Source organism: Oncorhynchus gorbuscha, linkage group LG19 (assembly GCF_021184085.1).
Source record: "Oncorhynchus gorbuscha isolate QuinsamMale2020 ecotype Even-year linkage group LG19, OgorEven_v1.0, whole genome shotgun sequence".
Taxonomy (NCBI): Eukaryota; Metazoa; Chordata; class Actinopteri; order Salmoniformes; family Salmonidae; genus Oncorhynchus; species Oncorhynchus gorbuscha.
In genome coordinates this window covers 34,209,321-34,453,227 of record NC_060191.1, presented here as the reverse complement: position 1 = coordinate 34,453,227, position 243,907 = coordinate 34,209,321, and the positions used below count along the sequence as shown (strand labels likewise).

Below are 243,907 nucleotides of genomic sequence, written 5' to 3'. Positions count from 1 at the left end.
AAGGTTCTACAGCTGCAACATTGAGAGCATCCTGACTGGTTGCATCACTGCCTGGTACGGCAACTGCTCTGATTCCGACCGCAAGAGGGTAGTGCGTATGGCCCAGTACATCACTGGTGCTAAGCTGCCTGCCATCCAGGACCTCTACACCAGGCGGTGTCAGAGGAAGGCACTAAAAATTGTCAATGACACCAGCCACCCCAATCATAGACGGTTCTATCTACTACCGCATGGCAAGCGGTACCAGAGCGCCAAGTTTAGGATCAAAAGGCTTCTCAACAGTTTTTACCCCCAAGCCACAAGACTCCTGAACAGGTAATCAAATGGCTACCCGGACTATTTGCATTGTGTACCCCCCCCCCCAACCCCTCTTTTACGTTGCTGCTACTCTCTGTTTATCATATATGGATAGTCACTTTAACTATACATTTATGTACATACTACCTCAATTACTCCTACTAACCGGTGCCCCCGCACATTGGCTACAATCTGCATTGTGTCCCGCCACCGAACACCCACTCTTTTATGCTACTGCTACTCTCTGGTTATTATCTATACATAATCACTTTAACTCTACCTACATGTACATATTACCTCAATTACCTGGATGAACCGGTGCCCCCGCACATTGACTCTATACCGGTACCCCCCTGTATATAGCTTTGCTACTGTTATTTTACTGCTGCTCTTTAAATCATTTGGTTTTTTTTAACTCATCTATTTTTTACCACTTGTTTTTCTTAAAACTGCATTGTTGGTTAAGGGCTTGTAAGTAAGTTCATTTCACTGAAAGGTAATTTCACTGTTGTATTCAGTGCATGTCACAAACACAATTTGATTTGTTTATTCTATCAGAAAGGCAAAGTAAAGTCACAAATTTGCACACTCTATTTACACAAACAAATCAAACCAGCTCTTGTACCAACCGCACTGTCAGAGAGATGGGTGCACATTTTAATTCCAAAGCAACATTCACATCATGGCGCTGTGTGTGTGTGTGTGTTGCACTGAGAGTATTTGGATAGAGAAACCACACCAGGTGCTCATTCCGATGCCAGCTGAAGAACTGGAGAGACAACTATCAACAATCTAAACAGACAGCAGTGTAAACAGACAGCAGGGAAAGAACACACAGCACGCATGGGCGAGTTCACCCGTAGTCCTATCTCACAGATGGAAAGAGCGGATCCTGCTTAATTCAACTGTTCATGTGAAATCAACAGACTTTGAGATCAGTAAACACATGGACACATCTACACGTGACGTTATAATGTACATCATCTCATCTGGAATACGTACATACCATATAGCCGGGCCCTACTATATCCTGATCCTCCATAGACAGGCTGAAAAGTGTATACTGAAAAAAAAGGAGGGGGGGGGGGCAGTAGAACTATTTAGTACAATCTGATAATAACATCAAATTGTCAATAAAATAACGTGGTTATTCAATCTGGAATTGAACAATAACATGTAGCCTAATAAAAGCTATTGAACAGGCATCGCTATAATGAATCTTAAAATCTGAGATTGACGAGGTTAGAGGCGTGCGTGACGCGTGTAGCTGTGGCAGACACTCGTCGACGGAGAATGGGCGAGAGAGAGCGCGCAGGGGAGGAACTAAAATTAAAAAAAAGTTTAACTAAAAATGGCTTCCTTGTCTTTGGAGTCTGCAGAACAATCTGAGAATAGCACGGAGAATCCTACCCAAGAGGCCGCTCCGGTGAAAGAGGAGACGGATCCGGATGAAGTTTCGGAACAATTGCTAAAAACTTTTCAGAACTCGGCGCTTAGCTTTTCGACCGATCAAGTAGCATGTCTGTGCGAAGCCCTTCTACAGGCAGGCAATGTGGATCGCCTGTGGAGATTCCTATCAACCATCCCTCCTTCGGCCGAGCTGCTACGTGGCAACGAGACGTTGCTCAAGGCCCAGGCACTGGTCTCTTTCCACCGGGAAGAATTCAAGGAGCTGTACGCAATATTGGAAAGCCACGACTTCCACCCGAGCAACCATGGGTTCCTGCAGGACCTCTACTTGCAGGCGCGCTACAAGGAGGCGGAGAGGTCCCGAGGTCGTAGCCTGGGCGCCGTGGATAAGTATCGGCTTCGGAAGAAGTTTCCCCTGCCGAAAACAATCTGGGATGGAGAGGAAACGGTATATTGTTTCAAGGAGAAGTCTCGCAATGCACTGAAAGAGTGTTACAAAAACAACAGGTACCCCACTCCAGACGAGAAGAAAAACTTGGCCAATGTGACTGGACTCTCCCTCACGCAAGTCAGCAATTGGTTCAAAAATCGACGGCAGAGAGACCGAACTCCGTCTGGTACCAACAGCAAAAGGTAGGCTATGCATTCCTGTCTACATTTGTAACCACATACCCCATTAAAAAAACCAATTCAAACATCTATGTCAATATGGTTCGTTTTATAATGAACACAATTGTTTATGTACAGTGTCATTTTCAGAGTTATTTTTAGCAAGGCAGCCAGACTATGGGAGTACATATAGCCCATACTGCTGCACATGGCACACACTAAGACATTGATTCATTTGACACACAATGTTCACCGAAATTCTCCTGATCAGATAGGTAAGAGTGAGCGCTAGAAAGTAGCCTAGCATTGTGACATTTATGGATCTGTCGACTGCAATATTATTTTAGTGCTCCAAACATATTTTGTGTGATGCAGACTTTTCTGAACCATGGTCTCGACTGTGTGGTTTCTCTCAACTGTATGGTTCATGTTCGACATATTTAAATCAAATTCCATCAATCCCTGCAATAACTACATTTCAGTGCAAGGTCTACACCTTGTTGTATTCGGCGCACGTGACAAACTTTGATTTGATGTTTATGAATGACAGCAGGCATGAACTCTGACTGTGACAACGCCACACATGTCGTAGAGAGCACGACTGGGAGAAAGAGCATGTTGCTTTGTTGTGAAATGTGAGATCCGGGCGCCCATTGTGGCTCAAGTTTCCTGAAATTCTGCACCGCAAAGTCTCCCGGCGGACTTCTGCGCGCTCCCGAGGCCCTGCACCGCTGGGAGAGCAGGGGGGGAACAGAGACCGAAAGAGAGAGGAAATGGTGTAGGTGTTGGGGAACAAAAGGATAAAATAATATATTTCAAACCGTAAATGTCTTCAGCTCTCCTGTGCCCCGTTTAGCGTGCACATTTAAAAACCCATTACTTTTTAAAATGTTTATTTTTTTAAATATATATTTGTTATACTGTTGTGTGTATAGGTTACATACAGTATGCAAGTTTTGGCCAGGGAAGTTGGCAGTTTTCAAAGCTACACAGGAAATTGGGGTTTTCGTGTGTCAGTTGTTGATGTCCTTTATTCCCACGTGTGGAGAAATAAAAACAGAATGCCGATCATCCCCCATGCAGTCCAGTATTTATCTTATATCTAGGGGGCTGTGGTGGCTGGGGACAGTATATCAGTTGTCCATTTTTCTCTGTGTGACCCACACTGCTTCAGTGCACCAGGATATTTCAGGACATGCACATCACATTACGGTGTCAACCCATAGGATCAAAGGAGAGACTGTCACTGACGGTTATTGATTTACCATATGTTATGTGTATTGTAACATTCTGACCCCTTTCCCCCTTTTTTCCCCCCATTCCATCGGGCAATCCTTGCCCTCTACTCCCCCTTCTTCCATAAGCTGTCTCTTTTCATTGTCTCACTCCCCCCACGGTTCACTCACCTTATCGTTCTCCTCTTCTCCTGTGTTTTCTTAGTGAGTCCGATGGCAACCACAGCACAGACGATGAGGGTGACGACATCTCAGACAAACCAGAGGACATTGTGGGCTCCACAGCCTCCATCATCTCCCTCTCTGGTACCCCCTGCAGCACTGGGGGCCAGATCTTCCTCAACGGGGCTGGTGGGTTCCTCGCCGCCTCCCACCCCTTACTCCTCAATAGGGGCTCCCTGATCTCTGGGGCAGGGGGTGGCGTCATCATCAACGGGCTGACCCTGAGCGATGGTCACACGGTTACCCTCAGCCCCATATCGGCTAACTCGCCTCTGCTCTTCAATGGAGCGCAAGTCATATCCAAAAGCAGTGCGGTTGTGGGTCTGGAGGGCCAGGGGGTTACAGCCATGGAGGCCCAGCCCAGCTCGGTCATCTCCCTCCCCCTGACAGAGGACTGTAAGATGGACAATGTTAGCCTGACGAACCCCTCGACTATCCCCACCCTGGACTTCATCAATGTCCCAGAGGGGATGGTTCTCAAAGCCGAGGACATCCAGACAGTCTCTCCTTCCTCCTTGTCTTCCCCCTCAACATTCTCCCCCACCTCCCTCCCCTCCCTGGTTCTGACTCAAAATGGCCACCTCTCCGACACCCTCCCGGTCTCTAAGTCATCCCCGGGCGTGGTCATCTCCAGCCCTGTAGTGAGCCTCCCCAACCAGCAAGGGGAGTATGTTGTGTTTGCCACAGCTGGTTCTCAGCTCACCCCCTCCAGCTCCATCTGCCAGGTGGTGTCATCCTACAGCTACTCCAGCCCACAGGTATTCTCCCTGCCTCAGGTGGTGCCCTCCATCCAGGGTGTCCCTGTATCCCAACTGGTCCAACACAACCCTGGAGGCCAGTGTCCCCAGTTAGTTCCTGTCCCCCCCCTCACCTCCTCCCTCCCCCAGGGCACCCTCTCACAGTTCCAGGGCCACCAGACTCTGAACATTGCCCCCCACCTCGCCCAATCTCTCCCCCAGCATCATACTGGTTCCTCTACATTGGGAGCGGGATCCACCATCCTCTCCCTGTCCCAGCTCACCAATGGACAGCTCCCCCAGGGACTCGCACTCCAGTTGGGTGACCAGACCTCAGCTAGGATCCCCACTCTGACACAGATCCAGTCCCCACTAGGCCATCCCCAGATCATCTCCTCCCCTACCCAAGTGGTTCCTGTCTCCCAGTCCAAGGAGACAACCTCAGCTCAGTTGGTTTCCCTGCCCCAGCTGGTGCCTGTCTCCTCCGCGGGACAACTCTCCTTCCCTCAGGTCGGCCCGCCCACCCCTTCTCTATCTGGAGGGGCTTTCCAGATCCTAGCCTCGGCCACTGGAGGTGGGATGCCTCCGGGGCCCTATAGGATAAACCAACTGGGACCCCTCCAGACTGTAGGCCCCCCGACCAGCATGGCTCCTAGTGTCCAGCTCCTCAACTCTGGGGTCATTCAGCTCCCCTCCGCCTCGCCAGGTAACTTAAGACTCGGACACACGGGGACTGTCGATGGGTAGTGTCGGCAGTCAACTTTTTTGTTGTTCACATCAGATAGATCAACCGCTGATCAGATCACTGGAACACTCCAAACCACAAGATGGCAGTAGCTTTTCTTTAAGCTTTGTTTGGCTTTTGCTAACTGGCAAATGGTGATGCTAAAATTAGCTAGCAAGGGAACTGGCACTGGCCATATGGGATAATGGAGAGTGAATAACATTTAATAATTCATCTTGCTAGCTCAAACTCTAGGCAGCATTCTGACTTTTCCCTACAGTTTCAGTCATTAACTTCGCCCACAACTACCCCGTGAAGAATGCTGTGTTAACACTTAGAAACGTCAATAATCATCGCTTGCAGTACGGCTTTTCGAAACACATGGCCCTTATCTTTCATCAGCGAGAAAGAACCCTTCAAATAAAAAAAAACTACTTATTGTAGCAATTTTGTCCAAATCCGTACAGCTGTGTGTGCGCCTCCATCCGACGGTACTACATTTCCTGCTTCACTTCCCGAGTGACACTTACACACGGGTGTTTGGAGCATGCTAAATGGCTAATTAGCGCAGGTGGTCGCCTCTTGTGTTCTGTAAACAAGCACTGTAACATGGAGATATGGAAACACTAACTTTAACCCTGTCCAGTTGCGTATCAATTGAACCTTTTTTTAAATGTATTTTTTAGAAAGTTATTTATCGCCGATATGAAATAAGGTTTCCCCATACTTCCAAAACCGTACCACGAGTGACGATGTTTAGATTGAGCATCTGGGCTCTTTACCAAAGTCCCCTGTACAGAAGACACCTTCATCCAATGACTCTTATGTGTAATGTAATGGAACTGAGAGTCATGATAGCTAGCTTGGTAAAGCAGCTAATGTTGTGTGCATTGTGCTGCACTTACCACCCCATGTGTTTCATATGAAGTGTTGTGTGACTGCCTGGCTTAAGTTGGCAAGCTAACGTGGGGTGGATATCTTGTGCCTTTAAAAAAACCCGGTTTTGTTGTCTTCTGTCGACACACTCCTTTTCAGAGAAGCCTCCCAATATGGCGTCTGGAGTATGGGTGTGTCGAAAGGAAAGGAGTGGGCGTGTGGAAAGGAGTGGATGTGTGAAGTGCTCTGCCATAGGTCAGGCGGTTTTGATTGAGTGGTGTTTGTTTTGTCCCTCCCGTTTCTTACCGTGCTACTACTGCACATTAGAGCTATAATACCGCGAGAGATTCAACTTCTGTTGTGAAGCCAGAGGACGAGTCTGATTTCACTGTTAGTTTTCCATAAATACTTGTACATTTTCAGTTCTAATTGACGATTTTGTTTATTTTTTTAAATTTAAAAGTGATGAGCGGTGCGTTTTATATGCGCGTGCTTACTGACTGTCCCCCTGATATTAGGTAGCTTCTTCTCACGCCGTTGCCGGACAGTAGTGCTGGTCAAGCAGGAGCGAAAGGCACTGTGTCCCGGTTGTGTTTCCGTTCATGCCCTCCCCATTGCATAGGCTTTATTTTCACGTATCAATATTAGTTATTTCTTGTGTAGGTTTGCTTTCCTACTTGAAATGAAATCATAGGAGGGGGGGATGGCCACGTCAGCTACCACTGGTGACACAAGCAGGCTCAGGTCGGCAGGCAAGCCCATACAACACTGGTGCCCCGATCGTCGGCTTATTGACTCGTCGTGCAGCCCAATCAGCCACGCAAAATGCTCTTGAGTGGCAACAAATCTGCCCAGTTATCTGATTCGCTTTCCATACACCCACTCCTATCCACTCACCCACACTCCGGTCGCCATATTGGACTGCTGCTACCCATAGTTGCCTTTTCGGATCCCCCACAGGGGTTCCGTGCACTCTGATTGGCTCAGATGAAAGTTGTGTTGAAACGGCAGGTTCGTCAGTATCAGATCGGTAGGCAATGGGTGGTCTTTTGTTCTAGCGAGATAAGGAAAGCCTCATACTGTGCTATCGGCAGTCAATCTCCTCTGTGTGTCTGACCTATTACTAAGTCATTTGCTATCTCAATGTTGTTGATGAACTGCTAACAAATATTTTTTTCACTACTACTTCCTCTCCACTTGTACCTCTCCTGTGTCCTGTAGGGAATCTCCTCTATGGTGGAAGCCCCATCCTGAGTTACCAGAACGGCAAGCTGATCCTAACTATCCCGGCTGGCATCCAGTTCGGCAGCCTGCCCATGAAACCCGTCCCTGAGGCTTCTACCCACCCCACCAACGGAGTAGGCCCCGGACTCACACTCAGCCCTGTCATCCACCCTACACCTACCCTCATCCCAGTCTCCACCTCTGTCTCAACCTCCAACACCCTCCAGACGTCCCCCCTCTGCTTCATCAACTCCTCTCCGCTCTACTGCACTCATGAGACTGGTGTCCCCACCAACCAGCCCCTCTCCACCACCTCCCCACACACCCTGGACCTCTCTGCCACCCACACCCCTCCCAATGCCCTCACCCCAGAGAGCATGCTCTCCCTCAGCCCCATGTGCAGCGGAGTGACCCCCACCACTCAGCTCTCCCAGACTACCTGGAGCCCTGTCCCCCTCTCCAACTCTGCCAGCCTGACTATGTTTGACGTCCGTGGGAAGGGGGATCTTCCCGAGGATCCGGCTCTGCTGGGCCTACCTGGAGGCGAGGCACTGCTACTGGGGAGCCCCTCTCCAGAACAGGATGTGGACAGGGTGTCGCCATTGGGGGACCTAGAGGAGATGGATGGAGAGCCCAAGATCCTTACCCAACTACAATCAGTCCCTGTGGATGACGAGTTGGGGCTGTAATCCAGTCCCAGTCCCCCCCCCAACCCCAACCCCAACCCCCAACCCACATCACCATAAAATCAGTCAGCAAGACTACATGTTACGGAACAACCTCAGTGCTCCATTGGATAGGTTTCATTGAAGAGTGGACTGGCTTTGACCCGTATGAGAAATGTGCTTTGACTCACAAAATCCTAGGCGATGATCCTTTTGGATAAACCGTCATGGGATAGGCTGATTGTATGCAACAATGGCATGACCTGGAGGATGGCCTTGCATATAGGTGAGCCTGTTACCTGATTTATGTTACACAACTGTCCACTGCTTGGTTTCCACAGTTTTAGAATTCTTATACTGTTGTCGTCTGCCTCCCATAAGCCAAGAGCCCTTCCTGTGTCACAAAATCCAGTCCGAGACAAAATGGAGGAGCTGAGTCAACCGTGGGCAGTAAAAGTCTTAACTTTCCAAGCAAGGCTCGGTTCCTTTTACTCGGCATCAAGTTAATTTCTAAGGACATTCTGCGGCTTTTATGCACAGACGTCCCCGTTTCATCCAAGACTATTTGTACCACAAGGGAATGAATGCCTTGGGTTTTAGTTGGCGTTGGGTTGAGCGGTACGCCACGGCCAGGTTGTCTTGTTTAAGTCTCTAAACTCCGCCAAATGCAGACGCAGCCAAGCATTAAGTCCTGTTGAAGTTGGACTGTGTGGTTCTGAATGGCTGCTCACTTTGGTGCTGCTGAGTATTGCACAGTTTAGCCTCAGTGAACGCAAACAGAAAGTGGGCTGACTGTGACACCAGAATCCCCCGAACACTCTAGCATCGAGATGGACTGTGTACTCCTCTCTGTCAGCAGTGTCACCACGTCAAAGGGCACAGGCTTCTCATTTAACTACAGGTTTGGCATGCAATGCTAAGCTCTGTCACGTCTGAGGTCTGTAGGAGGGAATGGAGTCACCTGGGATTTTTTTGAAAACATATATTTTTTTTAACTTTTTTTTTTTTACTCAATGCAATCAGTAAATATGACCACGTGACATGATTTACATATGTAAGCCAGTCTAATTAGGATAGACCAAGCTTTAGTGAAGACAGGTTTCATACACTACACACTCTGCTTGACCACATGGTGCGACATTTGCGCCACAATCGTACACTACAACAAATTTTTCTGAATGTATTTTATTTTTATTTGATCTTACTTTTATGGGTTTGAGCTCGACCTAATAAGTGCCTTATTATCTAGTTGCTGAGGTTGGTGGGCCAGTGGGTTTTACTGTCTTTGGATCTTCAAAGTGAAGAATGTGTTCTACTCTTCACAAAATGAAGCACCATTGAGACAAGCAACTTCCCACGTGGATGTCGAATATGAGTTTTGTAATAACCCGTATCCCTCGAACTCCAGAGAAACGTAACGTGGCCGCCCTTGGTTTGTACGGCCGTTGCTCTTTTAGCATCACTAACGCCTACCATGACATAATCACCATTGAGAACTCCCTCCTCGTTGTACGTTTTGCACATTTCGTCCGTGTCATGTTTACGCCTAAGGTGATGGCCAGATTCTATTCTGTAAAACCTGCTGCCTTTTCTCTGTTCTTGACAAATTGCACTCACTGATCTGAAGGGATGGGATAGGTCGAATTAGATGGTTAGGTTGAGTTTCAAACAGCCTCTGTCTATCCTGATATCAGCAACAGTGAGTCATGAAGCGCTGAGAGCAGGTGACAGGTCTCCTAGAATGGAATGGTATCCAGCGAGACTCTGCAGTTGTTCTCGCCATAAACGTACAGTACTCGCCATCTCTCCATAACCAAAGCATTGATGGCAGTTCTCTGGCTAACAGTAAAACAACGCTATTCTTCAGTGTCACTCCCAGCTGTTGTGTTTTTATATTTGTGTGTTTTTGTTTATTTTCTGTGTGTATTTAAAGCATGTATTTAAAGCATGTATCAATCATTTTCTAGTAGTAACTTTGAATACTTTGAATGGAGAGGAACAAAACGAGCAGTCCTTGTGGAACACATGGACAACGGAAAAAGCATCAATGGACCTTCCCAGGGGATGGCTGGTTGTACAGTCTCAGAATGTGTAGCTAATGATAATCACCACTTCTCAAATGATATTATACACTTTTACAATCTGAATAGGATGTGAATACCCATCAAAGGAATGTTACATGTTGAGTTTTTTCTTTTTTAATCGGTGTTTGGAAATGTTTTGTTGGTTCTAAGGCATTTTTTTCCATACGATACAGTGCATGAGTTGGAGGCTAAAGGGAACGTGTGTTCATGTGTGTTTTTCTTCGTGTATCCCACCACTTGTGTTTTTTAGTGTGTGGTGCTCCAATGGCTGTTAGTGTCAGGTGCAGGAATTTGTAACACACACACACAACCTCCAGCTGAGTTATCCAAAGATGTATTTTTTTTTTTTATGTATATTTTAAGTGAGTAAAGGGATTATTAGATAAAAAATAAAAAAAACATTTGAGGTTGGTTTTGTACTGAAAGGTATTTAATTTTTTATATGCAGTTTTGTGATATTCTAATAAACTATATAAAGAAAACATTTATATGTTTTTGGGGTGATTTTTGTGAATGCTTCTCTTTAAATCTCCCATGTGAGATTTATGGGTCATGGGGGAACAAACTATTGAGTGCCTACACTACCAAACCACGTTAGAAGCGCTTTTGCAATTTGGTTAGTAAATTAGATTTAAATACGCTTGTTTGAACAACACAATCCTGCTTTCTCTCTGGATGAATGCGTTCTCTGTTGTGTACCCAATCAGGTGTGTCTGTTTTTGTAACCCCCATGCTCTCAGGTTACCTGAGTTCAACATTGCCAGGGCGGAGACAGGGTATGAATAAGGAGATATATATATATACACATTCATACAGACTTATTCACCCGACAGCAGCTAACATTCTCTACAGGCTCTCAAGCTATCGCTAAAACATTTCCCTTCAGAGAGTTGTGAAAGGTCACAGAGGTAGGCCAACTAACCTTTTGACCTCTCGTCGTGCGTAGGCTCCATCTCCGTGGCAATGGTCTTCTCCGCAGAACAAGTGGCGTGTGTGTGCGAGGTCCTTCTGCAGAGCGGACGCATGGAGAGCTTGACTGGCTTCCTCCGCACTCTTCCCCCTTCTTCCTCCTCTTGCCTGGGGGGTCTGGAGAGCGTCCTGAAGGCACGTGCTGCCGTGGCCTTCCATCTGAGGCGCTTCTCGGACCTCTACGCCCTCCTGGAGGGCTTCCCCTTCTCCAATCGCAGCCACCCCCTGCTGCAGCAGCTCTGGCTGAGGGCACACTACCTGGAGGCCGAGTGCCAGAGAGGGCGCCCCCTTGGGGCTGTGGGGAAGTACCGCGTACGCCGTAAGTTTCCCCTGCCAAGAACCATCTGGGATGGAGAGGAGACTAGCTACTGCTTCAAGGTACAGTGAATTAAATCTGCTACGTTTGAGTTAATATAAATAATATTTAATATTTTACTACTTCAGAACATTTTTGCAACAAAATGTCCCTAGGGACTTAGGGGCTCTTGGTCCATGTCCCTAGGGACATGTTGCCAAAATGTCACATAATATATGTTATAGATAGAGCTTAATTATGGACCAAGACATCTATAACATTGTGTTGCATCCGAGTTTAGACTAGACAAAAAGATGAGGGGAGGAAGGCTCTTGTGGAGTCAAGATGGTGTATGTCAAGACAAAAGGACTTTTCTCCCTGGAACTCAAGTCTAAAGTGTCTTACTCTGTCTGCTTCAAATGTACTGAACGGTGCAGATGAAGGAAAGGAAATGAGTAGAGGCCTCTTACGGTTACCATGAACTTTAAATCATTATCCTACTTGTTTCAATCTGAAGTGAATGTTCCTCTTTATAGGAGAAATCCCGGAGTGTGCTGCGCGAGTGGTATTACCATAAACCGTACCCTTCACCACGTGAGAAACGAGCGCTTGCAGCCGCCACCGGTCTCACCACCACCCAGGTGAGCAACTGGTTCAAGAACAGACGGCAACGGGACCGAGCAGCTCACGGTACTACCGGGTGAGTCTTCACCTTCTCTGCTCTCCCTCGAATACGTTTCACGAGAAAATGTTCACCCCTCCTTTAATTTCTTGTTTGTCTGGCAGTCAGTCCTCTGTTCTTGCTTTATGACAGTATTACATTTCATTTTGCTGTGGACCACCACTGCCCTCTTTTGGCATGACCAGAGAACTGAAATGTGCTCTCTCTCCTCTCAGGGAACAGGAAGCTTGTGGACCACTTATTGGCTCCAACAGAAACCCAGGAGCAGCATACCCGTCCTCTGACAATGACCTTTCATCTCCAGGCACCCCCAGTCCCCCCTTCTCCTGCCCCCAACCCCCACCTCCTGAGCCATATGGGTGGGGGACAACTCTGAATCTCTCCATTACCTGAGCCATTATGTATAGTATGTTCACTTCAGAGGCAATACTATTCAGTTGTCTAGCCAGAAATGTGAGAGAGCTATCTTTTTTTAGTAACACCCTGTATCCAAAATGGTTAAGTGTTTTAAATCTGGAAAAAATTAAATGCAATTTAATAGAAAAGTTGTCACCTAATCATTGACACAATGTTTGAAACGCAGCACTCTGGCAAGATGTGCTGAATGATACCGATGAAAATACCACTTCCGTAGCTAAAACCAAGACATGCCTGACACCTCTTGGGGAGAAGTAATGCATACGGAAGATATCCAGTGACAGTACAACCCAAGGCATTGACAACCATTTTAATGTCGCCCATTGTTACGTTTCTTCAAGTTTTCAGTCACTGCCATGCTCTGTGAATATAACCTTCGATGTCATCTGTGAGCTTACTGCACGAAACCAAGTCTCAAATCTGACATTCACAGAAATCAATTGTTGGCAAAAAAATCACAACTGATGATCATGATTATATAGCATTAAAAAAAAAAGGTTTCAGTCAGTGTGGTCTTTATCCTTAAGAACGTCAATGAGAATATAATTCAGAGAAAGGCATCTTCCAGTTTTTTTTTCCATGAATGTGTACCATCAAGTGTTTTCTGTGATCCAAGTTGCCAACATCTAGCAATGTAACTTGATGGTAGTTCTGCTCTCAGATCAACGCGTCTACGAGTCTGTTGGTTTCAGTGGATGGAACATCCATCTGCCCCTAGTCTTTTGCAATGTCAGGGCAAAACTGTCCCCAATTCCCATCTGTGTATTTCCTACACTGGTTAAAAGGTTTCTAGGTCATCTATTGGTTCTGATTTATGGTTAAGAAGCCCAGGTACTCAGCCAGAACCTTGGTGAGGTTCTCCACTGTGGGCTGGTGTATGTTCTCCTCAGTGTCATCCAGTGTGTAACAGAACAGGGGGAAAGGGGGTGGCAATGACGTGAAGCACATGAACACCTGAGTTGGTGTGAAAGAAAAAAATGCATGCAGGATTGAAAGTATTTCATAAGGCAAAATTCCATCAGCTGAGGCGACGCAGTCTTAGTGTGTCTGTCTGTATCTGAGCACACCCTCTCACCTTAATGCAGGAAGGGGATGTAATTGATTGTCACCACAGCCGGCAGTAGGTTGGTGTGTGTGTGGAGCCTAGTGGGTGGGGGGTGTGTGTGTGGAGCCTAGTGGGTGGGGGGTGTGTGTGCCATGCCCTCTGCCAGGTACCTCGATCTGTAGAGTCTGGCTGTCCACTCCTCAAATGACTCCTCTCTGTCAAAAACCACTAGTTTGAGGGTTACAATAGATGCCTGCAGAGAGAGAGGGAAGGGGGAGGTGGTTGTGTTTAATAGCAGAAGATGGGAAAGAGAGAGGGGGGAATTCTCTGCTCTGTGCCAACTGGGAACCAAGTCGAGGCCAAGGCAACATTTCATCACATCTCAATTCTCATTTCCCAGCAACAACGTCACTCCTGCAGTTGATTTGTCTTTTTGTGTGAGGCTGCAATGATGTCGCAGTTTGGCTGTGTGACTACCAAGATCTGTCTCCGGAGGGGGGAAGGGGGGCACTGCCAAACAGAGGATTCTGCGGCTAAAAACAGGGCTGCTCTCTGCAAGGCTACAGTCAGCACCTTATACTCTACACTGCAGAGAGAGAAAGGGGACAGAGAGCAGGGAGAGAAACCCAGCTACTCAGCATCTCTGTTCTTTCCATTGCAGTCTTTATTCTGTGTTTCTGAGTAAACTGCCTGAAATCAAACACTGATGGAAGGTTATGACCACAATGTTAAGGCTCGTTGTGTTACTGAATTCTGTTTGCTGCCAACTTGGGATGGGTGTGCTTTGAACATTTGACCATTTCTCATAAAAATCTCCTTTACTGACTAAACTGATAAATAGATATCAAATGCGGTCCCTGGAAATAAATTGATAGACATAATAGGACACCCGCTGATTGAGAGCAGGGACACAAATGTAATGTAAATGGGTCCAGTGGCAGGACTTTGGAGTCATAGTGGCAGGTCAGTAGCAGCCTGCGAGTGGCCCCGGGGTCAAGGTTCGCGATGATGTTAGAGAAGGTGACCTGTCCCCGAGGCGTTGGCGACAGGAAAGAGTCGAGTTCTACTGTCCAGCTTTATTGGGAGTTGAACATTTATTATTATTATTGATATCATGACTGTTGATGGTTAGCCTACTCTTCCTTATCTAAAATATTTTGCTCTCAAAAATATAAATATATTTATGCAGTAACTGCCATGGTTTGTAATTTCTGTAGCCTCCTACTCAACTGAAAACATCTAATCCACTGATAACACAACTTGCTTTTTTGGATCCAGGTTTTCGTTGAGGCAAGGGTTTATTTTAAAGGCGCTGTCCCTGCCTGACAGATCTTACAATGCCGATACGTTAAATACCAGCTAACTACTGACCAAAAATATAAACGCAACATCTAAAGTGTTGACCCCATGTTTCATATGCTGAAATAAAATATCCCAGACATTTTCCATAACCACAAAAAATATTATTTCTCTCAAATGTTCAGATTTGTTTACGTCACTGTTAGTAAGCATTTCTCCTTCGCAAACATAATCCACCAGCCTGACAGGTGTGGCATATCAAGAAGCTGATTAAAACAGCTAGATCAATACACAGGTGCACCTTGTGCTGATGTTATGGTATGGGCAGGCATTAGCTATGGACAATGAACACAACTGCATTTTATTGATGGCAATTTGAATGCAGAGATACCGTGACAAGATCCTGAGGCCCATTGTCTTGCCATTCATCTCCCGCCATTTCATAATGCACAGCCCCATGCTGCAAGGATCTGTAGACAATTCCTGGAAGCTTACAATGTCCCCGTTCTTCCATGGCCTGCATACTCAGACATGTATCCCATTGAGCATGTTTGGGATGCTCTGGATTGATTTATGACAGCATGTTATTATTCCCGGCCACATCCAGCAACCGAAGAGAAGTGGGACAACATTACACAGGCCACAATAAACAGCCTGATCAACTCTATGTAAAGGAGATGTGTTGAGGCAAGTGGTGGTCACACCAGAAACTAACTGTTTATCTGATCCACACCCCCTACCTTAAGGTATCTGTGACCAACAGATGCATTTGTGTATTCTCAGTCATGTGAAATCCATAGATTAGGGCCTAATTGAATCTATTTCAATTGACTGATTTCCTTATACGAACTGTAACTCAGTAACAATCGTTGAAGTTGTTGCATGTGGCGCTTATTTTTGTTATTCCTGTTCCATTTAGTTCCATTCAGTGTTTCATTTGAGGATTCAGTCGATACATTGTGTGCCCCAGGTCACATGCCAGCAACTCTAGCAGACCCACAACCTGTTCATAGTGATCAAATAAGTTAAATACCATTGCCAGGAAAGATAAAAATGATTCCATCATTATGAAAGATTTTTTTTTTTATATATATATGTTCTTATAAAACAATGAAAACAATTTACACTTTTAAATGTACAGTCATTGATACAACATCCCCCAGAAAAACAACGTTCAACCGTAAGTTTTCGTCGATGCATAAAGAACCCCCATTGCCTCATGCAGAACGCACCAACTCAGAAAAAAAAAATGTAAATCCTAAAAACAATACAGCATCATAGAAATCAGCCTTGAACAAAGATTTAAAAGTCAAACAGCAATACATAGAAATAAAAAAAACACGGTGCCCTCTTCATTTCACTATTTTGTCATTTTCAGGTTGCAAAAGTGGCCAAAAATAAATTATACAAATATTCAAACATAACATAACATTTCGGTATTTACCATTTCTGATTTGTGCACGTGCAACATCGATGCACCGAGCTATGTTCAACATGTATAACTGCAGTTCGCTTCAAATCAAATATATCAAAACTAAACCCTCAAAACACCCGTACCCCTCCACACACACACACACACACAAATAAACAAAATAAAGATTAAGACATCGAAGATAACAACATCACAGCACATTTGCTGAGCTTCAGTGATAACATGAGTGTGTAGGGTTGTTTCAGTTGCTCTTGGTTTCGCCCAAGACGAGATGATTTAACTGGCTGGAGGAGGATGGGCAGCTCACAGGACACAGGGAGGCAGACTACAACAGAGTCTGTGGATGGGGCAGTGATGAGCAAATACCAGAGATGGTGAGATGAAGAGAAACGGAGACAGAGATGTCTGTATACATGTTGCTCTTATCTACACAAACAAAACAATACATAGTACAGTTCTTAAAGGGGGTGTCTGAAAGGTCCTGAGAGTAGTGAGGGTAAGAAAGGATTCCAGTTGAGGCAGGGCAGAAGGTTCCTGAAAAAGGGGGGCCTGTGATGAAAGGGTACTTAACTGTGCTCGGGGCTTACGTTTACTGGAACGAAAATAGTCATATGCTCCTTCAGCAGACCCTTTTATCATTTTTGGGAATGGATGTGGCCCAAACGAGAATTGGAACCCCCAACGTTGGTTTTGCCAGCTCCACGCTCCCCTCCATTTATCCCACATTCATAACAAACAACGGACACAAAGCTGTAAGAAAAATGCTTTCTGTAAAGAATATAACCAAGCTAGTGAGAATATAGTGTATTTGTGTTGATTTATTTGACTGTATTCCTGTCAGATGGACATTTTTACAAAATGGCCACAAGTTTCACACAGACCCACCACCCCAAGCTAAGTTACTTCCGTTTTACGTCATTTAGGTCTCACAGTTGTGTATAAATGGTTGAGTTTGATTCTACAGACACTAGGACTGTCTGTTAGCTAAATTAATGTATAATACCCCTTCATTCTAACACACACACACACACACACACACACACACACACACACACACACACACACACACACACACACACACACACACACACACACACACACACACACACACACACACACACACACACACACACACACACACACACACACACACACGGCTACAGTGTTTAAAGATCATTTCTATGAGTCTTTTCTAAATGCACACAGGTGTGTACCCGCAGCTGGTACCCAAAACAAAAACCACGAAATATGCTAATTCTACAAATTGTAAAACATACTGCTTGGATATTTGTAAATACCTTTCAAATGGATTGTTAACCAAAAATGGACATTGAGATACTATCGTTGAATTTATGACACTATATTCTGTTTCATAAACTGAACGAGAAGGCTCGTCTCATATCACTGGCGTACCTTGTCATATTATAGCTTGCTCGTAACTGAAATGCCCTGTGTCAGCCTATCACACACTCAACGAAGGGTAAAGAATAACATCGCCAGAGCTCTCCATTTTCTGCGATTAATGCATTGTGGGAGTATTTGCTGTACCCTACACACCTTCATGAGTTACACACCTCATTAAGTCAGTTATATCAGTACAATAGACATGTGTTCAACCTATATGTTGAATCACACAGGCAAAAGTACAGTACCATTTCTTTTAAACACACGTTTCCCAGAGCATTCTGGGAGTTGGAGTCCTTTTTTTTTTTTTTTGGCTGATTTGCTTCAGGAACAGTATTAGGCCTCGCCGTGCGATCTTTGTGTTCTACAGTTCAATAAAAGCTCTACTCTTTATTGGCTCTGCTCTGACGCAGGAGTGTATAAGACCTCAGTTACAAAAAATAAAAACCTACAAGCAGGGACAGAGAAGGATTTCCTCTGGGTGCACAGCCTGAGGGAGTCGGCTTGTGCGGTGTGCGGGAGTTTAAAAAAAAATAGGCGTGTCTACTTGCAGGCTCTTTCTGTCTAGGCAATTCGGTTTCAGATGAGCCAACGGGGATCCATTGGTTCTCTGTAGCTCCTGTGTCCGTCCAGCCCAGAGCGAGGCAGGGATTCTGGTGGTAGGAGGTGCACCACAGAGAGGGTGGCGGCGTAACGGCAGGTCCCTCTTCTCCCCAAAAGCAGGTCAGAGTGGTGGAGTGGTAAGTGCTCCTCTTCTTCCCTACCACCCCACCCCCCGGAGGGAGATAGTGTGGTTGGAATGTGACAGAAGCAGCAGTTGGAGGATAGAACGTAAGAATGTGGGTGGGTGGGGGGGGGTCTTTCCCCCTCTTATGCTTAAAAGTTACACATTTTCTTGTACATAATGTTACACCTTAACTTACTTGCATTCGTTTTTTTTCTCTACTGCCCATATCTTCCACAAACCTAACCAGACTCACTGACAAATCTATTCCCCACTCATTTCCCCACGCATGACACTCACTGTGGCCGAGTTTCCAATAAATCAGGGTAATCCCCCCCCCCGGCTTAGGTCACACGTCCTCTTTGCGAATGCTTTTGCACGCCCTCGCCGAGGTCACTTCCTGTGTCCGGTGTGAGCTCACTTCCTCTGCGGGGTGTCGGTGAAGAGCATGCTGAACTTGCGAAGCTGCTCGCTGGCCGAGTGGCTCTCTTCCTGCAGCCGCTGGTTATTCTGCCGCAGGTTAGCCATCTCAGCCAACAGGTGCACTTTGTCCTTCTTCTCCTGAGGGACAGAGAGGGAGGGGAAGGTGGGGGAGAGAGAGCGAAAGGGACGGAAGAGTTTATTTATTATCAGTTTCAGTTCTTACCTGCGTCAGAGGTACAGCCATATAAATTAGCATCGAGACTAAATGGTGTAAACGGTACCTTCTCCAGGTCAGTGTTGAGCTGCTTCAGCATCACCTCGAGGCTGTACAGTCGCCCCGAGAGGGCGTTGGGTACCTCATCCCTGAAAACACACAAAGACATTTAACTCAACACTGTCACCTGGGTTTAGGTAGCAGGTAGGGCAGACAGGTTAAACAAGGTGTGTGTTCAACAGAACAACAGAGTTCATCAGGACCGTACGACGCAGTAGGTTAGTTCGGGAAACAAGAGACCGTTTCAGTGATAGGTTGTAGTTATGCCCTGGGACAGCACAAGCTGACCGGCCGGACTGCTGTAACTCAAACACTCCACTGTTAGTTCACGACAGAAGGTGTTCAGAGATCCCTTGGTAACTGGTTTGATCCATGTGTAACTACCACAGCTAACTACGGGATGGTGGTTCCCTACATGTGACAGGTGAGGTTGACCTGACCAAAGGGAAATGGGGAAATCCAAGAGTAGGCCGTGCTTTTATACACTCACATTTCGGGTTTAGGATTTGGAGTCTCAGGGTCAAACAGACGAAACGTTCCTAATCGGCTGCGACTGCCGTGAACTTAAGATTGTGCGTCCGTGGCAGTGTCTATGGATCGTGATTGTTTGAGCTTGTGCGTGAATCTTGGGTGTGCGAGTTGGTGTCGTGTGTGTGTGGAATATTTGTGAATTCATGCGAAGTGTGTGTGTGTGTGTGTGTCTCAGAGACTTACCCGCCGAAGGTGGGGGTAGTGCGTGGAGTCTGAGGTGTTTGGAATTGGGTTGGACTCTTGATCGGCCGCATGTCTGGAACCCCAACTTGAGGCTCACTGAGCGAGAAGAGCGACACTGCCCTTTGCACTGTAAAAAACACACAGAGACACACTGTTACAATGCTGCATTTCCCCATTCACAATCAGCTACCAATCTACAAATGCTGATTTTTTTCTCTATCTTCACAAGGTCCCTGGAGACATTTCACACAATCAAGCCCAGCCAGGAGCAGCTTAGCTGGGCTAGGGCAGTAATTGAGGCCCAGGATCATGTGTCAATAGGGGCCGTATGTGTTTGTGCCTGCTGGAGCTGCTGTGAGAAGCTTTGTGGTGGCAGGAGACCAGAAGGAGCCAGGTGTCAGGAACTGAGGTGAGTCTCCCTCTCTCCCCCTCCCTCTCTGCATGTATACACAAACAAAATGTCTCTCGCAAATATCTGAACACACACAGAATACTCACACTCACCCTCGTAGGCCTTGGCAGCATTGACCAGACTGGCCCACTCCAGGCCACAGGCAGTGTCAGGCAGGGGCATGAGCCCCGGGTCCAGCCTCCTCAGGGGGGGAACCTTATCCCTCACCTCTGTCAGAGACAGCTCCGACGCAGACAGAGGGACTGGCCAGGCAGGAGGGGGGGGCAAGTTAAGTGGTCTTAGCATTCATGATGATGTCACGTGATAAACTTTGCTTCTTGATAAACCATCATTATGTACGGATACAATGAAGTGAGAAGGTAATGACATCAAGCTGTGGCCCCACTCACCCTTCTTGTTGGGCATGTGGTTGGCAGAGTGTGCATGGCGCCGGGTGGGTAGGGTGCAGGTGAACAGCAGGTCGCTGGGAGTGCCCTGGTCAAACAGGGGGGCAGAGTTGGCATAGCTGGCATCCCTGCGCCCGCTGCACAGAGACTCGTCGGAGAACGTGCGCTGAAGAGTGTGTCGAGGAGACTGAAAAGAGAAGGGAGGGAGGTTAGTCGTGGGGTAGTATGTTTGTGGGTGAGCAAGTTTGGGGTGTGTATGTGTAAAATAGTGTGTTGTGTATGTGTGTGGGTGTATATGTGTATGGACAGTACTGGTCAAAAGTTTGGACACACCTATTCATTCAAGGGTTTTTCTTTATTTTACTATTTTCTAAATTTATTCTACACACTGAAACACATCAAAACTATTAAATAACACATATGGAATCATGTAGTAACCAAAAAAGTGTTAAACACATCAAAATATATGTCATATTTGAGGTTCTTCAAAGTAGCCACCCTTTGCCTTGACAGCTTTGCACACTCTTGGCATTCTCTCAACCAGCTTCACCTGGAATGAATTTCAATTAACAGGTGTGCCTTGTTAAAAGTTAATTTGTGGAATTTCTTTCCTTCTTAATGTTTTTGAGCCAGACAAGGTATGGGTGGTATACAGAATATAGCCCTATTTGGTAAAATACCAAGTCCATATTATGGCAAGAACAGCTCAAATAAGCAAAAACAAACGACAGTCCATCATTACTTTAAGACATAAAGAAGGTCAGTCAATCCGGAAAATTTCAAGAACTTCAGAAGTTTCTTCAAGTGCAGTCGCAAAAACCATCAAGCGCTATGATGAAAGTTGCTCTCATGAGGACCGCCACAGGAATGGAAGACCCAGAGCTACCTCTGCTGCAGGGGATAAGTTCATTCGAGTTATCAGCCTCAGAAATTGCAGCCCAAATAAATGCTTCACAGAGTTCAAGTAACAGGCACATCTCAACATCAACTGTTCAGAGGAGAATGCGTGAATCAGGCCTTCATGGTCAAATTGCTGCAAAGAAACCACTACTTAAGGACACCAACAAGAAGAAGATACTTGCTTGGGACAAGAGACTCGAGCAATGGACATTAGACCGGTGGAAATCCGTCCTTTGGTCTGATGAGTCCAAATTTGAGATTTTTGGTTCCAACAGCCGTGTCTTTGTAAGACGCAAAGTAGGTGAACGGATGATCTCTGCATGTGTGGTTCCCACCGTGAAGCATGGAGGAGGAGGTGTGATGGTGCTTTGCTGGTGACTGTCAGTGATTTATTTAGAATACAAGGCACACTTAACCATCATGGCTACCACAGCATTCTGCAGCGATACACCATCCCATCTGGTTTGCGCTTACTGTGACTATCATTTGTTTTTCAACAGGACAATGACCCAACACACCTCCAGGCTGTGTAAGGGCTATTTGACCAAGAAGGAGAGTGATGGAGTGCTGCATCAGATTATCTGGTCACCACAAACACTCGACATCAACCCAATTGAGATGGTTTGGGATGAGTTGGACCACAGAGTGAAGGAAAGGCAGCCAACAAGTGCTCAGCATACGTGGGAACTCCATTAAGACTGTTGGAAAAGCATTCCTCATGAAGCTGGTTGAGAGAATGCCAAGAGTGTGCAAATCTGTCATCATGGAAAAGGGTAGCTACTTTGAAGAATATAAAATATAAAATGTTGGTTACTACATGACTCCATGTGTTATTTCATAGTTTTGATGTCTTCACTATTATACAACAATGTAGAAAATAGTAAAAATAAAGAAAAACCCTTGAATAAGTAGGTGTGTCCAAACTTTTGACTGGTTCTGTATGTACTGGGTTTGTGTGTACTGTGCGTGTCCCTCACCGTGTCTCTTTGTGGCATCTCTCCAGGGTTGTCCATGATGATGAGTTTCTTCAGGTCGTCCTCGACGGTGCTCTTGTGGGATCTCCGTGGAGACCGCAGGTCCCTTAGCGATGCTCGAAGACGGGGCTGTCCGAACACGTTCTTAGAATTCACGTCCACCTGTCTGAACACACACACACAACAGGTTAAATACAGTAACACAACTTGTCCCATTGAGCATGGCTTAACATAGTGGCGTGATGCTTGGCTTTTGTGTTGGTAGTGCCACGGTAGACCAGTGCCTTTCAATGCTCTCGCGCGCGCACACACACACACACACACACACACACACACACACACACACACACACACACACACACACACACACACACACACACACACACACACACACACACACACACACACACACACACACACACACACACACGTTTGGGGTCACTTGGAAATGTCCTTGTTTTTGAAAGAAAAGTACATTTTTTGTCCATTAAAATAACATCAAATGGATCAGTACAGTGGAGACATTGTTAATGTTGTAAATGACCATTGTAGCAGGAAACGGCTGATTTTTTTATGGAATATCTACATAGGCGTACAGAGGCCCATAGGCATACAGAGGCCCATTATTATTATAATCCAAGTTTATCACTTTAAAAGGCTAATTGATCATTAGAAAACCCTTTTGCAATTATGTTTGCACAGCTGAAAACTTTTGTTCTGATTAAAGAAGCAATAAAACTGGCCTTCTTTAGACACGCTTGAGTATCTGGAGCCTCAACATTTGTGGGTTCGATTACAGGCTCAAAATGGCCAGAAACAAATAACTTCTGAATCTCGTCAGTCTAATCTTGTTCTGACAAATTAAGGCTATTCCATGCTCTTGCCTAGAAGGCCAGCATCCCGGAGTCACCTCTTCACTGTTGACGTTGAGACTGGTGTTTTGCGGGTACTATTTAATGAAGCTGCCAGTTGAGGACTTGTGAGGCATCTCTTTCTCAAACTAGACACTCTACTGTACTTGTCCTCTTGCTCAGTTGTGCACCGGGGCCTCCCACTCCTCCTTCTATTCGGGTTAGAGCCAGTTTGCGCTGTTCTGTGAAGGGAGTAGTGCACAGCATTGTATGAGATCTTCAGTTTCTTGGCAATTTCTCACTTGGAATAACCTTCATTTCTCAGAACAAGAATAGACTGACGAGATTCAGCAGAAAGTTCTTTGTTTCTGGCCATTTTGAGCCTTTAATCGAACCCACAAATTCTGATGCTGCAGATACACAACTATTCTAAAGGGCAGTTTTATTGCTTCTTTAATCAGTACAACAGTTTTCAGCTGTGCTAACATAATTGCAAAATCGTTTTCTAATGATCAATTCGCCTTTTAAAATGATAAACTTGGATTAGCTAACACAACGTGCCATTGGAACACAGGAGTGATGGTTGCTGATAATTGGCCTCCGTACGTCTATGTAGATATTCCTTTTAAAAATGTTTATCTGCCGTTTCCAGCTACAATAGTCATTTACAACATTAACAATATCTACACTGTATTTCTAATCAATTTGATGTTATTTTAAATGGACAAAAGCGACCCTACAACTTTTGAATGGCACTCACTCACTCACTCACTCACTCACTCACTCACTCACTCACTCACTCACTCACTCACTCACTCACTCACTCACTCACTCACTCACTCACTCACTCACTCACTCACTCACTTCTTGCTGCTGTTACTGTCAGAGCTGTAGGTAGTGGGTGTGTTTGAACAGGAGGGGGCGTTGTCGTCTGGTTGCCAGGCACCCAGTCTGCTCTTGCTGTATAAGGCCTTGGGGGCGGAGCTGGACAGAGGGGTGGAGCTGAGTAGAGCAGAGTTAGGCGTGACTGTGGCGGCTCGGACCGGCCGTGATTTCTCTGCTGCAGGGGTCTTGTAACCCTGGGGTGTATAGCAGGCCCTGTGACGACACACAGACGCACGGCATTAATGTACAGAGAAACACATGCTCGAATCCATAAACCGATCTATCTAGCCATCTACATGCATAACAAAGTCAATATAAATGATGCACAGGTTTAGAGATATGCTTGAGTTGATGGATCCATTCAGGGTGGGATACATAACTGACACAACAAACCACACGTCATGCAGAACAGCTGCAGGTGGAATTCACCTCTCAAATCCCCCTTTTCTCCTGACCCATTTCCACCAAAAGCCACTTTAACCAACATCTGTGAATATCCCTGACCAGCTATCATGGCTTTCTCTGGACATACATCCAACAAACCATCCACCCAATCACTCAAGCAACCACTCATCTACAAATTGTCCATCCAACCCACCGTCACTCAACACCTCCACTCATCCATCTTAACGCTCACACGTCTCTATCCCCATTTCCTAAGCTCCTGTATCACAGTTTAGACTACATACCTGTACGTTATTTGTTGTGTCCCACTGTGTGATGGGTGCCTCTGTGTGTCAGAGTGCCAGTGTGCTGTCCTGTTCCCCTGAAGTGACTGGATATAAACTGGGGGACTGGAGTGATGGAACTGGGGGTCTAAACCCCCAATCCTTTAATCCCCCTCTAAGAGTAGATGAACTCTAAATATATTGGTCTATGTGTATGTAGGGCAAGGGTGGCACATCTGGCCCATACATGACCCCCATAAGGATTACACACTGATGTGTTTCGGTACGTTCAGTATGAGGGGTGGGATGCCTGTGTGGACAAAACATACCGTTCTTTGTCCTACTCACTTCCACTCTCTTACCACTCCTTAAAGCTAAACAGCGTTGGAGTGTATAAGCAGTGTGTCTCTCTTGTACCTGGGTTTAAATGAGTCTGGCTTCTCCACGTTGGATCCTGGAGGAGGGAAGGTACGCGTGCGGTATCCTTTGTTCTGATTGGCAGGTAATACAGGTGACGACTCTAGTCTCCGCCCCTCGACTCCGTTGCCCCTCACCCCAGAGACGTCCTGCAGCCCGCTATTATAGGTTGCTGAACAGTGCAGGGGCTTCTGTGATTGGCTGGACTGGTTTCCGTGGCAACCGCCGGGCTTGGTGTTGTCGAGGGTGGGGGCATCGATGCCGCTGTCACTGGAGCCGCCCTTACTGAGGGGGTCGGGGTCAGGTTCAGCCAGGTCGCCTAGGCAACCCCCGGATACCCCCGGGCCTCCTCTCTCCCCCACCCCTCGAACCAGCGCTCGTCACTGGCTGCTGGACGCGTTACTGGAGAGAGTGTTACTGCTGGAGTGGCTGTCACTGGGTCTCACCCTACAGAGAGGGGGATGAGGTGAGAGTGTGTTACTGCTGGAGTGGCTGGAGTGGAGTGGCTGGTTGGGTCTCACCCAGTCTGGGGATGAGGTGAGAGAGTGTTACTGCTGGAGTGGCTGGAGTACTGGGGACAGAGGGGGGATGAGGTGAGCAGAGTGTTAGGCTGGAGTGGCTGGTACTGGGTCTCACCCTACAGAGAGGGGGATGAGGTGAGAGAGTGTTACTGCTGGAGTGGTCTTGGAGTACTGGGGTCTCACCCTACAGAGAGGGGGATGAGGTGAGAGAGTGTTACTGCTGGAGTACTGGGTCTCACCCAGATGAACACTGTCTGGGTCTCACCCACAGAGAGGGGGATGAGGTGAGAGAGTGTTACTGCTGGAACTGGGTCAATATAAATGAGAGGGGGATGAGGTGAGAGAGTGTTACTGCTGGAGTACTGGGTCTCACCCTACAGAGGGGGATGAGGTGAGAGAGTGTTACTGCTGGAGTACTGGGTCTCACCCTACAGAGAGGGGGATGAGGTGAGAGAGTGTTACTGCTGGAGTACTGGGTCTCACCCTACAGAGAGGGGGATGAGGTGAGAGAGTGTTACTGCTGGAGTACTGGGTCTGACCCATTTACAGAGAGGGGGATGAGGTGAGAGAGTTTAACCAACTGGAATACTGGGTCTGACCAGCTACAGAGAGGGGGATTCTCTGGACATACTGCAACAAACCATCTCACCCAATCACTCAAGCAGGGGGATGAGGTGACAAGAGTGTCTGCTGGAGTACTGGGTCCACCGTCACTCAGACAGGGGGATGACTGAGAGAGTCTTACTGCTCACTGGGTACTGAGAGAGTGTTCCCCATTCACCCTACAGAGAGGGGGATGAGGTGAGAGACTACATACCTGGAGTTATTTGGGTCTCCCACAGTGAGGGGGATGAGGTGTCAGAGTGTTAGTGCTGGAGTCCTGTTCACCCTGACAGAGAGGGGATATAAACTGGGGGACTGGAGGAGAACTGGGGGTCTAAACTGTTACTGCTGGAGTACTGGGTCTCACCCTACAGAGAGGGGGATGAGGTGAGAGAGTGTTACTGCTGGAGTACTGGGTCTCACCCTACAGAGAGGGGGATGAGGTGAGAGAGTGTTACTCTGGATACTGGGTCTCACCCCCATAAGGGGGATGAGGTGAGAGATGTGTTACTGCTGGGTACTGGGTCTCACCCTACAGAGAGGTGGGATGCCTGTGGGTGGACAAGGGGGATGAGGTACCGTTACTGCTGGAGTACTGGGTCTCACCCTCTTACCAGGGGGATGAGGTGAAACAGTGTTACTGCTGGAGTACTGGGTCTCACCCTCAGAGAGGGGGATACCTGAGAGAGTTTAAATGGAGTCTGGGTTCACCCTACAGAGAGGGGGATGAGGTGAGGGAAGTGTTACTGCTGGAGTACTGGGTCTCTGATACAGAGAGGGGGATGAGGTGAGAGTGAGTACTGGGTCTCACCCCCCTGGAGTACTGGGTCTCACCCTACAGAGAGGGGGATGAGGTGAGAGAGTGTTACTGCTGGAGTGGCTGGGTCTGGGCTCACCCTACAGAGAGGGGATGAGGTGAGAGAGTGTTACTGCTGGAGTTGGGTCTCACCCTACAGAGAGGGGGATGAGGGGAGAGAGTGTTACTGCTGGAGTACTGGGTCTCACCCTACAGAGAGGGGGATGAGGTGAGAGGTTCAGCCAGAGTACTGGGCTCACCCTACAGAGAGGGGGATGAGGTGAGGAGTGTTACTGCTCCCCTGGGTCTCACCCTACAGAGACTGTGAGGGGCTGCTGGAGTACTGGGTCTCACTGGAGAGAGTGTTACTGCTGGAGTGTTACAGAGAGGGGGATGAGGTGAGAGAGTGCTGGAGTACTGGGTCTCACCCTACAGAGAGGGGGATGAGGTGAGAGAGTGTTACTGCTGCTGGAGTACTGGGTCTCACCCTACAGAGAGGGGGATGAGGTGAGAGAGTGTTACTGCTGGAGTGGCTGGAGTACTGGGTCTCACCCTACAGAGAGGGGGATGAGGTGAGAGAGTGTTACTGCTGGAGTACTGGGTCTCACCCTACAGAGAGGGGGATGAGGTGAGAGAGTGTTACTGCTGGAGTACTGGGTCTCACCCTACAGAGAGGGGGATGAGGTGAGAGAGTGTTACTGCTGGAGTACTGGGTCTCACCCTACAGAGAGGGGGATGAGGTGAGAGAGTGTTACTGCTGGAGTACTGGGTCTCACCCTACAGAGAGGGGGATGAGGTGAGAGAGTGTTACTGCTGGAGTACTGGGTCTCACCCTACAGAGAGGGGGATGAGGTGAGAGAGTGTTACTGCTGGAGTACTGGGTCTCACCCCAGAGAGGGGGATGAGGTGAGAGAGTGTTACTGCTGGAGTACTGGGTCTCACCCTACAGAGAGGGGGATGAGGTGAGAGAGTGTTACTGCTGGAGTACTGGGTCTCACCCTACAGAGAGGGGGATGAGGTGAGAGAGTGTTACTGCTGGAGTACTGGGTCTCACCCTACAGAGAGGGGATGAGGTGAGAGAGTGTTACTGCTGGAGTACTGGGTCTCACCCTACAGAGAGGGGGATGAGGTGAGAGAGTGTTACTGCTGGAGTACTGGGTCTCACCCTACAGAGAGGGGGAGAGTGTTACTGCTGGAGTACTGGGTCTCACCCTACAGAGAGGGGATGAGGTGAGAGAGTGTTACTGCTGGAGTACTGGGTCTCACCCTACAGAGAGGGGGATGAGGTGAGAGAGTGTTACTGCTGGAGTACTGGGTCTCACCCTACAGAGAGGGGGATGAGGTGAGAGAGTGTTACTGCTGGAGTACTGGGTCTCACCCTACTGGGTCTCACCCTACAGAGAGGGGGATGAGGTGAGAGAGTGTTACTGCTGGAGTACTGGGTCTCACCCTACAGAGAGGGGGATGAGGTGAGAGAGTGTTACTGCTGGAGTACTGGGTCTCACCCTACAGAGAGGGGGATGAGGTGAGAGAGTGTTACTGCTGGAGTACTGGGTCTCACCCTACAGAGAGGGGGATGAGGTGAGAGAAAGAGACGGTAGATACACAGAAAAGCAACTGGCAGAAAATCTCTCTCTTCTCTCTCTCAAAAAAAAGAAAAGAGGACAGTTATGTCTGACCTTTGAGTGTCTGTTGGGGGAGTCTTTCCCTGGGACGTCCTGTCGGGTGGGTCTCCTCTGCCCTCCTCCTCCTGGCCCCCGAGACGATGACGCTGGGACATGCCATAGGGGCTCTGGGCAGAGAACACACACCATTACGCATCAAAGGTTTAATGTAGTGACAGGTGTGGTATGTAGGCCAACGTTATGTTTTACGTGTTCATTGTGTGTGTGTGTGTGTGTGTGTGTGTGTGTGTGTGTGTGTGTGTGTGTGTGTGTGTGTGTGTGTGTGTGTGTGTGTGTGTGTGTGTGTGTGTGTGTGTGTGTGTGTGTGTGTGTGTGGTCACTGTATTGGGGTAGTCCGTATTTAAGCCTCTTTTCTGATGTCTAACTCAGTTCGATTTGGATCCTCTCCAATTGACTCTCTTTAATCCTGACTCTCTATTTCTGTGTGTGTGTGTATGGATATGTACAGTTGAAGTCGGAGGTTTACATGTACATTTAAACTCAGTTTTTCACAATTCCTGAAATTTAATCCTAGTAAAAATTCCCTGTTTTAGGTCAGTTAGGATCACCACTTTATTTTAAGAATGTGAAATGTCAGAATAACCGTGGAGAGAATAATTTATTTCAGCTTTTATTTCTTTCATCACATTCCCAGTGGGTCAGAAGTTTACATACACTCAATTAGTATTTGGTAGCCTTGCCTTGAAATTGTTTAACTTGGGTCAAACGTTTTGGGTAACCTTCCACAAGCTTCCCACAATAAGTTGGGTGAATTTTGGCCCATTCCTCCTAACAGAGCTGGTGTAACTGAGTCAGGTTTGTAGGACTCATTGCTCGCACACACTTTTTCAGTTTTGCCCACAAATTTTCTATAGGATTGAGGTCAGGGCTTTGTGATGGCCACTCCCAATACCTTGACTTTGTTGTCCGTAAGTCATTTTGCCACAACTTTGGAAGTATGCTTGGGGTTATTTGTAAGACCCATTTGCGACCAAGCTTTAACTTCCTGACTGATGTCTTGACATATTGCTTCAATATATCCACATCATTTTCCTCCCTCATGATGCCATGTATTTTGTGAAGTGCACGAGTCCCTCCTGCAGCAAAGCACCCTCACAACATGATGCTGCCAACCCCGTGTTTCACGGTTGGGATGGTGTTCTTCGGCTTGCAAGCCTCCTTTTTATTAGCGGTTTTAGAGCAGTGGCTTCTTCCTTGCTGAGCGGCCTTTCAGGATATGTCATAATAGGACTGGTTTTACTGTGGATATAGATACCTTTGTACCTGTTTCCCTCCAGCATCTTCACAAGGTCCTTTGCTGTTGTTCTGGGATTGATTTGCACTTTTCGCACCAAAATACGTTCATCTCTAGGAGACAGAACGCGTCTCCTTTCTGAGCGGTATGACGGCTGCGTGGTCCCATGGTGTTTATACTTGCGTACTATTGTTTGTACAGATGGACGTGGTACCTTCAGGCGTTTGGAAATTGCTCCCAAGGATGAACCAGACTTGTGGAGGTCTACAATTTTTTTTCTGTGGTCTTGACTGATTTCTTTTAGTTTTCCCATGATGTCACGCAAAGAGGCACTGAGTTTGAAGGTAGGCCTCGAAATACACCCACAGGTACACCTCCAATTGACTCAATTGATGTCAGAAGCTCTCAGAAGCTTCTAAAGCCATGACATAATTTTCTGGAATTTTCCAAGCTGTTTAAAGGCACAGTCAACTTAGTGTGTCTAAACCTCTGACCCACTGGAATTCTGTCGATAAACAAATGTTGGAAAAATTACTTGTCATGCACAAAGCAAGCTAGCCACTTAAAGTATATATTTTTTAATAGATATGTGTGTGTGTGCGTTCTGTCTGTCTGTCTACATATTTGTGTTTGTGTACCTGTCTTGCAGCGCTCCATAGTGCTCTCCTGGCTGGTGAAGCCCGAGGAGGACTCTCCACTTGAGGTGATGTCCAGACTGAGATGAGGTTCATAGGCCAGCAGGGGGCGCTGGGCTGAACCGTACCTATACAGATATAAGAGGAACAGGGAGGTTACACACACACACACACACACACACACACACACACACACACACACACACACACACACACACACACACACACACACACACACACACACACACACACACACACACACACACACACACACACACACACACACACACACACACACACACAAGGACTGGGAGTAATACCGTACTATATACCAGTTTTGATGCATGAACTGGTTTGGATTTTTACTTTACCTTCTACAACGGTACATGTTAAATGTAAAAAGTCAGTTTCTGTTTGTTTTTTGACTCCGTTTGCTACTTGAGCCTCCTCTCCCTATCCTCCTGCAAATATTTTTTACATTCTAACAAATGCTAACAAAGTACTAGCGAACATAAGCTAAATGCAAGGACAGACAACCCAGGTCATGAAGTTGTAGAACTATCACAAAAGGCTACTCACACTTGATCCAGAAGGGGATGGATTGTCTGTGCTGCAACCAAGAAGCTTGATATTGCAAGCTAGCCCCTTCACTTTGTAGCTAGCAAATGAGCAAACCAAAAGTATAGCAGGAGCCCTGAACTGGAGAAAATGTATTTGGCACATCTTAAGTAGTTCATTTATAGTTATAAGATATTTATAGATGGCAAACATTAGTAGTGAATTTCGAGTGGAACTTGATCACCACTCTTGTGCTTCTCAACTGAAAATCGACATGTTTTCTTCATAAACAAACATACCATGTGACTGGCTCAATATAAGTTATTAGGGGGAAGAATGTGGGGGCAGGTATATATGGTATACCACACAAGCCTGGTTAAAGATATTGGGATATGATATTTTGGCCATACTGCCCAACCCTAACTCACACTCAGGTTACACAGACTCAGATTTAGGCAGACAACAACAAAAAAGGTACACAAACACGGGCTGACTCCATTTAGTCGACCGGTCCATTGTGTGGTCGTAAGGATGTTTGTCCACGGAGATTCCTCTCGTCGAGCAGTCGCAAATCACAATGGTGCACAAAACACCGGTCTGATCTGCGCCCGTCTCAGTGGACTGATCCAATGGTGCACAAAACACCGGTCTGATCTGCGCCTGTCTCAGTGGACTGATCCAATGGTGCACAAAACACCGGTCTGATCTGCGCCTGTCTCAGTGGACTGATCCAATGGTGCACAAAACACCGGTCTGATCTGCACCTGTCTCAGTGGACTGATCCAATGGTGCACAAAACACCGGTCTGATCTGCACCTGTCTCAGTGGACTGATCCAATGGTGCACAAAACACCGGTCTGATCTGCGCCTGTCTCAGTGGACTGATCCAATGGTGCACAAAACACCGGTCTGATCTGCGCCTGTCTCAGTGGACTGATCCAATGGTGCACAAAACACCGGTCTGATCTGCACCTGTCTCAGTGGACTGATCCAATGGTGCACAAAACACCGGTCTGATCTGCACCTGTCTCAGTGGAGTGATCCATTGCGGAGGCCATAGGGATGGTACAGTCCATCACTCGAAGACAGTGGTCACCAACCTTTTCTGAGTCAAGATCACATTCCAAGTTTTAAAAAACAAGCCAAAATCTACCGCTCAGATAAAGTTTTTTTTAAACCCTAGAGTGGTTAAAGCATCAGACAAGCTCAGTGTGTATAGTTGAAATTATTCAAACACATAGGGTGTGTCTATATATGAAAAGAATACACGTTTTAAAGTTTTGACCAATCGGGCAGACGATTCTCGGGCGACCAATATATCCCCACCCCCCCGGGGACAGCCCTAACACACGCAGATATGTTTAAGAGCATTTCCCAGATTCTGTTTTTGCCATGTTCCCTGATGGCGCTCATTTCAAACATGTTTCTCTGGTTGGGCAGGATGTAATAATCACCAAACACACAGGTAAAACTACACAATGGAGTCTTAATCCAGGAGTGTGTTCGTACAGGCCTCACTGACAGAAGATCGACAGTCAAATCAGTCAAAGGTCTGCAGCAAGTTAGCTACCACTCCTAGCAACAACCGCCAAAAGCCTGCCAAGTATCATGCAAAGGAAATGCCAGGGAACAGGAAGGAGTGACATCCTCCTCCAATACAAACAAATGGAGACCTCAATGATAGCTCAATGCACACAAACAGAGACAACCACAGAGCCAGTCAGAGACAACCCGAGAGATACACACACACAAAGACACTAACACACACACAGACTCTATTGACTGACCTGTCAGGTGAGGGTTTGTAGCGTATGAAGGTCCCGCTGAGTACGGGGCCCCCCAGGGCCACCATGCCCCCCAGGCCAGAGGGGGAGGAGAAGCTGGCTGAGGGGTTCCTGTAGGGCAGCACTCTGTCGCCCCCCGCTGGCGACAGGCAGTAGTGGTTCTCAGGGAAACTCACCGGCCTGCAGAGGGGACAGCGGAGTTTAAAGTCAGTATATTAATAAAGCGTCATAGAGTATGAGTGCTGATCTATGATCAGTTTGAACTTTTAGATCATTATTTATATGGTTATATGGATAGAGATGACCTGATCCTGATCCACCAAAAGTATGTGGACACCTGCTCTTAGAAAATCACATTCCCAAATCATGAAGTTGGTCCCCCCTTTGCCGCTATAACAGCCTCCACTCTTCTGGGAAAGTTTTCCACTAAATGTTGGAACATTTCTGCAGGGACTTGCTTCCATTCAGCCACAAGAGCATTAGTGAGGTCAGGCACGGATGTTAGGCGATTAGGCCTGACTCGCAGTCGGCGTTCCAATTCACCCCAAAGGTGTTCGATGGGGTTGAGGTCAGGGCTCTGTGCATGCAAGTCAAGTTCTTCCACACCAATCTCGTCAAACCATTTCTGTATAGACCTAGCTCTGTGCACGGGGGCATTGACATGCTGAAACAGGAAAGGGCCTTCCCCAAACTGTTGCCACAAAGTTCGAAGCACATAATCGTCTCGAATGTCATTGTATGCTGTAGCGTTAAGATTTCCCTTCACTGGAACCAAGAGGCCTAGCCTGAACCATGAAAAACAGCCACAGACCAAACTTTAGAGTTGGCACTATGCATTGTGGCAGTTAGTGTTCTGATGGCGTTTACCAAACCCAGATTTGTCCATCGAACTGTCACATGGTGAAGTGTGATTCATCACTCCAGAGAATGCAATTCCACTGAATCCAATGGCGGCGAGCTTTACACCACTCCAGCTGACGCTGCGCATGGTGATCTTAGGCTTGTGTGCAGCTGCTCGGCCAAGGAAACAGTTATTGTGATGACGCTGCTTCCAGAGGAAGTTTGGAACCGAGGACAGACGATTTTTATGCTCTTCAGCACTCGGCGGTCCTGTTCTGTGAGCCTGTGTGGCCTACCGCTTTTGTGTTGTTACTGCTAGACGTTTCCACTTCACAATAACAGCACTTACAGTTGACCGGGGAAGCTCTAGCAGAGCAGAAATGTGACCAACTGACTTGTTGGAAAGGTGGCCTCCTATTCCGGTGCCACGTTGAAAGTCACTGAGCTCTTCAGTTAGGCCCTTCTACTGACAATATTTGTCTATGGAGATTGCATGGCTGTGTGCCATGTTGCCGAATCCACTAATTTGAAGGGGCATCCACATAGTTTTGTAAATATAGTGTATCTAAAAGTAGAATTGAGAAATATTTGATCAAAGCTGGCATGTTTATGACATTTTGCCTTACCCAGGCCTCCTTAATTACTCCCTAAAGTTTCATCTAAATGCTACAAAGCTAAATTCGGTGTCATACGAAGCTTTACTATGTCCACTGCAAAGGGTACTAAATTGATTTCAATAAACACATTTACATTAATGAATGAAAGTAGAAGACATTTTTCAGTATATTGTTGAGCATAATATACTCTAAGGCAGGGCTCTAAATGTAGAAAAAAAATAATGTATCGGTAGCACTGGTGCTCCCAACTTCAAAAAGTTAGGAGCACTAAATGGAATTTAGTAGCACTAGAAAATAAGATTTTTTAAAAACTGATTGAGAAACAGCCTATATTGGGCCTAGGTAGTGACCTAGAAATGAACATGTAACACTGTAAATACAATAATGTATTATTAAAGATAAAATGTTGATACGAATACTTGTCATGAAAATTACAAAGTCATTTGTGTAGAATATTAGGTTTCTATACCGAACAAAAATATAAAACGCAACATGTTGGTCCCATGTTTCATGAGCTGAAATAAAAACACCCCAGACATTTTCCATACGCACGAAAAGCTTATTTCTCAACCCCCCAAAAAATGGCACAAATTTGTTTACATCCCAGTTAGTGAGAATTTCTCCTTTGCCAAGATAATCCATCCACCTGACAGGTGTGGCATAACAAGAAGCCGATTAAACAGCAAGCTCATTACACAGGTGCACCTTGTGCTAGGGACCCCCCCCCCAAAAAAGGCCACTAAAATATGTAGCTTTGTCACACAATGCCACAGATTTCTCAAGTTTTGAGGCAGCGTGCAATTGGCATGCTGACTGCTGGAATGTCCACCAGAGCTGTTTCCAGAGAATTGAATGTTAATTTCTCTACCATAAACTGCCTCTAATGTCATTTTAGAGATTCTTGCAGTACGTCCAACCGACACAATCGCAGACCACGTGTAACCATGCCAGCCCAGGACCTCCACATCTGGCTTCTTCACCTGCGGGATCGTCTGAGACCAGCCAGACAGCTGATGAAACTTGGGGTTTGCACAACCGGAGAATTTCTGCACAAACCTGACTGGCGTTCGGCGTCCTAACTGACTTCAGTGGTCAAATTCTCACCTTCGGCATGCTAGAGAAGTGTGCTCTTCATGGGTGAATCTCGGTTTCAACTGTACCAGGCAGAAGGCAGACAGCGTGCATGGAGTCGATTGTAGATATGATTGTGGACTACAGGAAAAATAGGGCCAAGCACGTCCCCATTGTCATCAATGTGGCTGCAGTGGAGCAGGTTGAGAGCTTCAAGTTCCTTGGTGTCCACATCACCAACAAACTAACATGGTCCAAACACACCAAGACAGTCGTGAAGAGGGCACGACAAAGCCTATTCCCCCTCAGGAGACTGAAAAGATGTGGCATGGGTCCTCAGATCCTCAAAAGGTTCTACAGCTGCACCAATCGAGTTGCATCACTGCCTGGTATGGCAACTGCTCGGCCTCCGACCGCAAGGCACTACAGAGGGTACTTGCGAACGGTCCAGTACATCACTGAACCAAGCTCCCTGTCATCCAGGACCTCTATACCAGGCGGTGTCAGAGGAAGGCCCTAAAAATTGTCGAAGACTCCAGCCACCCTAGTCATAGACTGTTCTCTCTGCTGCCGCATGGCATGCGGTACCAGAGCGCCAAGTCTAGGTCCAAGAGGCTTCTAAACAGCTTCTAACCCCAAGCCATTAGACTCCTGAACATCTAACCAAAGGGCTACCCAGACTACTTGCACCCCCCCCCCCCCCTCTTTTACACCACTGCTACTCTCTGTTGTTATCTATGCATAGTCACTTTAATAACGCTACCTATATGTACATATTACCTCAACTAATTGGTGCCCCCGCACATTGACTCTGTACCGGTACCCCCCCTGTACATAGTCTCGCTATTGTTATTTTACTGCTGCTCTTTAATTACTTGTTACTTTTATTTCTAATTCTTATCCTTATTATTTTTTAAACTGCATTGTTGGTTAGGGGCTCGTAAGTAAGCAATTTCACTGTAATGTCTACACCTGTTGTATTCGGTGCATGTGACTAATACAATTTGATTTGATTTGTATGGGTGAACGGTTAGCTGATATCAACATTCTGAACATAATCCCACCACCCCCATGGGGCACTATTTAATGGGCAGGCATAAGCTACAGACCTTGAAAACAACTGCATTTTATCAATGGCAATTTCAATGCACAGAGATACCCTGACGAGATCGTGAGGCCCATTGTCGTGCCATTCATCTGCTGCCATCTCCTTATGTTTCAGCATGATAATGCACGGCCCCATGTCGCAAGGATCTGTACACAATTCCTGGAAGCTGAAAATGTCTCAGTTCTTCCACGGCCCGCATACTCACCAGACATGTCACCCATTGAGCATGTTTGGAATGCTCTGGATTGACGTCTACGACAGCATGTTCCAGTTCCCGCCAATATCCAGCAACTTCGCACAGCCATTGAAGAGGAGTGAGGCAACTTTCCACAGGCCACAATCAACAGCCTGATCAACTCTTTGCGAAAGAGATGTGTCGCGCTGCATGAGGCAAATGGTCACACCAGACACAGACTGGACGCCCCTACGTTGTTTTTTAAGGTATCTGTGACCAACAGATGCATATCTGTACTCCCAGTCATGTGAAATCACTCTTTCTTTCTTTCTGTGCACCCAAATGTTTGGGTGTAAAGGTTACCAGGTTGTTAGCTAGCTAGCCAACGAGGTAACACGACTGAACAAGGTGCAAAATGGTTTAACAACATCGATGAGCGAGTAGTTTTAGAATGGCCCACGACATGGTTTATGAATGTAAAGTGCGGTCCCGGCGATCCTTTACAGGAGGATTTTTTATTTTTTATGTTGCGCCGGTAATACGGGTCAGATCCTTTGACCTGGTTGGACTGGAAGCGAGCCACTTTTGCTCTAGTAACGGTGCAACCGTGATGCTAATGAATCCGTACTTAATTGTTTCTCTAGGGGCACTGGGAAACAACAGCAAAGTGAAGCCTTGTTACAACAATTATTATCTGGAAGATTTCTTTCATAGTTGCACAGTGCTCCCAAAATAAAACCCCGAGTCACACAGCAAAATACAGTACCAGGCAAAAGTTTGGACACACCTATTCATTCAAGGGTTTTTCTTTACGTTTAACTATTTTCTACATTGTAGAATAATAGTGAAGACATCCAGACTATGAAATAACACATATGGAATCATGTTATAACTAAAAACAAGTGTTAAACAAGTAGCCACCCTTTGCCTTGATGACAGCTTTGCACACTCTTGGCATTCTGCACACTAGGCAGGGTAGCCTAGTGGTTAGAGCGTTGGACTAGAAACCAGAAGGTTGCAAGTTCAAACCCCCGAGCTGACAAGGTACAACTCCCTAAACAGGCAGTTAACCCACTGTTCCTAGGCAGTCATTGAAAACAAGAATTTGTTCTTAACTGACTTGCCTAGTTAAATAAAGGTAAAAAAATAAAATAAAAAATGTTCTCTCAACCAGCTTCATGAGGTAGTCACCTGGAATGCATTTCAATTAACAGGTGTGCCTTGTTAAACGTTAATTTGTGGAATTTCTTTCCTTCTTAATGCATTTGAGCCAATCATTTGTGTTGTGACAAGGTAGGGGTGGTATAGAGAAGAAAGCCCTATTTGGTAAAATTCCAAGTCCATATTATGGCAAGAACAGCTCAAATAAGCAAAGAGAAACGCCAGTCCATCATTACTTTAAGACATGGTCAGTCAAATGTCAAACTTTGAAAGTTTCAACAAGTGCATTTGCAAAACCCATCAAGCGCTATGGGAAACTGGCTCTTATGAGAACTGCCACAAGAAAGGAAAACCCAGAGTTACCTCTGTTCATTAGTTACCAGTCTCAGAAATTGCAGCCCAAATAAATGCTTCACAGAGTTCAAGTAAAAGACATCTCAAAATCAACTGTTCAGGGGAGACTGTGTGAATCAGGCCTTCATGGTTGCTGCAAAGAAACCACTACTAAAGGACACCAATAACAAGAGACTTGCCAAGAGACTTGGAAATCTGACCTTTGGTCTGACGAGTCCAAATTTTGAGATTTTTGGATCCAACTGCCGTGTCTTTGTGAGATGCGGAGTAGGTGAAAAGATGATCTCGGCATATGTGGTTCCCACCGTGAATCATGGAGGAGGAGGTGTGATGGTGCTTTGCTGGTGACAATGTCTGTGATTTATTTAGAATTCAAGGCACACTTAACCAGCATGGCTACCACAGCGATACACCATCCCATCTGGTTTAAGCTTAGTGGGACTATTATTTGTGGACAATGACCCAACACACCTCCAGGCAGTGTAAGGGTTATTTGACCAAGGAGGAGAGTGATTGAGTGCTGCATCAGATGACCTGGCCTCCCCAATCCTCCGACCTCAACCCAATTGAGATGGTTCCGGATGAGTTGGACCGCAGAGTGAAGGAAAAGAAGCCAACAAGTGCTCAGCATATGTGAGAACTCCTTCAAGATTGCATTCCAGGTGAAACTGGTTGAGAGAATGCCAAAGGTGTCATCACAGCTACTTTGAAGAATCTAAAATAAAATATATATTTTTTGAATGAGTAGGTGTGTCCAAACTTTTGACTGGTACTGTATATATTGTTGTAAAGAAAATATATTACAGAGCAAGCGGTAAAGCTTCATAGGACACATTTTTGCCCTGTAGCACCTACAGATGAAACATCCCGGAGTCTTAAAGGAATATCATAAAAATGCCATCTTTGATCAATTATTTCTCAATTATGCCAAATTATTAGTTACAAATGTAAAATATATGTAAACAATTCTTCCCCCAAAATAACCATGCTATGGGTTCCATTTTGTACAAATCCCCAAAATCATGGTATTTTTTATCCTGGTTTCGTGTGAAATCACTTATATGTTCTCCACCTACAGCGATGCTTTACGTTTTTTTTTATAAGGATAACCTCAATGTCGGAGCATTTATGAGAATCACACCAGGCCATGAGCATAGGACAACCCCCTCAAGACACTGACGCAAACAAAGGCAATGACACCAGTGTCTACGCACAAGGCAAACAAATCACACACACACACACGTCAGTGTCGCACCTCTTGTTGGAGAGGTGCTGGGGCTCCCTGTATGGGACGGGCATGACCATGGCCTTGTGTGAGCGGGGTTGGGGTGGTGGGGGGCCCATAGGGGTCCAGCGCTGAGGGGTGGGGGCGCTGTGCAGGCCAGGAGGGCCGGCGGTGCTGTCCCAGCGCCAATCGGGGGGGCGAGGGGAGGGCCGGTACCCTGCTGCCACAGGCTCAGGCTCTGGCTTCTGCTCCATTGTCTTCATCTCATACTCCTCTGTGCAGCCCCTACAGACAGAGAAGGGGAATGGAGAGTCAGTGGTACTGCAAGGCTACACCGTTCACACAGATTACACACAAACACCAGACAACAACTAGAAATGTCATAGCTGCTTACAACATGTCAGTGGCTACGCACACACACACCACACACACGCGCAACCCCGAACGCACGCCGTCTCCGTCAGCATATTCCCTTTAGCATCCTCCTCCAACAGCACACACACACACACACACACACACACACACACACACACACACACACACACACACACACACACACACACACACACACACACACACACACACACACACACACACACACACACACACACACACACACACACACACACACACACACACACACACACTAATGAGCTTCTTCAGGACTCCATCCCCTACTGTAAGGCCCCGGGTCAAGTGTGTGCGTTTCTACGAGCGTACGTACAGATAGAAGCCATGACCTGACCTCTCAGTCAGCCAGTTGTCGCTGGACAGAAGCATGGTAAGATAAACTGCAGACGAGGGAAAATATAGAGGAGAGGACGGCGGGGGAAGGGAAGAGAGGAGAAAAGAAAGAAAAAAAGAAGGCAAGTAAAGGGAAGTGGAGAAAGGGACAGGATACATGAACAAATTAGAGGACATGGAAAAGGAGGGAAAGGGAGGAGAAGTGGAGAAAGGGAAAGAAAATATGAATAAAGCCTAGGTGGCGGACAAGAAGAGGAGAAGAGCTGGACAGGGGCAGATTGTCCTGTCCGTGTCTCTGTGTGTGATCTCTCCCCTATTATTTGACCTGGGTTAAGCTCAATCACACGGGCCTGGCCACACTAAGCCCAAGACTGCTTCAGAAAACAACACACACACATACACACCACTACTACTAATACCGCTGCAGGCTAAAGTAAACAGAGCACACACACAGAGGGGACATCGCAACATCACATGCACGGTCTGTATGAAAGATTCCAGGAGACACTGTATGGGTAGAATGATGGGCATATGGTGGTCTCTCAATCAGTCTCAAACACATACCAGTGAGTGTACTAACCAACCTTGTAAGGGGAAAAAAACTTGATCCCACACAAATATAACTGCCAATGTCAAGTCACCGAAACAACCCTCACACACTCACACACACACACACACACACACACACACACACACACACACACACACACACACACACACACACACACACACACACACACACACACACACACACACACACACACACACACACACACACACACACACACACACACACACACACACGATAAGAACACGTACGGTGCACACACACCAGAGCACCAACCTTAGAGACAGAAAACACCGGTGCCCACTTCCAGAGACCGCTCCATCGCAATGGCCGGCCTGACAGCTGGAGCTCTCTCTCTCTCTCACACACACATTCCGCGAGCAAACACACACCCTCTCTCGCTACTGCATCTCTAGATCGCTCTCCTGTCCACAGCGCACACCGGGAGGGGAGAGAAAGAGGAAGAAGTGAAGGCAGTTCTCTTTTCTCTCTCCCACCCACTTGGCTTCTCCCACCTGAGAGGTGTTCAGACACGTCTTCCCATCCAAGCTCCTCTACGCGCTGCCCTACTGTACACACACTGCCTCTCTCTCCCTCCTCTTCTACCCTCTTCATTCAAACAGAGCACGTGCTTTTCATTCATCGCCTCTATATATTTATTTATTTCCCCGCAGATTCCAGGCCTTAATCTCATGCAATCTGTTTTCCTGGCACACTATAGAAAATGAGCCTGATAGAGAGAGAGAGAGGGGGGGGGGGTTGGTAGAGAGAGATGGGGGTGAGGTGAAAAAGAGAGGGCGGAACTGAAAGAGTGAAATACAAGACTAATTATGTAGTGTGTGCAGAGGAGTGAGCGTGTGTGTGTGTGCGTGTATCAAATGGGTTTAAGTCATGCAATTAAACTGCCTTAAACATTAAAGAAGTCCAACCACTGTGCCATCACACAGCCCCGGCAGCACAATTACTGTATTTAGCAAACCCCAACTCAATCAAGAACAGACATCCTGCTCCATGTGACCCTGACTACGGAGCAGTACACTCGGAGGGGGGGGGGTCCATAATGGCACCCTATTCTCTATATAGTGCACCACTTTTAACCAGAGCCCTATGGGCCCTATTTGAACGTATTTGCACTAAATAGGGGAAAGGGTGCCATTCGGGACACACCCAAGCTGGGCTATATATCGAGTAGAGACTAGTCCCACTGTGTGTAGTCAGTGCGTATTCATCTCAGTAACATTCAACCCCACACCATTTAATAGAGCCTCATTATCCCACTGTACTCAAGGCCCATACTCAGATGAAAGGTTGAGAGGAACGGAGCCAACAACAAAAAGAGATGGGGGAAGGGGAGATAGCAAGAGAGATAAAGAGTGAGAGGCACGTGAAAAACACAGGCATTACAGGCAGACAGCGAGAAGGGGAATAAGAAAGCTTGAAAGGAAATTGTGTACTCATTCCATTGATTGTTACTTCGTTCTATCCGTCTCTTTCTTTCCCTCTCCTCTTTCACCACGTCCAGGAATTCACACATGTTCAGAACCATGTGCCTCTCGCCTCTCTTTCACGCACTCCCACTCAAAACTCTCCACAGAACAGAGACGTCTGGCCAGCATATCTCAGCTCTGCTGGTGTTGCTGTGTGTTGTGACTCTTCTCTCTCTGCAACACATCCTTCGGAGGCAGGATGATGCTTCGACACAAACACATTCATATTCACACACAGACACTCAAAACGCGCACACACACTCAAACACATGGGCACAAACACACTGACCTGCGGGGCCCTCCCTCCTCGTAGGGCGGTATGATCACCACTTTAACGGTGACCGACGTCCTCAGTAGGTCGATCATCTGCTCGTGTGTCAGGGTTACCGCGGCAACCTTGCAGATCTCCACCAACCGGCTGCCCTGCCTCAGCCCCGCCTGCCAGGCAAAGCCGTACTCCTCCACCTAAAGCAGGTAAAAAAAAAAATAATAATAAATAAATAAATATGTAATATAAATTCACAATGAATTTTTATGGATTTGACATGACTTCACAGAAATATATTTTTTGAAGGAATGGAAAAGTACCTCGGCCACGGTGCCATCCAGCCTGACGTGGAACCCCAGCTGTCCCAGGCCGTTCCTCCTCAGAGTCATATCCACCGTCTCACAGCCCACCGTCAGCGCCTGGGGAGAGAGGGAGGGAGGAGAGCCTAGGAGCTTTAAGCAAATAAAAAGGCTTCACAAAGACTGGTGGTTTTAAATGCATCATTAAATACATAATCACACATAACAGCCAAACATGGATTTTTGTTTCAGAACCAGTTTTGAACCGCCCCTTGGCAAGAATCACGGTCACCTTAGCCTGGGTGTCTGTTTTGTCTGCTTTAGCAAACTCTTAATTGTCTTACGCAACAATGTAGGGAAGTGGTACCCAGGCTATTTCTTCTAGAAAAAAAATCCAGTTGAACTCTTCCCTAGCCCGGTGCCTCTTACACCACCATACATGTGGTAAACCTTCCCCTGCTCTATGACCTCTGCCCGCTCACCTTTAACCTCTGCACCACCTCCCTGATGTCCTGAGCAAAGCCCTCTGGGACTCGGACGGCGATGTGGTCTCCTCTCCCGTAGAAGATCTTCAGCGCCAGCCTCTCCGGCGTCCAGCCGATCACGTCGACGCAGAAGCAGTTGAACACCACTTCCTTGGTGTTGCAGTCTGCCAGGAGGATGTACTCTGCCGACACGCCCAGAGCGCAGGAGATCTCCGTCCCGCCGCCACTGAAGTCCTGGGCCAGCACCCTCCACGCCACCGCCCCGGCCGCTCCCAACTCGGCCCCCTCCCTCGCCCGCGCCCGCTCTCTCTTCTTCGACGCCAGCGAGATGAGGTTGTTGAGTTTGCCCGCGGAGTCGAGCGGCGTACTGCTCACACAGTTCTCGGCTAAGTCTCTGAGGTACTCCTGTCGCGTGCGCGTGGCCATGGTGTGGAACTTCTCGGACTTGTGCGCGGAGCTCTCTGCATTGATCACCTTGGCCAAGAGGAAGTTGCGGAAGGCTTCAGGGTCACGGAATGTCACCCCGCTGGGGATGGGCGGGCCGAAGGGAGGCACGTCCTTCATGCGCGTCACAGCCACACTGAGGAGAGAGGAGTAAAAAAAACATCAACAAACCCACCAATAACAGCAGCATAATGAATGCCATGGTGAGAGTTGGTGTGTGTGCCCCCCTACCTGTAGCAAGTGCCGTCGGAGCAGGGGTTGTGCACGCGGACGATGACGAACACGTGCTGGAAGTGGGAGCGGATGTTCTGAGGGGTGAAGGGCAGCGCTCCCGGCTCCTGGAAGATTATTGTGACGATGTCGTTCCCTATGTGCCTCTTCCTCAGGAGCTGAGGGAGAAAAAGAAGGGAGGGGGGGGGAGAAGGAGCAAAAAGGAACGTGTGAAAGAGGGAGACAGAAAGGAGTGCGAGCGAGGGTGGAGGTAAGCACACAGAGTTGGCAGAGGGAGAGACAGACCGAAGCAGAAGGAGGGAGGAGAGTGAGCGGGGGAGACAGAACAAGTACAAATGAACATGAGTGAGACAGAACTGGCACTATGAGCTCACTTGACTCACTATCGCACCATTATATTGTTAGGGAATATAAGGTAGCTTCAGTTTGACAGGGGTTTCATCCTCCAGGGTAAGGAGGTTTTTTCAGGAGTTTATTTTTTTTAAATGACCCATGTGACCTGATAAGGAAAAACAGGTCCCATCAAAACCCTAAAATTAATCACTGTCAATACCTTATAGGGTCCAGAGTTTTCCTAGTTAGGTTAACATATAAGGAAAAACTCCAGGCCCCAGAAGGAAAGTCAGTGTGCAGTTGTCAGGTATCGTCAGGTATGTGGATGATCAGGGCTTTATTCAGGAACATTTCTTGGGCTACTTTGATGTGTCAAGTGGGCGAGATACAGTCTGTTTGACTTGATGAATTTTGAGATGTCTGAGTTTAACTTTATAGAGAAACTCGTTGTCCAAACCTACGATGGCGCAGCTGCAATGGAATGTATCTGCTATTTGTATTTACAGCGAAGTCCCCTCTTGTTCCCTGAGTAAGAGGTGATGACCACTCCACTCCACTACCATTGTCAACTTTCTTCTGACATGAACTGAAGCCAGGTCTCATGTGTCCGCTCATCCACTGTTACATTTAATGTTTCCTCTCCAAGCACTCCGAGTCCCCCTATCATTTTTCTCTCATTACTGTATGTAGAGTCAATTACACACAATCACATTATTACACATCAATGATTTTACTCCTTGCTTGGACTAACTCATTCTTAGCTCTTTTGTCTAACTGTGTAGTGTGTTGTGTTATTGTTTTTAGTCTTCCCAGTCAAATCCTGTCCAGCACTGGTCAAGCCTCTGAACACCTCAACTCATGCCTCATACCCTCATTCAATCCCTGCTGTGATCCCTTTCCAACACGGTGTAAGTAGCCCTCTCATTCCCCATAACACTGTACAAAAAAATGTATTCATTAAAATAATTTGTCTTTGACGATTTTTGAAAAACACTTTGTCGTCTCCACGCGTTCCGCGCCTATACCGTGGATCTCCCATCCTACTCCATTTTTCAGTTCACCAGCCTCCACTGGTGTGAATGTTTATTGGTGATCAACACTGACACCTAGAGGTTGCAAGGCAGAAGTAAAACATGTTGCTGCTGTTGCCTTTGCGCCCCTGGATGGAGTAAGTGTGCTGAATATTCATCTATTACATTTACATTTACATTTAAGTCATTTAGCACACGCTCTTATCCAGAGCGACTTACAAATTGGAAGCATGTGGGAACAGCAGTCTGGTATAGGGATTGATTGAATATGTCCGTAAACACACCGGCCAGCTGGTCTGCGCATGCTCTGAGGGCTCTGCCATTGTACCATTTACACACCCACACGCCTATAAAAGTAGTTCAGTCAGGCACACATATAGCGTAACCACAGAGTTTTTGTACCCAGAGGCGCAACGTCGCGGTACTTCTGGGAAAGCGTCTGGAAGCCGACTTAACAGACCAGGGTTTGGCAGACAATGGGAGGAAGTCGTCCTTAGTTGTTCATTTTCTCGAATTCTAAAGGCAAAACCTAGATTTGAGCAAATATCTTAAGTAGCTGGACCTGTCATTACTACAACCTTGTGAAACTGACAGGTATGATTTTCTTTTAATATCGAAGGAGTGACTTTAATTTGACAGCCTGCACATGCGTCATTCGGCAAGGCATTTAGTCAGCAACCAGTCCGTGTTGCCCAGCAACAGCCCCAAAACATCACTGCTCTAGAGGAGATCTGTATGGAGGAATGGGCCAAAATACCAACAACAGTGTGTGAAAACCTTGTGAAGACTTACAGAAAACATTTGACTTCTGTCATTGCCAACAAAGGGTATATAACAAAGTAGAGAAACTTTTGTTTATTGACCAAATACTTATTTTCCATCATAATTTGCAAATAAATTCATTAAAAATCCTACAATGTGATTTTCTGGATTTTTTTTCTCACATTTTGTCTGTCATAGTTGAAGTGTACCTATGATGAAAATTACAGGCCTCTCTAATATTTTTGAGTGGGAGAACTTGCACAATTGGTGGCTGACTAAATACTTTTTTGCCCCACTGTAGCTGAAACTGAGTTTTCATAACCTTCCAATTCACATACAGTGCATTCCAAATTATTCAGACACCTTACCTTGACTGACAAAAATGTTGCTGTTAGCAACAGTTAGCATGTTTTAGCAACTATTAGAATGTATCCACTACACAGTGGGGCAAAAAAGTATATATATTAAGTGCTCAGTGACTTTCAACGTGGCACCGTCATAGGATGCCACCTTTCCAACAAGTTAGGTTTGTCAAATTTCTGCCCTGCTAGAGCTGCCGCAGTCAACTGTAAGTGCTGTTATTGTGAGGTGGAAACATCTAAGAGGAACAACGGCTCAGCCGCAAAGTGGTAGGCCACACAAGCTCACAGAACTGGACCGCTGAGTGCTGAAGCGTGTAAAAATCACCTGTCCTCGGTTGCAAGACTCAATTTAGAGTTCAAAACTGCCCCTGGAAGCAACATCAGCACAAAACCTGTTCGTCTGGAGCTTCATGAAATGGGTTTCCATGGCCGAGCAGCTGCACACGAGACTTAGATTATTATGAGCAATGCCAAGCGTCGGCTGGAGCTCGCCACCATTGGACTCCGGAGCAGTGGAAACGTGTCCTCTGGAGTGATGCCAGAACACGACCTGCCCGAATGCATAGTGCCAACTGTAAAGTTTGGTGGATGAAGAATAATGGAATGGGGCTGCTTTTCATGGTTCGGGCTACGCCCCTTAGTTCCAGTGAAGGGAAATCTTAATGCTACAGCATTCAATGACATTCTAGACAATTCTGTGCTTCCAACTTTGTGGCAACAGTTTGGGGAAGCACCTTTCCTTGTTTCAGCAATGCCTCAATGCACAAATTGAGGTCCATACAGAAATGATTTGTCGAGGTCAGTGTGGAAGAACTTGACTGGCCTGCACAGAGCCCTGACCTCAACCCCATCGAACACTTTTGGGATGAATTGGAACGCCGACTGCGAGCCAGACCTGAAATCGCCCAACATCAGTGCCGACCTCACTAATGCTCTTGTGGCTGAATGGAAGCTCGTCCCAGCAGCAATGTTCCAACATCTAGTGGAATGCCTTCCCAGAACAGTGGAGGCTGGTATAACAGCAAAGGGGGAGGACCAACTCCATATTAATACCATGCAGGTGTCCACATACTTTTGGCCATGTGGTGTATGTGCTAGCAACAGTTACTGTACAGTTGGCATGTATTTAATGAACATAGATACCGTTAGCAGCACATTACAAATATAAGTACACTCCTGGGGTTTATATGACCTTGTACATTCACCCACATTAAGTTCTCATGCAAACACTTGGGCATACACGCGCACACAAGAAATGCCGAGCTTAACAACCGACGCACAGTTTCACTCGCACACACCGTTAACACAACGCCCTGAGGGATATGTCGGAAGGCAGCTTCATTTAGAGCAGAAAGGGAAACCTAGAGCCCGAGCCCCACCCAGCTTCGATCCAGTTATAAGAGAGAGAGAGAGAGGACTGAAAAGGCCATTCAAAAAGGGAACAAAGACTCCAGGAAAAACACCACAGACACAGAATTGAAGAGGAACGCCAGTCTAAAAGAGAGGGAGAGAAGTTCTATTTCACGAGCAGCCGCAATTGTCCATGTCCGAGCCAGACAAACTATAGAACAGAGCTGTAACAAAACCACTTTACACAAACACAAGAGAGTTTATAACCCTTCCTGTCTCTGTCCGCCATGTGTCTTCTGAATCTGAGCTATGACACTCAACGGTGACACTCGGACGGACGTCCAAAGGATTAGTGAGGCTTTGACAATGGCCACTCCACCCTGAGTACCCTTTAGGAGTCTGGAAGAGTGCCTGACCCCTGTAACTACACCTGTGGGATTGACCAGACAACAATACTAGATAGAAGGGGAGTTGAAGGTGTTTGGGGTGGGCTGTGGTAGACCATGCTGTGTGTGTGTGTGTGTTGGTCTCACCTGCTGTGGGTTGTTGGGCATGTAGGGCAGCATGGTGGACACGTGGAACATGACCTCATAGCCCTGGTAGGTGGTGTACAGGGAGTGGGTTCCCGTCGAGTCAGCTGGGGGAAACCGAGAGCGAGAGAGAGAGCGCAACACACACAAACATACGCACAAGCAAACACACGGTCAACGTTCCGGTATCCTGTCCCAGTTCAGCACCAGGGCATGAACTCAACAAATAAAGGAACACCACATCAAAAAGAAACACAGTCTGTCGAGACTCTTTATAAACGGTTGACTTCATAGGCTGTGACAGCAACAGTGTTTTTATACCCATGAGCCATTTGACAGGAATCACTCATTTTACTCAGTGTTCACACCTGGGCCTTAAGTTCCATCATTACATGATTGCAAACCCCCCACCCCCACACAAAAAAAACACAAACACCCTACCCTACCCTCCCACACACACAGACACGTACTCTTAGTGTCCAGCTGAGCGGCGTAGTTGGTGAAGCCTCGGAGGCACACCTGCTCCCCTAGCAGGTCCATGAAGGCAGAGAAGGCGGGCGTGGCCTCTTCGTTGTTATACATCTCCTCTTCGGTGCTCTGCCCTGCCCGACACAGCAGCACTCCCACCTTGTGCTTCTGACTCAACTACACCGGAGAAGAAACAAATATTAGGCCGCATTCACACGCGGCTGCCGCTCCCCCGGCGCAAACAGAGACACGCCTGTCTGGCGTTGATGACTGTAGCTATAGGAGGTGATATCAGAGGTGATAAAAAGACACAGAGATATCACTTAACTCGCGCCTGAGACCATGGCCCGCTGACTCACCCCCTGTTCGTCCAGTTTGAGGAGCTGCTCGGTGACCTTGGGCGTGCTGAGAGCCAGGCGCAGGCAGGACACACTGAGCTCCGGGACCACCTGCTCCAGCACCTCCTTCAGGGGGAGACCCCGCACCGTGCCGTGCCTCCCCGTGGAGGCCACCGCATCCTCCAGGATGGACCCCCGCAACGTCACCAGCTACACACACACACACACACACACACACACACACACACACACACACACACACACACACACACACACACACACACACACACACACACACACACACACACACACACACACACACACACACACACACACACACACACACACACACACGGAGGACATGGGAGTGATAGAGATGTGAAACACACACAAAAAGGTAAGATGAGACGTACTTTATTGTCCATTCAGAGAACTTGCTCACATCTATGTCTCTGGAAGTTGTTTTGAGACATTGAGAAAAAGGACAAATGTCTTCAGTAGATGAATATCTGCAATCTTTAAAAGCTTCTTACTGCCATGCACCTGAGTGAACCCTACAGGGGGGACCGGTACTCGGGGTGTTTCCAGACAGCGGGGCCATAATAATCTCAGGTGCTGAGAGAGCTGTACTTTATTCAATGTATTCAGAGAGACCACGGCACCGTGCTTCATTAAAACTGCAACACACTGCCGAGGAACTGGAGGGGACGAGAGAGTGCTTCACCTTAACGAAGTCAAGGGTTTTGTGTCATGGGGGAAAAGAAACCCCTAAATAGTGCAGGTTAAATTCCACCTATTCAGATGACCTTCTGGCACAACACAGAGCTACTCAAGTCGTTTCTCAGATGCTGAGCCAATAGTTGCCAATAACCTGTCGTCGAACTATTCATATCGTGTTTCCCCCCGGTGACGTTTAACCTCTGACAATTGTCTCCAACCCAATCTCTCCCCCTGGCAGGATGGGGAACCCTTACGTTGGTGTCCAGTAGTGGCTGACTGCACCAACCTGGGGCATCTGTAGGGTATGTGTAACAATGTGTTTGAATGCACGTGGACGAGTGCGATTGAGTGTGCATCGTGTGGTTATAGCATGCTGTGTCAGCGTCGTTCAAACTTCAATGAGTGAGGGGGTTGGGGGTTGTCTGCTGTCTGTCTGTGTGTCTGTGTGTGGGAACCAAGGACAGGCCTGAGTGGAGCGTCTGTGTGAGCTAATCTCTGTAGACACAGGCGGCGGAGCGGCCCATTGTTCCATAGGGACTAAGGCGAGGAGGCCAGGCAGCCATGTAATCCAGCTAAAAACAACAGGGAGGGCAGCAGCTAGCCAGTGGGGCACAGTCACTCACTGGACACTATTGGAAAGTACTATTAAGATGGCTATTTGTGCAGTGGTAAGTCAATCTGAGTATTCAGACCCCTTGACTTTTTCCACATTTTGTTACGTTACAGCCTTATTCTAAAATGGAGCGAATTAGCCCCCCCCCCATCAATCTACACACAATACCTCATAATGACAAAGCAAAAAACGGAAGCGCGGGGGGACATATCACATTTACGTAGATATTCAGACCCTTTACTCAACAAGTACTTTGTTGAAGCACCTTTGGCAGCACCTTTCAAGTTCGGTACAAGTCTGGGCTCTGGCTGGGCCACTCAAGGACATTCAGAGACTTGTCCCAAAGCCACTCCTGCATCGTCTTGGCTGTGTGCTTACGGTCGTTGTCCTATTGGAAGGTGAACCTTCGCCCCAGTCGGAGGTCCTGAGTGCTCTGGAGCAGGTTTTCATCAAGGATCTCTGTACTTTGCTTCGTTCATCTTTCCCTCGATCCGGACTAGTCTCCTAGTCTCTGCCACTGAAAAATCCCCACAGCATGATGCTGCCACCACCATGCTTCACCGTAGGGATGGTGCCAGGTCTCCTTCAGTCATGACGCTTGGCATTCAGGCCAAAGAGATCAATCTTGGTTTCATCAGACCAGAGAATCTTTGTTTCTCATGGTCTGGGAGTCCTTTAGGTGCCTTTTGGCAAGTGGGCTGTCATGTGGCTTTTACTGAGGAGTGGCTTCCGTCTGGCCACTCTACCTTCAAAGGCCTGATTGGTGGAGTGCCGCAGAGATAGTTGTCCTTCTGGAAACAGGATGCAACCGGAGCTCAATTTCGAGTCTCATAGCAAGAGTCTGAATGCTTAAGTAAATAAGGTATGTTTTCGCTTTGTCATTATGGGCTATTGTGTGTAGTTTGAGTATATTAAAAAAAGAATACATCAATTTTAGAGTAAGGCTGTAACGTACATTTTTTGTGGAAAAAGTCAAGGGGTCTGAATACTTCCCGAATGCATTGTACAAGAAACATCCCGAGAGAACTTGAGTGTGCAGGAAAGGTAGTGCCAGGTACATGTGGACTCTTAGAGTGCCCTAAAAATAGTGGCCTGGATTGTTTATGGGCTTTTCCACATGAATATTTCAGTGCCTCCGGTGGTGCCCTAGTTTGTTAATGGGAGATCCCCGCACACTGGGCCACCCGTTTTTCAAAACCCTGTCCAAGGAGAAAGTGTCCACACTTGGTGTTTATAATCTACTAAAGAGGACTTTGGTAATGCTAGATGGCCAATCATAGAGAACGCCCTGTCCCAGGCCTGGAGGGGTGGTGATCCAATCAGAGCACATCTTTGCTTGCCTGGCTACCCAGACTCATTGCTCCGGCCAAACACTACGCCACACGTACGGACGTTAGTTTCTTCTCCGCAATGAGTCTGGATCTGAGGACCTCCCCAACCCTTTACCGAATGCGAACACATTCGGGCCGTCTGATTGGTCCAGAAACCAATGGGTTGGGCCAGAGTTAGACCACACGTGGGTAAAGTGGCGGTTTGAAAATGTATCATTGGCTTTGATACTCTGATCAGGTAGAGACGATCTAAATCGCTGAGGACTTTGTTTTGTACAACGCACCTCTTCACCACAACTGACTTCAACGATGGCCGTCTCAGACTAAATCATGAAGCGATCCACAGCGCAACAGAAAGAAGGAGTTGTCCGGCTGCATCTTTGCTTCGAATGAAGAGGTTTGACCGATCACTAGCTGGGGTATGAGTGGAGAGAGGCCTACCAGTGGACCGGGGCCGGGCTCGGGGCAGCGTTTGGGCTTAGCTGTTCTGAGCAGGGCCTGGTCAGATGGAAATTTCCACTGGCAGAGAATTGAGGGATTGGAGAGTGCGAGGGGAAGGTGTGAAGGGAGAGGGTAGTGTGGGGTGGAGCCAGGATGAGCCGTGGTGACTCGCCGAGGTCCAGTCCAGGCATAAATAACAGCGTCCAAAAAACGCACACTCCCACCCTGTGTCTCAAGCACACTCTGCCTACTCAAACGACACACACATTTGGCAGCGTCAGTATTCAGCCTACTCGGTGTTCCATCTAGCTCTGTGTAGGCAGACAGTGGGAGGCGGGGGTTGGGTGTTAGTACCTCACTGGTTCTGGCGATGACGCGGTACTGGTACTGGTCCTTCAGGTCTTTAGTGTCGTCCAGTTTCTCCCTGCGGATACTCACAGCCACCGGACCCAGCTTGTCGTCCGTGCCAAAGTAGTTCGAGTGCTCTGCAGTGACACACAGGGAGAGAGTGTGTTCACAACATGTCTGGACATGCCTTTGGTACTGTTGATCACCGTGTATTGATCATTGCAATAACAGCAGTGAAAGGAGATGAGAGAGAGAGAGAACAGGCTCAGAGCGGAGGAGGGAAAGAGAAGAGACTGAAGGGTAGAGTGTCAGAACAGTGCTTGCCGTGCTTGTATGTGGTTTCAATCCATTTTCAATTTCACATTGAATTAAAATCAGGTCATCAAGGAAGCTGAGGACATTGATTAGAGCTACAAATGACAAACAAAGACTGTACAGCTGAGCCGGTGGTGTGGTGGCATGGCTTGTTCAGAACAGATTCCACTTTTCCCAGATGTCACATGCTTGAGTAACCTTCAGATAGGTAGTGTAGATAATACAATAATAATAATAATATACTAAATTCAATTATATTTGCTCTTCAATCCACAACAACACAAACCGCTTGCTTTGACGTACTAGCCTTATTGCTCTGCGCGATATAGGCCTCGTAGCCAGACATGTTGGTTTCATAAACAGATCGCTCCACATGATATTTTATTACAACTGTGTGACGAATGAGTAGCCTGTCTGCTTATCTACAGTTTGATGAATATAAGTGGAAATCTCCGATGAGACACATTCCTAAAGTAAAAGACTATAAACATATCCGTATGATCCATTAACGGCGTACTCCTCAAACGGAGAGCGACTTCTCCCATTTGTGAGCGGAGGAGGAGGAAACCCATGGAAGGATCTCGTTCTCAACTAGTTTCGCCCCTGCATAATTGAAGAGGCTCAGCCATGTTTAGCATTCCCGCTTTGTCCTGCAGTACAAACGTCAGCTTTTTGACATGCATGCAGGGTAGTACAGTTACAATACCAGAGTAGTCTCATGTTCCACACAGCGTTCTGTCTCTAATTAGGCTCTTAGCAGACGATTCTGTCCTCGGGGGGGCAGCCATCTATTTTTCCAGGGTCTTAGAGAGGCAATGCTTGGAGCACTCGCGCACACTCTCACACACACACACTCACACTCTCACACACACACACTCACACACACACACACACACACACACACACACACACACACACACACACACACACACACACACACACACACACACACACACACACACACACACACACACACACACACACACACACACACACACACACACACACAGTTCTCTATGATTGGGGGCATTTTAATAGGAAGAGACAACCAGTGTCAGGATTCATGTGCTGAGGCAGAGAGGTCACGGTGTGTGTGAGGGAGTAAACTAATTCTTCCCAGAGCTGTGAACTCAGTTTGCCAACAGACAAGAGGCAGGTACATGTTATCCTCTGGGACCTCTGCAGAAAATGATAGGGAGAGGGAATACTAATAGTTGTACAAGTTAGGCAGGATAGGGAGGCTGGATCGAGTTGTTACCTTTCCCGTGGAAGTAGTCTCGGTAGTAGCGTGCCCCCAGGTCCACGTGCTCGATGCTATAGAGTTTCAGCCTGTCCATTCGGGTGACTTGCTGCTCGATGGGTACCTCCACCACCGACACACTGGCGTTGCTACGCCGAAGGCTGCCCCTCGCCAGGTCACCCGCGCCCCCCTCCCCTCCCCGCTCGGCCGAGGAGCTCAGGAAGCTGACGTTGCGCTCCCCGTGTCCCCCCGTCTCGTTGCGGAAGTGGGGGCAGCTGAGGAGGAGCAGACTGGAGGTGGGGCCACCGGGGGGGGCGTCCAGACGGTCCACGCCCAGGGAGGGGGTGGGCGTGCTGGGGTCGAGACCTAGCGTCAGGTCCTCAACGCTGGAGTAGGTAGCGTCCAACCCACTCAGAGCTGAGGACCGTGACACAGCCAGGGAGACGGAGGCCGCCGATGCCCCGGTGGCAGTGTTCCTCCGCTGGGATACATACGCGCGCTGAGCAGCAGCCTCATGGAGGTCAAACAGGATGCTCTGGGCGTCGTAGTGGACAAAGCTCTTGGGGCACACCCAGGGTTTGTAGGGGGTATCTGTAGAGTTACGGCCTCCCCCGTCCTCCCCCGCCTCCCCTCTGTCCAGCTCCCCTCTGCTGGAGCTGCGGAGCTTCCGGAACAGAGAGGATGTCCCCAGAGACGAGTCTGTCCCCCCACTCTTCTTCCTCACCCTGTTCTCCGACCGTCCCATCGCTCCATCCTCCCCCCGGGGTGTGGGGATGGGGGAGTGGCCCGTGGGGAGGGGTGCCGAGGGAGGGGAGTTGGTGTACAGTAGCTCCCCCAGGTGTACGGGGGCAGTGCTGCGCTGGTCGGGCCTCTCCTGGTGGAATTGGCTGAGCATGTCAAAGAAGCTCTGCTCGGGGATGCCCTGCACGTCGATGGAGGAGGTGCTGCCGTACTCCCGGAACAGATTAGCACCTCCACGACATTCCACCTCGTTCTCATCCTGCTCGCTCAGAGTCACCTCGCTGTTGGAGCGCTGCCGTAACGGGGGGAAGGCACGCAGGCCTACGGGAGACCCTCTTCCACCCCCGTACCCACCACGGAACTCCACGTCCTTTGTGCGTCGCCTCGGTAAACGAGCCACTCCTCCCCGCACCAGCCCGAGCTCGGAGATGGGGAAAGATGCGGAGGAGGTCGTCGTGGAGGGGTCGTCTCCATGGTGATTAGCGCCTTGCCCGTTCTCCAGGAGCGACTCCCTCGATTGCGCATGGCGCGGCGGCCACTCAGCAATACGGGCGCGGACGCCCATCTTGGGAACGGAGACACGGGATTGGGTGGCTGGGTCAGAGGAGGGGGCAGGGTGGCCGTTGAGGGTGAGGTGGAAGGCGGCATGTTGTGTGAGGAGGGACCCAGGCCCTCCCCCTCCACCCCTCTCTAGCAGGTCTGAGGAGGTGCAGGTGACCCCTCTATCTCTGTAGGTGTTCATGGCGCCCCAAGAGAGCTCAGGGCAGGACAGAAGGCAGGGGGGAAGTGGGCTGGCATCCCGTGCCAGGGTGGGGGGTAGGGGAGTGGGAGAGGAGCCCCACACACACTCTGCTGATGCTGTGGCCTCCACCTCCCACACACATCGCTTTCACTGGGAGGGTGAGACCCTGCTTGTCATATGCCCAGTTACACAGTAGGCCGTCTCTCTTCTCTCAGGCTCTGGGCAGATCTGGGGAGGAGACAAAACACACATTGATATGCTGATGACCACAACAAAAAAACTAAAAACATGCATACAGTAATACGCTGTTTCTTAACATGCACACCTAAACACTAACCTACACTAACCCAGATTCCCCCCTCCTACCCAATGAAATGACACCACGAAAACTGACTACAGCAACTCATCTGCAGTAGTGTGTGAGAGTGATTAAGGTAGAGAGGAGGATATGAGAGCGAGAGCAAGAAGATATGAGAGAGAGGAGAGAGAGCGAGAGGATATGAGAGAGGAGAGAGAGCGAGAGGATATGAGAGAGAGGAGAGAGAGGATGATATGAGACAGAGAGAGTAGTGAGGTGAGGGGATTTGACAGAGGATTTCTCCTGTTGAGACTAATCTTCAGAATGCCTGACAAGCAGGGTTATTATTATCATACTAGTGTCATATTTCAGCAACGCAACACACACACACACACTCCTGCATCATAAAGCCATTCTGAAAGTGCTAGGACAAATCCCAGCTAAACCGACTGGATAGTTCCATGGAGGCAGAATATGCACACACACACACACGTTGGGTTACTGCTGCAGTGTCATCTTTCAGCTAATTTAACTTACAATCAGTATGTGTGGTTCCTCATTTTTCTCCTATCTGCTCAGGGCGATGATAAATATGAGAGCATCTATGCTATGTACCTGGTATCAGCCCGTGAGAGGTATGTGTGCGTACACAAGTGCATTACAGCTGGTGGCAGGCAGTGAGAGGTCATATGCATTCGTGTGTGAGAGTAGAGGTATATGAGGTGTGTGCGCAGTGGGTATAAGTTTAAGCACCAGGCCAGATATGAGCATGACTTTGAGGTTGGGTGAAGTCAACCTTTGTCCTATCGTGATTAAGTACCAATAAAACATCATCCCCTATTGGGAAACACTTTGGCCCAAAAATATATAGGGGTCGAGGGACGAGACAAAATATAACAAAATATATTTTGGAGCCAAATCTTCTTCAGTAGCCTATTCCTCTCTGTTGAAGCCGTGGCATGAAAGAGGCGAGTGTCTGTGTGTGCCGACGCACAAGACAGCCTCGCTGGCTGAGCGTCGTGTGATGAGTTGTAAAATCATGAAGGGCACGGCTTCAGAGCACGCAACTCTGCTGTCCCCAGAACTGGATAATTATTCAATGATTTGCATCTTTGCCTAATCTTCCTTTATTATTATGCCTAGGCTCGATTACATGGCCTACGGAAATTATTCAGACCCCTTGACTTTTTCCACATTTTGTTACGTTACAGCCTTCTAAAATGGATGAAATTGTTCTTAATTTGTAATGGGAATTTTAATGTTGGTGCTTTTCTCGTCACTAATTTCGGTCGTCTATTCATGTGCTGTTCTAATAACCAATTTCTGTGTTCACGCAAGTGGCTGAATGTACAAATCCTCACTATCAGTAGCTGAAATTTGTCAGTGCGCCCAGACATTGTTTTGAGAACGAATGAAAGATCTCGGTTTCAAGGTCTCTATTTTCGGGTCTCTCCAGAGATGTTCGAATGGTGTTCAAGTCTGGGCTCTGGCTGGGCTACTCAACAACATTTAGAGATTTTTCCAAAGCCTCTCTTGCGATGTCCTGGCTGTGTGCTTAGGGTCGTAGTCCTGTTGGAAGGTGAACATTCGCCCCAGTCGGAGGTCCTGGGCGCTCTGGAGCAGGTTATCATCAAGATTCTCTCTGTACTTTGCTCCATTCATCTTTCCCTCGATCCTGACTGGTCTCGCAGTCCCTGCTGCTGAAAAACATCCCCACAGCATGATGCTGCCACCACCATCCTTCACCATAGGGATAGTGCCAGGTTCCCTCCAGATGTGATGCTTGGCATTCATGTCCAAGAGTTCAACCTTGGTTTCATCAGACCAGAGCATCTTGTTTCTCATGGTCTGAGAGTCCTTTATGTTCCGTTTGGCAAACTCCAAGTGAGCAGTCATGTGCCTTTTACTGAGGAGTGGCTTCCGTCTTGCGACTCTACAATAAAGGCCTAATTGCTGGAGTGCTGCAGAGATGGTTCTCCTTCTGGAAGGTTTTCCCATCTCCACAGAGGAACTCTGAAGCTCTGTCAGACTGACCATCGGGTCCTTGTTCACCTCCCTGATCAGGGCCCTTCTCCCCCGATTGCTCAGTTTGGCAGGTCGGCCAGCACTAGGAAGAGTCTTGGTGGTTCCCAAACTTCTTCGATTTAAGAATAAGGGAGGCCACTGTTTTCTTGGGGGCCTTCAATGCTGCAGACATTTTATGGTACCATTCACTAGATCTGTTCCTCGACACAATCCTGTCTCAGAGCTCTACAGACAATTCCTCATGGCTTGGTTTTTACTCTGACATGCCGTTAACTCTACAACATCCGCAGAGTACGACCCTGCCTCACACAGGAAGCAGCGCAGGTCCTAATTCAGGCACTTGTCATCTCCCGTCTGGATTACTGCAACTCGCTGTTGGCTGGGCTCCCTGCCTGTGCCATTAAACCCCTACAACTCATCCAGAACGCCGCAGCCCGTCTGGTGTTCAACCTTCTCAAGTTCTCTCACGTCACCCCGCTCCTCCGCTCTCTCCACTGGCTTCCAGTTGAAGCTCGCATCCGCTACAAGACCATGGTGCTTGCCTACGGAGCTGTGAGGGGAACGGCACCTCAGTACCTCCAGGCTCTGATCAGGCCCTACACCCAAACAAGGGCACTGCGTTCATCCACCTCTGGCCTGCTCGCCTCCCTACCACTGAGGAAGTACAGCTCCCGCTCAGCCCAGTCAAAACTGTTCGCTGCTCTGGCCCCCCAATGGTGGAACAAACTCCCTCACGACGCCAGGACAGCGGAGTCAATCACCACCTTCCGGAGACACCTGAAACCCCACCTCTTTAAGGAATACCTAGGATAGGATAAGTAATCCTTCTCACCCCCCCTTTAAGATTTAGATGCACTATTGTAAAGTGACTGTTCTACTGGATGTCATAAGGTGAATGCACCAATTTGTAAGTCGCTCTGGATAAGAGCGTCTGCTAAACGACTTAAATGTAAATGTATGTAAATGTTAACTGTGGGACCTTATATAGACAGGTGTGTGCCTTTCAAAATAATGTCCAATCAAGTTGCAGAAACATCTCAAGAATGATCAATGGAAACAGGATGCACCTGAGCTCAATTTTGAGACTCATAGCAAAAGGGTCTGAATACTTGTTTTTGATTTATTTAACAAGGCAAGTCAATTAAGAACAAATTCTTATTTTCAATGACGGCCTGGGAACAGTGTTCAGGAGCGTAACGACAGATTTTTACCTTGTCAGCTCGGGGATTCGATCTTGCAACCTTTCGGTTACTAGTCCAACCCTCTAATCACTAGGCTACCCTGCCGCCCTTATGTAAATAAGGTATCCGTTTTTTTAAATTTGCAAACATTTCTAAACCTGTTTTTGCTTTGTCATTATGGGGTTTTGTGTGTAGATGGATTACAAAAATACAACTGTCATCAATTTTAGAATAAGACTGTAACGTAACAAAACGTGGGAAATGTGAAGGGCTCTGAACACTTTCCAAATGCACTTTAAATAGCTAATAATAAACTATGGAAATAGGATTGGCATACTCTACACAGTTTCTTTCATAAGCTGTACGTTTTCATTTGAGTTCTCGTTCAAACTTTCAAACAAAATGTTGGCTCAATTTCACTTCTTGTTGGCTGTAATATTTGTCATTAAAAATAAATCTGTGATCAAATCTGATTTTCACAATTGTTACCATTTGAAAGCTGCACCTTTAGGACAAACACTATTAGAATGGCCTCTGTTTGGGAAATACTCATAACTGTAACTCGCCTTAATGCTTTCGATAAGCTATTTTAATTAGTCGGATTTTGTTTGCAACGGCGAGGAGGAGGGATGCATGCATAACTTCATTTAGATGAAGCCACGCTCAACTGTAAGGTTTGTTCGAACTACTCATTCGATTCTTCTATCTTGCTATTGTTTGTTCCACCCGTCTCATTATTACTTTAGGCCTATCATGTTTTTTTTTATCATGAGTTAAGTTATTGTCACCTGACGTGAAATGCATTCGTTGCTCTTTTCCAACAATGCAGTAATCAATATCAGTAGAACAAGTATAAAACAATGATTTTAAAAAAAGAAGTAAAATAGAACATAAACCCACAAGAAATAGAAATAAGAAAAACAACAAGAAAACAAGTAAACTATAGACAGAGTCAGTGCCAATACCCATATTCCCAATGTGCAGGGATACTGGAGTGGTAGGGATAGATATGTATAGGGGTAAGGTGACTAGGCATCAGGATACATGATACAGTATATGCTGCTGCTCAGTTTGATGACTATGTGTGTGTTGCTCGACATACCAGTAATACCACGGTACCAAAACGTCATGATACTTATGATACCAACATTTTCGAATACCGTTGTACCGTTTCATATGATACTACCAACTTTTTATGCCCTACCGATCTAAAGAACCCACTGGTGCCTTATAAATCGAGTTGAATTGAAGCAACGGCCACTCGTCTCTTGTATGGGCAGGTCCAATGATATCCACTTTGATGTGTATATCACGTGTGGCAGCAGTAATCATCCTGCTGCATCCCTTATCAGCCCTCACTCACCTGCTTCTCTTCGCCAGCACTTCACGTCCATTCCACCTTCGGTTTAACAAAAAATAATATATATATATATATATAATGTAGCCGTGATGGCGAGTGCGGGTGCAGGCCCCGATGAGTCTTCCGTTGTTCGATTTCTACATGTGTTGCATTGGAGCAGTGTGCAAAGCCAGAAATGTTGATACGTTGTATCATTTCGTCACCTGTTATAACCAAGAGCACAGGCCCGTCTGAGTCGACTTTGCAAGCTCACCATCATGCAGCCTCTGAGTGTCAGAGGGGAAAATGGAAAGAATCGTGACAGGCATGTTGGAGCTTTTACAGCAAAGAAAAGAGCTCGTCTCCAACCTAAACGGTTTTTTGAAAATATGGCCCATATTACCGGAGATGCCTTTTTTTTTGTCCTATCGAGATTCGCATGCGTTTTATATAATTTCACAAACCATGTTGTGGGCCGTAGAAAAATATATTTAAAAAAAAAAATCCAGAGTCGCTAATTATTGGCTTGATAACAAAAATAACCCGTTCAGTTATGCTACCTAGCAAGCTAACGATCTGGTACTTGACAGTAGGCTTCGGCACATTTCGGTCTGCTATTCATGAGATGTGCTTCAAAAAGGTAGGATTCATATTAGGCCTAATCTAATCCTAAACTAGATAAAAATATATGTATTTCTGGTGGTCCTTAAATTCTGTTTGGTGCCTAACGTTTTAAAAGTTGGGAGCAGTGTGTGTGTGTGTGTGTGTGTGTGTGTGTGTGTGTGTGTGTGTGTGTGTGTGTGTGTGTGTGTGTGTGTGTGTGTGTGTGTGTGTGTGTGTGTGTGTGTGTGTGTGTGTGTGTGTGTGTGTGTGTGTGTGTGTGTGTGAGAGAGAGAGAAAGCTGTATGTGTGTGTACTGAAGAGTAAAGGCTTCATGCAGTGTTTTCCCCAGACTGACACAATGACATGCAGATCATTATGCATGTATATCACAGGCGGTTGGTGGCATCTTCATTTGGGAGGACGGGCTCGTGATAATGGCTGTTGCCGATGAGTGGAATGGTATCAAACACATGGCTTCTGTGCGTTTTGATGCCATTCGTGCCGTTCCAGCCATTATTACGAGCCCTTCAGCAGCCTCCACTGATGCATATTCCTTCCTCCCATTCCTCCAGCCAAATCACAGTTAGGCCTTTGCAAATATGAGCAAATGAGCCATTCTATGCAGAATACTATTATACACTGAACAGTGTGAAGCTAAATACAATGTGTTGCATTGAGTAGAAGTTTCAGAGACATTTTTTAAACGTTCTCCAAAAACCTAACGTGAACAAGGGTTGGAGGGGGTGGCACAGATTTTTTTTCCCCACCGTGGTATTTCGATACTACTTGGCATCGTGATACTTGGCCTGGTATCATATCGTTTGTTGGCATCGTGAAAAGCATAGTGTGTGTAGAGTCAGTATGAATGCACGTGTGTGTGTGTGTGTGTGTGTGTGTGTGTGTGTGTGTGTGTGTGTGTGTGTGTGTGTGTGTGTGTGTGTGTGTGTGTGTGTGTGTGTGTGTGTGTGTGTGTGTGTGTGTGTGTGTGTGTGTGTGCCTGCACTCTTAGAAAAAAAGGTGCTATCTAGAACCTGAAAGGGTTCTTCGGCTGTCCCCCCTAGCAGAACCTTTTGAAGAACTCTTTTTTTTTTGTTCCGGGTAGAACCCTTTCCACAGAGGGTTCCACGTGGAACCCAAAATGGTTCTACCTGGAACCAGAAAGGGTTATTCTACAGGACCGCCCAATAAATGGCCAATAGCCATTTTGTTAGCTATTTAGCAGTCTTATGGCTTAGGGAAAGAAGCTGTTCAGGAGCCCGTTTGTGTCAGACTTGATGCTCCGGTACCGCTTGCCGTGCGGAAGCAGAGAGAACAGTCTATGGCTGGAGTCTAACCATTTTCCGGGCCTTCCTTTCACACCGTCTGATATAGAGGGCCTGGATGGCAGGGGAGCTCGGCCCTAGTGATGTACCCGGCTGTTTGCAACATCCCCTGTAGCGCCGTGCGATCGAGGATGGTGCAGTTGCCATGCAGTGGTTATTCAATAACTTCAAAACGTTCTGACAACTCCGTTAGATAAATTCATAGTTTGATCACGCAGTAGTGTGGCCGGGAAAAAAACAGGTCATATTCACATCAAATGGAGAGAAAATACAAAATTAGGCTTTTACAATAATTAAGACACTGTAGTGTCCACACACAACAACAAAAAATAAGCGTCCGCTATATTGCCCAGATCATCCAATTTTTGTGGGGAAAAAAACGAAAATTTTCTGACTGGACATTTTGCGCTGCTTTGATGAAAATATCGGCCTACATTATTCTCTTGCATTCTAGAAATTGTTTATAGCATATTTCTTGAAATAGGTTGTGCAGGCTATAACAACGGAATGTTGAAATGGGCTATAGTCAAGTTGAAATGGGCTATAGTCAAGTTGAAATGGGCTATACATAGCCTGTCACATCACACTGTCGCCACCATCGACGATGGCTGACAATCATCTTCGATACCAGACACTATGGTAATATCGCCCGACCCTACTCCACCCACCCTGCTGTACATTCTCACCCTCCCTTGCCATGGCGTTTTCAGAAAGAAACAAACGAGGATGCACGCAACTAAGCTACTTCATACTCAGCTAAGGAGGGGAAGAGTGAATGGAATACCGAGAAGGGGGGAGAGAATGTAAAAGCGACAGAACAGCAGAACGCTAGGGGGGGAGGTCTGAAAGGGGGAGAAAGTGACGGAGTCGAGAGACTGCGAGGAGGAAGAGAGCAGAAACGTGTTCACTGAACCAAAATGACTCGCCTTAATATGGCAGTCACAAAGAATCAGGCTTCACCACCGCCCAGCGCTATAAAAAGCCTCCTTAGACTCCTAATCTACCTCTGCTTTATTCAGGGTCTTCTCTGCTCAAAACTCTCTAATGTTTCTCTCTCTCTCTTTTTCTGTGTCCCTTATACCTCGGCTCATCTATCGCCATTTTATTCAGTCTCCTCTCCGCTCACACTCCCTCCTCTCCTTCGTCGCTCCATCCCTATCGGTTTCCTTTTGCTTCATCCCTGTGTTTCTGCATCTCTCCATTCGGGCTTTATGATCCGCCAATCCTTGTTCTCATTCCATCCCAACATCTGTCTCCAGTAAGCTTATGATCCAGGCAATTTCTCAGTCTGACATTGTTTAACGGATGTTAGCTACTGGTACGAGGGGAATAATGTTTTGTGAGGATCGTAATCATTCCCACACAAGCTTCTATTCATCATTCTACTCAGGCCGAATTTGAATTATATTGAGTGTTACATCTCACAAGGCAGAGAGTGAATGAAACTTGTGTACGTTCTGCACAATCCTCTTGTGATTCACTTTTGGCATATGACAGCATTACACACATACCATGAACAAAACTCATTTGCAGTGAACAAAACCCCCCCCCCGGTCAGTTGAGCACCAGTTAACCACACAAATGCATTGTGTCTTTTGGAGAAGGACAGGATATTCAAAAAGGCCCCTTTCCGAAGGGTCCTGCTCTGATCCTGCTGCTCCGGAACAAAAACCTTCCCTCATCCGGCACGTTGGCTTTGATACGCTATCAGTCCCAATCCCAGATAGGTCCCGGGCTGCAACAGCCGGAGAAAGGGCCCTTTTATTCAGCTGAACGCAGGTCAGGAGAGAGTGGAAGTTCTGTCATGTCTCTGGGTGTCCCACAACGCCGTGCCAAAGGCCCGACAGACGCACAAGCTGGGAGGGCGGACAGACACAGACTAAAACACAGCCACACAACGAAACAGGACGCGTTTGGCACACACATCTTGTTACGCAGTGCACTGATACGTTTCTAATTCAACTCAAATGTGAAATGTTACGTTGTTTGACGCCGTCGCTAGCCTCCACGGTTCACGGAGCCTTTGCCAAACTGAGAGAGATGGGCTCGCCACGGGCCAAAATAAGAGCTGTAAGGAAACTCCTCCAGACAGACCCATCGCAACCCAAGGCACAGAGGATGGCCCACATAGGTGAAAGGGATGAGCTTTATCCCCAAACAACAAAAATAACTAAATAGAGTTATAAGTAGGGGGGCAGAAAATGGAAAGTGCCATAGGAAACAGGAGCCACAGGAACATGAAGGGCTTTGAGCCACCCCCAGGCAGACACAGCTCTGGCCCAAACTACAGAAGACGTAACGCAGGAATGTAATGCCTTTTAATTACTCCCATAGCAATTAGTGAGGTCTCTGAAGATGCGCTCCTCCTCCCCCACGCCGCCTCCTGCTCGGAGTGCCTGTGCACCCTTGGCCCACACAACGCAAAACACATACTGGAGCTGGTAATTACACTAGTCGCTCACCATAATCACAGAGAGAGCAACGAGAGAGCTACAGCTTACCAGCGGAATTATTGTACACATGCTCCAGACGGAGAGAGACGGTTACTGTATTGTGACAAAGCCAAGTGACCAAGGTCAAGGAAAAAGTCACTTGTGGAACAGACGGCCACGCAGGATAATAATGCATTTGAGATAAAGAGTTAGCCCATGCATAGAATGGCGACAGAACTAGGCAATAAGGACCCGGAGGGGGGGGGGGGTTGTTACGCACAACGCTACACTGAGTGCCTGGACACAGTCCTGAGCCGTGATACATTGGCCATATTCCACAAACCCCCGATGTGCCTCACTGCTATTACCAAACTGGTTACCAACGCAATTTGAGCAGTGCAAATAAACGTGTTGTCATACCCGGCTGATATACCACGGCTGTCAGCCAATCAGCATTCAGATTATGTAGACAGGGGGACCTGATCCGAGATCAGTATTCCTACTCTGAGATGCTTTCCTAATACCAGCGCTGGTATAGATCGACTACAACAGAGACTGGGCTGTGTGGTCTTCATACACAACCCCCAGGGCCGGGGTGGAATATACATGAAGACGAGAATCAAGTGCTGAAACATATGTAGCCAAACAGTACTTTGCAAACTGATCGAGAGTGACGGGAGGAAATGACACGAGACCCTTGATGTCTGTTCAGTTTGCCAGAATGTTAGCGTCTGTAATCCTTATTAGGAGACAGAATTGTTGTAACGAGTGAAAACTGTGACCTGATAATGAATGAATAGATGATTAGTGAGTGGTGGAGATGACTAGGACCCTTACTGTCGCTACAGTGGGTTGTGAATGTGTAGCGATGCAGAAAGTTCAGCTCTGTTATCCTCTGGTCGTTGAAGGGTTCCTGTGGTGAGTCTGTCTCAAGCTAGTCCAGGATGACCAGTCTCTCCGGCTCCCTGATCTCAACCAACTGGCTTCCCCTTGCAACCTGACCACAGCTCTGACCCTAACCAAACCCCGGTGCCACATGAACACGATAAAAGGACTATCTTGTGGTTTTTCCCGGGACTGTTGTGTGATAAGACTTGACCAACTTAGCCTGACTCTGGTCCCGGAGGGCTGCAGTGTTTGAGATAAAGTGACGGCTTGGAAAAGCTGGCACACACACTGCAGCCCTCGTTTTTCACCCCTGTCGTAGTGTGTCCTCCAGGTCTGCTGGGCTTCCCTACTGAACCTGGCAGTGACAGGTCTTGTCAGGATCAGGGTCTCTTGTGCTGCCTCTCCTGGCACGGCCGTGATGGTCTCCATTGATTTCCTGTGACATTGTTTTGCACTCTGTCCCTGATAACCTCTACTGTCACTGCTATGGTCTACTCCGTCATACAGGCAGAACGCTAGCCTGGGGGAGAAGCATTGGCAGGGAGTGATACACACACGCAGAGACAAGTGCGCATTTGCATTGTGCGCACACACACATACATAGGAGTAGGGTGCATGGGGGCGGGGAATGAGGGGCGACCTACAATCTTCCCCTCCTCCACTTGGTTGCCTGTGATCTGAAGTAGGGTGAAGGGCAGTGGAAGTTTGAGGAGTTGTTGCGGGGGGGGGGGGGGGGGGATACGTTAAAGGTTGCCTTGTTGTCTCTGCCATGACATAGGCTTACACAAATCTTTACATTGATAACATTAGGAGGTAGTAAGATTTACACATCAGCACAAGGCCATGCAACATCTGAACCCCCCTCCCTCTGACTGGATGAGATGAGCCCTCATCTACACACCATTGGTTCAGGTTTAAAAAGAGACTAACTGTTACAGCTCATTTCTAAAGCGTGTCCCGAGGCCGTCATGCTGAGCAGCGGTACTTTTAACCCCAATCAGCTAGACAAATAAAGCATTCATCATAATTTCACCGAGACCTTTGCATCGACTTCAATTTACTACCACTTTAATCTACTGCTGTGGTGCAATCTAGCACTGGGCCTTTCCCCTGGGGTAGACAGCCACTTTAGAGAACAGGGGGAATTCTCAGACTCAGAAAGAGGGAACGCTAATAGCAGTCAACTGCATTACTTCCTCTAAAAGTCTGTGGTGTAGCTTAGTAGAACTACAGTGGATTCAGACACAGTACTCGACTTTCGGACTGAATAGGAACATGACTCGCCTCGGTCGTTAGTGATGATATTATTTTGAAATATACAACATATTGTTTTTTTCCATGACTGCTCAAAACTCGTTTTCTCATGGCTCTCGCTTGTCCCTCTGCAGCAGACATACGGTGGGCAATATGTTTGGACCGTGGAATCTCAATTAAAAATCAGTGTCGAATTGCAATACATATAGAATCACAATACATGTCGTATCGACACCTAAGTATCGTGATATCATACCAGGAGGTCCCTAGCAATTCACAGCCCTATTGAACGAAGTGCAATTAAGTGAATATTACCAGTGCAGTAAAACCAGGACTATATGGTTAAGTGTAGATCTATTTCATACTTTTTTACAAAAAATACCCATTTATTTTTTACCTGACATTGTAGAAACAGCTGGTTACACTCTAAAATGTTCAACGTTATCAAGACACAATTTGCTTTTACCTGGTTTGTTCTAAGGTAGCGCTAATATGCTAGTGTAGCGCTAATATGCTAGTGTAAGCCTAAGAGCTCCTGTCCTAGCTATGGTTCAGCTAAACGTCAGCCTTCGGCTAACAGACAGCACGTTGATGTGAGGAGGATGCAGAAATGATTTTGTTTGGCTAGCTAACTAGTTCGCTAGATAACGTTGCCTAGCTGTGTAGCCTATACTATATTATAATATGAATGACGCTGTATGATAACGTGAATGTACAGTGCTGGGCGACTTTAACCTCCCCACGCCTACCTTTGACTCATTCCTCTCTGCATCCTTCTTTCCACTCCTCTCCTCTTTTGACCTCACCCTCTCACCTTCACCCCCTACTCACAAGGCAGGCAATACGCTCGACCTCATCTTTACTAGATGCTGTTCTTCCACTAACCTCATTGCAACTCCCCTCCAAGTCTCCGACCACTACCTTGTATCCTTTTCCCTCTCGCTCTCATCCAACACCCCCCACACTGCCCCTACTCGGATGGTATCGCGCCGTCCCAACCTTCGCTCTCTCTCCCCCGCTACTCTCTCCTCTTCCATCCTATCATCTCTTCCCTCTGCTCAAACCTTCTCCAACCTATCTCCTGATTCTGCCTCCTCAACCCTCCTCTCCTCCCTTTCTGCATCCTTTGACTCTCTATGTCCCCTATCCTCCAGGCCGGCTTGGTCCTCCCCTCCCGCCCCGTGGCTCGACGACTCATTGCGAGCTCACAGAACAGGGCTCCGGGCAGCCGAGCGGAAATGGAGGAAAACTCGCCTCCCTGCGGACCTGGCATCCTTTCACTCCCTCCTCTCTACATTTTCCTCCTCTGTCTCTGCTGCTAAAGCCATTTTCCACCACTCTAAATTCCAAGCATCTGCCTCTAACCGTAGGAAGCTCTTTGCCACCTTCTCCTCCCTCCTGAATCCCCCCCCCCTCCTCCCTCTCTGCAGATGACTTCATCAACCATTTTGAAAAGAAGGTCGACGACATCCGATCTTCGTTTGCTAAGTCAAACGGCACCGCTGGTTCTGCTCACACTGCCCTACCCTGTGCTCTGACCTCTTTCTCCCCTCTCTCTCCAGATGAAATCTCGCGTCTTCTGATGGCCGGCCGCCCAACAACCTGCCCGCTTGACCCTATCCCCTCCTCTCTTCTCCAGACCATTTCCGGAGACCTTCTCCCTTACCTCACCTCGCTCATCAACTCATCCCTGACCGCTGGCTACGTCCCTTCCGTCTTCAAGAGAGCGAGAGTTGCACCCCTTCTGAAAAAACCTACACTCGATCCCTCCGATGTCAACAACTACAGACCAGTATCCCTCCTTTCTTTTCTCTCCAAAACTCTTGAACGTGCCGTCCTTGGCCAGCTCTCCCGCTATCTCTCTCTGAATGACCTTCTTGATCCAAATCAGTCAGGTTTCAAGACTAGTCATTCAACTGAGACTGCTCTTCTCTGTATCATGGAGGCGCTCCACACTGCTAAAGCTAACTCTCTCTCCTCTGCTCTCATCCTTCTAGACCTATCGGCTGCCTTCGATACTGTGAACCATCAGATCCTCCTCTCCACCCTCTCCGAGTTGGGCATCTCCGGCGCGGCCCACGCTTGGATTGCGTCCTGCCTGACAGGTCGCTCCTACCAGGTGGCGTGGCGAGAATCTGTCTCCTCACCACGCGCTCTCACCACTGGTGTCCCCCAGGGCTCTGTTCTAGGCCCTCTCCTATTCTCACTATACACCAAGTCAACTTGGCTCTGTCATAACCTCACATGGTCTCTCCTATCATTGCTATGCAGACGACACACAATTAATCTTCTCCTTTCCCCCTTCTGATGACCAGGTGGCGAATCGCATCTCTGCATGTCTGGCAGACATATCAGTGTGGATGACGGATCACCACCTCAAGCTGAACCTCGGCAAGACGGAGCTGCTCTTCCTCCCGGGGAAGGACTGCCCGTTCCATGATCTCGCTATCACGGTTGACAACTCCATTGTGTCCTCCTCCCAGAGCGCTAAGAACCTTGGCGTGATCCTGGACAACACCCTGTCGTTCTCAACTAACATCAATGCGGTGGCCCGTTCCTGTAGGTTCATGCTCTACAACATCCGCAGAGTACGACCCTGCCTCACACAGGAAGCGGCGCAGGTCCTAATCCAGGCACTTGTCATCTCCCGTCTGGATTACTGCAACTCGCTGTTGGCTGGGCTCCCTGCCTGTGCCATTAAACCCCTACAACTCATCCAGAACGCCGCAGCCCGTCTGGTGTTCAACCTTCCCAAGTTCTCTCACGTCACCCCGCTCCTCCGCTCTCTCCACTGGCTTCCAGTTGAAGCTCGCATCCGCGACAAGACCATGGTGCTTGCCTACGGAGCTGTGAGGGGAACGGCACCTCAGTACCTCCAGGCTCTGATCAGGCCCTACACCCAAACAAGGGCACTGTGTTCATCCACCTCTGGCCTGCTCGCCTCCCTACCACTGAGGAAGTACAGTTCCCGCTCAGCCCAGTCAAAACTGTTCGCTGCTCTGGCACCCCAATGGTGGAACAAACTCCCTCACGATGCCAGGACAGCGGAGTCAATCATCACCTTCCGGAGACACCTGAAACCCCACCTCTTTAAGGAATACCTAGGATAGGATAAGTAATCCTTCTCACCCCCCCCCTTTAAGATTTAGATGCACTATTGTAAAGTGACTGTTCTACTGGATGTCATAAGGTGAATGCACCAATTTGTAAGTCGCTCTGGATAAGAGCGTCTGCTAAATGACTTAAATGTAAATGTTTTGTTAGTACGGGAGGGGTAGACGTTCATTATATGCTGACGTTACTTGATCATGAAGAATGTTGTTTGTTAGATAACTAGCTAACAGGAGTTAGCTGTGTATTTTCAGCTAATTGAATATGTACGGATGAGAAAATAAACCACGCTTGTCAATTGTTGCATTATTCAAGAGTGTAATCTGGTTTGGTTGTAATTATTCAATAGTGTAATATATTTCAGAAGAAAAGTTTCTAAGATTTGTTAAATAAATTGTGCTTACTGGCTAGTGGCTACTGTCATATTTAGGGCCAATTTTATCTGCGGACCAAGAACGACGCTTTGCCAGCCACAACGAAAGGCAAAGCAAGGATGTGATGCGAACTGAAAAGTATCTATTTTCGCCACGCCGCATCTCTCGCAGCGGGAATAGGGCCTAAGACTCAGCCACAGACGTCAAAACACACCCCTTAACCTCCCCCTGACTGTTAACATTGACAACACACAGGACGGCTGTCACATAACAGAGGATCAGGTGATGCCCCAAGGTTAAGGCTGGTCCGCACAGAAGACTTCCAGTATCCCTAATGGGTTCGTGTGCGAGCATACACACTTGCGACCACATTCAATCTCACGATAAGAGTAAAACCACGTTAAAAACGTTGTCAGCATTCAGGCTACAACAAACGGATGCATAGACAGAAACGGGACCGAACAAATCAAAAACAGTCCCGTGTCGACTATGCAAATAAAACCCCAAACTCTACTGGTGGAAGGTGGGGAGTTTCACTGAGTATTGAACCAGGTCTTTCAAGCTGTCATCTGAAGGCAATATAAATCTGTAGATGGGGACACAAATCCTGCAACACACTTTCTGTGACTTCCTTCCCTTTTACAGCCGACCACGTATTGCCCTGCTGCTGTAAAATAACAGTGTTACTAACACATACGTGCACACACACATTTGTTGTTACTTATTTAGCCTACCTCCTCCTGGCGTCAGCTGTGCAGGTGAATCGGGCGTGGTCCGCGTGTGTGTTGACTCACAGGGCATCAAGGGATCAGTGAGGCGGGGACAGGGGAAGTGGGTCACAGCTCTGCTGCCTGGAACACAAGAGGAACACAAGGTAAGAAGTTAGAACCACTGTTCTCTGCTATTAGGGAAACGAAGAGACAACTACCAGCGGTTTAAAACTTTAACGGGTGACATTTTGAGTGAAATGCCCGAATAAAGCCTCCAGGTAGCCAGAGGAAAACTTACACTAACACAATTGGGAAGATCTAGGACAAAAGAGAAACACACCGCAAAACATTAATTTTGCTCTGTGTGAGGAGTTGAGTGGGTACAGTGTGTGTGTGTGTGGGTGAGTGAGAGAAAGAGAGCGAGAAGTGTGTGTGTGTGTGTGTGTGTGAGTGAGTGAGTGAGTGGAGTGTGTGTGTGTCTGCTGTCAGTTCCAGGCTCATCAGTCCAGCAGTGAGTCTATTGTGTGATGAGGAGACGTGGATGCCAGGGGCTCTGTGTGTCTTACACACACACACACACACACACACACACACACACACACACACACACACACACACACACACACACACACACACACACACACACACACACACACACACACACACACACACACACACACACACACCCAATCACTCAGTGGCACACACCATAGTCTCCTAAATACACAAACCCACCAGTTATCTCTACAACATTCATATGTTAGCACCCAAAATCGAGCAAACAATTAATATAAAAACAGCTCAGACATAAAGCCTCTGTGCATTTACCTCTTTTCATGTGGCTACGACACTATACATGTCAGACGTTATACTGAAGTAAAACAAAACTTTTATTGAACAGATAAATCCAGCAGCATCCTCTGGCATTTCTCTCCCTCTTTCTGCCTCCCCCCATCTCTCTTTCTCCCACTCTCTTCTTCTTAAGGCATCAACATGCTTCAGTTCGGCTGGCACCTAGCCGAACTCAGCTAGGCCGAACCGAACAAATGTGTCTGTATATTCCCCTAAAGACCTTCGCTTGGAAAATGAGAAAAAAAGCAGCAATACTACTGTGTCCATTTAGTCACGCAATTTTACATCTAACTAAGCTGTTTGGTGCAGTGTTTCTCAACTCAAGAAATGGGCATGAAAACAAGTCGTCCCTCTCGTTGAATGACAAAGACTTCATTGAAGAATCCCTACGCGTAGACTCCGACTTTGGCTTGTCGAGAGAGAAAATAAATGGTGTGCCCCAAACAGTAGAGAAAAAAACCCTACTAAAGTCGAAAATTAACAAAACTGTCACAAAGTGTCCCTATAATATATACACAAACTCTTCCGAACTGTTGTGTCAGGGAAGCATGCAGACACCTTTATTCCTCTCTCTCGCTCGGTTTCTCTCTATCTTTCCCCCTTTTCTTCCCATGTCTCTATACGTCCATATTTCTCTCACTGACCCTCAACCTCGTCCTTGATGACTCTGTATCCTTGACCTCCCCCCACCGTGCCAATGCCCTGCCTCTCCGTACTTCCCAATTTCCTCTTCCTGTCCACCGGAATGTTCTCCTGAACAAAATGACGGCGGCAGGGTGCTAGTGCCAGTGCGTGGGAGGTCGGTGTGTGTCGGTGGAGGTTGTAGGACTGGGGGCAAGCCGAGGGTCGGCTACAGAGTAGTGGGATGAGGAACGGGGTTGATGTAGGCGCAGTAATATAAATAGAAAAATGGTGTTGGGTTGCTCAGAACCGGAGTGAGTGATGTGAAAGGGTATGCAAGAGGGTGGGGTGATCAAATATGGGGGAGTGCAGGGGGAGGACGGGGTGAGCGGGTGAGGTTTATGGTTGGGCGATGTCAACTTTTGTCCTATCGTGATTATGTACTCATAAAACACTGTGATATACAAATGGTATCGCCACTACTGGCCAACCCCTCTATAAAATATAATTGGGCGGGAAAACAAAACCCTACTATAACCACCATTAGGCTATAGAGTGAAATCACATTCACAACTGGACAAATCATGACAAAAGATGTTGTTTAAATGGGCAGAGCCTACTTGAGAGGCAAATATTTTCTAATATCCTTCCTGGCAGAGGCAACTTCAGTATGTTGGCACTTAATCTAAAATTGATGAAATCATTTTTTCCCCTCAATATATACACAATACCCCATAATGACAAAGTAAAAACAGGTTTTTAAAACTTTCTGCAAATGTATAAAAAAATTAAACTGAAATATCACATTTACATAAGTATTCAGAGCCTTTACTCAGTACTTTGTTGAAGCAACTTTGGCAGTGATTACAGCCTGGATTCTGCTTGGGTATGATGCTACAAGCTTGGCACACCTGTCCCGAAGGCACGACTGCATTGTCTTGGCTGTGTGCTTAGGGTCGTTTCATCAGACCAGAGAATCTTGTTTCTCATGGTCAGAGTCCTTTAGGTGCCTATTGGAAAACTCCAAGAGTGCTGTCATGTGACTTTTACTGAGGAGTGGCTTTTGTCCGGCCACTCTACCATAAAGGCCTGATTGGTGGAGTGCTGCAGAGATGGTTGTCCTTCTGGAAGGTTCTCCCATCTCCATAGAGGAACTCTGGAGCTCTGTCAGAGTGACTATCGGGTACTTGGTCACCTTCCTGACAAAGCCCCTTCTCCCCTGATTGCTCAGTTTGTCCCGGGTGGCCAGCTCTTGGTGGTTCCAAACGTCTTCCATTTAAGAATGATGGAGGCCACGGTGTTGTTTGGGACCTTCAATGCTGCAGACATTTTTTGTACCCTTCCCCAGATCTGTGCCTAGACACAACTCTGTCTCGGAGCTCTACAGACAATTCCTTCGACCTCATGACTTTGTTTTTGCTCTGACATGCACTGCCAACTGTGGTACCTTATACAGACAGGTGTGTGTCTTTCCAAATCATGTCCAATCAATTGAATTTACCACAGGTGGACTCCAATCAAGTTGTAGAAACATCAAGGATGATCAATGGAAACAGGATGCACCTGAGCTCAATTTTGAGTCTCATAGCAAAGGGTAAGGTATCCGTTTTTATTTTTAATACATTTGCAAACATTTCTAAACACCCGTTTTTACTTTTGTCATTATGGGGTATTGTGTAGATTGATGAGAATTGTTTTGTTTTTTGAATCCATTTTAGAATAAGAATGTAACATAACAAAATGTGGAAAAAGTCGAGGGGTCCGAATCTTGATAATTGACATTAAAAAAAGGTTTAAAACAAAAATGAACAAAACATATGTCCCCAGTGATGAAGGCATGGATGTCTCATGGTATGGTGGAGTATGCAAAACGGGTCAACTTAGAGCACCTTTATCGCTTCAATGTTTTGGCATTCAGGTCCAAATAAATCCCTTCCTGGCCACTAATTCCATGGGTATGTATGGAAAGTTTTGTTCAAATCAAAAAAGGATGCTGTCAAAAAGTGATTTACTCCAAATGAATTTACCCTCCATTAAGTCCTAGTAGCTTAGATAGCTGGCTACGTTAGCTTAGATAACCTAATAGATAGACAATTGAGTCTACATGCTGTTCATTCCCCCCCAACTCCAAACAATTGCCAAACGGTTGGATGCTCGTCTCTCGCTTTGCCAACGTTTAATTCTGTCATGTTTTTTTGTTAATCTTGCAGTGTATTAGTGATCTCTCACTTCACTTGATACACATGTAGCTTCTTTGACTGTAGTGTCGCTCTGATTGGCCGACAAAAACAACAAGCTTTAGGTGAAGGCTACAGGTCTTCCGAAAGAGAATGGACATTTTGCACGGCTTTGTCGGAATTCTCCGGTCGGTCTAGTCGGGTCGATACCCATTATTGCGATATTTTTTCAAAAATGAAACACAAAGCAGACGTAACTCGTTAAAACCCCTTAAAAACTCGCTGTGTGTAAAATAGTGTGTGCTATAGCTTAGGAAATACGTAAATGTTACTCTGGATGACAACATAATTAAAGTTTGTTTCCAACATTAGGACCATTTTCCTTAAGAAATTAAATCTGCGCTGTGTTTTGTTTCCTTTCCACGATACTTACGTGTATCGCGATTCTGGTATAGTCCCGGCTTAACTGTCTGGCCTACATTCCTCCCTTGCTTTCTTTAACATATTTATTGAAACAAATAGGCTATATAGCAAATAGGCAAATGACTCAATGTCGCTTGTGTGCTGTACCACTCCCTTCATTGCTGCGCGGCTCCAGTCAAGTTCAAATAGGCTAAACCATCGTCTGTCACATCGTGATGGCTATACGATACTATTGTAATATCGCCCAACTCTAGTGAGGTTGATTGGGCTGAGATGGAGGGGGGGAGGGGGGTCAGACACTGCTAAAATGTCCTGAGGGGGAGGCCCATTACCTTCTGACAATACAGTGCCAATCAATACTGATCAATTCAGGTCCACTTACCCCACGACGCACAGCACTACAATCTCTTAGTAAATGAGTGTGTGGGGCGGAGAGAGACATTGTGTGTGTGTGCGCGCGCGTGCCATGAGTGTGTGTGTGTGTGTGTGTGTGTGTGTGTGTATCGACTAAACTACTGGAGAGTATAGTATCCAGAGCCAAGGGCCAGTCCTGAATATAGCCTGCAGAGTCAGCATGGATTTACAGTTTAGACCTCCCCCAACTTCCAAAATCAAAATCAAATGAAGAGTGAAAACTTTCCAGCCGTGGCTAACAGTTCAGCCCATGGAGTAGGGTCACTGATAAAGCCTATTAGGGTTGAAATGTATAAACGTAACACCTAGGCCACGGGGCTTACAGGCATGTAGGATAATAGCCTAGCCTACATTCCATTATAATAAACACAAAGAAATGAAGACACTCCATTTAGCCTCGTATGTGTGCATTTTTGTAAAAAAAATAGGACATCAGCTGTATATTTAGTACTGGAGTCGTTCTCTGTGGTTGCAGTGCCTGCCAGACGGAATGACCATCAAACAAAAGAGAAAAGAAAGTCATGCCCAATGCAGAGGGGGAGGGAGGGAGCGTGTGTGTGTGTGTGTGTGTGTGTGTGTGTGTGTGTGTGTGTGTGTGTGTGTGTGTGTGTGTGTGTGTGTGTGTGTGTGTGTGTGTGTGTGTGTGTGTGTGTGTGTGTGTGTGTGTGTGTGTGTGTGTGTGTGTGTGTGTGTGTGTGTGTGTGTGTGTGTGTGTAGAGCTGGATCTATCAGGAAATCGAGTGCGTGTTCTTGACTTATGAGTATGACGACTGGGCTTCTTGGTACCAGCTATGCTTCCGAGAGTGTGTGTGTGTGTATGTGTATGTGTATGAGCGTGTTTCCACCTGCCTGTGTGTGTACTGTGTAATATGAACGTGTGCCTTGCTGTATACGGCTGTACAGTAGGCTCAGTGAGCACGGTCAGTTATGTCCCTGCATGTTAGAGGTAGGGAAAGCTCAGTAATAATAATCATCATCATCATCTCCCACAGCAGAGCAGGGTAATTAAAAATCTCTCTCAGCACGCTGAACACAGTGTGACTGGGCCGACCCGAATTAGAAACCAGGCGCGTTTCAAAGAGTACATGCAAAATCATCCTTTTTCTTTTTACATACCATTAGTGGTTGATCCAGCGGCTCTCTGCTCCATGGTGAGCCACAGAGGAGAGAAGCAACGAGCGGCCTTCCTCCCGCCCGCCTGTCATACACATTGTGTTGCGATTTAAATGGATTACTCCAAACTCCGGCTGCATTCATATTTTAGAAAGTTTGCCGTGTGTGCGTGCGAGGGCTACTAAAGTGCTACTTAAGTCGTTCCATATTCCAACCAGTTTGAAGAGGAGCCGTTCCAGTCATCTAATGGGTTTGTCAATGCAACTGTAAGGGCGTTTTCACACAGTTCCGAGCTGTAGTTCGAATCGGAGTTCCATTACTTGTTATTGTACCCCCCCTAATGCAAGTCATTTGTTTATCGGGGGGGAAAATGCTCACATTAAATCCCTCTGATTATCAAGAAGCATAGCACGTGTATCCCAAACGTCATATTACTTTCGATAAAAACGGCACAATAGTAGCTATATTCAGTAGCTTATAACCCGGTATAACCCCCCCATCTTCCCTAATCAATAATATTAATAATAATAGAGATTCTGCATGATAATATCAAATTACAGTACAATACATTTCATAAAATGCACGCATCAGTTTTCCAGGTGTTTGGCCTGGACTGTGTTCTCACCAGCAGTGAACCTAACCACGGTACGAATGGAATCGGGCCGAGACCACCCTTTTTGAACGAACCATGGTGCGTTGTTTAGTGCGCTCGAGAGAAACGCTCCAAACCAATTTAGTGTGAAAGCCCTGTAAGACACATCGCAGTGTTGGTGTAATCATACCCTGGCTGACGTGGCCTGTACAATGTACGCAGTTCTTTACCCTGTCAGAATGGGTAGACTTTTTTAGCTGTGTGATACCACTGCCATTGTATTATATGAATTCATTTCAGCTCGGGATGGGAACGGTTCTTCAAATTCATTTCAGCTCGGGATGGGAACGGTTCTTCAAATTCATTTCAGCTCGGGATGGGAACGGTTCTTCAAATTCATTTCAGCTCGGGATGGGAACGGTTCTTCAAATTCATTTCAGCTCGGGATGGGAACGGTTCTTCAAATTCATTTCAGCTCGGGATGGGAACGGTTCTTCAAATTCATTTTCGGGATGGGAACGGTTCTTCAAATTCATTTCAGCTCGGGATGGGAACGGTTCTTCAAATTCATTTCAGCTCGGGATGGGAACGGTTCTTCAAATTCATTTCTGCTCGGGATGGGAACGGTTATTCAAATTCATTTCTGCTCGGGATAGGAACGGTTATTTGAAAATCCGAACGTACGCTAAGTGTTTTGATTTCTTGGGAGAGGATTCATTTTTAGAGAAAAAATCCAGACCTAATTTAACAATGAAAAGGCTTTGCCACATAAGTCCACAAGGATAGACCACCACACTCAACATTTGAATAAAACAACAGTTTTTATTAGTGCACCCCAAAAAGAAGCTCTGGTAGCCTACACATTAGGGAAAGGGGGATACCTAGTCAATTGTACAACTGAATGCATTCAACTGAAATGTGTCTTCCGCATTTAACCCAGCCCCTCTGAATCGGAGAGGAGCGGGGGGCTGTCATAATCGACATCCAAGTCATCGGTGCCCGGGGAACAATGGGTTAAACTGCCTTGCTCAGGGGCAGAATGACAGATTTCAACCTTGTCAGCTCGAGGATTCGATCCAGCAACCTTTGGGACACAGGCCCATCGCTCCTACCCACCAGGCTACCTGCCGCCCCTACATCAGTGTTGCACGGTATACCAAAACTTCTGTACTTTTTCAAAACAAAAACCTGTTCGATACTATCATTTATGTTTCATTTGGTACTGTCACGGGATTGATAATATAATAATAATATATGCCATTTAGCAGACGCTTTTATCCAAAGCGACTTACAGTCATGTGTGCATACATTCTACGTATGGGTGGTCCCGGGAATCGAACCCACTACCCTGGCGTTACAAGCGCCATGCTCTACCAACTGAGCTACAGAAGGACCGATTGAGAGGATTACATCTACTCAGTGCAGTCCCTTTATAGCAATCGCCTGCTCCACTTATTCAATGTTAGAGCTGTCTGAGCTGCCTCGTTAGCTCCCCACTCACGCTGCACAGAAGTTAACACACTTGAATAACGCAACACGGAATTAAGAAATGTTGAAGCTGTTCATTACTGTTCGCAAAACAAATGTCCATACACGATAGCACTCTTTTACAATGCAAGACTATACCTGTAGCTTCCATTTTTAATTGTAGGCTAACTTTTCTTGCTAGCTCACAGCTGAATCCACTCCCCTAAGTGCCTTTGTTTGTAATAATATGCAAACCATTAAGCAAAATATGCTGATTTTAAAGCTGATTGTCGCCAAAAACGTTATTAGTTCACTTTGCCTCCCTCACCACCAAAACAAAATCTACTTCTTCATCTCTCTCGCCACCCGTCTAGTTTCCACTAGATTCCGCAGCCACAAAATCTGATTCCACTGGCACATTACTCGGGCTGTGGCGGTCATTAAATTTTGTCCGCTGGTTACTGTCACGCAAAATACTCCTGGTCTCGTGTGGTATAGTTAAAGGTAATGTGTCCCCCAATTAATTATAAAAATATAACAAATTCCTTATTACTAGACTATTCAAAATCAAATTAATTATTTTGTAGGCTAACTAAGCCGCTCTGCATAATCAATGAACCAACAGCATGGCCTAGGGCTAGACGTTCTCTCCCAGGCTCATGGATGAACATTTTGGAGCATAGCATAAGGTAACCAGTCCATCCAGTATGCACAATAACAGTCCACACTCAAAGGCTAGACCAATTATGTATCAAAGACATCTTAAATCAGTTTTGTTTTATGTTTTTCTGCCATGCGTAATATGCGGTAGGCTATGTATTGTATAATGGAACAAGCATAATTCTTATTAATTCCTTCATTCCATAATTTTTATTCATGCATAAACTCCAAGATGCATATCGGCGTTTTGAATTAATAATCACCTTAGAAAGCTCTGTCCATTCCTTTTACACTGTTTAAACCCGCTGTTGAACTTATTTCTTCAAATTGATCACAGTGAGGTGAGTTAAAAGTATGATAGGCTGTTTGGGTGATGTGTTTGATGTGATTTTCGATTGCATTTGCGCGGTTCTCAAAAGTTACGACAATCGCGATCACGCACGTAAACGCTTTATTATAAAAATGTGCATGTTTATGGTGAAAATTATCTTCCCCCAAACTTTAAACTCACACACAGCCTACCTATGCGAGTTAGGCTCTAATTCTAAGAAGTTATTTGGCCACTTTACTTGTGATACAAACCCTATCGAAACAAATAGGTCTACGGGCTTGGCTACATGACTATGATTTGAAAAGGTAGCAAAAAAAAGAAAAGGCAAGCTGTTTCTTGCCTTACTGCACAAGCGATAATACATCATTCACACGTGATAGGCTAATATTGTCACCCATCAGACTATTCTTGCGGTCTTCACATATACTAAATAATTTGTGAAATGAGTTTTGATTTAGAATGAACCATTATCATGCACCGGTCTCAGAACAGTGACAAAAATACATAATCTATGCACTTAAATATCGAAGGGAGGACGCTTTTCCCGTGGTTCATATTCATGCCAGCCAGGTAGGCTACACTCCTGTTGTAAATACAGTTCAAGTCAGAAGTTTACCTACACCTTAGCCAACTACATTTAAACTCTGTTTTTCCACAATTCTTGACATTTAATCCTAGTAAAAATTCCCTGTCTTGGGTCCTGTTAGGATCACCACTTTTTTAAAGAATGTGAAATGTCAGAATAATAGTAGAGAGAATGATTTATTTCAGGTTTTATTTCTTTCATCACATTCCCAGTGGGTCAGAAGTTGACATACACTCAATTAGAGTTTGGTAGCATTGCCATTAAATTGTTTAACTTGGGTCAAACATTTCGAGTAGTAAATTGGGTGAATTTGGGCCCATTCCTCCTGACAGCTGGTGTAACTGAATCAGGTTTGTAGGCCTCCTTGCTCGCACATGCTTTTTCAGTTCTGCCCACACATTTTCTTTTGGATTGAGGTCAGGGCTTTGTGATGGCCACTCCAATACCTTGACTTTGTTGTCCTTAAACCATTTTGCCACGACTTTGGAAGTATGCTTGGGGTTATTTGGAAGACCCATTTGCAACCAAGCTTTAACTTCCTGACTGATGTCTTGACATATTGCTTCAATATATCCACATCGTTTTCCTCCCTCATGAGGCCATCCATTTTGTGAAGTGCACCTGTCCCTCCTGCATCAAAGCACCCCCACAACAGCGGTTTTGGAGCAGTGGCTTCTTCCTTGCTGAGTAGCCTTTCAGGTTATGTCGATATAGGACTCATTTGACTGTAGATATAGATACATTTGTACCCATTTCCTCCAGCATCTTCACAAGGTCCTATGCTGTTGTTCTGGGATTGATTTGCACTTTTCGCACCAAAGTACGTTCATCTCTAGTAGACAGAAAACATCTCCTTCCTGAGCGGTATGACGGCTGCATGGTCCCATGGTGTTAATACTTGCGTGATATTGTTTGGACAGATGAACGTGGTACCTTCAGGCATTTGGAAATTGCTCCCAAGGATGAACCAGACTTTTGGAGGTCTACAAAGCTGATGTGATCCTCCTATTTTTAATAGAAGCCATCAAATCAGTTCTCACGCAATTGCATAGCCAAAAGAAATGTTGCGCAACATGAGCTCTCATAAAGTGTTTGATTAGATTTTTGATTACATTTGTATTGATGCCAGAGTGATTAGAGGGACAATAGAGTGCGGAGTACCAGGCAGATAGCAAGTTTGGTAGGCTACTAATGACCATGAGCAGTGTCAGAGCTTGGAGAAGCACTAATTACCGTGACTAAACAGTAACGTGGGATTTGACTGCCATCAATACGGTCACCGTAACAGGCATACTCATTACTTTCTTAGAGACAGCACACACTAATATGGAAATGTTATTGATCAATAGAACAAAATAAATGTTCTCCTAGCCAATAAAATAAGTCCTAAATGGAAGGTATTGTTTGTAATCTGTAGCCCCGTGAAATCAGCTAAAACAACTTCAATAACTCAATGCATGCACACACTTCTATTGAATAATATGCATTCACCTGTATTGTGAATAGACCTAGGCGACATCTGGATTTACCCAGTTTATTAATAGATTTACAATAAATTATTACCATTATGTTTTGTAGTGAGATTGGTAAAAACAAAGTAAAATTGATTGTATAATTGATTCATTAATGCATAAATGGCTGTCTCAATATTATTTACATACAATTGTTCAAATGTAATGATATTGAACTCAAAAGACGCCTAACGATTGAACAGTGCAGCAGATGAGTTTATCTAGCAGGATCCAGTGCCATTCTGTAACTTTGGCTAATACTCCTTTTGTTTCGTGGTCTCATTTTGGTATGGTGACTGTATCGAGTATGATAATAAACCTGGTATCGGTATCAAAGTCAAAATTCTGGTACCGTGACAACACTACTACACACGTTTAACACGTGTGTAGCTTGTTATTGTGGGTCAATAATAGCGACGCTACAGAGGTTGTGTGTGTAGCAAGTGAAGTGGGAGATTTCTTACCAACGCAAAATGGAATTAATTAAAATTACGGAAGAAAGTTGTCAAAATAAGAAGGAGTAGGCTACAATGATCAACCAACAGGTCGACAGTTTCATTTCATATGAATGGAGTTGTAGACAAGGACAGGGATCGCAGCAAAATAGCCTTGACTAGCCATGCTACTCTGACTAGCTAGCTACTGTAGCTAGCTAACTTCTTCACAACGACTTGATGCAGTCAAGACCTGCACCGCCAGATGGTATGATAGATATCCGACTCCAGCAACAAGTTTGTCTAACTAGCACGAGTCAGTTTGCCTACTTTCTCTCTCACCGTGCCACACACACACACACACACACACACACACACACACACACACACACACACACACACACACACACACACACACACACACACACACACACACACACACACACACACACACACACACACACACACACACACACACACACACACACAGCCCCTGCTCCTCTCTCGTCCCCTCCCCCACTCTCAAGCTGAAAAAAGAGCCAGCCTTGATTGGAGATATTAAATAAATAATTAAAACTTTCTACTATCCGGATATCCGGGGGGGGTGCATTGGAATGCATTGTTCTAAATGCAATTATTTCAAATGCCCATCCCTCATTTCTGCACAACCACCACTCTTTTCCCTGATTCCCAACCATAGAAATATAATCTAGATTATATTTCTATGTTCCCAACACCATTAAAGAAAGCATCGAAAAGTCAACCATGACAAAGGTGGTCGGTTATAAAGGGGTTGGTTCAAAGCAAATGCATATCCCTCTACAGAACCGGCGATAAGGAACATTGCCCTGCATCAAACCTTTATCAGCTAGAGAGAGACCGTGCTAGGCGTGTTAAAATAAATTGTGTGCATCTAAAATGGTTTCTTTCTCTAATAGCACCATCATCGAGCATCCTTCACTATTAAGCCTGAAAGTGTACTACAGGCAGGGAGGGACCCCCTGCAGAGAGGGGAGGGCAGCCCCATTCATACTAAAACACAGGGGGTGGGATTGCCACGCTTTCATCCTTTTCTTCCTCCTATTCCCTCTACTCTACCTCCCCCCAACTCTATTTGAATGGAAACAGGAGGGTTGATCAGACCTGCATGAGAGAACTCCTACCTCTGCTGGATGTCTCTCCAGTGTGTGACTCGTGGCGCTGTGCTGTCTACAGTAGTATGGTGGGGGCTACTGCTGTGAGAAGTACCGGACTAATCACATGAAAAGTGGGTGAAAGGTAATAGCTGAATTTCAAGGAGTAGATGGAAGCCCTTACCCACTTTAAGGTTGGAACTGGAGTTGGGGGGAAATCTATCTGATCCTAGATATGTGGTGAGGGCCACCGCCATCTCCCTTGAGCATCTCAGGGTGGGTTAGGTTGGGGAATGCTGTGTTGTATGTATGTATGTACAGTGCCTTGCGAAAGTATTTGGCCCCTTGAACTTTGCGACCTTTTGCCACATTTCAGGCTTCAAACAAAGATATAAAACTGTATTTTCTTGTGAAGAATCAACAACAAGTGGGACACAATCATGAAGTGAAACGACATTTATTGGATATTTCAAACTTTTTTAACAAATCAAAAACGGAAAAGTTGGGCGTGCAAAATTATTCAGCCCCCTTAAGTTAATACTTTGTAGCGCCACCTTTTTCTGCGATTACAGCTGTAAGTCGCTTGGGGTATGTCTCTATCCGTTTTTCACATCGAGAGACAAATGTTTTCCAATTCCTCCTTGCAAAACAGCTCGAGCTCAGTGAGGTTGGATGGAGAGCATTTGAACAGCAGTTTTCAGTTCTTTCCACAGATTCTCGATTGGATTCAGGTCTAGACTTTGACTTTGCCATTCTAACACCTGGATATGTTTATTTTTGAACCATTCCATTGTAGATTTTGCTTTATGTTTTGGATCATTGTCTTGTTGGAAGACAAATCTCCGTCCCAGTCTCAGGTCTTCTGCAGACTCCATCAGGTTTTCTTCCAGAATGGTCCTGTATTTGGCTCCATCCATCTTCCCATCAATTTTAACCATCTTCCCTGTCCCTGCTGAAGAAAAGCAGGCCCAAACCATGATGCTGCCACCACCATGTTTAACAGTGGGAATGGTGTGTTCAGGGTGATGAGCTGTGTTGCTTTTACGCCAAACATAACGTTTTGCATTGTTGCCAAAAAGTTCAATTTTGGTTTCATCTGACCAGAGCACCTTCTTCCACATGTTTGGTGTGTCTCCCAGGTGGCTTGTGGCAAACTTAAAATGACACTTTTTATGGATATCCTTAAGAAATGGCTTTCTTCTTGCCACTCTTCCATAAAGGCCAGATTTGTGCAATATACGACTGATTGTTGTCCTATGGACAGAGTCTCCCACCTCAGCTGTAGATCTCTGCAGTTCATCCAGAGTGATCATGGGCCTCTTGGCTGCATCTCTGATCAGTCTTCTCCTTGTATGAGCTGAAAGTTTAAAGGGACGGCCAGGTCTTGGTAGATTTGCAGTGGTCTGATACTCCTTCCATTTCAATATTATCGCTTGCACAGTGTTCCTTGGGATGTTTAAAGCTTGGGAAATCTTTTTGTATCCAAATCCGGCTTTAAACTTCTTCACAACAGTATCTCGGACCTGCCTGGTGTGTTCCTTGTTCTTCATGATGCTCTCTGCACTTTTTACGGACCTCTGAGACTATCACAGTGCAGGTGCATTTATACGGAGACTTGATTACACACAGGTGGATTGTATTTATCATCATTAGTCATTTAGGTCAACATTGGATCATTCAGAGATCCTCACTGAACGTCTGGAGAGAGTTTGCTGCACTGAAAGTAAAGGGGCTGAATAATTTTGCACGCCAAATTTTTCAGTTTTTGATTTGTTAAAAAAGTTTGAAATATCCAATAAATGTCGTCCCACTTGTTGTTGATTCTTCACAAAAAAATACAGTTTTATATCTTTGTTTGAAGCCTGAAATGTGGCAAAAGGTCGCAAAGTTCAAGGGGGCCGAATACTTTCGCAAGGCACTGTATGTATGTATCTACAGTGAGGGGGGGAAAGTATTTGATCCCCTGCTGATTTTGTACGTTTGCCCACTGACAAAGAAATGATCAGTCTATAATTTTAATGGTAGTGAGAGACAGAATAACAACAACAAAAATCCAGAAAAACGCATGTCAAATGTTATAAATTGATTTACATTTTAATGGAGGGAAATAAGTATTGACCCCCTCTCAATCAGAAAGATTTCTGGCTCCCAGGTGTCTTTTATACAGGTAACGAGCTGAGATTAGGTTGCACACTCTTAAAGGGAGTGCTCCTAATCTCAGTTTGTTACCTGTATAAAAGACACCTGTCCACAGAAGCAATCAATCAATCACATTCCAAACTTTCCACCATGGCCAAGACCAAAGATCTCTCCAAGGATGTCAGGGACAAGATTGTAGACCTACACAAGGCTGGAATGGGCTACAAGACCATCGCCAAGCAGCTTGGTTAGAAGGTTACAACAGTTGGTGCGATTATTCGCAGCTGGAAGAAACAAAAGAACTGTCAATCTCCCTCGGCCTGGGGCTCCATGCAAGATCTCACCTGTGGAGTTGCAATGATCATGAGAACGGTGAGCAATCAGGCCAGAACTACACGGGAGGATCTTTTCAATGATCTCAAGGCAGCTGAGACGATAGTCACCAAGAAAACAATTGGTAACACACTACGCCGTGAAGGACTGAAATCCTGCAGCGCCCCCAAGGTCCCCCTGCTCAAGAAAGCACATATACATGCCCGTCTGAAGTTTGCCAATGAATAGCTGAATGATTCAGAGGACAACTGGGTGAAAGTGTTGTGGTCAGATGAGACCAAAATGGATCTCTCTGGCATCAACTCACCGTGTTTCTGCTAAGGGGACAGAAAAACTTCACCGTATCAAAAGGACGATGGACGGGGCCATGTACCGTCAAATCTTGGGTGAGGACCTCATTCCCTCAGCCAGGGCATTGAAAATGGGTCGTGGATGGGTATTCCAGCATGACCCAAAACACACGGCCAAGGCAACAAAGGAGTGGCTCAAGAAGAGGCACATTAAGGTCCTGGAGTGGCCAGTCTCCAGACCTTAATCCCATAGAAAATCTTTGGAGGGGGCTGAAGGTTCGAGTTGCCAAACATCAGCCTCGAAACCTTAATGACTTGGAGAAGATCTGCAAAGAGGTCTCAAAATCCCTCCTGAGATGTGTGCAAACCTGGTGGCCAACTACAAGAAAAGTCTGACCTCTGTGATTGCCAAAAAGGATTTTGCCACCAAGTACTAAATCATGTGTTGCAGAGGGGTCAAATACTTATTTCCCTCGTTAAAATGCAAATCATTTTATAACATTTTTGTTGACATGCGTTTTTCTGGATTTTTGTTGTTGTTAATCTGTCTATCACTGTTCAAATAAACCACATATGTCAGAGTCAAGGCCCCGCGGGCCACATCCGGCCCGCGAGAAGGTTTTTTTTACGGCCCCTGGGATGATCTTGATTTATTATTAGAACCGGCCCGCAGACCGCAGCAAGCCGGCAGCCCGCAGATCTTTTACACGCACCAATACTACATTTCCCACAATGCAACGTTTACGTCCTATGCATGGCACAACTACGGGGCATGATTTGTATGAAGAGGTGTCAAGATGTGTAAATGAGATGGAGCTGCCTTGGGGAAAAACTCGTGGGTTTGACAACCGACGGAGCACCTGCGATGTGTGGACACAGGAGCGGACTGGTGCGAAGGTACGGGAAAAGATGCAAGAGGAAAACGCGACAGGTGAGCTGACAGCTTATCATTGTATCATACACCAGGAAGCGTTGTGCGGTAAAGCCTTGAAAATGGAGCATGTAATGAGCATCATCACGCGCACAGTTAACTTTATCAGAGCCAAAGGTTTGAATCACCGCCAGTTCAAGGCATTTCTGACGGAGTTAGAAACGGAGCATGGTGATTTGCCTTATCACACAGAGGTGCGATGGCTAAGCCAGGGAAAGGTGCTTCAAAGATGTTTCGAGCTTCGTGAGGAGATTTGTCTGTTCTTGGACAGCAAGGGAAAGACACAACACAACTCCGAGACGAAATGTTTCTGTGTGAAATGGCTTTTCTGTGTGACATTACGAGTCATCTGAATGCAATGAACTTGCAGCTGCAGGGTCGGGATCGTGTCATCTCTGATATGTACAGTACAGTGAAGGCATTTAAAACCAAACTGACTCTGTGGGAGACGCAGATGCGGAAAGAAAATTTGAGCCACTTTCCCAGCTGCCAGACCATGAAAGAGAAGCTCTCTACCAGTGCGTTCCCGAGCGCACAGTTGGCTGATAAAATAGGTATGCTTGCCGCTGACTTTCGACGCCGATTTGCTGACTTTGAAGCACAAAAAGCAGGTTGGAACTGCTCGGTAACCCATTTGCTGTTGACGTGGAAAGCTCACCACCAAACCTCCAAATGGAGTTGATTGACCTCCAATGCAATGATGCACTGAGGGCAAAATATGCGGCAGTGGGTGCTGCGGAGTTCGCCCGTTCCTCCCCGACACAATGCCCCAGCTGCGCATCCAGGCTGCTCAAACGTTGTCTATGTTTGGCAGCACATACCTGTGTGAACAACTGTTTTCTTTGATGAACTTGAACAAAACATCACACAGAAGTCGACTTACTGCTGAACACCTCCACTCAATTCTGATTGCCAAAAAGGATTTCCTCAGCTCAGAGCCTTACCCGAACATTGATGAACTTGTGGAAAAGATGGGACACCACCAAGTATCACCCTCAACCTCAAACAAGTGAACATTACTGTGCAATCACATATTTAGAGTTTTTACTCAGTTCAAGTTTAAAAGTTAAAGTTTAATATTTGTTTTCACTGCATGTTACTTCTCCTTAAACAAAGTGTTGTTTTTGATTAATAGATTTTTGCACTTTATTTTATTGTATTTCAATCCAATTATATTTTTAAAATATTTCAGTTGAGTGGATGATAGAAAATTGCTATTATTGTTTTTTTCTTTGAAGTAAATTTAGCCCACTTTTGCTAAAATAGAAAATATAGGCTACTGATGGTGCCTTGAATACCGGTTTCTTTCATTTAATGTTCATGTTATGGGGATTTTTATATAAAGGAAATTTGTCTTTTGTGTCTGTTGAAAATTAAAGATTACTGACAGAGCCATAAGAAAATATTGCTTTATTTATCTGATCATATTGGAATATATTTGTTAGGTTTTCAGTAGGTTCAATTAGGTTCACTAGACTATATGCGTCATTTAAAAAATTTTCAATGAACATTCGAACAGTCCGGCCCTCGGCTTGTAGCTAAATTTTTTATTTGGCCCTCCGTCCATTTGACTTTGACACCCCTGAAATAAACCTACCATTAAAATTATAGACTGATCAATTCTTTGTCAATGAGCAAACTTACAAAATCAGCAGGGGATCAAATACCCCCCCCCCTGTATGTATGTATACAACACTCCGCTCACTCTGGATTGCTGTGCGGTCGGTTTCCATGACAACCCTGCACACACAGAAAGAGTTAGGATGTAGGCGTGAGGCGGTGAGCATTCACAACACATAACCCGAGCGATAAATAGATGTCCTGTCATCCACTCCGCAATATGTCAATCACAAAATGTATCCTTGTCACTACAGGTAGGGGAAGAGGAATCTTAACAAGCATGCACGCAGACACACACTGTAGAGGGAAAGTGGTTAGCCTCCCACTCGCGTATCACCTCTGTTCAGAGAGAGAGAGAGAGAGAGAGAAAGAGAAAGAGAGAAAGAGAGAAAGAGAGAGAGAGAGAGAGAGAGAGAGAGAGAGAGAAAGAGAGAGAGAGAGAGAGAGAGAGAGAGAGAAGAGACAACAGAAAAATGATGACAGTGTAGAAAGGGCAGAGAAACAGCGGAAACAAGAGTGGAAGGTCAGTATAACAGAAGACGGGGGTAAAAATGAAAATAGCCGGAGGGAACGAGATAGACGAACGCAGTAAGTTAGGAGCCTAGTAGGACTGCAGTCAGAGAAGAGCCTGTAAAGGAAAGTAATGGACAGAGAGAAAGCACAGGAGCACAGGGGGGGAATTCAGTGTGTGTGAGGGAGAGAGAAAGAATGCATTTTAACACGAGGAGAGAGCAGAGCCTGACAGACCAAGGACTCCATGGTAAATCAGATAGGAGAGATTGACTGAGGCTTTTAGAGTGATGCGCCAGCACCGAGCTGCTGCTCCTACAGAGGCCCAGCAGTCCTCGACCCCGCCTCCTCTCCGATCTCTGAGTCATCCTCTGGCCCTCCATCTCTCCCGCTCTCTTTCCATCCATCTCTCACATCTCTCCTCTATCCCTTGAATCTCTCCCTCTAGCTCTCCGATATTTCTGCTGTGTCCCTTGACTCTCTTCTCCCAGCTAGCCTCCCCGATATCTCTGTGTGAGAAGGCTTGACACGTACCAACAAACGGGTGTGATCATTCTACAGTGGTCCCTGCAGTGTACACTTAAACCAGTGTGATTAGAACGTCCAATTTCGATTGACGCAACAGTCAGCATTTGAGTTGGCCACAGCTGTTTCACTGAAACTTTACAACGTTAAGTCCTCAATGTGAACAGTTTATTTCTGGATGCAGTGTTCAGACATTCACAGAAGTAGCGACAGCAAAGGGCCTCCCGAGTGGCACAGTGGTCTAAGTAGCTGTGCCACTAGAGATTCTGGGTTCGAGTCTTGGCTCTGTCGCTGCCGGCCGCGAGACCCATGGGGCTGCGCACAATTGGCCCAGCATCGTCCGGGTTCGGGGAGGGTTTGGCCGGCAGGGATATCCTTGTCCCATCGCCCACTAGCAACTCCGGTCGCCAGGAGTACGGTGTTTCCTCCGACACATTGGTGCAGCTGGCTTCCGGGTTAAGTGGGCATTGTGTCAAAAAGCAGCGCAACTTGGTTGGGTTGTGTTTTGGACGGCGCACGGCTCTCGACCTTCGCCTCTCCCAAGTACGTGCGGGAGTTGCAGCGAAGATACAAGACTAACTACCAATTGGACACAACGAAATTGTTGAAAAAAGGGGTAAATAAATAAAAAGGTAGTGACCGCAAACACAATCATCCAAACCATAAAATGTAGCCTACATTAGTCCGAGCGCCAACTGAGGAAATATTGACTTAACACAAGCGGTCATATTTAGATAATTCTCGGCTGACAGAAACCACAATATTAATTAGCTAATAGCAATTAGCTACTATTTACAATTCATCACATCACGGGTGAGCTACACCATTTTGTTATGACATCTTTGGTCTGACAGACGTTTTATGTGACACCAAGAATGCTTTGTATAATATCAACAAACATGGCGACACACATAGCTGGCAAATAGCTTAGCATTAGCTCATCATAATCAGTTGAACCTTCAAAAAAGTACATTTACATCACAGGTGTCCATTTCAATCTATGCAATAATCGGAATGCATGACTTGTCACCAGTACTTGAAAACATGAATAAAATGGTAAATACATGACGCTCCATATATACAAACTGTAAGCTACAGTAGAAACGCCAGAAAATGTGCCAGGTGGGAAAAGTGTATGCAAGACTGTGCAAATGTCTGCATACTTGATCTGCGGAAACACTGGGGAAGTACTTGGGCTCTTCTTCAAGCGAGAAGTTTGTCTGGCTCAGTAAAGCCTCAAACATAAATTGTCCGCAACAGTGAAATGGGCTACTTCTATGTGAATTAACCTCTTGCTCCTACCTGACACGCAGGCGTCCCATCTAGACATCTGGAAATGCAAATGTGCTACGCTAAATGATAATAGCACTCGTTAAAACTCAAATGTTAATTAAAATACACATGCAGGGTACTGAATTAAAGCTACACTCGTTGTGAATCCAGGCAACACGTCAGATTTTTAAAATGCTTTTCGGCGAAAGCATGAGAAGCCATTATCTGATAGCATGTAACACCCCAAAAGACCCGCAGGGGACGTAAACAAAATAATTAGTATAGTCGGCGCTACACAAAACACACAAATAAAATATAAAACATTCATTATCTTTGACCATCTTCTTTGTTGGCACTCCTAGATGTCCCATAAACATCACTATTGGGTCTTTTTTCGATTAAATCGGTCCATATATAGCCTAGATATCGATCTATGAAGACTGTGTGATCAACTAAAAAAAATAGCGTTTTATAACGTAACGTCATTTTTCTTAATTAAAAAAGTTGACGATAAACTTTCACAAAACACTTCGAAATACTTTTGTAATGCAACTTTAGGTATTAGTAAACGCTAATAAGCGATCAAATTGATCACGAGGCGATGTATATTCTATAGCTGTACGTCTGGAAATAATGTCCGGGTAAATCTCAACCAAAATATCCGGTCGGAGACCGGAAGAACTGCGCTGCCTTGTGTCTGTTAGACCAAGAAACAAATCGCAGGCAAATGACAAAACTGTTGACATCGTGTGGAAGCTGTAGGTATTGCAACCTCGGCCCCATTTAATGTGGATCACGTTTAACAATGGGTTGAAGTGGCGCATGGATATATTTTCCCATTTTCAGTGATCAGATTTTCCTGCACTTTTCGATGAAACGCACGTTCTGTTATAGTCACAGCCGTGATTTAACCAGTTTTATAAACGTCCGAGTGTTTTCTATCCACACATACTAATCATATGCATATACTATATTCCTGGCATGAGTAGCAGGGCGCTGAAATGTTGCACGATTTTTAACAGAATGTTCGAAAAATTAGGGGGTAGGAGTAACAGGTTAATGAGGAGGCGGAACAAACTACTGTTAGAAAATAATTTGAAATTGACAAGTGGAAACACAGCCTATAGATAATTAGCAGGCAGCGTTTCTTTGTTGGAGGGCAGCGCGTGTTAACTGTCACGTTGCGTAACAATCACATTTTGGAACAGTGAGTGCATTCTGACATCACGTGCTTGAAAACAAATAACACGCGCTCGGGCGACCGTTAAGACATATTTGGAACTCAGGCGTGAAAAGATGAACAACCACATGCCCTACTGCTTAGAAACACGCAATACAACGTGTTTTAAATTGCACTACATTCATCAAAGACGTCATGGTAACCGTACCCTTAAATATGCATTCCTCAGGATTCAACATCTGTTACTGTGTCCGTTCCCCTAATATAATCTAGCATGCAGGCTTTCAAAAAAAACATCCTGCATTTTTGAGCATTCCACATAGTGATTGAGGGAAAATAATCCTTAGTTAAATATCAGTTTTTTTTTCTGGATGACATATCGTTTTGTTCTGACAACATTACAATATTGTTTTTGTGCTACTTTGCTGTACCTGCACACCAAAATGGCAGTATTTTTCCTTCGTAGCTTGTACTCTCCATCGTTTTAAAATAGGGAGCCAATTCTTTTTCAACACTTTAAATTCCCATGACCGATCAAAAAAACGTTTTCTCATGCCTTGTCCCTCTGCGGCAGACATTTGATGAGCCATATGTTTGGAACGTCGCAATAAAACGTCAGAATCTAATCGCAATACATATAGAATAGTGAAAGATCCCAATACATATAGAATAGTGAAAGATCCCAATACATATCGTATTGGCACCCAAGTGTCATGATATTGTATCTCGAGGACCCTAGCAGTTCCCAGCCCTAATTCCACACATATACTAGACGCGCTTTTAAAGAGAACGCGGCTATGCTAACACACGGAGTAGAAGATGGGCCTAAATCCCACTCTGTGTCCCACACACACAGAGAGTACACACGGTTTCGAGAGTAACACATGCCCATTTACCTGGGCCACACAGGTGTAACGAGTGGCGTCAGGTAGGTAAAGGTGTCAACACACAGGGCTGATTACCATCTACATGCTGCTTGAGGAGCCAGCAGACAGACCGACTGACCCACATTCCTGTGAGGTGACACGAACGCGAACGCACACACACACACACACACACACACACACACACACACACACACACACACACACACACACACACACACACACACACACACACACACACACACACACACACACACACACACACACACACACACACACACACACACGAAGAACATTACAGTGGGTGAACTGAGCTGTCACAGCAAAACTGTGATACTTTATTCTGGTTGTCCAGGGGTAGAAGGGAAGGTTACACTTTTCCTGAAGCCCCTCCCCCTGCCACAAGGACCACATACTGTAACAGACACCATTAACATGAATGTATAAGAACTGTCTTTGCACAGTCATGAAGACAAACCATTGTTTAGGCTAGGACGGGACAGCATAAGGATCGACTGGGGAGACATAACAGTAGCCAAACGGCTTACTTAAGTAATGGTTGTGAAGTAAATGGTCAAGCTTCTCCGGTCCTCTTGGCCTGAGGTCCTCCCAGTCTACCGCCCCACGGGGGGGGGGGTCTGGTAATGACGGAGCAGAGGGGTGAGTTAGACCCCCACAGCTGCTGCTGCTCATATGGAGGCGTGCGTCCCAGGGGAGAACAGGGGGGGATAGTGCTGTGCCGCGCCGATTAGCCCCTCTGCACATGGAGGCTACTCTCAGCCAACACGCATAGCTGACTACTAGGCATTAAAAAAATATATTTAAAAAACTCACAGCAAAAAATGTGGGGGTTTATCCGCCTTTCCGGCAGGTGCCATCTTCTCCCTCAGGCCTAGCTTTGGGAAACAATCTTCACAGTCCGTCAACAAACCACAATCGTATCTAGGAGAATCCTACAGCGCAGATCCAGTTCATGGGCTAACTACAACACAGTGACAAACAGTAGTCCACTCGTACGAGTTGGAGCAGTGGCTGCGAAATATTCTTCAAGGGGGACATTTCAAGTGTTACACTGCCCTCTGCTCTGACTGAGTGGTGAGTATGGTCATCACGTTTGCATTAGGGACGTGGGAGGAAATGGAGGTCTGAGGGGGGGGGGGGTTATTTTACGAGGCTCTTCCTGTCACCGTATCACCCCAGCGACAGGCTAATGAGGCTAAATGATGATGAGGCTTTAGGAGCAAAGGGTGTCCTGCAGAGAGAGGAGAAAAGACCCCAACGAAGACATACAATGACATAGAACAGTCACACAGGCCAGCTGTCCCCCTTGGGATGGCCCCTTCTAACATGATGTCCATCTCGCCAGTGGCATCAGTGTTGTTTCTCAAGGGACCCAGTGGAAAAAAGTGAAAAGTGCAGTTTATAAAAAATAAAGTTTCATTTGGACCATCTAAAAAAAAAGGGACGTTCAGCTTTCAAACTATTAGCCTGAAAAAAAGAAGAGATATTTTGAAACATGCTGTTTGTCCAGCCCCAGAGCCAGACTGTAGGAACGACGCCATGCTGTCCTCCCAGCAGCACGGACCAGATCTGCGGGGTCAATCACTGATTAAAACGCCCCTGAAACACATCCTCCAGCACATTTAAAACCGATTAAAAACAGCACCACCAGTGGAACGGGGGGGGGGGGGGGGGTACTTGCAGAATCTGGCAACCAGGAAGTTAACATAACAAACACTGCTTTCTGGAAACAGATTTGGGACCAGTGAGAAAGAGGCATATTGTGGCTGACTATTGCTACATGGGTGGTGAGACGGGCACATGATTCGTCCCATAGATGTCAATACATTAATACGTCTATGGTCCATACATGCAGTCAGAACTCTGACGACACTCACACCTTTTGTTGTTTTACTCCTCAAAATCAGGGATTGATTTTCTTTCACAGAAACAAAATAAACAGTTGGAAAAGAGCTGTTGAATATTCAAAAAAAAAAAAAGGCCACTAAATTGACAACCAAAATGCATTGACAAGATTCATGGTTTTGTTGCCAGTGTTTTGTTGAAAAACCGACAGACCTCTCTTTTCCCGCCAACTAGCACATACTGACGCACCAACAACAAGCCACATTTTCAACAGGGTCAAGGGGCAGAGTGTGTGTGTGTGTGTGTTGGGGGGAGTTACAGTACAGCCAGACAAAGAGGGCTTGTGACACAGTTTTAGACAGTCTCTCCTTCTCTTGCCTCATTTTCTCACGCTCTCTCCTCAATGGCGCCATTGAGAGTGGAGGCCGTTGGGATCCTGTGAGGACTGAGCGTGCTCCCTGAGGAGTGAGCCCGATAGGACCCCCCCCCTTAGTCCCGGGTCGCTTTCCGCAGTCAGTCAGCCAGTCAGTCAGTCTGCCAGTCAGTCAGTCAGTCCGTCCGTCCGTCCGTCCGTCCGTCCGTCAGTCAGTCAGTCGGCCTGTCCTCTGGAAGGTTTGGGTTCTCCATAGAGAGCTATGCTGCATCTAGCAGTCATGTGGCCTAGATAAGCCCGGCAGCCAGTAGGGGCCCGGGAGATAGTGATAATAATGCCGGACTGTTCTTCTGATGCTTGTGAAATGATGCATTATTTTGAGGCTTCCTCTGTGAACCGCTCTACTCTACTTCTCTGGACTTATGTGGGAAGCATTGGCCTAGTGAGGCTGGAATGCAGATCAGACTGGACTTGAGGCTATTTGACTTAGGCAAGTCAGGCAAGTCAGTAAAGAACACATTCTTATTTACAATGACGGCCTACCCCGGCCAAACCCGGACGACGCTGGGCTAATTGTGCGCCGACCCTATGGGACTCCCAATCACGGCCAGATGTGATGCAGGCTGGATTCGAACCAGGTACTGCAGTGACGTCTCTTGCAGTGTCTTAGACCGCTGCGCCACTCGGGAGCCAATCAAAGCACACTACACATCAATCCAGGAAAATAGAAGAGGAGGGAGCCGTGTTGTACCTTTGAATGAACTTTTCAGGATTACTGGCCAGGATGATAAAACCACCAGCACAACATTCGGCTCACCGCACAAGTGCAATGCACGGCAAACTAGGTGGGTTGGCGTTTGCTGGGTTACCGAAAATATTCTGTTGTGTCACGAAAACTTGGGTTTGCTCAACTGGTATGTCACGAAACAACTTTAAAGCTATAACTGGGTCACAGCGCAAACAAAAAAAAGTTTCATAACCACTTTGACTGCACAAGTCTTGTTGGTGTTTGGGGTGCGAGACTGCCGGGGCTGGACTTTAACCAACATTAAAAAGGAATGCCTCTAAGATGGGTCTTGTCATGACTCTGCCTAATGGACTCTGGGACACGAGGGGTGCAGAGACCTTTACCGGGCAGGAGAGTGACCGCTCAGCTCTCCTGGGGGAGCAGCACTCCAAGCAGATTGCATGCATCTTGGGTGGGATCCTCTCTTTCTCTGCTTTGAACGGAACAAGCCTAATTTGACACAACAACATCCACTACCAGGCAGGCTGGACTACGCCCACCGTTGTTCTCTCATTATCTTTACTTTATGACTTAGACGTGGGCCTTCTTGTACTCACGAGTGCCCCATTACATTCACCAACGGCCAAGAAAGAGAGAGGGGGAATCAGTCGCGACCCTAGAGAAGGCCTTTGAGTGACCCTCCGCTGTGACCTTGTCAGTGGGTTAACAGTTCAGCGGGGCAGTGGCGTGAGCAGTATGCCGTCTGGGTTCACACAGCAGCAGCAGCAGTTCAGGTGCACTCGGTCAAGGGTGCAAAACAGTCAGCCTGGTGGAATACTACATTCTTCTACGCGCAGAACTGTGTGGCGAGGCAGGTCGAACCCAGCCTGTCGCATGGAGCTTCGTTCTGGGGGGGGTAGTCATGCGAGTGTCGTGCCCGCCACCCCCTCCCTGGTTCTAACCTGGTTCTCTTCAAACCACCACAGACACAGACACCCTCCTCCCTCCCGCTGAGTGATTCTAACCTGGTTCTCTTCAGACCACCACAGACACAGACACCCTCCTCCCTCCCGCTGAGTGATTCTAACCTGGTTCTCTTCAGACCACCACAGACACAGACACCCTCCTCCCTCCCGCTGAGTGATTCTAACCTGGTTCTCTTCAGACCACCACAGACACAGACACCCTCCTCCCTCCCGCTGAGTGATTCTAACCTGGTTCTCTTCAGACCACCACAGACACAGACACCCTCCTCCCTCCCGCTGAGTGATTCTAACCTGGTTCTCTTCAGACCACCACAGACACAGACACCCTCCTCCCTCCCGCTGAGTGATTCTAACCTGGTTCTCTTCAGACCACCACAGACACAGACACCCTCCTCCCTCCCGCTGAGTGATTCTAACCTGGTTCTCTTCAGACCACCACAGACACAGACACCCTCCTCCCTCCCACTGAGTGACTACTACTGCTTCCTTATAAGCCTTGCTTCTGGATATGTTCCCTCTTCCTTTCTGTTAGCTATCAAATTAACTGGCCTCTAGGTTGAACCCAACCCCCCCAAAAAAAATCCTTTGCTCTGCCCTCCCCCACCCCCCTTCTGTTCCTTGAACCCTCGTGCCTCCCCTCGCTCCTTCCCCCTCTCCTGTGGTCGGTTCAGTATGTATTATGGGATTAGCTGGTATTCAGCCTCAGGTCTCGGCTTGCCAGGATGGAGAAGCAAAGAAAAGAGAGCAAGAGAGAGAGAGAGAGACTCGTACATTTCCTCAGTGAAATCAACGTACTGAGGGACGGCAGGAAGCCTAGTGGTTAGAGCGTTGGACTAGTAACTGAAAGGTTGCAAGATCAAATCCCTGAGCTGACGAGGTAAAAATCAGTTAACTGTTCCTAGGCAGTCATTGAAAATAAGAACAATTTCTTAACCGACTTGCCTAGTTAAATAAAGGTTCAATAAAATGTATTGAGCTAATGTCAAAATGGCTTTTTACCAAATTACCGTACGCGTTCACCCTGCACACCCTAATTGACAAACAAACCAAAACAGAGCCAAAGTCTTCTCATGCTTTGTTGATTAAAAAAAGAGCTATTGACTCAATTTGGCACGAGGGTCTGCTATACAAATTGATGGAATGTGGTGTTGGGGGAAAAACATTTTACATTGTAAAATCCATGTACACAAACAAAAGGTGTGCGGTTAAAATTGGCAAAAAAAAAAATCCTTCCACAGGGCCGTGGGGTGAGACAGGGATGCAGCTTAAGCCCCACCCTCTTCAACATATATATCAACTAATTGGCTAGAGCACTAGAACAGTCAGAACAGCCAGCCTCACCCTACTAGAATCTTTAGTCAAATGTCTACTGTTTGCTGATGATCTGATGCTTCTGTTCCCAACCAATGAGGGCCTACAGCAGTACCTAGATCTTCTGCACAGATTCTGTTAGACCTGGGCCCTGACAGTAGATCTCAGTAAGACAAAAAATAATGGTGTTCCAAAAAAGGTCCAGGTTGCCAGGACTACAAACACAAATTCCATCTAGACTACGTTGCCCTAGAGCACACTATAAACTATACTTGTGACGCCTAAATTCAACAAACCAATTAGGATCTGGTAAAAAAATACTTGAATCAGTTATAGAACCCATTGCCCTGTATGGTAGTGAGATCTGGGGTCCAACCAAGAATTCACAAAATGGGACAAACACCAAATTGAGACTCTGCATGCAGAATTCTGCAAAAATATCCTGTGTACAATGTAAAACACCAAATAATGATTACAGAGCAGAATTATGACGATACCCGCTAATTATCAAAATCCAGAAAAGAGCCGTTAAATTCTACAACCACATAAAAGGAAGTGATTCCCATACCTTCCATAACAAAGCCATCACCTACAGAGAGATGAACCTGGAGAAAAGTCCCCTAGGCAAGCTGGTCCTGGGGCTCTGTTCACAAACACAAACAGACCCCAAGGACAGCAACACAATTAGACCCAACCAAATCATGAGAAAACAAAACGATAATTCTTTCCAATTTGTCAAGTAATTAACAAAAAAAATGAGCAAACTAGAACGCTATTTGGCCCTAAACAGAGAGTACACAGTGGCAGAATATCTGACCACTGTGACTGACCCAAAACAAAGGAAAGCTTAGACTATGTACAGACTCAGTGAGAATAGTCTTGCTATTAAGAAAGGCCGCCGTAGGCAGACCTAGCACTCAAGAGAAGACATGCTATGTGCACACTGCCCACAAAATGAGGTGGAAACTGAGCTGCACTTCCTAACATCCTGCCAAATGTATGAACATAGAGACGCATATGTCCCTCAGATTACAAATTTGAAAACAAACACAATTTTGATCAACTCTACTGGGTGAAATACCACAATATCACAGCAGTAAGACGTATGACCTGTTGCCACAAGAAAAGGGCAACCAGTGAAGAACACAATTGTCTATACAACCCATATTTATGTTTATTTATTTCCCTTTTGTACTTTAACATCATTACAACACTATATATTATTTTGGAAATTTGGTGGGTGTAATGTTTACTGTTAATTTTGGTTGTTTATTTCACTTTTGTTTATTATCTACTTCACTTGTCCTGAGAGAGTGAGAGTGAGAGTGAGAGAGAGCTACAGAGACAGAGGGAGCTACAGAGAGAGAGCTACAGAGAGAGAGCTACAGAGAGAGAGCTACAGAGAGAGAGCTACAGAGAGAGCTACAGAGAGAGAGAGTTAGAGAGATACACACAGAGGGAGAGATACAGAGAGATACAGAGAGAGAGAGATAGAGAGAGAGAGATATATACAGAGAGATACAGAGAGAGAGAGAGAGAGAGATACAGAGAGAGAGAGAGAGAGAGAGATACAGAGGGAGAGAGAGTGAGAGATACAGAGGGAGAGATACAGAGGGAGAGAGAGCGAGCGAGAGAGAGATACTTTGACAATGTAAGTAATAATGAACTTGCCATGTCAAAAAAGTCCATTGAATTGAATTGAGATACAGAGAGAGAGAGATACAGAGAGAGAAATACATTTGTAATGTCTTTATTGTTTTGAAACTTTTGTATGTGTAATGTTTACTGTTAATTTGTATTGTTTATTTAACTTTTGTATATTATCTACCTCACTTGCTTTGGCAATGTTAACACATGTTTCCCATGCCAATAAAGCCTCTTGAATTGAATTGATACAGAGAGAGAGATACAGAGAGAGAGAGAGATACAGAGAGTGCGAGAGATATACAGAGACATACAGAGAGAGAGAGAGAGAGAGAGAGATAGAGAAAAATAGCTTTAGGAAGGAGGCTAAGCCACAGACAGGGTAGAGAGATTGAGATGAAGGGAGAGGACAGGCCAGAGAAATGAAAAATAGTGGGAAGGGGAAGCCACAAAATATGACCCTCTACGCTGTCACAGTCAATCTCACAACAGCTAAGAACATGTGGGACTGTATTGATTCAAAAGGCTTCTGGCATCCCACTCACTCCCAAGCTACCTATTCAAGCCAGTACGCAAATGTCGTCACTACACAAACGACTTGGCAACCCCTGTAAACACCTCCACCCTGACCCAACAGAGGTGGAGACAAATGCAGTGCTCGGTGGCACAAAGCCACCGCATCATGGCCAAGCACAGAGGGTAATCACAGATGGGGACGAGAGCATGAAAACACTGAGGTCAGCCTCCGACTTATTAACGCGGCAGCCGGACAGCCGATGGGGCTGTGTGTGTCCCGTGTCCTCCACCCCTACCCACCGTAGGATCACCCCCATGCGAACATGTGCAAAACAGACCCAGCACTCGTTTCCAAACAAAGCCACCCGGCCTGCTCTAACTGACGGAAGAAGTACAACTGTAAGAACACCAGCGGACACACAAGAGCCTAATTGATTCCCGGGAGTAAATAAGGCTGAGGTTCAACCACACAGGGGTTCAATCTTTGCGGTGGGAGAATTGCGTTCATTTCTGTCCGTGACGCAGACACTTTTTTTATTTCACCTTTATGTAACCAGGTAGGCTAGTTGAGAACATGTTCTCATTTGCAACTGCGACCTGGCCAAGATAAAGCATAGCAGTGTGAACAGACAACACAGAGTTACACATGGAGTAAACAATTAAGTCACTAACACAGTAGGAAAAAAGGGGAGTCTATATACAATGTGTGCAAAAGGCATGAGGAGGTAGGCGAATAATTACAATTTTGCAGATTAACACTGGAGTGATAAATGATCAGATGGTCATGTACTGGTAGAGATATTGGTGTGCAAAAGAGCAGAAAAGTAAATAAATAAAAACAGTATGGGGATGAGGTAGGTAAAAATGGGTGGGCTATTTACCAATAGACTATGTACAGCTGCAGCGATCGGTTAGCTGCTCAGATAGCAGATGTTTGAAGTTGGTGAGGGAGATAAAAGTCTCCAACTTCAGCGAGTTTTGCAATTCGTTCCAGTCACAGGCAGCAGAGAACTGGACGAAAGGCGGCCAAATGAGGTGTTGGCTTTAGGGATGATCAGTGAGATACACCTGCTGGAGCGCGTGCTACGGATGGGTGTTGCCATCGTGAGCAAAGTGAACTGAGATAAGGCGGAGCTTTACCTAGCATGGACTTGTAGATGACCTGGAGCCAGTGGGTCTGGCGACAAATATGTAGCGAGGGCCAGCCGACTAGAGCATACAAGTCGCAGTGGTGGGTGGTATAGGGTGCTGTAGTGACAAAACGGATGGCACTGTGATAAACTGTTTGATATGAGTCTGGAAGGAGAGTTTACAGTCTAGCCAGACACCTAGGTACTTATAGATGTCCACATATTCACGCACAAAACTATAAAACATTACACGTTTTCCACGAGCTTATAGGTGGGAGAAGCATTTGGCTCAGGCCTGCTCTTCTGATCGCCTCAGATGGGCAAGGTGATCATTACTTACGGCCTGACAAGCACACCCAGGCAGAGGAAGGGGCTGCAGGGGATAGATTCCCTTCAAAGCATCTCTGACACGTGTAGTTTACGAGACTGGCTGGTCTCTTTTATGTTGCCGTGGAAACCGAGACACACTTTTACCATCACACCCTTTACTATTCATTGCCCTCTCTGTACCCCCCCCCCCCCCCCCCCTATATCCTTCACTCGCCAACTCTTCCCTCTACACCTCCTTGACTCTGCTGTACAGACTCTTTACATCCTTCACTCTCTCGGGCAGCCAGCTGGACAGAATGAGTGAGTGAGTGAGACAAACATACTGCCCAGGGCTCAATGGGTGGCCGTTTCCCAAGCAAGAGGTTTGCCGTTGGTGTGTCGCATTTAAATAGCAGCAGCTCACGACGCAAACATTTTAACCACACACACTCATGCATGTACACAGGAAAACCTGTGAGAGCTGTCAACGAATGCAATCAAAAACCCACCCACTCACCACTTAGAGCTGTGGTTAGCATCAAGTGTTTTATAAATGCAGACCTGGAGAACATTAGGAACAGGTGTCACATCTCAGGCAGACTCACTCACTCACTCTCTCACTCTCTCACTCTCTCACTCTCTCACTCTCTCACTCAAAAGACATTTGCCAGTCTCTTTGTTCTCACGCCAGAAGGCAGGCACTCACAAAAGCCAATATTGACTGTGGGCAGCCTGGGCTCAGCCTCTGTACTGCTAGACCACATCACCTTGGACTCCAACTCAAAAGGCTGGATCCAGTGTCCAAAGCCACAGTGCAACCACTCCAGCCGGTTACTCAAAAATGACTGCTTATGGCAAGACAGCTCCAAATCCTTTTAGGTTAACTGTGAGTTCCGTGTTCCTTTAAATAGAGACAGCCCCGGGTGTTGGCAGCAAGGTGAAAATTCCAAAGAGCCTAATCCCGATTCAGACCTTGCCGAGCTAGGGTTAAGGCGGTTGGGGAAGATCTGAATTTGGGCATTAGTTCTAGGTATGGTGAAGCTGCCATGGCATAGAGACCCCTAGGTGAGATGGTAATAGGGTCTGTCTGGACAGTCCATCCCTTAAGTAGCCAGCACCAGGCCATCTGTCTTGCCAACAGAGCCATGCTGTGCCAACCCAACATGGAGCGACAGACAGGGCAGGTGACGCAGGTCCCAAAATGACTAGAGCACACCGCGGCCCATAAGATAACTTAGCTCTAACATAGCTCTAACTTAGCTCAGTGTTACAAATTGGTGTAAGAAGTCGTCGGAGGAGACGTTGCTGTAGATGCTGACAAAAAGTTCACGCCTGCCCCATCCCCTTTCAGCCTGTAGAACGCTATGCTGTCCACCGTGCTCTCTCTCCCCAAGCCCCACTTTCAAAAACAGAGTTTTGGCATGAACAAACAACCTCGCCAAAGCTTTCTCACACAAGCAGGGCAACCCGCCTTTGCACCAGTAAAACCTCCCGGTCTTTCTCCCGGTCTTTCTCCCGGTCTTTCCCTCTCTCCTGTCAGATTACCCGTTACGTGCTCCTCATTAGCCTCGGTGGGAGCGGAGGGCAGAGGGAGGCCGAGAGATCGACGTGGAGAAAGAGAGAGCGATATGGAGCACGTCCCGGGGCTGCTCGGGAAAACAGGGCCGACCCGGATTCCGGCGTGACTCTGCGGAGGAGCCGTGCGGCGCCACGCCGAGACGTAAAACCCACAGTGACGGGCCCTTGCTACTGAATCGCCCCTCCAAGCCTCTGCTCCCTTCCATCAGACCTCCACTGATGTGTGAGCACCCCACACTCACAATGTCAGATTGGGCTATCGACGCTGGGTTCGGTAGGCTAACGTCTTTGGCAATAATCATAGGCCGTCCTAACAATGGGTGCGCGGTTCAGTTCGGGCACGGCACTACCACTCATTACCCTGGCAACTGTCTACATAGAAGGAAAGAAAAAGACAGAATACAAAAGAACGTTGTGGAACGAGCATGGATTTATTAACTGTGAGCCCAGCACGGCGAGGAAAACAGACACACAGTGGGGAAAAACCAATGAAGACACGAGGCTGGGGCTCCATGCGGTATACTGGCTCCCAGGGCAGATGCCAGCCCTGCAGGGACCAGGGTAAATAAACACCTGCCTGCTTGTGTAGAAGAACCAACGGGGAGGGGAGGCTCACTCCAAAACCACATTGGGGCTCTTCGCTAGCATGTTGACGACCAGGAAACAACCAGACAAGCTGTGCACATAGCGTGTTTACGAACACGCCTCACAAACACGGCCGCAAACAAACGCACACAAACTTGAAAAGGAAGTTAGACGAGAGCACAATCGGAAAGCAAAAACCCTTTTGGCTTGAGGATTAAAAGCACTAAGCTAGGTGTTTTGGCAGCAGACCCCCGAGTGTTAAAACAGATCCCTCGCTTCATAATCTCTCTGCTCTTGCCCTCCTCCTCTGTGTCTGACAGGCCTTACCCCGAGAGTCCAGTGAAGCAGCGCGACTACAAGGGGCCCCGGTTTTCCGATTAATTAGGTGTAACAACACCTAGACACACAAGTTGACACACACATGCAGAAAGAAAAGCACAGAAAAAATATATAGCCACAACTGCCTTGCACCCAGGTGTTACGGGTTTTACTAGGGCCTGCTCTTCCTCGCTCACACCTAACCTAAATGTGTGAAAGCCGGGGCCAGGCTGGCCCAGTGGAGGCCTTCTCCCTCCCCAGTCTGCCTGTTCCCAGTCCCAGGGACCAGAGTTATGCTGACTGTGTACCGTTCAACTTGTGTGTCGTCATCACTCGGTACACACTCTGTGCCCACGCAGCTCCCAATGCGAAACACACACACAGTACAGACACACCAACTTAGTCCCTCACACATGTGTCTTCAAAGACTGTTACACAACACAGACACACAGACATCTCCCCTGCTGTTGCTAAAACAGCTTGGCAACATACTGTAACTGTAGTGCTGCTTCACAGCTGCCTTGGTTACATGTCCAAAACCCCTGAGCAGTAGTCTGGGCTTGCCTGCCAAAGCAAGGCAAACCGAGTGCAGTAGCACTATTGAGACTGAACGGAATCACTAGAAGAAGAAAAGAGAGAGAAAAAAAGGACACTTTACAAACGGAATCTATAATGAGATATGAAGAATGCAGCATGGGCATTAAAACCAAGCAAACGGCGCTAAAAAGCACTCCCCGTGGCACAGCACAGCTTTAGCACCGTTGCACACGCAGACATACAAACGAGGCCTAGTGCACACACACACACCACTCCCTTATCCTGGCCAGGTGAACAGAGGCAGGTGGTGAGCTGAGGTCTATTCAGACAGTGATGTATAGGCAGTCTTTGGTGAAAGATACCAGGAGCAAGGTGTGGCTTTTTCCAATGCAGAGGAGCACTCTGTGTGTGTGTGTGTGTGTGTGTGTGTGTGTGTGTGTGTGTGTGTGTGTGTGTGTGTGTGTGTGTGTGTGTGTGTGTGTGTGTGTGTGTGTGTGTGTGTGTGTGTGTGTGTGTGTGTGTGTGTGTGTGTGTGTGTGTGTGTGTGTGTGTACTTCTAGCTTTGTATGCTCTTACAAAGCCCTTCTCTGACAGGCTAATGTAGAGACAGAACTCCCACCCAGAGCTGTCAACACCCACCCTTCAGTGTCCAAGGGTCGATGCCCTTTTAAAATGAAACTCTCCTCTCCGCAGCATGTGTTTCTAATACAGAGCAACCACGATTACTGATGTCTGCTTGTTGATTCTAAGCTCACAGCATCAAAGGGAAGGTCCCCCCCCCCCAGAGCCATCTCAGGCATCTCAGAAATGGAATTCGGTCAGTAATAGCCCGGTAAAGGCGTGTCCCTCTGACGCAATAAACCCTCTCGATTAGCCAAGGGTAGTATGGTGTGAGCCTACACGCATTCATGAGCACACGACCATGCACTTGCAAAGACACAGGTACACGTCCCACTGAACAGACAACAGCATGTGGCCTGACCTCAGTGAAACCATTTGTCTAATGAGTGAGGAAAGGAGAGTGAAGGGGGGGGGCTAGAGAAAACAAGAGAAAGACACTGCCTAGAGGCTCCCCGTGTGGATGCCAACATTCCAGTAAAATCCAGACATGGGAACCACTGGAAAAACACAACAGAGTGTGTGTGTGTGTGTGTGTGTGTGTGTGTGTGTGTGTGTGTGTGTGTGTGTGTGTGTGTGTGTGTGTGTGTGTGTGTGTGTGTGTGTGTGTGTGTGTGTGTGTGTGTGTGTGTCCAAGGGTTTGCAAAAGAGATAACTGTATGAAAGTAAATGTGAATGCACGCAAGTGTGTGCGAGTTTTAGGTGTCTGTGTAGAGTGAATTCATGCAACTTTTAGAGGGCAAAGCTGAGAGGATCATGCCTAAGTGGCGAGGACGCTGGCTGTAGGTCTGTAGCGGTGACCGTATTACCGCCACGGCGGTCATGAAGGCAGTCAAATTCCATGTGACCGTTTAGTCACGGTAATTAGGCTTCTCCGAGCTCTTGATGCTGCTGCTGGTCATTAGTAGCCTACTAAACTTGCTAACTGCCTGGTACGCAGGGCTCCCATTGTCCCTCTCAGCTCTCTGACATCAATGCAAATGTATTCGAAAAATGTATCTAACACTTCATGAGAGCCCATGAGATCATGTTGCACAACATTTCTATAGTCTATGCGATTGCACAAGAAAACAGCGTGATGGGATCCTCCTCTTTTTAGTAGAGGCCATCAGCTTTCTATAGGTTAGGCCTACTATATTTAAATTATTTTTTTTAGGGTGCATTACAGCCACACAAAGGGAATGCCACCGTGAAATTCTGGGCTCATCAAGTGCTTGTCAAATTGTGAATGAGAGACTGATGTAGTGTGTACAGCCTGCAGAAAAAACTAAGCACAGCTCATGCCCATTAAGTAGCGGTTTTTAAATCATCATCAGAGTCACGTCACGCAGAATTACAATGTATTAAAAATCAAAACATATATACGCAACGTTTGTAGAACAACTAAAGTTACATTAACAACTCTAAATTAAGCATATAGGAATACCTATTTCTTGTTAACCGCTCAACACAGAATAGCCGCATCACTCAAATCGTTTGGAGAAAATATCCTTTATTTTATTCTGTTTTGTTCAATTGTATCAGGGATGCAAACTGCTGAGGGCCCAAAAAGGTGACACTTTTTTTTGTTGCACTGAAACATGCAAGAAATCCCTGCTAGGGAGAAACTAATTACACAACAAAGAATATGATATTGCAGTTAGCCATGACAGCCTTTATAATAGAACGCTTGTGACCACACATAAATATTACACATGGGAAAAAAACATCTTAAAGTAGAAATAGAATTTGCTCTATTATAGTGGCCACTATAGACATCGATCAAGTGTACAAGTCTACGTGTGCAAAAATAACATTCACTGAGTACAACCCCCCCCCCCCCTCACTCACACATGTGTTACTGTCAACTTCAACACAACAAAAACACTATGGGCTACACTGCATATGGTTACATTGTACAATTTCTGCCTGTGGACATCTGTTCTACAATGTGCCAGCAAAAGTGAGAAAGAGGGGAAAATGTGTGGTGTTCCTTCCACATCTATCGTGGCATCCAGCTTAAGCCAGGCCCAGCTCCAGCTACACTTGATCCCTGAATCCACTTGTCTACCAAGCAACGCCTCATTGTCACCTAATTCTCTCATTCTGAAAAATAACTAAATGTTTTCACAGTATGTGGTTAACAGATAGCAGTTAGCTCGTTAGCTAGTTAACATTTCACACAGATTGCCAGGGTCAAGTAAGCAACCAACGCGTCATAACTTGAGGAGCGGCAAGGAGTCGTTTTCCGGTAAATACTAGAGCGGATTGATTAGGTTACTAACGTTAGCTCATCTGATGTTGTGACGTTAGCTAGCTCACGCTAGCTGTCTGACTTTACTAGCCAGCTAATTTTCACACCATAAACTCAATTACTTGATCAGATGAGTTGTTGTTGCTCAACATTTCTCTGGCTAGCTAACGGAGAATTCGATCCAGCTAGCTGCTGTAACTGACAAGATGCCTTTCCAGAGTGTGTCCTGATGCTGTAACAAGTAAGTAAGTTGGTTGTCTCTTCTTTCTTTAACTTCTTGGATATAGGAGGCGCTTTTTAATTTTTGGATGAAAAACGTTCCCGTTTTAAACAAGATATTTTGTCACAAAAAGATGCTCAACTATGCATATAATTGACAGCTTTGCAAAGAAAACACTCTGACGTTTCCAAAACTGCAAATATATCGTCTGTGAGTGCCACAGAACTGATGTTACAGAAAAAACCCAGATAAAAATCCAATCAGGAAGTGCCGCATTTTTTGAAACCACCTCATGCCAATGACTCCTTATATGGCTGTGAAGGAGCTAGGAGTCAGCTTACGTTTTCCCCAAGATGTCTGCAGCATTGTGACGTATTTATAGGCATATCATTGGAAGATTGACCATAAGAGACTACATCTACCAGGTGGTCGCTTGGTGTCCTCCGTCGCAATTATTGCGTAATCTCCAGCTGCAATATTTTTCCGTTTGCTTCTGATGAGAAGCCAACTACCACCACTGATAGATTATCGAATAGATATGTGAAAAACACCTTGAGGATTGATTTTAAACAATGTTTGCCATGTTTCTGTCGATATTATGGAGCTAATTTGGGAAAAAAGTTTGGCGTTGTAAGTCACAGTATTTTTCTTTTCTATTTTTCTTAGCCAAACGTGATGAACAAAATGAACATTTGTTATCTAACTAAGAGTCTCGTCATTGAAAACATCCGAAGTTCTTCAAAGGTAAATTATTTTATTTGAATGTTTTTCTTGTTTTTGTGAAAATGTTGCCTGCTGAATGCTAGGCTTAATGCTATGCTAGGCCATCAATACTCTTACACAAATGCTTGTGTAGCTTTGGTTGAAAAGCATATTTTGAAAATCTGAGATGACAGTGTTGTTAAGAAAAGGCTAAGCTTGTGTTTGAATATATTTATTTCATTTCATTTGCGATTTTCATGAATAGGAAACGTTGCGTTATGGTAATGAGCTTGAGGCTATGATTACGCTCCCGGATACGGGATTGCTCGACGCTAGAGGTTAAATCGCTGGCTGCATTGCATTCTATTGTTAAGTGAACGATTGGCTGAACCTTGGATACAGCCAGTATTTCTCCAAACGCGCATCACTCGTTCACTTACAGCCAGTAGTGATCCAACCCCCCCATCGGATCGACACAAATCACGTAGATCACCTATTTTGGATTCAAAACGGCAAATTTCACCTGAAAAGGTGACTAGTTTACATCCCTGTTGTATTCTTCATACTATAAAATAATGCCATGGAATTCTAAGTAAATCTTGTCTGCTGAACGAACTAGTGTAGCCCATAGCCATTTGGCATAGCCAGATCAGGAGAACTCAGAATATGCTATTCTGGCCTTCTGAAATTTTCTTCACATCATGCTTTAGATCAGTCTAAAATAAATACTGGATTTATTGTGAAGGTGTTAGGCTAGATTACATGGATGTATTAGACATTTTAAAATGCAGATGTTCCAAACGTCTGCATCAGTGGCATGTAGGCTGTGTGTGGACGCCAGGGGAGGCTAAATGTGTTTGTTAATCAATGGTCAATTAACGTGAAACCGCTGAAGAAACGTTGTGACCAGCCACATCCCTAGCTGAGGGTTTGTGATTCTGTAAGTGGGCCAAGCCCGTTTTATTTAGGGGTGGAGTAATGGAAGTGACCTTCAGAGTGTGTGTGTCACCTGGTTACTGTGATAGACAATACATGCTCTGTGTTTGTCTGTGTCCTGTCCTCACCCTTTTCAGAGTGCTCCCATTCAGCCCGATGGGAGGGGAGCCACTGAATTGCCCTGCTAAACCAAGCACACACCCTCTCCCTCTCAGGAGAAGAACAGGGAAAGGACAACAGCACATTTCCTCCACTCACACGTTCATTCTAGCCACTCACTTTTTCCTTTAGGGGTTCATTCACACGCTCATCCTCCAATGTGTCTTTCATGTCAACAGTTACTATAGTTCATTTTTGTTTATTTGGCTAACTTTATTTGCAAAACTATAAAACGTTCCTTGCATTGTCTGTTGTGACAGGGATTGTTATGTTGGGCCTCTAAAGTGGAGGAGGACTTCACGGGTCCAAAAAGTCAGACACATTCCGAAATGGACCTGGGGCTTTCCCACCCGGATCCGATATACATTTGAGACCCGTTCTGAATGGACCCGAGGATAACTAGACCAATTCTGTATAGATCTGGTCAGATCCAGACCCGGTCAAGTCAGAGTGAGGGAAGCAGCAGAAGTCAATTTGTAAGCTACTTTGTTAACCAGAGCTGATAAATCACTGGGGCGAGACGCTCTAACAGGCAGAGGCGTGTCCTTGCGCTGTGTGTACTGTGAGTGAGTGACACGAGGTGGAGGGAGGAGAGATAGCAACCAACCATAGACTAACTTCTAACTTGTTATAGCTCGGTAATTTATCATCCAACATGATTACGTACACGACATGACCAGACGTATGAGGACACCTGCTCGTCAAACAAGACATTCCTTTTCTGCTATAACTCTTCTGGGAAGGCTTTCCACTTGATGTTGGAACTTGCTTCCATTCAGCCACGAGCATTAGTGAGGTCGAGCACGGATGTTGGGCGATTAGACCTGGCTCGCAGTCGGTGTTCCAACCCCAAAGGTGTTCGATGGGGTTGAGGCCAGGGCTCTGTGCAGGCCGGTCAAGTTCTTCCACACCAATCTCGACAAACCATTTCTGTATGGACCTCGCTTTGTGTATGGGGACATTGTCATGCTGAAACAGGAAAGGACCTTCCCCAAACTGTTGCCACAAAGTTGGAAGCACAGAATTGTCTAGTATATCATTGTATGCTGAAGTGTTAAGATTTTCCTAGTCCGAACTATCAAAAAAAAGTCCCCACCATTATTCCTCGTCCACCAAACTTTACAGTTGGCACTACGCATTCGAGCAGGTAGTATTCTCCTGGCATCCGCCAAGCCCAGATTCGTCCACTGGATGGCCAAACGGTGAAGCGTGATTCATCACTCCAGAGAACGAGTTTCCACTGCTCCAGAGTCCGATGGCTACGAGCTTTACAGAACTCCAGCTGACACTTAGTATTGTACATGGTGATCTTAGGCTTGTGGGCGGCTACTCGGCCATGGAAACCCATTTCATGACATTCACGACGAAACGTTGCTTCCAGAGGTAGTTTGGAACTCTGTAGTGAGTGTTGCAAACAAGGGCAGATTATTTTTACACACTACACGGTTCAGCACTCTGCGGTCCCGTTCTGTGAGCTTGTGTGGCCTACCACTTCACGGCTTGGCGTTGTTCCTAGACGTTTCCACTTCACAATAACAGCACTTACAGTTGACCGGGGACAGCTCTAGCAGGGCAGAAATTGGACAAACAGACCATCCTATCATGGTGCCATTTTGAAAGTCACTGAGCTCTTCAGTAAGGCCATTCTACTGCCAATGTTTGTCTATGGAGATTGCATGGCTGTGTGCTATACACCTGTCAGCAACAGGTGTGGCTGAAATAACCAAATCCATCCATTTGAAGGCGTGTCCACATACTTTGTATATATAGTGTAGTACCTGTCTTGACTGCATCAAAACCTGGTGCGGCAGGAAGCCTAGTGGTTAGAGTGTAGGGGCGGCAGGTAGCCTAGTGGTTAGAGTGTAGGGGCGGCAGGTAGCCTAGTGGTTAGAGTGTAGGGGCGGCAGGTAGCCTAGTGGTTAGAGTGTAGGGGCGGCAGGTAGCCTAGTGGTTAGAGTGTAGGGGCGGCAGGTAGCCTAGTGGTTAGAGTGTAGGGGCGGCAGGTAGCCTAGTGGTTAGAGTGTAGGGGCGGCAGGTAGCCTAGTGGTTAGAGTGTAGGGGCAGCAGGTAGCCTAGTGGTTAGAGTGTAGGGGCGGCAGGTAGCCTAGTGGTTAGAGCGTTGGATTTGTAACCGTTAAGGTTGCAAGATCGAATCCCCCGAGCTGACATGGTAAGAATCTGTCGTTCTGCCCCTGAACACGGCAGTTAACCTACTGTTCCTAGGCCGTCATTGAAAATAAGAATGTGTTCTTTAACTGACTAGCCTAGTTACAGAGAAGATAGTTAGCTAAGCTATTTGAGGCTTGCATGCACTTTCTACCAGTCCTACAGTTACCAATAACAACAACTCCATTCAGATGATTAAAATATCAGCCTAGTTGGCTCTTGGTCGCTGTAGCATGTCCTTCTTTAACTTTGTAACTCCATCTTCCATTGATTAGATGATTTCCTAACTTGCTTTGCCACACACTGAGGCACTATCACTGTAGTGCCGCTTTGATTGGCCAACAACAACAACAACAAGCTACACGCGCCACTCCGCATAGGCTATTCTCGGAGCAGCGGCGACATACTGCTCGTGTTTTATCCACAACACTCTGTCCATCGCGGTTGTAATCTACTACGGAGTCAAAAATTTTCCCAAACTGGAGAGTTAAACGATGATGGAGGACCCTCCTATTCTGATTTATCAACCCCCCCACCGTACAAAACTAGTTCCCGGCTGCGCTTCATGAAAGGATAGTTTGAAATGTGCCATTTAAGATTAGAATTTTGATTACAACATGTGTATAGGCTGTAGTTCTTTTCACGGAATAACCTACAGAGTTTTTGCAGATCAGATTTAATCAACAGCCAATGGCATAGAACGCAGCGTACGTATAGCCTATAGGGCTAGTGTATTTAAAAAAAACTTTTGATGTATTCATTCAGGTTCACAGTGTGGACCTGAACCGAGGTCCCCGTTCAGTATGAATACGTGTACCGTTACACCCTTACTGTAGGGGCTGGCTCGGTTTGGCCTCTGGGCTGGCTCGGTTTGGCCTCTGGGCTGGCTCGGTTTGGCCTCTGGGCTGGCTCGGTTTGGCCTCTGGGCTGGCTCGGTTTGGCCTCCGGTTTGGCCTCTGGGCTGGCTCGGTTTGGCCTCTGGGCTGGCTCGGTTTGGCCTCTGGGCTGGCTCGGTTTGGCCTCTGGGCTGGCTCGGTTTGGCCTCTGGGCTGGCTCGGTTTGGCCTCTGGGCTGGCTCGGTTTGGCCTCTGGGCTGGCTCGGTTTGGCCTCTGGGCTGGCTCGGTTTGGCCTCTGGGCTGGCTCGGTTTGGCCTCTGGGCTGGCTCGGTTTGGCCTCTGGGCTGGCTCGGTTTGGCCTCTGGGCTGGCTGCAGACATCCTTTTTACGCCTCCTTTCATCCGCCCTCCTCTCCGTCCCGCCACCTCTCTGTCTGGGTTTATTAGCCAATCTCTCTCTCCCACGATGATAACAGGGTCTACTGTTCTAGAGGGAATAAACACAACTTCCCTCACGCCATCACTCTCAGGCCCACTCCAAGGGGACAAGGAACAAAAAGATGTCAACCAACAGTGCACAATTATTTCTCTCTTTCTCTCATACACATATTCACAGACATTTGTCATCATTAGTGTACCGCCACTGGCCCAGAGAGACATGCACACACACATCATTAGGAGAGACAACAGCCCCACCCGCCGAAACAACAAACAGCCTGCGTCTCTCTCAGAAACACCCCCTTCTCTTCCTGAACATACTATATAGTATAACCACATGGCCTTTGCAGCAGCTCCATCACACCAAATCGGATTTCGAAATGGGGAGGAAAAAATGCACACACTGGTACAGTACCATAAAATCTGTCCAAATGGCATTCGTGGAATGACCACATGCTACACCCACTTCACATTAAAACAATGACTCTACAGTGGAGACAGAATCTGAACTGTGGGGAGGTGGACTGGACTGCACAAACGCATACAGGGTGGGAGGGACGTTCGCACGCCTCTAGACACATTCCAGAGCAAAAGAGAGAGGGAGAGTGAAAATAGAGAATGAAAGCGGGGGGGATAAGGATGAGCAGATAGACATGGGTGTGACTGGCCAGCTCCAAAACGGAAACATCCTCAGAGACAGAGGAAGTGGAATTAAGCAAATGACCACAGCTTTCCTGGTGCTGTTGGGTTGTACCCATTCATCCATTCCAAAATGTTATCAATGCATACTTAAAAACGTCGCTTCAACCATAAATGGAATAGTTGAGGATGTATTTTATTATATCCTGACCAGCTGGATTCTAGTCATGCCTACTGTCTGATTCATAGCGACAGTCATCGCCCTGACCACACAGACCAGTACACACTCACTTACTTCCCTGAGCGCACTTACTTCCTGTCCTTAGGCCGCACCTCCACTCACGCAATGGGAAGGGCCAGGGCAAGCAAGAGCCAAACAACTCATCTCCCAATGAAACACAGATGGAACCGAGCAAAGATCAGATGTCCTGCTGCCCTCTCTTCATCCAGTGAGCAAACCAGTATGCAAACACAGACACACACACACACACATCACTTCAACACTCCTGAACACAATCACGGGCAGCTCCATCATACGCTGCCAGTCATTCACTCAAGTAACCCGGGTCGAAGCAGCTTTGCACTTCTCGGAGCTCTACCAATGAGTGACAACATGGTGATCCCAACCATGTGTGTGGGGGTTGTACAAGTCTAACGTCGAGCCCTCCTCAACACATAAAAGAGAGAGAATCCGCAGTTTCTTTTTCCCTTTATCCAGGAATTCCTCCTTCCTCTATAGAACATTTCACTCTCTGCGTGACAGGGCTCTTTGTGGAAGTCCCCTCACATCTTAACTCGCACACGGCCCTGTCCATTACGGCTCCATGTGCACGAGCACGGTTTGAGAGAGAGCTAGAGAACGGGTGAAATAAAGACAGCTAGGCTTGCTAGCGCTTCTCGGTGGAAACAGCAGAGGCAAATACAGAGGAAAATAAGAACGTGGAGAACAGCAAATCAAGAGGGCCTCAGTTGCACCCACATATCCCAAGGGGTTGGGGAAATGCTTTGCCAGGGGATCTCTGCATGCGTGATTTGCTCATCTACCTGTTCTATTGATTCAGCACAGCATCGGTTTCGAAATGTGAATGACCTAATTAGAACCAAGGAGGGTATAAGGGGTCAGAAATCAATACATGTTAAAAACAGCACACCAGTAAGGGCTGAGGGCATTTTAGCTTGACATTTGTTATTCCAGGCCTGGGCTTATAGCCTTCTCTGACCGAGTCACTCCTACATGTTTGGCCTTGACTACAGCGTGAGAACTCTGAGATGACCTCAAGGAGGCAGACCTATTCTTTCATGTGGCTCTTGGGGTGTGAAGATGTTTTCCCCAGTCTTACCGTATCTAACCTAACAGCGCAGGGGGTCGCGTTAATGCAGAATTCAGAGTTTTTCCCGCGCAGAAATGTCTTGCTGTTTTTTCTAAATATGCTTCTTATTTCAATATCTGCTCAGGTTAATTTTGTGCTTCAGTTGCCCTTTCTGCACTCTTGAGAATTCACTAAGGGGTACTCGATCAGCAGACAGCGCTCCGACTAATGTGTCGTTACTTTTGTCTGGTACTTTTCTCTGTGTTGCCTACTTTTCCTCGGGGAAAATGAAAGATTGAAGGAACAATGTCATATTTACCATCTCCAGCACCAGCACAACATCAACGGAAATTGCATGATTCTATGTTTTGTAGAGAAAGATAAGTGCTTTCAATGACGTCAACCAATTAGCAGGCAACGCCTACTCGCTATTGGTCAAAGTCACAGCAAATCATGCGACGTCATTGGAAACCCTTCTCTACGACTAAACCTAGAAACGTACCATTTTCACATATATTGATGTTGGGGTGGCGCTGGAGATGATGAATATGAAGTAGAACAATTCTGAAGCAAAACATTAGGAAATGTATCGGACTCTGTTTTTTTGCAACAAAAAAAAAAGACCTTGCTTTTTCACGAGTTCATTTACTGGTGTGGCTGCTAAGCCAAACAGTGCTGCACTTCTGTTGTCACCTGATGAACAACACTATTTTCTGCCGAATGCGTTGCACTAATATACACTACATGACCAAACATATGTGGACACCTGCTCGTCGAACACCTCATTCTAAAATCATGGGGATTAATATACACAGTTTGCTCTCCCTTTGCTGCTATAACAGCCTCCGCTCTTCTGGGAAGATTTTCCACTAGATGTTGGAACACCACGGAGACTTGCTCCCATTCAGCCACAAGAGCGTTAGTGAGGTCAGGCACTGATGTTAGAAGATTAGACCAGGATCGCAGTCTGCTTTCATACCAATGGTGTTCTATGGGCTTGATGTCAGGGCTCTGTGCAGGCCAGTCAATTTCTTCCACACCATTTTTTTTTGTTAAACAGTTCTATATGGGCCTCGCTTTTTTCACGGGGGCATTGCCATGAAACAGGAAAAGGCCTTTCCCAAAACTGTTGCCACATAGTTGGAAGCACAGAATCATCTCTAGAATGTCATTGCATGCTATAGCATTAAGATATCCCACTGGAACCAAGGGGCCTAGCCCAAACCATGAAAAACAGCTCCAGAACATTACTCCTCCTCCACCAAACTTTACAGTTGGCACTAAGTATTCTGGCAGGTAGCATTGTCCTGGCATCCGCCAAACCCAGATTCGTTCATCGGACTGCCAGATGGTGAAGCATGATTTCACCGCCCCCAGAGAATGTGTTTCCACTGCTCCAGAGTCCAATGGCGGTGAGCTTTACACCCCTCTAGCCAACGCTTGGCATTGTGCATGGTGACTTGTGTGCTCCAGACAAACAGTTATAGTGCTGACGTTGCTTCCAGGGACAGTTTGGAACTCGGTAGTGAGTGTGCAACCGAGGACAGGCGATTTGTACGCGCTACGTGCTTCAGCACCCGGCGATCCCGTTCTGTGAGCTTGTCTGGACTACCAATTTGCAGCTGAGCCATTGTTGCTCCTAGACGTTTCCACTTCACAATAACAGCATAACTGGGGCAGTTCGATCAAGGCAGAAATTATACAAACGGACTTGTTGGAAAGGTGGCGTCCTATGACAGTGCCACGTTGAAAGTCACTGTAGGGCTCTTCAGTAGGGCTATTCTACTGTCAATGTTTGTCTATGGAGATTGCATGGCGGTGTGCTCGATTTATCTGTCAGCAACTGGTGTGGTTGAAATAGCCAAGACCACTCATTTGAAGGGGTGTACACATACTTATGTATATAGTGTTTTTTCCGTGAAAAACTATAGCTGCATGCCTCTGATCACTCTATTGAAGATAAAAACTTTCAATATAATTAAAGTCATTAAAACTTGTTTTTCAACCACTCCACAAATGTCTCATTAACAAACTATGGTTTTGGCAAGTCAGTTAGGACATCTACTTTGTGCATGACACAAGTAATTTTTCCAACAATTGTTTACAGATAGATTATTTCACTTATAATTCACTGTATCACAATTCCAGTGGGTCAGAAGTTAACATACACTAAGTTGACTGTGCCTTTAAACAGCTTGGAAAGTTACAGAAAATTATGGCTTTAGAATCTTCTGATAGGCTAATTGACATAATTTCAGTCAATTGGAGGTGTAGCTGTGGATGTTTTTCAAGGCCTACCTTCAAACTCAGGGCCTCTTTGCTTGACATCATGGGAAAATCAAAAGAAAACAGCAAAGACCTCAGATTAAAAATTGTTTGGTTCATCTTTGGGAGCAATTTCCAAACGCCTGAAGGTACCACTTTCATCCGTACAAACAATAATACGTAAGTATAAACACCATGGGACCATGCAGCCGTCATACCGCTCAGAAAGGAGAAGCGTTCTGTCTCCTAGAGATGAACGTACTTTGTGAGAAATGTGCAAATCAATCCCAGAACAACAGCAAAGTACCATAGGAAGATGCTGGAGGAAACAGGAACAAAAGTATCTATATCCACAGTAAAACGAGTCCTATATCGACATAACCTGAAAGGTTCGCTCAGCAAGGAAGAAGCCACTGCTCCAAAACCGCCATACAAAAGCCATACTAAGGTTTGCAACTGCACAGAGAAAAGTCCTCTGGTCTGATGAAACAAAAATAGAACTGCTTGGCCATAATGACCATCGTTATGTTTGGAGGAAAAAGGGGGAGGCTTGGAAGCCAAAGAACACCCTCCCAATCGTGAGGCACAAGGGTGGCAGCATCATGTTGTGTGGGTGCTTTGCTGCAGGAGGAGCTGGTGCACTTCACAAAATAGATGACATCATGAGGGAGGAAAATTGTGGATTTATTGAAGAAACATCTCAAGACATCAGTCAGGAAGTTAAAGCTCAGTCGCAAATGGGTCTTCCAAATGGACAATGACCCCAAACACATTTCCAAAGTTGTGGCAAAATGGCTTAAGGACAACAAAGTCAAGGTATTGAGTGGCCATCAGAAAGCCCTGTCCTCAATCCTATAGAAACAATGTGGACAAAACTGAAAAAGCTTGTGCGAGCAAGGAGGCCTACAAACCTGACTCAGTTACACCAGCTCTGTCAGGAGGAATGGGCCAAAATTCACCCAACTTATTATGGGAAGCTTGTGGGAAGGCTACCCGAAAAATTTGACCCAAGTTAAACCATATAAAAGCAATACTACCGAATAAAAAAAAGTTGTGATCCTAACTGACCTAAGACAGGGAATTTTTACTAGGATTAGTGAAAAACTGAGTTCAAATCTAGTTGGCTAAAGTGTATGTAAACTTCCGACTTCAACGGTTGTACAAGCCTATGGGAAAGAGTAGTTTTAGCCATGACGAAGGTCACTTACTGTATACAGCCTTATGGCTGGGGCCAAAATTGTGTGTGTGGATGGCTAGTCGGATGGATCTGCACGGGTTTATACGACACCTCCAGCAGAATTTTATTCTGACATCTGCTATGGGCTAGGGCATCTCGAAGATATTCCATACACTGGACTGATGGCAGATTTTAGGAACGGAATGTAAATATGCCGGTCTGTGGCTCAGAGGGAGTTTTCTGTAAGGCCTGCCTAGTGCGAGATAAATTGTAATGAGACACCTCTGCCATGGATCCGAACGCGGGTCTGGTGGCATTTCTTAGTAACCCTGGATCCAGGCATTCTTTGGAGGGGTAGATTGTGGATTTTGCTCAATGAGAAAGTTTATTTTTTGAACATAGGATCAATGTTGATCACAGTTGTTTCTTGTTGAAGACGTAGCAACTAACATTAGCTTGCTATTGTGTTCCTCTGTTTCGTAATGACTTTGTGGCTATTTCTTTCTAGTTGGCAAAATAAGTGAGCAAGATTTTGTTTGTGTACTGCCATATGTCACTAACATTGCCAACTCACTGGAATGGGCTAGTAAATATCCTAAACCTAGCCAGCTACACAGTGATAGCCGCAAGCTAAAACCAGGGAGAGAGGGAGGAACGAATTCACATTCTGCTTCATCTACTGCTGGCTTGCTAATGTTGAGTCAAATATGTTTTTCACATTGAATTGATTAGATTAGATTTTTATTCTATAAAGATTACAATTGTGTCAATATGTTGTAAAAATTCTAAAAACAAATCCTCACAGCTGTTTTCCATACTAAAAAGTGAAAATGCCACTTGGTGGCCACAAGCTTACAATGGACATACAGTAAGCTACAGACAATATGTTCCTCCAACATGTGACCATGACCATCTAGCGTTCAGGACTTTCCATCAGTCTTTGTGGTTTTTATATGCAGGGAGCATATATTGTACATTTATAAACTAACAAATAATTTTTCAAGTTAGAACTCATGAATATTAGTTATTATAAAAACTGGGTGGTTCGAGCCCTGAATGCTGATTGGCTGACAGCCGTGGCATATCAGACCATATACCACGGGTATGACAAAAGTTATTTTTAATGCTCTAACTACGTTGGTAAACAGTTTATAATAGCAATACAGCACCTCTGTGGTTTGTGATATATGGCCAATATACCGCAGCTAAGGGCTGTATCCAGGCACTCTGCGTTGCGTCGTGCGTAAAGAACAACCCATAGCCTTGGTATATTGGCCATATAACACACTCCCTCGGGCCTTATTGCTTAATTATTTGAATGCACAGAGATACCGTGACTAGTTCCTGGGGCCCAATGTCGTGCCATTCATCCACCGTGCCATTCATCCACCGCCATCACCTCATGTTTCAGCATGATAATGCACGGCTGGATGCTGAAAATGTCCCAGTTCTTCCATGGCCTGCATACTCACCAGACATGTCACCCATTGAGAATGTTTGGGTTGCTCTGGATCGACGTCTATGACAGCGTGTCCCAGTTCCCGCCAAAATCTAGCAACTTCGCACAGTCATTGAAGAGGAATGGGACAACATTCCACAGGCCACAATCAACAGCCTGACCAACTATTTGCGAAGGAAATGTGTCACACTGCATGAGGCAAAGGTGGTCACACCAGATACTGACTGGTTTTCTGATCCACGCCCCTACCTTTTTTTGAAGGTATTTGTGACCAACAGATGCATATCTGTATTCCCATTCATGTGAAATCCATAGATTAGGGCCTAATGAATTTATTTAAATAGACTGATTTCCTTATATGAACTGTAACTCAGTCAAATCTTTAAAATTATTACATGGTGCATTTATATTTTGGCTCAGTATACATAAATATCTGTTAGGGTCCATAATCTGCTACATGGACTTGTGGAGTTGCAGGAAATTGGTAAAAAAAAAGAAAGATCAATCAAATTCAGCCTCTCCGCCCACCCATTGCCAAACACCCTACCACACCCACCACCTAAGCCCCCTTTCATGCAGAAAAACCCCTGTTGTAGAGACGTATAGCCCTAACAGCAACCTTACTAAGTCCGATAACTCTGTTTAAAAGCTTTGTGGACAGTGGGACATTTCTCCCTCTCTCAGTGCAGGGAGGACATTGTTCTGTGGCGAGGAAGGTCTACTCAACATCTGTGTTTATCCTCCAGCTAAAACCAACAGGCTATATTTACCCCAGTCAAACAGGCCTGGGGAAAGCCTGCAGGGGAATAACCACTGGGTCTGGAAGAAGTGCTCGCTCTCCCTCCCTATCCGAAAAGTGAATCTATAAAACACCTCGGGGGCTCGTGCCTGAGGGAGTGAGGAGAGGGGATGATGTTTTATGACAGTAAAGGAGCCATAAAGTAGATCCTAATTTTAACGAACATCCTGCTCCTTTTTTATATAACTCAAACTGTTGAAACTGTCATACATGCTGAGTCACATACGGGCTTCAAGGGACGGCCAATACTTCAAAGAGATTCTGTGAGCAACACCGGTGCAGGTGGGTTAATGCCGATTGCATGCCGTGTATTTACATGGTAAGATCACAACGTCAATCGCAGATAAACACTTTATTTACTCTGGATGTGAGCGATATGTGCTCAAAACAACAACAACAACAAATGCACAAACGTACGATGCTCTCTCCAGCATGATGAGGGCCAGATGGTATCCCTAGCCCGGGGCTTGCTTCCTCCTCTCGGAGCTGTGATGCTACACTAATGAGCATGATGGATCATATGCTCTCTCTAATTCTCTCTTTCTTTCTCTCTCTCGGAGGACCTGAGCCCTAGGACCGTGCCCCAGGACTACCTGACATGATGGCTCCTTGCTGTCCCCAGTCCATCTGACTGTGCTGCTGCTCCAGTTTCAACTGTTCTGCCTTATTATTATTTGACCATGCTGGTCATTTATGAACATTTGAACATCTTGGTCATGTTCTGTTATAATCTCTACCCGGCACAGCCAGAAGAGGACTGGCCACCCCACATAGCCCCGGTTCCTCTCTAGGTTTCTTCCTAGGTTTTGGCCTTTCTAGGGAGTTTTTCCTAGCCACCGTGCTTTTACACCTGCATTGTTTGCTGTTTGGGGTTTTAGGCTGGGTTTCTGTACAGCACTTTGAGATATCAGCTGATGTACGAAGGGCTATATAAATAAATTTGATTTGATTTGATTTGATTTGATTTGATCAGTCTGTCGGCCGCATCTTATGTGACGCCGTGCAGTATATTGTTCATTTCTATTAACCTTTATTTAACCAGGACGTCCCCAGGGGTCAGGGAGAAACCTGGCAAGAAACAGTATAGATCTAAAATGACAAAACAGAGAGGGAGGACTACCCGTGTGGTGGTTATTAAGACTCAAACTGTGCTGTCAGAATAGCTGAAACGGAAAAATACTAAGTGGAAGATAAAGAAATCAAATCGATAGGGCTTGTGTAGTCTACTTTTAGAGAAGACACCCGACACTCAAGCCATGTTCGATTCATTTGATGAAAATTGTTTTAACTCAACAGCTGAGAAACATGCTGACCAACCCGCTCTCGTTGGGGGGCGTGAGGCTTGCAAAAATACATTTACACATACATGTTATTCAATCATTGCAGCGACAGCGAGTGTCTGCATGGCTAGGCGTTAAAATAGAAGTTTGTTCTATTTGATGCTCGATGCGCTGCTAGTCCTGCCTCTCAAATTTCCTTATTGGTTTTTAGGAGCATATACCAAAGTGGGTGATTGAAAGATGCACTGACATCCACACTCCTGTCGGTTGTAGTAATGCACCGTAAAGTTGGTTACCAACCGCCATATAAAAGTCCAAAAAGGAAAAAGAAGCATGTAGGAAGGAGGAGAGATGACGAGAAACAAATGAGGTTTCTAGTTTTATCTGTGGATGAATTGTCAAAGTAGAGGACCTTGTGCATTTTAAGGCAAAATAACAACCCAATGTTTATATCTCAGGACAAACTAGCTAGCAACACCAGGACAAATTAGCTATCAACAGCAAGCTAGCTAAATTGCCTTAAATGTTTAATGCTTTTCGGCCTGTGAATATAATTGGTTCAGAGTTTGTTTTGATATTTCAACCAGCGTGTCCTGACCGCTTCCGGTGTGGGTGAACAAAAATAAACGTGTGAGCGATGCCGGTTTGGTCAGCATGTAAGAGTGTACCCTTGAGAACCAGTTGAATCAGTGGTCTTTATCTTCAACAACAACAAAAAAACACATGAGTTCGATGAGTCATCAATGAGAGGGGTGGGTGAAATCATTAGGTTTACAGGTTAGAATGCAACGGGGGTCACAGAGATACAATTCCCTTTGTATTTTAAAGTCTTTTTACTTTATTTATAATGTAAGCCTAATCATAGAGACAGCAAGAAACTACGGCATATTCATCGAGATCATTTTGAACGGTTCCTTATGGAACTACATTGGGAAGCACTACTACAGGGTCCCAAGTAACCACAGAGAATTAACATAATAAATATAACATTTTGTTCAACCAAAACATGCTGCTTTTACGTTTTTTTAAAGTTAAGCTTTTCTCTCCAGAGGTGATTTAAGTCACTAATTATTTTAAAGCTGTACAGAAATGTTATCTTTGAAAGGCAATAAAGGCAGCATACAGTAGCCTATATGAAATGGACTAAACCAAAATATAACTATGAAATTTAGCAATTCATCAACAATAACTTGTCATCTAAATAAATATCCCAAAGCATGTAAAATGGCATAATATCACCTCTTAGTTCAGGTTTTGATTCAAGAACCTTAGTCAAAATATTTTCGCAGCACAGAATGAAGAAATAAAATAGTACTAAAATGTGTATTGGTTAGTTTCACCACTGTTGTGAGACATTGATAGAAATTCCCTGATGGAAATTATCCAAAAACGAAGTGTCTCAATTAAAACACTTCTATCGTTCAGCGATAGGCACCTGTAAAGTTGAAGCAGTAGGGATGAATGAGGGGATCTGAAGTTGGAATTAGAGGCACCTGGTGGTGGTTAATCAACTTCAACTGTGTTATTCAGAACTTCACAAGCACGCATTGCCTTTCTAACGTCATTTCTTTCAAATTAAGTGAATAGGCCAATGAGGAAACTGCAGCCGTGATTCGTGTAACATTAATGAGCTGATCTGAAACCCTCTGTTCTCAGAAAGCAGGGAAGTTAGTGGACCGGTACTGGCATTATCGTTATTCTATTAGTCACGGAGAGAAAGCAACCAAAATAAATTGTTAAGCACCGTCATATCTATGCTGCCCTCTGCATGAAAGGGCTATCCTAATATTTGTTATTTCCTGCGGCATTCAGTGCACAGGCATGTGGACTAATATACGACATGTATACGTTTCACCCCCCCCCCCCTCCCTTCCCACTGCACGCACACCCACCCACCCACCAGATGACTTTGAACAAAGTAGATGGATATCTTTGAATCAAGAGGATATTTTAACGTCACACAAACTCAATTTCAGAGTTAAGGGGAAACTACAACTGCCTAACATAAGATTGGTCAGGTGGCAGACACAACTGACCTTAACATGTCACAATGACAGCTGATCAGCATTGACACTGTGTGCGAACAGGTCAGCATGGCTTGCAAATATTGGTGAACTTTGTGGAGGTTTAAGTTTATGATTGAATGAAAGATGATTGATTGAAAATCAGTAAGACCACGTATGAGGGCTTTAGTTAATAAAATGATTTAGGTAGTTAGCATGCTAGCCAGAGTCACCCATACTAGGCACAACCACTTTCAGTGACCTAGTTAGTTAACTAGCTCGTTCGTAAGATTTACCCGTGAATCACACAACACCAAAACATTTTTGTCGTAGGCTGCCAAACACGAAACGTATAAACTACCCAACACAAATCCCCTAAAGAAAATAGTGTGTTTTGTGGACAATTCAATCAAAACAAAAATGAACCCACATTAGCAACTTTCTACTGCAGCACTTTTCAAAATTCTAAGCTCGATCAAACTAGGCTTGGTTTACATTCCCAAATGTTGTTGCGTTTCACTTAAGGTGACGATTATCCCATTGTCTGGAACTTGTCATTTTACCACAGCCGCTTGGCCTTTACAAGTGTGATTAAATCAAGTAGAGAAAGTACAAACCCGGAGTATGCAAAAATTACTATGCGCCTGCGTATTGGAAAGACGGCGGACCAGGAAGGATCGGGCTTTTTTTTGTTTGTTAATAAAACATGATTTCTGAGGCCGATGTACCGTGTTTTTAACTAGTTAACGGATTAATATGGGTCTAGGTGAGACGTATATCCTCTGCGTGTTTAGAAAGGTGCAGCGACGATTTTTTTTTAAAGAACCCGTGGTATGCAAGTTGTTGGCTGCATAGCAGGAATGAAGTTATAGCTCTCCGCTGGCCAGTTGCAAGCAGTGAGCAATGGTAGCGAAACGTTTACCCCGCTCGCCGACTCGCCACTTTTCAATGTTTGTTGAGGAGCCCGAACTATTACTCAAAACTACTTTTCAAATACGACTTGGGAGTGTTTTCTTACCTCTCGACGTTCTCGCACTTTCGAATAACTTATATCCCGTTAGAAATCCCCAATCCAAGGGGAAACATTGATCGAACAATATAGTGGACTGCTTGTTTCTTTCTCGCTCGCAAACGTTGCCAGGAATGCCCTCTCCGGAGTCCCGATCACACAAGCCAGGCGAAACCACCGCGCTGCGCTTAGCAAACGATCTCACGCCGCAATGCGCCTGTGCGAGCGTGGTTGTTGTAGTACCGATAGTAACATGTGAAGGGCAGTGTTCTACAACCGTAACATAGACGCGTTAGTAATGTTCATTGCAAAAAAACATGCAATAAGTGCTGTCGAAGCAATGTCTCGAAGAAACAACATCGCTGCTCAGAAATACGCAGTTGTGTTTTTGTGGGAAAACAGTTCCTAGCTACATTTGGCTGTAAAATCATTTCGCATCACGTTCATTGTCTATTTGGGGTTGTTGGTTATAGAGTTGGAGCCTACTTATGAGTAAATAGCGCAACCTTGTGGCAGTCAATGATAATCAAAGCATTTTTACACGTAAGCACAAATAGTGGCATACAGCATTTAAGTCATTTACATTTAAGTCATTTAGCAGACGCTCTTATCCAGAGCGACTTACAAATTGGTGCATTCACCTTATGACGTCCAGTGGAACAGTCACTTTACAATAGTGCATCTAAATCTTAAAGGGGGGGGGGGAATACTTATCCTATCCTAGGTATTCCTTAAAGAGGTGGGGTTTCAGGTGTCTCCGGAAGGTGGTGATTGACTCCGCTGTCCTGGCGTCGTGAGGGAGTTTGTTCCACCATTGGGGGGCCAGAGCAGCGAACAGTTTTGACTGGGCTGAGCGGGAGCTGTACTTCCTCAGTGGTAGGGAGGCGAGCAGGCCAGAGGTGGATGATAGCGTTTGGCTATTTTATTTTGGACATGACCTGAAAACACAAATCCCATCCTCTCCACTTTATATGCCTGCCAACCACTATGACGCAAAGGTGTCGTTTTCAATTCAATTCAAGGGCTTTATTGGCATGGGAAACATGTGTTAACATTGCCAAAGCAAGTGAGATAGACAACATACAAAGTGAATATATAAAGTGAAAAACAACAAAAATTAACAGTAAACATTACACATACAGAAGTTTAAAAACAGTAAAGACAATGTACAAATAGTTAAAGGACACAAGATAAAATGAATAAGCATAAATATGGGTTGTATTTACAATGGTGTTTGTTCTTCACTGGTTGCCCTTTTCTCGTGGCAACAGGTCACAAATATTGCTGCTGTGATGGCACACTGTGGAATTTCACCCAAAAGATATGGGAGTTTTTCAAAATTGGATTTGTTTTCGAATTCTTTGTGGATCTGTGTAATCTGGGGGAAATATGTCTCTCTAATATGGTCATACATTGGGCAGGAGGTTAGGAAGTGCAGCTCAGTTTCCACCTCATTTTGTGGGCAGTGAGCACATAGCCTGTCTTCTCTTGAGAGCCATGTCTGCCTACGGCGGCCTTTCTCAATAGCAAGGCTATGCTCACTGAGTCTGTACATAGTCAAAGCTTTCCTTGATTTTGGGTCAGTCACAGTGGTCAGGTATTCTGCCGCTGTGTACTCTCTGTGTAGGGCCAAATAGCATTCTAGTTTGCTCTGTTTTTTTGTTAATTCTTTCCAATGTGTTAAGTAATTATCTTTTTATTTTCTCATGATTTGGTTGGGTCTAATTGTGCTGTTGTCCTGGGGCTCTGTCGTTTTACTATTAAGCTGCATTACATTATTGCCACGTCATAATACGCCAATTTATCAAGGAAATATAATAATGTAGTCTGAATTTATATAGATTTTTATTTACATACTTTTTCTTAAATATATATATATTTTAATTCATAATACAAAATTATCAGCAACTTACATCGCAACATCAAACATGTCTAACAAAACAAAGTTATAAACTTTAAGGTTTTTAGAAAGTTTTTATTAAATGTATAAAAAAATAAACAAGAAAATACTAAATACATACAAATAAATAATAATAAAAAATAAAAACAATTATAGTGCAATTGTATTCACTCGGAATATCATGATAATGATTCAGGAAGATGTTACTGTTTTTGTTATTCACTGTGGATAATGTCTTAACAACATGATTCAGTTCAATCAAAAATATTAGTAATTTTGGTATAGAATTCTGGAATTTTTGTTTGTGTATAATGTATTTAGTATAAATTATTTTTTTAAATTACAATCATTTCAAGGGTCTTGTTATCATTGCAATATTATAGCCTTCATGTCAAAAATATGGGTTTTGTTCAAAATGGAAAATAATATTCTGCAAAATTATATCACAGATTTACATTCATAGAACAAGTGAGTAAGATTTTTCCCATCTTTTTCACAGAAAACGCAGATATCGTCAATAACCACACATTTGGACAACATAGAATTACATGGATATATCTTATGTAAAGTGCACTTCCTTAAATTGGTTTGGTATACAATATTTGTAAGGCATCAACCAAGCCAGACAATATCAGGAATAAGCATGTTCCATATCTTTTTTTTCCTCTGGGCGTAAGTTGGTTCCATGAATGGAAAATGTATCTTATGTATTTATTACAAAAAAAGGATTTGTTGGAATGGCTGGGAATGGCTTTGATCACAGAAATAAACTCTCTGAAAGGTATTGGAAACCCATCCAAAGTATAAATTGTTCATATGCAAGAATATTACCCCTGTTCTCAAAAACATCAACAACAAAGTCAATATTCCTCTCGTGCCAGCTAAGGTAGAACAATGATTTATTCTTTACAGTTATGTCTGAATTATTTCACAAAAGACCTTTATGTGGGGAAAAATTGTGCGGGAAACATATTTTCCAGGCCATTAAAGCTTATTGGTGAAACCTAGCCAATTTAGTGGGTTTATCTTTCAGGAATATAATTACATTTCAGTAAAAATGGAAGATATCCCAACTTATTAAACACATCGTTTGGAATGAAAGACCAAACTGATTCAGTATTGACCAAACATCTTTTCAACCAATTGATCTTGAAAGTGTTATTTATGTCACAAAATTCACCACTTCCAGACCGCCTTCACCTCTTTTATTAGAGAGGACTGGCTTGTTTTTGAAGTCAAGTCTTGTTGATATCTTTACAGGTAGAGAGATTTACACATAAAGATAATGAGGGGTACACAAAGCGAGACAGTCCCTCTGCCTTGGACAGAATCACTCTCCCAAGTATAGAAAGATCCCTTTGTAGCCAATTATTCATTATATTCTTGGTTTTCTTAATGTTAGGAGAGAAATTCATATGTTGTCTGACTTAAGTGTTTTTTTGACAGATGTATTCCTAAATATTTAACACAGTCCTTTACAGGAACATTTTCTATTTCTTTATCATCAGAGTCAAATAAACATAAGATTTCATATTTAGAAACATTCAGTTTTAATAGAGAGTGCAGTGATAGCATTAAGGGCATGCAGTAATAATAATAATAATAATATATGCCATTTAGCAGACGCTTTTATCCAAAGCGACTTACAGTCATGTGTGCATACATTCTACGTATGGGTGGTCCCGGGAATCGAACCCACTACCCTGGCGTTACAAGCACCATGCTCTACCAACTGAGCTACAGAAGGACCACTATTGATTTCCATTATTCAGAATATCTAGAGATAGAAGTTCCACAACCAAAATGAATACAAAGGGTGAAATTGGGCATCCCTGTCATTCACTTCTGTTGATCCGGAATATTTTGGATGTATTAAGATTTAGTAACACAGAACTATTTATATCTTTGTAAAACATGTGAATGACTTTGATAAAATGTTCACCGAAACCAAAAAGTTTAAGAGACCGAAAGAGAAATTAATGTTCAATTGTGTCAAAGGCTTTACAGAAGTCCAAAAATAAGACAACAGCATCTGAGTCAATTGCATCTGACTAATCTAGAAGGCCCAAGACTAAACGAATGTTAGAGCTTATGTGACGGCCCTTCATAAATCCTGTTTGAGTCTCATTTATAATGGTATCTATTCCTTTCTTTAATCTTTTGGCATTTACCAGAAAGATTATCAGGCTTCAGAATCAGTGAAATAAGTGGAGAACATTTACCCATTTTCAATGCAATCTTGAAACATTAAAAATAGGGTCTTCTAGTAACTGCCAAAACTGTCTACAGAATGTCTATCCCATTTTTCCTTGAATTCAGAGCCTCTCCAATTTCTTCAATTGACACATGTGAATCGCAAACTGAGTGGAAATCATCCTCAATTACAGGGATGATGTAGTCGAAGTGAAAAAGGGATAAGGTGCAGCAAGACTTCAATGAGAAGGACTGTTCCAGAATGTAAATATTTTTCTTCCGCAGCTAAAACAAACTATAAAAGGTATTGTCCAACTCGCTCTTGATTTGACATTTTGACGTTTATCATAGCTGACTCCGACGTCATAGGACTTGTTTTACTATCCCATAAGAAACTAATTAGAACTCCCATTGGTCTTCGTGATCTTCATCCAAATCTAATTTGTGACCGTGATCTCATCATCGTCGTCGCCATTACGAGGACTTGACCATTTCCCGTGCATATTTACAGGAAGTGTGTGGTCCTGATGAAGATGTGGTGGAGGAAGAGATAGCCCTGTGTCTGGATGCCACTCCCGCCATGCAGTTCCGACACTCCTGTGCACAGAACTACATACAGTGCCTCACGACCAACTCAAGCCTCCGTAGCACTGTGGTGGTGGGCTTCCAATGGGGACACGCCATGACCTCGGCATCGGGAGAGAAGGGGGCATTAAATGGGGATTTACAGATGAAAATTAAAAGATAATACTGTGTATAACAAAAAGCAGTGACATACATTAATATTTTATTGATCCTATTAGACCAGGGCAATTAGTTCCAGGGCGGTATGCCATTGCATGATGCTCCAATAGAATTAGCACAAACCTCAAAACTGCAAAACCATGAACTCTTACCTCCCTCCCTCAGTGTGGACAGAGAACCTGCGAGGGGATCTGAGGCACAACCTGAGCCTGCCCCTGGACAGCGGCTACCGGGTGGAGCACCTGGTCTCTGTGGTGGAGCACCTGGTCTCTGTGCCGGGAATAACCCACTAGTTACAAGCGGTCTTTGTCTTTGGGACCTGCGATAACCTCTCTCTGCATGTGTTCTCTGACCCAACTCAGGGCATGGTGGTCCTGTACCGGGCCAATTGCTTGGGCTCTGTGCTCTCATTACTGCAAATTGTCCGGGGAGCTGCTGACTGGCAGCATGGGCATCATCACCTTCTGGGGCTTCTGGACTACTCTGCAGATGGGTGGGATATTCAAACATTTTGTTAGGAAGCACTACAGTCTTCTTGTTCTTTAAGATAAAAATAATTTTCTCTTCAACTTCTCTGACACATCCTGTTTTTTTAACTCAATTCCCGCACCTTGGTTGGACTGATAAGTAGCGACCATATTGTTTTCCCTGACATCTGACCTCTGTGCAGACCCGCCTGGGGATTGTTAAGGTGCTGGACTGGCACTGCAGCTCCTTGGAGAGGGACACTGTCGTTAGTGGCCTGGTGACGGGGAGACAGGTGTCCACGTTTTACACGCTCTGCAACCGTGGGGTCAAGAGCTTTGACTGTGAGGAAGAAAGAGTACAGGGCTCTCAGGGGGCCTTGGTCAGGGACAGGCACAGCTCCTGAGGCGGGTCGAGAGCAGTCGGGGACAGGCACAGCTCCTGAGGCGGGTCGAGAGCAGTCAGGGACAAGCACAGCTCCTGATGTGGGTCGAGAGCAGTCAGGGACAGGCACAGCTCCTGAGGCGGGTCGAGAGCAGTCAGGGACAGGCACAGCTCCTGGCTGTATCGCAGGATAGTATCGCCAGACTGATCTCTCCCGCCAGCGAGGAGTTGCTACTTCTCCCCTGACCCTTCCTCCTCCTGGACCAGGCCCTGGGGTTTTCCTACAACCCTGGTCGGAAGGAACTGTTTGTGGCCAGTGGTTGTCCAGAGGTCCTGGTGCTAGACGTGGCTTTGTGCCCTTGCACAGCTAAGCGGATCATCCAGACCTCCAGGGACGAGGACCTGGATGACAGCGTGATGTGCCTGGAGGCAGTGATGGTGGGTGGCGTGGAGTGGGCCGTGGGTCAGCCCCCTACCCTGCCTGGTGTTCAGTGGGCGCCGCAACAGGAAGCTCCAGCTGCTCTCCCCCAACCGACTGCGCTGCCCTAGAGTTGGTGGTGGTGTTGATGTCCTGTCGGCACTTTGGAAGTGTGGGACACTCGGGGTGTGCAGTTGGCCAAGATAAGCCTGGTACACTTAAAGTATTATGGTGTAATGAAATAACATTTACAACATAGTCAAGTTTACCTGTTATAAATGGTAGTTAAAGCAATCCTTTCCCCTCTCACAGGCTCCTGGTCTTATGCTCTCCAACTGGTTAGAACTGTAGAGAAGGAAGTGAATCTGCAGGACGAGCTAATGGAAGGGCCATGAGAATGGGATAAGTCTCAAACACTATTCAAGACTCCCACCAGACACACTTCTTCTCGACTGGACCGTGGCTCCACGCGGCTTCCTTCCCGACTCAGTGCTGCGTAACTGGAAGCCGAAGCAGGAGCCACCCAAGGCCCTTCAGATAACATTACTGCAGTCAGAGGAGGAACCAGAGCATTCACCAATAGACATTGTCATCCTCGCTAAGGCCAAAGAAGCAAGACTCAACAAACCAATCCGCATGCCTAAACTGCTTGACACCCGAAACCGAGTGTGAATCCCCGCCCGAAGATGAGGAAGATGACACTAGTGACGGAAATGAGCTTCTGAAGAATATCTGATGTTGACCATTGAGGGTATGGACAGTGATGTCTGTGCGAACTGCACATAGGCCCTACTCAGCATGTTCCAGACCTACGACATCCCTCCAGAGATCCTAAAGAACCTCACCTTTTGCCTCCTGAAACATATCCAGAAGGGGAACCCCCACTGGAAACGCCTGGGGGGGGGGGGTCCATGAAGAACCTGGATCAGGTAGATCACTTCCAGGACAAACACTTGTACTTGCTGGAGGAGGTTCTCCTAGACCCAGCGGTGGACCTGCGGGATTTGGCCACGTACATCCTGAGCCGGGCCTACGGCACTGAGAAAAAGACCAGCTTACTGAATAGAATGCAGGCCAATGAAGACGTACCCAAGATATGAGTAGTGCTCAAATCAAAGGAACTGAGAGTGATTTTGGCCCTGTCCGGGGGTGTCCTCGGATGGGGCCACAGTGTCTCCTGACCCCTCCTGTCTCAGGCTCCAGTATTTATGCTGCAGTAGTTTATGTGTCGGGGGGCTAGGGTCAGTTTGTTATATCTGGAGTACTTCTCCTGTCCTATTCTCCTGTCCTGTGTGAATTTCAGTGTGCTTTCTCTAATTCTCTCTTTCTCTCTTTCTTTCTCTCTCTCGGAGGACCTGAGCCCTAGGACCATGCCCCAGGACTACCTGACATGATGACTCATTGCTGTCCCCAGTCCACCTGGCCGTGCTGCTGCTCCAGTTTCAACTGTTCTGCCTTATTATTATTCGACCATGCTGGTCATTTATGAACATTTGAACATCTTGGCCATGTTCTGTTATAATCTCCACCTGGCACAGCCAGAAGAGGACTGGCCACCCCACATAGCCTGGTTCCTCTCTAGGTTTCTTCCTAGGTTGCAGCTGTACATAGTCTATAGGAAAATAGCCCACCCATTTTCACCTACCTCATTCCCATACTGTTTTTTATACTGTTTTTATTTATTTATTTTTCTGCTCTTTTGCACACCAATATCTCTACCTGTACATGACCATCTGATCATTTATTACTCCAGTGTTAATCTGCAAAACTGTATTATTCGCCTACCTCCTCATGCCTTTTGCACACATTGTATATAGACTGCCCATTTTTTTCTACTGTGTTATTGACTTGTTAATTGTTTATTCCATGTGTAACTCTGTGTTGTCTGTTCACACTGCTATGCTTTATCTTGGCCAGGTCGCAGTTGCAAATGAGAACTTGTTCTCAACTAGCCTACCTGGTTAAATAAAGGTGAAATAAAATAAAAATAAAATTCTAGGGAGTTTTTCCTAGCCACCGTGCTTCTACACCTGCATTGCTTGCTGTTTGGGGTTTTAGGCTGGGTTTCTGTACAGCACTTTGAGATATCAGCTGATGTACGAAGGGCTATATAAATACATTTGATTTGATTTTGATTGGATTTGATTGACATTTCACAAATGAACCAGTTTTGTTAGAAACAGTCTTATTTATGATTTGTTTGTGTGTTTCCCCTCCCAAACCCTTCTCACAACCACAGGCTCCATAAACGGTGGGATAGAAAACTGTCTTGATGATCTGGAGCACGAAAGATCTACAGACGTTCCCACCAAATCCATCAGCAGCAGGCTGTCCAGGCCATATTTTACACAGGGACCCCCCCCCCCCCCCCCCCCTTTCTTCTCTCTCTCCTCAGGGCCCTTCTTGGAGTTCACAGCAAAGAACACTGGAACTATGAGGCCCAATATGACTGTCATACCCAGTGCATTTGTTTAATTGCTTATATATTATTGTCAACACGTTACTTCCAGTGCACAATGGCAATATTAATAATTTACACGACGGCTTTGTACTGTATTACAAACGTATAATATTATTTTCAAACTAGTTCCTCAATATGCTATGAAAGTGAACACTGACTGACTGGTTCCCAAGCTGACTGGTTCTCTTCTTGTACCCAGGGCGCTTAGCTACCACTCTCATCCCTCAGTACCCAATCAAGCCTCTGCTTTCCAGGGCAGTGCTGCTGGTGCTAACTAAGCAGGCAGCGTCTGCCGATGGAAAAATTCAGATTTTAATCCTGGGGAAGCAAATGCTGATTTTCTGCCCTAATTAGTAATCTTCGTGTTTCATGGAGAGAAACCCTGGAAGTCTTTAGATGTGTTGGGTGATGGTGTGGCAAGACACGATTCATCAAGTAATAGTTTATTTTTGTATATTTATTTAATGTATTATTTTGTAGCTCAATCCTTATCAGTCTCACCCCTATTTCTGCCATCCCTTTCGTTCTCCTCTCTTCTTTCTATTTTACTGTCTATTTCTGTCTCCCACTCTCTGTAAACAGATCACATGTGGACTCCTGACCTCCCTCTTATGAGGTCCCTTGGGGGGTACCCATGAATCTTCTCCCCCTAAAGAGGAGCCAGGCCTCAGCCGGCCAAGCGACAACTTCAAGCGCCCACACCGCTCAACAAAGAAATGCAGCAAATTCTCTCAGTCCACAGCCAAGTGGGAGAGCATTGTGGAGATCCCTGAGAAAGTACACGTACAAGTCTATGACCCCGCCCTCATAGGGGAGGCAGGGTAGCCTAGTGGTTAGAGCGTTGGACTAGTAACCGGAAGGTTGCAAGTTCAAACCCCCGAGCTGTCGTTCTGCCCCGGAACAGGCAGTTAACCCACTGTTCCTAGGCCGTCATTGAAAATAAAAATTTGTTCTTAACTGACTTGCCTAGTAAAATAAAGGTAAAATAAAAAGATGTCTACACGAAATCCAAGCCCCGTAAGCAGTTGTGCAGCCAGCTTCCCTCCATCAAGGCCCCCAGTGACTATGGGTGAGCTCCATGGGGATGAGCAAGGACGCTAGTCTGGTGCAGCTTCCAGACAGCCCACAACACTTCAGACTGGAGCCCATCAAGAGTAAGAGGGACTCCAACTGGAGGGAGAGCCTATACAAGCTTGTATCCCAATATGGCTTCCGCTCCACAGAGGGACAGACTGTCCGCTCTTGGCCCTCTGGATGTCCCAGGGGCTGTCCAGCACTACCCCTGCACCATGTCCCCTCTTCAGACCAGGTAGGCCAGCCAGGTGTCCCTGGGCCAGATCATCATTGGAAAGGCCCCCCCTTCCAGTTCCACCATGGGCCCCTCTGGAGAGCATGTATGGGAGGCTAGAGGTGAGGGAGCCAATGGAGCCCTAGAGAGGGAAGGTGCAGAAAGTGAAGGTGATCATGTCTAGGTGTCATCCAACCTTATCACCAGGGGGCAGTGTGGGGCCAAGGTTCCATTTAGTCAGTGTTAAATTGTATTGTCTCCGGATATCTGCGTGATAAACATCTACCAAATTGTGATGGGATTGTAAATGCATTATGCTTGTTGTTGTAAGTTGCAATAAAATAGAGCTGTATACTAGACAGTATGCTGTGTGATAATTGGAGACACATACATGCATGCTCTCTCACACAAGCGCCAATGACACACACAGGCTACACAGTGTTATACACACACACACACACACACACACACACACCATGAAAAACAATTTCAACCCACTGGTCCACAAAACATCAGCCTAATGATCAAGGTTAACTGACAATGACCAGTATAGGCTGTTGTTGTACAGTCAAGCAATGCCTTAACTTTAAAGGTCACCCATAAAAATACACCTTACAGATAGACTATTTTAAACCCCGATTTTTTTATAATCAAAATGAAGCAAAAGTTCATTTGGTCGTCCAAGCGATGTCCAAATTATGAGATATAAAGGCCTATGTGGATGTAGGCTCCTCGAGAAACTACACTACCCAGAATACAACGGCATATTCCACCCCCAGTACAGCCGGTGTATTTGGATACAAAGTCAGCCGAGAGACTGACAGCTCCGTCTAGAAATGGCACGTCTTTTGGAGAAAAAAGCGATTTGATTGTGAAGGACAAGTGGCCAACCGACTGACCCAGATGAGTAAGGACTCCAAGACTATTCATTTTGTGGAATTGGATTATGGAATCTGATGGTGGATATTTGGATGCGTTCACACGCCCATGCGACAATGTCAATGGATGTTATGATGAACAGTGGTCAGGCTTTTTTCCGTAAATATTTGAATATTTCATTTTTGGTTTATTTGAACCAGAAGACAAGACGCTATATACGCATAAAGACAGGATTGTAATTCAATGTTGCACCAAAAGGACGAATTAGGCTTTTATTAGACCTGCTACGTTATTATTTTTATTATTGTTGTTATTATTATTGCCTCGAGGATGGTGCATCTGTCTATCAAAGCCAAAGAAAACACGTTACCGTAGACGATTAATCGCTTTATTCTTTATCACGTCAACTCGAATCAGAGATACACAAATATTTGCAATTGGAATTACAGTCAAATGCTTTCACAAAACACATAATGTATTATTACTGTAGGCTATTTCGGTCTCTAACATAGCGTGTGAAGGTGTCGAAAAGCACTGAAATATATTCGTTAAAAGCCAGCAGGTGCGGGGGACCTTTGCTCACAAATAACTGAAATGTGCAACATTGTGTCCATATAACTAGACAAGGCTATTGCTTATGATTACAAATGTATCAGATGTTATGAATGAGCATCGTCTTATAGCCTACAAAATTGACGCGAAGATCATTATGGCTACAACAGACTGTTCTGTACACGTTGTATGTATACGTTTCTGTCGCGATAACTCGCGCATTCGTGAAAGCTCACTGTATCGTGTTTATTGAAACGTTACAGAGCGCAGAATTTAGGCCGGACAATGTAACAAGACGAACGATCAATCATTGATGTTCGCTGACAACTAAGGTGCAAAATGTACAGTCACTCGATGATGTTTGCCTGAATACTGTCCGCCGTAATTCCCCATCTAAAAATGGAGGAGTAGGCTTTTTAAGAACATTCAACGGGCGTATACGTTGATCGATGTAGGCGTGCAGGATTTAGACGAGGCAGCAGATAGTAGGGAAATATTTCAATCGACATTTCAACGAAATACGACGTCAAGACAAGGGTCTTTCATCGCTGTCAAAAAGCCAATGACCCGGTAATAACGAGATGTCAGACAAGCGCTATTTTTCTGCGCTGCGCTTGATTGGAAATAGCAACGATCCTTGCTCAGATGTTAAACTACACAGGTGAAACTATTTAGAATACAAATGTTTTGTTACACGTGGTGCAACTGATTTATAAATAGCCGATTTAGATGTGGGATCTCCTTTAACTGTCGCGTGGCTTCCTCACTGTCTTTGGCCTCTCATAATCTCCAGGGAGAGGAGTGAGTTTGCCTCTTTAAATCTCTGTGTCAGGATCTGTTCTCAAGGAGGCGAAATGAAGTGCAGCGTTTGGCCATGAATTATTCATCAGGGCAAAAAATTCAAGGAAATAAAAATAGTAAGAAACCAGAATAAACATTTGTGGTCAACTGAGACCATCCAGCTCTTGCTGAGTCTTGAGAGGGACGCAGTAAATCAAATCTGTAGTCTAATATGAAATAGCAATAGATGCTTTGAGGATCCCCCCCCACAGCCCCCCTACAGTAGTCGTAAAAGCCGTGTGGGATGTTACAGAGACCCATGTTCAGATCCTGAGCAGCGCAAAGCTACCCCATCCACCAGAACCTCATCTCACAGTACTGAAGAGGGAACACATGGTCTACTTTGGGATTTTTCCCAGGCCAGCCTCTCTGGTAGCTTTCTAGAACATACATGGGAGAATAATCAGTAGCCTCTCTCAGGGATAGCCAGGGGTCACCCCAAAGTGAACTCGTAGGTATACATGTTAAATACACACTGCATTATACATGGTAATACAGACTGCTACACACACATGATTGGTGACAGGAACTGGAACTACCCCAGTAAACGGGGCCAGTGATGGGACAGTGGAGCTTTGGCCTGCCTGTCCACTGATCTGTCACTCCTCTGGTTAAGGAGGCCTGGATTCAGCTGATGGGCCCTGCATGGATTTTGTGTGTGAGTTGACAGAGGGCAGGCCCACACCGCTGACCAGCAGCCGGGCAGCCATGGATCCATATGCCAGAGCGAGCAGCACAGCAGCCCCCCTGCCCTGCACCAGCTGTGGGGGCTGCTGCGACCCTCCTCCCCCTGGCCTCGTGCTCGCTGGTCCCCTTGGCCCCCCTTATGGCCCCCCTCTCTCCTCCATGCCCCCACATATGACCCCTGCTCCCCCGGTGTGTGCTGCTACAGCTGTCCAGGCTGAGAATGGCAGCAGCTGGAACTCCTCCTCTGGTTCTTCAGACTCCCACCCTGGCCACCAGTGCGGCTCTACCACCTCCAACCCCTACTGGACGGCCGTGTTTGACTACGAGGCCACGGCAGACGAGGAGCTGACCCTGCGGCGCGGGGACCTCCTGGAGGTCCTCTCCAAGGACTCCAAAGTGTCCGGGGATGAGGGCTGGTGGACGGGCAAGATCCAAGACAAGGTGGGCATTTTCCCATGCAACTACGTTACTCGGAGGGACGCCGGCAGCTACCCGCAGCTAACCGCAGGAGGGCTGGTGGCGGGTGGGGTGCCTGAGGGGTGCCCCCTGGAGATCGACTTCACGGAGCTGGTGCTGGAGGAGGTGATCGGGGCGGGGGGGTTTGGGAAGGTGTATAGGGGGATGTGGCAAGGGGAGGAGGTGGCAGTTAAAGCTGCCAGGCAGGACCCGGACGAGGACATCAGCGCCACAGCTGAAAGCGTACGACAAGAGGCCAGGCTTTTCTGGATGCTCAGACACCCCAACATCATCAACCTGATAGGGGTGTGCCTGCGAGAGCCCAACCTCTGCCTGGTGATGGAGTATGCCCGCGGGGGGGCCCTGAACAGAGCCCTAGCTGGGAAGAAGGTACCCCCCAGGGTGCTGGTGAACTGGGCCGTGCAGATCGCCACAGGGATGGACTACCTGCACAATCAGACCTTTGTACCGGTTATACACAGAGACCTCAAGTCAAGCAACAGTGAGTATGCCAACACTCGTCTCCCACTCCAGTCTGCCATCTCAAAGATATCATTCGCTCCAAATGAGTCCTATTTCATGTCAAATATAAAACGTTTGGGGGGCAAATCACACTCAGAATGGGAACACGTTCATTCTTTCCGTTGGTTTGTTTGCATGTTGAATCAGCCATGCACAACACAGTTGATTGCCTCATAGGCCGTAGACAGACTGTATTATTGCCTATTTTAGTTCCAGTCTCCAGTTAAGGGAAGTATAGTATATGACATTCATTTAACAGAGGATGGATGAGTGGACACTGACAGAATGTGCAGTACAATGCATACTGTTAACCCTCGTGTTGATGGGTTCATTTAAGTATCGTGTGGATGAAACGAAATAGAGGGGTCTTCTGTTTGACACACAGACAGTTGAGTTGAGAATGACAGGGTAAGTTCAGCCCTGGAGAGCTGGCTCTCTCTCTCTGCCATCTTCCCCCTGTCATTTATTCCCCCCTCCTCCCATCCTCTCCTCCTCTTTCTACCACCCCTCCTCCCATCCTCTCCTCTTGTCCTCCTCTTTCTACCACCCCTCCTCCCATCCTCTCCTCCTCCTCTTTCTACCACCCCTCCTCCCATCCTCTCCTCTTGTCCTCCTCTTTCTACCACCCCTCCTCCCATCCTCCTCCTCCTCTTTCTACCACCCCTCCTCCCATCCTCTCCTCTTGTCCTCCTCTTTCTACCACCCCTCCTCCCATCCTCTCCTCCTCCCTCTTTCTACCACCCCTCCTCCCATCCTCTCCTCTCGTTCTCCTCTTTCTACCACCCACCCCTCCTCCCATCCTCCCTCCCCTCATCCTCCTCTTTCTACCACCCCTCATCCCATCCTCTCCTCTCGTCCCCCTCTTTCTACCACCCCCCCTTCCTCCCATCCTCCTCCTCTCGTCCCCCTCTTTCTACCACCCCTCCTCGCATCCTCTCCCCTCCTCCCATCCTCTCCTCTCGTCCTCCTCTTTCTACCACCCCCTCCTCCCATCCTCTCCCCTCCTCCCATCCTCTCCTCTCGTCCTCCTCTTTCTACCACCCCTCCTCCCATCCTCTCCCCTCCTCCCATCCTCTCCTCTCGTCCTCCTCTTTCTACCACCCCTCCTCCCATCCTCTCCCCTCCTCCCATCCTCTCCTCTCGTACTCCTCTTTCTACCACCCCTCCTCCCATCCTCTCCCCTCCTCCCATCCTCTTCTCTCGTCCTCCTCTTTCTACCACCCCTCCTCCCATCCTCTCCTCTCGTCCTCCTCTTTCTACCACCCCTCCTCCCATCCTCTCCTCTCGTCCTCCTCTTTCTACCACCCCTCCTCCCATCCTCTCCTCTCGTCCCCCTCTTTCTACCCCCCTCCTCCCATCCTCTCCTCTCGTCCTCCTCTTTCTACCACCCCTCCTCCCATCCTCTCCTCTCGTCCCCCTCTTTCTACCACCCCTCCTCCCATCCTCTCCCCTCCTCCCATCCTCTCCTCTCGTCCTCCTCTTTCTACCACCCCCCTCCTCCCATCCTCTCCCCTCCTCCCATCCTCTCCTCTCGTCCTCCTCTTTCTACCACCCCTCCTCCCACCCCTCCTCCCATCCTCTCCTCTCGTCCCCCTCTTTCTACCCATCCCCCTCCTCCCATCCTCTCCTCTCGTCCTCCTCTTTCTACCACCCCTCCTCCCATCCTCTCCTCTCGTCCCCCTCTTTCTACCACCCCCCCTCCCATCCTCTCCCCTCCTCCCATCCTCTCCTCTCCTCCTCCCTCTTTCTACCACCCCTCCTCCCATCCTCTCCCCTCCTCCCATCCTCTCCTCTCGTCCTCCTCTTTCTACCACCCCTCCTCCCATCCTCTCCCCTCCTCCCATCCTCTCCTCTCGTCCTCCTCTTTCTACCACCCCTCCTCCCATCCTCTCCCCTCCTCCCATCCTCTCCTCTCGTCCTCCTCTTTCTACCACCACTCCTCCCATCCTCTCCCCTCCTCCCATCCTCTCCTCTCGTCCTCCTCTTTCTACCACCCCTCCTCCCATCCTCTCCTCTCATCCTCCTCTTTCTACCACCCCTCCTCCCATCCTCTCCCCTCCTCCCATCCTCTCCTCTCGTCCTCCTCTTTCTACCACCCCTACTCCCATCCTCTCTCCTCCTCCCATCCTCTCCTCTCGCCCTCCTCTTTCTACCACCCCTCCTCAAGGACAGCAGTTCTGCTCTGCAACTCGCCAAGCTATTTCTGGTCCTTTGTACTACTTGCTGTTTAAAGTCACAGTTGTTGGTGTATTGGGGGGGGGGGGGCACTGTGTGTTAGTGTGTGTGTGTGTACGTGGGCCTGTCTGTGTGTGTGATGTGAGTATGGGGGATGGGGTGTAGAGGTACGAGTTGAGGCTACAGGATGCTGAGTCCAGAGATTTGTGAAGGGGAGAGATGATCTGGAGTGTCTGTAGCTTAAAAACACCCGGCTCACAGATCTTCCGTACTGTTCCTAATCGCTCCCCGGGTTTGTGAAGCCGTGATGTAGGCGAGAGCCGCCATGTGAAAAGCTGCCCCTCCCTCAGTAGCTGTGATGATAGGGATCAGATGGGTATTGGATGGCGAAGCCTTGGCAACAACACAGAGCTGCCTCCACGACACTGGGCTGTGTTGAGTCATCCAGCTGTCAGCATCCCGGCGCAAATGTCAATTCCTTCACTTGGAATTATTTCTGTGTGAAAAAGATGATTTCAAAGCAGTGTCTCAATCTGTCACGCCGTCTCATTTCTCTGCGTCCCGTTTAAAAAAAAAAGCGAAACTATTCAAGTATGTGATCAGACGATGTTTACACTGCCTCGGCGAAGCCCGGAGGGAGGGAGGGAAGCAAATGAGATGGTGAGAGTGGAGAGGTTACAAAGATGAGGGAGGAAAGAGAGGGACAGAGAGGGAGAAGAAAGATAAGAGAAATAGAAGGGGAGAGCGATTGGGGAGGTAGAAGGAGAGTGACAGAGAGAGAGAGAGAGAGAGAGAGGGAGATAAACAGTGGTTCATCTTAGTTTAGGGTTACACCTCAGCTCATTGTCCAGGTGTACAGGTCTCAGATATCCGCTTCAAACCGCCGCCCATTTGGCATCACTGCGGTTATGGAGAAGCTTTAGGCCCCACAGCTTCTCCTCTGTTTCTTCCCCACCTATCTGGCCGGCCCTCAAACCTCTCCTCTTCCCACTCACTGTGTGTGTGTGTGTGTGTGTGTGTGTGTGTGTGTGTGTGTGTGTGTGTGTGTGTGTGTGTGTGTGTGTGTGTGTGTGTGTGTGTGTGTGTGTGTGTGTGTGTGTGTGTGTGTGTGTGTGTGTGTGTGTGTGTGTGTGTGTGTGTGTGTGTGTGTGTGTGTGTGTGTGTTTCTGCCTTTCTCTCGGTGTGGTTGTTTGCCTGGCTGAGGCTGGAATAGTGAGCCTGACTGTCTAACTGGGATAATCTGATTACGGTGACCTCCTTAGTGATGTGACAGCGGTGTTTGTGGGTTGGCAGGTCACTGCCCCGTGGTCCCTTTAGCCGTACCTGCCACACTGATCCAGAATCAGCCCACTCTCTCAGTGGCGCACAATCCTCCTTGGGTCATATGATTCAGGGCAAGAGTGTGCTGGCTCTCATGCCAGCAGCAAAATCTAAATAAATACGAATATAACTGTTATAACAGTTTATAAGCACATATAGTAGGCTGACTCGAGAGAAGCCCTAAGAATGTGGTCATGTGAACAATCGCGTCATTAACCGCACATTTCTCAAAAACATGGCCCTAGTCGATAGCCATTCAATTAAACACATTATTGATCAGGTGATTTGACCAAGTTGAAATTCAACCTGCCCTAGATAATGGGTCTTCAGAAAGAGGTCTTGGAAACTCTACCCTGTGATGGCTAATGTGTCTGCTGCCACTGCATTGAGTTGTACAGTATATGGGCATGACTCAGCATCCGGTCACAAAATACTGTACTACTGATCACCTGGCTACTGTAACTCACGTAGAAATATAATCTATAGAACAGACCTCCCCATTCAAGTCAATGATGCTATAATGGGTGGACTAGCAGCGGGTTAGAGGTTCTAAGCCCTTTCTATAGATTATATTTCTATGGACACACACGGGTCAGATAGACCCCTCTATACTGCAGAGGTAGGTACGTTATATATATACCTATGTTCTGTTCTGTTAATTACTGATGTCCCCTTTCATAACGAAGAACCCTTGGTCATGTGCAGTGTTGCTCTAAGTTATTCTTGTACTAACTAGCTTCATTAAATGTGAATCTCCAGTTCACTTCCTTGTATCTGGAGTCTTTCTTATTATAGACATGAGTAGTAGTAAGAGCTAAGACACTACAACCTACACGGCTGTGTCCCAATAAGCTTACTGTATACAGATACATACAGTTGAAGTTGTAAGTTTACATACACTTAGGTTGGAGTCATTAAAACTCATTTTTCAACCACTCCACAAATTTGTTGATAATAAACTATAGTTTTGGCAAGTCGGTTAGGACATCTACTTTGTGCATGACACAAGTCATTTTTCCATTAATTGTTTACAGACAGATTATTTCACTTATAATTCACTGTATCACAATTCCACTGGGTCAGAAGTTTACATACACTAAGTTGACTGTGCCTTTAAACAGCTTGGAAAATTCCAGAAATGTATGTCATGACTTTAGAAGCTTCTGATAGGCTAACTGACATAATTTGAGTCAATTAGAGGTGTACCTGTGGATGTATTTCAAGGCCTACCTTCAAACTCTGTGCCTCTTTGCTTGACATCATGAGAAAATCTTTAAAAAATCAGCCAAGACCTCAGAAAAAAAATGTAGACCTCCACAAGTCCGGTTCATCCTTGGGAGCAATTTCCAAACGCCTGAAGGTACCCCGTTCATCTGTACAAACAATAGTACGCAAGTATAAACACCATGGGACCACGCAGCCGTCATACCACTCAGAAAGGAGACGCCTTCGGTCTCCTAGAGATGAATATACTTTGGTGCGAAAAGTGCAAATTAATCCCTGAACAGCAACAAAGGACCATGTGAAGAAACTGGAGGAAACAGATAGAAAAGTATCTATATCCACAGTGAAATGAGTCCTATATCGACATAACCTGAAAGGCCGCTCAGCAAGGAAGAAGCCACTGCTCCAAAATCGCCATAAAAAGCCAGACTATGTTTTGCAACTGCACATGGAGACAAAAATCACACTTTTTGGTGAAATATCCTCTAGTCTGATGAAACAGAAATGGAACTGTTTGGCCATAATGACCATCGTTAGCCCGAAGAACACCATCCCAACTGTGAAGCACGGGGGTGGCAGCATCATGTTGTGGGGGTGCTTTGCTGCAAGAGGGGCTGGTGCACTTCACAAAATAGATGAAATCATGAGGGAGGAAAATTATGTGGATATATTGAAGTAAAATCTCATGACATCAGTCAGGAAGTTAAAGCTTGGTCGCAAATGGGTCTTCCAAATGGACAAACTTCCAAAGTTGTGGCAAAATGGCTTAAGGACAACAAAGTCATGGTATTGAGGTGGCCATCACAAAGCCCTGACCTCAATCCTATAGAACATTTGTGGGCAGAATTGAAAAAGCGTGTGCGAGCAAGGAGGCCTACAAACCTGACTCAGTTACACCAGCTCTGTCAGGAGGAATGTGCCAAAATTCACCCAATAGGGACTCTAATCAGGGGAAAGGATCGGGAACAGGAAATGATGATTAGGGAATAGGAACAGTGGGAGCAGGAACGGAGACTTATTGTGGGAAGCTTGTGGAAGGCTACCCTAAATGTTTGACCCAATTTAAACAATTTAAAGGCAATGCTACAAAATACTAATTGAGTGTATGTAAACTTCTGACCCACTGGGAATGTGATGAAAGAAATAAAAGCTACAATAAATCATTCTCTCTACTATTATTCTGACATTTCACATTCTTAAAAAAAAGTGGTGATCCTAACTGACCTAAAACAGGGAATTTTTACTAGGATTAAATGTCAGGAATTGTGAATAACTGAGTTTAAATGTATTTGGCTAAGGTGTATGTAAACTTCCGACTTGAACTGTATGGTTGCTTCTGTCCCGTGACCCAGTTTCCTGCGCAACCACAGAAAGGTGAAAGGACTGGATTTAGATTAGATTAGAGATTAGAGATGGAGATACCCATCTCTGAGGATTCACCAGGAAAGGAACCAAGGAAATGCCATTTAAAAACCCATGTTTGTAGCCTCTGTTTGGGGAGTTTTTGTGAAAGCTGTTTGACAATTAAGATACTGAATGAGAGAGGCTGCTACACTGTATATAGGCATCATAAAGATGGGGGTGGGTGGTTGACGGTACCTGCTGCTGTTTTGAGCGCTGTCACTTCAAACGGAGAGCAAGTTGACACGTTCAACAGTCACCTGAATAGTGGGGCCTTGAGTCTGCAAGCTGGCATGTCCAGTTTGCCGTCGTCTCTTCCCTCCCCTGGATAATTCAGCATTTATTACAGGAACCCGTAACTTGGATACTACTCGGTTCGATGGAGTTGGACCGAAATGTCGAGCGTCATCATCTTACATTTCGGTACCTCTTCCGTTATGACACGAATACATGTTCCCCAATGGCTACTTATGGGCTTATGGGATGGCGTGCCACTGAAAAGCGTTTGAACGTGTGTTTGTTGAGAGAAGGATTAGCGTTATGGCTAGCAGTAGCTGCTAATCCCGATCAGAGATAGACGAGCCTGGCTGACGGTCGGTGGATGACTGGGCTGGACTCTCTCTGAGCAGCCCGTCTTCTCTGGCCTCTCCCGCACAACAGAAAGAGGGATGTTGCCGCTGGAAGAGCCGTCACGGATTGACTTGATTCATCGTCGTGGCAGGAGTAGGAAAATATTGTCCGGCACCAGAACACCTGATTCAATGAATGAATGAATGAATCAAGGGCCCTGTCTGAATGCTTTCACACGCATGTCTTTGGATGTACACGTGTTACACGCGTGTGTGTGTGTGTGTGTGTCAAATCAAATCAAATCAAATGTGATTTGTCACATACACATGGTTAGCAGATGTTAATGCGAGTGTAGCGAAATGCTTGTGCTTCTAGTTCTGACCATGCAGTAATAACCAATGGGTAGTCTAACCTAACAATTTCACAACAACTACCTTATACACACAAGTGTAAAGGAATGAAGAATGTGTACATGCAAATATATGAATGAGTGATGGTACAGAACGGCATAGGCAAGATGCAGCAGATGGTATCGAGGACAGTATATACATATGAGATGAGTAATGTAGGGTATCTAAACATTATATGAAGTGGCATTGTTTAAAGTGGCTAGTGATACATTTTTACATTATCAAAGGGGCTGGAGTTGAGTCAGTGTGTTGGCAGCAGCCACTCAATGTTAGTGGTGGCTGTTTAACAGTCTGATGGCCTTGAGATAGAAGCTGTTTTTCAGTCTCTCGGTCCCTGCTTTGATGCACCTGTACTGACCTTGCCTTCTGGATGATAGCGGGGTGAACAGGCAGTGGCTCGGGTGGTTGTTGTCCTTGATGATCTTTATGGCCTTCCTGTGACATCGGGTGGTGTAGGTGTCCTGGAGGGCAGGTAGTTTGCCCCCGGTGATGCGTTGTGCAGACCTCACTACCACCTGGAGAGCCTTACGGTTCTGGGTGGAGCAGTTGCTGTATCAGACGGTGATACAGCCCGACAGGATGCTCTCGATTGTGCATCTGTAGAAGTTTGGGAGTGGTTTTGGTGACAAGCCAAATTTCTTCAGCCTCCTGAGGTTGTCTGTGTGGGTGGACCAGTTCAGTTTGTCCGTGATGTGTACGCCGAGGAACTTAAAACTTACTACCCTCTCCACTACTGTCCCGTCGATGTGGATAGGGGGGGTCCTCTCTCTGCTGTTTCCTGAAGTCCACGATCATCTCCTTAGTTTTGTTGACGTTGAGTGTGAGGTTATTTTCCTGGCACCACACTCCGAGGGCCCTCACCTCCTCCCTGTAAGCCGTCTCGTCGTTGTTGGTAATCAAGCCTACCACTGTAGTGTCGTCTGCAAACTTGATGATTGAGTGTGTGTGTTTGTGTGTATGTGCGTGTGCATGTGTGTGTGTGCGCGCGTGTGTGTGTATGGAGGTGGGACAGAGGGACACGGTGGTGCTCGCTAGCTAGGGCAGGGAACACTCACTGGGAGTGCAGCAACAATGACCCCATTCTCACACAACAAGCCAAGGCAGAGCTGGGCTCACAATGACAGGAGTCACTGTTGGGAAGGGGGCGCGGAGAGGACGGACGACGCAGCGACGGAGGGAGTGAGGTCGACTGTAGACCTTGAATGACAGGACGGAGGGATGGATGGATAGAGAAAAGGAGAAGGAATGTGCTTGCTGTAGAGTGGGCCCTGCGGGCTAGGTTGGGGGAGGGATGGAGGGAGGGAGGGATACAGGGATGGAGTAAGTGGTGGGGATGGGGTCAGAGTGTTCTACAGAATCAAGGTCATACAGTTCCTCTTGTACTCTCTCTCTACTCCACACATCTGTATGTTCCCAACCAAAACGCCTCACCAATCAACCAATGGTGGTGGACTAATTCGTTGAACATAGCAAATGGTTGTAAAGAGAACTAGCTGACAGACGAATGAACAAGGTCAAATGAGGCCTATCCTGTGAGTGGTCGTGTCAGTGTGTTCTGTCTTACTACTGTTTTGGCTCGGAGTAAGGCCTTGGACTCAGCACAGGCACCGTGAGAACAGGGGAATACTGCAAACAGATGTTTGTATTCCCTCTCTGTTAAGCTCAGTTAGACCCCTTGAGTTGATAAACATGATGAAAGCGCCACACAGAGAGAACAGGGGAGAGGGATAGAGAGTGGGAGAGGGATAGAGAGTGGGAGAGGGATAGAGAGTGGGCGAGGGATAGAGAGTGGGAGAGGGATAGAGAGTGGGAGAGAGTGGGAGAGGGATAGAGAGTGGGAGAGGGATAGAGAGTGGGAGAGGGATAGAGAGTGGGAGAGGGATAGAGAGTGGGAGAGGGATAGAGAGTGGGAGAGGGATAGAGAGTGGGAGAGGGATAGAGAGTGGGAGAGAGTGGGAGAGGGATAGAGAGTGGGAGAGGGATAGAGAGTGGGAGAGGGAGTGGGAGAGGGATAGAGAGTGGGAGAGGGATAGAGAGGGATAGAGAGTGGGAGAGAGTGGGAGAGGGATAGAGAGTGGGAGAGAGTGGGAGAGGGATAGAGAGTGGGAGAGGGATAGAGAGTGGGAGAGGGATAGAGAGTGGGAGAGGGATAGAGAGGGATAGAGAGTGGGAGAGGGATAGAGAGGGATAGAGAGGGATAGAGAGTGGGAGAGAGTGGGAGAGGGATAGAGAGTGGGAGAGGGATAGAGAGGGATAGAGAGGGATAGAGAGTGGGAGAGAGTGGGAGAGGGATAGAGAGTGGGAGAGAGTGGGAGAGGGATAGAGAGTGGGAGAGAGTGGGAGAGGGATAGAGAGTGGGAGAGAGTGGGAGAGGGATAGAGAGTGGGAGAGAGTGGGAGAGGGATAGAGAGTGGGAGAGAGTGGGAGAGGGATAGAGAGTGGGAGAGGGATAGAGAGTGGGAGAGGGATAGAGAGTGGGAGAGGGAGAGGGATAGAGAGTGGGAGAGGGATAGAGAGTGGGAGAGGGATAGAGAGTGGGAGAGGGATAGAGGGAGAGGGATAGAGGGAGAGGGATAGAGGGAGAGGGATAGAGAGTGGGAGAGGGATATAGAGTGGGAGAGGGATAGAGAGTGGGAGAGGGATAGAGAGTGGGAGAGGGATAGAGAGTGGGAGAGGGAGAGGGATAGAGAGTGGGAGAGGGATAGAGAGTGGGAGAGGGATAGAGAGTGGGAGAGGGATAGAGGGAGAGGGATAGAGAGTGGGAGAGGGATAGAGGGAGAGGGATAGAGAGTGGGAGAGGGATAGAGGGAGAGGGATAGAGAGTGGGAGAGGGATAGAGGGAGAGGGATAGAGAGTGGGAGAGGGATAGAGGGAGAGAGAGGGATAGAGAGTGGGAGAGGGATAGAGAGTGGGAGAGGGATAGAGAGTGGGAGAGGGATAGAGAGTGGGAGAGGGATAGAGAGGGATAGAGAGGGATAGAGAGGGATAGAGAGGGATAGAGAGTGGGAGAGGGATAGAGAGTGGGAGAGGGATAGAGAGGGATAGAGAGGGATAGAGAGGGATAGAGAGTGGGAGAGGGATAGAGAGTGGGAGAGGGATAGAGAGGGATAGAGAGGGATAGAGAGTGGGAGAGGGGAGAGTGGGAGAGGGGAGAGAGTGAGAGGGGGGAGAGGGGGATAGAGAGTGGGAGAGGGATAGAGAGTGGGAGAGGGATAGAGAGGGATAGAGAGTGGGAGAGGGATAGAGAGGGATAGAGAGGGATAGAGAGGGATAGAGAGTGGGAGAGGGATAGAGAGTGGGAGAGGGGAGAGAGTGGGAGAGGGGGAGAGAGGGATAGAGAGTGGGAGAGGGATAGAGAGGGATAGAGAGGGATAGAGAGTGGGAGAGGGATAGAGAGTGGGAGAGGGGAGAGAGTGGGAGAGGGGAGAGAGGGATAGAGAGTGGGAGAGGGATAGAGAGTGGGAGAGGGAGAGGGATAGAGAGTGGGAGAGGGATAGAGAGTGGGAGAGGGATAGAGAGTGGGAGAGGGATAGAGGGAGAGGGATAGAGAGTGGGAGAGGGATAGAGGGAGAGGGATAGAGAGTGGGAGAGGGATAGAGGGAGAGGGATAGAGAGTGGGAGAGGGATAGAGGGAGAGGGATAGAGAGTGGGAGAGGGATAGAGGGAGAGGGATAGAGAGTGGGAGAGGGATAGAGAGTGGGAGAGGGATAGAGAGTGGGAGAGGGATAGAGAGTGGGGAGGGATAGAGAGGGATAGAGAGGGATAGAGAGGGATAGAGAGTGGGAGAGGGATAGAGAGTGGGAGAGGGATAGAGAGTGGGAGAGGGATAGAGAGGGATAGAGAGGGATAGAGAGGGATAGAGAGTGGGAGAGGGATAGAGAGTGGGAGAGGGATAGAGAGGGATAGAGAGGGATAGAGAGTGGGAGAGGGATAGAGAGTGGAGAGAGGGGAGAGAGTGGGAGAGAGGGGGAGAGAGGGATAGAGAGTGGGAGAGGGATAGAGAGTGGGAGAGGGATAGAGAGTGGGAGAGAGGGATAGAGAGGGATAGAGAGGGAGAGAGGGATAGAGAGTGGGAGAGGGATAGAGAGTGGGAGAGGGGAGAGAGTGGGAGAGGGGGAGAGAGGGATAGAGAGTGGGAGAGGGATAGAGAGGGATAGAGAGGGATAGAGAGGGATAGAGAGTGGGAGAGGGATAGAGAGGGGAGAAGGGGGAAGAGAGTGGGAGAGGGGGAGAGAGGGATAGAGAGTGGGAGAGGGATAGAGAGTGGGAGAGGGGGGAGAGGGATAGAGAGTGGGAGAGGGATAGAGAGTGGGGAGAGGGGAGAGAGGGATAGAGAGTGGGGAGGGATAGAGAGTGGGAGAGGGGGAGAGAGGGATAGAGAGTGGGAGAGGGATAGGGTGGGAGAGTGGGAGAGGGGGAGAGAGGGATAGAGAGTGGGAGAGGGATAGAGAGTGGGGAGAGAGTGGGAGAGGGATAGAGAGTGGGAGAGGGATAGAGAGTGGGAGAGGGATAGAGAGTGGGAGAGGGATAGAGAGTGGGAGAGATAGGGAGAGGGATAGGGAGAGAGGGATAGAGAGTGGGGAGAGGGATAGAGGGAGAGGGATAGAGAGTGGGAGAGGGATAGAGGGAGAGGGATAGAGAGTGGGAGAGGGATAGAGGGAGAGGGATAGAGAGTGGGAGAGGGATAGAGAGTGTGGGAGAGGGATAGAGAGTGGGGAGAGGGATAGAGAGGGATAGGGAGAGGGATAGAGAGGGATAGAGAGTGGGAGAGGGATAGAGAGTGGGAGAGGGATAGAGAGAGAGGGATAGGATAGAGAGGGATAGAGAGGGATAGAGAGATGGGAGAGGGATAGAGAGTGGGAGAGGGATAGAGAGGGATAGAGAGGGATAGAGAGTGGGAGAGGGATAGAGAGTGGGAGAGGGGAGAGAGAGTGGGAGAGGGGGGAGAGAGAGGGATAGAGAGTGGGAGAGGGATAGAGAGTGGGAGAGGGATAGAGAGGGAGGGATAGAGAGTGGGAGAGGGATAGAGAGGGATAGAGAGGGATAGAGAGTGGGAGAGGGATAGGATGGGAGAGAGGGAGAGAGTGGGAGAGAGGGGAGAGAGGGATAGAGAGTGGGAGAGGGATAGAGAGGGATAGAGAGGGATAGAGAGTGGGAGAGGGATAGAGAGTGGGGAGAGGGGGAGAGAGTGGGAGAGGGGGAGAGAGGGATAGAGAGTGGGAGAGGGATAGAGAGTGGGAGAGGGAGAGGGATAGAGAGTGGGAGAGGGATAGAGAGTGGGAGAGGGATAGAGAGTGGGAGAGGGATAGAGGGAGAGGGATAGAGAGTGGGAGAGGGATAGAGGGAGAGGGATAGAGAGTGGGAGAGGGATAGAGGGAGAGGGATAGAGAGTGGGAGAGGGATAGAGGGAGAGGGATAGAGAGTGGGAGAGGGATAGAGGGAGAGGGATAGAGAGTGGGAGAGGGATAGAGAGTGGGAGAGGGATAGAGAGTGGGAGAGGGATAGAGAGTGGGAGAGGGATAGAGAGGGATAGAGAGGGATAGAGAGGGATAGAGAGGGGGAGAGGGATAGAGAGTGGGAGAGGGATAGAGAGTGGGAGAGGGATAGGGAGAGGGATAGAGAGGGATAGAGAGGGATAGAGAGTGGGAGAGGGATAGAGAGTGGGAGAGGGATAGAGAGGGATAGAGAGGGGGATAGAGAGTGGGAGAGGGATAGAGAGTGGGAGAGGGAGAGAGTGGGAGAGGGGGAGAGGGATAGAGAGTGGGAGAGGGATAGAGAGTGGGAGAGGGATAGAGAGAGGAGGGAGAGGGAGGGGGAGAGGGATAGAGAGAGGGATAGAGAGTGGGAGAGGGATAGAGAGTGGGAGAGGGGGAGAGAGTGGGAGAGGGGGAGAGGGATAGAGAGTGGGAGAGGGATAGAGAGGGATAGAGAGGGATAGAGAGGGATAGAGAGTGGGAGAGAGTGGGAGAGAGAGTGGGAGAGGGGGAAGAGAGTGGGAGAGGGGGAGAGAGGGATAGAGAGTGGGAGAGGGGGAGAGTGGGGAGGGGGAGAGAGGGATAGAGAGTGGGAGAGGGATAGAGAGTGGGAGAGGGGAGAGGGATAGAGAGGGGAGAGGGATAGAGAGGGAGAGAGGGAGAGAGGGATAGAGAGTGGGAGAGGGATAGATAGTGGGAGAGGGGGAGAGAGGGATAGAGAGTGGGAGAGGGATAGAGAGTGGGAGAGGGGGAGAGAGGGATAGAGAGTGGGAGAGGGATAGAGAGTGGGAGAGGGATGGGAGAGAGAGAGGGAGAGGGAGAGAGGGATAGAGAGTGGGAGAGAGGGATAGAGAGTGGGGAGAGAGGGGAGAGAGGGATAGAGAGTGGGAGAGGGATAGAGAGTGGGATAGAGAGTGGGGAGAGGGATAGAGAGTGGGAGAGGGATAGAGAGTGGGAGAGGGATAGAGAGTGGGAGAGGGATAGAGAGTGGGAGAGGGGGAGAGAGGGATAGAGAGTGGGAGAGGGATAGAGAGTGGGAGAGGGGGAGAGAGGGATAGAGAGTGGGAGAGGGGAGAGAGGGATAGAGAGTGGGAGAGGGGAGAGAGGGATAGAGAGTGGGAGAGGGATAGAGAGTGGGAGAGGGGGAGAGAGGGATAGAGAGTGGGAGAGGGATAGAGAGTGGGAGAGGGGGAGAGAGGGATAGAGAGTGGGGAGGGGGAGAGAGGGATAGAGAGTGGGAAAGGGGGAGAGAGGGATAGAGAGTGGGAGAGGGATAGAGAGTGGGAGAGGGGGGAGAGAGGGATAGAGAGTGGGAGAGGGATAGAGAGTGGGGAGGGGGAGAGAGGGATAGAGAGGGAGAGGGAGGAGAGAGGGAGAGAGGGATAGAGAGTGGAGAGGGGGAGAGAGGGATAGAGAGTGGGAGAGGGATAGAGAGTGGGAGAGGGGAGAGAGGGATAGAGAGTGGGAGAGGGATAGAGAGTGGGAGAGGGAGAGAGGGATAGAGAGTGGGAGAGGGATAGAGAGTGGGAGAGGGATAGAGAGTGGGAGAGGGATAGAGAATGGGAGAGGGATAGAGAGTGGGAGAGGGATAGAGAGTGGAAGAGGGATAGAGAGTGGGAGAGGGGAGAGAGGGATAGAGAGTGGGAGAGGGGGAGAGAGGGATAGAGAGTGGGAGAGGGATAGAGAGTGGGAGAGGGGGGAGAGAGGGATAGAGAGTGGGAGAGGGATAGAGAGGGAGAGAGGGAGAGAGGGATAGAGAGTGGGAGAGGGAGAGAGAGGGATAGAGAGTGGGAGAGGGGAGAGAGGGATAGAGAGTGGGGGAGGGATAGAGAGTGGGGAGAGAGGAGGGATAGAGAGTGGGAGAGGGATAGAGAGTGGGAGAGAGGGGAGAGAGGGATAGAGAGTGGGAGAGGGGGAGAGAGGGATAGAGAGTGGGAGAGGGGAGAGAGGGATAGAGAGTGGGAGAGGGATAGAGAGTGGGAGAGGGATAGAGAGTGGGAGAGGGGAGAGAGGGATAGAGAGTGGGAGAGGGATAGAGAGTGGGGAGAGGGGAGAGAGGGATAGAGAGTGGGAGAGGGATAGAGAGTGGGAGAGGGAGAGAGGGATAGAGAGTGGGAGAGGGATAGAGAGTGGGGAGGGGGAGGGGGAGAGAGGGATAGAGAGTGGGAGAGGGATAGAGAGTGGGAGAGAGTGGGGAGAGTGGGAGAGGGGGAGAGAGGGATAGAGAGTGGGAGAGGGATAGAGAGTGGGAGAGGGGGAGAGAGGGATAGAGAGTGGGAGAGGGATAGAGAGTGGGAGAGGGGGAGAGAGGGATAGAGAGTGGGAGAGGGATAGAGAGTGGGAGAGGGGGAGAGAGGGATAGAGAGTGGGAGAGGGATAGAGAGTGGGAGAGGGGGGAGAGAGGGATAGAGAGTGGGAGAGGGATAGAGAGTGGGAGAGGGGGAGAGAGGGATAGAGAGTGGGAGAGGGGGAGAGAGGGATAGAGAGTGGGAGAGGGATAGAGAGTGGGAGAGGGGGAGAGAGGGATAGAGAGTGGGAGAGGGATAGAGAGTGGGAGAGGGATAGAGACTGGGAGAGGGATAGAGTGGGAGTGGGAGAGGGATAGAGAGTGGGAGAGGGATAGAGAGTGGGAGAGAGGGGAGAGAGGGATAGAGTGGGAGAGGGGGAGAGGGATAGAGAGTGGGGAGAGGGATAGAGAGTGGGAGAGGGATAGGGAGAGTGTGGAGAGGGGAGAGAGGGATAGAGAGTGGGAGAGGGGGAGAGAGGGATAGAGAGTGGGAGAGGGATAGAGAGTGGGAGAGGGGAGAGAGGGATAGAGAGTGGGAGAGGGATAGAGAGTGGGAGAGGGGAGAGAGGGATAGAGAGTGGGAGAGGGGAGAGAGGGATAGAGAGAGTGGGAGAGGGGAGAGAGGGATAGAGAGTGGGAGAGGGATAGAGAGTGGGAGAGGGGGAGAGAGGGATAGAGAGTGGGAGAGGGATAGAGAGTGGGAGAGGGCGAGAGAGGGATAGAGAGTGGGAGAGGGATAGAGAGTGGGAGAGGGATAGAGAGTGGGAGAGGGATAGAGATTGGGAGAGGGATAGAGAGTGGGAGAGGGATAGAGAGTGGGAGAGAGTGGGAGAGGGATAGAGAGGTTTAGAGAGGGATAGAGAGTGGGAGAGGGATAGAGAGGGATAGAGAGTGATAGAGAGGGATAGAGAGGGATAGAGAGGGATAGAGAGGGATAGAGAGTGATAGAGAGGGATAGAGAGTGATAGAGAGGGATAGAGAGGGATAGAGAGGGATAGAGAGTGATAGAGAGGGATAGAGAGGGAGAGAGAGTGATAGAGAGGGATAGAGAGTGGGAGAGAGTGGGAGAGGGATAGAGAGTGGGAGAGGGATAGAGAGTGGGAGAGAGTGGGAGAGGGATAGAGAGTGGGAGAGAGTGGGAGAGAGTGGGAGAGAGTGGGAGAGAGTGGGAGAGAGTGGGAGAGAGGGATAGAGAGTGGGAGAGGGATAGAGAGGGATAGAGAGGGATAGAGAGGGATAGAGAGGGATAGAGAGGGATAGAGAGTGATAGAGAGTGGGAGAGAGTGGGAGAGGGATAGAGAGTGGGAGAGGGATAGAGAGTTGGAGAGAGTGGGAGAGGGATAGAGAGTGGGAGAGGGATAGAGAGTGGGAGAGGGATAGAGAGGGATAGAGAGGATAGAGAGGGATAGAGAGGGATAGAGAGTGGGAGAGAGTGGGAGAGGGATAGAGAGTGGGAGAGGGATAGAGAGTGGGAGAGGGATAGAGAGGGATAGAGAGTGATAGAGAGGGATAGAGAGAGAGGGATAGAGAGGGATAGAGAGTGATAGAGAGGGATAGAGAGGGATAGAGAGGGATAGAGAGGGATAGAGAGGGATAGAGAGGGATAGAGAGGGATAGAGAGTGATAGAGAGGGATAGAGATAGAGAGTGGGAGAGGGATAGAGAGTGGGAGAGGGATAGAGAGGGGAGAGAGTAGAGGGGAGAGGGATAGAGAGTGGGAGAGGGATAGAGAGGGATAGAGAGTGGGAGAGGGATAGAGAGTGGGAGTGGGAGGGATAGAGAGTGGGAGAGGGATAGAGAGTGGGAGAGGGATAGAGAGTGGGAGAGAGTGGGATAGAGAGAGAGGGATAGAGAGTGGGAGAGGGATAGAGAGTGGGAGAGGGATAGAGAGTGGGAGAGGGATAGAGAGTGGGAGAGGGATAGAGAGTGGGAGAGGGATAGAGAGTGGGAGAGGGATAGAGAGTGGGGAGAGAGATAGAGGGAGAGAGGGATAGAGAGTGGGAGAGGGATAGAGAGTGGGAGAGGGATAGAGAGTGGGAGAGGGATAGAGAGTGGGAGAGGGATAGAGAGTGGGAGAGAGTGGGAGAGGGATAGAGAGTGGGAGAGGGATAGAGGGATAGAGAGTGGGATAGAGAGTGGGAGAGGGATAGAGAGTGGAAGAGGGATAGAGGGATAGAGGGATAGAGAGTGGGAGAGGGATAGAGGGATAGAGGGATAGAGAGTGGGAGAGGGATAGAGGGATAGAGAGTGGGAGAGGGATAGAGAGTGGGAGAGGGATAGAGAGTGGGAGAGGGATAGAGGGACAGAGAGTGGGAGAGGGATAGAGAGTGGGAGAGGGATAGAGAGTGGAAGAGGGATAGAGTGATAGAGAATGGGGGAGGGATAGAGAGTGGGAGAGGGCTAGAGAGTGGGAGAGGGCTAGAGAGTGGGAGAGGGATAGAGAGTGGGAGAGGGATAGAGAGTGGGAGAGGGATAGAGAGTGGGAGAGGGATAGAGAGTGGGAGAGGGATAGAGAGTGGGAGAGGGATAGAGAGTGGGAGAGGGATAGAGAGTGGGAGAGGGATAGAGAGTGGAAGAGGGATAGAGAGATAGGGAGAGGGATAGAGTGATAGAGAATGGGGGAGGGATAGAGAGTGGGAGAGGGATAGAGAGTGGGAGAGGGATAGAGAGTGGGAGAGGGATAGAGAGTGGGAGAGGGATAGAGTGATAGAGAATGGGGGATAGAGAGTGGGAGACGGCTAGAGAGTGGGAGAGGGATAGAGGGATAGAGAGTGGGAGAGGGACAGAGAGTGGGAGAGGGACAGAGAGTGGGAGAGGGATAGAGAGTGGGAGAGGGATAGAGAATGGGAGAGGGATAGAGAGTGGGAGAGGGATAGAGAGTGGAAGAGGGATAGAGAGTGGGAGAGGGATAGAGTGATAGAGAATGGGGGAGGGATAGAGAGTGGGAGAGGGATAGAGTGATAGAGAATGGGGGAGGGCTAGAGAGTGGGAGAGGGATAGAGGGACAGAGAGTGGGAGAGGGATAGAGAGTGGGAGAGGGATAGAGAGTGGAAGAGGGATAGAGTGATAGAGAATGGGGGAGGGATAGAGAGTGGGAGAGGGCTAGAGAGTGGGAGAAGGATAGAGAGTGGGAGAGGGATAGAGAGTGGAAGAGGGATAGAGGGACAGAGAGTGGGAGAGGGATAGAGAGTGGGAGAGGGATAGAGAGTGGGAGAGGGATAGAGAGTGGGAGAGGGATAGAGAGTGGGAGAGGGATAGAGAGTGGAAGAGGGATAGAGAGTGGAAGAGGGATAGAGAGTGGGAGAGGGATAGAGAGTGGGAGAGGGATAGAGAGTGGAAGAGGGATAGAGAGTGGGAGAGGTATAGAGGGATAGAGAGTGGGAGAGGGATAGAGAGTGGAAGAGGGATAGAGAGTGGGAGAGGGATAGAGTGATAGAGAATGGGGGAGGGATAGAGAATGGGAGAGGGATAGAGAGTGGAAGAGGGATAGAGAGTGGGAGAGGGATAGAGAGTGGGAGAGGGATAGAGAGTGGGAGAGGGATAGAGAGTGGGAGAGGGATAGAGAGTGGAAGAGGGATAGAGAGTGGGAGAGGGATAGAGTGATAGAGAATGGGGGAGGGATAGAGAGTGGGAGAGGGATAGAGAGTGGGAGAGGGATAGAGTGGGAGAGGGATAGAGAGTGGGAGAGGGATAGAGAGTGGAAGAGGGATAGAGAGTGGGAGAGGGATAGAGTGATAGAGAATGGGGGAGGGATAGAGAGTGGGAGAGGGATAGAGAGTGGGAGAGGGATAGAGAGTGGGAGAGGGATAGAGTGATAGAGAATGGGGGATAGAGAGTGGGAGAGGGATAGAGGGATAGAGAGTGGGAGAGGGACAGAGAGTGGGAGAGGGACAGAGAGTGGGAGAGGGATAGAGAGTGGGAGAGGGATAGAGAATGGGAGAGGGATAGAGAGTGGGAGAGGGATAGAGAGTGGAAGAGGGATAGAGAGTGGGAGAGGGATAGAGTGATAGAGAATGGGGGAGGGATAGAGAGTGGGAGAGGGATAGAGTGATAGAGAATGGGGGAGGGCTAGAGAGTGGGAGAGGGCTAGAGAGTGGGAGAGGGATAGAGAGTGGGAGAGGGATAGAGAGTGCGAGAGGGATAGAGAGTGGGAGAGGGATAGAGAGTGGGAGAGGGATAGAGAGTGGGAGAGGTATAGAGGGATAGAGAGTGGGAGAGGGATAGAGAGTGGAAGAGGGATAGAGAGTGGGAGAGGTATAGAGGGATAGAGAGTGGGAGAGAGTGGGAGAGGGATAGAGAGGGATAGAGAGGGATAGAGAGTGATAGAGAGGGATAGAGAGGGATAGAGAGGGATAGAGAGGGATAGAGAGTGATAGAGAGGGATAGAGAGTGATAGAGAGGGATAGAGAGGGATAGAGAGGGATAGAGAGTGGGAGAGGGATAGAGTGATAGAGAATGGGGGAGGGATAGAGAGTGGGAGAGGGATAGAGAGTGGGAGAGGGATAGAGAGTGGGAGAGGGATAGAGTGATAGAGAATGGGGGATAGAGAGTGGGAGAGGGATAGAGGGATAGAGAGTGGGAGAGGGACAGAGAGTGGGAGAGGGACAGAGAGTGGGAGAGGGACAGAGAGTGGGAGAGGGATAGAGAGTGGGAGAGGGATAGAGAGTGGGAGAGGTATAGAGGGATAGAGAATGGGGGAGGGATAGAGAGTGGGAGAGGGATAGAGAGTGGGAGAGGGAGAGGGATAGAGAATGGGGGAGGGATAGAGAGTGGGAGAGGGAGAGGGATAGAGAATGGGGGAGGGCTAGAGAGTGGGAGAGGGCTAGAGAGTGGGAGAGGGCTAGAGAGTGGGAGAGGGATAGAGAGTGGGAGAGGAGAGGGATAGAGAGTGGGAGAGGGATAGAGAGTGGGAGAGGGATAGAGAGTGGGAGAGGTATAGAGGGATAGAGAGTGGGAGAGGGATAGAGAGTGGAAGAGGGATAGAGAGTGGGAGAGGTATAGAGGGATAGAGAGTGGGAGAGAGTGGGAGAGGGATAGAGAGGGATAGAGAGGGATAGAGAGTGATAGAGAGGGATAGAGAGGGATAGAGAGGGATAGAGAGGGATAGAGAGTGATAGAGAGGGATAGAGAGGATAGAGAGGGATAGAGAGGGATAGAGAGTGATAGAGAGGGATAGAGAGGGATAGAGAGGGATAGAGAGTGGGAGAGAGTGGGAGAGGGATAGAGAGTGGGAGAGGGATAGAGAGTGGGAGAGAGTGGGAGAGGGATAGAGAGTGGGAGAGAGTGGGAGAGAGTGGGAGAGAGTGGGAGAGAGTGATAGAGAGAGTGGGAGAGGGATAGAGAGGGATAGAGAGGGATAGAGAGGGATAGAGAGTGATAGAGAGGGATAGAGAGGGATAGAGAGGGATAGAGAGTGATAGAGAGGGATAGAGAGTGATAGAGAGGGATAGAGAGTGGGAGAGGGATAGAGAGTGGGAGAGGGATAGAGAGTGGGAGAGAGTGGGAGAGGGATAGAGAGTGGGAGAGGGATAGAGAGTGGGAGAGGGATAGAGAGGGATAGAGAGTGATAGAGAGTGGGAGAGAGTGGGAGAGGGATAGAGAGTGGGAGAGGGATAGAGAGTGGGAGAGGGATAGAGAGGGATAGAGAGTGATAGAGAGGGATAGAGAGGGATAGAGAGTGATAGAGAGGGATAGAGAGGGATAGAGAGGGATAGAGAGTGATAGAGAGGGATAGAGAGTGGGAGAGGGATAGAGAGTGGGAGAGGGATAGAGAGTGGGAGAGAGTGGGAGAGGGATAGAGAGAGAGTGGGAGAGGGATAGAGAGTGGGAGAGGGATAGAGAGTGGAGAGTGGGAGAGAGTGGGAGAGGGATAGAGAGTGGGAGAGGGATAGAGAGTGGGAGAGGGATAGAGAGTGGGAGAGGGATAGAGAGTGGGAGAGGGATAGAGAGTGGGAGAGAGTGGGAGAGGGATAGAGAGTGGGAGAGGGATAGAGAGTGGGAGAGGGATAGAGAGTGGGAGAGGGATAGAGAGTGGGAGAGGGATAGAGAGTGGGAGAGGGATAGAGAGTGGGAGAGGGATAGAGGGATAGAGAGTGGGAGAGGGATAGAGAGTGGGAGAGGGATAGAGAGTGGGAGAGGGATAGAGAGTGGGAGAGGGATAGAGGGATAGAGAATGGGGGAGGGATAGAGAGTGGGAGAGGGCTAGAGAGTGGGAGAGGGATAGAGAGTGGGAGAGGGATAGAGAGTGGGAGAGGGATAGAGAGTGGAAGAGGGATAGAGAGTGGGAGAGGGATAGAGAGTGGAAGAGGGATAGAGAGTGGGAGAGGGATAGAGAGTGGGAGAGGGATAGAGAGTGGGAGAGGTATAGAGGGATAGAGAGTGGGAGAGGGATAGAGAGTGGAAGAGGGATAGAGAGTGGGAGAGGGATAGAGTGATAGAGAATGAGGGAGGGATAGAGAATGGGAGAGGGATAGAGAGTGGAAGAGGGATCGAGAGTGGGAGAGGGATAGAGAGTGGGAGAGGGATAGAGAGTGGGAGAGGGATAGAGAGTGGGAGAGGGATAGAGAGTGGGAGAGGGATAGAGAGTGGAAGAGGGATAGAGAGTGGGAGAGGGATAGAGTGATAGAGAATGGGGGAGGGATAGAGAGTGGGAGAGGGATAGAGAGTGGGAGAGGGATAGAGAGTGGGAGAGGGATAGAGAGTGGAAGAGGGATAGAGAGTGGGAGAGGGATAGAGTGATAGAGAATGGGGGAGGGATAGAGAGTGGGAGAGGGATAGAGAGTGGAAGAGGGATAGAGAGTGGGAGAGGGATAGAGTGATAGAGAATGGGGGATAGAGAGTGGGAGACGGCTAGAGAGTGGGAGAGGGATAGAGGGATAGAGAGTGGGAGAGGGACAGAGAGTGGGAGAGGGACAGAGAGTGGGAGAGGGATAGAGAGTGGGAGAGGGATAGAGAGTGGGAGAGGGATAGAGAATGGGAGAGGGATAGAGAGTGGGAGAGGGATAGAGAGTGGAAGAGGGATAGAGAGTGGGAGAGGGATAGAGGGATAGAGAATGGGGGAGGGATAGAGAGTGGGAGAGGGCTAGAGAGTGGGAGAGGGATAGAGTGATAGAGAATGGGGAGGGATAGAGAGTGGGAGAGGGATAGAGAGTGGAAGAGGGATAGAGAGTGGGAGAGGGATAGAGTGATAGAGAATGGGGGATAGAGAGTGGGAGACGGCTAGAGAGTGGGAGAGGGATAGAGGGATAGAGAGTGGGAGAGGGACAGAGAGTGGGAGAGGGACAGAGAGTGGGAGAGGGATAGAGAGTGGGAGAGGGATAGAGAGTGGGAGAGGGATAGAGAATGGGAGAGGGATAGAGAGTGGGAGAGGGATAGAGAGTGGAAGAGGGATAGAGAGTGGGAGAGGGATAGAGTGATAGAGAATGGGGGAGGGATAGAGAGTGGGAGAGGGATAGAGTGATAGAGAATGGGGGAGGGCTAGAGAGTGGGAGAGGGCTAGAGAGTGGGAGAGGGATAGAGAGTGCGAGAGGGATAGAGAGTGGGAGAGGGATAGATAGTGGGAGAGGGATAGAGAGTGGGAGAGGTATAGAGGGATAGAGAGTGGGAGAGGGATAGAGAGTGGAAGAGGGATAGAGAGTGGGAGAGGGATAGAGAGTGGGGGAGGTATAGAGGGATAGAGAGTGGGAGAGGGATAGAGAGTGGAAGAGGGATAGAGGGATAGAGAGTGGGAGAGGGATAGAGAGTGGAAGAGGGATAGAGAGTGGGGGAGGTATAGAGGGATAGAGAGTGGGAGAGGGATAGAGAGTGGAAGAGGGATAGAGAGTGGGAGAGGTATAGAGGGATAGAGAGTGGGAGAGGGATAGAGAGTGGAAGAGGGATAGAGAGTGGGAGAGGGATAGAGAGTGGGAGAGGTATAGAGGGATAGAGAGTGGGAGAGGGATAGAGAGTGGAAGAGGGATAGAGAGTGGGGGAGGTATAGAGGGATAGAGAGTGGGAGAGGGATAGAGAGTGGAAGAGGGATAGAGAGTGGGAGAGGTATAGAGGGATAGAGAGTGGGAGAGGGATAGAGAGTGGAAGAGGGATAGAGAGTGGGAGAGGGATAGAGAGTGGGAGAGGTATAGAGGGATAGAGAGTGGGAGAGGGATAGTGGGAGTGGAAGAGGGATAGAGAGTGGGGGAGGTATAGAGGGATAGAGAGTGGGAGAGGTATAGAGGGATAGAGAGTGGGAGAGGGATAGAGAGTGGAAGAGGGATAGAGAGTGGGAGAGGTATAGAGGGATAGAGAGTGGGAGAGGGATAGAGAGTGGAAGAGGGATAGAGAGTGGGAGAGGGATAGAGAGTGGGAGAGGTATAGAGGGATAGAGAGTGGGAGAGGGATAGAGAGTGGAAGAGGGATAGAGAGTGGAAGAGGGATAGAGAGTGGAAGAGGGATAGAGAGTGGGAGAGGGATAGAGAGTGGGAGAGGTATAGAGGGATAGAGAGTGGGAGAGGGATAGAGAGTGGGAGAGGGATAGAGAGTGGGAGAGGGATAGAGAGTGGGAGAGGTATAGAGGGATAGAGAGTGGGAGAGGTATAGAGGGATAGAGAGTGGAAGAGGGATAGAGAGTGGAAGAGGGATAGAGAGTGGGAGAGGGATAGAGAGTGGGAGAGGTATAGAGGGATAGAGAGTGGGAGAGGGATAGAGAGTGGAAGAGGGATAGAGAGTGGGAGAGGTATAGAGAGATAGAGAGTGGGAGAGGGATAGAGAGTGGAAGAGGGATAGAGAGTGGGAGAGGGATAGAGTGATAGAGAATGGGGGAGGGATAGAGAATGGGAGAGGGATAGAGAGTGGAAGAGGGATAGAGAGTGGGAGAGGGATAGAGAGTGGGAGAGGGATAGAGAGTGGGAGAGGGATAGAGAGTGGGAGAGGGATAGAGAGTGGGAGAGGGATAGAGAGGGGAGAGGGATAGAGTGATAGAGAATGGGGGAGGGATAGAGAGTGGGAGAGGGATAGAGAGTGGGAGAGGGATAGAGAGTGGGAGAGGGATAGAGTGATAGAGAATGGGGGATAGAGAGTGGGAGAGGCTAGAGAGTGGGAGAGGGATAGAGGGATAGAGAGTGGGAGAGGGACAGAGAGTGGGAGGGAGGGATAGAGGGAGTGGGAGAGGGATAGAGAATGGGAGAGGGATAGAGAGTGGGAGAGGGATAGAGAGTGGGAGAGGGATAGAGAGTGGGAGAGGGATAGAGGGATAGAGGTGGGAGAGGGATAGAGAGTGGGAGAGGGATAGAGAGTGGGAGAGGGAGAGGGAGAGGGATAGAGAGTGGGAGAGGGATAGAGAGTGGGAGAGGGATAGAGAGTGGGAGAGGGATAGAGAGTGGGAGAGGGATAGAGAGTGGGAGAGGGATAGAGAGTGGGAGAGGGATAGAGAGTGGGAGAGGGATAGAGAGTGGGAGAGGGATAGAGAGTGGGAGAGGGATAGAGAGTGGGAGAGGGATAGAGAGTGGGAGAGGGATAGAGAGTGGGAGAGGGATAGAGAGTGGGAGAGGGATAGAGAGTGGGGAGGGATAGAGAGTGGGAGAGGGATAGAGAGTGGGAGAGGTATAGAGGGATAGAGAGTGGGAGAGGGATAGAGAGTGGAAGAGGGATAGAGAGTGGGAGAGGTATAGAGAGATAGAGAGTGGGAGAGGGATAGAGAGTGGAAGAGGGATAGAGAGTGGGAGAGGGATAGAGTGATAGAGAATGGGGGAGGGATAGAGAATGGGAGAGGGATAGAGAGTGGAAGAGGGATAGAGAGTGGGAGAGGGATAGAGAGTGGGAGAGGGATAGAGAGTGGGAGAGGGATAGAGAGTGGGAGAGGGATAGAGAGTGGGAGAGGGATAGAGAGTGGGAGAGGGATAGAGTGATAGAGAATGGGGGAGGGATAGAGAGTGGGAGAGGGATAGAGAGTGGGAGAGGGATAGAGAGTGGGAGAGGGATAGAGTGATAGAGAATGGGGGATAGAGAGTGGGAGACGGCTAGAGAGTGGGAGAGGGATAGAGGGATAGAGAGTGGGAGAGGGACAGAGAGTGGGAGAGGGATAGAGAGTGGGAGAGGGATAGAGAATGGGAGAGGGATAGAGAGTGGGAGAGGGATAGAGAGTGGAAGAGGGATAGAGAGTGGGAGAGGGATAGAGTGATAGAGAATGGGGGAGGGATAGAGAGTGGGAGAGGGATAGAGTGATAGAGAATGGGGGAGGGCTAGAGAGTGGGAGAGGGCTAAAGAGTGGGAGAGGGATAGAGAGTGGGAGAGGGATAGAGAGTGGGAGAGGGATAGACAGTGGGAGAGGTATAGAGGGATAGAGAGTGGGAGAGGGATAGAGAGTGGAAGAGGGATAGAGAGTGGGAGAGGTATAGAGGGATAGAGAGTGGGAGAGGGATAGAGAGTGGAAGAGGGATAGAGAGTGGGAGAGGTATAGAGGGATAGAGAGTGGGAGAGGGATAGAGAGTGGAAGAGGGATAGAGAGTGGGAGAGGTATAGAGGGATAGAGAGTGGGAGAGGGATAGAGAGTGGAAGAGGGATAGAGAGTGGGAGAGGGATAGAGAGTGGGAGAGGGATAGAGAGTGGGAGAGGTATAGAGGGATAGAGAGTGGGAGAGGGATAGAGAGTGGAAGAGGGATAGAGAGTGGAAGAGGGATAGAGAGTGGAAGAGGGATAGAGAGTGGGAGAGGGATAGAGAGTGGGAGAGGGATAGAGAGTGGGAGAGGTATAGAGAGTGGAAGAGGGATAGAGAGTGGAAGAGGGATAGAGAGTGGGAGAGGGATAGAGAGTGGGAGAGGTATAGAGGGATAGAGAGTGGGAGAGGGATAGAGAGTGGAAGAGGGATAGAGAGTGGGAGAGGTATAGAGAGATAGAGAGTGGGAGAGGGATAGAGAGTGGAAGAGGGATAGAGAGTGGGAGAGGGATAGAGTGATAGAGAATGGGGGAGGGATAGAGAATGGGAGAGGGATAGAGAGTGGAAGAGGGATAGAGAGTGGGAGAGGGATAGAGAGTGGGAGAGGGATAGAGAGTGGGAGAGGGATAGAGTGATAGAGAATGGGGGATAGAGAGTGGGAGACGGCTAGAGAGTGGGAGAGGGATAGAGGGATAGAGAGTGGAAGAGGGATAGAGAGTGGGAGAGGTATAGAGGGATAGAGAGTGGGAGAGGGATAGAGAGTGGAAGAGGGATAGAGAGTGGGAGAGGTATAGAGGGATAGAGAGTGGGAGAGGGATAGAGAGTGGAAGAGGGATAGAGAGTGGGAGAGGTATAGAGGGATAGAGAGTGGGAGAGGGATAGAGAGTGGAAGAGGGATAGAGAGTGGGAGAGGGATAGAGAGTGGGAGAGGTATAGAGGGATAGAGAGTGGGAGAGGGATAGAGAGTGGAAGAGGGATAGAGAGTGGAAGAGGGATAGAGAGTGGGAGAGGTATAGAGAGTGGGAGAGGTATAGAGAGATAGAGAGTGGGAGAGGGATAGAGAGTGGAAGAGGGATAGAGAGTGGGAGAGGGATAGAGTGATAGAGAATGGGGGAGGGATAGAGAATGGGAGAGGGATAGAGAGTGGAAGAGGGATAGAGAGTGGGAGAGGGATAGAGAGTGGGAGAGGGATAGAGAGTGGGAGAGGGATAGAGAGTGGGAGAGGGATAGAGAGTGGGAGAGGGATAGAGAGTGGGAGAGGGATAGAGTGATAGAGAATGGGGGAGGGATAGAGAGTGGGAGAGGGATAGAGAGTGGGAGAGGGATAGAGAGTGGGAGAGGGATAGAGAGTGGGAGAGGGATAGAATGATAGAGAATTTGGGATAGAGAGTGGGAGACGGCTAGAGAGTGGGAGAGGGATAGAGGGATAGAGAGTGGGAGAGGGACAGAGAGTGGGAGAGGGACAGAGAGTGGGAGAGGGATAGAGAGTGGGAGAGGGATAGAGAATGGGAGAGGGATAGAGAGTGGGAGAGGGATAGAGAGTGGAAGAGGGATAGAGAGTGGGAGAGGGATAGAGTGATAGAGAATGGGGGAGGGATAGAGAGTGGGAGAGGGATAGAGGGATAGAGAGTGGGAGAGGGATAGAGAGTGGAAGAGGGATAGAGAGTGGGAGAGGTATAGAGGGATAGAGAGTGGGAGAGGGATAGAGAGTGGGAGAGGTATAGAGGGATAGAGAGTGGGAGAGGTATAGAGGGATAGAGAGTGGAAGAGGGATAGAGAGTGGGAGAGGTATAGAGGGATAGAGAGTGGGAGAGGGATAGAGAGTGGAAGAGGGATAGAGAGTGGGAGAGGTATAGAGGGATAGAGAGTGGGAGAGGGATAGAGAGTGGAAGAGGGATAGAGAGTGGGAGAGGGATAGAGAGTGGGAGAGGGATAGTGGAGAGTGGGAGAGGTATAGAGGGATAGAGAGTGGGAGAGGGATAGAGAGTGGAAGAGGGATAGAGAGTGGAAGAGGGATAGAGAGTGGAAGAGGGATAGAGAGTGGGAGAGGGATAGAGAGTGGGAGAGGTATAGAGGGATAGAGAGTGGGAGAGGGATAGAGAGTGGGAGAGGGATAGAGAGTGGGAGAGGTATAGAGGGATAGAGAGTGGGAGAGGGATAGAGAGTGGAAGAGGGATAGAGAGTGGGAGAGGGATAGAGTGATAGAGAATGGGGGAGGGATAGAGAATGGGAGAGGGATAGAGAGAGGAAGAGGTATAGCAGGGGAAAGTAGAATAGCTCAGTGTGTCTGAAATGACACCGATCAATGGTCAGTCAGATTGCAACACACACACACACACACACACACACACACACACACACACACACACACACACACACACACACACACACACACACACACACACACACACACACACACACACACACACACACACACACACACACACACACACACACACACACACACACTGTCCACACAGGTCAATAAACAGATGAGGCCAATGGCTACCAGTAAACTAGTGAGGACACAGGTCACACTACACAGCTTCCCAACCCCATGTCCTTCTCTAGAGTTTCCGCTCATTCAATGATTTGAGGAATTTGGCATGTATTCAGGTACATCCTAGTTGCTCATTTCCCTGCATTCATAACATTCCCAGAATGCCAACGTACCTACTGTACAGTACCAAGTGAACAGGGCAACCATGGCACCCACCCTCCCTCTGCCAGCCTCACGCGACAACAGAGCAACAACAGAGAGCGCACGCGCACGTACGAATGCACGCACACACACACACAGACGCTCGCACACTCGTGCCAGAAAGCTGGCACAATGCACATTGGCCAGGTTGTGTGTGGCGACTGCTGTTAGAAGGGCATTGTTGCTGGCCAGTCTAGCACTGGGCCTAGGACTCCCGGGGACTGGCGGGGGACGACGACGACACTGAGAGAAGGCAGGCCAAACACAGGGGGCTTTGCACTGTGTGTCCCCTGAGCCAGAGTTCTTGACCAACCGTAGTACAGTAGAGGACACACTGGGTGTCCCCTGAGTCAGAGTTCTTGACCAACCGTAGTACAGTAGAGGACACACTGGGTGTCCCCTGAGCCAGAGTTCTTGACCAACCGTAGTACAGTAGAGGACACACTGGGTGTCCCCTGATCCAGAGTTCTTGACCAACCGTAGTACAGTAGAGGAACACACTGGGTGTCCCCTGACCCAGAGTTCTTGACCAACCGTAGTACAGTAGAGGAACACACTGGGTGTCCCCTGAGCCAGAGTTCTTGACCAACCGTAGTACAGTAGAGGACACACTGGGTGTCCCCTGAGCCAGAGTTATTGACCAACCGTAGTACAGTAGAGGACACACTGGGTGTCCCCTGAGCCAGAGTTCTTGACCAACCGTAGTACAGTAGAGGACACACTGGGTGTCCCCTGAGCCAGAGTTCTTGACCAACCGTAGTACAGAGCAGAAACAAAGCAGAATGTTTTATCATCCTATGTTTCGCTTGGACGTCACCTATTACTGGTCGGATACGATGTCCTGTTCATGGTTTATTTTGTTGCGTGAGACAGTGGCCTGGCGAGGCTTGAGAGGGTCCACGTGAATATCGACGGACGGGCCAAGCGACTCCGGGCCCCATGGAAAGGTCATGAGCAGGGGACAAACACTGCAGCTAGAGGAGGCCTCACAGGGACAAACACTGCAGCTAGAGTAGGCCTCACAGGGACAAACACTGCAGCTAGAGTAGGCCTCACAGGGATAAACACTGCAGCTAGAGTAGGCCTCACAGGGATAAACACTGCAGCAAAGTAGGCCTCACAGGGACAAACACTGCAGCTAGAGTAGGCCTCACAGGGACAAACACTGCAGCTAGAGTAGGCCTCACAGGGATAAACACTGCAGCTAGAGTAGGCCTCACAGGGATAAACACTGCAGCAAAGTAGGCCTCACAGGGACAAACACTGCAGCTAGAGTAGGCCTCACAGGGATAAACACTGCAGCTAGAGTAGGCCTCACAGGGACAAACACTGCAGCTAGAGTAGGCCTCACAGGGATAAACACTGCAGCTAGAGTAGGCCTCACAGGGACAAACACTGCAGCTAGAGTAGGCCTCACAGGGACAAACACTGCAGCTAGAGGAGGCCTCACAGGGACAAACACTGCAGCTAGAGGAGGCCTCACAGGGACAAACACTGCAGCTAGAGTAGGCCTCACAGGGACAAACACTGCAGCTAGAGGAGGCCTCACAGGGACAAACACTGCAGCTAGAGTAGGCCTCACAGGGACAAACACTGCAGCTAGAGTAGGCCTCACAGGGATAAACACTGCAGCTAGAGGAGGCCTCACAGGGCTAAACACTGCAGCTAGAGTAGGCCTCACAGGGATAAACACTGCAGCTAGAGTAGGCCTCACAGGGATAAACACTGCAGCTTGAGTAGGCCTCACAGGGATAAACACTGCAGCTAGAGTAGGCATCACAGGGACAAACACTGCAGCTAGAGTAGGCCTCACAGGGATAAACACTGCAGCTAGAGTAGGCCTCACAGGAATAAACACTGCAGCTAGAGTAGGCCTCACAGGAATAAACACTGCAGCTAGAGTAGGCCTCACAGGGACAAACACTGCAGCTAGAGTAGGCCTCACAGGGACAAACACTGCAGCTAGAGTAGGCCTCACAGGGATAAACACTGCAGCGAGAGTAGGCCTCACAGGGATAAACACTGCAGCAAAGTAGGCCTCACAGGGATAAACACTGCAGCGAGAGTAGGCCTCACAGGGATAAACACTGCAGCAAAGTAGGCCTCACAGGGATAAACACTGCAGCTAGAGTAGGCCTCACAGGGACAAACACTGCAGCAAAGTAGGCCTCACAGGGATAAACACTGCAGCTAGAGTAGGCCTCACAGGTACAAACACTGAAGCTTGAGTAGGCCTCACAGGGACAAACACTGAAGCTTGAGTAGGCCTCACAGGGACAAACACTGCAGCTGGAGTAGGCCTCACAGGGACAAACACTGCAGCTAGAGTAGGCCTCACAGGGATAAACACTGCAGCTAGAGTAGGCCTCACAGGGACAAACACTGCAGCTACAGTAGGCCTCACAGGGATAAACACTGCAGCTAGAGTAGGCCTCACAGGGATAAACACTGCAGCTAGAGTAGGCCTCACAGGGATAAACACTGCAGCTAGAGTAGGCCTCACAGGGATAAACACTGCAGCTAGAGTAGGCCTCACAGGGATAAACACTGCAGCTAGAGTAGGCCTCACAGGGACAAACACTGCAGCTAGAGTAGGCCTCACAGGGATAAACACTGCAGCTAGAGTAGGCCTCACAGGGATAAACACTGCAGCTAGAGTAGGCCTCACAGGGATAAACACTGCAGCTAGAGTAGGCCTCACAGGGATAAACACTGCAGCTAGAGTAGGCCTCACAGGGATAAACACTGCAGCTAGAGTAGGCCTCACAGGGATAAACACTGCAGCTAGAGTAGGCCTCACAGGGATAAACACTGCAGCTAGAGTAGGCCTCACAGGGATAAACACTGCAGCTAGAGTAGGCCTCACAGGGATAAACACTGCAGCTAGAGTAGGCCTCACAGGGATAAACACTGCAGCTTGAGTAGGCCTCACAGGGATAAACACTGCAGCTTGAGTAGGCCTCACAGGGATAAACACTGCAGCTTGAGTAGGCCTCACAGGGATAAACACTGCAGCTAGAGTAGGCCTCACAGGGATAAACACTGCAGCTAGAGTAGGCCTCACAGGGACAAACACTGAAGCGAGAGTAGGCCTCACAGGGATAAACACTGCAGCGAGAGTAGGCCTCACAGGGACAAACACTGCAGCGAGAGTAGGCCTCACAGGGATAAACACTGCAGCAAAGTAGGCCTCACAGGGACAAACACTGAAGCTTGAGTAGGCCTCACAGGGACAAACACTGAAGCTTGAGTAGGCCTCACAGGGATAAACACTGCAGCTAGAGTAGGCCTCACAGGGACAAACACTGCAGCGAGAGTAGGCCTCACAGGGACAAACACTGCAGCGAGAGTAGGCCTCACAGGGATAAACACTGCAGCAAAGTAGGCCTCACAGGGACAAACACTGAAGCTTGAGTAGGCCTCACAGGGACAAACACTGAAGCTTGAGTAGGCCTCACAGGGATAAACACTGCAGCTAGAGTAGGCCTCACAGGGATAAACGGCAATGCAGTGTAGAGCGATGTTTTAGTCGTTTAGCAGACGCTCTTATCCAGAGCGACTTACAGTACTGAGTGCAGACATTTTCAATGCTTTTTTTCACACTGGTCCCCCGTGGGAATCAAACCCACAACTCTGGCGTTGCTAACACCATTCGCTACCAGCTGAGCCGCACGGGGACCGAGCTCTCAACCGACATGTCGACCCTTCGAAAAGGTCGAAAACGACGGGCTGTTACAGAATAAAGGCTAATATAACTGTGTGGAATGAACATTGGACTGTGTTTGTTTGTCAGCGTGTTTGTGCGTTGACCCTGCTCCGTTGCGTTGACCCTGCTCCGTTTCGTTGACCCTGCTCCGTTGCGTTGACCCTGCTCCGTTTCGTTGACCCTGCTCCGTTTCGTTGACCCTGCTCCGTTCTGTTGACCCTGCTCCGTTCTGTTGACCCTGCTCCGTTCTGTTGACCCTGCTCCGTTCTGTTGACCCTGCTCCGTTGCGTTGACCCTGCTCCGTTGCAGAGCTTGGGGGACCTAAGACTAGCCTCTCAGTCCAGGCAACATGTATATGGATTTCCTGGTGCCGATGGTTTGTGTCTCCAATAGACGGCACAGGGAGGTTCAAATGGATCGCTCAAATGCTAAGAGATCTCTTGCCTTTGGTTAAACCATGTCAATTTCACCTCGATATGTTTGAGGTGGTGAGTGAAATACGACTTAAATTCGAAACCCAATTGTACAAATATTGATGTAGTCCTACTCCACATACTGGGGGGAAAGCAGTCTCAATGCCTCCATCCTTCATGAGAGCCAGGCTGCCTGGTCAAAACGAATTTGGCAGTTGCATTTGTGTGGAGACAAAGTGAATGACTCCAGGGTGAAACTGTGCCGCAGCATGGCTCAGGATTAGAACCCAAATGGCCTCTGGTTATACGACTGGAGCCAACCAGGGGTATCAATGACATGGGAGCAGACTAAGTACAACCTGCATATCCAAGCAGGCAAAGTGCAGCAATTCTGGCTGCGATACTGTGGGTGCAGCGTCCATTTTGCTGATGTTGTTACTGCCGTTCTGTAAATTACCATCCATAGGCGGCCTGTGAGTTTCAAGTTTGGGGAGGCGAACCCCCCCCCCCCCACAAAAAAAATGCACCTTTATAATAAGGTGTACCGCGCATCAATGCATTTGAAGACTTATGTAATGTGATGAGTAGATTATTGTAGTCATAATTTAGGCTAAAAATATAACTCAATCCCTGTTAGGTGACAAAAAAAAGAAGGGTGGCTGAGCGCGTATAACCGTATAGAGTAGGCCTCGGCTATAGGGTATATCAGATACATTTCTCCTTTCTTTGCTTTCTTTTATAAACACATTTCAAGGTTTTTGCATTTTTCTACACTGTACTGCAGTTTATCCCTGTGAGGCCTACTCTACGCTATTACAACTGGAGACACGGGCAAAACCTTTTTGAAATACTACAAATGACATGGTAGCCTGCACTCTGCTGACACGGACAAACAGATCAACTAAAAACACAGATTAGAGTCTTATCATTGGCGCCTTATTTACCGCCATAGCCATTTGCATTCCAAACTATCGCTTCACGAGATTGTATATTTTTGAAATATTGCGATATGACTGGCTGGGCCTATGTAGCTTTCGCTTGACTGTCGTAACTCCTTAATCGTATGCTTGGTACTTGCCTCGCACGCTGCCCAGAATGTGCACGCTGTCCAGAATGTGCACGCTGTCCAGAATGTGCACGCTGTCCAGAATGTGCACGCTGCCCAGAATGTGCACGCTGCCCGGAATGTGCACGCTGCCCAGAATGTGCACGCTGCCCAGAATGTGCACGCTGTCCAGAATGTGCACGCTGCCCAGAATGTGCACGCTGCCCAGAATGTGCACGCTGTCCAGAATGTGCACGCTGCCCAGAATGTGCACGCTGCCCAGAATGTGCACGCTGCCCGGAATGTGCACGCTGTCCGGAATGTGCACGCTGCCCAGAATGTGCACGCTGCCCAGAATGTGCACGCTGTCCAGAATGTGCACGCTGCCCAGAATGTGCACGCTGCCCAGAATGTGCACGCCGCCCAGAATGTGCACGCCGCCCAGAATGTGCACGCCGCCCAGAATGTGCACGCCGCCCAGAATGTGCACGCCGCCCAGAATGTGCACGCCGCCCAGAATGTGCACGCCGCCCAGAATGTGCACGCCGCCCAGAATGTGCACGCCGCCCAGAATGTGCACGCCGCCCAGAATGTGCACGCCGCCCAGAATGTGCACGCCGCCCAGAATGTGCACGCTGTCGTCTTTCCTTCCGACTGTAGGCAATGCGATAGAAAACAATAAAAAAAAAATTTTTAAGAAGCTAATGAGCCTCTGTGTCCAAATCATGCTGTTGACGCCTATTTTGAATCCTTAAATGTATTTCTGTATAGACAGTAGTGGGTTAATTATACTATATAATTTTGGCAACTTAATTCAGTTTACTTTAGGGAAAGCTTCCCCTAGCCTACTGGACCCACGGGCTATGGTACCGTACACAATTAACAGCAGTGCTGTATGCTGTACTTGTATCCCAGTGTAGTGTTTTGTGAGATGGGTTCGTGTTCTTGACTGACGTATGGTTTCTCTTTAGAGTGTCAGAACAGGAATATGTGACAGAAAGAAAGACCCATGAGGGACATCAAGACATGAAGAATATCCTGCCAGCAAGATAACAACAACAAAAGAGCTTCTTCTCCCAGTCATCTCTCACTCCTTCACCCTTTTCGTCGACTTTACTTCTCTCTTTCTCACGCCATTTATCCTCTGCCCGTCTCACACCATTTTCCTCGCCATCTTCCCCTTTTATTGCCCTCACTCTCTCAACCCTCCTTTCCCCCACTATCCTGTCTGCTAGTTTATTCCCATCCCTCTGCCCTTGCCCTCATTCCCGTCTCGCTCTTGTCATTTTCTCTCTTTCTTGCCTCCTTCCTTCCCTCTTATCTCCATCCCCTCCCCCACATCTCCTCCGACTCTCTGTCCCTTCCTTCTGTCCCTCTCCCTTCTGTCCCTCTCCCTTCTGTCCCTTCCTTCTGTCCCTCTCCCTTCTGTCCCTCTCCCGTCTGTCCCTCTCCCTTCTGTCCCTCTCCCTTAAAGACGTCCGTATGCTTCCCATCCGAAACAGTGTGTGCATAAATTATGACCCCCTGAGATACCTACTGCAACCCTCGGCTGTTCGTGCACACACTTTTTTTTTCCTGAGGCAAGCCGAAGCTCTGTAACCGAAGTCTATGCCCCTTCGTCAGAGATTGGTCAACAGTGGGAATTCTTCAAGGAAGTGTTTGTTGTCATTCAACGAGAGACGTTTCGTTTTCACGCAACTTTTTTGACTTGAGAAATACTGCACCAAAAGGCTTTGATAGATTTTGAGCGACTAATACATCCTCTGCAAAAACATCTACATTAATTACAGATTTCTTGAATTATCTTAGATTAATTCAGACTATTTTGAGGAAGTGTAATACTGGCTTTAATGTGCACGAAAAGCCGGAAAAACCCTTGCCATAGACCAAAACTAACAAAAACGTTGCAAAATGTCTTCATGATATATGGCACAAACTGTTTCAGATGGGCGGCATGTGGAAGCCTTTACTCTCCCTCCCATACCCATCCCTCTCTCACTCTCTCTCGTGCTCTCACTCCCTCTCTCTTTTTTTCTCTCCATCAAACCTCCCCAGTGTGGGTAGTCTGAGTTGATCCAAGGCGGCGACAGCTGGAATGGCAGACAGACATGGGAGGGGCAGGGGGGAGCGAGGGGTGAGGGGTGGAGATAAGGGGGTGACTAGGGGATGGCTGGGTGGTTACATGGGGTGGTGGGGTGGGGGGCTTTGTCAGCAGTGCTGTGATCTGCGGTGAAGTGGAAACGGAGTCCCTCAGACTGGCCCTGAGGGGCGGGGGCAGTGACTGTATCAAAGACCTCTATTGGAGTACAAGGATAATAGAGCCCTTCGCACTCTCACATTGGCTCACAGCCATGCCAATCATTCTACCTGGTTGGCTCACAGCCCCGTCTGTTACCTACACTTTCAGCCAGCCCAAAACCCTTGGCTCAGAAATCCCCCTTCCCACCATATAGAAATTCCAACAGAGAAAATCTGGCACCCTATTTCTTGAAGAATATTTTTCTATCTGGAAATTCAACTGAGGTGGGAAATCGCAGGTAAAATATGCTCCAGTGTTCTGCACTGTTAGACTTGTAGAACCAGCAGGTAGCAGTGTGGGGAGCTGGAAGGGATGCCGGGGGGCAGTGGACTGTGGGGGGCTGTATAGTGGTTACTCTGGGGGGGGTTCGTTGGAGGCAACAGCTGTTCCCCCTGCAGGCTACACCTGTTCCTCTGTGGAGAGAAAGAGAGAGAGAGAAGGAGTGGGAGGGTAGAGAGAGAGGGGCGGGAGGGAGGGAGGGAGGGCTGAGAGAAAGGGAAAGGGAAAGAGGGGGTGGAGAGATTAACTAAGAGAAGGAGAGGGAGAGACTTTTCATTAAATTTTTATTTAACCTTTATTTAACCTTTCTAGGGAAGTCAATTAACAAATGATTATTTACAATGACGGCCTACCATTAAAATAAAACATGTAGGCCAAAAAAAACATCACGACAAAGAGAGACACCACAACACTTCATAAAACTGTCCAGTTTGCGTGTTTCTTTGCAGTTCGTTCCAGTCACTAGCTGCAGCGAACTGAAAAGAAGAGAGACCCAGGAATGTGTGCTTTGGGGACCTTTAACAGAATGTGACTGGCAGAATGGGTGTCGTATGTGGAGGATGAGGGTTGCAGTAGGTATCTCAGACATGACCTTTGTTTTTTCAGAACAAAGTTAAGGGCAGAGAAAGCTTGTTGGACACTAAGAAAGCTTTTTTGTAGAGCATTTAAGACAATTTATCTGCATATAAATGGATGTGAGAGCTTCCTACTGCCTGAGCTACACTATATATACAAAAGTATGTGGACACCTCATCAAATTAGTGGATTCGGCTATGTCAGCCACACCCATTGCTGACAGGTGTATAACATCGAACACACCGCCATGCAATCTCCATAGACAAACATTGGCAGTAGAATGGACATACTGAGCGAAAGCACCACAAACGATTATGTTAGATCACCACCAACTCACAGGAAAAAACAGCCATTTTTCCAGCCAAAGAGAGGAGTCACAAAAAGCACAAATAGAGATAAAATGAATCACTAACCTTTGAGTTCTGTTATACTCACAGACATCATTCAAACTTCAGAGTGTTTTCTATCCAATACTACTTATAATATGCATATATTAGCATCTGGGACAGAGTAGCAGGCAGTTTACTCTTGGCACCTTATTCATCCAAGCTACTCAATACTGCCACCCTGTCACCAAGAAGTTAACGCGACAACATACCACATACATACTACATTCTAGACGATTCTGGGCTTCCAACTTTGTGGCAAGAGTTTGGGGAAGGCCCTTTACTGTTTCACAAAGTGAGGTCATTACAGAAATGGTTTGTCGAGATCAGTGTGGAAGAACTTAACCACTGGCCTGTACAGAGCCCTGACTTCAACCCCATCAAACAACTTTGGGATGAATTGAAAGAGGAATGCCCTATAAATTGTCAAAGACTCCAGCCACGGCCTCCCGGGTGGCGCAGTGGTTAAGGGCGCTGTACTGCAGTGCCAGCTGTGCCATCAGAGACCCTGGGTTCGCGCCCAGGCTCTGTCGTAACCGGCCGCGACCGGGAGGTCCGTTGGGCGACGCACAATTGGCCTAGCGTCGTCCGGGTTAGGGAGGGCTTGGTCGGTAGGGATGTCCTTGTCTCATCGCGCACCAGCGACTCCTGTGGCGGGCCAGGCGCAGTGCGCGCTAACCAAGGTTGCTAGGTGCACGGTGTTTCCTCCGACGCATTGGTGCGGCTGGCTTCCGGGTTGGATGCGCGCTGTGTTAAGAAGCAGTGCAGCTAGGTTGGGTTGTGTATCGGAGGATGCATGACTTTCAACCTTCGTCTCCCCCGAGCCCGTACGGGAGTTGTAGCGATGAGACAAGATAGTAGCTACTAAAACAATTTGACACTACAAAATTGGGGAGAAAAAAGGGGTAACATTTAAAAAAACGCATGGCAAGCGGTACTGGAGCACCATGTCTAGATCCAAAAGACTCCATAACAGCTTCTACTGCCAAGCCATAAGACCAAATGGCTACCAGGACTATTTCCATTGACCCCCCACCCCTTCTTTTACGCTGTTGCTACTCAATGTTTATTATCTCACTTTACCAACACCTACACTACCGATCAAAAGTTTCAGATCCCTTACTCTATCTTTGTTTTGACTATTTTCTACATTGTAGAATAATAGTGAAGACATCAAAACTATGAAATAACACATATGGAATCATGTAGTAAACTGAGGTTCTTCAAAGTAGCCACCCTTTGCCTTGATGACATCTTTGCACACTCTTGGCATTCTCTCAACCAGCTTCATGAGGTAGACACCTGGAATGCATTTCAATTAACAATATGGAACACAAAAACCATCAAGCGCTAGATGAAATTGGCTCTCATGAGGACCGCCACAGGAATGGAAGACCCAGAGCTACCTCTGCTGCAGAGGATAAGTTCATTAGAGTTACCAGCCTCAGAAATTGCAGCCCAAGTAAATGCTTCACAGAGTTCAAGTAACAGACACATCTCAACATCAACTGTTCAGAGGAGACATGGTCGATTTCATGGTCGAATTTCTGCAAAGAAACCACTACTAAAGGACACCAATAAGAAGAAGAGACTTGCTTGGGTCAAGAAAAGCGAAGAAAAGCGGTGGAAATGTGTCCTTTGGTCGAGTCGAAATTGGAGATTTTTGGTTCCAACCGCTGTGGCTGAACGGATGATCTCCGCATGTATATTTCTCACCGTAAAGCATGGAGGAGGAGGTGTTATGGTGTGGGGGTGATTTGCTGGTGACACTGTCTGTGATTTATTTAGTATTGAAGGCATACTTGACCAGCATGGCTACTATGGCATTCTACAGCGATACGCCATCCCATCTGGTTTGTGCTTAGTGGGACTATCATTTGTTTTTCAACAGGACAATGACCCAACACACCTCCAGGCTGTGTAAGGGCTATTTGACCAATAAGGAGAGTGATGGAGTGCTGCCTCAGATGACCTAGCCTCCACAATCCCTGACCTCAAACAAATTGAGATGGTTTGGGATAAGTCAGACCACAGAGTGAAGGAAAAGCAGCCAACAAGTGCTCAGCATATGTGGGAATTCCTTCAAGACCTTTGGAAAAGCGTTCCAGGTGAAGCTGATTGAGAGAATGCCAAGAACTGTCTTCAAGGCAAAGGGTGGCTATTTGAAGAATATCAAATATATTTTGATTTGTTTAACATTTGTTTGGTTACTACATGATTCCATATGTGTTATTTCATAGTTTTGATGTCTTCACTATTAATCTACAATGTAGACAATAGTACAAATAAAGAAAAACCTTGAATGAGAAGGTGTTCTAAAACTTTTGGCTGGTAGTGTACCTGTACAGTACCAGTCAAAAGTTTGAACACACCTACGCATTCAAGGGTTTTTCTTTATTTTTATGATTTTCTATGAGCAAATGTCCACATACTTTTGGTCATGTAGTGTATGTTGGGAATGTAAATTGAGAAGAGTGTGGGGTCTTGGATCGAGCCTAGGGGTACTCCCTTGGTGACAGGCAGTGGCTGAAACAGAAGATGTTCTGACTTTGCACATTGCCAGGCCAAAGACCCCTCAGAGACACCAATACTCCTTAGCCAAGCCACAAGAATGGAATGGTCTATCGTATTAAAAGTTTTGCCAAAGTAAATAAAAATAGCAGCACAACATTGCTTAGAATCAAGGGCAATGGTGACATCATCTAGGACCTTTAAGGTTTCAGTGATACATCCATAATCTGAGCGGAAACCAGATTGACATCAAGAAAGCCAGTCAGTTGATTATTTACACATTTTTCCAACACTTTTGATAAACAGGGCAATATAGGAATTGGCCTTTAACAGTTAGGATCAGCTTGAACTCCCCCCTTTAAACAAAGGATGCAACGTGGCTGCCTTCCAATTCCTGGGAACCTCCCCAGAGAGGAGAGACCGGGTTAAAAGGTCAGAGATAGGCTTGGCGATGATAGAGGCTGCAACCTTAAAGAAGAAAGGATCTAAACCATCTGACCCAGATGTTTTTTTTTTTTTGGGGGGGGGGGGGTCAAAGTCTAAGGAGCTCCTTTAGCACCTCAGACTCTGTGACCGCCTGCAGGGAGAAGCTGTGTAGCAGGGCAGGGGAGAAAGAGTGAAATTATGGGAATGATGCAGACAATTACATGGATAGAAGCCATAATCTATCTGCAATATTAAAGCTGATCTACTATTTGCAAAAGAATAAATTAAAAGGAGACATGGCTGACTAAAATAGGAATCCTGACTTAATGAAGTGGTGGTTCAAAGAGCTCAGCCATACGCTCCTTGTCAGTAACAAGGACAGGAAGGGATGGGGACGAAGGTAGAAGTGAACGAGAGGTTGGAGGAAAAGAAAGTGAGGGTAGGGAATGTTAGAAAGAGAGTAATGGAGGGATGATGACAGAGTAAGAGGGGGAAAAGGAGCATAGGGGTGTCCAGGTCAGTGAGGTCACTATGCTTGTTGCTAACTGGGTTGTCAACTCTGCCTAGTTCTCCCAGGGTCATCTCTCTGTCTCAGTCTCAGCTCCTTAGCTTCCTGTCTGACAGAGCACGACCTCTGCCCTGGTTACCATAACAACTGAGGTTGATGACACTGCACATTAAAGTCACTCCACACTAAAGTCAAGTACACTAACTGGTTAAGCTGTGTAGCACTCACAACTGTCAATCCCATTTAATAGTTACTCATACAGTTGAAGTTGGAAGTTTACCTTAGCCAAATACATTTAAACTCAGTTTTTTACAATTCCTGACATTTAATCCTAGTAAAACTTCTCTGTTTTAGGTCAGTTAGGATCACCACTTTATTTTAAGAGTGTGAAACGTCAGAATAATAGTAGAGAGAATGATTTATTTCAGCTTTTATTTTCTTTCATCACATTCCCAGTGGGTCAGAAGTTTACATACACTCAACATACACATACACTGTTTGGTAGCATTGCCTTTAGATTGTTTAACTTAGGTCAAACATTTAGGGTAGCCTTCCACAAGCTTCCCACAATAAGTTGGGTGAATTTTTGGCCCATTCGTCCTGACAGAGCTGGTGTAACTGAGTCAGGTTTGTAAGCCTCCTTGCTCGCACACCCTTTTTCAGTTCTGCACACACATTTTCTATTGGATTGAGGTCTGGGCTTTGTGATGGCCACTCCAATACCTTGACTTAGTTGTCCTTAAGCCATTTTGCCACAACTTTGGAAGTATGCTTGTGGTCATTGTCCATTTGGAAGACCCATTTGCGATCAAGCTTTAACTTTCTGACTGATGTCTTGAGATGTTGCCTCAATAAATCCACATAATTTTCCTCCCTCATGATGCCATCTATTTTGTCCACCAGTCCCTCCTGCAGCAAAGCACCCCCACAACATGATGCTGCCACCCCTGTGCTTCACGGTTGGGATGGTGTTCTTTGGCTTGCAAGCCTCCCCCTTTTTCCTCCAAACATAACGATGGTCATTATGGCCAAACAGTTCTATTTTTGTTTCATCAGACCAGAGGACATTTCTCCAAAAAGTACAATCTTTGCCCCCATGTGCAGTTGCAAACCGTAGCCTGGATTTTTTAATGGCGGTTTTGGAGCAGTGTCTTCTTCCTTCCGTTGATATAGGACTCGTCTTACTGTGGATATAGATGCTTTTGTACCTGTCACCTCCAGCATATTCACAAGGTCCTTTGCTGTTGTTCTGGGATTGATTTGCACTTTTCGCACCAAAGTATGTTCATCTCTAGGAGACAGAACACGTCTCCTTTCTGAGTGGTATGACGGCTGCATGGTCCCATGGTGTTTATACTTGCGTACTATTGTTTGTACAGATGAACGTGGTCCCTTCAGGCATTTGGAAATTGCTCCCGAGGATAAACCAGACTTGTTGAAGTCTACTTTTTTTTCTGAGGTCTTGGCTGATATCTTTTGATTTGACCATGATGTCAAGCAAAGAGGCACAGAGTTTGAAGGTAGGCCTTGAAATACATCCACAGCTACACCTCCAATTGACTCAAATTATGTCAATTAGCCTATCAGAAGCTTCTAAAGCCATGACATCAATTTCTGGAATTTTCCAAGCTGTTTAAAGGGACAGTCAAATTAGTGTATGTAAACTTCTGACCCAGTGGAATTGTGATACAGTGAATTATATGTGAAATAATCTGTCTGTAAATAATTGTTGGAAAAATTACTTGTGTCATGCACAAAGTAGATGTCCTAACCGACCTGCCAAAACAATAGTTTGTTAACAAGAAATTTGTGGAGTGGTTGAAAAATGAGTTTTAATGACTACAACCTAAGTGTATGTTAACTTCCGACTTCAACTGTATATAAATGTAATATAACAGACAGTACCAAGTACACAGATCACTGCACCTGTACATAGCTCATCTGTAAATAGCCCATCCAATCTACCTCATCCCCTTACTGTATTTATTCATTTATCTTGCTCCTTTGCACCCCGGTATCTCTACTTGCACATTCATCTTCTGCACACCCTACCATTCTAGTGTTTAATTGCTATATTGTAATTACTTCACCACCATGGCCTATTTATTGCCTTACCTCTCTTATCCTACCTCATGTGCACATGTTGTACATAGATTTTTCTACTGTGTTATTGATTGTATGTTTGTTTATTCCATGTGTAACTGTTGTTGTACGTGTCAAACTGCTTTGCTTTATCTTGGCCAGGTCGCAGTTGCAAATGAGAACTTTCTCAACTAGCCTACCAGGTTAAATAAAGGTGAAATAAATATCAAATAAAAAACATTGCTACATAATAATAGTACAGCATTAAACGTTTGGACTTTTCTCAAACTCCCTTCCACCTCCAATGTGTATCAGCCACCTGTACTTAACATAACCTGTTGTCATGACGAACCTTAACAAAGCACTCTCTCCATTTTGGTAAACAGCTGGAGAAATGTAACCACTCTCAAATTCATAGACAGAGCTATGGGTGCAAAGAATGACCCTCCGTGTAGAAATGGCAGACGGCCCCCTTTAAAGGCTGATCACTAAGGTTAAGTCTCCACGGTTAGCCTTTATCAGGCCTCTGTGTAAAGATTGACTCACAGCATTCCTCTGCTCTCTGATGAGGGTCAGGGTCCAGTGGCTGGGGATGGGGGGGGAGGAACAAAGGGGTGGTTCAGGTCTGGGCTGTGGCGGAGGAAGGTAATGGGCACTAGAAATATGTCGATGGCACTTAGTATTTTTCTGGGTGCCAGTAACTGATGTCGACATTGTTGCCATGCAGGACGTGAATACTTTACCACTTAGTGAATAATATGTATGAATAGGTGTTGTGTTGTTTTTCAAGTTTCGCTACAGTAGAAGTGTAAATATTTCAGTATTTGTATAAGCTGTTAGTATGCTTTATGCTGTGAAGAGTTGTGCTGGAGCGGAAGACATGGGGACAACATGAGAGCTAGTGGAGAGCAGGTGCCTCTGCTTTGATCACAGATACAGTGCCTTGCGAAAGTATTCGGCCCCCTTGAACTTTGCGACCTTTTGCCACATTTCAGGCTTCAAACATAAAGATATAAAACTGTATTTTTTGTGAAGAATCAGAAACAAGTGGGACACAATCATGAAGTGGAACGACATTTATTGGATATTTCAAACTTTTTAAACAAATCAAAACCTGAAAAATTGGGCGTGCAAAATTATTCAGCCCCCTTAAGTTAATACTTTGTAGCGCCACCTTTTGCTGCGATTACAGCTGTAAGTCGCTTGGGGTATGTCTCTATCAGTTTTGCACATTGAGAGACTGAAACAGCTCGAGCTCAGTGAGGTTGGATGGAGAGCATTTGTGAACAGCAGTTTTCAGTTCTTTCCACATATTCTCGATTGGATTCAGGTCTGGACTTTGACTTGGCCATTCTAACACCTGGATATGTTTATTTTTGAACCATTCCATTGTAGATTTTGCTTTATGTTTTGGATCATTGTCTTGTTGGAAGACAAATCTCCGTCCCAGTCTCAGGTCTTTTGCAGACTCCATCAGGTTTTCTTCCAGAATGGTCCTGTATTTGGCTCCATCCATCTTCCCATCAATTTTAACAATCTTCCCTGTCCCTGCTGAAGAAAAGCAGGCCCAAACCATGATGCTGCTACCACCATGTTTGACAGTGGAGATGGTGTGTTCAGGGTGATGAGCTGTGTTGCTTTTACTTCAAACATAACGTTTTGCATTGTTGCCAAAAAGTTCAATTTTGGTTTCATCTGACCAGAGCACCTTCTTCCACATGTTTGGTGTGTCTCCCAGGTGGCTTGTGGCAAAATTTAAATGACACTTTTTATGGATATCTTTAAGAAATGGCTTTCTTCTTGCCACTCTTCCATAAAGGCCAGATTTGTGCAATATACGACTGATTGTTGTCCTATGGACAGAGTCTCCCACCTCAGCTGTAGATCTCTGCAGTTCATCCAGAGTGATCATGGTCCTCTTAGCTGCATCTCTGATCAGTCTTCTCCTTGTATGAGCTGAAAGTTTAGAGGGACGGCCAGGTCTTGATAGATTTGCAGTGGTCTGATACTCCTTCCATTTCAATATTATCGCTTGCACAGTGCTCCTTGGGATGTTTAAAGCTTGGGAAATCGTTTTGTATCCAAATCCGGCTTTAAACTTCTTCACAACAGTATCTCGGACCTGCCTGGTGTGTTCCTTGTTCTTCATGATGCTCTCTGCGCTTTTAACGGACCTCTGAGACTATCACAGTGCAGGTGCATTTATACGGAGACTTGATTACACACAGGTGGATTGTATTTATCATCATTAGTCATTTAGGTCAACATTGGATCATTCAGAGATCCTCACTGAACTTCTGGAGAGAGTTTGCTGCACTGAAAGTAAAGGGGTTGAATAATTTTGCACGCCCAATTTTTCAGTTTTTGATTTGTTCAAAAAGTTTGAAATATCCAATAAATGTCGTTCCACTTCATGATTGTGTCCCACTTGTTGTTGATTCTTCACTAAAAAATACAGTTTTATATCTTTATGTTTGAAGCCTGAAATGTGGCAAAAGGTCGCAAAGTTCAAGGGGGTGCGACGTACAGCGCACATACTGTAGTCAGACACCAAAAGCAATGCTGTGTTAAGTCAAACACACACATTTATGGACTCTGACAGACACAGACACACCCTCAGTTTCACATGCAAACAGATACACATTTGTGCCTCTCTCCTTCTCACGCTCTCTCTCTCTCTCTTTCTCTCTCTCTCTCTCTCTCTCTCTCTCTCTCTCTCTCTCTCTCTCTCTCTCTCTCTCTCTCTCTCTCTCTCTCTCTCTCTCTCTCTCTCTCTCTCTCTCACTCTCTCACTCACTCACTCACTCACTCACTCACTCACTCACTCTCTTTCTCTCTTACTTGTTCTCCATCTTTCATAGACACACACACACACACACACACACACACACACACACACACACACACACACACACACACACACACACACACACACACACACACACACACACACACACACACACACACACACACACACACACACACACACACACACACACACACAAGGCCCATCCAGCAATGGGAAGACAGCTGTCCCTCACAGGGAGAGAGACAGTTGGTATTGAAATAGAAAACGAGAGCTGGGGGATGACAATGGCTTATTATCAATGTCATCAGCCATCCCCTATTCCTTGTCCCTCAGATGAGACTTGGGTGGAGGCTACACACACACACACACACAGATGTGAAACATAACAAGCACATGAAGAACACATGCACACACATACACACTCGCACAAACGCCAATGTGCATGTTGACCGACAGACAGGCAATATTGCCTAAGTGCTCTTGTGACATATACAGTATGTTATCATGCCATTGAACCCAGAACATTGTTGATTGACCTGAAATAAAATGTGAGAATGGCATTTGATGAAGAGTGGAGCCATCGGGAGATGAACAAAAGCACATTATATAGTCAAGCCTTGAACAGTTGAAGACTCAATATACACTGTATGTACTGTACTTGACATGACCTTTTAGTTGTGTGTGTTTGGACATTAGCTGCCTGTCAGCATAATAATGAATCTTAGAGGCACACCTGTGTCACGTGAGCCAGGTCTCTCTCTCTCTCTCTCTCTCTCTCTCTCTCTCTCTCTCTCTCTCTCTCTCTCTCTCTCTCTCTCTCTCTCTCTCTCTCTCTCTCTCTCTCTCTCTCTCTCTCTCTCTCTCTCTCTCTCTCTCTCTCTCTCTCTCTCTCTCTCTCTGTGTGTGTGTGTGTGTGTGTGTGTGTGTGTGTGTGTGTGTGTGTGTGTGTGTGTGTGTGTGTGTGTGTGTGTGTGTGTGTGTGTGTGTGTGTGTGTGTGTGTGTGTGTGTGTGTGTGTGTGTGTGTGTGTGTGTGTGTGTGTGTGTATGCATGCGTGTGTCTAAACAAAGACTTCGCTGTGTGCTGTGCCTCTCTCCGCCTCCCTTTGCATACGCCTGTAGATAAGCAAGTACAAACCCCCTCCTCCCTCCCTCCCTCCCTCCCTCCCTCCCTCCCTCCCTCCCTCCCTCCCTCCCTCCCTCCCTCCCAGCACTGTGGACAGTGTACACTCCAGATATTTCCATAGCCAGCCCTCACGCGGAAATGGAGGAGGAAGTGCATGGAGAAGAGAGGACAGGAGATTGTTGATAGGCCAACGCTGGGAGTCCAACAGGGGAAAAAACGACTCACCCAAGTCACCTAGAGACTTTGAAATGATTGCTTCGCTGTGTGGACATCCTCAAAACGGAGGTGCTGAGTACAGTGCATAATGTCGGTGAGGCAGAGACCTGAACACTGATGTGACCATACCATTAGCCAATAGTGCTATATATTTAGTGTAGACCTGAGGAAAATACAGGTTGATGACAGATATGGCCTACGGCCTATTAGAGGAATATGGCCAGGTGACTAGGGTCAGATACCGGCTGATAAGCCCCAGGTTGCACTGCCCTTGAACCACACACTTAAACCTGAATTGCTTTTGTCAATAACCACACCTTCTATCTATGTATGTGATGGTAGGGTGTGCTGTTTAAAGTGCTTTGGATAAGGGCCTCTGTTGAAGGACAGGTTGTAGTACAGCTCGTGGTATGGATGACGTACACTGTACCTTTACTCCTCCAATCAAACTCAACCCATCTCTCTCTTTCTGTTCCTCTCTCCCGTCTCTCCATCGCTCTTCTCTCCTCCTCACCTTCCTCCCTCTTTCTCCTCAGTCTTGATCCTGGAGCCCATTGAGAGGGAGGATCTGGGTGGCAGGACGCTGAAGATCACCGATTTTGGCCTGGCACGGGAGTGGCACCAGACCACCAAGATGAGCGCGGCGGGCACCTACGCCTGGATGGCCCCCGAGGTCATCAAACTCTCCCTGTTCTCCAAGAGCAGCGACGTCTGGAGGTACAACACTCTGTCATGTAAACTGTACCGTTTGCTGTTACTGTGGGACATGTCGTACACACAGCACGGTGCACGTGCAACACCCACAGTCAGTAGCTAGTGTCCTTGTTCTTTCAATAATTCAACTATTCATACCCTCAGGGAAATTTACTTCCTCAATATATAAACTCAGCAAAAAAAAAAAAGAGAAACGTCCTCTCACTGTCAACTGCGTCTATTTTCCGCAAACTTAACGTGTAAATATTTCCATGAACATAACAAGATTCAACAACTGAGACATAAAAACTGAACGAGTTCCACAGACACGTGACTAACAGAAATGGAATAATGTGTCCCTGAACAAAGGGGGGGGGGGGGGAATCAAAAGTAACAGTCCGTATCTGGTGTGGCCACCAGCTGTATTAAGTACTGCAGTGCATCTCCTCCTCATGAACTGCACCAGATTTGCCAGTTCTTACTGTGAGATGTTACCCCACTCTTACACCAAGGCACCTGCAAGTTACCGGACATATCTTGGGGGGGAATGGCCCTAGCCTTCACCCTCCGATCCAACAGCTCTGGTGAGACAAAACCGCGACTTGTCATTGAAGAGCACTTTTTGCCAATCCTGTCTGGTCCAGCGATGGTGGGTTTGTGCCCATAGTTGCTGTCTGGTGAGGACCTGCCTTACAACAGGCCTACAAGCGCTCATTTCAGCCTCTCTCAGCCTATTGAGGACAGTCTGAGCACTGAGGGATTGTGCGTCCTGGTGTAACTCAGGCAGTTGTTGTTGTCATCCTGTACCTGTCACGCAGGTGGGATGTTCGGCTGTACCGATCCTGTGCAGGTGTTGTTACCTGTGGTCTGCCACTGCGAGGACGATCAGCTGTCTGTCCTGTCTCCCTGTAGCACTGTCTTAGGTGTCTCACAGTACGGACATTGCAATTTATTGCCCTGGCCACATTTGCAGTCCTCATGCCTCCTTGCAGCATGTGTTAGTGTCTTAAAGACCTTTCCACAGGTGCATGTTTATTAATTGTTTATGGTTCATTGAACCAGCAGGGGAAACAGCGTTCAAACCATTTACAATGAAGATCTGTGAAGTTATTCAGATTTTTACGAATTATCTTGGAAAGACAGGGTCCTGAAAAAGGGATGTTTCTTTTTTTGCTGAGTTTAGTAGGTAACATAAAGTTTGTGTTATTATTAATAGCCTGTACAATCATGACCAGTGCCAGTGATTTGAAGCTGTACCCCCCCCCCTCTCAGTTTCGGGGTGCTGCTATGGGAGCTGCTAACAGGAGAGGTTCCGTACCGTGAGATAGATGCGCTGGCCGTGGCGTACGGAGTGGCCATGAACAAACTGACCCTGCCCGTCCCCTCCACCTGCCCCGAGCCCTTCGCACTCCTGCTGGCGGGTAAGAACCAAGATGGCTTCCTGTCAGAACCATTTTCACCTATTGATTAGAACCAAGATGGCTTCCTGTCAGCCTCTCAGTCTATTATTGTTGGTGGTCAGAGTGAGAGTACTGTAGGTTCCCCTCCCAGTCAGCCAGCTGGCGATTTCATAGGCTCTTGCTCCACTTCTCTCTCCACTATTTCCTAATGCTCTTTCTCGCTTCATCCCTCTCTCCCTCTCCTTTGTCTTATCCCCGTTCATCCTTTAATCTCTCCTTTGTCACCCCTATACCGTGTCCGCTCTCTGTTTTACTGCTCTCTCTCCCCTCTTTCATCCCCTCTCTCTTTTTCTTCAGCCCATCCTTGGACTTGAAATATCATCTGTCTGTCTATAAACAATGGTTTGGGATCTGAGGGCAATTGGTGCTACAGAGCAATGGGGTCTGTAGCGTGTACATCTTGAAGACAACCACAGTACTTGGTTATTTTGAGAATTTACACGACCGTTCAAAAGTTTGGGGCCACTTAGAAATGTCCTTGTTTTTGAAAGAGAAGCACATTTTCTGTCCATTAAAAGGACTTCAAATTGATCATAAATACAGTGTGGACATTGTTAATGTTGTAAATGACTGTTGTAGCTGGAAACGGCTGCTTTTTAATGGAATATCTACATACAGAGGCCCATTATCAGCAACCATCACGCCTGTGTTCCAATGGCACGTGGTGTTAGCTAATCCAAGTTATTAATTTTAAAAGGCTCATTGATCATTAGAAAACCCTTATGCAATTATTTTAGCACAGCTGAAAACTGGCCTTCTTTAGACTAGTTGAGTATCTGGAGCATCAGCATTTGTGGGTTCGATTACAGGCTCAAAATGGCCAGAAACAAAGACATTTCTTCTGAAACTCGTCAGTTTATTCTTGTTCTGAGAAATGAAGGCTATTCCATACAAGAAATTGCCAAGAAACTGAAGATCTCGGAACAACGCTGTGTACTACCCCTTCACAGAACAGTGCAAACTGTCTCTAACCAGAGTAGAAAGAGGAGTGGGAGGCCGCGGTGGCACAATTGAGCAAGAGGACAGGTTCATTAGAGTGTTTAGTTTGAGAAACAGATGCTTCACAAGTACTCACCAGTCTCAATGTCAACAGTGAAGAGGCAACTCCGGGATGCTCTGTCCAAGTTTCTCTGTTCAGTGTCTGTGTTTTTTGCCATCATAATATTTTCTTTGTATTGGCCAGCATCCCGGAGTCGCCTCTTCACAGTTGACGTTGAGACTGGTGTTTTGCTGGTACTATTTAATGAAGCTGCTAGTTGAGGACTTGTGAGGCGTCTGTTTCTCAAACTATACACTATAATGCATTTGTCCTCTTGCTCAGTTGTGCACCGGGGCCTCCCACTCCTCCTTCTATTCTGGTTTGAGCAAGTTTGCGCTGTTCTGTGAAGGGAGTAGTACACAGCTCGGTACGAGATCTTCAGTTTCTTGGCAATTTCTCACATGGAATAGCCTTCATTTCTCAGAACAAGTTTAGACTAACGAGTTTCAGAAGAAAGTTTGTTTCTGGTCATTTTGAGCCTGTAATCAAACTCACAAATGCTGATGTTCCAGATACTCACTAACCTAAAGAAGGCCAGTTTTATTGTCTCTTTAATCATCACAACAGTTTTCAGCTGTGCTAACATAATTGCAAAAGGGTTTTCTAATGATCAATTAGCCTTTTAAAATTATAAACTTGGATTAGCTAACACAGCGTGCCATTGGAACACAGGAGTGATGGTTGCTGATAATGGGCCTCTGTACGTGTAACGGGATTCTTCCGTCGAAGGAGAGGCGGACTAAAATGCAGAGCGGTAGTTGTCCATGGTTTTTAATGAGAAAAACTATACATGAACAGAATACAAAACAAGAAACGTGAAAACCCGAAAACAGTCCCGTGTGGCACAAACACTAACACAGGAAAAAAACACCCACAAATCCCAACACAAAACAGGCTACCTAAATATGGTTCCCAATCAGAGACAATGACGAACACCTGCCTCTGATTGAGAACCATATCAGGCCAAACATAGAAATAGACAAACCAGACACACAACATAGAATGCCCACCCAGCTCACGTCCTGACCAACACTAAAACAAGGAAAACACACAAGAACTATGGTCAGAACGTGACAATTTGCTTTTCTTTCAAAAACAAGGACATTTCTAAGTGACCCCAAAACTTTTGAACGGTAAGTGTACATTTAAGCCATATTGACTCAGCCTCCTCTCCCCATCCCCAGAGTGCTGGAGCCCTAACCCCCACAGTCGCCCGTCCTTCACTAGTATCCTCACGCGGCTGCTGGCCATCGAACAGTCGGCCATGTTTCAGATGCCCCTGGAGTCCTTCCACTCTCTGCAGGAGGACTGGAGGCTGGAGATCCAGCAGATGTTTGACGAGCTCAGGGCCAAGGAGAAGGTGAGAAGAGCCCCCACGGTCACGTGGGCATGGTGTCAACATCCCCCACAAAGTGCAAGTGGGAAAGTGCCGTTGCCTTGGCAACGTGAATGATCCTCGACAGGGTGTTATGTTGCTGTAACACCACATCTACATTTTGTTTTATATGCCCCTCTCCTCTCCTCTAGGAGTTGCGTTCTTGGGAGGAGGCGTTGGCTCGTGCGGCTGAGGAGCAGAGGGAGCAGGAGGAGCAGCTGAGGAGGAGAGAGCAGGAGCTGGCTGAGAGAGAGATCGATATCGTGGAGCGTGAACTCAACATCATCATCCACCAGATGTACCAGGAGAAGCCCAGGGTCAAGAAGCGCAAGGGCCACTTCAAGAAGAGCAGACTGCTCAAGCTGGGCAGAGATAGCAACAGCATCAGTCTGCCCTCTGGTGTGTGATGGAGGGTATTGCACCCAAGCACTTATCCTATTACTTGAATAGGGCATCATTCTTTTTTCTTTCTATCCTTATTAGGATTGCAAAATTACAGTAACTTTCCCAAAATCCACAGGTTTTTAAGAAAGACTGGTTGGAGGGTTCACGGATTCCGGGAATCTTCCAACCAGGATTTCTGTGAAACCAAGCAATTTGGTGGAAAGTTACCGGAATTCTTGCTGCCAATCATTTGACTGTAATCCCTCCCTGTTGTGTATGTACACAGGTTTTGAGCATAAGATCACAGTGCAGGCGTCTCCGAGCGTGGATAAGAGGAAGCCCCAGGGCAATGAGAGCACCACACCTCCAGCCAGCCCAGGGGTCATACCCCGCCTCAGGGCCATACGACGTGAGTTGGTCTGTGGGGGAGACAGAGGGGAGACAGAGACAGGGGTTGAGGGGGACTGGAGGAACGAGGACACACCAAAAAGTTAACACCGGTTATTCAATTGTGGGGGATGCCATTGTCTCAATATAATCCGAACCAATGTTGTGGATTCCCTCCCTAGATCTGGTATTCAGGTGGATACAACTGCATTTTGTTATATTCACGGCACAACGGTGGTTTGTTGATGATGTGTTGTGTTGTGTTGTACTGACAATAACTGTGTTATTGAGCCCCTCAGTGACTCCCAGCGATGGCAGTAAAACGTGGGGCCGCAGTGCCGTGTGTAAGAAGGAGGACCTGGCAGCTAGCAAAAAGAAGGGACGCACCTGGGGGCCCAGCTCCACCCTCCAGAGAGAGAGACTGGGCGGAGAGGACAGGTAACAGTCATGGTCCAAAAACAGCCCCTTGATAGCCCCATTCCCTAACCTGCCTGCTACCCTTTCAGATTTGTTTCATTTGCACATCAGAATCATCTCTGAACATTATTCTGGCGAGTGTTTGGTGTATGGTACCAGTTAATAGTATTGACCCAATCTTCTTCGTCTTGCAGGTTGAACTCGCTGGGCGACGGATGCAAGGTGTGGTCCTCTAGTGCCCCGAATCTGGGCAAGTCTCCCAAACACGCCCCCATGACCGCCGGCTTCTCTAGCCTCAATGAAATGGGTGGGTCTCTTCATGTATCACCATTTCTGCAACAGAAAAGAGGTTGCAAAACATACCGTGGATACAAAATCCGTCGGATTCGTGACTGATTGAAATGCTTTGTTCTCCTTCTCACACTCTCGCTTTCTCTATCTTTCTGTCTCTCTCTCTCTCTCTGACAGAGGAGCACTGTGAGCTGGAGGAGTCGCCCGGGTCTCTGATGCCCCCAGAGCCCTGCAGTAACGGGGCTGTGGAGGAGGGAGGCCCCTCGTTGGGCGGGGCGGGGCCCGGGATGGGGAGCGGGGTGGGTTACCAAGACTCTGTGCGGCGCTGCAGCCAGAGGAAGAAGAGTGACCTGCTGCTGCTGGGCTGTGCCTCCCTACTGGCCTCTGTAGGTCTGGGGCTGGACCTGCTACAGCTGGGGAGACTACAGGTACTGTACGGAGGGAAATGGGTCTGTAACACACCCAGAAGGACAAAATGACCCAAACCATGGGAAGAGATCCTCAATCCTGCCACCTGGTGTAGCGATGATCTTTACACACTGAATAAGGGTTTACACTCGACACCAGGGAGTTGACAAGGTCTAGTGTGTGTCAGTTGGCAAGATGCAACCGTAGATTGTAAGGTAGATGCCAGTAAGAACTGACCCGTTTCCATGTGTGTGTGTGTCTAGGTCCAACAGGATGAGCAGGACCTTAGAGAGGAGCAGCGCAAGAAAAAGGACAGCATTTTCCAGCGAACGGGTCGCTTCCGTCGCAGCACCTCTCCCCCGAGCCGCGCCCTGTCCCTCTCGCTGTCCCGCCGCCGCGACTCTACTCTCCCCTGCATGGACCCCTCTCCCTCCGTCACCCTCCTCTCCCTCTCCTCCCTCTCAGACTGCAACTCCACCAAATCTCTCCTTCCCTCGGAACTTGAGGACTTGGCGTTGACCCCCGGAGTGGGCGTCTCCCTCCCCGCGGCGCCTCCCGTCCCCTCAGTTAACCCCCTCCTGGATCTGAGGGCAGAGAGCTTCAAGAGAGAGCCCAACCAGTCCCTCACGCCCACTCACGTGTCTGCAACCATGAACAGGGGGCACAGACGCACCCCCTCTGACGGGGCGATACGCCCCCGCGCCCAAACCCTAGGGCACCGCAGGACCCCCTCGGACGGCAGCATGCCCATGCCGCCCCCGCCAGGGCCACCCACCCTCCCCCTACATGCAGGTGAGTGTGTTGGGAAAGCATGATGTCACTATGAGCTTTAATTGAATTGAATTGAAGAAAGGGAAGCAATACACTGTGTTCAAAACATTAAGAACACCTGCTCTTTCCATGACAGAGACTGACCAGGTGAACCCAGGCGAAAGCTATGATCCCTTATTGATGTCACTTGTTAAATCCACTTCAAATCCGTGTAGATGAATTGGATGAGACAGGTTAAAGAATGATTTTTAAGCCTTGATACAATTGAGACATGGATTGTGTATATGTGCCATTTAGAGGGTGAATGTGCAAGACAAAAGATTGAAGTGCCTTTGAACGGGGTATGGTAGTAGGTGCCAGGCGCACCGGTTTGTGTCAAGAACTGCAACGCTGTGGGGTTTTTCACGCTCAACAGTTTCACGTGTGTATCAAGAATGGTCCACCCTCCCAAAGCACATCCAGCCAACATGACCCAACTGGGGGGAAGGGGGTTACAATTGAACCTAAAATAAGACATGGCCTGTCATGGCACATCCCTGTTGTGTTCATATTATTCTCCCCTGTTCTCTCCCTCTTCTCTCCCTCTGGTATCTGTATTTCTCTCTCTTCTCTCAGGTTACAGGGAGACCCTGGACATCCCCCGACTCTCTGACCCCTCCAGCCTCTTCCCAAGGGTCCTCCGCCGCAAGGCCCCCGCTCCGCCTGTCCCTGTCCCGGTCCTGGAGCCCCTGACCAACATCAGCCCCTTGGAGAGGCCCAAGACCCTGGAGTTCGCCCCCCGGCCTCGGCCCACCCCAGCCAGGGTGCGACCGGACCCCTGGAAGCTGGGCTCCCTGTCCAGGACCCTGAGCTCATCCCCGGGCAGCAGCTGTGACAGTCCCCTGGGCTCTGGAGACAGCAGTGCCAGCACCGGCGCGGTCAGGCCCAACCTCATGGACATGGACGTGGATGGACAGGATCTGGACGGCACCGTGCCCCTGTGTGAACAGCACCAGGCTGCACAGCTCTGTGGACAGAACTACGGCTAAGCCACACTCTGCAACATTACTGTAAATGGGCAACACTACTCCTAGTGCACACTTCAAAGACTCCTTAGTATGCCCACTTTATTCCTGGTAGCCAATCCCTTTGCAAACAGTACTTCTCCTAGTGTCCACTCTGAAGCCCACTTGTGCGGGCTGTACCTCTCTCCTGGTGGTCACTCCTAAGCCTTGTGCCCTCCAAGTCTCATAGTACTCCTAGTACACACCCAAGCATCCGGGACAGCACTTCTCTTAGTGTCCCTTCCAAAGCCGCCCAGTGTGGGACAACATTCCTCCAAGTGACCACTCCGCAGCCTCTAGAGTCCAAACCTCCAGTGCCCTAGTGACCAGTGTGCCCTCCTAACCTTCCATATATATTGCCCGTCCTCCAAAAAGGAACATGTAAACCATTACGCTTCTAGGCAGACACTTCTAAGTGCTCATCCCTATCCATCATTTCCTGTAGTAAGGGACTCGTTCTGCTTCACCACTCCGTGGACTCTCTGCCTCTCTCGACACAGGTGTCATGTCTGTCTCTGCTCTCTCCTTCCCCAAGGACTAGGGCCGAAGCTTCGCCAGCGGTCGACACTTCACACCTCTCATCAGGGTTGGAATCATTGTACGATGACTCTTGGGAGTGCCCTTGAAGTGTCCACGGGGGGGGGTGCCCTGATTTGTGACGAGAGCACCTCTGGGTGCCATGTGAACCCTGCTGCCCCTCCTTCGTATTTACATGTAGTCAATGGCAGGACGACGCTCCAATCCTGAGCGACTTCCAAATCAGTGCGTAAGTTGCCCTCTTATTGAGCGTCCCCTTCTATAGAACTAATGTCCACCTCCCTCACCTCCAGATAGCATCTTAGCTGTATAGGGATGGTCTCTGTCCTGTCCCCTCTCCCCAAAGGCCGTGACAGGAACAGGGAAGCCATTTTAAGCTCCACAGCACAATGGACAGGACTTTGCCTCCTCAGCCCTGTGTAGGCGAATGAGTTTGATTCTTCTCAAGGCTTGAACCATTCCAGCCATAACCTGTTTAGCACAGCATTTTCTATTGGTTTGGTCGAATTGTGGGTCTGTATGGGTGCACTCTGTGTGTGTGTGTGTGTGTGTGTGTGTGTGGGTGTGTGGGTGCGCACGCGTGTTTGTGTTTTGTGACCGCATGTTATTTTAGCGTGAAGGATGTACTGTAGAACTAGCAAATCCGTAGTAAGAGAGCCGAAACATGCTTTTCTCCCCCTCATTCTTTACCTTACGTCCTCATAGGGTTGCAAAATGTCCGGTAACTTTTCCAACATTCCCTGGTTTACCAGAAACCCTGGTTGAAAGATTCCTGGAATAAGCAGGAAATGCGAGAATCCTCGAACCAGGATTTCTGTAAAACGAAGGAATTTGGGGAAAGTTGCTGTAAATGGGAAACGCTATGTCATCATAACCTGGAGTTTCTCAGCAAATGTCCTCTCTCTCACCGATCATCACTGGTTTGTATAGAGCCCCTTATACACTCTGCTGTATGGATCGTTTACTACAACAACAGCAGGTCCTCTGAGAGCAGAGGAGGATCATGGGAAATGAGGGTAAATCCACTTGCAATAAATGGTTAATGAATACTACCTGTTTTCTACAACAACAAAAAAACGAATTCCCACATTCCGTACTCCTTTCTCTACCTACTGGATAGTGATACAACCTCATTGAAGGGGAAAAAGAGCACAATCTTTGGTTAAAGAGCCATGATATGGACATGTCAGACTGTGAAGGACTTGACACAAGGGTGCTTGGGATGTGGACGGCGAATCGAGAGAACTCTGGATTCTCTCGCAGGCCCGCGAGCGCACCCGTACTGTCTGGTTGCTGAAAGACGATGAAGAACACCACTTTTTAATGGCACAGTTGGTCGAGGCTACATACAAGTATTTACTTGGCTGTGTCTGGGAGTGTTTTGTAGGTATGTGTGTGTATGCGTGTGTGTGTGTGTGTGTTTAGTGTTATTATTTGTATGGGATGATGTCAATCCCATAGGTAGAGGGGTGAGCCAATCTCATCCTTATTCTCCTTGTGTGGTTAAGAACGCTCAGAGTATTTATTAAAATTATTGTTATAATTGAAATCATGATTAATTATTGTTATTATGATTCTCTTTACGGAATATCTGTATATATATATATTTGTTAATATAACACAGACCAACCAAGAAAAACCGAGCAAACTACAGACTGACGGGCGGATGTCTTCGATCTGTCTCACTCTGTGACGTTCTGGGATACCTGACGAGAGAGGGACGTGTTGTTGACTGTTGAGGTGTGATGATGAATGATTTAATGAATGACAAAATAAAAGAGGAAGAGAAGTGCTTGCTTTGTTTCTGCTGTTCCTTTCTCTCTCTCTGTCTGTCTGTCTGTCTGTCTGTCTGTCTGTCTGTCTGTCTGTCTGTCTGTCTGTCTGTCTGTCTGTCTGTCTGTCTGTCTGTCTGTCTGTCTGTCTGTCTGTCTCTGTCTGTCTGTCTCTCTCTCTCTCTGTCTGTCTCACTCTCTCGCTGTCTGTCTCTCTGTTTCCCCCCCTCTCTCTGTCTCTCCCCTCCCCCTCCCTCTCTCTCTAACTCTCTCTCTCTCTCTCTGTGGAGTTATATCCACAAGGTTTACTCTCTTTACATTTTTACAAACATTCTATTCTACCACAAGCTCTAGGGTTTGTAATAGCTGAACATTTACAGCACTTATTTTCAAGTACCACACATTATACTGGATCTCTGTGACCAGGACAAAGGCCTGGCTGCAATAACAGTGAACCTCCTCTAGATGTCATCAAAGCTCATCACGATATGTCACTACTGTCCTTTACTTTGCCAAATACACTTACAAGGACAAGTATGGTACAGGTTGTGCGTTTTAATAATAATTTAGTTGTTCACAGGTATCTTTCAGGTTTTCTTCTGTGGCGTTGTATCCTCCGACATTATCATCTGTCTTGTTGTTATGAGTATTACGAGATGGTGCCCCCTTGAGCATGAGACCACCCTGACTAAAAAGTCCCACGGGATCTCTGCAGGATTTTTCTTGCCTTTGTGACGGAATTGTGAAGGTGACCTGTAGGAATGTGTGACTCCAGCATCGTGTTGACGATGAAACATACCTGATATATTTACTTTACGTCTCAGACACCTGACTTAATCGAACAGGCTAATAGAGATGCATTCACAGCCCAGTTTGTACCTGGTGCTAACGGGCTTCATTTGTCCTGATATTGTCAACATTCTGATTGGGCCCAGATATTAGCCATTGCAGCTACTCATGGCATTAAAATGCGTCTCCTTACCTATCCACTGTGTTTGCACTGTCACCAGACTTCCCTGTAGGCAAATCATTTAACATATATTGTTTCAAAATAGCATCTATTCATTTTTTTTTTAAATACTGATGCCTTAAGTCAATGGTTTTAGAGGGGTGGATACTGATGATTTAAATGGTTTCACTGTCCAAATCAAATCGATGTATAAAGCCCTTTTCACATCAGCCGATGTCACAAAGTGCTACACAGAAACCCAGCCTAAAACCCCAAACACAGACGTAGAAGCACGGTCCGTCTCCACTTGTAAGATATCCAGACACAACGCATCTCTGACTACCTCAGGGGGGGTGGTCCGAAAAGACTGGTTCCCAATCAGACCACAATAAGTATTTTAATCGTCTACACCCGTCTAAAAACGTGGCGACAATCAAAATGTGATAAGATTAGAACATAGGACGCGTGTTAGCGCCAGGTATAAACGGGGCTCGTGGCAACAAGCAGTGTGGAGTGTGAAAGAGCCTCATCAGCTGTTCGTTCAGCTAATCTGTGACATGAGTTAATAAAAACATGGAACTCATGAATATATTCATCGAAACTGAAAAAGAAAATGAGAGGTTTTTGATGCAAGGCGGAATGTCAGTCAACACACGCGCACACACACTCACAGTCCTGGTCCATTTCACTGCTCTGTCTGTCTGTCAGTGCGAGAGCCGCCGATCACACACCGTTCCAGACGCCAGCCAGTTGCCTAGCAACCGCTCTTCACATCGATGGCAATGCTATTAAAAGCCACAGCAAAGAAAAAAGGAAAAGGGGCGATGGAGGAAATTTTGACTCAATAAGGATTTGTTTAGAAAGGTCTCATGTACATCCTCAATTCACCTCCGGGTTTCACCAGTGCTGAGGTCGCTGCATCACAGTGCTTCTCTGTTCCCCCGTTTGAAACCTAGTGACACAACGCACACATGCACGTTCGCACTCACACACCCATTGCGTCTATATGTTTGTTCCTATTCCTGTTGTCCTGTCGTCCTTTTGCCTCCTTTGTGCTTTCTTACTTCCTCCGTGTCTTGCTCTTTTATCTCAGCATGTCTCTCCTCCTCTTTTCTCCCTCCATCTTTCCCCTGGCACCTCTCAGCGGGTCTATCCCACTGGGCACAGACGTCCATTCAACGTCTATTCCAACGTTGCTTCAACCAGTGTGTGCCCAGTGGGATATCTCTTCGCACCACCCCCCCCCCCTCCATCTTTCCTCCAACGCGTTTCTCAGCCTCTCTCTCTCCTTCCCTCCTCCACCCCCCCTCTCTGGAGCTCAGGGAGCCATTAAGCAGGGCAGTCAGTAGTAATAGACAGATTATTGCCTTTCGAGGGAGAAGGGTGGGCAGAGAGAAGTGTGAGAGAAGTGTGTGTGTGTGTCTGGCTGTGTGTCGTTGAGTACCTCCCACAGTGAGGTAGCACCATGCACTCAGACAACCCCCGAAGACAATCACGCGGCACAACCATTTCTCCTTTTAAACTTTATTTATGGTCCTCATTTACCAATCAATAGTGCATTCCCGGGCTAGCAGTTCAATGTAACCTGTTATCACGTCCTCCAATGTTAGGAGTTGGAATATTGATCGGACGTTTCCTCACATGGTCCAATGGGAAAAATGTACTTCTAACCATGATGTACTCATCTTCAAGTCCTACTCTCTGGTGCAAGCAAACGAGCTCATAAAAAACCTCTACCGTTTAACTGGTTCGGTTCTCCAACGCCCACTTTCTTCAACGAGATCCACTGTCACTTTGCGGGGGTTTGACAGACTCCCGGGAGTGGGTGTATGGACCTTCCCAAAACAGGCGACAACAAATCGTACTGAAACATCGACACAGACACAGTGACAGAGAGCCTGCGGCGCCTTTATACCAAACTGTTTACCCTTCACGTGCTTTCTCACCAGTTGAAGAAACAACTCAATAAAGTAAAGCTTTTAAACGGCCATTTTTCTTCTTCCCCTTTTCAGTTTTGTATTTCCCCCCACAATTGTTTCATAACCACAAAAATGACTTTGACATTTGACAAACGTGTACCTCAAATGACATCAAAGGAAAGACATTAAAAAAAAAAAAAACAGAGCAAGTATTTACTTCCCCAGTCCTCTTTTTAGTTTGTGCTTATGCAGTATATGTTTTCAGAACTAGGCTACTGGGGAGAGGATGTCTCTCTCTATCTATGTTCGTACAGACAGCGTGTTGTAACATTCTGCCCACAAGAACTGGTCCAGGGTCATCCCATTGTTTATCTCACAATGGGTCATGTTTGGGCAGGGCTGGGAAGAACTTAGCCCTGACCTGTTTGTATGTGTCGACCGTAACCGTAGACATGGAGCGAGAAAGCACATTGGGACAACGACAGGATGGTGGACGGATGCATTGGAGATAGGAACCACAGGGATAAAACCTATTCCCAAGAGGACCATGCGTGAGGAGGGCCAGTTTAGCCAGCCATAGGGACTAATACAACACTACTGCTTTCCTGTTCTGTTTTGGAGCGACAGTGGTGAGGTTGAGAGAGTAAGAGACCGAGAGGTACACTTACATGACAAAACTTATGTGGACACCTGCTCGTCGAACATCTCATTCCATAATCCTGGGCATTAATATGGAGTTGGTTTCTCCTTTGCCGCTACAACAGCCTCCACTCTTCTGGGGAGGCTTTCCATGAGATGTTGGAAAGTTACTGCGGGGACTTGCTGCCATTTAGCCACAAGAACATTAGGGAGGCACTGATGTTGAGCGATTAAGTCTGACTCGCAGTCGGCGTTCCAATTCATCCCAAAGGTGTTTGATGGGGTTGAGGTCAGGGCTCTGTGCAGACCAGTCAAGTTCCTCCACACCGATCTTAACAAATCATTTCTGTATGGACCTCGCTTTGTGCATGGGGCATTTTCATGCTGAAACAGGAAAGGACCTTCCCAAATTGTTGCCACAAAGTTGGACGCACAGAATCATCTAGAATGTCATTGTGTGCTGTAGCGTTAAGATTTCCCTTCACTGGAACTAAGGGGCCTAGCTCAAACCATAAAAACAGCCCCATACTATTATTCCTCCTCCACCAAACTTTACAGTTTCCACTATGCATTGGGGCAGGTAGCGTTCTCCTGACATCTGCCCAACCTAGATTCCAGATGTTGAAGCGTGATTCATCACTCCAGAGAACATGTTTCCACTGCTCCAGAGTCCAATGGCGGCGAGTGCTTCAGCATTCTGCATTCTAGTTCTGTGAGCTTGTGTTGCCTACCACTTCACGCCTGAGCTGTTGTTACAACCTAGACGTTTCCACGTCACAATAACAGCACTTACAGTTGACTGGGGAAGCTCTAGCAGGGCATAAAACTGACTTGTTGGAAAGGTGGCATCCTCTGGCGGTGCCACATTGAAAGTCACTGAGCTCTTCAGTAAGGCCATTCTACTGCCAATGTTTGTCTATGGAGATTGCACGGCGGTGTGCTTGATTTTATACACTTGTCAGCAACAGGTGTGACTGAAATAGCTGAATCGAATAATTTAAAGGGGTGGCGACATATTTTGTATATATAGTTGGAACTCAATTTATTTTATTTTACCACTTTTTCTCCCCGATTCCATAAAATCCAATTGGTAGTTACAGTCTTGTCCCATCCCTGCAACTCACGTACGGACTTGGGAGAGGCAAAGGTCCAGAGCCGTGCGTCCTCCGAAACACAACCCCGCCAAGCCGCACTGCTTCCTGACACACTGCTCGCTTAACCCGGAAGCCAGCCGCACCAATGTGTCGGAAGAAACACCGTACAGCTGGTGACCGAAGTCAGTGTGCAATGTGCCCGGCCGCCACAAGGAGTCGCTAGAGTGCGATGGGACAAGGACATCCCCAGCCGGCCAAAGCCTCCCTTAACCCAGACGACGCTGGGCCAATTGCACGCCACCTCATGGTTCTCCCGGTCGCGGCCGGCTGCGACACAGCCCGGGATTGAACCCAGATCTGTAGTGACGCCTCTAGCACCTCGATGCTGTTCCTTAGACCGCTGCACCACTCGGTGGGGCTGGAACGGTGTTCTTAATGTTTGGTATACCCCCCCACCCTTACTGTTGTTACGTTTCATTGACAATCCCGATTATTATTACCAAAAAATCGTATTATGTTAACGTTTTTAAGCATATCCATTTCCAAAATAGGCTTTGGCAATGTGGACATTGTTACAAAAAAAAGCAATAAAGCAATTAAAATTTAATTGAACTGAGATAGAAGAGATGAATTGAACTGAGATAGAAGAGATGAATTGAACTGAGATAGAAGAGAGAGAAAGAGAGTGAGAGAGAGACGGGGGGCAAGAGGTGGAGAGAATGATAATCAGAGAGAGAGAGAGAGAGAGAGAGAGAGAGAGAGAGAGTGAGAGAGAGAGAGAGAGAGAGAGAGAGAGAGAGAGAGAGAGAGAGAGAGAGAGAGAGAGAGAGAGGAGTTCTTGGTGGTTCCACACCATGCTGCTGTTACCCTTGCTCCAAGGTGTTCACCCCCCCTCAACCTCTCCACCACGCTGCTCTAACATAATCCCATCTCTATAGATTCGGAGCGACATGGCATTCGTGCCGCGTTAGTGGTGCTGCCGGCCCATTTCTCTCTCCAGTTGGAGCCTCTGACTCATGCAAGTTTGCTCCAGGCATCGTGCTGCTGCCTCTCCAGAGTCGCATTGGCACACTTTGGTCCCGATCTCCCTCATATTAGGTCACAGGCAAATGAGGAGAACTGCTATCGTTTTGATATAGCATTATTCACTCCTCTGATGTTTTTTTGGGGGGGGGGGATTATTCTTCTCATGGCTCACGTTGGCCAAGGCAGATGACTGCTGCCGGCCCTAATTCCTTTCTGTATGGGGCCATATAAGTCTAGTAAAATCAACCTATGCAAGATACAAGATACCATTCCCAGGCTAAACTGCTGACTACTCCAGTAACCAATTCCACGTGGGATGAATGGGGTTGGGGGCACAACATGCAATGTCAAAGAAAACAACATACCAGACATGATCCCTGGCATCTGGATTCAAAATGGCTTCCACCTGAGCCACACATTGCCATGCAGGGGCTTGGCTTGCACATAGGGTGTAGGGAACTAGGTTCCATGGTATTAGATGGAGAGATTAAGCTCATGCTTTAACATTGGTCAACTCGACCCTCTCCTTAGAACAGGGCAGGTACTTCTAAGTATTTCTAGAAATCCCAGCAACCCTATAGGCTTTATCAACCTCAATGGGATTTTGTCTTGAGAGAGTATGCAGTGGCACGATGGGTCTGTGTGTGTAATATGTCATTAGCTGGCCTTGCCCCAACCACAATCCTCACTCGTCTTGGTCTATTATCACTAGTGTTGTGTAATCTGCCTTACAGAGAATTTGGAAATGTTTTTTTTGTTGTTTTTTTTGGTTTTTTGCAACACTGATATCTATCAAAATATACACGATCAAATGGGAATCTCAAATGGCGCACTCCTGTTGATGGTTGAGACACTTCAGAAGGATACAGTATCTGTGATCGGATTCCCTGCACTAACACTTGGCCAAGAGTGTCTCGTGATGTCACTGATGTCTGGGAGGATTCAGCATCAGCGATAAAGGGCCTGGAAGTAGATATTGGGAGTAGAAAACAGAAAAGAACTCTGTGCAGCCATGGATGCATGTTGGAACCTCAATCCCACTGGCTATTTTCCATAGTGACATCATTAGCTAGAAAGCAGGGGCAGGGGGGGGGGGTAGTAACAGTCTGACAACACACATTCCATGGGGGATTTGACAACAGATTCAAGACACCAGTTCACAAAAACACACCAGTTAACAGCAGAACAGCGAGCCTGTTGGGGGAGTTAGTTTGTTTTGTTTAGAAAGAGAAAGGTCACACATTTCGCTTTAGAACAACTGATAGTAGTAAGTACAATGTAATATCAACAGCAAAAGAAATGTTAAAACGATCAAAGGACAAATTACAAACACTTGAATTAGCCCTTGAATTCAAAACAGTCCAGAAACTCAAGACGAGACACTAAAAGCTGAAAAAAAGTAGAAGATTGAATATGAGCGCAAAGGCAGGCTTGTCTGAAGACAATTCCATAATGAAAAAGACAGAGACGTAGCGTGCTAGCTAGCCTGATCTGTACTCTAGCCGGGCTGAGGCAGTCTCTCTCAGGGACAGTCTGGGTCAGTGGCTTTCAGACCCCCATTGTAATAGGGCGGGGTCAGGGTGTACCTCTCCCTCTTCCCAAACTCCTTCCATTGCCCTCCCCTGGTACCTTTCCCAAGCCTGGACCTCTCCTCAGTCCTCAGAACTAAAAAAGAAAATTCTAAATTATACTTGATTTTTTGTTTGTTTAAAATTACACTTCTACTAAATTACGCAACGTTCTTTGTTCATATATATATATTTTTTACGCTTTTTTTTCTCCGTTCAGACAACCATGACTGTTTTGTATGAGAATTAGTACAGAATTTCCCTTTCTTTGTTTTTTCTTCGTTGGCTTGGCAGTCGGCATCTTGGGTACAGAACAACAATACCTGGGGGAAGAAGGGAAGACAAGGAGGAGAAGAGAGGGGGAGAGACAGGGCTTTTTCTGCCCTGTTCTTTTACATGGTTGCAGCGCATCACTGGGGCTAGTCGTCAATGAGACTGGGCTCGATAAAGGAGGAGAGGAGGTCAGAGAGGAGATGTAGGATGGGTCATAGAGTAGGCCATAGTGACAGGGGCCAAAAGGTCAAAGGTTAGCCCAGGGCCTCTTTGCCGCTCTCTCGCTCCCGCTGGCCCTCCCGACTCATCTTCATCTCCGTCAACTGGATGTACCGCAGCACGTTTGTGTCTGTGTCACAGAGAGGGAGAGCAGAGAGAGAGAGAGGGGAGCGAGAGAGAGAGGGGAGCGAGAAAGGGAGAGAGAAAGGGAGAAGGAGAGCGAGAGAGAGAGAGAGAGGGGAGCGAGAGAGAGAGGGGAGCGAGAAAGGGAGCGAGAAAGGGAGAAGGAGAGCGAGAGAGAGAGAGAGAAAAATAAAGATAGGGGGAGATTATTGTTAGTGTTGCAGCTGGCATTAGGCGACATGTCCTGATGAGATGACATGAGTACACCAGATTCTGTCGTTATTGACACACTTTGAAAACACAGACCGGCAGTACTGTCTCAGCCTACCTGAGGGCTCGCGGTGCTTGGCGTCACGCAGGTAGCGCAGGGCACAGTCGTAGTCTCCCAGGTGGTAGCAGGCGATGCCAGCGCGGTACATGGCCTTGAAGTGGTCCCTCTGGTGACTCAGCACCTTCAGGCAGTACTCCTTCACACGCTCATAGTTCACCAGCTCAGACTGCAACAGGCACGCTGCACAGAGACAGGGATGGGAAGGGGGGAGTGAGAAAGTCACGTCAGTCATTTCTGTACTATTGCGTATTGCTTTGAAACTGTTGTTTGGTTGGCTCTTTTCGTGCCAGTACAGCTTGTCGGTATCGAGCAGAACGGAGAGAGAGGCGGTAATGAAGGAGTAGGGGTGGGGGGACGGGGGGGACGGGTTTGGACAGCCGCGCCTTTCATTAAGCACAGCAGAATTCAGCTACTGCATTACTTCGTCAGGATGAGAGGGAGATATAAATAACGAGAAGCTAGGACGCTGCAACAAAATATCCGGTCAATGTACTACACATTCAAATAGAGAATTGAGTTTATGCTGTTCAGTAAATAAAATTAAAAAAGAGAACTGCTGTTGAACTCGCCCCGGAAAACGAGGGAGGAATCTAGCTAACTTAGCACACCTTTAGAATGAAGGATTATTACTGTAAAGCTTTACTTTCCTGACGTGGCAGACATGAAGTGGAGAGAGGGGCATGAGATAAGAGAGCGAGAGAGAGAGAGAGAGAGAGAGAGAAGACAGCAACACAATTAGACCCAACCAAATCATGAGAAAACAAAAAGATAATTAGTTGACACATTAGAAAGAATTAACAAAAAAAACAGAGCAAACTAGAATCCTATTTGGCCGTAAACAGAGAGTACACGGTGGCAGAATACCTGACCACTGTGACTGACCCAAACTTAAGGAAAGCTTTGACTATGTACAGACTCAGTGAGCATAGCATTGCTATTGAGAAAGGCCGCCGTAGGGAGACATGACTCTCAAGAGAAGACCGGCTATGTGCACACTGCCCTCAAAATGAGGTGGAAACTGAGTTGCACTTCCTAACCTCCTGCCAAATGTATGACCATATTAGAGACACATATTTCCCTCAGATTACACAGATCCACAAAGAAATTGAAAACAAACCCAATTTTGATAAACTCCCATATCTATTGGGTGAAATACCACAGTGTGCCATCACAGCAGCAAGATTTGTGACCCGTTGCAACAAGAAAAGGGCAACCAGTGAAGAACAAACACCATTTATGTTGATTTAATTTCCCATTTGTACTTTAACTATTTGCACATTGTTACAACACCATATATAGACATACTATGACTGTACTGTACATATGTTTCCCCATGCCAATAAAGCCCTGAATTGAATTGAATAGAGATAGAGGGGGGGAGGGGGGAGAGAGAGAGAGAGGGGGGAGAAAGAGGGAGAGGGGGAGAGAGGGGGAGGGGAGAGAGAGAGGGGAGATGGGGAGAGAGAGTGAGAGTGTGAGAGTGAGAGAGAGAGAGAGAGAGAGAGAGAGAGAGAGAGAGAGAGAGGGGGGGGGGAGAGAGAGAGAGAGAGAGAGAGAGAGAGAGAGAGGGGGAGAGAGAGAGAGGGAGAGAGAGAGAGAGGGGGGGAGAGAGAGAGAGAGAGAGAGAGAGAGAGAGAGAGAGAGAGAGAGAGAGAGAGAGAGAGAGAGAGAGAGAGAGAGAGAGAGAGAGAGAGAGAGAGAGAGAGAGAGAGAGAGAGAGAGAGAGAGAGAGAGAGAGAGAGAGAGAGAGAGAGAGAGAGAGAGAGAGAGAGAGAGAGAGAGAGAGAGAGAGAGAGAGAGAGAGAGAGAGAGAGAGAGAGAGAGAGAGAGAGAGAGAGAGAGAAGGGAGAGAGAGAGAGAGAGAGAGAGAGAGAGAGAGAGAGAGAGAGAGAGAGAGAGAGAGAGAGAGAGAGAGAGAGAGAGGAGAGAGAGAGAGAGAGAGAGAGAGAGAGAGAGAGAGAGAGAGAGGGCGGTAGAGACAGGAACACAGTGATACATGGAAGGAGATAGTGATGACACTTCTGAGACAGGGAACAGTAGAGTTTAGAGAATCGCACTTTGGAGACACTGTGTTTCATTGAGGTCATTAACCGTATGGGTGTGCCTTACAGCAGCACTTTTCACACACACGCACACACACACAGGCACACACTTTATTGCAGCTTTTACGTTTTTGACGATGGGTCATCTCAAGGCTTTCTGATCAATCAGTCCTCCTCCTCTCATACTTATACCTCCCCCGTCATGCCTGTATCAGTACAAGAACATCTCTGTATTTTTTTATTATATCCACTTTCCATCTGTACCTTTCTTTTTACTCGTTACATTTCCCTCCCTCTCTCCCTCTCTCCCTCTCTCTCCCTCTCCCTCCCTCCCTCCCTCCCTCCCTCCCTCCCTCCCTCCCTCCCTCCCTCCCTCCCTCCCTCCCTCCTCCCTCCCTCCCTCCCTCCCCTCCCTCCCTCCCTCATCTCCTACACTCATGATAATTCATCTCCTCTTCATAAGTTTCACTCGATCCTCCACCTCTCCCTTTGTACCAGTCTCCTCTAACCTCCCTCCCTCCCTCCCTCCCTCCCTCCCTCCCTCCCTCCCTCCCTCCCTCCCTCCCTCCCTCCCTCCCTCCCTCCCTCCCTCCCTCCCTCCCTCCCTCCCTCCCTCCCTCCCTCCCTCCCTCATGATAATTCATCTCCTCTTCATACGTTTCACTCGATCCTCCACCTCTCCCTTTGTACCAGTCTCCTCTAACCCCTCCCTCCCTCCCTCCCTTCCTGCCCTTGACACACGGGCAGCTCTGAGAACAGCACAAGCCAGGGTCTATTAGCTGGGAGCCAGGGTGAGTCAGGAGGGAGAGCGACGGGGACAGGGCTGCAGTGGGAGGAGGGAGGGGTGGGGGACAGGGGGAGATGAGAGGGGGTGGGTTACGCAAGGAGACGGGATGAGTTCCAGCGCTTGTCAACTTCCGGTAACTTCCAGAGGTCTCTGGGATAGTGTGAGTGTGTGTCTGTGCGTGCGAGCGTGTTTGTGTTCTGCCAATAAAGCCAATGGACAACAAGATAGGATAAGGAAATGGAGCCATGTCGATGACATCTATTACAGCTTTGGGCGTCTGGCTGCAACACAAACGCACCAGTCCAAGTACCGCAACATCTCACCCAATGGATCTATCCCTGTTTGTGTTCTGAGACTGTCTACAGACTGTAGAGACGTGCTACATGGTTCATTTCATTCCTGGGTCGTTCCACCAAAAGTAGTACATTTTGGGGTAGTGGAACTTGGTAAAAACAAACTATTCACTTCACCATATTTGAACATTTCAACTTCAACTTAAAAAGACGAATATAGTAAGTGCCAATGAGGTGCTATTAAAGTAACCGGGTGTATCGTATCAGGGTTGAGATTTTCATCTTAAATAGCCAGCGATCCGCTCGTAACAGCGGGAAGGAAAGCATGTTCTGTGCAACAGCAATTGAACGCAAGTTTCACCGCACTAAAACGAAGGCTACTCCCCGACTACCGCTGGTCCGCTAAAACCTCTCCACCCCTTTCCTCCCTACGTCTCCTCAAATGTTCCCTCCCTCCCTCCCTCACACTGCTGTTTGTCTACTCCGTATTTAAACCCTCAACACCTCCAGACATGAATGTTCGACACTTTCCGTGACACTAGACCATGTTCCTACGCATGCAACGAGAGGAGCGGGGGGGGGGGGGGTTGGGAGAGACGAGATGGGGGAACAGAGGGGTTGGCGCACACACACACACACACACACACACACACACACACACACACACACACACACACACACACACACACACACACACACACACACACACACACACACACACACACACACACACACACACACAGTTCAAGCGAGTTCAAGTTATTCGAGCCACTAGGGAGCTAACACAGAAAGCTGGGGGATGGAGAACGCTCGTGTTTGATAAGTGGATATGAGTCCGCAGCTTCAAGATCACAACCGGGGGGGGGGGGGGCAAAGGTCAAATAATTTCCTTATTCTAAACAGTCTGCCTGCCAGGTAGCCACATCAGATTCCCTCTATGTACTCTAGATATGAACCATATTCCTTCTCCCATCATCCTCCAGGGGTACGGGAGCCGGTAGAGTACGGGAGAGCTTTCAGCGGATTCAGTTACAGCACATAATGGACTTTGGTAACGGCTAACGCTGTCAAGAGTGTTCTATTCTCTCACAAATCAAATCAAATCAAACCAAATCAAATTTTATTTGTCACATACACATGGTTAGCAGATGTTAATGCGAGTGTAGCGAAATGCTTGTGCTTCTAGTTCCGACAATGCAGTGATAACCAACAAGTAATCTAACTAACAATTCCAAAACTACTGTCTTATACACAGTGTAAGGGGATAAGGAACATGTACATAAGGATATATGAATGAGTGATGGTACAGAGCAGCATACAGTAGATGGTATCGAGTACAGTATATACATATGAGATGAGTGTGTAGACAAAGTAAACAAAGTGGCATAGTTAAAGTGGCTAGTGATACATGTGTTACATAAGGATGCAGTCGATGATGTAGAGTACAGTATATACATATGCATATGAGATGAATAATGTAGGGTAAGTAACATTATATAAGGTAGCATTGTTTAAAGTGGCTAGTGATATATTTACATCATTTCCCATCAATTCCCATTATTAAAATGGCTGGAGTTGGGTCAGTGTCAATGACAGTGTGTTGGCAGCAGCCACTCAGTGTTAGTGGTGACTGTTTAACAGTCTGATGGCCTTGAGATAGAAGCTGTTTTTCAGTCTCTCGGTCCCAGCTTTGATGCACCTGTACTGACCTCGCCTTCTGGATGATAGCGGGGTGAACAGGCAGTGGTTCGGGTGGTTGATGTCCTTGATGATCTTTATGGCCTTCCTGTAACAACGGGTGGTGTAGGTGTCCTGGAGGGCAGGTAGTTTGCCCCCGGTGATGCGTTGTGCAGTCCTCACTACCCTCTGGAGAGCCTTACGGTTGAGGGCGGAGCAGTTGCCGTACCAGGCGGTGATACAGCCCGCCAGGATGCTCTCGATTGTGCATCTGTAGAAGTTTGTGAGTGCTTTTGGTGACAAGCCGAATCTCTCACAAACAAGAGACACACACACACACACACCAGAAACATGTGCGCGCACACACGAATATGTATCCACAAGAATAGATTTATACATAAGAGTGTAAAGAAATGGGCCTGAACAAACAGAGGTAGAAATAGACACACACACACACACACACACACACACACACACACACACACACACACACACACACACACACACACACACACACACACACACACACACACACACACACACACACACACACACACACACACACACACACACACACACACACACACACACACACACACACACACACACACATACATACACACACACACACACACTGCACCGCCACTGAGCCATTAGACAGATGGATGGGTTGTCAGGCTAAACGCGTTGAGGGCGGTATCCAGACACGGTGTGATAATGGTAGCATCATCAGAGCCGGCCCAGGACGGCTAAAAGGCTCCTTCACATTACACCATGACTGGCCTTCTCTGACTGGCCAGACACATGAACTGGGGGGGAGAGAGAAGCCAGACACATGTAAAGGGGGAGAGAGAGAAGCCAGACACATGTAAAGGGGGGAGGAGAGAGAAGTCAGACACATGTAAAGGGGGGAGAGAGAGAAGCCAGACACATGAAAAGGGGGAGAGAGAGAAGCCAGACACATGAAAAGGGGGGAGAGAGAGAAGCCAGACACATGAAAAGGGGGAGAGAGAGAAGCCAGACACATGAAAAGGGGGAGAGAGAGAGAAGCCAGACACAAGTAAAGTGGGGAGAGAGAGAAGCCACACACATGTAAAGGGGGAGAGAGAGAAGCCAGACATGAAAAAGGGGGAAGAGAAAGAAGCCAGACACATGTAAAGGGGGAGAGAGAGAAGCCAGACACATGTAAAGGGGGAGAGAGAGAGGCCAGACACATGTAAAGGGGGAGAGAGAGAAGCCAGACACATGTAAAGGGGGGAGAGAGAGAAGCCAGACACATGAAAAGGGGGAGAGAGAGAAGCCAGGCACATGTAAAGGGGGAGAGAGAGAAGCCACACACATGTAAAGGGGGGAGAGAGAGAAGCCAGACACATGTAAAGGGGGGAGAGAGAGAAGCCAGACACATGTAAAGGGGGAGAGAAAGAAGCCAGACACATGTAAAGGGGGGAGAGAGAGAAGCTAGACACATGAAAAGGGGGAGAGAGAGAAGCCAGCCACATGTAAAGGGGGGAGAGAGAGAAGCCAGCCACATGTAAAGGGGGGAGAGAAAGAAGCCAGACACATGTAAAGGGGGGAGAGAGAGAAGCTAGACACATGAAAAGGGGGGAGAGAGAGAAGCCAGGAAGGAAAGAGCTGAGTCTTTAAGTGGTGTGGCGATGGCCTGGTGCACATTGAGCTGGTGTCAGCGTCGGTGATCTGAGAACACCCCCCCTCTAAGGATCCTCTCTTCGATATCACTGAGCACCACACCGCACCGGGATGCTGAGCAGACCTCAAAGCAGGAGGAAGAGGAGGAAAAGGAGAAGAAGGGGAGGATGATGTGGTGACATACTTGGGAACATGCTGGAATTTACCAGGTTCTTAAATCTCTTTTGGGAGAAACCAAACAGGTGCAATGACAGCTGCTGACTGAAAGTGAGTGTATGTGTGTGTTTGAGAGAGAGAGAGAGACAGAGAGAGAGAGAGAGAGAGAGAGAGAGAGAGAGACAGAGAGAGAGAGAGAGAGAGGGAGAGACAAAGCGAGAGAGAGAGAGAGAGAGAGAGAGAGAGAGAGAGAGAGAGAGAGAGAGAGAGAGAGAGAGAGAGAGACAGAGAGAGAGAGAGAGAGAGAGAGAGAGAGACAGAGAGAGAGAGAGAGAGAGAGAGACAGAGAGAGAGGAGAGAGAGAGAGAGAGAGAGAGAGAGAGAGAGAGAGAGAGAGAGAGAGAGAGAGAGAGAGAGAGAGAGAGAGAGAGAGAGAGAGAGAGAGAGAGACAGGGAGGTGTAGTGAGTGGTTCAACACATGCTCAGGATCCACCCCCTGCTGTGCCTGGAGCATTTTGTCTGAAAAACAGAAGACTGCCTTTTATCTCAGAGCGGGGGAGTCAAAGAAGCAAGGGAATAGATGTCAGAAAGAGAGAGAAGAGATTAAAGAGAGAGGACAAAGGAGCCTGATAGAAATATAAAGACCAGACCACAAGAGAAAGAGAAGTATTTAGAGTGTATGAGAAGAGAGAGAAGTATTTAGAGTGTATGAGAAGAGAGAGAGAGAAGTATTTAGAGTGTATGAGCAGAGTGAGAGAAGTATTTAGAGTGTATGAGAAGAGAGAGAAGTATTTAGAGTGTATGAGAAGAGAGAGAAGTATTTAGAGTGTATGAGAAGAGAGAGAGGTATTTAGAGTGTATGAGAAGAGAGAGAAGTATTTAGAGTGTATGAGAAGAGAGATAGAAGTATTTAGAGTGTATGAGGAGAGAGAGAAGTATTTATAGTGTATGAGGAGAGAGAGGAAAAGGTATTTATAGTGTATGAGGAGAGAGAAGTATTTAGAGTGTATGAGAAGAGAGAGATACGTATTTAGAGTGTATGAGAAGAGAGAGAAGTATTTAGAGTGTATGAGAAGAGAGAGAGGTATTTAGAGTGTATGAGAAGAGAGAGAGATAAGTATTTAGAGTGTATGAGCAGAGTGAGAGAAGTATTTAGAGTGTATGAGAAGAGAGAGAAGTATTTAGAGTGTATGAGAAGAGAGAGAGGTATTTAGAGTGTATGAGAAGAGAGAGAAGTATTTAGAGTGTATGAGAAGAGAGATAGAAGTATTTAGAGTGTATGAGGAGAGAGAGAAGTATTTATAGTGTATGAGGAGAGAGTGGAAAAGGTATTTATAGTGTATGAGGAGAGAGAAGTATTTAGAGTGTATGAGAAGAGAGAGATACGTATTTAGAGTGTATGAGGAGAGAGAGATCCGTATTTAGAGTGTATGAGGAGAGAGAGATACGTATTTAGAGTGTATGAGAAGAGAAGAGAGAGAGAGAGAGAGAAGTATTTAGAGTGTATGAGAAGAGAGAGATACGTATTTAGAGTGTATGAGGAGAGAGGGATACGTATTTTGAGTGTATGAGAAGAGAGAGATACGTATTTAGAGTGTATGAGGAGAGAGAGATACGTATTTAGAGTGTATGAGAAGAGAGAGATACGTATTTAGAGTGTATGAAGAGAGAGAGAGAAGTATTTAGAGTGTATGGGGAGAGAGAGAGAGAAGTATTTAGAGTGCATGAGAGAGAGAGAGAGAAGTATTTAGAGTGTATGAGGAGAGAGAGAAGTATTTAGGGTGTATGAGGAGAGAGAGAGAGAAGTATTTAGAGTGTATGAGGAGAAAGAGAGAAGTATTTAGAGTGTATGAGGAGAGAGAAGTATTTAGAGTGTATGGGGAGAGAGAAGTATTTAGAGTGTATGAGGAGAGAGAGAAGTATTTAGAGTGTATGAGGAGAGAGAGATACGTATTTAGAGTGTATGAGGAGAGAGAGAGAAGTATTTAGAGTGTATGAGGAGAGAGAGATACGTATTTAGAGTGTATGAGAAGAGAGAGAAGTATTTAGAGTGTATGAGAAGAGAGAGATACGTATTTAGAGTGTATGAGGAGAGAGAGAAGTATTTAGAGTGTATGGCGAGAGAGAGAGAAGTATTTAGAGTGTATGAGGATAGAGAGATACGTATTTAGAGTGTATGAGAAGAGAGAGATACGTATTTAGAGTGTATGAGGAGAGAGAGATACGTATTTAGAGTGTATGAGAAGAGAGAGATACGTATTTAGAGTGTATGAGGAGAGAGAGAAGTATTTATAGTGTATGAGGAGAGAGAGAAAAAGGTATTTATAGTGTATGAGGAGATAGAAGTATTTAGAGTGTATGAGAAGAGAGAGAACGTATTTAGAGTTTAGAGATCCGTATTTAGAGTGAGAAGAGAGAGATACGTATTTAGAGTGTATGTATTTAGAGTGTATGAGAAGAGAGAGAAGTATTTAGAGTGTGAGGAGAGAGAGAAGTATTTAGAGTGTATGGCGAGAGAGAGAGAAGTATTTAGAGTGTATGAGGATAGAGAGATACGTATTTAGAGTGTATGAGAAGAGAGAGATACGTATTTAGAGTGTATGAGGAGAGAGAGATACGTATTTAGAGTGTATGAGAAGAGAGAGATACGTATTTAGAGTGTATGAGGAGAGAGGGATACGTATTTCGAGTGTATGAGAAGAGAGAGATACGTATTTAGAGTGTATGAGGAGAGAGATACGTATTTAGAGTGTATGAGGAGAGAGAGAGAGAAGTATTTAGAGTGTATGAGGAGAGAGAGAGATAATTATTTATAGTGTATGAGGAGAGAGAGAGAGAAGTATTTAGAGTGTATGAGGAGAGAGAGAGAGAAGTATTTAGAGTGTATGAGGAGAGAGAGAAGTATTTAGGGTGTATGAGGAGAGAGAGAAGTATTTAGAGTGTATGAGGAGAGAGAGAGAAGTATTTAGAGTGTATGAGGAGAGAGAGAAGTATTTAGAGTGTATGGGGAGAGAGAGAAGTATTTAGAGTGTATGAGAAGAGAGAGAAGTATTTAGAGTGTATGAGGAGAGAGAGATACGTATTTAGAGTGTATGAGGAGAGAGAGAAGTATTTAGAGTGTATGAGGAGAGAGATAAGTATTTAGAGTGTATGAGGAGAGAGAGAAGTATTTAGAGTATGAGGAGAGAGAGAGAAGTATTTAGAGTGTATGAGGAGAGAGAAGTATTTAGAGTGTATGTGGAGAGAGAGAAGTATTTAGAGTGTATGGGGAGAGAGAGAGAAGTATTTAGAGTGTATGAGGAGAGAGAGAGAAGTATTTAGAGTTTATGAGGAGAGAGAAGTATTTAGAGTGTATGAGGAGAGAGAGAGAAGTATTTAGAGTGTATGAGAGAGAGAGATGTATTTAGAGTGTATGTGGAGAGAGAGAAGTATTTAGAGTGTATGGCGAGAGAGAGAGAAGTATTTAGAGTGTATGAGGAGAGAGAGAAGTATTTAGAGTGTATGAGTAGAGAGAGATACATATTTAGAGTGAATGAGAGAGAGAGAGAAGTATTTAGAGTGTATGAGTAGAGAGAGATACATATTTAGAGTGTATGAGAGAGAGAAGTATTTAGAGTGTATGAGGAGAGAGAGAGAGAAGTATTTAGAGTGTATGTGGAGAGAGAGAAGTATTTAGAGTGTATGTGGAGAGAGAGAGAAGTATTTAGAGTGTATGAGTAGAGAGAGATACATATTTAGAGTGTATGAGAGAGAGAGAAGTATTTAGAGTGTATGAGGAGAGAGAGAGAAGTATTTAGAGTGTATGTGGAGAGAGAGAGAAGTATTTAGAGTGTATGAGGAGAGAGAGAGAAGTATTTAGAGTGTATGAGGAGAGAGAGAGAGAAAAATAAGCTCTGGTGCAACAAGCAAGGAGATAAATAAATACGTTGAGGGTAAATAGTGACAGGGAGACATACTGTAGCATGAATGACAGAGTGAGGAGGAGTGGAGAAAGAAATGGTCGACAGACATGCCAAACAAATGACGAAGTACAAAGTGAGCGAAAACTCAGCATTGATCGATTGCCAGCGATCACTCTTCATGTGTTCCCACTGTCTAATGAAGAGGCCTCTCTTTTCCTCCCTCCCCTCACACTCTCTGTCTGCCTCTCTCCCCCTCTCTGTCTGTCTCTCTGTCAGGACCAGCGGTGTCATGAGCTGGCTAATTTAAGGCCATTGATGGTGGTGATTAGTTTGCTGTCCATCCTTCTATAATTAGCTCATCGCTCACACGTCCATTCTTTTTTTTTTACACTACCTTACCTCCATAGACCTCTGGCTCCATCTATTTGTCATTCTGCCACCTCCACACTACCGTGTCGTCATTGACCACTGACACTCATGGACCAGACGCCTGACCGCCCGCTCCCTCCCTCCCTCCCTCCCTCCCTCCCTCCCTCCCTCCCTCCCTCCATAAACATTTGTCAGGTGCTTATATTTGTAAATGTGTTTTTTGCATACCCCACTCTACCTGAGACACCCTCCGAGAGTGAGAATCGACATTGAACTGACATCTGTGCCCAGTGGAGGGTCAGCCATTACCAATAGCAATCCCGGAGCTATTAGGGCTCAGTGCCTTGCTCAAGGGCACATCGAAAGATGTTTCAACTTGTCGGCTCAGGGATTCAAACCAGCAAACCGGTTAATGACCCACCGCTCTAACTGCTAGGTTACCTGCCGCCCAGCGCTACGTGACTGCCCCTGAAACCATGACACAACCCAACTTTAATTCCACATGAACATGCTGATGTACTGGGTATCTGGTTTGTGCATGTCAGAACATGTATCATGTTGGGAGACATGAGGATCTAGTACCTAGCTGAGGCTCAGTGATCAATAGTTTGGATATCTGGTATCTGGGGGTACTCCCCTCCACCCCTCAAAGTCCTACCAGCCCAATCAACACACACACGCACACAAACACACCCACACACAGACACACACTTGCCGACAAGTGAATATAATGCCTAAAATGCTATCACAAATCAACGCGGCTACTCTCTGCATATGCAGATTCTCTGCAGGCCCGCTAAGAATAGCTCCCTAAGCACCAGCCTGCTGTGAATGTGTGTCTCTGTCATTCAGAAGGACAGGGCAGGGTCAGAGCTGCTGCTGCGGACTGGCTCCACCGACATGACACAGCATTATCCTCCTCTCCACCCTCTTTTCAGTTCTCCCTTTCTTCTCGCCCCTTCTCCTCCTCTCCCTTTTGCACGTGCCCTACTCTCTCTATCCCTGTCCTCTTCTCACCCAGTGTCTTTGTGTCTTTTTCCATTCTCCATTCGGTCTGTTTCTTTCCCCGATCTGAAAACCAAGTTGACATCAGATGCAGGGTTTGTATGAGACATTGCTTCGCGGAGGTGGGAAATAGATGGCCGGACCGACATTAATATGTACAGTACAGTGGCGGTCAGTGCCGTTTAAGACGAGGGACGCCATTTTTTTTTCTCATGAGCATGGCCTTATTTCTATTACAGCATATTGGATGACTGCTATTCATATCCCATTCACCCAGCTCAATGTAACATCGATAGGTTTAGGCTACTACATGATACTCAGATTTGACCTATGCCCATCATGAGGTTGCTACAACCTAGCCTATGAATGGAAGTTTACGACGTAGGTGCACACAGGTCGAGAGACAAGTTTGAGGTGACAGACAGTCATCGCGCACACTCTTGCCTGCATCGAGCTGATCTAGGGTGTTGTCATGTATTGTATTGTCATGTCTTGTCCCTGTGCTTTCTCTTCTCTTCGTTTCCCCCTGCTGGTCTTATTAGGTTTCTTTCTCTCTCTCTATTCCTCTCTCTCTCTATCGTTCCGTTCCTGCTCCCAGCTGTTCCTCATTCTCCTAACGACCTCGTTTACTCTTTCACACCTGTCCCCTATTTTGCCCTCTGATTTAGTCTCTATTTCTCTCTCTGTTTCTGCTTCTGTCCTTGTCGGATTCTTGTTTGCCGTTTGCTGTACCCTTGTTCCGTTCTGTTGTATTCTGCCTCGTCTTCAGATACTGCGTGTGAGCAGGTGTCTCTATCCTCTACGGCTCGCGCCTACCCGAAGGGACCTGCAGTCTGTTGCCGCAAGCCCTGCAACTCTCCCCAACTAAGAGGATTTATGTTTTCCCTGTTTGGACATTTCCTGTTAAGGATTGAGGATTATGTTTTCTCTGTTTGGACTTTAATAAACTCAGTTTCTGTTAAGTCGCTTTTGGGTCCTCACTCACCTGCATAACAGAAGAATCCGACCAAGAATGGACCCAGCGACTACGGATCCTCTCTACTCTGCCGTCGAGTTCCAGGGAGCGATGCTAGGCAGACACGAACAGGAATTGTCTGCTGCTCGACATGCCGTTGAGACCCTGGCCGCCCAAGTCTCCGGCCTCTCGGAGGAGATTCACAATCTCCGCCTCGATCCACCGGTTACCTCCTGGGCTTCCGGGTCTCCGGAGCCCAGAATTAATAACCCACCGTGTTTCTCTGGGGAGCCCACTGAATGTCGCTCGTTCCTTACCCAGTGTGATATTGTGTTCTCTCTCCAGCCCCACACGTACTCCAGGGGTATTGCTCGTATCGCCTACGTCATATCTCTCCTTACTGGACGGGCTCGGGAGTGGGGCACGGCAATCTGGGAGGCAAGGGCTGAGTGTACTAACCAGTATCAGAACTTTAAGGAGGAGATGATACGGGTTTTTGATCGTTCTGTTTTTGGGAAAGAAGCTTCCTGGTCCCTGTCTTCCCTATGTCAAGGTAATCGATCCATAACGGATTACTCTATAGAGTTTCGCACTCTTGCTGCCTCCAGTGACTGGAACGAGCCGGCGTTGCTCGCTCGTTTTCTGGAGGGACTCCACGCTGAGGTTAAGGATGAGATTCTCTCCCGGGAGGTTCCATCCAGCGTGGATTCTTTGATTGAACTCGCTATTCGCATAGAACGACGGGTAGATCTTCGTCACCGAGCTCATGGAAGAGAGCTCGCGTTAACAGTGTCCCCCCTCTCCCCGTCACTACCATCTCCCCCACTGGCTCAGGTGTTGAGCCCATGCAGCTGGGGGTATTCGCATCTCGACTAAGGAGAGGGAACGGAGAATCACCAACCGCCTCTGTCTCTATTGCGGTTCCGCTGGTCATTTTGTCATTTCATGTCCAGTAAAAGGCCAGAGCTCATCAGTAAGCGGAGGGCTACTGGTAAGCGCTACTACTCTGGCCTCTCCGTCAAGTTCCTGTACTACCTTGTCGGTCCATCTACGCTGGACCGGTTCGGCAGCTTCCTGCAGTGCATTAATAGACTCTGGGGCGGAAGGCTGTTTTATGGACGAAGCCTGGGCTCGGGAACATGACATTCCTCTCAGGCAGTTAGGGGAGCCCACGGTTATGTTCGCCTTGGATGGTAGTCCTCTCCCCAGGATTCAGCGTGAAACGCTACCTTTAACCCTCACTGTCTCTGGTAATCATAGTGAAACCATTTCTTTTTTGATTTTTTGTTCACCCTTTACACCTGTTGTTTTGGGCCATCCCTGGCTAGTGTGTCATAATCCTTCTATTAATTGGTCTAGTAATTCTATCCTCTCCTGGAACGTCTCTTGTCATGTTAAGTGTTTAGTGTCTGCTATTCCTCCTGTTTCTTCTGCTCCCTCTTCACAGGAGGAGCCTGGTGATTTGACAGGGGTGCCGGAGGAATATCATGATCTGCGCACGGTCTTCAGTCGGTCCAGGGCCACCTCCCTTCCTCCTCACCGTCGTATGATTGTTGTATTGATCTCCTTCCGAAGATTATTTGGGTACTACTACCCACGGGGTAGACTAGACTCTCTGTCGGCTACCGAACGTAAGGCTCTCGCTCTCTCTCCCCCGCTACTCTCTCCTCTTCCATCCTATCATCTCTTCCCTCTGCTCAAATTATTTGTCTGTAGCTCTCTGATCCTTTGACCTATGTCCCCTATCTTCCACCGTGGTCCCTTCCCTGACGACTCTCTCACCAGGGCTCCGGAAGGAAATGGAGGGGTTCTTTTTGTTAAGGAAGAGGACCCTAGGGACCCTGCGCCCCTGCGTGAAAAGAAGATTATCGAGCTGGCTGAATGACATAACGGTTAAGAATCGTTATCCGCATTTCCCCTTATGTCTTCAGTTTTCGAGATTCTGCAGGGAGCCAGGTTCTTTACTCTAAGTTGGACCTTCAGAATAACGCTTACCATCTCGTGCGCATCAGGAAGGGGGACGAGTGGAAAACGGCGTTTAACACTCCGTTAGGGCATTTTGAATACCGGGTTCTGCCGTTCGGTCTCGCTAATGCTCCAGCTGTCTTTCAGGCATTAGTGAATGATGTACTGAGTGACATGCTGAACATCTTTGTTTTTGTTTACCTTGACGAGATCCTGATTTTTTCACCGTCACTCCAGATTCATGTTCAGCACGTTCGACGTGTCCTCCAGCGCCTTTTAGAGAATTGTCTTTATGTGAAGGCTGAGAAGTGCGCTTTTCATGTCTCCTCCGTCACTTTTCTCGGTTCTGTTATTTCTGCTGAAGGCATTCAGATGGATCCCGCTTAGGGTCCATGCTGTCAGCGATTGGCCCGTCCCTAAGTCACGTGTCGAACTGCAGCGCTCTTTCTCGGTTAAATGACTTAAATGTAAATGTAAAATTTCTATCGGCGTTTCATTCGTAATTTCGGTCAAGTGGCAGCCCCTCTCACAGCCCTTACTTCTATCAAGACGTGCTTTAAGTGGTCCGTTTCCGCCCAGGGAGCTTTTGATCTTCTCAAGAAGCGTTTTACATCCGCTCCTATCCTTGTTACTCCTGACGTCACTAAACAATTCATTGTCGAGGTTGACGCGTCAGAGGTGGGCGTGGGAGCCATTCTGTCCCAGCGCTCCCATTCTGACGATAAGGTCCACCCTTGCACGTATTTTTCTCATCGCCTGTCGCCGTCGGAACGTAACTATGATGTGGGAAACCGCGAACTGCTCGCCATCCGCTTAGCCCTAGGCGAATGGCGACAGTGGTTGGAGGGGGCGACCGTTCCTTTTGTCGTTTGGACTGACCATAAGAACCTTGAGTACATCCGTTCTGCCAAACGACTCAATGCGCGTCAGGCTCGTTGGGCGTTGTTTTTCGCTCGTTTCGAGTTCGTTATTTCTTATCGTCCGGGCACTAAGAACACCAAGCCTGATGCTTTATCCCGTCTCTTCAGTTCTTCTGTAGCCTCTACCGACCCCGAGGGGATTCTCCCTGAGGGGCGTGTTGTCGGGTTGACTGTCTGGGGAATTGAGAGACAGGTAAAGCAAGCACTCACTCACACTCCGTCACCGCGCGCTTGTCCTAGGAACCTTCTTTTCGTTCCCGTTTCTACTCGTCTGGCCGTTCTTCAGTGGGCTCACTCTGCCAAGTTAGCTGGCCACCCCGGCGTTCGGGGTACGCTTGCTTCTATTCGCCAGCGTTTTTGGTGGCCTACTCAGGAGCGTGACACGCGCCGTTTCGTGGCTGCTTGTTCGGACTGCGCGCAGACTAAGTCCGGTAACTCTCTTCCTGCTTCTGCTCCTGGCCTTGCTGGGTCTCAGTCTGTCCCCAGCCACCGCATCTCTCCTGCCCTTGCTGTGTCTCAGTCTGTCCCCTGCCACCGCATCTTTCCTGCCCTTGCTGTGTCTCAGTCTGTCCCCAGCCACCGCATCTCTCCTGGTCCTGCTCCTGCACTTGCTGTGTCTCAGTCTGTCCACAGCCACCGCCTCTCTCCTGTTCCTGGTCTTAGCCTTGCTGTGTCTCAGTCTGTCCATAGTTGTTACTCTCCTGGCCTGTTTGGTCCTGATTGCTCAAACTCTTACAGTTCTCTACCCGTGTCTCATTTTTATAATAGTAATTGCACTAGATTCCCTCTTCATCGTTTCCCGTTACGGTCCTGAGGAGAGGAGTTGGGTTCCATCTCGGGACGTGCTGGACCGTTCGCTGATCGATGATTTCCTCCGTTGCCGCCAGGTTTCCTCCTCGAGTGCGCCAGGAGGCGCTCGGTGAGTGGGGGGGTACTGTCATGTATTGTATTGTCATGTCTTGTCCCTGTGCTTTCTCTTCTCTTCGTTTCCCCCTGCTGGTCTTATTAGGTTTCTTTCTCTCTCTCTATTCCTCTCTCTCTCTATCGTTCCGTTCCTGCTCCCAGCTGTTCCTCATTCTCCTAACGACCTCGTTTACTCTTTCACACCTGTCCCCTATTTTGCCCTCTGATTTAGTCTCTATTTCTCTCTCTGTTTCTGCTTCTGTCCTTGTCGGATTCTTGTTTGCCGTTTGCTGTACCCTTGTTCCATTCTGTTGTATTCTGCCTCGTCTTCAGATACTGCGTGTGAGCAGGTGTCTCTATCCTCTACGGCTCGCGCCTACCCGAAGGGACCTGCAGTCTGTTGCCGCAAGCCCTGCAACTCTCCCCAACTAAGAGGATTTATGTTTTCCCTGTTTGGACATTTCCTGTTAAGGATTGAGGATTATGTTTTCTCTGTTTGGACTTTAATAAACTCAGTTTCTGTTAAGTCGCTTTTGGGTCCTCACTCACCTGCATAACAGGGTGTAATCATTAGTCCAACAGTTGCAAACAAGAGTTTTTATTGGATAATATTCAGGTATGTTTATCCCCGTTTTGTTCAGTTTGCTTCTGTTTAAGAAACGTTTTTCAACAGAATCAGCATAATGAATACACCCATGATTCATAGCAGCCACGTTGTATTCCTTCTCACATCTATGCACTCTCATCCTCTCACCTTGTCCCTTTGTAGCTTGTGGACTTCAATGCACAACACATCAGCTGTATGTGATAAGGCAAAATAACATTTCCAGGCCAAACCGCTACACACAGCCTACATCGTTGTCACCATATTAGCTAAAGCAACGTCATAAGTCAGCATAGCTAATAGAACTAACCGGCTACAATCATGCAGTAACGTTACCGTGTACAGTCAGTAAGTAATAACACCGGCGGGTCCCGGTTGGAATAAATTAGTAAAACCAAAAGCTTACCTTGATTTGGAAGAGTTCCAGTGTTGTGTTGGATAGTCATAGCAGCTAGGTAACATAGCATCCCTCTGTTTGAGGAGGGTGTTTCAGTAGGCTGAACTAGCTAGCTACATTTGCTAGCTAAGTAAGTGAAACTGAAACTGAAAAGTAAAAAAACGAAATATCTCTATTACTCTCTTTCTTCTCCTTCATTTTGGAAGAAATTAATTTGTTCAAAAGCTAGCTGTAGCTTATGCTTTCAGTACTAGATTAATTATCTGATATTTTGATTGGGTGAACAACATGTTAGTTCATGCTGCAAGAGGTTGGAGGATGTCCTCTGGAAGTTGTCATAATTACAGTGTAAGTCTATGGAAGGGGGTGAGAACCATGAGCCTCCTAGGTTTTGTATTGAAGTCAATGTTTTCAATTTATTTTATTTTTTATTTAATCTTTATTTAACCAGTTAGGCCAGTTGAGAACAAGTTCTCATTTACAACTGCGACCTGGCCAAGATAAAGCAAAGCAGTGCAAAATGCACTGCATACAGGTGCACTGCATACAGGTGCAATACAGGTGCAATGATCTGTGAGCTGCTCTGACAGCTGATGCTTAAAGTTAGTGAGGGAGATATGAGTCTCCAGCTTCAGTGAATTTTGCAATTCGTTCTAGTCATTGGCAGCAGAGAACTGGAAAGAAAGGCGGCCAAAGGAGGAATTGGCTTTGGGGGTGACCAGTGAAATATACCTGCTGGAGTGCGTGCTAAGGGAGGGTGCTGCTATGGTGACCAGTGAGCTGAGATAAGGTGGGGCTTTACCCAGCAAAGACTTATAGATAACCTGGAGCCAGTGGGTTTGGCGACAAATATGAAGCGAGGGCCAGCCAACGAGAGCATACAGGTCGCACTGGTGAGTAGTATATGGGGCTTTGGTGACAAAACAGATGGCACTGTGATAGACTGCATCCAATTTTCTGAGTAGAGTGTTGGAGGCTATTTTGTAAATGACATCGCCGAAGTCAAGGATCGGTAGGATAGTCAGTTTTACGAGGATATGTTTGGAGGCATGAGTGAAGGATGATTTGTTTGCCAAATAGGAAGCCAATTCTAGATTTAATTTTGGATTGGAGATGCTGAATGTGAGTCTGGAAGGAGAGTTTACAGTCTAACCAGACACCTAGGTATTTGTAGTTGTCCACATATTCTAAGTCAGAAACATCCAGAGTACTGATGCTGGACGGGCGGGCAGGTGTGGGCAGCAATGGGTTGAAGAGCATGCATTTAGATTTACTTGCATTTCAGAGCAGTTGGAGGCCACGGAAGGAGAGTTGTAATGGCATTGAAGCTTGTCTGGAGGTTAGTTAACACAGTGTCCAAAGAAGGGCCAGAAGTATACAGAATGGTGTCGTATGCCTTAGAGGTGGATCAGAGAATCACCAGCAGCAAGAGCTACATCATTGATGTATTCAGAGAAAAGAGTCGGCCCGAGAATTGAACCCTGTGGCACCTCCATAGAGAATGCCAGAGGTCCAGACAACAGGCCCTCCGATTTGACACACTGAACTCTGTCTGAGAAGTAGTTGGTGAACCAGGTGAGGCAGTCATTTGCGAAACCAAGGCTGTTGAGTCTGCCGATGTGGTGTGGTGATTGACAGAGTCGAAAACCTTGGCCAGGTCGATGAATACGGCTGCACAGTATTGTCTTTTATCGATGGCGGTTATGATATCGTTTAGGACCCTGAGCTTGGCTGCGGTGCACCGGAGGCCAGCTCGGAAATCAGATTGCATTTCGGAGAAGGTATGGTGGGATTCGAAATGGTCGGTGATCTGTTTGTTAACTTGGCTTTCGAAGACCTTAGAACGGCAGGGTAGGATAGATATACAGTGGGGAGAACAAGTATTTGATACACTGCCGATTTTGCAGGTTTTCCTACTTACAAAGCATGTAGAGGTCTGTCATTTTTATCATAGGTACACTTCAACTGTGTACGGAATCTAAAACAAAAATCCAGAAAATCACATTGTATGATTTTTAAGTAATTAATTTGTATTTTATTGCATGACATAAGTATTTGATCACCTACCAACCAGTAAGAATTCCGGCTCTCACAGACCTGTTAGTTTTTCTTTAAGAAGCCCTCCTGTTCTCCACTCATTACCTGTATTAACTGCACCTGTTTGAACTCGTTACCTATATAAAAGACACCTGTCCACACACTCAATCAAACAGACTACAACCTCGCCACAATGACCAAGACCAGAGAGCTGTGTAAGGATATCAGGGATAAATTGTAGACCTGCACAAGGCTGGGATGGTCTACAGGACAATAGGCAAGCAGCTTGGTGAGAAGGCAACAACTGTTGGCGCAATTATTAGAAAATGGAAGAAGTTCAAGATGACGGTCAATCACCCTCGGTCTGGGGCTCCATGCAAGATCTCACCTCGTGGGGCATCAATGATCATGAGGAAGGTGAGGGATCAGCCCAGAACTACACGGCAGGACCTGGTCAATGACCTGAAGAGAGCTGGGACCACAGTCTCAAAGAAAACCATTATTAACACACTACGCCGTCATGGATTAACATCCTGCAGCGCATGCAAGGTCCCCCTGCTCAAACCAGCGCATATCCAGGCCCATCTGATGTTTGCCAATGACCATCTGGATGATCCAGAGGAGAAATGGGAGAAGGTTATGTGGTCTGATGAGACAAAAATAGAGCTTTTTGGTCTAAACTCCACTCGCCGTGTTTGGAGGAAGAAGAAGGATGAGTACAACCCCAAGAACCTCATCCCAACCGTGAAGCATGGAGGTGGAAACATCATTCTTTGGGGATGCTTTTCTGCAAAGGGGACAGGACGACTGCACCGTATTGAGGGGAGGATGGATGGGGCCATGTATCGCGAGATCTTGGCCAACAACCTCCTTTTCTCAGTAAAAGTATTGAAGATGGGTCGTGGCTGGGTCTTCCAGCATGACAACGACCCGAAACACACAGCCAGGGAAACTAAGGAGTGGCTCCGTAAGAAGCATCTCAAGGTCCTGGAGTGTGCTAACCAGTCTCCAGAACTGAACCCAATAGAAAATCTTTGGAAGGAGCTGAAAGTCCGTATTGCCCAGCGAGAGCCCCGAAACCTGAAGGATCTGGAGAAGGCCTGTATGCAGGAGTGGGCCAAAATCCCTGCTGCAGTGTGTGCAAACCTGTTCAAGAACTACAGGAAACGTATGATCTCTGTAATTGCAAACAAAGGTTTCTGTACCAAATATTAAGTTCTGCTTTTCTGATGTATCAAATACTTATGCCATGCAATAAAATGCAAATTATTTACTTAAAAATCATACAATGTGATTTTCTGGATTTTTGTTTTAGATTCCGTCTCTCACAGTTGAAGTGTACCCATGATAAAAATGACAGACCTCTACATGCTTTGTAAGACGGAAAACCTGTAAAAATGGCAGTGTATCAAATACTTGTTCTCCCCGCTGTAGGTCTGTAACAGTTTGGGTCTAGAGTGTCTCCCCCTATGAAGAGGGGGAAGACCGCGGCAGCTTTCCAATCTTTAGGGATCTCAGACGATACGAAAGAGAGGTTGCATGGCCAGCCGTAGAAAAATGCTTATTGAAATTCTCAATTATCGCGGATGTATCGGTGGTGACAGTGTTTCCTAGCCTCAGTGCAGTGGGCAGCTGGGGGGAAGGGGGCGCTCTTATTCTTCATGGATTCCACAGTGTCCCAGAACTTTTGGGAGTTTGTGCTACAGGATGCAAATTTCTGTTTGACAAAGCTTGCCTTTGCTTTCCTATCTGCCTGTGTATATTGGTTCCTAACTTCCCTGAAAAGTTGCATATCGCAGGGGTTATTCGATGCTAATGCTGTAAGGATGTAGGATGTTTTTGTGCTGGTCAAGGGCAGTCAGGTCTGGTGTGAACCAAGGGCTATATCTGTTCTGAGCTCAACATTTTTTGAATGGGGCATGCTTATTTAAGATGGTGAGGAAAGCACTTTTAAAGAATAACCAGACATACTGATGGAATGAGATCAATATCCTTCCAGGATACCTGGGCCAGGTCGATTAGAAAGGCCTGCTCGCTGAAGTGTATTAGGGAGCGTTTGACAGTGATGATGGGTTTGACCGCAGACCCATTACGGACGCAGGCAATGAGGCAGTGATCGCTGAGATCCTGGTTGAAGAAAGCAGAGGTGTATTTAGAGGGCAGGTTGGTCAGGATGATATCTATGAGGGTGCCCGTGTTTATGGATTTGGGGTTCATTGATAATTTGTGTGAGATTGAGGGCATCTAGCTTAGATTGTAGGACGGCCGGGGTGTTAAGCATGTCCCAGTTTAGGTCACCTAACAGTATGAGCTCTGAAGATAGATGAGTGGCAATCAATTCACATACAGTGTCCAGGGCACAGCTGGGGGCTGAAGGTGGTCTATAACAAGCGGTAATGGTGAGAGACTTGTTTCTGGAAAGGTGGATTTTTAGAAGTAGAAGCTCGAATTGTTTGGGCACAGACCTGGATAGTATGACAGAACTCTGCAGGCTAACTCCACCCCCTTTGGCAGTTCTTGTCGGAAAATGTACCCAGAGGAAGCAAGCTGTTGAGGCTATTGTAGACCTTTCCAAATTATGTGTTTTAATAAATAATTTGGTGACACGTGTTTATATTTAGAATAGTTTCATCTGAAAAAGGATAACTTTAAAAAATGTTTTACAATGTCTATCTATGAAGTCGATCACGTCGCTATTTCTTACTTCTAAGCGTAATTGAAACCCCGATCAGATGTAAGCCCCAACATCCCTGTCGAGGAATCAGGAACAATTTCAACGTAAAACATGTCGATTCATTCATTAAAGTCCCGAATGCTCATTGATTGATAACAAAGACCTTCGAAACAAAGTAGAGGGCCGAGGTGCCTCACTTACATCACTTGTTCCAGTTACACCAATGAGCTTCCTGGGTTGCTGTGTGACTGCAGTAGTGAGACTAATGCAGACCCATATCGTCATTAGACACACACACCCACATCATCACATATCATTAGACCCTCTTGTTGCTCTTGTCTGAGTGTTTCGATGTGAGCCGCTGTGTACGTGTACGCCTCAGTGACATCCACAGCGTGGCTTCGGCGTCTATGCAGTGCTGAAGACTGTCAAACAAGCAGAGAAACAGGTGTTTTCCTCCATGCTTCTCTAATTGCCATCCCCCGGGAAGGCGCCACACCGCTTCTCTTCCACCCCACCCATAAAAAAAACAAAAAACAATTGCACATTGGTTCCCTTATTACATCCCCGCAGCCCATCGTCCTTGGAAACCACTGCTGCATCAAACATATTTACATGGATTACCCACAGTGCAACAGCAATCTTAGGAGTGAAAAGGGAAATATAAGTAGCCAGATTATTCTGTCAGATCCCTCACTGAGAGAGAGAGATGGGCTTAGCCTAAATCAGATGCAGTGGCTCCCTCTGCGCCTGGTTTCCAGAGACAAGAAACTCCCTCCTAACCTCCCTACAACCCTGCACCTCTCCCTCCCTCCCTCAACCCCTCACGACTGCCAGTGTGACGGTAATCGAGTCACAGCAACAGCCCTACTCATATGATTTTACTGTACATGTGCCATGCCCATTTACCCATTTGCATGTGGTTACAAGCAATGTGTGCGTGTGTGTTTTTGTGTGTGTCAAAGTGTTGCTGTGTTTCTGTCTGGGTCCCTGGTGTGGTACTGTGATGTTGTTGTGGCCTTCAGCAAGCTAATTAACTGGACATCAGTGTGCAGAGAGAGAGAAGAGAGAGAGAGAGAGAGAAGAGAGAGAGAGAGAGAGAGAGAGAGAGAGAGAGAGAGAGAGAGAGAGAGAGAGAGAGAGAGAGAGAGAGAGAGAGAGAGAGAGAGAGAGAGAGAGAGAGAGAGAGAGAAGGCTGGCCTGGCTAGGTGGATAATGTCACTGAGGACAGACAGATGCTGTCTTTTGCCTTCATAGCAGCAGGTTGACACCGTCTCTCTGTCTGTCTGTCTATCTCCCTTGTTGGTCACCGTGGCGCCTGTATCTCACTAATGACTGTGGTTTGATCCACGGCCAGTTACACTGAGCCTGAGTACCCGTCTGTTTGTGCTAACAGACACTCCTTGCCACTCCTTGTTTGGCTTGACAATGGAGTAGCTTACACTCACACCGAACTACAATACAACCATGCAGCCCAATACTCATGAATACGGTGATGCCTTTGGTATTATTCCATGCCAGCAGTCACAAGGCCTTGTTACAGCTACAAGACATGAAGAGGCTAAGATTTTCCAATCAAACATTTGGAGCAACTACTGGAAAGTTTAAGTTACTTGAACACAGCTGGACAAACATGTGGCGGTAGAGAGGCCAGTGAGGATAGAGCCAGACTAGAGGAGGAGTAGAGGAGAGCAGAGCAGAGCAGAGCAGGACTCTGAGGCCCAGACCACACACACGCACGCGCAAAGAGGCCACTACATGACTCAGCCTATATGGGACCATGTGTACGTTCCCTTAGCCCTATAATCTCTCAGTCCCATGTTCCCTTAGCCCTATAATCTCTCAGTCCCATGTTCCCTTAGACCTATGATCTCTCAGTCCCATGTTCCCTTAGACCTATGACCTCTCAGTCACATGTTCCCATAGCCCTATGACCTCGCAGTCCCATGTTCCCTTAGCCCTATGACCTCACAGTCCCATGTTCCCTTAGCCCTATGACCTCTCAGTCCCATGTTCCCTTAGCCCTATGACCTCTCAGTCCCATGTTCCCTTAGCCCTATGACATCGCAGTCCAATGTTCCCTTAGCCCTATGACCTCTCAGTCCCATGTTCCCTTAGCCCTATGACATTGCAGTCCCATGTTCCCTTAGCCCTATGATCTCTCAGTCCCATGTTCCCTTAGCCCTATGACATCGCAGTCCCATGTTCCCTTAGCCCTATGATCTCTCAGTCCCATGTTCCCTTAACCCTATGACCTTGCAGTCCCATGTTCCCTTAGCCCTATGATCTCTCAGTCACATGTTCCCATAGCCCTATGACCTCGCAGTCCCATGTTCCCTTAGCCCTATGACCTCACAGTCCCATGTTCCCTTAGCCCTATGACATTGCAGTCCCATGTTCCCTTAGCCCTATGACATTGCAGTCCCATGTTCCCTTAGCCCTATGATCTCTCAGTCCCATGTTCCCTTAGCCCTATGATCTCTCAGTCCCATGTTCCCTTAGCCCTATGACATTGCAGTCCCATGTTCCCTTAGCCCTATGATCTCTCAGTCCCATGTTCCCTTAGCCCTATGATCTCTCAGTCCCATGTTCCCTTAGCCCTATGACCTCTCAGTCCCATGTTCCCTTAGCCCTATGACATCGCAGTCCCATGTTCCCTTAGCCCTATGATCTCTCAGTCCCATGTTCCCTTAGCCCTATGACATCGCAGTCCCATGTTCCCTTAGCCCTATGATCTCTCAGTCCCATGTTCCCTTAACCCTATGACCTTGCAGTCCCATGTTCCCTTAGCCCAGTCCCATGAGCCCTATGATCTCTCAGTCACATGTTCCCATAGCCCTATGACCTCGCAGTCCCATGTTCCCTTAGCCCTATGACCTCACAGTCCCATGTTCCCTTAGCCCAGTCCAATATGACCTTAGCCCTCAGTCCCATGTTCCCTTAGCCCTATGACCTCTCAGTCCCATGTTCCCTTAGCCCTATGACCTCTCAGTCCCATGTTCCCTTAGCCCTATGACATCGCAGTCCCATGTTCCCTTAGCCCTATGACCTCTCAGTCCCATGTTCCCTTAGCCCTATGACATCGCAGTCCCATGTTCCCTTAGCCCTATGATCTCTCAGTCCCATGTTCCCTTAACCCTATGACCTTGCAGTCCCATGTTCCCTTAGCCCTATGATCTCTCAGTCACATGTTCCCATAGCCCTATGACCTCGCAGTCCCATGTTCCCTTAGCCCTATGACCTCACAGTCCCATGTTCCCTTAGCCCTATGACCTCGCAGTCCCATGTTCCCTTAGCCCTATGACCTCGCAGTCCCATGTTCCCTTAGCCCTATGATCTCTCAGTCCCATGTTCCCTTAGCCCTATGACCTCGCAGTCCCATGTTCCCTTAGCCCTATGATCTCTCAGTCACATGTTCCCATAGCCCTATGACCTCGCAGTCCCATGTTCCCTTAGCCCTATGACCTCACAGTCCCATGTTCCCTTAGCCCTATGACCTCTCAGTCCCATGTTCCCTTAGCCCTATGACCTCTCAGTCCCATGTTCCCTTAGCCCTATGATCTCTCAGTCCCATGTTCCCTTAGCCCTATGACCTCGCAGTCCCATGTTCCCTTAGCCCTATGATCTCTCAGTCCCATGTTCCCTTAGCCCTATGATCTCTCAGTCCCATGTTCCCCTAGCCCTATGATCTCTCAGTCCCATGTTCCCATAGCCCTATGATCTCTCAGCCCCATGTTATAGACAAAAACGTGATGTTATGTGAAAACAAATATTTTATGTAGTGCAGATTTTTCACACCCTCAATTGGTCAATTGGTCTTTTGGTGAGTTGATCCACTGTCATATGAATACATAAATAAATACAGACCTTCAATAACTCTGGGGGCCCATGCTCCTGTCATCCATGTCCATATTTGTCACGCCCTGATCGGCTTCACCTGTTCCTGTGATTGTCTAAAGCCCCTCCAGGGTTCGCTTATTTTCCCCAGTGTATTTATCCCTGTGTTTCCTGTCTATCTGTGCCAGTTCGTCTTTTATGTTTAGTCAAGTCAACCTGCGTGTTTTTCCCTTTTGCTATTCTCCTCTTTCTAGTCCTCCTGGTTTTGACCCTTGCCTGTTTCTGGACTTTGTACCTGCCTGCCTAACCATTCTGCCTGCCTTGACCACGAGCCTGTCTGCTCTCTGTACGTCCTGGACTCTGATCTGGTTTTGACCTTCTTGCCTGTCCACGACCATTCTCTTACCTACCCCTTTGGATTAATAAACACTGTAAGACTCCAACCATCTGCCTCCTGTGTCTGCATCTGGGTCTCGCCTTGTGCCTTGATAATATTCTTCAGTGTAATAAATCATTTTGACAGTAACCCTCCAAAAAGTAATTAATTCATAAACCTTTTTAATTTCCAAATGTACATGGAAGGAAGCTAAGTGTTTGTTTCTTGGGCTCCAGGAACATGACTGAAAAAGGGCCCGAGATCTTGAAAAATAAAAAATTCAAGGGGGATATCGGTGAACAAGTGCCGTGGTCAAGGCTAGGACGGCGCCAGTGCATTGAGTGGAACTTACTCAGGTGTTCAAAAGTTAATATCAGACCAAGAGTCTAATGTACACTGAACAAAAATATAAATGCAACATGTAAAATGCTGGTCCCATATTTTATGAGTTGAAATAAAAGACCTCAAAAATGTTCCATACACACAAAAACTTAATTTCTCAAAAATGTTGTGTACAAATTTGGTTACATCCCTGTTAGTGAGCATTTCTCCCTTGCCAAGACTTCTTCACCTGCGGGATCGTCTGATACCAGCCACCCGGACAGCTGATGAAACTGTGGGTTTTGCACAACCAAAGAATTTCTGCACAAACTGTCAGAAACCGTCTCAGGGAAGCTCATCTGCGTGCTCTTCGTCCTCACCAAGGTCTTGACCTGACTGCAGTTCGGCGTCATAACCGACTTCAGTGGTCAAATGCTCACCTTCGATGGCCAATGGCACGCTGGAGAAGTGTGCTCTTCGCGGATTAATCCCGGCTTCAACTGTACTGGGCAGATGGTAGACTGCGTCTACGGCATTGTGTGGGTGGGCGGTTTGCTGATGTCAATGTTGTAAACAGACTGCCCCATGGTGACGGTGGGGTTATGGTACAGGCAGGCATAAGCTATGGACTACGAACACAATTTCATATAATCGATGGCAATTTGAATACACAGAGATACCGTGACGGAATCCTGAAGCCCATTGTCGTGTCATCTGCCGCCATCACCTCATGTTTCAGCATGATAATGCACGGCCCCATGTCGCAAGGATCGGTACAGAATTCCTGGAAGCTGAAAATGTCCCAGTTCTTCCATGGCCTGTATACTCACCAGACATGTAAATTATTGAGCCCTGTTGGGTATGCAACATCGTGTTCCAGTTCCCGCCAATATCCAGCGGGTCAACATTCCAGCCTGATCAATGTGAAGGAGAAGTGTCGCGCTGCAAGAGGCAAATAGCGGTCACACCAGCCACTGACTGGTTTTCTAGCTTTTTATTTTTAAGGTATCAGTGACCAACAGAAGCATATCTGTATTCCCAGTCATGTGAATAGATCAGGGCCTAATGAACGTATTCCATCGCCTGATATATAGCCTATATAGGAGAGATGTATATTCTATATATTAAAAAAAATCTATTGTTAGCTGATAGGTATATTCTGTTGTATTGAAAATTAATTTGACAATCTGCAATGTTTGAATGTCCAACTTTAATTACAGAGAAAGTAATTACATTATTGCCACCAACCAGCAGTCCAAAAAGTGCATCTTTGCGACATTGTGTATAGCTTTGTGAAATGTTAGGCTTAACCTGAGAAAAGGCCGTAAATCTCGGTCATTATTTTGAATATACATTTCTGGTCAGTGTGACCCTTGACCTTCTGCCAAGGACATATTTTTAGACATTTTTAGTCAGTCCAATGGCCTTGCTTACAGTATTTGTGCCAAATATATATATTTTTTATGTTTTAATTTTACCTTTATTTAACTAGGCAAGTCAGTTAAGAACAAATCATTATTTTCAATGACGGCCTAGAAACAGTGGGTTAACTGCCTGTACAGGGGCAGAACGACTGTACTGATTTGTACAGCTCGGGGGTTTGAACTTGCAACCTTCCCGGTTACTAGTCCAACGCTCTAACCACTAGGCTACCCTGCCGCCCCAATATGATCAATGCAGAGATAAATAACCACCTACTCAACTCGTACATTTGTTTCCGGTCACCAATGATTCAATATTTCAGTGGGTCAAACCCACTGGGCACAGATGTGAATTCAATGTGAAATCAACAAAACATTTCAACATGTCATTGGATTTAGATTTTTGTTTTTAAATCCCTGACTTTTCCCAGGTTGATTCAATGTCATCACATTTAATTTTGGGGTTGAAATTACTCTGATTTAACTTGTTTTTGTCCAGTGGGTAGGCTATATAATTGTACATATGTAAGGCAATCGTAAAAAAAAATACTTGAGTAGATGCTGCGATAAAAAAATATCCCATGTCTCAATTTTCTCAAGGCTTAAAAATCCTTCATTAACCTGTCCCCAGTGGTGTAAAGTACTTAAGTAAAAATACTTTAATATACTACTTAAGTCGTGTTTTTGGGTATCGGCACTTTACTATTTATATTTTTGACAAATTTTACTTTTACTTTACTACATTCCTAAATAAAAGAATGTAAATTTTCCTCCATACATTTTCCTTGACAACCAAAAGTACATTGTGAATGCTTAGCAGGACAGAGATGGTCTAATTCACACACTTATCAAGAGAACATCCCTACTCATCCCTATTGCCTCTGATCTGGCGGACTCAATAAACACAAATGCTTCGTTTGTAAATGATGTCTGTGTTGGAATGTGCCTCTGGCTATCTGTAAATTAAAATATATATATAATAATTGTGCCTACTGGTTTGCTTTTTATACTTAAGTATATTTTAGTAATTACATTTACTTTTGATACTTAAGTATATTTAAAACCAAATACTTTTAGACTTTTACTAAAATAGTATTTTACTGGGTGACTTTCACTTTTACTTGAGTCATTTTCTAGTAAGGTATCTTTACTTTTACTACAGTATGACGATTGGGTACTTTTTTCCACCATTGCCTGTCTCCTCCCCTTCCTCTACACTGATTGAAGTGGATTTAACAAGTGACATCAATAAGGGATCATAGCTTTCACCTGGATTCATCTGGTCAGTCTATGCCATGGAAAGAGCAGGTGTTCTTAATGTTTTGTATACTCAGTGTATACCCTTACATATGTAGATACTAAAATAATCTGCATGTTCTACCTTATAACAATAATCATTTGTGTCATATGAAATTGGTTCAGTGGGTATTGAGGGGACATAGGGCTGAGGGGACATAGGGCTGAGGGGACATAGGGCTGAGGGAACATAGAGCTGAGGGAACATAGGGCTGAGGGTAAATAGGGCTGAGGGAACATAGGGCTGAGGGAACATAGGGCTGAGGGAACATAGGACTGAGGGGACATATGGCTGAGGGAACATAGGGCTGAGGGAACATAGGGCTGAGGGAAAATAGGGCTGAGGGGACAAAGGACTGAGGGGACATAGGACTGAGGGAACATAGGGCTGAGGGAAAATAGGGCTGAGGGAACATAGGTTTGAGGGAACATAGGGCTGAGGGAACATAGGGCTGAGGGAACATAGGTTTGAGGGAACATAGGGCTGAGGGAACATAGGGCTGAGGGAACATAGGGCTGAAGGAACATGGGACATAGGGCTGAGGGAACATAGGGCTGAGGGAACATAGGGCTGAGGGAAAATAGGGCTGAGGGAACATAGGACTGAGGGAACATAAGTGTGGACCCCACCTATATAAATATGCAGCTTTCTCGATAAATACCAAGTTGTATCTCCTGTCCACTGGAGCACAGTGTGTTAAGATATTTACAAATGATTCTTACAAATTCTCATTTCGGTAGGTGTTGACCAAGAACACTGTATGTTCTTACTCTCTGACCCCCCCCCCGCCCCCCCTCTCATTCTCTCTCCCTTCCTCCCTCTATCTCCCTCCTTCGCAGATGACTGGATCTTATTTACTGGCATGACTAGAGCAATCTAGCAAAGCCAGGGCGATGATTTAATACCGTCAGCCTTGGATGTGATTTCTCATCACCATACCTACAATCACAAATGATACGCAAATGCAGCAATGAAGAGGTCACAAAGGTCCACCAAAGTCACCTATTTTCTTCCCCCTCTCTGTCTATCCCTCTGCTTATCCCTTCATATTTAACCGTTCCCTTAAAACCCTGTCCAGCTTCTCTCACTCTCTTTCCCCCACCCTCCCCCTCTTCACGCTCAGCGCCTTTTCTCTTGGCTCCCTGACCGTCCCCCATTCCCTCTCTCCCTCTCCCTCCCTCTCTCTCTCAGCTGCAATGGAATGGTAAAGAGGGGAGTACAGCATGCCCAGTCGAGCCCCCACAGTGATGCCATGCCATCTGCAGACCTGGCACAATGCGCCTGTGGCTCTCATACAACCACGCAACCCCTGAGCGGCCAACATACGAACCAAGGGGAAAAAAACATTATTTCTATTCACCCTCACTTTCCTCGCTCCCCCTCTTCCTTCCCCATATAATTCGCCCTTTCTTTCCCTTCTCCTTTTCCTCCTCCCCCATATACTTTCTCCTCCTCCTCCTCCTCCACCCTCCTCTTCTTCTCCCATATACCTCACACCCCTCATTCTTCCTCTTCCTCTCCCCCTTCAACACCTCTTCTTCCTCCTCCATACACATCCTCCTCTCGTGACGTTATTGGCAGTGGGGTGAAAGGGAGGAGTTTTGCTGCTCCACTCTGGTTTTATAGTAGGGGGCTGACTGGACTGTATAGTAGGCTAGGCCCTGTGATAGATAGTACCCCCTCGGCAGCATTATATAGCACTGAGGACTAAGTCTATATCCTCGATGGCACCCTATTCCCTATATAGTGAATAGGGTGCCAATTTGGGGCACAGCCTCTGACAGTATTATACCCCCCCCCGTTCCTTTCTGGAATGAGATTAAGATTAGAGAGTGGTGGCACTGGGAGCCAAATGGAACTCCCAGTAAATGGACTTGATTATCTGATTCCAAGCAGCGTTCTCATTCTGAGACTCGTGGGTTGTCTATTTCTTGTCCGGGGAAAGATGGATGCGACGCTCATTCAAGTCTCGTTACTATGGGGGCCTAGAATTGCAAAGTCAAGGGTCACAAGTTCATAGATCGCCTCAATGTAATAGCCCTGGGAGGAAATGGATGTGGTGAGAAATATGGACCCTTAACATCAGATACGGATACACACAAGCATGCGGACACGCAGGCGCGCGCGCGCACGCACGCACACACACACAGGCCAGTGATGGAGCTAATGGAGATTGTGTTGATGCATGAGCATTCTAGGAGCCTGATAGATTAGTGTAAACATACCGCGGCAAAATGTTAATGGACATCGATGAAATAACACACAGCCTAAACCTTCTAAAGTGTCCATCATGCCCTCGTTCCAGCTCTTTGGCTTAATGCATTGTGTCTAAAAGAAAGCCAGTCTCCTGAAAGGGCTATGGGTGGATCTGCTGCAGAGTGGTAGAGCTCACACACACACACACACACACACACACACACACACACACACACACACACACACACACACACACACACGCGCACACGCACACGCGCACACGCACACGCACACGCACACACACAAGTGGGTGGAAGTTGCTGGATCATCATTGGCAGTGAGAAGAGCATTTGAGAACAGTGTGTAAAATCTGTTGGGTGTTATGAAACACCGTGATGGGTGAACAAAAGGTGTTGGGTGTTACGAAACATCCTGATGGGTGTATAAAAGGTGCTGGGTGTTACGAAACATCCAGATGGGTGTATAAAAGGTGCTGGGTGTTACGAAACATCCTGATGGGTGAACAAAAGGTGTTGGGTGTTACGAAACATCCTGATGGGTGTATAAAAGGTGCTGGGTGTTACGAAACATCCTGATGGGTGTATAAAAGGTGCTGGGTGTTACGAAACATCCTGATGGGTGTATAAAAGGTGCCGGGTGTTACGAAACATCCTGATGGGTGGAAAAAAAGGTGTTGGGTGTTACGAAACACCGTGATGGGTGTATAAAAGGTGCTGGGTGTTACGAAACATCCTGATGGGTGTATAAAAGGTGTTGGGTGTTACGAAACATCCTGATGGGTGTATAAAAGGTGCTGGGTGTTACGAAACATCCTGATGGGTGTATAAAAGGTGTTGGGTGTTACGAAACATCCTGATGGGTGTATAAAAGCTGCTGGGTGTTACGAAACATCCTGATGGGTGGAAAAAAAGGTGTTGGGTGTTACGAAACACCGTGATGGGTGTATAAAAGGTGTTGGGTGTTACGAAAAATCCTGATGGGTGAACAAAAGGTGTTAGGTGTTACAAAACATCCTGATGGGTGAACAAAAGGTGTTAGGTTTTACAAAACATCCTGATGGGTGAACAAAAGGTGTTAGGTTTTACAAAACATCCTGATGGGTGAACAAAAGGTGTTAGGTATTACAAAACATCCTGATGGGTGAACAAAAGGTGTTAGGTTTTACAAAACATCCTGATGGGTGAACAAAAGGTGTTAGGTTTTACAAAACATCCTGATGGGTGAACAAAACAAGCGTTTTACGAAACAAGCGATTCCTCTCTCAAAACGTGTTTGCCGCAGCTTCTACCCAAGGCTGTGACTCATGACTCACGCGCCGATTAAGCCACTCGCAGGGAACAAAGGAATAATTGAGTCAGAAATCAGAGGAAACCGGACAGGGAAAAGATGGTTCAATCTCCCTCACAAAAGGAGTTTGGGACCTGACTAATTGTTTTACATTTATGTCTGTGCGCTACAGAAGACCTCTCTTCACCTGAATAAGCCATCTGAATAAGCCAGCAGCGTACCCCCCTGCATCACACTGCTAGCTTGCTTCTGAAGCTAAGTAGCATTGATTGGTTCCAGTCAGTCCCTGGATGGGAGACCAGATGCTGCTGGAAATGGTGTTGGAGGGCCAGTAGTAGGCACTCTTTCCTCTGGTCTACAAAAAAAAATATCCCAATGCCCCAGGGCAGTGATTGGGGACATTTCCCTGTGTAGGGTGTGGTCTTTCGGATGGGATGTTATACTGCTGTCCTGACTCTCCGTGGTCACTAAAGATCCCATGGCACTTATTGTATGAGTAGGGGTGGTATCAAGGCTAAATACCTAATCTAGGCTTCACACCATCACGGACACCTAATCATCCCCGCCGTAACAATTAGCTCATTCCTCCTCTCCGTTGTAACTATTCCCCAGGTTGTTGGTGTGAAGGAGAATGTGTTCTCAGTCAACTTACCTGGTTACATTTTTTTTTTAAAGGTGCATTTTCTAATCAACTGCTTCCTGCTGTGTTCATATTCTCCCTCCCCAGTGAGCATAAGACGCTGAAAAGACGTACTCGCGATGCCTTTTCAACGTCTTTTGCTCATAGGGTCTCCATTTTGGGAAGTGCTTCGAGTGCCGTGTATAGAAAAAGAAGAGTGTAAAAAAAAAAACGTTTGTATATTTGCTGTGGTCACATGTATCCGTGAGCACAGCATGTGGTTTGGGTGGGTGGGTGGGCTGCCTGCAGAACACGATTCATCCCAACAAGCATCAACCTGCGTGGCTGGCGGTCTCCCTCTGGCCAACATGTTGCAGCGCCATTTCCCAGAGCGGCTACAGACAGGCTGCCTTGGTGTAACCCACAGTCCCACAGCCCCATGGGGAAACAGAATTGTGTCTCTTTTAGGACAACGGCAAATAGGCCATTCATCTCAACGGATCTCTCTCAGACAGACCCTGGTAACAACACTGTGGGCACAAACCTCCATCTTCCTGTTTCTCTCTATTCTCTCTCTATTTTCTCTCTCTTCTTTGGTGTTTTTTTTCTCTCCCCTTCTTCAAAACCACCATTACGGCCAAATGCAGGTCTTTATTACTCGTGTCATTCGCCCACAGTTTCCTCCTCTCTCTCTTTCCATCATTACTTGTCTCCTTTGATGTCGGCTTCTCTACTATCTCTGGTCTTGAATCTCAGTCTCCAAACACGATCCCTGTCTGTGGCAGGCCGACGGCAAAATCGCTGCACGTAAAGTGAAAACCTCTGGGCCGCATTTGTCGGGTAGCCGTGTCATTTTTAAAAAAGGTGCCGTGACGAGACACACAATGGGAAGGCAAAAGCCTGTCCTTGTCATGACGAAGTCAAGCGCGCGCACTCCATAAGCTCGCACATCGCTACACAAAAATAACAGGCATAACACACAGCAATGTCAGTATGGGCACTGTGAGAATGGCAGGGTGAGAAGCAATCTGTGTACCCCCCCCCCCACCTTCCTCCATATCAGATACCCCCTTGTTTAGCTGCTGTTCTTCAGAGCTGCGATTGCTGAGACAGACAGAATCACGCGTGCACGCGCACAGACGAGCTGGAGGTGAGTGAGGCTGTTCGCTCTGTTGCACCTGTATCATGCGTCAGAGACGAAGACAGTTGGCCAATCAAAACACTGCCTCACTCAACACCACAGGGGCCACCTTCTGTCCAGCAGGACTGTCGGTAGGGTGGAAAGGTCTCCAGTCATGTGAAATATGTTCGCAATGTACATGTATTCATTCTTAAATCAAATAGAAATAATCACAAATACATGATCTGAAAAACGCACACCACTGAGAGGATGTGGGCTACGACCATTATGCATTATCACTGCTGTTACTGTGAACTGTGTTATTGTGAGAATTGAGAGCAGAATGAGGTGACGGTCACGAGAATAACAACAGGGAAGGGCCCAGTGTCTGCCTCGCTTTCCCTCTTCCTTTTCTCTTTCTTCCTCGCTTCTTCTCTCTGTCTCCCGCTCTTTCCATCCCCTTACCTCCGTCTCCATTTCTCCTGCACGCCAGGGTATCTTCCCGCCAGGGCCCAGACAGAGGGCCAATCAGACGGGGACAGAGAGAATCGACCTTCAGCCTGTCACACCAGCTGAGCCCAGGACCCAGCGGAGCCGGGACAGAGAGACACAGCGTAGCACCACAGCAACCCATCCCGCCTTTAACCATTCTATGTTTTCATGTTAACTGTTTGTTAGAATATCTTGTACGGAAAATGGCACCGCTGAATCAAGAGATTCCTCTGAGTAATAGGGGGCTGAATCTCCATAGATATGGTCAACAAAATGTATAAGACAGGCACCATTAAAAGAGACCATGGCATACCATTCACCAAATAGATTTCACAATGCAATTTAGGGAACATCTTAGACATGCTCTCTTGTGGACGGACTTACTGTCGCAGTGGTAGACAATATTTAATACGGTCATCATTAGACCCACAGACACATCTAATCCCCTATAGGCCAACTCACATCTGCCAGACAGACTACTGTATCTGTTTGTATCAAATCTGGTCTGTTTCAGAGATTATCTGCCAGGCGACCATCTCTTACGCTCACATCTGTTGAACAGATGATCCCATTTCTTACTCAAAGAATTACCAGAAACAAATACCTGTAAGCTCAGCTTTACTCAAATCTCCTTGTTAGAGATATTACGTTTATCCGAGTGCGATATCAGTTTATCTTTTCTAATTACATTACACATACATAGCCTGTTGAACTGACACTTGTGCTTGGTTTGATAGACCGATTAAACTTGATGACCAGACATGACGATGCTGACCAGAAAGGACTCCTGATATTGTCAAGTACTCTTAACTAGACAAATTGTTGTAGGTTGCAATTCATTGGCTGCGTTTACACAGGCAGCCCAATTCCGATATTATTTTTCTCACTAATTGGTCCTTTGACGGATCAGATCGGCTCTTTCATCAATAAATGGGTAAAATGTCAGAATTGGGCTGCCTGTGTAAACGCAGCCGTAGTGGCGTATTACTTGTATGTGTGTGAAGTCATTCAAGGATCCATGTAGACGGATTTCACCTGTAAACTGGGATGGTCCACGCCATGTTTTTCCCACCTCAGAGCATGTGAACTGTTTTTGCAACAACACAGCTGCACTGTGGGAGAGACATCATGTGTTGGATGATATGGCGCCATATAACCCCCAGGCTCCCACTGTGTGTATTTGTGTCCCTTTTCCACAGGATGTACACTCCTGTTAATACAGCCCGTTCCACTGACTACATTAACAGTTGATCAACATCCAATCACTGGTCCCCCCCCCCCCCCCCCCCCTCGCCCCCCAGGGCTTGAATAAAGAGAAGCAAAAATAAACTTTAATGGAGCACAACAAAGAGAGACAAGACAGTGGGGGGGGGGGGGGGGGGGGGGGGGGGACCTTGATAAGAATCACAGGAGGAAGACATGGCTCGAGGAAAAAACGAGTCTAGCACACAAATGATAAGATATTATAATTAACCCTTGTGCCAGTTACTAATAAAGGATTTGTTAATCAGTGCAGTGAAAAATGTAATTTCCCTGTGTTTATATATATATATATATTTCCACACTATGTTGGAATAATACTGTGAAATTGTGAAAATGATAATGCCCTTTTAGTATAAGACCTGTTCGAAAAGACTGACTGAAATTTCAGCCTGTTTTTGTGGGATGGAGTTTTGACCTGCCTAGTGAAATCCCCAGGTGGTAAATTAGTTAATAGACCAATAAGAAAGACCGAAATTTGGCGCTGTCCATTGTCAAAAGCCCAAACTATTAATGTATTATTAAGCCAAATCGGATTAATTTATGCCCATACAGGCTTGACAGCAGCGGAAATTATGCTTGACACTGGCTAATTGTCTAAACTCGTTCCTTCCTAACCCCGTGAACCGAAACGAACAATGGCAGCCGTGGTTCAATCTCAGAAAACGAGCTTTCCAGGCTTAAGCCCCTCAAGAGCCGGGGTCTCCTCCGTTGCGTGGCCGCGCGATGCGGAGCAAAAAAACACCGACTCGGCTAGCTACTCACCTGTCAGGCTGTCGTAGCACTCGATCTCCGTGATCTCCACAGTTCTCCGCTGTTCCTCCGTCAGTTTGACCGCGGCTTGGCTCAGGAGGTTGACCTCGGAGCCCGTGGTTCCATCCACTAAATGCACCCCTTTCAGCTGCAGCAGAGCCCGGTGGTACTTCCCTATCGCTTCCCGAAATTTCTTCTCCTTGTAGCAACGGTGGCCCTCCACCTTGAAGTCAATGGCTTTCTGTATGTTTGCCTCCATCTCCATCTGTGCCGAGACGGCACGACACCCTCCTCCACCACCTCCAACACCGACGTCTCCCGCGGCCGCCGCCAGGCTCCGGCCCCCCGCCTCTGGGTAGCTCTTCAGGCTCTTTAGGGAGTGCTGCTTGGCTTCCATCTCTCTCAGTGGGTGCGACTGGACCGGGCCATGCTGTTCCGAAGTGAATGTCTATTTTCTCGGAGAGAACTGGAGCAGCTTGCTGTGCATAAAGAACGCCTGACACGGGCAGGCAACAACACGAAAGATGAGAGCGAAATAATTTAGTGAGAGAGGCTGTGTAAAAAACCTAACATGTACAGCGCAAATAGGCTATATGCTATCAAAACAGCTTACCCAAATTCAGACTACTGTAAATTGTATTGTATATTAAAAATCACAAATAATTGGCTTGGATTCCTGAATTGCAAAACACTCTTCTTCTATCGACTTCGTAGCTCCTCTGACCATCCCGCGAGAGGATACCTCGATTGTATGTTTGTGCTCCAGCACGCGCCGCTTCAGCACCACAGACAGCGAGCGCAGGATCGCGCGTGGTGAATTGTGGGAAAGAGAGGAGTCGTGCAGTGTTCCTGCACCACGAGCGCACTTCAATCTGTGAGCGTTCGCTCAAGAGCCACGGTGTATTTGTGTAAAGAAACTGAAAATAAAAACTAAAAAAGCACCCCAACATTTATAACCCAGAGATTAAATGACTATGTATGGAATATGTCCCAGGTAGAGGCTAAATCTATTCTACAAATCTATGGTTTTAAAATGTGTAACAATCAACAACATGATTGTAGTACTGCCTATGCCCCTCTGGCTCTGATCCACATGGCCAGATATGTCAATTGCGCAAATGAAATCCATATACATATAGCGTCGGCTGGAGTGCTGTAAAGCTCGCCACCGTTGGACTCTGGAGCAGCGGAAACATGTTCTCTGGAGTGATGAATCACGGGATCACCATCTAGCAGACTGATGGACGAATCTATGTTTGGTGGATACCAGGAGAACGCTACCTGCCCGCATGCATAGAGCCAACTGTAAAGTTTGGTGGAGGAGGAATAATGGTCTGGGGCTGTTTTTTATGGTTCAGGCTAGACCCCTTAGTTCCAGGGAAGAAAAATCTTAATGCTACAGCATACAATGACATTCTATATGATTCTGTGCTTCCATCTTTGTGGCAACAATTTGGGGAAGGCCCTTTCCTGTTTTAGCATGACAATGCCCCCCCCCCGTGCACAAAACGAGGTTCATGTAGAACATATTTTGTTGAGATCGCTGTGGAAGAACTTGACTGTCCTGCACAGAGCCCTAACCTCAACCCCATCGAACACCTTTGGGATGAATTGGAACGCCGACTGCGAGCCAGGCCTAATCGCCCAACATCAGTGCCCAACGTCACTAATGCTCGTGGCTGAATGGAAGCAAGTCCCCACAGCAATGTTCCAACATTAAGTGGAAACCCTTCCCAGAAGAGTGGGAAGGGTTTCAGTTATAGCAGCAAAGGGGGGGACCAACTCCATATTAATGGCCATGTTTTTGGAATGAGATGTTCGACAAGCAGGTGTCCACATACTTTTGGTATGTTCTGTTATTTTTCTCCTGAAGAGTGTGATAGGTAGCAGGATGAGAGCGACGTCAAGGTGAAATTGTGTCAATGTCATCATTCCATTGCAAAAATGCTTTGGGACTGTACATTAATTGAGACTAACCTATACTGGTATAGAATCCATAGTTGTTGTTCGGCCACACTCATCTATTATGAATGTACTGTGCCCATGTTCACGTTAATGGCCCCATCTGGCTGTGGGAAAGCAGCTGACTTCCCCTCTGTCCCCTCTAGTTCCAAAACATCACTGGCATGCAATTACAACCAATCACTTCTCCCTTCTCTACAGTGAGAGTTGATGAGTGGTGAGGACTCCGGTGCAAAATGTTTTTTTTTCTAGCCTGGGTACCAGTCGGTTTGAGTTATCG

At 47.1% G+C, this 243,907-nt stretch overlaps 5 protein-coding genes across 6 annotated transcripts; 3 read left to right on the top strand and 2 right to left on the bottom strand.

The window, feature by feature from the left end:
• The first annotated feature begins 1,566 nt into the window (after nt 1–1,566).
• Nucleotides 1,567–10,559, top strand: LOC124006071 (homeobox protein SIX5-like). Its single transcript, XM_046315826.1, has 3 exons — nt 1,567–2,340; nt 3,757–5,216; nt 7,332–10,559. The coding sequence occupies exons 1-3, from the start codon at nt 1,649–1,651 to the stop codon at nt 8,021–8,023; spliced, it is 2,844 nt and encodes a 947-aa protein (XP_046171782.1). The 5' UTR covers nt 1,567–1,648; the 3' UTR covers nt 8,024–10,559.
• Nucleotides 10,560–10,902: 343 nt separating this feature from the next.
• LOC124006346 (homeobox protein six1a-like) lies at nt 10,903–12,745 on the top strand. Its single transcript, XM_046316318.1, has 3 exons — nt 10,903–11,430; nt 11,884–12,047; nt 12,245–12,745. The coding sequence occupies exons 1-3, from the start codon at nt 11,047–11,049 to the stop codon at nt 12,420–12,422; spliced, it is 726 nt and encodes a 241-aa protein (XP_046172274.1). The 5' UTR covers nt 10,903–11,046; the 3' UTR covers nt 12,423–12,745.
• A 3,110-nt stretch (nt 12,746–15,855) lies between these two features.
• Nucleotides 15,856–125,704, bottom strand: LOC124004880 (signal-induced proliferation-associated 1-like protein 3). Its single transcript, XM_046313704.1, has 31 exons — nt 125,486–125,704; nt 71,374–71,490; nt 54,348–56,040; nt 52,781–52,911; nt 49,343–49,531; nt 48,986–49,160; nt 48,519–48,622; nt 44,148–44,305; nt 43,470–44,052; nt 43,009–43,107; nt 42,710–42,885; nt 39,652–39,906; nt 33,074–33,250; nt 30,732–30,856; nt 28,854–28,966; nt 27,662–27,727; nt 27,328–27,384; nt 27,126–27,213; nt 26,985–27,058; nt 26,664–26,746; nt 26,238–26,259; nt 26,015–26,149; nt 25,807–25,891; nt 25,255–25,630; nt 24,149–24,382; nt 22,437–22,599; nt 20,563–20,746; nt 20,266–20,415; nt 19,762–19,888; nt 19,055–19,136; nt 15,856–18,911 (listed from the first exon to the last, which is right to left on the bottom strand). Exons 3-31 carry the CDS (start codon nt 55,810–55,812, stop codon nt 18,768–18,770), a joined length of 5,820 nt encoding a protein of 1,939 aa, XP_046169660.1. The 5' UTR covers nt 55,813–56,040; nt 71,374–71,490; nt 125,486–125,704; the 3' UTR covers nt 15,856–18,767.
• A 10,420-nt stretch (nt 125,705–136,124) lies between these two features.
• LOC124005679 (mitogen-activated protein kinase kinase kinase 10-like) lies at nt 136,125–196,200 on the top strand. The gene is made up of 11 exons (XM_046315127.1): nt 136,125–139,245; nt 186,151–186,331; nt 187,580–187,728; nt 189,991–190,166; nt 190,334–190,580; nt 190,852–190,974; nt 191,252–191,390; nt 191,564–191,676; nt 191,838–192,088; nt 192,332–192,860; nt 193,455–196,200. Exons 1-11 carry the CDS (start codon nt 138,246–138,248, stop codon nt 193,865–193,867), a joined length of 3,321 nt encoding a protein of 1,106 aa, XP_046171083.1. The 5' UTR covers nt 136,125–138,245; the 3' UTR covers nt 193,868–196,200.
• Nucleotides 196,201–201,533: 5,333 nt separating this feature from the next.
• On the bottom strand, nt 201,534–242,412 carry LOC124004810 (tetratricopeptide repeat protein 9A-like). 2 transcript variants are annotated; one of them, XM_046313618.1, is made up of 4 exons: nt 242,279–242,408; nt 241,678–242,161; nt 204,330–204,512; nt 201,534–204,008 (listed from the first exon to the last, which is right to left on the bottom strand). In XM_046313618.1, the coding sequence occupies exons 2-4, from the start codon at nt 242,060–242,062 to the stop codon at nt 203,914–203,916; spliced, it is 663 nt and encodes a 220-aa protein (XP_046169574.1). In that variant the 5' UTR covers nt 242,063–242,161; nt 242,279–242,408; the 3' UTR covers nt 201,534–203,913. The 2 variants fall into 2 exon arrangements, with proteins under 2 accessions (XP_046169574.1, XP_046169573.1); XM_046313617.1 differs by having other exon boundaries at nt 241,678–242,412.
• Nucleotides 242,413–243,907: the final 1,495 nt, after the last annotated feature.

Coding starts and splice junctions, on each gene's coding strand:
- LOC124006346 (XM_046316318.1), top strand. CDS start 11,047: ATGGTCTTCTCCGCAGAACAAGTGGCGTGTGTGTGCGAGGTCCTTCTG. Junction 11,431..11,883: donor AGACTAGCTACTGCTTCAAG/GTACAGTGAATT, acceptor TCCTCTTTATAG/GAGAAATCCCGGAGTGTGCT. Junction 12,048..12,244: donor GCAGCTCACGGTACTACCGG/GTGAGTCTTCAC, acceptor CTCTCCTCTCAG/GGAACAGGAAGCTTGTGGAC.
- LOC124006071 (XM_046315826.1), top strand. CDS start 1,649: ATGGCTTCCTTGTCTTTGGAGTCTGCAGAACAATCTGAGAATAGCACG. Junction 2,341..3,756: donor TCTGGTACCAACAGCAAAAG/GTAGGCTATGCA, acceptor GTGTTTTCTTAG/TGAGTCCGATGGCAACCACA. Junction 5,217..7,331: donor GCTCCCCTCCGCCTCGCCAG/GTAACTTAAGAC, acceptor TGTGTCCTGTAG/GGAATCTCCTCTATGGTGGA.
- LOC124004880 (XM_046313704.1), bottom strand. CDS start 55,812: ATGAACACCTACAGAGATAGAGGGGTCACCTGCACCTCCTCAGACCTG. Junction 49,532..52,780: donor TCATCGCCAGAACCAGTGAG/GTACTAACACCC, acceptor GTGTGTGTGTAG/CTGGTGACGTTGCGGGGGTC. Junction 19,137..19,761: donor ACTACCCCCACCTTCGGCGG/GTAAGTCTCTGA, acceptor GTGTGTTTTCAG/GGATGAGGTACCCAACGCCC.
- LOC124005679 (XM_046315127.1), top strand. CDS start 138,246: ATGGATTTTGTGTGTGAGTTGACAGAGGGCAGGCCCACACCGCTGACC. Junction 191,677..191,837: donor CTCTAGCCTCAATGAAATGG/GTGGGTCTCTTC, acceptor TCTCTCTGACAG/AGGAGCACTGTGAGCTGGAG. Junction 192,861..193,454: donor CACCCTCCCCCTACATGCAG/GTGAGTGTGTTG, acceptor CTCTTCTCTCAG/GTTACAGGGAGACCCTGGAC.
- LOC124004810 (XM_046313617.1), bottom strand. CDS start 242,062: ATGGAAGCCAAGCAGCACTCCCTAAAGAGCCTGAAGAGCTACCCAGAG. Junction 204,513..241,677: donor GTGCTACGACAGCCTGACAG/GTGAGTAGCTAG, acceptor GTCTCTGTGCAG/CGTGCCTGTTGCAGTCTGAG. Junction 204,009..204,329: donor CAAGCACCGCGAGCCCTCAG/GTAGGCTGAGAC, acceptor TCTGTGACACAG/ACACAAACGTGCTGCGGTAC.